At 37.9% G+C, this 288,358-nt stretch overlaps 1 protein-coding gene across 2 annotated transcripts; it reads right to left on the bottom strand.

The window, feature by feature from the left end:
- Positions 1–86,471: 86,471 nt before the first annotated feature.
- Positions 86,472–278,813, bottom strand: BRINP3 (BMP/retinoic acid inducible neural specific 3). Of its 2 annotated transcripts, XM_074152178.1 has the most exons (7): positions 278,578–278,813; positions 174,411–174,601; positions 166,012–166,202; positions 146,120–146,225; positions 142,913–143,149; positions 122,218–122,440; positions 86,472–87,588 (listed from the first exon to the last, which is right to left on the bottom strand). In XM_074152178.1, the coding sequence occupies exons 1-7, from the start codon at positions 278,811–278,813 to the stop codon at positions 86,472–86,474; spliced, it is 2,301 nt and encodes a 766-aa protein (XP_074008279.1). The 2 variants fall into 2 exon arrangements, with proteins under 2 accessions (XP_074008279.1, XP_074008280.1); XM_074152179.1 differs by lacking the exon at positions 174,411–174,601 and having other exon boundaries at positions 278,578–278,698.
- Between the last annotated feature and the right edge of the window lie 9,545 nt (positions 278,814–288,358).

The raw sequence follows: 288,358 nt of genomic DNA, 5'->3' as shown, positions 1-288,358 counted from the left end.
ACTAATTTTGACTTAAAACTTGCTATATGAAGATATGATGTTTAAATCTCCTTCATTGTTAACTTATCTGAAATGTTTTCATTATTTTGTGTAGTTACTCTGGTACCAGGACTGAAATTTAAGAGAGTTAATATTCAGTTAGTTTTGTTAAGAAGTGTGCACCTCAGTTCATTTTAGCCTTCAGATACTTTGATTTTTAAACAGACTGATAAGAATGATCTAAGTTAAAGAATGTATAGTTACTGAACAACAAATATATGTGAAATCTCCTCAAAATTTTTCATTATGTTTCAAAATATAAAGTTTATCTGCAAGGCTTTGAAGATAAACAATATAATATGACTTCTTTCCCACTTCTTTTTCTCTTTCCCCCCAAAAGACATAAAGCAGACCATATATAGCTATTTCCAAGCTATTATTGTGTTAAGAAATGAAGTTGTGGTTTAATGGAGGTTACTTTCCAAGGTAGGAAAATGAAAACTAAGTGAAAGAAAACTGGAATAGAATGGAAGAAATGCTGATGCAACAACTTACATTTCATTCCAGAAACTGTAGAAGACTTTCTTCAAGCATGGACATCAATGCTTCAGATCTCTCGATTTATATGACTTTGGACAGTAGTAACTCAAAGTAATCCAGCCAGTCTGTTACAAAAATGTTGTATTATGACTGGACTGGCCTTTAGTGAAACTGAAAAATGGACATTAACATGGGATAGGAAAAAGCTAAATGAACTATCTTATCTTCAGATTCACTGAAATGTAATCTGTACTTTTCATTTTGAGTAGACAGGAATATCTAAGTCTAACATGTAAATTCAATTGGTGCTTGGCAGATTCCCTGTTCTCCTTTGTTCTACAATACCTAGGTGGGGGGTGTGATACATTACACGTACGAGTTCTGTGGGACCTGACTGTCACTGAGAGACCAGTTTCAAGTATCTTTGTAAGGTGTCAGTGACAGGGATAGGATTTGCTAATGAATTTTAAATCACTCAATGCAGACACTGTATTAACAACACCATGGTTAAAGGTATGTGTGGGCTGGTTCTGAGGGGTCTGGAAGCATCTGCAGCTGAAATAAATACCAAAAATAATGAAACTTGCTTTTCTAATTTCTAAATTCTGCTCACTCAACAAAAGAGGACCTTTTTTTTTTTTGCTATTTTTTTTTTTTTAAATCAGATCTCAAACCCGAATTGGCATTTTCCTGTTCATGGAACTTTATATGCCCTCACGAGCTGTTCATGATCAAGGAAAGGTCATACAAAAGCTTGAAACCTAAAGGGTAAAAAAAGGCCCTTTGAAGAGTGGGTGGAAAATGCTTTGTGTGTCTTGCAAATGGATGAAACTAATTTGCTCTCCTAATTTGCAAAATTAATAAAGTTCATGTAGTGTTTCCAGTAAAAAGTGTTGGAAGGTGACTATTGACATTACCCTAGCTGAGTAAAACAAGCTTCACTAAACTTAGCGCATTCTCAAGAAAAAAAAGGCAATACTAAATACTGTCTTCAGTCATGATCCCCAGAGTAACTTCCTCTCACCTCTCTGTGTTCTGTAAAGTTTCATGCAAAAGCTGCATTTATAATGCAGGGGTTTTTTAGCCTTTGTAATAAGACTTTATATAAATACCCTTTTGGTTCAATAAGTGTCATAGCAACCTACTATATTATTTAAACACATTGGACAAATCTGATAAAAATTTCCCTCTGCAATGCACAGAATGCCAACACATACACTTGCATACAGTATTTCACACATTCGATTTGCTCTGCTCATAGCTTTTATGACATCTCTTTCCTCAGTGATTGACTACTGCAGTATTTTTTCTTAAAATGTAACATAGCTGTGAAAGAGGTTTCCCAGAGTATTAACACTCAATTAACTTCCATGACAATTTTTCTTTTTTTTTTTTTTTTAATTTATTTTGGGCTTTTTTTTAAGTAATAAAATGCAGGTGATATTAATATGACCTGTTCTTCCTCAGAAACTAAAACTGGAAGAACAAATGGTATTTTACCATGCACCATTGTAACTATCTTAACAAGATATCATTCAAAGAAAAATAAAAAACCGACATACTAATGAATCCTTTGTCCTCAAAGTATGGAATCATGATGTCCTTTATTGTCTTTATAGACAGTGAAATATTAATTTCTAGCCTTGACTGTTTATTACTTCATTGGCTTGAGCTACTGAAATCTGGCCCTGCAAGATTTCCTTAGCCTATACCCAAACTCAGAGCTATGGAACAGTTTCTAAAGTTCAGGATTCAGGTCTGAGTCTTACCTATGCTACTCCCTACTGTGTTACTCCTCCTGAGGACAAGATACTATTTTTCGCTAAATCCATTCCTTTATTTCTTAGGTTTTTTGTGCTGTTTTGGTTTTGGGAATTTTTTTTTATTTTATTTTTCTTTTTTTGTTTGGTTTTTGGAAGGAAACTCAGATACTCAGGTAGAATTTCAGTTCTTCTGTGCTCCATGCTTTCATCAGGAGATCAGGATTGAAGAAGAGGATTTGAATTTGCCTTTTCTGGACAACCAGAAACCAGTTTCCCTCCTGATTTTCTTCCAGTTCTGGTAAAAAACATGCAATAAATCAGTAGCTAGCAATAAAGTAAACTCATCATGTAATTTGGGCAGCCTCGCGTACTTTCTGCCCACCAATCCATCGCTTGCAGAGCTGCTTATGCCATTTAAGACTTTCCAACAGCTTCAAGAACACATGGCAGTTTAAAAGATATGCCAGATAAATAATTCAATATTTCCCCTCTGAACCAGCCCATATGTCAAAGTGGCCTGAGGTACAGGACAGAGAATATTTGTTTTTTTCGTGATAACAAGATTAAGATCTGATGTTTTTGCAAATCATTTGTAAGACCATATGGAGCCTCAGACCCCCAAAATGGTAAATGGTTAACTTAGCACCAAGGTATAAAATTTTCCCCTTTTATCCTGGAACACGGTGAGTTATAATAGCTCTTCATCTCTAAGTCTGATTTTCAGCCATTCTCATCACTAAACCATTTCCTAAGTAGTCATGCTACAGCATTTGTAGCATATGGAGGCAGCATAATGTCTGGTTATGGTTTATGAGTTTACTTGGCATAGCTAAAGATGATCTGAAAACTTAATAATGCAACTCTCCAAAAAAGAAATGATCAAATCTTCAAGTGTGTGCTACCAGGAGAAAAACCCTTATCCTCAGAACATAGAGGATAACGTAACAGAAATAACTTCTGTCATATGACAGATCAATATTTGAATTCCTGTGGAATGAAGAGAGGTGGTGTTTTGCTTTTTTTGTGTTTTGGTTTCTTTTTTTTTTTTTCCTTCAGGCTAAATTTGATTGTAGTATTAATATACCCCCAAATTAACCCTCTATTTGCATTGCTTATGCAGAATACATTCAATCTCCATTTCTTCTGACTATAATTAATAATGCTTCAAGGTGAAAGTATATTGTGCCATCAATTTTAACCAGACTATACACTTAAAATGGAACCCAGTTTTAAGAACAGTAAAAAATCCCATTTGTTTTCAAGTTTATTTCTTATTTTGCTTGAGATGTATTAGAAAGATTACTATGAAGTAAAGTGAGTTTTAGCAGAAAGGTTATATTATAGAATAAAAGAAATTTTAATTTGTCCATTAAAAGGACACTTCCTCAATATTAATGCATTGTGCTTCGTATTTCAATCTGATTTAATTTTCCATAGATACTACAGAAGCTTGAGTAAGATGGTAAATTCAATGAAATTAAGATTAATATCATTGTCAGTTGTGTACTTACTTAAAAATTGCTCGGTAGTGTTGAATGCACACATTTGCATTGGAAAGTCACACAGATATGGGCAGAAACATCGCCATTAAATGCAAACCAAAAGAGGTGCTCTCTTCAATAAGTTTCGGATGTCACAAAGCTAAAACTGATAAATAAAACTGTCGCTGAACTGTTAAAAATAGGAGAAAAAATATGTTGAACTTTTTCCTTATAGCTGGACCTCTCCTTTGACCTCTATGAGAAGTGACCTTCGTGCTCTTTAACAGACCATGACTTCCAGCTGCAAGCAGTAGTGGAAAAATTTTGCCTTTGAGGAGCCCAACCTAACCACAGGTGAAAGTTCACTGACACTGGTGAGCTCCGAGAATTTAATCTGGGGTTTTAAGAGATTTTTATAGGTTTTACTAAAACTGATCTCAGTTAAAGGAACTAGTTTCTTCTTGTACCCGTCATCCATTAAGAAAAAAAAAAAAAGTTAAAAAAAACACAGCAGCAAGCATACACATTTTGTCATGACAAGCTTAAGTTTCCCACAGAACAACCAAAGTAATTTGTCCTAATTTTGTGTTCCTCTATATTTAAGAGCTCCATATATTGTATCTTCTGAAAAACCACAGCTCCTTAAAAAAATCAATATATAAGGCAGATATTTGCTCCAGTGAAGTAAAATCATAAAATGGCCTATAATTCTTATTTCAGTAAGAATGTCAGAAACTCACTTGAGTTTATTTCTGAATTTTGAAGCTTTCCGTTGCTTTAGCAGTTTTAAAGTAACAAACCAACCCCTATTATTTATGGTCAGAACCAAATTACTTTAACAGTTCATAAATGTATGGCTTCCTGCCAGCTGTAATACTTCGTAATCTGACAGATATTCCTATGAAGGAATTGTTATTTTTGTTTATTTTTTGTTCTGTTTATTTTCTAAACAATCTTTAGGAGAATGTTTCTGTCTGTTTTAATAGAATAGACAAGCTGTCATTTAGAGAAAATTCTCATTCAGATTTTTACTTTGATAGCTCTTGATGGCTATAATATATTTGTCCGAAATAAACATGAACGGTGGTTTGCCCTTTAAATGGAAATAATACTAATTTAGAAAGTAGTTTTGTGTAACTGGATCAGTCTTACTTAGCAAGAATGTGTGTCATGAAAAGGTACTTGTATAACAAACTATTGAAGAACAGCTTTATAATTACACATGATTTTTATTAAATGTCGCCCCAAAATCACATCTATGGTAAACCCCAGGGTTCTAAAATAATTCTGCTGCTAGTTAGGTTGTCCTAAAAGGGGGCATCTTTATAGGAAAGCTCTGGAGAAGAGTAGAAGTAATACAAGAAAGAGGAGTAGGAAAGAAAAAAAGAACCCAATTTGTATTCCATGGAGTGCCCCAGCGTCCTCTCCTTTACTGTTCTTTACCATCCATCTCATCCCCACTCATCACATTGCCTTCCAAATCCATACTAACTGGAAGATGAATATCTTGCCATCACACTTTTAGCCCACTTGGTCCCCGCTGTAACATTTAATTTTATCCACACTGCTAAGAAGCCATAAGCTGTCCATAGAACTGTTAGAGATGGGTTTAATCCCCATTGAGTCCAGCAGCTTTAAGCACTATCCTTCATTGTAGAAATCTGAGGTATATAATATATATAATCTGTCAAAAAGAAAGGCAGCATAGTAATGTATATGCAATGGCCTCAGAGGTTTTATGGATTTTCTTTTTTTTAATGTTTTCATGTTTGTCTTCTTTTTCCAGCTAATTAGATAAAAGAAGAGTATTTGAAGGGGAAAACCCTTCAACATATTCTTCAAAAGGCATTTTATCACAGAATAACATAGCTTAGCTGCTTTTAAAACTGCATGTTGTGGAGCTCTCTTGAAGTAGTCCATAGTCTGAGAAGACAAGCACAAATACCAAGAGGTTTTTCCAATCCACGATTCTATGCGTTATACAAAAATGTATCTAAAGATTCTGAAAGATCGGAAAAATCACATCAAAGTGGCATTTCCATCCAAATCATAAAAAATATACATTCTCAGTAGAAATAGATCAAATTACTGAATTTCAATAAATGAAATCAGTGACTTGTATCAGCTGAAGACAAGGTCAATTTTATTATGTTGATGGAGGTTAAGAAAACATCTTTTTCAATAATATTCTCTGGGAAGTTTTGCTAGTAAAACCATTGCCAGAATATATATCATTCCTACGTTACACAATCTTCTATATTTGTCTCAGTCTTCGCTATATAAAAGAAACACTGGAATGGCGAAACCTTATCAGTCCTTTGAACGATTGACATGTGCTTTATTGTAGTACTTTTAACCTTTTCAATAACCGGCTATGAATTTAAATGGCAAGCTGCTCCAATTGCCTATGTATGTTCAGCCTTAATAAAATGCTGGTTCTGATAGAGAAGTGAGCTGGTTTAAGGACGAACCTCCGAAACAAAATTTATTCTTCCACTTCATTATAGGTACCTATATATTATAATGCTAAGATGGTATTTTTACACACAGTAAGATAGGAATTGTTCAATTTTCCTTATTTTGTAGATAAGTATTTGTATTACTTTGTATTAGTTACTGTACATTTATAAATGAGCAGCTTAGAAAGATCAAAAGCAGTCCATATGGATGACCAGATCCTGCTATCAGCTACACCAGAGATTTGCACAAGTATAGCAGGATAAATTAACTTAGACCCCAGTTTTCAGATAGCTAATTGGAGAAATGTATGCAGTGATAAAAAATGCTAATTATTGTGGAATAATGTACAGCAGAGAAACAGTTTCTTCTTTCATTTGTTATTTTTATTTCCTTAGAGATCATTGCCTGGACTTTCTTTACCTGAAGAGCAGATTTTCAAGGCCAGTGCAATCAGCTTTAGAATTTATGTTTATCTATTCAAGTCTTCTTGTGCAGTACACTGTTACACTTATTAGATTGAAACTTATGGAAGTCTGTTTTCACTGATGTTATTTTACCTCCATTTCTTTTTTTTTGCTTTTTAAAGCTTAAGTTTCCTATAGAAAAACAAATTGAAAAAAACCCAAAACGCTACAGAGGAAAGAAAAGTCTAAGAAATTCCATATGAATGGGACTATTTTTTATCTTTTTTGAGTCATATATTGTAATCAAACCAGATAAAAGTGAGGCATTCAATAAGTAAGGTTAAAATGATAATGTCAAGGTACTGTTTTTTTTTTAAATTTATGTACATATATATGTATATAACTTTATTATATATGTATATCATAATTATATACATTTTTATATACCATTATAAATAAATTTATAGATATGTATATAATAATTATATATATATGTATATAAAAGAATCTGTATTAGAACTAGTGAAAGGAGACATTGGACTATTTTCCTGACATTTACACAGCAGCAATCAGGGTTTGACAAGATGGCAGAGCTATATATGAAAAGTGTTCACCTTTATAAATACCTCACTCTGTATTACTTAGAATCATAGAATCATAGAATCCTCTGGGCTGGAAGGGACCTCCAAAGGTCATCTAGTCCGACTCCCCCCACAGTCAGCAGGGACACCCCCAACTAGACCAGGTTGCCCAGGGCCTCGTCGAGCTTCACCTTGAATGTCTCCAGGGAAGGGGCCTCAACCACCTCCCTGGGCAACCTGTTCCAGTGTTCCACCACCCTCATGGTAAAGAACTTATTCCTAATGTCTAATCTAAATCTGCTTTTTTTCCAGTTTAAAGCCATTACCCCTTGTTCTGTCATTGCCGGCCTTTGTAAACAGACTGTCTCCAGCCTTCCTGTAGGCCCCCTTCAGGTACTGGAAGGCTGCTATGAGGTCTCCCCGGAGCCTCCTCTTCTCCAGGCTGAACAACCCCAGCTCCCTCAGCCTGTCCTCACAGCAGAGGTGCTCCAACCCCCTGATCATTTTCGTGGCCCTCCTCTGGACCCTCTCTATCAGGTCCATGTCCTTTCTACAGTGAGGGCTCCAGACCTGCACACAGTACTCCAGGTGAGGTCTCACCAGAGCAGAGCAAAGTGGCAGAATCACCTCTCTGGATCTGCTGGCATCACGTCTCTTGATGCAGCCCAGGATGTGATTGGCCTTAACTTCCCTGCAACTACTTGTTTCTATCTATATCAGAGTGCTGGGATAGCATCACATATAACTATCTGAGAAGTTTAGGCTGTTTAATTCCTGTTTTCTTTCAGTCAGAGACATGAAGGTAATGAGAATTAAGAACTCGCTTCCCAGTTCTATTCTATCAAATTGATAGTCCTTGAGGATTTTTTTCTCTGAGTATAAGCAGCAAGATATGACTTGGAAAATAAAGTGTATTCCACATCATCTTTATATCAATACTGGTTTGATACACTCTGAACTTGAAAGGTGATTATTGATAATTCCACTTCCAATGTGTCCTGGAGAGGTGCTGCTTCTCAGAAAATGCTGTTTCTTTCTCTACATCATGAAACTCATTTCCCCAGTAACCATGCGTAGATATACAAGTGAACCATCTTCAGGGCATGAAATTGACTGAAACTTTTAGTTATAGCCTAAATCAAAACTTATAGCTGCTTCTTTATCTACAATTATTGAAAATACTCATTAATACCAAGAAAAGTTGCTGGAGATGTAATTAATTGAATAGATGTAAACTACATAACTAACCTTTCTAAGGCAAAAAAATGTTTTTTGAAGTTATAATGGACTATTTTGAGATCATTAATTTAATGATTATTTTGTCATGAGATGACAGAGCTTTTTTTGGACTCCTTTTTCTCCTGCATAATGCTTTAAGGCATTGTGGAAGCCAAGAATGTTCCAAAATCAACTTGTCTTTGCCAAGCTTCTTCTGAACTCACCTTCCCCACTTGTTCTTCTTTGGAAGCTGTAACTAGGATAAAGTATTGCAGGGCCTAAGAAAAAAATGGCTCTAGGGCTCCTGTGAGCACATAGCTAAAACTGAAGAGCAGCAGGAATCAGCAGAGGAATTGCTGGAGCCCATCAAATCAAATATCACTTCTTGTTGCTATGGCTGCCCTCAGGTAGTCTTTTTAAGGTCAGGAAATTTGTTCACTTCTAACTACTGTATCCTACACAGCAGGCAAATTTTAAGAGAAAGAAGATATTTATGATATTAGATTGACTTGATATCTGGCTGTAGTATCAGGTTATACTGATTGTTCTGAGCAATTGTATCCAAAACAGAAAGGAGTACCTTTAAAAAAGAAAGAAAAATAAATCCTTTTCAGACAAAAGTCATAAGGCAAATAAGTTGCTGTGAAAGGCCTTGCTCATATAAATCTTGATAATTTCTTCAGCTATCTTTCCTGTGCTTTGAATGAGACTGAAACATCCAAGCAGAATATCAAACATCTTAAATTATATTTACTGCTTTAAAAATGCTGAAATGTGTAGGATGGTGGTCATTAAATTGTGATGCTTCTCTGCACAATAAAAATAATTTAAAAAAAACCCCAAAACATAATAAACCATGAGCTCAGTGAGATGCATATTAAAATGGACTATTCATCTTCAGTGGGCATCACATGTATATGTTAGTTGGCTGTATCACCACAAGAAATGGACTCTTGTATCAGGCAGAAATGGTTTCTAGTTCCCTTGTGCTACCTGGACCATTTGGCTCTTTGGGCTGAGTAGAAGTTTCATCCCTGTGGAATGGAGATAGCTTCCCAGTTCTTAACAAACTTTCTTTGGAAGTCAGGAGAGTGAGTTGCTCTGTGGAGAATCAGTTCTAGTTAAATCCTCTGTCAGTAGTGGCACTGCAATATTGTGTATGTTTTTTTCAGTTAAGCAGATTGTGGCACTGATGGAAGATAATATGATTATCTTGGTTACATATTTCTTAGCAATAGGGAAGCCAGAAAGCAATGGCAGGAGAAAACTGGGTAATAAATGTAAATAATAGAAGAGTCTTAAATATAAGGCACTCTTTAGATCAAATATTAATAATCACAAGTCTCCAACAATGAATAAATGTGCTTGTTATTAAGTCCATTTTCTAAATGAAGTTTCTTATATTCAAGGATGCAGTTCGCATTCTTCAGCTTTGATCAAACTTATCCCTTAGCAATTAAATTAACAGTGTCCTAGTTTTTTGCTTCTAAGTATTCTGAAACTTTTTATATTACAAAGAGGCTTGTTGACATCATAGCTCATGGAATTGTTTGTCTTACTCAATTAGAATAAAATATGATAGTTCTACCAGTATAACAGAGGATTTTACTTCACAGAAATGTACTGAGTATACATTCATCATATCAGTATTATTAGATTTAGAGTACACTTTTTGAAAGTATAGAATCATAGAAAGGCTTATGTTGGAAGTGACCTTAAAGATCATCGAGTTCCAAACCCCCTGCCATGGGCAGGGACACCTCCACTAGACCAGGTTGCTCAAAGCCCCATTCAGCCTGATCTTGAACAAATTCCAGGGATGAGGCATCCACAGCTTCTCTGGGCAACCTGTCCCAGTGTCTCACCACTCAGAGTAAAACACGTCTTCCAATATCTAGTCTAAATCTATCCTCTTTCATTTTAAAACCCTTATTCCTTGTCTTACCTTTACAATCCCAGACTAAGAGTCCCTCCTCATCTCTCCTCTAAAAACCCTTTAAGTACTAGAAAATTGCTATAAGGTGTCCCTGGAGCCTTCTCTTCTCCAGGCTGAACAGCCCCTATTCTCTCAGCCTGTCTTCATAGGAGAGGTGCTCCAGCCCTCTGATCAACTTCATGGCCTCCTCTGGACCTGTTCCAACAGATCTGTCTCCTGCTTGTGCTGAGGACTCCAGAGCTGGACACAGTACTCCAGGTGGGGTCTCACGAGAGCAGACTAGAGGGGGAGAGTCACCTCCCTCAACCTGCTGGCCACGCTTCTCTTGATGAAGCCCAGGATACAGTTGGCTTTCTGGGCTGCGAGTGTGCCTTGACGGCTCATGCTGAGCTTCTCATCAAACAACACTCCCAAGTCCTCCTCAAGGCTGCTCTCAAATCCATTCTCTGCCTAACCTGTATTTGTTCTTGGGATTGCCCTGACCCGCGTGCAGGACCTTGCATTTGGCCTTGAACTTCATGAGGTTTGCACAGGCTCACCTCTTGAGCCTCTCCAGGTCTCTCTGGATGGCATCCCTTCCCTCCAGTGTGTCAACCGCACCACACAGCTTGGTGTCGTCAGGAAACTTGCTGAGGGTGCGCTTGTATGTTTTTCAGCTTCACGTTGCAGTTGAATCAAACAATTCTGGGTCATATCCTAGTATAAAGACTGAGTTGTTTTGAACTAGTATGTCATACTGCACCTTCCCCAACCCAATGCTTTACTTTCCCATCTTGCAGAAACTGTTTCTGTATATGATCTAGAAGATAAAAATTGTGAAGGCTGACATATTGCAGTTCCAGATGAGTTTCAAGCAAATATTAGCAATTTTTTTATAATGTTTTAGGTCTGTCTTTTAGGGGTAAGAAGATTTCTATTAACTTAAGCTTTAGTACTTTTGAATTCTCAAGAGTGATTCCAGCCCACTCTGCTAGAATACACCCCGTTTGAGCGCAACTGGATCAGAAATACAACTTTCTTGTGGCCAGTCAAATATGTTTAATTGATTTAAACACAAAGGTTTTGATGAACGAAGTTATAAATAAGTCTCACTCTCAAATCACATTACCAATACTACAGAAAGCTCTCAGCTTCTCCAGAGATGTAGGTCAGCCAGAAGATGGTAATTTGGTACACTGCTGTGCCAGTAACTTAAGAGATATGGTTACTCTTTTTTTTTTAAAGCTCTTTCAGTTTCACCATCAGTAAGAAGTGAATTACCTCACATTTACTCTAAGATATGAAGAGGTAAAAACCACATGAATGGAGGCTACCTCAAGTTCATATACTAGGTTTTCCAACGAAAAATAGTCAATATGCCTTTATTCTGTACCCTGCTTGCTATACTAAAACTGTTTCCAATGGAGCCATATGCTAACTTCTGTCCCTGCTCAAGAATTCCCTCTGAATCTTGAAGGAAAACAAGGTATCTCACACATCTGTGAACTAACAGAGGCATGAGAGTTCAGGCAGAGAACTGGTCCTGGTAAAATACTAGACACATCCCTAGATTTTCTATCAGAACAGAAGAAGTGAGGATGTCTACAGCCCAAGGAAAGACTTCTGGGTCCAAAAGGGAACAATGAATTACTGTGACTTTTAAGTCATATCACAAAAATCCAAAATTTAAAGTGATGCCTCTGCAGTCATCCCAGACCTTTGAGGATTGTTTGCTCAAGTTCATTTTACTTTACCATGGCTTTTTATGTGGAAAAAAAGAAAAGCCCTAACAGGACAAAAAGCAAGGAACCAACCCAGTAATGCTGAACTGATGGAAAACACAGAAGACAAAACGTAACAGAGACAAAAAGTAAGCACAGTCTTATTTGTTTCATACAAATAGTGACTAGATATTTTGGTAAAATGCACGGGGTTTGAACGTAAGCTCAGTCCATTTGTTTTCTTATTGCTGTGTTATTACTCCATTATTAGTCTATTCCCTTATGATGACATTCAAGGTCCTACTTGTGAAGGTCAGGTTCTAGTTTTGAACAACTAGCATATGTCTATTTTCCAACAGGGCGGTTAGATTGGATCACTGCCTAAGGGCGGCTCTCAATTTTAAAGATCACCCACTTGGTCTAGTATCTGAGCCTAAGAAGGGAGAGAAATGAAACAGTAATGTCTTTTAAGAGATTGCAGTTATGTAAGTATTAAGATCAACTTTCCTTGACAAAGCATAAAATTATTTATTACGAATTAAAACTCAGTAGAACCTTAATGATGAATGAATTTTCTTACAATTGTTAGCATCTGAATTTTTGTTATAATTCATATTTCTGTTACTTGCTTAATAAAAAATTGTCATTTTGAGCAACATGTCTAGTAAGGCTTATCTGAATGTTCAACCAAGTGATTCAATGCAGAGACAATGTTATTTTTCAAAAGCATTTTAAAAAGAAAAAAAAAAAGGTAAAAGAGAAGAGACGTTTAGAATTAGCAGCCATCTCTCATTTCTGTCTTTTAAAATCTCTCCCCAAAAAGCTGAAGTGCCATTTTAACAAACTGTTAGATGCAATTCAGTACAAAAAAAGGCAACGTGTTGAGTATTGCAGATATCTTGACATTTCTCTTATGAAAATAATTAGCATGGAAATACTTCTAATACCATCTAATACCAGAGTGGTGCTAATTGTTTCCCAGTGGTAAATGTCAACTGTAGTCAGATAGTTGGAGGTCATAGAAGAGGAAAAGCAAATTTCTTAGAGCAATTGATTCAAAACTCCTGTCCTTTCTGTTGTGTGGGTGCCAATCTTTGCACGTACCCACAAATCAGGTGGATAATTCTACAGCTGTTGGGACAAATATATTGGTTTTTTCCCTGTTTTTTTCTCAAACAGTTTTTCCATTCTGAGAATTTGCCATAATACAAGGAGGCTTATAAACTCATATTTGCTATGGGTTGCAATAAGTTCTGAAGGCTTTTTTTAAACAATTCTCACCTTCACTGTTTCAGACTTGAGGCTATTATAAGAAGCTCTTTCACTTGTCGCTGTTGAGGCTCTTTGAAAGTTTAATCATGTTTGCCTCTTTGGTCTAAACATCAGATGAAATGCAGCTGTTTCACAAAATAGTAAAAAACAGGAACTGTGTAAGTGTTCCCATATAGCCAAATCCTATGAGTTTCTTATAATAAAAGTTTGCTACCGATTTCAGAAATCTCAGCCAAATTAAGATGAATGAGAGCACAGAGAGCATATGTGAAGCCACAATGTACATGTGTGTATGTTCTAGAATTTTAAGTGTGGATTTCATTTTTATGCTGAAAAATAAGATTTATTTTTAAGCTACCTAAAATAACAGACTAATTTCTAGCTTCAAAAAATATTAGCAACTGACACAACACCAGAACCATGGTTTTCAAATCCACAATTGACTCAAGATTCTTATGAACATCTTGGCCTAAGTTATTCTTTTCCCTTATCAGTGTACTGTTTTAAGGCAAGTTCTGTTTCTCAAAACAGATTACAGAGTTGCAAGAATATCATATAGCTTCTCCCAGTGTTCTCTATTTTTCATAGTTATTCTTTATTGTGATGTTCGTAATTAAATAACAGTATTAATTACTTTTTTTTCTGGTAACAGATAATTTAACTTTAAGCAATTCTATGCTATTTGCAGATAAATCTGTGCTTTAATATCAGATTATAATATCCTCATCACTCTGAATTGTATCTTACTTCATACTGACTTCACTGGATCGTCTTTAATTTGATATACTATTCATTACCAAAAAGCTAGTGTTTTAATAGACCCTGGCCCATCACTGTGTAATCTTTAAAAAAACCCAAGTTGAAAAGGACCTCAGCAGGTATTCTAGTTCAACGTTCTGGTTAATTGTATTTCCTGAGGCAGATATTTTCATAGAATCATAGAATGATTTGTGTTGGAAGGGACCTTCAAAGGACATCTAGTCCAACCACCCTGCTATGGGCAGGGACATCTTTCACTAGATCAGGTTCCTCAAGGCCACATCCAGACTGACCCCAAACATTTCCAATGACTGGTCATCCACAACTCTTGGCAACCTGTTCCAGTTGCTCACACGCTTATCATAAAAATGTATTCCTTCTGTCCAATTTAAATCTACGCTCTTTCAGTTTAAAACCAATGGAAGGCAAAAGTCTCAACGATAGTCAGAGATTTAGTCCTCTCTTTGTCCCTTATTTTGCCTGCATGGATGAATGACTCCTTATCTCTGTAGAGACCTTCTGCAATATAAAATTCAAGCTGAGTATCTGAAACAGAATGTGTGCATTGTTTTTTCATCTTACAGCAGAAGTATGTCTTTGTGAAATGTAGTATTTTGGAAATTGGACACATCACCATTATAATTTTCCATCCTCAGTAAAACTATTTTTAAATGTTTGCTGCTACATCTACAGTATGCAAAAGTTTTGTTTAATTTATTCACTAATTCTTCCACATAAGGTTCTTGGTAATGGAATTGTATATATCATCTTGTATATATCAGTTCAAAAAGTTCAACAAGTCGGAAGCTTTGATAGTCTCCAAACAATGTCACTTCTGCCATAGAGGCACTCAGAGAAGAGGAAGCCCCACCATTCAACGTGTTTACAAGTGGACCAAGATGCAGAACTGAACAAGTGGGCTACAGAAAACAAGTCTGCCTTTACAGGGACATGGGTTATACAAGCTGTATATGGCTGTAATTTTAGATTCCAACATTGAACATTTCAGAGTAGAATTTCCAATGGCTAGTTAATAAAGTCCAATATCTGGGATTACTATTCTAATAAACCTGAAGACTTGATGAAATTAAATCTTGACCCTTCATTGTACCTTCAATAAGAAGTGATGAAGAACACAGGAACAAATTAAATATAACTCTTTGGGGCAAAATTAATAAAACTGAAATTAATATCCTCCCTGGGGTAGTCGTCATCTTTATCTCTCTGCCAATTCAGACTCCTAAATCTTTCTCTAAATGAGGCAAAACCTTTATCTGGAGTTTTTATGGGGTAGGAAAAAGAGAATGAGAATTTCATATTTAGAAACTATATCACATAGAGAGTAGAGTGACTTTAGATTCCCTAATTTTCTGATTTATAGAGCATGTCATTCTCTGGATTATTGAACTTCACAGGAAAAGCAAAACATTTTGACTTAGTATAGTCATTCCCTTTCTGGGAATAATGTTGCTTTGTTCAACATACAGATCTTTCTTAAACTTTTGCAATAATAAACCAATGATTTTCCTCATTTCCCAGTTCTTTGTTGTACTTCCTATTTATTTGGTATTTTTTTTAATAAAGTTTCAGAATTTTACTGAATATACATGGTGGGATATCAGTAGGAAACATAAACTGATACTTCCCTGTGATTTGAACTGCAAAAAATGTACCAAATAACTCCAAATCTTATCCAGAGTTGGCTAGTATACATTATTGACTCACAGAAAATAGGTTTATTCTAGGAAAAAAAGTTACTCTCAGTTCAAAAGATAAAGTCTCCTGCTTCATGTAATGCCATATCATTTATACAAAGAAGGGTAGTAGAGTACATAAAACAAATCAGGACAAGCAGGAAAAGAGTGCACGGCCACCAAAATGTATTTTAAAGTAAAGGTCTGCGAGTTGGTTCATTTTTAACTTTAATGGACAGAGGGTGGCAAGGAGAATGAGGGAAAGCAGGCCTTGCTACTTTAGGTCATTCAAAATCATTCAGTTCCGTTTGCATGTAAGAAAGAACATTAGGTTTCTCAGACCTGGAGATGCAGGTCTGAGAATTGAAAATATTTTGAGTCTTTGTCTGAATGGGAGAGGTAAGACATGTTTGTTTGCTCTCTAGCACTCTCTCATCTCTTTTCATATTGCTACCAAGTAATTGCTGAGTTGTCCTTTGACTGTTTCTTCTTCCTGACTGTTAATGCCATTTTCTAGGGCCATATCCTGTAACTTGTAACCTGTAGTTCTGACTGCAGGACTGGATTCCTGTGTGGAAGCTCTTGGGACTGCCATCTCAACAGGGAAGATCTATTGAATTTTGGACATGATGACAATACAAATTAGGAACGTTGTAACAGAGGGATGACAATTTTGAGATCAGTATTAGTTTGTTATTTATCTCCTCACCCATAAGCAACTCCTGAGAAATATTTTACATTTCAAAATCTTCCACCAGTTTTTTGTCAATGATTGTACACAAATATGCTCATGTGCTCTAAAGGTCACAAATATCTTTGAAGTCACTTATGGAAACAATACTGAATATGATCAAGGTGTTCATACAACCATATATAGCAGACATAACTTGCACTCTGTAATGCAGAAGTGCAAAACAAAGCAGTGAGTTTCACTAAACCAAGATTCTTTACCACTGAGAATTATGTAGCCTTTGTTTTTGTTTTTTTTTTTTAATTTTTGTAAAGAGAGGTGGAAGGTTTAGCTGTCAATTTAGTTAGAATAAATTTTATATTGTTCACAGATTCTTATTCCTTGGTGATCTATATTAAACTTATTGTCCATTTTCATCCATTTAATCAAGACAGATGTCTTTACTATAAATGTTGCTTATTGCCAGATGGGTTGGGATCACCAATAGAGAAAATTAGGCTTAAAAAGGACATGTAATCTTACTTTTCTTCTCCTTCTGTTGAATCTAATAGTCTAGTTAAAAATACAGTGAATGGCAAGAAGATATAGGAAATATTTCAACTCTTTGTAATAAATAAAACAGTAAAACTGTATATTTTGCAGTCCATATATATATATTTATTCTAACTGTTAGGACTGGATGGATATTTAGGGGAAACATAAAGGTATCAACATAAGGTGAATTTATCATCAAAGTTCATGTTTGTTCTTTTGTCAGGAACATTGGTTTGACTGTACATAGTCTACTAGACTTGCCTTTCACTGTTACACACTACTATTGCTTTCTGGCTGATGAGGATTTGCATCTCACTTTTCTGAAAGTAGGGGCAGAATAAAAAAAGTATGGACAGAATAAATTAAAAACTTTTAATTAACTTTACTGTTTCTGTCCTTTTAAATCGTATATTTCCATGTAGGTGTGTATATATGTGTGTCTGTATACATGTGCATATGTATATATACACACATAGCTATATATATACAGACACTGTCTGAAAAATATGCTGTTAGTTTCAGAGAGCTAGAAGAGGCTCAACTGAAAAATAAAATTACTGAAAAGAAAATTGTTGCTTTTTTTACCACAATGGGACATTGTAATTCATATTTTTACAAGGGAGTGTCTGCTTGAACAACAGCACTCATTATTTGCTGTTTGCCATCCATTGTTTTTTTTCTAGGAATTTTCAGTCACTCAGTCAAAACAACAACAACAAAAACATATGGTCTAAGCTAAATAATTGCATTTAAAGTGTAGTAAATTGTAAATAGATTGAGTAGTTTATCATCTTCCATAGGACAAAATTTTCTTTGGTATGTCATTTGAAAATAGTAAATTGTGTTTCTTTATAAACACTTGGTAAGAGCTTTCTGAAACCCAGAGTGGGTATTTAAAGGAGGTGAAGATTTAATTATTTTCCATGAGGGTATGTCATTTGAGCCAGGAAATCTTAAGTGTATTGAAGATGTAATTGCATATGCTCTCTACTAACCATCTAAACTGAGATCTTTTCTATCCCAGGGTGGAAATGGATGCCGTCCATGGTAAATACTGTCCTATTTTAACTTTTGTGTAAGCTTACAACTTAAACCATTTACAGTTTCCAGACTAAGCTTTCCATATATAGTTTCTGTTAAAGTATTTCTCCTAATTCTGAAGAAGTTTTCACTTTTCAAATTTTCAAATAGGTAATGTCTGATTAAGCTGGTACTCTCCTAGATAATTTTCTTCTGGATAAATAATATACCATGTTGAAATGTGTTTTCTTTTTAAATCGGAAGAGTGGGAAAGAGTGAGAGTCATATTAATAATAAAAGTATTACTTACCATGCAACCTAAATTATATACTCATTTCTGTGGCTCCATAACTAAGGAGCTGGCTGAAGCCACTAGAGACTTTTTATCTCTTTGGAAAGATTTTGCATTTGCTGAGGTATTCTGTAAAATATCTGCCCTGTACAGAATTTGCACTCTGCATTTTATATTTAAATGTCTCCTGTAAAAGGTGTGATCACACAATTATATTCTCTACCTTTCTGAGAACACCTGTCTTGCCAGCCTTTTGAAATGTCATACTCTGAAACCAGTAATGCAGAACATTTAAGATTATTCCTCTGTTATGAGAATGTATGTATTTATTATTTGAAGTATTAGATTGGTTTTCCCAGTCTTATAAGTCTATGAATAGCAACCAGTAATATGAATATTTCCTCTTGATCAGGGAGCCCGAATTGTCACTAATACAACTAATAATACTGTGATCAATTTTTAGTGTGTCATAAAACTGCTAAGAAACAATTGGTCTCGCTCACACCCATTAAGATCGTTTCTGCAACTTAAGTAATTTTGGTCTGTTGAAAATCACTGTGTGGGATTTCTTGGATGCATGGCATGTAAAGGCCATGAAGACCGAGGGAGCTGCCTATCTTCAAGATTTCTGAGATCCACTAAACAGATCACATTTAATACTGATGACTGTACCTCAGAAATACAAATGACCCCCCAAATTATTCCAATTTCTTTCTTGGTTGCTATAACTTGAACACTTGGGCTTTGTCTTTTTAAAGAGATGAGTTTCGTTATTTTCACATTTTATCTATTATTCAGTGAAAACTCTCCAGCAAAGACATTATAGAAGGGGAAAGCTGCAAAGATGTATTTTAAAACATGTCATTTTCTGTTGACATTTCTTAACCAAATCCAGAACTTTGATGGCCAGGTTTTCTTCATCCTGTTAAAGTGCTCATTAAACTGAAAGTACAATTATAGTTGATTATTTACAACCGTTTGCACCAGTTCATCTCAGCTTTGTCACTACCTCATTAGGCTCCCTGAATTCCTTGTAATTCTGAACAATAATATATAAAAAGATATTTGCTCATTAACAAGGACTGCTGTCTTTGTTAGTCTTTATTCAAATAGTTTAATATATTTGAAGGGAACTGTCAGCTATGCCTAGCATACAGATTTTATTATTTTCTTTTCCCATATCTCTAACAAAGATTAAAAAAGAACACACTGAACACTTTAACAAGTTGGAACACTGAAGCAAGTTTATTATATTTTGTGCATTTTATCTGTAGGTTTGAGCAAGTTTTATACAGACAATAAAATTCAATACAACAATAGAACCATGATTACTTTAGCTACTTTGAAAGGAACAAAACTTATCTCAATAAATGGAATTTCTGTATTCCAGCTACACTCAAATATTACCTTGCCGAAAAAGTATGGAATATTTGGTAGCAGGAAACGTAACCACATGTCAAACTACAGTCTAACCTCAGTTACAAGACCCTTTGTGATTTGGATGAAAATTTGTCATTTTAGGGCATGCCCCACCATAGCAACGCTTGATAATTTGCTTCAGCATAATACTGATACCAATACCAATACCATTATTCATACTAATATATGCTAATACTAATAATACAAGTATAGAGGTATGGAGTGAAAAGAAATATCCATTTGGGGCATTGAGATATATCTGTAGAAATTGCTTTCTCTGAATTTAACACTGAAAAATATTTTTAAATGATGGAAAGGGAAAATATTTTTATATTGACCAAGTGGCTGGAAGCTTAATTCTCAGCAAGTGCTTTTAATGAGCTCAAGAGGATAACCGGATATCAGACACATGCAAGTGTTATATTTTTGCTCTCATGAGGGTATTTATGACTGGAGAAATAGTTCTTCATATTGCCACTGTTGTAGATGGGAAATCATTATACGCAGAGCTTAATGAAATACAGGTACAGTGAAAGTGCTATGTCAAATGCTTCTGCTTGCAATTACCTCTTATATAAAAGCATTGGCCCACATTCCTTACCCTTGCCAGCTTAAAGTAGTTGAAGGAGAAACAAGGAAAAATAGAACACGAAATAATTCTTTCTACATTCCATGTGCTTATATAGTATTTGTGTGTGTATGTTTATGTATACATACAAATATAGACGCATCTACATAGACACACAGAAACACTGACTCACACTTTCTACATGAAAGAAAATTTTCAATAAAAACGCCTTCTACTTGAGTACTAAGCTTAGGCTTAATTTCTGAGAATATTTTACTATATTCTGAAATCTGACACATTGTATAGCTGGAAAGAAATGTTATAATTTGTCCATAGGCCATTTGGACTTAGGTGAACTTATCATAATAATCCTTATCTAGCAAAATACTTAAGCACAGGAGTTAGTATTACTCAAGTTGCTGCTTCTAAGATAAACTAAGCAAGTGCTCAGCTTACATTTACATGAACCAGTAAATAATGTGAATTGCCTAAACTATCATAAGGTCTTGGGACTTGGTTCTGGCCAGCCTTAAATTTGTGATATCTAGCTCTGGATTGACAGTTTTGTCATCTCCAAAATAGCGATTTCTCATCAGAAAATACACCTTATGCATTGCCAGGAGGCTAACTCAGATAGGAAAAAACAATTTAAATTCTATTTCAGATGAAATTCAGAAATATCCTTGAAGGATAATTTCAGTAGCACTTGCATGAATATAACAGGAAAACATGTCTTTCTTAAAGGTTTGTCACAACACATTGAATCTTTACTGGATAGGAAGATTACTTGGGAGGGAGATAAGAAGGGTATACTAATCACTTGTAATAAAAGCTCTTAACACTGCTACTGTTTTTTCCTTATTCATTCTTCCTTTGCACATGTTGATTCTAGCTCTGCTTTCTTGCATCTGATTTTTTTTCCTGGCTTGCCTTATTTGTTTGCTGCTCTAAAATGTTACTTCCTGACACTTCAAAATAAATGTTTTTTTCTAGAGATGTAAGATGAAAATGTTTTACTGGCAGCAGCTCCTGTTTCTTAACCCGTCCATCCTTTACTATCTTTTTTTTCACTTTATTTTGCATCTGGCATTCCTTCTCAATACCTCTACTAAATTTCAGTTCATAGGAGGCAAAAAATAATTTCTGTAGGTAGTCTTACTGCCTTGTGCCTCTTTGCTCTTTTCTGTTCCATTCGTCTCATGCATAACATGTAAGTTTTCTGTAAGAAGTTCTGAATGGAAGGATTTTCTGTTTTGTATTCATTAGTGACACTGTACTCAGTGGGAATTTTCTACGGAAACTCAATAACTTCCCTTTATTGGGAGCTACACTCACTTTACTACTTTTGGATGAGTTTCCATCCATGACAGAATGAAGATCAGGAAAAGAAAACTGCAGTTCAGTGTCTGAAGGAGAGATTTCCATTTTGTAGAGCTGGTGGCTACTTGGCCATTGCATAATAGATCTAACGGATGTGGAAAATGAATGGCTCTCTCTTCTTTTCTGTTTTCCCAACAGAACAAATTTGAAACGCATTGCAGAAGCAGTACGGAAAGGTTGCTTGTGCTGCAGTTGCTATTAGAGAAGTGTTGTCATAATGGAGATGTAGCTCTGAGCACTAACATTTTCCTGAAGGTTGATATGCACACGTGAGCTCCAACCTGGCAGTGTAACTCGAAGACGCTGTGCAGTTGCCCTTCACTCAATCTCGTCGCGAGAAGCACGTAGCTGATCATGTCTTACGAGTTAAAGGCAAGAACCAGTTGCTTGGGCTTCTCGGCTTTGTTTTTAACCAAAGCTCACTGAGAACATAGCCTTCTCTTGCTCATTTCAATATGCCTCTGACTCACCTTTCCATTTAACCGGACCTCCTTCACTCTAAATTGTGCTACTTACTGTTGCTGGGCAACCCTGCACTGTTGCAGTGCCTGTGCATTAAGCAATACCATCGGTAACTCTTTTCCTTTTACATTTTGTTTTTCTCAAAAGCTATAGAAGCCAATATTAAACGTATTATGCCTTGAGATAAGAAGGTTACCCTGGTGGATGTGGAAAAAACTGCTTTGTATTCAGTTCTTGTCTCCGATTCTGCATTAGCATTTGATTGCTCGCAGTAACATCGGCATGCGGGTTAACCAGGGGTCACTGCTGGGAACGATCTTTGTGGTAGGAAATTTGTGTTAGAGCAAGCAGCTGATCCTGAGACAACTATGTTTAGAGGCTTTGTGATAAGCCGTCATCAAAACAGACTGAATTGAACTGAAAGAAAGCTTTTAACGCTGTTTTCATTTTTCAGCCATACAATATATTGCTGAATAACACCAACAGAAAATTCGCATCAATATTTGAATATTTCTGTTACTCTTAGAAATAATTGTAATTGGTAATATCCTGCAACCTCAGGCAGGTTTCCACGCCTCAGAGTGTTTATTACCCTGGGAAGAAAACACAGTATCCAGATCTGATGGGATTGCTCTAAGGGATATAACAGGAATAAGTACTCATTTTGGTATATCTCTTCTTGCAAAAAGCAACGTCTGGTTGCCAGATTTGGCTGGACCATGGCTCCTGTGGCAGTGCTGATCATCTATCCTATTTGTCAAGTAGTGGAACTAAGACTGATTTTAGCTGACATCTAAACTTATCTTTCTGCAATCATAAATCTTGGATCAATTTTAATGATTCCAGTAAATTGATTAATCATTGTTTGACAGGAAAATTGACTACTCCATCCTTTCATTATTCCAGAATGTTCTCACTTCAGCTGTTGCCACATCTCACATATAAATTTTCTACAATATTTTCTACATCTTCTTAGATATGAAATATTTAAAACTTCTAAGTATATCCACAATATACTACATTAGTAATATTTTTAAATATATACTGTTTCAACTACGATGCAGTTTGCAAGTATTTTAGAGATAAGAAAATTACATTGTATATAGTATATCAAAAAGCCAATTATATTTCCAATGAACACAATCTAATCCATTTTTCTATGTAGTTCCATGTGAAAAACTGAGATCATCATTTCGTGAAGCAATTCAATAATCAATTTGTAGTGTAGTTTACTACATGACTCATTGACCTTTTCCTTCTCAAACTTCAATTTCAAATGAACCTAGGGAACAGTGACTAAATAGTCCATCTGATAACTGATATCTTAAGATAGAAGGTAGCTAGCAAATATAATTTCAAAATCCACAAACTTTAAGGAAATACTGTTTAGAAATTCTTAACAGACCTGGCACTTGGGGAGGAGGCGGGGTGGAAAGTATGTTTGGCATACAGATGAAGAATAGGAAATCAGTTCCCCTTAAAACTGTTCTAACATACAGAGCAACAATGATACTCCTCATTTCAAGTGTACCTATCCTTTGCAAAAGCTGTAGAATTGTCTGAGGAATGATTGATTTGATGTTATTTGAAAGTACAAATATTCAGCCTGTGATATTTTGTTATTTCCTGATCAACGGATTCAAATGAAACATGTTGTACAATTCTGTCAGATTTATTACCAGTTAAATTTCATTAATTGAATTTGCTTCATGTGAGTCAAGTCTTGATTGAATCACTCTGTAAGAACAGAACGGGGCTAGTATGGATCTTAGTGTTTCTTATGGTAGTTCAGTTATTTTGCCTATTTATTCTTTCAGTGTCTCTTGCTGTTAGGGAAGAGGGACCTTTCTAGGGACCTAATTATTACTGACAGAGGCCAGAAAAAGAGGCCTGACTTTGAAGAGCTGACTGAGAACCCAGGTTAGCATCAGAAATTAAATAAGCAGAACCCACAAACAGTAAATTTCTCTGAAAATTAAAATATATCTGTGGTGGTATTGTTCACAAAGTTCTATTTTATGAAGAAATTATTCTGCAGTGTACCAATCATTACATAACAGTGCAAATTTTGTCATTTCTTGGATCACTGTGAATATTCTGGTAACTGAAAACCCGTTTAAAACCAGGCAAATGCAGTCTTCTGCACAGGACTGTATACAAAATAATTAAGTATTTCCTTTTGAAGTTCTTTTGATTGTGGTATATATAATACTATTGCTGATTTTCTTATATATTCAGCATCTCAAAATTTGACAACTAAAATTTCATGATTTGGACTCATTAACTCAGTCATTCATTCCCAAGAAAGCTAACCTTGCTCAAATCTGTAATAGTGACTTGAAAGAAAAATCATTTGTACGTAAAAAGTTAGTAAAAACCATGACCCTGCCACCCAGGAAACAGAGAATATTAACTGTGGCGAGTAAACGTTTATTAAAAAACATTCTGCTTCACTACGTGGTTGCATTAGGAAGAAAGAAATCTGGAGACTTGGGGATATTAAAGCTTTTTTTTTATCCTGTGACCTGTACTGTAAGATCTAGCCCCATGTTTTGTTGTTCATTTGTTCTTTACAGTGTTTATTATGAACATCTATTGTCAGTAACTGGGTTTCTGTATTTGTAACCCCATCTGTTACTCACTCTCATTGCTGCTGGGATTACTTCCCAGGAATAAAGGGTCTTAGGCTAAATATCCATCTTCACAGTTTCAATATCTGCTGGCTTTAGACAGTATTTTTTACCTCTGTCACTTTTACTTTACAGATCCTGTAAAGGAATTGGCATTTGCAGAGGTTAGAAGAGACTCAGCAACAGAAAGTAAGGTTCAGCAATCATGCAGAAGGCAGACACAGTTCAAGCTGTCCTACCAATAAACCAGTCCAATACCATAACCTTCAGTGGAACAGATCTTGGGAGGGTGAAAATTAGTGTCCTTTTATGCTCTTTTAAGACTTATCCAATTTTTTTCCACTAACAAGTCATCCGAATGAAATTTTCTTCAGCTATGTGTTGTTCCCACTTGATGTTGACAAGATATGAAATCAAATGTTAATGTATAGGTAATGACTGAGAAATTATATGTTTACACTAATGAATTGCTGTTCATTAGCACACTCTAAGCACACATCCTCATCAATCACTGCATATTCATCACTCTTGCAAGTGCTCTGCTGATTCTCCAATACATTGCTTATCAGAACGAAACATCATATTTATGCTATGGTTGTGTTCCTGTCTTTAAAGGCTTGTCAGGTGGTTTCCTGACAGACCAGGGTTTTAGAGGGGTTTTTTGTTTGTTTGTTTGTTTGTTTTCCTTGTGTTTCTGGCAAATTGCTTGCAGGTTTGAAACTGATATCGAATTGTGACATTATATTGATAAGTCGTGAAGTCTTCCAAGCCAAGTCTTCTTGATTATCTTGAAGTCTTCCAAGCCGAGTACTAATACAAACTGCAATTTGTTTCCAACAGTTTATTCTAAAATTAAGCATTCTAATCAAGCTTTCTAAAATAGAAATTAAGAAAGAAGATTTATTTTAAATAATTTGTTTTAAAGGCTTATTTATATTTTTTCTTCATTTATTTCTGTACTGATAGTATCGGCTTGTACCCAGTGCTTCATTTTCCAAGGACCAGAGAGCTGCTGAACTCTACCATCACATGGATGCAACTGTTTTTAAAATACCAGGTTCATTGTTGACTCATTGCAGACAGATGAAATAACTAAAGACGGGAGGTGGCTGACTGTCTGATAGCCAGTAGGAAAGCTAACTTTATGATGTTGCAGGCAAATGAATCTGCAATGCTGAAGTGCAGCTTGCACTGGGTTCCATGGGCTTCGATTTTAGTAAGATACTAAATGGGCAATTAAAGCCATTTGTGAATATTCTGGTTAAGAACTGAAAAAATCTACATATACATCTCAGAAATACAGACTTCTGACACTTCTTCAGGACATCTTCAGGACTATGTCATCCTGAAAAAAATCACCCCAATTTACAACTCATATATATATGTGTGTGTGTGTATGTGTGTGTTTGTCTGTGTGTGTATACACGCACACCTTTTTATATTTTAGCATCCATAATGGTTCTTTTGCATTGCCATATAAGAAGCCAATAACTAAAGAGCAATTTCAGGCCTTAAGCTACCAATGTTTTTGTTGTTGTGTGTACTTGAGTTTACAAACCCCGATGAAACCAAAGGAAAGACTCACTTTTACAGGTTTCTATCATCTTCCTTTCGCTACTAGCAAAAAAAAATGTACTGATAAACCATGTATAACATAAAGCCTAATATATCCATCATATATTTCTGTTGAACTCTTCCTGAGCAGGGTGGTTTTACCTATGAAAAAAAATGAACAGTGGAAGAAAAATATGGGGTTTGGTTTTTTTAACAATGTGATTAATCCTAACCAAGATGTAAGGTATATACTCAGTAACTTTGAATGCTTAAATATGATCTATTCTTATTTAGTCAGACAATACAGGCTGAATGGTTTAAACTGCACTACAATCAGTTTTAATATTCATATAATGCAAGAGATCTTACCAGACAGTGGAATGCTTTTTTTTGAAACCTACAAATCTATACATTTATTATTTGATTCACTTATCTTAAGTTGCTTAAGCAAACATGGCATATCTTCTACAATATTCGACTAATTCTTACTAAGCTACAGCTTAGTATCTGCTGTACCTATGTATTGCTCTTTGTGCTTGCAACGTTAGGGTTTTTTTGTCCCTGAAAGAATTTTGGAGTAGTTTTCATATGGATGTTATTAAAAGACATATGAAGAGGAAGAAGCCCAACACAGCTGTGAAGAGATGGGTCCATGACAGCAGGACAAAGAAAGAAACGGAAAAAGCAGAAAACCATTGGTGTTTTTTTGTTGCTGATTTTTAGGGGTTTGTTTTTGGGGGGGTTGTTTGGTATTTTTCTACATTTGACAGGAGATGCAATCTGGTGTTTGAGTCATATTTAGTCTGTGTCTTTACTGATGGTATGCATCATCAAAGCATGTGATTTCATGCAAAAGAAGCTTACTCAGGGGACAGGAGGCAGAAGGTGGAGAGTCTTTGCTGAAATAAGGATATCTGCATTCCTTATGCTTACTCTCTTTCTTCAATAAGTAAATAGCATGACTCCAGACAGCAAAACAAATGAGTGAAGAGAGGAGGAGACAGATGGTAAGGCATTTTTAGTACTAATGATAGGAGCTTCTAGAAAATGCCACTTGCAGCGTGAATCACATACTTCTTACATATATTAGCTTTATTTTAAGGGAAAATAAAGAAACTCTACATCTTGAACAGGAGTTTAAATAACTTTTATGTGGAGATTAATTTATGAGTGAAATAGATAAATCCCTTAGTTCTTTACAATCCCATACATTTATAGTATCTACTGTGAGAGACCACATCTGATATCAGTGGGGATTACGTGCTTTTTTGGAAGTTAGGTACATAATCACCTTGAGGGTGTGGGCTTCAGGACCCTTTGCTATATAAACATTGCTATCAATGCAAATATTTCTTACCAAAGTATTGCACATATTTTCTATGACATATGATGTGGACGAATGAAGAAAATACTACTCAGCCAGTCTGAGAAACAGTAGATCTGGTGAATTAATAACGTTGTTATATGTCTTCAACTAATGAGAATCAAGGTGAAAAGGACACTTTAAAACCTCCTCCAACTTAATAAAAATAAAAAATGCAATTACTATTTTTACTTTTACTTAATATAAAGGGGAGAGGTGCTTGCTTTTTACATCTTAGTTGCATGCCTATTTAACTTAATATTTTGCTTACCATATTTAGTCCCAGATGCAAGCATTGAAGATTTTCTTCAAATGTCATAATCATGAAGAAAACATATTATGTTTATTTTTATGACATATAATATATATAGACATAAATATATACCACAGATTCTTCCTCTGGTGTATGTTTGTTTCCATGTATTTTTATATATTGTGCAGATCTGTATCCAGTTCTGGGGTACCCAGTACAGGAAAGACATGGACCTGTTAGAGTGGGTCCAGAGGAGAGCCGTGAAAATGGTCATAGGACTGGAACAGCTCTCCTATGAAGAAAGGCTGAGAGAACTGGAGTTGTTCAGCCTGGAGTAGAGAAGTCTCCCAGGAGAACTTATTGCAGCCTTTCAATATATAAAGGGGGCTTATAAGAAAGACAGAGACTTCCACCAAGGCCTGCAGTGACAGGACATGGCACAGTGCTTGTAAACCAAAAGAAAATAGATTTAGATCGGATATAGGGAAGACATTTTTTATGATGAGGGTGGTGAGACACTGGGACAGGTCACCCAGATAAGTTGTGGCTACCCCATCCCTGGAAGCGTTCAAGGTCAGATTGGACAAGGCTTTGAGCAACGTGGTCTAGTGGAAAATGTCCTTGCCCATGGCAGGGGGGTTGGAACTCGATGATCTTTAAGGGTCCCTACCATCCCAAACTATTCTTTGGTTCTATGATTCATATGCACATTATATGTCTGTGTATTTGTCTGTATAAATTTGTCTACTGAATACATTACCAAATATTTTTAATACATAATTGCAATAATTTCAGTAAAAATATTAAATTGAGGTTTCATTAAGTATTTCTATCACTCCTAAAAACAGAATCACATTTTTACTGTCTGCTCAGATTTTCAGGGAAATCTGAGTTTAATAAATTGAATATGGGCATACTTTCAAATTGTATAGTTATTAAAAATCAATATTTCTGTTCTTTCACACATTCAGGTAGGAAAAAAAAAAAAAAACAAAAAAAAAACAAAAAATCATCATTCCTAAAGAAAACACCAAAGTTTAGGAACTACAGAGGAAAAAAGCTACCTGGAAACCTTCTGATAGAAGGGATCCAACTTATTATCATAAAAAAAGATTTGTTACATCTAATTTATTAAACTGTCTGCTTAGATATTCTCAGAGCACCTGAAATACTGGGGCTGTTTAGTGAAGATTAAAGTAGTCTGTTTAATTTTAAAACAGTTTTCTCCTCTACTGTAATGTAATCCTTTGAAGAGTGTGGTATTTCTGTTTGATGGCTGCATCAACTCCAGCATCGCAATTACATCATTCATTGATTTTTACCTATTTTGCAAAAGATTAATCAACTTCTGAGCTAATCACTATGAGCTTGTTAAATCAGAAGCTGGAAATTGCAGTGGATGGTGTATATGACAGACACTGACATACGTGTAACAACAAAAGAGAGAACAGGGGTTTACTTGACTCTCTGCATTTTCCGCACATCACGTTTCATCTGAAGATAGAGGGTACTGCAGCATATCCAGGATGAAGCTAGTTGGTATCAAATGCTATGTCAAGATCTTTGACATCATCTCCACACTGAGTGGCACAGGGAGATACTTGAATTAGCTCCAATATAGGCAGTAGCTTAAAGGGAGTAGACTCATGTAAGTTAATTTACCTTGTTTCCTGAATATTGGGTAGACATAGTGTCTGAGGGCCTTTTCTTTCATCATCATTTTCTTTTCTCTGACAGTTTTGATTGTTCCTAAGCATAGGCTGATACAGAAGCCTAGCTCTACACACTATAAACAAACCTCTTGTCATGCAGTAATAAATAAACGTGGTCTTTTTCCTGTGAAAAAGGTAATTGGGTGAAAAACTTGAGACTGCTGAAGACAGTAACCAAATTCTTCTTGACAGCAGTGAGGACTCCCAGTCTTTTGATTCTTCTTTACAACAGACTAGCTCATTATTAGACCTGTTAGTAATCATGTTCACAGAAGATTGTATCTGGTGGCGTAGCAGTCTTTGGAACCATATACAAACCCTATACAACTAACAAACCCTGCTGTTTTTCAAATCCAGAACTAAAAGCATTTTCTACTAAATCTCAATTATGTGGTAATAATAGAAAGTGATACTCTGTGTAGATAGAATCTTCTGAGTCAAAAGGATCTTTTAGAAAGTTAAGAATATCTGCTTTAAGGTAGTCCTTTATTTTTCGGAGAAATTTTAGAAAGGACGAAATTGTACAGGAAATCAAAGACAATCCAACAAACCAACTTGCCAGAAATCCCCCACATAAGTCACTCTATAACGAGTTCAAACGCAACATTCCTCACTCTGACGAAGCTTTAAAAGATACCCATACTTGTTCCCGTATTCCCTGCACACTCAATACTCCAAGATTCAGAGCTGTGGCAAACAATGACAACAAAAAAATAGCAGAAGGTATTTATATATGGTTTTCTGACATGAAGCAAATACAATTCAGTGGTGACAAATGAGTGGTGTAGCAACTTGGTTGCCAATAGAATTACAAATAGAAAATGAATTAAGTGTACCAGACTGAGAAGACTGAAAGTCATCATAACATATACAGACATGCAGGCTTTGCAAACCCTTTGCCCTCTTGTTTCTGTGTCTAGTGTCAATCTTTTTTATTGTTATTTGGCTTTTTCCTCTTAAAAATCCCTTGACTTTATTTATTTGTTTTTTTCTTTCTTCAATGTGCCCTTTCCCTTTCATTGAATAGGTGACCACAGGCTACATAATGTATAGTCTGTCTCAGAGGCTGGTATAACCTGCCAGAGTACGTTTGATAACCCACACATCACTGAAATTGAATATATTTTTAATGCAGTTTTACTCTAAAAGCTGGATTTAAAGATGGCTTTACAGTATTCTGTGCCTCTATTTTTTACAGTGATACAATACAGAATGTGGTCAATTTATAAATAACAATATATATGCATTTATTTCAAATTGACCCTGTGTTCTCAAAGCCAAGGTGTTTTTCTGCTTTCTCACGTAATGACAAGCAATACATTTCCTTAAGCCACATCATATCCTGTGTGCACTGCTACTTTTGCAATCTTTATTCAGACATGATTCAACATAGAACTATTGAATCTACTAAATCGGGTCTATACATTTTTTTCTATGTAATTCCGCTAATAATTCATTTTACATATCTGTGAAATGATGAATCCTTATAAAAAAAAGTTTGAAAATACGTACACCTCTTTGTTGACTATACTACAGTCTAGTGAACTCTGAGTTGTATAAACCTGTGTTTCAAATGATTCTATCCTTATAAGAAATGTTGGTCTTAATAGAGATATTCCAACCCAGTATGTCACCATATTAGGATATCCAGTTTTTGACAGTGAATCATGAGGAAGTTTGACTGGCACGCATTTTTAAGAGGTAAGGTTTGCCATTCTAATATGTAGTTTATCTGCAAATAATTTGCATGCCTGCAGATACTAACAGAAGTCAAATAATCATTCTTTAATTAATCTGAAAATAATCCTTCCTTAATTAAAACTTGTTTTGTAAAGGTAAACTATCATCTTGTATAGGGCTTCTTTTTTTTGTTGTTCTCCCTCAATATTTTTTTCTGAGAAGAATTCCATCCACCAGGCTGTGTTTTAAAAAAGGAAAAAAAATGCAGGTGGTTTATTTTTACAGTATTTACAGTTAGCATTTTAATACAGTTGCAGTGTGGGCTTTGTATATAACCAAGAAAGAGGTGTGGTTTTTTTCTTGGATTCTGTGCATTAGTCTCAAAGTGTGAAATTGTCACGTTGATAGCATTTGTGAACCATCACAATGATATGCCATTTGATAATAATGAACTCGGTCAGATTTAATACACATATAATTAATACTTAGATGATACTAATAGCACATCATGTCTGTAAATAGGGAGAATGTTTTGGAAGCAGTAACTCACTTCAGCAGGAAAGTGGTAAGTTTAGCAGAGACGTTCAAGAAGCCAAAACCTGATAGGTCACCACATTTTTTAAGTGGAAGCTTTATGAATTTATTAATTTATTTTGAAATTTTATTAAAGCAGAAAGGTTTTTGTGGTTTTGTAATGCTTTCAGTTTATTTTCCTCTCCAATTTAATGTATAATTACAAAATTAATATTTTATTTGAAATTAAATGTGAAAATTTAATTCACTAGGGACCTAATTATTACTGACAGAGGCCAGAAAAAGAGGGCTTTTAGAATTGCTGTACTAAAAGTTTCAAGCAATCAAATATATCATTCATTTACATTTACTGTGCGACAGGTTGGAATTATTCATATAATCAGATAAAACCTACAGAAAATAGTTTCCTAATGTTGGCTTTGTTTTAGATAAGTAAAATCGTTAAGACAGAAACCATAAATAAGTTACTTAAAAAATTATTTTGTCAGATTAATGCTATTCAGTCAGTACTAATGTCTATTGTGTTAAACATTTATCATCTGATAATGGCAGCAGTTGTTTCTTAAAATGCCCAATGGCTGACTTACTTATCATATTACTATACAAATGTACATGAGTAGAATACTGGTAATTTTAGCAAGTCATAAATATGGACTGCCAGAAACCAAAATTCACCATTTTATTTCCATGATTATCTGTTAAAATTTGTATTATGCACAGTTATAAATACACATAATTATGTTCTCATTTTCATTTAAGCAAATAGAAGACTTTTATCATCAAAAAAGGTATTGTGACCCACTAATGGAAACATTGCGATGTTTATTGAGAGATGGCAATCGGGAGGTGTGCAAAGGCAAACTCTTTTTTTGAATATGCATGAAAGTCATCTGAGTTTGGCATGAGTATCAGAAATTAACACTTAAACGGTAAAGAGTTAATCATCACAATAGTAGTTCTGTCAGCCACAGAGATGTTGAGATAGGAAGAAATTCTATGAGACTTTAAGTCAAACAACGTGTTTTTCTTTTGTGTGTGTTCACAAAGACATGTACATGTGCAATACATCCTAAAAATCAACGTATGTCTGAGTAAGTACAGTCCCTGTGGGAATGAATGAACCTGGAAAGCTGTAAGTGCACCTCTCCTGAAAACTCAATGAAAATTCCACCCACTATTCCAATGGCTCCAATCATTTCTTCGTGAAGAAGCTCCAGAAAGACAACCAAATTAAGTTTAATTAAGGAAAAAGAAGCCTCAGGCTTATCCAGTTCTTGGCTAAATGTTGACTTGAGACGTGATGATGTGTAGGTTGCCATGCGTTGATGCTGTTTTCTGATAGGCTGTTATTTTATCTCCAACTGTTTTGAGATAACTCACTAACATCAAAATCACCTTTTCCTTTGGGGGTAGCAATCTTTAAAATTGGAGGCACTTTCAGAGTAATCAGTGTCCCAATACAAAGTCTCCAGGGTAGCCAAAGGCTATTCTTCCATACTGCATGACCCGGTTTGCTGACTAGTAACTCAGGTTTGCTGACCAGTAACTCCGTCCCCAACTCGGTTGGGGACCTTTCCACATGCCTAGCACCAGCCATGTAAGAGGAGACAGTGTGCTTAAAGAGTTTACAGAAGCACAACTGAGTAGCAGTTTACCAGTCCATGAATTACTCCAAACAGCAATAAAATCCGTAGGTCAATAGGGTTGATTTTTTTTAAAATAATTATGATAGAGGAATTTAGAACAAGAAATATTTATATATACATGCACACACACACACAAATATATATATTTATACCAGAGACACACCTCTTGGGAGCGAGATGTCTACACAATAGAAAGGACTATTCTCAGGAAAGCACTGCTTTTCCTATGGAAAACTGTTAAAGGCAATCTGGGACATCGCAGGATTACAAAAAATGAACAGCAACTGAATGCTTGCGGAAAGAGCTCAAGAAGGCCTTGATGAAGGCCTTTGTCTCCTCTGGAGACATTCAAACCCCGCCTGGACACGTTCCTGTGCAACCTGCTCTGGGTGGACCTGCTTTGGCAGGGGGTTGGACTGGATGATCTCCAGAGGTCCCTTCCAACCCCACATCATGCTGTGATTCTGTGATTCTATGAGCCAGTCTGCAGCAAACACTGAGTCTGCCAGACCTGAGTATAAAAGGCTTTGCTTTGAGAGAGGCATATAACACTGTTTGTTTGTTTTAGACCAGCTTGACTGTTAGCCCAAAAATTTTTTTAGACAGATGAAGTACAGGGTAATTGTTCCAGAAGATTCCAGAGGAATACTGCTGGAAAAGTTGTTACCAAAGGCAGGTAACTGTTAGGGAGGTCTATATGAGCTGACACATAACTGTATGCTGGAGGAGTCAACAGCTAAAGAGAACTTCTGAAGACATCAACAAAGATTTATTCTGGCCTGGCACGCAAATTGCATTAAACTGCCCAAGGTCTCAAAGTTCTCTTTTTTAACTGGTATACTCAAAGGAGAGTTCTCTTCTCTCTTCTCCCAAATTACAGATGATAGGACAAGGGGTAATGGCCTCAAGTTATGCCAGGGGAAGTTCAGGTTAGATATTAGGAAATACTTCTTTACTGAAAGGGTTATCAGGCATTGGAATGGGCTGCCCAGGGAGATGGTGAGGCACCATCCCAGGAGGTATTCAAGAGAGGAGTTGACATGGTGCTCGGGGATATGGATTAGTGTTGGGTGGTGTGGTGGTGTGTGTGTGGGTTGTGTGTGGTGTGTTGTGTGTGTGTGGTTTTTGTTTTGTTGGTTTTTTTTTGGTTTGTTTTTTTTTTTTCATTGGTTGGACTAGATGATCTTAAAGGGTCCCTTCCAACCTAGGTGATTCTGGGATTCTGTGATTCTGAGAGCAAGGTAAACCCTCCATTACCTTCACGGACTGTTTTGAGAGTAGAACGGTAGTCACTGGTGGAGTGAGGAAACTCTGTGAACCAAAAGGCTTTGCAGCTCTTTTCTGGACATCCAGGTGTCTGTGCCCATGCTCGGCTGTGTAACCTTGGATCAGATCTGTCTGTGAGCCTGAAGAGCCTCCGCTCCCTGACAGTGACAAGGGCTGTGACGTGGCCTTCTGGTGGACTGCAACCATCAGAAAACGTGTCAGCACAAAGCAGGAGGGGTGGAGATCAGTAAATCTGATCAGTCTAACGGGAATTTTTAAGAAGGTGGTAGGGATTTTTAATATACTTGAGCCCTTTCTGCCATAGCCTTAAATATGTCAGTCTCATATTTCTCTCCAAATGTGTATGAAGTACAATGATTTTATCTTGGGTCATCTCTGCTGCATCTTTAAAAGTAGTAATAAAGAGATATTACTTTTCTGAGCATAATATATGATGTTGAATTAAGAACTAATGTTTTTAAGATTAAATTTTGAAGAAATCCAAGAAAATGAGGATAGTTTTGGTACTTAAGGATGAATAACAGATAACAACATCTTATGAGAAAAACCAGCTCAACATGTCTTTGTATTCTGCTGATCTTATTCATTCAGACTAAAAAAACATGTTGATGAATGAAAGGTATCAAGGAGGAAATTAATTCAGGTGTGAATTTTCAATAGCATCTTAGCGTTACGAGATGTGCTTTTTTCCAAAAGTGACGTACAAATTTAGGTCTCATAAATACTTAAATTGAAGTTATGTTCCAAGATGATTCCTCCTCCAGTAGTATTCTGATCCTTTTCTACTGGAATAATGGTGATATACAACAGTATGCATATTGAATGAATTTCATCTCTTCTTAACCATACTGACTGAATATATTTCCATCTTAGTTTTTTTTTTTTATAGAATAACCAAATAATGATTTGATAAAGCCTGATGAGTGCTGTTAATCCTGTCTGAAAGCCACACGTGTTGGACGCAGGAGATGGAGACAAGAATAAGTTAATCATTCCAAAGCTTAGTTAAGAAGACTTTTTTTTTTTTTTTTTTTTCTCCTAGTGGATGTCTAGCTTAATTAAGGCAATATCAAATTTTTATTTTGGGTCAATATGTAACAGCATTGTGTTCTGGTGTTTGGTGTCCATTTCTTGCACTGGTAGTAACATTGTTACAACTAATTAATAAAAATTTAAAAAAAAAAAAGTTGATTAATGAATTAAATTCAAGGTTCCCTTGGATTTCTGTGTTGTATTTCCATCTTCAATTAGTTCCAGAAATTATTTATTTCTTAAATAAGTTAACCAACCAAAATCAGTATCAGAAAATTAAGCCTCATTCATTAAATTCATTGTGTTATTTGAGGACAACTGAGGGTATTCTATATTGATTAGTTTATGTGAAGTTTATGCTGCATATGATGCTAATTCACAAAATAAAAATATGTCAGATCAGTTTCGTGAGGTTACCATTAACAAATAATACAGATGATTGCCAATCTTTTTCTTCAAAATGTGGCATGTGTTTACTGAAAGATTTAGAAGTCACCATGAACATATGACTGGTTTTGCATGACACTGAGACTTTTTTTTTTTCATTTGATGGTGGAAGTCAGAGATATGCAAGTTTCTGCATGTCTTAAGATATAAGAGATACAGTGGCTGCTATATTTACCATGTCACCTCTGTTAAGTCAGTTTAGTATAACTATAGCTGCTAAAGTACTGATTTTCAACTGCGGTTGCATTCAGTGGCAGAAAATTATATAGGGGGCATAAATATTCTTCTCATATATATATTAGACTTCTTGCAATAGCCGTGTCCCTTATTTAACTCCTGTATGTTTGAAAAATATCTTCAGATTGACTGCAGCTTTTCAAAGAACGATAGTGAGTTAACAACTTCCCTGCGGTGTTTTACCAACACACAGTTACCACACTTAAAAGTCTCCACTGTTTTAAGAAAGCCAAACTTCTGGCATTTTATTTCCCATTCTATAACAAAAGGAACTTACTTAATGCAACAGGTATGTCTGTCTTCTAGGATGTTTATTTTATTATTTCTATAAGCCACAATAAAGAAAGATGTGGGAGATCTAAATATTAACTCATTTCTACTAAATTACCTTCAGTAACGTTACCCTCATTATAATGTTGATATGGTATTCTCAATATTGTGCTAAATAGAGATATGTCATGTTCACCTTTATTTAATAACACCTCTGTTGAGTGTGTCCGATTCTGGGTTCACAAGGATGGAATATAATGCTAATAAAATTAATCTTCTGTGTAATGTTAAGAACAACATGTCTCTATTGTTTAACAGCGCACTCACAGAGTTGCTCCTGGCATTGCTGAATAGCAAAGTACTCATATTATCTCTTTAAATTCTTCTAAAGAAGAAGATTGTATTCATTTATAGACATACTAGTGCTCCATCTCCTGTGGCATGAAAAAGGATGGGAGAAAAGCTCTTCTTTTATTATGCTACCAGTATTTCTGAAAATAAAAAAGTACAGACTCCATTTAAACTTTATGTCATTGTTAAATACATTCTTAAGTGGAATAATTTTCTTAATAAGTATAGCTTGTGTATTGACTCATTGGTTCAATGTTCTACATGACATTTAAAACATTTAAAGCTTGATTCATTTCCAATTCAATCACACAGTATCTGTTAAAAAAAACCATAAACATTGATATCCCAGCACAGGATAGAAATCAAACACTTTCTTTAATCTATTTATGTACAAAATGGATATGTAATTCAAAAGAATTCAAAAGATGCCAAAGTTAAGCACATGCTTAACTTTTGAATAGACATGCTACATCTATTCTACATAAGCACACTTAATTGAATCAAAGACTGAAGTAACAGGTAAATGAAGAAATCTCTTATTCTTTTTAATGGCAATAAAAAAGAAACTTTTAAAATCAGATAAACATTAATTAATATTGATGCTGTCATTGTTAGTTGTTTTGTTTCAGTGGCTAGTTACACTCAATGAGCAAGGCGACAGGTTTGAATTAGACACATAATTTCCAATAGTCCTTAAGAAAAAATTTTAGTAGTTGAAAAATATTTCAAGGATGTAATTTAGGTCAAATTTTCCTTAGATAAACAGCATTTCAAATTAATTGTTTCTTCTCATTATTTCAAAGGTTTTGTTCAATATGAATAGCAAAATATCAGACAGATAAAACATTGCTAGAATAGCTCCAGTTTATTTCAACTGATCATATTTCTAGTCTCTAGGTGGGAAGCATGGTCCTTTTTTGTGGTTGTATACCATCAGAAGGAATACCAACAAAGAAGTCCAACTTTGCTGTAATGATTTGTTTCTACAGTCTTGCTTTGAAAGTTCTGATCTCACTGAAAGAATAAATTTCCCTTCTTATGCAAGCAGTTTTCTGGCAAAGATTGTTCAGAAAGAAGGCTACAGCCAGGCTCTCTTCTCTTGTCTGCTGTTGCCAAGAGGGCCAATGGGATCCTGGGCTGCGTAGGGAAGAGTGTGGCCAGTAGATCGAGCGAGGTCATTCTCCCACTCTACTCTGCACTGGTGAGGCCACAACTGGAATACTGTGTCCAGTTCTGGGCTCCCCAGTTCAAGAGAGACAGGGAACTGCTGGAGAGAGTCCAGCGAAGGGCAACTAAGATGATTAAGGGATTGGAGCACCTCCCTGATGAGGAAAGGCTCAAAGAGCTGGGGCTCTTTAGCCTGGAGAAGAGAAGGCTGAGGGGAGACCTTATCTATGTTTACAAGTACCTAAAGGGTGGGCTGAAGGAGGATGGAGCCGGACTCTTCTCAGTGGTTTCCAGCGATAGGACGAGGGGCAACGGGCACAAGTTGGAACATAGAAAGTTCCATTTAAATATGAGAAAAAACTTCTTTATGGTGAGGGTGCCAGAGCTCTGGAACAGGCTGCCCAGGGAGGTCGTGGAGTCCCCTTCTCTGGAGATTTTCAAGATCCGCCTTGATTGGACTAGATGATCTCTAGAGGTCCCTTCCAACTCTGACAATTCTGTGATTCCATGATCCGTGATTCCATAGTCCTGTAAATATGATCTTTATTTTATTTAGTGGAAGTCTGTGGGCTCTGTGTTGATCTGATTATGCAGGATCTCAGGATTTTCTGTGTTTGCCTTGAACTTAATTGATTTTTTTTATTGTAACAATTGTCTAGTGATCAAATGACTATGACTTTATAACTCTACGCGTAAGCATCATGAATGTCATCTCGGAAAATGGCCTGACAAACACAGGGGGTCGCTCTAATGAACAACAACCCTCGATGTCATCTAAAGCTGAGGGAAGATACTGTGCAGCTCTCAAAGTTCAGCTCGGACTTCATGGAAAAGAAGCAGACTGAGTTAAGAATATATGAAAGTTATCCTAGTGGACCCAGGACTGAGGAAGAAGGCACTCTCACCATCGTGACCACCCCATTCCTCTTGGTGAAGATATCAAGGGTGCTGACAACTTGTTACGCTTCTCTGCTTCTGACTTCTTCTGGAGTATGCCTAAAGGACCCAGAAAGGCACTGGAGGGATGAACATAGCATCAGGACACGGGTGTGGATGTTGGCAGATTTTCACGTCTAACAATTATAACTGTACAACTAATGAGGCCGCTCTGTATGGAGTTGGGATAAGGGTATTTTTAGTATCATACTGGACAAACAATAACTGTTTGTATTTTGTTAGACTGTTAAAACATTAACTGAATCAACACTCATTTCTTAGCTCCTAATGTAAGTTCCCTTTTGCCTATCACAGGATTTTGACAATGTGCTGCTTGATTGGTAAAGTCAGCAACATTTGGGCACCTACCTATAATTTGATGGGCACAGTGATTCCACAGAGAGTGGAGGGGTGAAGTGGTAGTGGCCTGATTCACACAGCATCAGAAACGCACACTTCATACTTCATTAGAATACCGAAAAGTTACTATCACATACCCAACAGTGATCAGTGCTGACAGCAGGACAAATTTTTTTAAAAAAATAATGCAGATAGGCGCAGTGAGAATAATGACAGGAGTCTATTGATTCAGTTTATTAGAAAATAAATAGAAAATTGAAATGCATTCTGAGTAGTAAGGTATGCCTGTTGGTAAGTACAACACTGTATATAATTTAACACCATTTTGTGATCAATAATGACACTGAGGACCACTATTCATCTTTATCTCTCCTGAATTTCAAGGCTGAATATCAGCTGATCATTCTTCAACTCCTTTGCTCATTTCCTAAAACCATCAGATTTCACAAAAACTAAAGGAAATTCAGATCAAATACATAGATCTAAGTCAGATTAAATAAATGCTTTTCCAAGTTCAAGTGGTTTAGCAATTCCTATCAGCAAAAGTGAAAGATTTCTGAAGGAATTAAATAAACTATTAAATAAGCAGCTCCTCAAAATATATAAAATCATATTCTATAAAGGAATAGGGAATTCTGGAGAATTCATAGAGAGAAACATTGGAAATACACACAAATTCACTCATTAAAAAATTATCCAAGCTTCTGTAAAGAATCTGCTTTCAGTGTTTAGATGTCATCAATTACCTCTACTCTGTAAAGCTAATTTCAGAGTGGCATGATTTCTAAACATGGACAAGTATCTCAGAATCATTTTGACAGACAGCCAACATACTCCTCAGATATCCTTGTAGCTGATTTCTAGTAAATGCTGTAGGCGTTGAATTCTCTACAGTTGAAGTGTGTACAACAAACAGCTAGGAAAATTCTGCAAACAATGAATTATAGTATTCCAACCTTGATGTGGTAGGACATAAATGAAGAGCCGTAGATCCTGCTGAAACAGCAAAGTCCTTCACCTTGCTAAATTCCTGACATGTAAATATGAAGATTTAACAGTGTGCCCCTCAGAACAAGTTTCAGGGTCAAATATAACACCAAAATTATTCAGTGAGGAGGCAATTTTATATTCCCAACAAATGGCACCATAAATGAGGAACTGCTATTTAGCAGGCAATGGGCCAAATAAAATCAATTCTGGTTTAAGCACCAAATGTTAGCAGACACTCAACACTTAACATCTAATAATTATCCTTCCAGACTAGAGACAGATTTATCTAAGTCATCATGAATTGTTTGATGTACCTATTATATTTGGATGTCATCAGCATAAAGACAGTAATTAAGATCCTGCTTATAGAATAAATGACCCTACTGGGAGCACATACTGTGCATGTTAAATAGGATAATCATGCTTTATAAAGTCTATAGTGTGATTTCCAGACTTTATCAGTAAAGCACCTCAACACTTGTAAAACAGAATTTTAAGAAACAAAGAAAAAACCCAAACCCTGAACAAAATTAACCATAATTTCATTTTGTTGCATCCTATCAGAAGTACTGTGGAAAATACTATTACCATTCAATCCTGTTGTGTCTCTAAGAACACCTGTGGTCTCAGGGGTTTGATTTTGTTTGGTTTTTTTACTTTACTATTTGCCAAAATGGGGTAGTTGTGTGCAAAAGAAATAGTGAAATCCTATTCCCTATTCAAGTTGAATTAGTCAAAATTCCTAATGATAGCATGGAGACAGAGAAGATTTAGAAAAGGAATATGCAATATTAGGATTTATAAACTGCTTAACTGCTTATTTATAACTCTGCTTAGTTATTACTATCTAACTGATTATCTACTATATGAAAAGGGAGAGTAAACAGATAGCTCTCCTCTCAAAAAAAAACCCAAACAACCCAAACCCAACTTGTTTAGAACTTCAAATTTATCTTTCATTGACCTGTTGAAATCTGTTTGCAGAATTTTGTGTACACTATTGTTGATTATTTCACATGTACAAATTATTCAGTGCTTGTTCATGTATTGCTAACCTTTAAAATTAGAAGGAAAAAAAAAAAGAAAAAAAGACATTCAGAGGAATAGATTAATTTATTCTACTTCTTTTTTATGTTACAGACATATTTTTGGTTTGCTGAAATTTGCATTCTTTTAATTAATTACACTGGGAGCTGTGTGCAGAGGAGAGTGGATTTGGAAAAAAAAGCTTATAAACAGTAAGTAATGCAAAAAACTGAATTTGAAATATAGCATTAAACTTCTGAGTTCTGTTTTCTGTAAGAAATATAACTGTATTTAATGTATTCATCACTCAGTCTAACCTTTATATACTCACATGAATAAAAACGTACTTAGTCTGACAGCTTTTTTAGTTTTATAGAAAAAAAACAAAACAACAAACACCAAAACCAAACAAAACCAAAAACATTTATAAGCTTTCACTGCAGCTGAGCAGAAATATTCTTCCTGAATGCTTTTTCATTCTTATTGGTGTCTATATATGAATCTGAGAGAAAAACAGTATAAAACTGTAGCTTGCTTTGCACAGCATACAATATTCATCAGTTTTCCCATAGGTTTTTTATTATTTTTTGCTGTTGCTCTGCCTGTTTTTATCAGAAACATGGCAGGTCTTTAAAATTATGTTACATATTCCAAAAGATAAGCCCAAAAAGAAAAAGAAGAAAAAAAAAAAAAGGAAAGAGAAAATAAACAAAGGAGAAAATATAAATGGTCTTAAGTCAAAATTAAAAGAACTGAGATGAAAGCAAGGTGACACCTTTAGCTGTCCAAACTTCACAGGCAAATTATTATCTAATACTCCAAAGACTTTTATTTTTCTTTCCTCAGAGAATACTCAAGACAAATATTTTTCTTCTTTCTTTTTTTTTTAATTGTTTCGTTGGGTTTTCTTAGATTTTTTTCTTTTTTTCCTCTAAGTCTATTGAGATTCAAGATATCAACCAGTTATTTCCTTGCCAGATCTCAGTATGAAAATTAGTCAAATTCAAAGTGTTTGATATGACACAACAAGGGAATCCATTATTATGGTTTTCCGAAGTAGTAGTAAAAGTGCAGTAACAGAATTGTGTAAAGCTTTTGCAAATTCTTTTTTTTTTTTTTTTTCTGATGTCTCAAAAAATAATCCCGGCAGAATTTGGGAATTTCTCTAAGAGAAGAATTTACCCTGAATTTACCAATCGTAGTCAATTTCAGTAATGCAATTCTCAACCATTAAAAATGCAAGCAGGATAAGGCAGATAGAGAACGGAGTTTATGTCTTCTTTACACACTGAAATTGAAGTTAACATGTCAACACTAGAGATAACTGTTGAGAAAGTTCAGTTTTGACAACACATTTTACTCAAACTGAACTTCACTAAATACTTACTTTAGAATGGAACAGTGGCTCGTTTTAGAGAAATACCATTTTCCCAACATCCAATAAAATAAGTATATTGTTGTCAAATCGTTAACAAATTTCTAATGATTGTTAAATATTTTTATGTAAGTTTGAGAAATGGCAACACAAACTATACATGCATAAAATAAACTGAGTTACATTTAACATCATGAGTATATGAGACTTACTCATAACCCTTCCAGAAAGCTATCTTAAGACTCAGAGGACACAGGACAAGCAAATTTTGATTTCATCTTTATTCTCCTACACTTCACAAGGGCAAATGAGGATTTATGAACGGAAACATGTAAGGACATAGCCCAGTTTAAGAAACATTATATAAATATGAATACATACAAGATTACTAACATTGTGTTTGATAGTAAAGATTAATTTCTGGCAAACAGCAAGAAATATGTTTTCTCAGGCTTCAACATTGACAGGAGACAGTACAAATTTTATACAAAATCTAGTCCAGTAGTTGTTTTTCAGAGAAAGGATTATATGGATCAGAATAATGATTCTGTAATGCTGTGAAAAATCAGCCTAATATTGGTTATAAACACCTTACAGATTGTATGAAATAGTAAGTTTTAAGCATAGATTCTACCACCAATGCTGCTGATGACCAGGCTGAGAAACTGATCTCCAAGGCTCATGGGTCATTCAATATTCATGTATCGCAAAACATTCACATTATTGCTGATACCACCCATTAGTTACATTGATATGACAAAAGTCCGAGATATTTATCACGTGTAACTACAGAATTAAACTACTTCCACGTTTCAGAATGTGAACATGGTTACATATTAAAGTCCCAGGAGAGTAACATTAGAGATGCTATTACAAGTTCATTTTTCAGAACAAAAAAAAAAAAAATTACACACCAGTCCTGTTCATACAGTTCTTACAAGACAAACTTTGTTCTGAATTACATATATATTTATTACCTATAGTTCATTCTCTTATGACTTTGCAAAAGAATATTTACAAATTTCTCATATTTTGAGAGAAGAAAATGTTCTTCTGTTTTTAATATATTTATGCTATAACAGCTTGAGGTAAAAATAAGATGTTATGGGAATTTCTTCTAAATTGAGAGTTAGTTTTACTGTCCAGTAATATTTATACAAGGCTTGATATTTTGTTTTTAAATACAAGATCATACAAGAAAAATTTTATCAGAATTTATGCATCATTCTGTTTTCATTTGATTCTAATTTAGAGAACATTTAAACATGAACAAAGCAAATTACATTTCTCCCACAAGGAAATAATGGTACGGCCAAAGTTGCTTTAGTGTGTGAATTCTTTACAATACAAGGAATTTTCACATTTTACATATGAACACACCTTTTGATCAGCCTATTCAAACATAAATACTCCTAGTAGTAGATCAAAATGGCAATCAACTCATTAATATTATGTAGTAAAGAGAGAAAGAAATATTTACCTTATCATGTATTACTTCAGTATTGTCAGTGTTTCATCAATTTTATAACACTTTTAGGATAACAACCTGTGTTCGGTTCTAGGCTATCTTGGCATTGTAGCAAGTTGACAGATAAATCAATATAATTGATAATCTACTTTCTGGTGTAATTAAGTACTAAGCAGACCTTAAAATATCTGAGGAAAACTGATAGCTTTTTTATATTGTGAATTGATTTAACTGTGTCATTACTGCCCAGCAGAACTATGTTCTTAGAAAAGCTACGAGTCATAAAAATTATCATTTCTCACTCCAGTTATCAAGTGGTTATAATAATGAGAGCACTACCAGAGCATCAAGACAGGAAAAAGGAATGAGACCTTCAATATTTTTCCTTTTTTTTTCTCTTCTTTTCTGGAAAGAAAAATCTGTACATTTAATGCAGTCCCCAGCACGGGACAATATGGAGATGAGGACAAAAACCATACGTCCTAGGTTAGCTGAGCAACATTCCAGTTGCACATCTATTTCCCCTAAAACAAGATCATCTTCTTGTGTCCCTCAAATATCCTATCCCTGCTTGCTGGCGTGTCCCATCATTGGTACCTGAGCACAACAAAAAGGCATCTCCTTATCCTAAATCTTCCTCCCTCAAATAAGCATTTAACCGAAGACTCTCAAAAATACACTGGAGACTACTCTTATTTGAATAACATGGTCAGAGGAGGTCCACTTACTATACCATTGTATTCTAAGTGAGCACTTGGACTTCTTACTCAGGAAATTATGGGTTAAATTATTCACTACCAGAAGAGTTTCAAGTATGTGACTGTCACAGGACTTCACCAGCCATTAAACTGCAGCTGATTTCACTGCGTATATGGAAAGTACACTCAGCTCCTCCTGTTCTGAGGAAGTGATTGTATTTTACCTAAAAATAGATTCACAAATGTGAAAATACAAATGGGGTGGGGTGGGGTATGTGTGTAAACAAAACCACCAAAACAGACCAGGAGTGAGTGAGAATAAGCTTTGTTTTGGAAGACTAAGTCCTAAGATTTAGTTTTGCTTTAAATGTTTTGTATATGAGATAATAGTTATCATCTAGTTGAATATTAGCATGTGTCTAAACCACAGCAAGAACACTTGTATACACAACTCTAGCTCTATATCTCTACCAGCTTTAGCCAGCATGTCTGATTATGTTTTTGAAGATTTGGATCTTTGTGTCCTTGGAGGAGTTCAGGGTTATGTCACAGGTATATACATATGTGAAATATAAATTTTGGATTCTGGGGCTTCTATTCTGCTCAAAAGTCTCCTCATTTGTAGATATTTTGGATAGATTTTGAAATTTTCCACTGGCCACCTATGACATCTTTACGTAAACAAGTATCTTCAGTAATCAAGGTTTCAGAAGGCTGAGTCATGCCTAATAATAAAAATTTTTCTTAAGTGCTCATACTTGTGGTGAATTCTTAATAACCACAAATTCTCTTGGCTACTGAGTATTCTCATAAAACTTTTTCTAAGAATACAATGAGTGTTTAACATCATTATTGGCAACATGGAAAGTGGGATTAAGTGCACCCTCAGCAAGTTTTCAGGCAGCACCAAGCTATGTGGGGCGGTCAACACACTGGAGGGAAGGGATGCCATCCAGAGGGACCTCGACAGGGTCAAGTGGCGGGCATGTGCAAACCTCACAAAGTTCAACCAGACAAGTACAAGGTCCTGAACGTGGGTCATGGCAATGCCAAGCACAAATACAAGCTGGGCAGAGAATGGATTGGGAGCAGCCCTGAGGAGAAGGACTTGGGAGTGTTGGTGGAGGAGGAGCTCAACATGAATGTGCGCTCGCAGCCCAGAAAGCCAACCACATCCTGGGCTGCATCAAAAGAAGTTTGGTCAGCAGGTCGAGGCGGGTAATTCTGCCCCTCTGCTCTGCTCTGGTGAGACCCCACCTGGAGTACTGCATCCAGCTTTGGAGTCCTCAGTACAAGGACATGGACCTCATGGACCAAGTCCAGAGGAGGGCCACAAAGATGATCAGATGGCTGGAGCACTGCTGCTATGAAAGACAGGCAGAGAGCTGGGGTTGCTCAGCCTGGGGAAGAGAAGGCTCTAGGGAGATCTTATAGCAGCCTTCCAGTATCTGAAAGGGGCCTAGAAGAAAGCTGGAGAGGGTTTTTTTTCAAGTGCATGTAGTGATGAGGGGTAATGGTTTTAAACGGAAAACTTTTGGTTTTAAACTGAGGGCTTCCAGACAGAAGCTTTTTCAGAAAAGTATAAACCACTGTGGTCTGTGTTTTCAGTGAAAGCGACTGTGACTTGAACGTTGCTCTTAGGGACACAAATAGAAAATGGGCACAAATCTTCCTGATGCCCAATTTGTGAAGGAGTTTAAATCAGGGCTAACATGCATAGAAACCTGAATATAAGTAAACAGAGAACTCTGTGATACAAAACATAGGTGCTAAATTTATTTAGGCATAGATTTTGTTACAGTTGCAGCAGGAAGACGTTGGATCTCGGTTTTAAATACAGGTGCTAACACTCTGTTTAAGCCCACCTTAAACCTGCAGTAATTCCTTTTTACTTTATATTGAACATCCAGTAAACACAGTGCCCCAAATCATATGTCAAATAAAGGAGGAAGTGATACTTGGCTTTAATCTTAATTACTCAAGTTGTTTGCCAAGAGAATACTACAGCAAAGTCAGCAGAATACTATTCAATGGATATTAAAAGATGTTTATTTTAATTAATTTATCCAAACTTTTTCTGAGGTTATCATCTGGCTTGTAGCCATCTGGAATCAGAAACTTATTTCTATTAAAGTACTTAATCACTGGGGTATATTTGATTTCAGATTTGCTTCCTCCATTTCCACAAGGGAATGTTATTTCTGCCTGAATTTCAGAGAGTGTATTAAGATAAGAATAATTTAGCAATTGGCATGTTCTTAATGATAAACCATGAGGGAGCTCTTTTTCTCTTTGAAGACATAATATTTTTTGGGGAAAAAAAGTCTGTTATCTCACTTTTGGTTTGCTACTTTCTACAATGAGTTGAAGGTGTAGGTTCTTGACGTCATCCTCCAGTGGGTTGACTGCCTCACATAGCTTGGTGCTACCTGCAAACTTGCTGAGGGTGCACTCAGTCCCACTTCCCATGTTGCCAGTAATGATTTTAAACACTCACTGTATTCTTACAAAAAGTTTTATCAGAATACTCAGTAGCCAAGAGAATTTGTGGTTATTGAGAATCCACCAGAAGTCTGAGCACTTAAGAACTGGTCACAATACCAACCCCTGAGGAACACCACTTATCAGTGGTCAGCACTTGGACATTGAGCCATTGACTGCAACTCTTTGAGTGCGGCCATCCAGCCAATTCTTTATCCATCAAGTGGTCCATCCATCAAACTCATGTCTCTCCAATACAGAGAGAATGACTTGTGCAGTGTCAAATGCTTTGCACAAGTCCAGGTAGATGATGTCAGTTGCTCTTCCCTTATCCACAAACACTGTAATGTCATCAGAAAAGGCCACCAAATTTGTCAGGCACGATTCGCCTTTAATGAAGCCATGTTGGCTGTCACCAGTCACCTCATTTTCCATGTGCCTTAGCAGATTCCAGGAGGATCTGCTCCATGATCTTGCAGCGCACCAAGGTGAGACTGACCAGCCTGTAGTTCCCCGGGACTTCATTTTTTCCCTTTTTAAAAAATGGCAGTTAAGTTTCCCCTTTTCCAGTCAGCAGGAACTTCACCGGACTGCCGCAGGATACTGACAGCATATGGTATACTGACCATTGGTATGCTGACCCATTTCTACAAGCATTTTCCTTAAGAAATCCTTATATTTAGTATTTCCAATTATTAGTATTTCTAATTATTTTTCTCTCTTAAGGATTGTATTATTGTGTAATTAGCTGAAGTTTTGTAGTCACACTGAAATTAACTGTTTTGGTGTTTGAAATATATGATCTCCGAAATATATGATCCTTTGCAATGTAAGTGCTCTGCAGAGACAGAGTTGCTTCTGGGTCTAATGAAATATCACTTGATAAACAAATTCCTTCCTGTTTTAGTATAGTAAATGTTCTAGGCTCAGATCCTGACCATGGCTACACAAATCTTGCTCACAAATTTATCCACTGGCTTAATGTTCAATAGGGTTACAAAAATCAGTTGTCACCAGCTCAATCACTGGCAGAGAAATATAATTCAATCCTCATCCTCTGGTACATTTAATAGGTTCAATTTTTACTAGTTTAAAAAATAAGTGTTTATCAGCAAGACAATGTGTTGGTGGTTTAATGTCCATTTCTAATAATGTGAATGCAGGATTTTTTTATTCAAATGGGTTCCTAATTATGAATTCTGTCCAAAACACATCTCTTTTAATAAGGTAAATGGATAACTCACTGTCCCTGTACACTTTCTTTTTTATAGCAATAGGAGAGAAGCTGGCTAGTGTAGTTGTGAAAACAGAAAAGTTTTATTGTACCCTTCTGTTTTGAGTTATAATTAACTGGCCTGCTTCTTATAGCTGCTTTCCTATAGAAAAATGTGTGTCTCATTTAGGACAAGTGCAAACTCTTCAGCAATGGATGTTTTCAAGACCTCAGCAGAGAAAAAGCATCATGTTAGAACTGGAAAGATGAGCTGGCAAGGAGGAGGAAATATAGAAATTTAATTAGCTTTCATACACTGATGTTATTTTTAAGGGCCTTCTAAAACACCGAATAATTTCATACATTCTTCCAGGTATTAATCATCCCAAGAGCAACTTAAAATTCAACTTTGGCATTAAATTTTTTCAAGTAGCTTTTATTCATGACCTGAATGATCATCTAATGTTTGCTTCACTATATAGTTAGCAATACATCAAGATTTTTATATAGTTTGCTAAAAGCTCAGCCAGGCAACTGCCTTAGCTGATGTTACAGTGATTTGCATTGGAAGCTTTTCAATGCAAAATATTTCTCAGACAAGAAGCCAGTAGTAAGTCTATCAGCTTTCACTGGTTTGCTAACATTAACTGTATAGATCGCCACATGATATATTTAACTCTATTTCAGTGGCTGATTCTGCAAAATTACATGAGTAATATTATTTCGAAAGTAGTTTCAAAACAGTAGAACTCAGAACTAACAATCAACAGTTTACTACAGTTTTACATCGTAGAGTGAGGATAAACACTTTTTTTTAACAGGCTTCTTCATATTTCCATTTTCCTTATAGGTAATCTGTGATCATGGAAGGAAACATATGAAGTTCATTTGTATATGTTCTAACTTCAAATCTGTAAATAAAACTTGTATTATGAACATTAATTCAAGGAAGTCATAGACCTGTTACAGTTGGTCAAGAGGAGGGTCACAAAAATGATCAGAGGGCAAGAAGATCTTCAATATACAGACAGGCTGAGAGAGTTGAGGTTTCTTATCTTGGAGAAGAGAAGGCTCCAGGGAGACCTTATTGCAGTCTTTTAATGTATAAAGGGGCCTTTAAGAAAGATGGACAAAGACTTTTTACCAGGGACTGCAGTGACAGACAAGGGGCAACTATTTCAAACAAAAAGAAGGTAGATTTAGACTGGATGTAAGAAAGGCATTTTTTATAAGGGTGGTGAGTCAATGGGACAGGTTTCCAGAGAAGTTGTGGATGTCCCAATATTGGAAGTGTTCAAGGTCAGGTTGGACTTGGCTTTGAGCAACCTGATCTAGTGGAAGATGCTCCTACCCATGGCAGAGTGGTTGGACTAGATGATCTTTAAGGTCCCTTCAAAGCCAAGGGACCCTACCATGAATTATGTTTTCCATGGTGGCATCTACTGATTCCACCTGAAATCGGTTGTACTGTGAACATTATAGGTAATGTCCCAAATTATTTGTAATCTAATCAAATATGAAAAAAAATATATTAAAACTGAAGGTTTCTAATTTCCTATTTTAAAGGTGATGAACTGACACAATCAAGAATTCCTTTCTATTGAGATCTGACTTTACATTAACTGCCCTGAAGCAGAATATTGCTTGTTACAATTTCAGTGCACACAGTGCATGAACTTCATTTCTCTTATGTAATGCAGGCAATAAATCTGCCGTTTGAGTATTGTTGCATATGTATTATACATGTGTGATTTAGATTCTTAAATGCTCATATTTAATAAAGATTAATAAATAATTTACATGCAGTTACAGCAACCCAGACTACAGAAGCTATTGTCCAGAGAAAGAGATTTTGAATAATGCAATGAGAATCAGTTGTTAGTGTCACCGCTTATTTTTCCTGTTGAACGTACTTTGTCAAAATAAAAAAAAAAAAAAAAAAGTTGCATTCCTCTCTGTATTCATTATATATTTTGTAATAAAATTTTTATTTTTTTTTTAGAATTATAGTTCTGGACTCTTAATATTTGCTATTCTGTAAATTGTTATAGCACACTGGAAAGCTCCAAACTGTGACCAGTGATGTATTAATCGGTAGTTACTATCCTAATCTTGGTCTAGTAAGAATCAAGAATTACCAAGAAATTATATTTTTGGGGTGAGATGATTAAGGTTATTTTCCACCTTTTTCACTAAAATAAGCACATCCAAGACTAACTCATATATTGCCTTGATTTTCCAGGGATCTAGTTATTTTTCAGTTTCTCCAGCATTCTGGATACATAAGAAATGCAAAGCCCACACAGAAAAGAAATGCAACTAAGACATTTTCCTCATAGTTACCTGATAAGCAGTATTAGCTTCTAGAAATAGCAAAGTGCTTTATAGAGGAATTTAAAGTTATGCCTGTTTTCCAGAGAATGACAAATAAGGCACAGAAAGCAACTCATACAACATTTTGCAGGCTACTAAGAGAGACAGGAAAAAAACGAAGCCTTTTAGACTTTACTTCCATTTCCTACATAACTGTACCTGCCAGGTATCCGTTTCCTACTAAGAATAAAACTTGTTCAATTTACATATGATTTGGGTATAAATATGTAAAAATAAACTGTAATCTTTACACAATGAAATCAAGCAAACAATATATGGAAATGACAGAAAAAGAATTAATCAAAGTGTAAATGTGACCACTCAAAATGAATTAAGAAGCGATTACAGGTTTATTCTGTTATTACCTACTTACAATGTTATTATCTACTCCTATCTTTTCTCACTGGCATAGAAAAATGTGCGTAGACTATGAGGTCCATTTACAGAACCGATTTAAGTATGGATTTTCAAAGACTTTTAGAGAATCACAGAATCACAGAATCTTAGTGGTTGGAAGGGACCTTTGAGATCATCGAGTCCAACCACATTAAAAAAAAGAAGCACCCACCAACTAAACCCCACCCCCACAACCTCACACACAACACCCCACCACAAACCAACAATCCTGGGCACTAGAGCATGCCCTGAAGAGCCATGTCTACACGTTTCTTAAATACCTCCAGGGATGGTGACTCCACCACCTCCCTGGGCAGGCTGTTCCAGTGCTTGACCACTCTTTCAGTAAAGTCATTCTTCCTAATATCTAATCTAAACCTCCCTTGCCGCAGCTTCATACCATTTCCTCTGGTCCTGTCGTTATTCCTTTGGGAGAAGAGGCCAACCCCCGCCTCTCTACAGTTTCCTTTCAGGTAGTTGTAGAGGGCAATGAGGTCTCCCCTCAGCCTCCTCTTCTCCAAACTAAACATGCCCAGTTCCCTCAGCCTCTCCTCATATGACTTGTTCTCCAGACCCCTCACCAGCTTGGTGGCTCTCCTCTGGACACGCTCCAGCACTTCAATGTCTTTCCTGTAGTGAGGGGCCCAAAACTGAACACAGCACTCGAGGTGAGGCCTCACCAGTGCCCAGTACAGAGGCACGATGACTTCCCTGCTCCTGCTGGCCACGCTATTCCTGATACAAGCCAGGATGCTATTGGCCTTCTTGGCCACCTGGGCACACTGCTGGCTCATGTTAAGCCGGCTGTCCACTAACACTCCCAGGTCCTTTTCTGCCGGGCAGCTTTCCAGCCACTCAGCCCCAAGCCTGTAGCGTTGCTTGGGGTTGTTGTGACCAAAATGCAGGACCCGGCACTTGGCCTTATTAAACCTCATCCCATTGGCCTTGGCCCATTGATCCAACCTGTCCAGATCCCTCTGTAAAGCCTTCCGACCCTCAAGCAGATCAACACTCCCACCTAGCTTGGTGTCATCTGCAAACTTACTGAGGGTGCATTCAATCCCCTTGTCTAGATCATCAATGAAGATATTGAACAAGACTGGCCCCAAAACTGAGCCCTGAGGGACACCACCGATGACCGGCCGCCAACCAGATTTTGCTCCATTAATTACAACTCGCTGGGCACGGCCATCCAGCCAGTTTTTTATCCAGCGGAGGGTACACTTGTCTATGCCATGATTCTCCAGTTTCTCCAGGAGAATGCCGTGAGGGACAGTGTTGAAGGCCTTACCAAAGTCCAGGTAGACAACATCCACAGCCTTCCCCTCATCGAGAAAGCGGGTCACACGGTCATAGAAAGAGATCAAGTTGGTCAGGCAGGACCTCCCTTTCATAAACCCATGCTGGCTGGCCCTGATCCCTTGGCTGCCCTGCACTTGCTTTGAGAGCTCACTCAGGATGATCCTCTCCATGATCTTTCCCGGTACCGAGGTCAGGCTGACAGGCCTGTAGTTTCCGGGATCCTCCTTCCAGCCCTTCTTGTAGATGGGCGTCACACTGGCCACCCTCCAGTCATCTGGCACCTCTCCTGTTGTCCAGGATTGTTGATAGACAATGGAGAGAGGCTTGGTGAGCTCTCCTGCCAGCTCCCTGAGAACCTTTGGGTGAATGCCATCCGGCCCCATAGACTTATGCGTGTCCAGGTGCATAAGCAAATCATTAACTACTTCCTCCTGGATTACAGGGGAGTTGTTCTGTTCTCCAAAGAGACGACTAAGAGACGACTAAGAGCTTTGGTTCTTAAATAGCTATTGAAAGGCAAGATAAGGCAACTATAACTTTGATGCTGAGCAGCTCCCCTGTTTCTTTAATCTTAATCCCAACCTGGAAGTGCGAGATCATGTAACTTCTCACAGGAAACCTTTTGTACAAGATGTTTTCAACTGGGAGAGACGGAAATGTCTCTCTGAGAAGGGTTCTTACAATGCAACACCTAAGACCACTGAGGAAACATGAGGTGAGTTCAAGCAGCTCTTGTAACTGATTCACTTAAGCAGAGCAGATGGCCATTGCCATTAGCTCATTACAGCTAATTAAGGAGTGTGTAAAAGCTTACTTGCCCTAAATGGGAAGTAATGGAGTATGAGCGGGATGGTGGATCTGTAGCTAGCTGTAAGGCGAGGAAGATTCATAAATACAGTAAGAATATTTAGAAATGATGTTTCAAGGAAACTCTGAAGCTTTTTTGAGTTTTTTCTCTTGTCCAAGCAGGAAAAAGAGTTAGTCAAAGACTCCTTGTTTGTTTTCAGAGTTAAGGGACTTAAACCAGATCTCTTATACTTTTGGGTTACAGAATGGTAGGGGTTGGAAGGGACCTCTGGAGATCATCTAGTCCAACCCCCTGCCAGAGCAGGGTCACCCAGAGCAGGCTGCACAGGAACGTGTCCAGGCGGGTTTGGAATGTCTCCAGAGAAGGAGACTCCACAACCTCCCTGGGCAGCCTCTTCCAAGGCTCTGCCACCCTCACAGGCAAGAAGCTTTTCCTCATGTTTAGATGGAACTTCTTATATTCAAGTTGGTGCCCATTGCCCCTCGTCTTGTGCAGGAAAATTGGGATTATAAATCCCAATGGGTCAGCAAGGCCTGAGGCGAGGGTGAAATGGCGCCGCACAGAGGGGTTTCCCACCCCCCCCAGCCCCAGCCGGAAGCAGGAAGCCCGCGGCAACCAATCAGGCGCGGAGGGGCCGTGGCCAGGAGCCGCGCGGGGATTTAAAGGCGGCCAGAGCCGACACTGGGTCGGTGGGTGAGGAGGCGGCAAGGTCTGAGATGAGCCTGAGGTGAGGGTGGGATGGCGCTGTACAGAGGGGTTTGCGAGCTCAGGGACCCCTCACTCACAGCCCGAGCCCCAGTGGGTCGGCGAGGTGGGGCCGTGGCAGGGGGCGGTGTGTGACTGTGAGGGGAGGAACAAGGGGAGGGCAGGCAGGCTGGGCTGACTAGAAAGAGAACACCCAGAGATGGCCTCCACTCGGTCTGTAGCCAAAGCCAAAAGGAATAAAGGGACCCAATCTGACCTACCACAGAAGCATGCAGCTGTCCAGGTGATGAGGGGCTGCATGGAATGTCTGAGCCTGTCGCTCTGGCAGGAGGACAGCAAAGACAGCGCCTGTGTGCGCTGTGAGCTGGTGGCTGAGCTGAAGGAAAGGTTGAGAGCCATTTGGGAATGTGAAAGGGAAGTAGATTGGTGGAGCCACACCCTGCCATCCTTAGGGAAAAACCAGCAGGTGGAGGCTCCAGGAGAGGCAGAGGATCCTCTGCCCTCTTGTCCCCAGGCAGAAGGAGGGAAACTAGGAGAGGATGGTGTGGGGGAATGAATGCTTATTCATTGTACTAGCATTCTCCAAACTCCCACTGCTACTGTATTGGTTTCAAATGCAAGGGTATGCGTCTGAAAAATCCTACTTCTCTCTATTGGTTTATCATTTTGCTTGTAAGAAACAAAATTCCAAAGGTAGCTCACAGTTCTTGGCCTCGGCAGCATGGAAGTCTTAATGCTTATATTCCAGGTATTGATTAGCTTGTGGGAAAGCAGTTATGGAAAGAAACAAGGATGAACTGGAAAAATGAAAGTGATCATAGGCAGAAAGGTGCTTTTATTAGCAAAGAAGTATGATGAGTTTAACTTAAGAAAGGAAAAAAAAGAGTAAAGAGTTGAGGATATAATAAGGCAAAGTTATAGAGTACTAGTTCACAGGTGTTCCTTGGGAGAAAAAAAAGGTCACCTTGTTATATAGATTAAATATCAATTTAAGTAACTGAACATGGAAATATGCACCAGAAAAATATTCCTGTAGCAAATGAGGTTATATTTATAGAAAACAGGTATAAATGTGATTACAATAAGGTGTACTTTCTTAATTTTCTTAAAAAAATAAATTATTCCATTCTAATTCTAAATTCTAACAAAAATATTTTTTTTAGATTTCTTAATTCCTGTGATAATATTACAGTTCACTTCTACAGTTCAGATAAAATAGACCATCCAAGTGAATCATGATATTTTTTAGAACATGGTCACAGTGTACTCTATAATGAGAATTGGTTTACAGCCAAGGGAAAGGAAAGCAGAGAATCATTTTAAACAGAATTCAGAATTACTATCCTGATTGTGACAGGGGAGAAAAATACCTTCTTTGGGTTGTGTCAGCATCAATTTAAATTGATACTGCAAAGCTAAGAATCCATCTGGGAAGATGGAAAAATAAGTGTCAGCAGTCCCTTTTGAACTGGACAAAAGCATGCAGTGCGTTTCAGAGAAATGGCTGATCATGACATATCCATTGTAATACTGTTTTATGAAAGGATGAAAAATCCCATTTTCATGATTAACTTTTTGGTATCTTCTCTGGGTGGAAGGACAGTTATCCTATATCCTTGTACTAAGCTGAGAAAGGAAAGCAAAAATATGTTTCCCCCAGCAACGAGCAGATCTGGCCATGTCTGATTTATACTGAAAAGCACTAAATAAGAGTAACCTCCACCACAATAATGTTTTCCTGTATGTGTGTTGGGTGTATAAGCAAGTTGTATTTATAATCAGCAGGTCATTGATGATTTCATTCTGCTTACGGCTTATAATTAACATTTTATAGTACTCTATCAGCTTGTTATGCTCAAAGTTGGTCATAGTCCCTGTGGCCATGAATCATTTTAATTGTTGAACCATGCAGAGAGGTGAACGATGTGAAAAGGAAATCATAGTGGTAAACTATTGCACCTTAAACAGCTCCTTCCCATATATCACTCTATACACGAGAGCCCTCAGATTAGTCTTGTTTAAATATTATTTGCATTTAAATTGCGAGATAGGTTGACTGTATTTTATGAACGAGGCTAAATGCTAAAACCTGCAGTTACATATTCTTTAAACAGTGAAATCCACTGGTGCACTTTGAAGGAACATTTATAATCAGACTGCAGAGTCAAGGACTTAAAAGGAAAATCTCTTTCGGTATTTGTAAGGTTAGGGGCTAAGAGGCGGTGCAGAAATGCACTGACTCCGAGTCCTGAATTGTGAATAAAGGAAAGCATTTCCATGTTGTGAATAGTGCCTTTGTAAACACATCTTCATTCAAGTGTTGTACAGCCTTAATGGATTTTCTATACTCTGAATCGTTTTGTTATTTTGCAGTTAAACTTCAAAATGATCTGCAGTATGGTAATAGAGTGCTACAATGTCACTTCTATCCGTAGCTTAAGTAATGAGGACTCTAACTATATATTGATGCTAAATTCCATTGTTAGGAAGCCCAATTATATTTTTTTTTCCATGCTCAGTTTGAATAAGTGCAGAAGGTCAGTCATTCTGAATAACAAATAAGCTTCTTAGCCTTTCCCAGAAATAATTCATTATTCAAAAAATCTGCTGTTGACTTTAATTTTCCAAAAGGTGGTTGAAAGCTTTATAAAAGGACACTTTTCTTCTCTATTGGCCTTTTAGTATTCAGGACCTATCCATTTAATAGAGTGTCGAGAATTTATCTTACAAAAAAAATTTCTCATGCAAGAGGATAAAAAATGGAAAATATAATTAAAATGTCTCTACATGGGTTAAAATCCGTGGGGTTTCACTTCATTGTGCAACAAGCTAACAAAATGCCTGTTGAAGTGTTAGGGAAGGGCATGGCAATGTTCTTAGGAGAGTAATAGCATCGCAGACCTCATTTGGTATCAAAGAATTCTGCCAATTCAGAGTATTATCGATGAGATCCTGGAAAACACTGGCTGACAAAGAATCTGGTCCTCATCCAGAAAATAATGAAGGAATGGAGTATCTATGGAGGAAAAAAAAATATCTAGTGGCAAAGGTGATTACTGAAGGACTTTATCAAAAGAATGAAGCTGTGTCACCAGTTTGCTTGCTGTGACTTCCAGGTAATCAGGAACAGAGCTTGGTAAATCATTCATAATGAATGAAGAGTTCAATTGAGAAATAGGAGATCTTTTGTCCATTAGGTTAGAGAATCATTTATATTAAATGTTCAGCTGCAAAATAGTAATAACTCACAAGCAGCTCAACAGAAGAACTTTTACTACATCAGACACTTTAAGGGTAGAGATTATATTTTATGATGAGTTTGCATAGGTCGTTGGGATGCTGCTCTTGATTATAGCTAAACAAAGAAATTAAGAACAACATATATTACATCTCTCTGGGCAATATGCACAGTAGTTCCAGTGGACTGTGGCATGACTAATAGTGAAAGATTTTCATGTTCTCGTATTTTCCCTTGACACTTCTCTATCTGTTAGCTTTCAACTTATTTAGGGCCTGAACCTTTTACTGTCCCCACAACTGATCTTGGTCAGTTTGTAGTCAGTGCCGTAATTAAATCTAATTCATTTTGAATACTTTCAAAATATGAGGATCAAGCACTGGGCATAGCACATCAAAGAACAGGGGAAGAGACTAGATCTGGATTGGAGAGGTGGTGGGAGATTGAGGGAGCCGGTGTTACTGCACTTAAAGCTATTCTCCCCAGCTTCTTCCTACACCAGTTGCCTTTGTCTCATATCCCATGCCACTCATTGGCTTTTTGGAAGCACAGGCGGAGTATCTGGAACATGATGGTGGTGAACATGAATGGTGTCCATCCAGGCTCATTTTTGGGGCCAGTCTTGTTTAATATCTTTATCGATGATCTGGATGAGGGGATTGAGTGCACCCTCAGTAAGTTTGAAGATTACACCAAACTAGGTGGGAGTGTTGATCTGCTTGAGGGTAGGAAGGCTCTACAGAGGGACCTGGACAGACTGGATTGATGGGCCAAGGCCAATTGTATGAGGTTCAACAAGGCCAAGTGCCAGGTCCTGCATTTTGGTCACAACAACCCCAGGCAATGCTAAAGCATTGGGGAAGAGTGGCTGGAAAGCTGCCCAGCAGAAAAGGACCTGGGGGTGTTGGTGGACAGCTGGCTTAACATGAGCCGGCAGTGTGCCCAGGTGGACAAGAAGGGCAACAGCATCCTGGCCTGTATCAGGAACAGCGTGGCCAGCAGGAGTAGGGAAGTGATGGTGCCTCTGTACTGGGCACTGGTGAGGTCTCACCTCTAGTACTGTGTTCAGTTCTGGGCCCCTTACCACAAAAAAGACATTGAGGTGCTGGAGCGTGTCCAGAGAAGGGCAATGAGGCTGGTGAGGGGTCTGGAGAGTAAGTCTTACAAGGAGAGGCTGAAGGAGCTGGGGTTGTTCAGCCTGGAGAAAAGGAGGCTGAGGGGAGACCTTACTGCTCTCTACAACTACCTGAAAGGAGGTTGTAGAGAAGTGGGGATGGTCTCTTCTCCCAAGTGACAGGTGATAGGACAAGAGGAAATGGCCTCAAGTTATGCCAGGGGTGGCTCAGATTGGTTTTTAGGAAAATTTTTTACACTGAAAGGGTTATTAAGCCTTGGCATGGGCTGCCCAGGGAAGTGGTTGAGGCAGCATCCCTGGAGGTATTCAAAAGACAGGTTGACGTGGTGCTATGTGACATGGTTTAGTGATGGTTTTTTTTATTAGAGTTAGGTTGATGGTTGGACTAGGTGGTCTTAAAGGTCTCTTCAACCTAGACAATTCTATGATTCTATTTTAAATCTGCAGACTTTAGACTTCATCTTTTGTGCTGTATATTTAAATAGGAACTGTTGTGTACCTTGAGGAGAAGACTATACCAGCTGGTTTAAGTTCATTCCAGCACAGCAGGTGTTCAGCATCTGGCCCATTATACAGCACTGATAAGGAAAAACTGATTATTTTAATCCATGGCAATTGTCAAGAGCTTTTGTGTGCCAGTCAGTAAGAAATAGTGAGATTCCAAAGGTACCTACCACGGTGCCTTCTCTTGCCAAATCTTACTCTTCAAAGGAATATCTTGGCAGGGGGGTTGGACTAGATGATCTCCAGAGGTCCCTTCCAGCCCCATATCATTCTGTGATTCTGTGCGCTTCTGGGAATCTTTCAGTGATCACTCAAGACAGCTGCAGGACAGCTGTCTGCTGCACAGAGCACTGTGTAGTCCCTATGTCAGGCTGTAGGACTCATCTCCAAATGTAAGTTAGTGTTAACACTCAGTTAAAATGTTTAAAAAAATATTGTGTACCTGATTTTGAGACAGTAAGATGAAGAAGCAACAAAAATATTCAAATATCTTCCAGGGAGACCACACAAGCCAAAGTCAATGCAAGGCAAATTTTCTCTTCTTCAGTTATATTATCATCTTAAGGAAAGTATCATGCTGTTAAAGTGTTCTTAAGAGTTGTGTTTGTTACAGCAGAGTATATGAAAACTGTGCTTGTGATCAGTTACAAGTAAGCACACTAATTATTAAAAGATCCCTTCTAAGGTTTTTCAGGTGGGATATTATTGCCATCAAAACTACTTTCACTTTCAAACAGCAATACAATTTTTGACTGGATAAAGGGTCTAAATAATCAGCACAGAGAAAACTTTAAAGGAAACTCCAGAAATCCTCTTTTATATTTCCACAGCATCCACTACAAATGATTTCTGCCCTAGTACAAGGGACTTCACCATGATTGAAACATTTAATGATAACAATGACAATAAAAAGACTTGTAGCAATTGATGTAGGCAATATATTAGTAGATCAAGAGGAAATATCAAATAGGGAAATGGTATTCTGATTAGTATTATAATGAAAAAAAATTAATAATTTCATAAACTACTGAGATGTAGTACAATGAGCAGGAGTGAACTGAAACTTTGATTTTAATTGTAAGCACCTGAGAATGACAAAGACCTTGATGAAAAAGGACATTAGGCTAAGAATGAAGGGCAAACTTGCCAGGGGGGCATGTATTGTTCTGGTGACTGCCCTATTCAGAGGATTTTTTCTCTTTTCTGCAATTATTGGAAGAAATAGACTGCTGCATTGAAAGGCCACTTTCAGGGACATGAGAACACTAATAGGCCTTAAAAGCCCTGATCAGCCCCACTTGTGCCCCCCAAAACCCACCCCTGGGCCCAAGACTTCATGTCAGACTCTCTGGGCTGCCCAGTAACGTCGCTGATCTCCAGGCTCACCACTGCCCTTGCCCTGCTGGGCCATGGGCGCTGCTGAGCCAGCTCCCCGCTGCAGGTTGAGGTTCTGCCACAGCCCTGGATGGCTGTCCCAGGGCTGTGCCTGACCCTGACGCTCCTCACTGGGTAGAATCCTGTCCCCCACCCACAGGCTGGCATCCCAGCCTGCCCTCTGCTCATCCCCGTTAATAAGCACCAATGGGATCTGGCCATAAAGACCTGTTTAATTTGAAAGTTGACTGGTATATTCCATATTTGGAAACAGTAACCAAATACTTAATTTGCAGATATTCCCATGGCCTAGCTGGACAACAGTCTGTATGTCCATCTGTGCACTCCTCCGAGCAGCTGTGAGCACGCAACACACAAACCCTTCGAAGGTTACAGATTTTAGTCTCGGCACCTAATTAAAATATGTTCAGGGGGTTTGATATCAAAAGCCATCACTATCTTATGTAACCAGTTTTTCCTCTGTGTTGCTCTGATTGCTCTCTTTCCGAATGTCTTAGTTATTTGTTGTATATTTTTTAAATAGTTATGACCTTGCAAGTACTTACGCGAATTCTCTCCCTAATGACATGACTGTAATACACTTTCTTTGGTTGTTGCACACTAACAGCAATATGCAGCTCAATGACATTTAACTCAAATATTTTAGCGTATGTCCTGCTTCATGGCAGTGAATGCCATTAAAATGTGTAGACCCCTAATAGTTCACTGGGACAATTGTTTTGCACACACATACACAGGGAACATCTGTTCAAGAAATGAAAATAGATTCTTTTAGGTATGTGTTTACTGAAACGGTGGAGGAATGAAAGGTCACGTAAACTGTTATGTAAAATGCCATCTGCAGTATGTGTCAGCTATTTTAAAAAAAAGGGTTTGCTTGAGAATTCCACTAAACGTTTATATTAACTGTAAACCTTCTAGTTTAGGATAATCCTTTGCATTTTTAATTTGCATTGAATTAAATAAGAAAAAACATTCGCAAGACCAGATATGCCAAAAATTAATATTAACTATATAATTTAATGTACTTTATATGTTTATTACATATTATACATTATTAACTATTATAAAAGGACACAAAAAAGAGAAAAAATGTATTCATCCTGTCCCTTGATAGTGAAAAGTTTTGAAGGGCTCCCTGTAGAGGAATTCCTGTAGGTTTCATTCTTCCACACATTCCCATGAAACTGATGCAAGGCAAAAGGGAGTAAGAAGGATCAAACTTCATTTTAAGAGTCTAAAGAGATAATCAGCTGGAAACTTTGTGTTCTAGTGTTTGAATTAACAGTCCACAGAGAGACACAGAAGCACGATAGTTTCAGTAATCTTGCTGTGTTATTTTTTATATTTCCAGGTTCCTAGTTTATTGGTCCATTTACGTATGAGCATCACATAGAACTAATTTCCCTAGAAGGGAACTCATCTATTCTAAATTTAGTAAGCTACTTGCTTTTTTCAAATGTAGGGTGTTTGCTTTTTTGATTTAAAATGGGTAACAGCAAAACCAAGTGTCCTAATATGCATCATATTCAGAAGTGACAGACATTAGCAGACCATTAAAACACTTGAGTTATATAGACATAAGTGCTTTTAATCTATAATATGCTTACAAGTAGTGCCAAGTTACTCAAAAAATAATTCTTGTTTTTATGAGGTCTGTGCTTTCTGCTTTATTCTTTCTTTTAAAAATTGAATTGTTTCAAGAAATATCAGAATTAAAGACACTTGCTCTAGCTCTTATGATACCCTTCACTGACCCTGATGAGTTCATAATAAACTTTCTTAGACACAGGTGACAACGTGGTAAAATAGTTTCATTTATTATCATTATGAACTATTATTTCTAAGGTAAGAAAAAAATGAGGATTAATCAAATAATGGCAAAAACTTCTAATTTGTAAGGACAAAAAAAAAAGAAAAAGAATCCAAACTTACGAACCGGGGAAGAATTAAAATATCAAAAGCTCCCAATACTTCACTTTCCCTTGATAAAGTAAAAAGAGCAAGAGAATGATTGCTACAGCAATATTGGCACCTCCATTTTCTATCTATATTGTTATCACAAAAGCAAGCGCAGGAATAAACACACTGATAATAGCAACGCTCATGTGAGAAGTGAACATATGGCAGGGGTGGTATGTGCCAGATACCAGTTTTTCTTTGCCTCCTTTTGTATTTAAAACAAGAGAATGAGGTAAACAGTTTTTCTCAGTTATATTACACCAACATATTGCTATCCTCCCACTCCTCAAAATTATCAGCAGTCAACTGCTGCTGTATGCAAGTGTACTGCAAAAAGGAGAGGATAAAATGATCAAATCTGCAAAGAAACTCCAATTTTTGTAGTCTTTTGCATAGATCGTGAGACAAACCCTTCAAGAGAAGGAATTTTATTGATGATGGGCAGAAAGGAGCAGCAAAGAAGCAAATGTTTAATATCCCCTGTTTTTCTACCTTTTTTTTTTTTCATGTGTGATAACTGCGGGATTCCTCAACTTCTTTATGGGCTTGAGGAACTGACATGACATGGTTCCCTTGGCATAGAATTTATCACCTTGCAGTTTATTTGGTTAGCATAACTGTGTTTTATCTCCCTTATGTGCTTGTATGACTAAGACCTATAGGCAGTTCCATTCTCTTGCCCAGAATACCTGGTTTAGCAAGGCCTAAAAACAGAAACTTCCATCAGTGGTGCTAGTAGTGATGTTTAAAAGTTAGGCAAGTTTGGTTGTTTTCCTGAGTTGGGCCTGAAGTTGTAGTGTTAGCAACAGAAATCCTAGTCAGGGGTCTTACAGAAACAACTCCTAGGATCCTTCTATGAATATCACATCTGAAAATATGCTCTTCAAATCAATTTTGCAGAATTATTCTAGTTCACAGAAATAACTTCATCAGTGCATTTTGTTTTAGTAATAACATATATATATGTAAGCTTTGTTTAAAAAAAAAAAAGAATCTTTTCTACTAAATATCATGAATATCTGTTGGAAAATGGCTGGTAAATTTAGTTTCTCATCTGTGTACACCGGTTGAATTGAAATATAAGGAAACACAAACTCACCACAGTCACAGTTGCAAGAGGGGATGCCTGAAAGTTGGTTGTGATATTGTTTCTGAAGTTGTAACCTTTATCTCTCTGGTTTATATCATGGGATGTTCCAATTAAGTGAGGGTTTAGTTTTGGAAAACAAGTGAGTGAACCAAGTTATACTGATAGTCATCATCAAATCAAGTAAGATGTCACAAACAAGCTCAATGGCAGCTTGACCTCTAATGAAGGAAGAAATAGAACAAAATTAATTTAATTGATATAACAGAATTTTTCATATATGATATACATTTTTTAAATATCTGGAACTGTTTGGGTATATGAGAAAATATTTGAAAAATAGTCTACACTAGTAGATTAGACACATTCAGAGCAATTTTCTGGCTTTGCATGCTTGGTAGTAGAACTTTATGCTGTAAAATAAGTTGAATTTGTCCTAAGTAAGTAATGATCCTTTTTCTATTCTAACTCACAGTCAGTGGCCAGGACTTCTTTGGGCTACTGCTATGAGGTCCATACCACATTGGTAACAAGCAGTTCTACCGTATAGCAGCACTAAGGATTGAGTTTTTATGCCCAGAAAAGTCTTCTGGAACTGTTTAATCTTTTTGGTATAAATGTAGCTTATATATCTCTATGAGATTAGAATGTCAAAAAGATGCAATGACATATTTACATGTGGCTATGCTATCTTAAGAACTAAAGCAGAATGTCAGTGTTCTGGAAATCATCTACAAGCATAGAATCACAGAATCATAGGATCATTTAGGTTGGAAGGGATCTTTAAGATCACCAAGTCCAACCATAAACCTAACACTGCCAAGTCCACCACTAAACCATATCCCTAAGTGTCACATCTACAAGTCTTTTAAATACCTCCAGGGATGGTGATTCAACCACTTCCCTGGGCAGCCTGTTCCAATGCTTGATAACAGTTTCTGTAAAGAAATCATTCCTAATATCCAATCTAAACCTCCCCTGGTGCAACCTGGGGCTGTTTTGTCTTGTCCTATTGCTTGTTACCTGGGAAAAGAGACCAGCACCCACCTCGTTACAATATCCTTTCAGGCAGTTGTAGAGAGCAGTAAGGTCTCCCCTCAGCCTCCTTTCTCCAGATTAAACTACCTCCGTTCCCTCAGCCATGGCTCGTAAGACTTGTGCTCTAGACCCTTCACCAGCTTCATTATCCTTCTTTGGACACGCTCCAGCACCTCAAAGTCTTTCTTGTAGTGAGGGGCCCAAAACTGAGTACAGTATTTGAGGTGTGGCCTCAGCAGTGCTGAGTACAGGGGGATTATAGCTTCCCTAGTCCTGCTGGCCACGCAATTTCTGCTACAAGGATGCTATTAGCCTTCTTGTCCACCTGGGCACACTGACAGCTCTCATTCAGCCAGCTGTTGACCAATCAGCCGGCTGTCAACCAAAACATATTGAACAGCATTTAGGCCAGATCTCAAAGTAACGTAAGTAAATATCTCTGGTACTATTTCCTGAAGTAAAATAAGCATCAGTGTGCCAATCCTAGTAATTTTTGGTTTCTAATCTTGATCAGACAACTCATTTCAAGGTCAGAACTTGACAAAATGTGTTTTCAGAGCAAGCATAATTGAAAATGTTTTCTCATTACTGCAGTTTCTGGTTAAATTTTTATTTGCGGCAACTTTCTCTTTGATATGTCTTTTTTCCTACTTGTAAATCTTTTTCAGTACTTCATTGGTGTGATCTTTGCTTTATTGCTGCTGTCAAAACCCATCATTTTCTCCTGCATAGATACGGATCCTTCTTTTCTTCTAAATATTCTTTCCCCAGAAGAAGTAAGCTTAACAGTTTTTTAGAGCCCTCAGCAAAACCAGCACTTGCCAGATACCAGGATGATGACTTTTCTGCCTACCCATTTCTGAATAAAAATATTTCTGCATTATCCTGGCTCATACAAAGAAGTAAAGAAGATCAAAATTCTTAGTTCTTCCTTTCTCCCTCTATTAAATACACAGTTGGTATGGAGGAAAATGTATTATTCCTGTTTCATACATAGAGAACTGAAGCACAAAGGGGCTAAGTGATTTGATTCAAATAGATTATGACTACGATTACAGGAGGGATAGGAAGTGAAATCTAGGAGTATTCCTGGTGTTGTTCAGTTTGGTTTTTTTTTTCCCTTTTCCTGTAATGTAAAAGGAAAATCCTATCTTATTTTCATATGTATTCCCTTCCTGATTCCTATTTTATCTTTACAGTGTAAATGGACGATTTAAAACTTCTACACTGCTTCGCACAGCATGGCTCTGGTCTAGCAGCATCTTCTAGCAGCACATTTCTAGATGGCATAGAATAAATCATAAATAACTAAAACACAATGAAAATTTAATAGAGCGCCTAAATAAAGTAATAAATTGCTGCCCAACTAGCTTCTGTACAGCTGCAAACCTTCCCACTGGTACAAATCTTCAGGATTTAAAAAAAAGTGTTATTGCTTACAGAACTGTGGAATCCTTCTACAGACAATGTGCGTTCAGCATTTATTTAAAAAGTAAGCCAAACTACATCATAAATTTTACAAGGAGACAAAGGAAACATGGAATTTATGATGATTGACTCTTGCTGAAGGTTGATCCTGCAGATCTGTATTTGTCATTTCAATTACATGAAGCCATTTTTCAGTTTTTCATGGCTGGCTGAAGGGTTAGAGTGCCAATGGAAACATCACACTGAAATAGCATCTGCCAGAAATATTGCACAAGGAACTGGGAGCTGCTTTAACAGATCTTGTAAAATATTGCTCCTTCTTATACTGAACATAGAGGTGAGAGTATTTCTTATTTGCCTTTTAAGTCAATTGGTGCTTTGTCTGAACTGGAATGGAACCATAGGGTTAGGCTGTGAGGGAATATCACAAATGTTGAAGATCCTGCTGACTACACCAATTTGTTGTGAATGTGATTTTTAGGATCCTGCTGATTATGCCAATTTGTTATGAAATGAGTGATTATGGATCCTACATGACTATGAGGTAGCAGCAATTTAAGATTTATTAATGCTATTACAGTAAATCACAAGATTAACTTGTATGATTTTAACAATATTTAATCATCAGCCAATTATCAGAATAATTTAATAAAATTTGCTGTAATCAACACAGCAACTTAGTTAAAAATTCCAAAATGGCAAGGTTCACACAAGACTTACAACAGAGTTTCCTAAATCAAATCACACAAACATGATACTAACAACAAAGTTTCCTAAATCACATTGCACGCACACAACCATGCACAGAAACATAGATATAGAGGTTAAGCTATGATCAAGATTTTCTCTCCTTGCAAATTGTAGTAAATTATTGTTACCAAATAGTCTTTGAAACCTTGCAAAATTTAGTTGTAGTGAATTACTCGCTATTCTCCTTTTGTCAGCAGGTGATCTTTGAACCCTTCTTCACCAGCTTCTGTCAGCAGGTGGTCTTTGAAATCCTCAGGAAATCTACCCTGAGAGGTGTTCCAGCTCATGGGCATATACTGGGTCACAACCTGCTGCAGTCCCAGAGAGCTCAATGAATCTCACTTAGGAGGTTCATGAGGTGATTGACTTTGGTCAGTGTTTTTCCATTTTGGCCACAATTCTGGTACCTTCCAGAGCAGGCTATGATCCAGGCAGCACGGAGTTCTCAGGTTCCCAGGGCAGAAGGAGTTTCCGATATGGTTAGGGAGTGCCTAATCTTCCCAACTCACCGTACTTGTAACGGGGACAAGAAAGTACCAGGTTGTCCAGACTCACTGCACTTGTAACCAATATAGGAAAGTGCCAGATCGTCCCAGCTCATTGCACTTGTAACCAAGACAAGAACACAGTGTTGGCTGGTCCTGACATCACAACGTGGCCCAGGGGGTCTGCACCACCATAGGGAATTTCAGATTCTGTCAGCACATGTGAAGATTTTCTGTAAAGGCAATGAGCTACTTGCATTGGCTTTTACTAAACCATAAATAAATTGGCTATTTAAAAGGTTCTCGAATGGTATAAAAGCACTGAATCACTCCTTTAGCTGTTCCTCTGAAAAATATTTAATTCTTGTCCTCTGTTAATTTTATCTAAAGAAGATTTATTAATTTTATTTTCACCTATGCTTTACTCAAGGAATATTCTCTAGTGCTATTCTGGCTTGAGCCATGCTTGAGGGTTTTGCCAGCATAATTATGTCAAAGAAGAGTGTGAAAAATCATTTCCCTGTCAAGTGCATCTTTCCTAGAAAATAACAGTGTGAGTAAAGTGACAGGAAAAAGAGTGAATTCTTAGTTGATAACCAACTGGTGTGAGCTATACTAACAAATACATCCCGTTGATGGTCAGGTTTGTTGATGTGGCACTTAACAATCACTCTTTAATAAAATAAGTTGTTCTTTCTACACTTCTTAGGTCTCCTAATTGCTTGAGTGTTTCTTGGGGTTTTTTTTTGGCTTTGTTTGTTGCAATAAATTCAACTTGGTATTTGCTTTTCTTTCAATGTGAAGTGAGAGGATTATGTTTACAAGAGAAAGCAGGCATTTGTGAAGGATGGTTTTGGATTTCCTGGCCAGTTCCCAATAGCTTTTCTGGTATTAGCAGTAGATTTGGTTTGTTACACTCTGGCTGCCTGGAAAAATGAGGTACGGATTTCTGTTAGTCTCTCCTGGGCCTGAAGCACATTGTCAAACAGGTGTCAAATCAGTAATGATGCAAAAGATACTCAGACAAAAGTAAGCAGTATGACATGGGAGGCTATATTCAAGTTCAAAGACAAGCACTGGAGGTGATAGGAAGTGTGCATACTCCATGAGTCCAGGATCACTTTCTGACTCGGGGACTGAGATACCCGAAATGGGAATAAAAGTGTTGCTTCATGGAAGTGATATGAAACCAAAGTACAAGTGTGTTGGTGTTGAGATGCGGTAAGATGTTGAGATACTGTTGTAGAGTCCCCATATATTTTCAAAGTCCTGAATGAAGGAGAGACTAAATTAAGGCAGCAGGGTGAAGTACCAGTGATGTTGATACTAGTGATTAAAGCATCCTATGTATTATCTATATGCAGCATCCAAAAGGAGAAGAGTTCTCTATTGATGGAACCTGGAAATGGCTCCTATTGCAGCCATCATAGATTATTGTGTCTCTGTTTTCTTAAGAAGAGCCTAATAAAGTCAGAGACTCTATACAATGCTAGTCTCTCAGATTATATGTATTCTGTTCAATGAAAATTTCATTGAATTTTGTTAATTGTGAGAAATCAATACTTGCCTGGTAGTGCGTTAGAAAATGCAGTTGTCCGTACATGTTAAGTAATGTGTTATCACTGTTGAACAGTGCTACAGGCAAACAAATATTCCATATTTTTTCCCATAAGAGAAATTTGATTTAGAGTTTGTTCAGTATGGATTTGGTAAAGATCCTGATTTTGAAAAAAAGCAGAGTGGTTACTACAATGAGAGAAACTGAGAAACAACACTATCACTTTGCATATAGGTGTTTATGACTTTCCTCATCCATAAAATGTTGTAATCTGTTGGCCAACCTTAATCAGTTTTTGGCAGAAAGAGTATTACATTCTTGCTAAAATAGATAGCAAGACAGAAAATGAAGTACTGACTTATTGAAGAGGACCAGCGAGCAGTTGGTGAGCTACGCAGCGGTGGACACAATAAATCCCATGACTGGGTGCTAGATCGAGGTGGACGGGAGGTTCCTGGAGCCAGGGAAGCCCGAGGAAGAGCAGAGAGCCCTGCCGCCAGGAGCCTACAGTTGTCATGAGTGAGGCTGACGTGGCGAAGGGGGCATTGCTAGAAGAAACTGGGGGAGATTTAAATGGCCCTAGGGAGCACTTGTGACCAGGAGCGCTGTGAACAGGACATGGCATGTTAGTCAAGGCGTGGTGCAGCAGTTTGCTTGGCAAAGGGCACGACACCTTGCTTGTTGGTCTACAGCCCAGGGTAGTGCTTAAGGTCTCTGGCAAAATAGTTGGCACTCGCTTAGACCTAGAACCAGTGCCCCTACAGCGAAAGCCCCTCAGATGTGTGATGCATCCACATAAACAGAACTGGTAACGGAGGAACACTGCAGTACAGGTGGTAGGGTGCAGTGAGTGCCCAGATTACTCCTCCTCCTCGCTTTTTTGCTCTCCTAGTAGACACCTTTTGTAGTGTATTAGAGGAATAATTGCATAGCTGAAACAACAAAATGAGCTTTTGTCAATTAGTTGTCAGTTATACACCACTTATAAACCAAGTAGCCAAAACGATGGTGAATATAGGATAACTAAAACTGTTTTCATGTAATTTGTTCCTAAATAAAAGTTTTTAAATGTTAGGGGTATGGACATCTTCTTTAAAAGACAATTTGCCCTTTAAACCTGAATAAATGTTTAAAATGTTTAAAAACTCAAATATGAGAAGAAACTTCTTTACGGTGAGGGTGACAGAGCACTGGAACAGGCTGCCCAGGGAGGGTGTGGAGTCCCCTTCTTTGGAGATTTTCAAGACCCGCCTGGATGCCATCCTGAGTAACATGCTCTGACATGCTCTGGGCAATCCTGCTTCGGCAGGGGAGTTGGACTACATGATCTTTATGGTCCCTTCCAACTCTAAAAAATTCAGTGAAATTCAGTGAAATGTGTCTGTTGTGGCTACTACAAGGAAACTACCAGCCTCCATTCAGTTTAATCTTCATCTGCATTTTTAATCTTTTCTCTAATAAGTATAAAGTTAGGTAAGTCAAATCTACACATCAGTCCTCCCTAAATAACTGAAAAGTAAAATTACTTAAAAGAAAATTGGTTCTGTTCTACCTCAAACCAGGACAGCCACTTTTTAACTCTTTAAATATACAGATATCGACATTCTTTGTAACATTTCAAAGCACTGGCTTGCCATCTATACCCAATCACAGTCTTTCAGCTGAAGCCGCCTTCTCTTGTCAATATACTATAACAGTAGTCTAGCTTAAAAAAAAAAAAGGTCTAAATCTCAGTCTTCCCTATAAATTCCTCTCTTGGTAAGGATATGCACTTTATATTATGTTGTTCTCTTTGTTGCTTAATAGTAAAATCAACTCTCAAAAATTTGCAACTCCAAAATGTCTTCTCTCTCCAAATCTGTGCAACCAGTATGGGTCTGGCTGTACTAGTATCAGTCATGACAAAAAATTAAAGTTTACTGCTTGCACCATGGTAGTGCCTAAGGAAAGTGTTGGTTCCATTTCCAGCGCCATACTATTTTAGCCTTGTTTGAGGCTGAACAGTAGTTTTGAGAGTGGATTCCTATTTTCGGTGGGAGCCGAGCCTTCATGCTGCCCATAATTTGGAGAATTCAGCAGCATTTACAGTAGTTACAAATCCACAGAGAGTTGCACTACACCACCTGTTTCTCAGCTTGAGCAGAAGACAGCCTCCCCTTTCCCACTCTGCACCCAACCCGTCCCTGCTATGTGTCACAGCTGATGCTGACCACGTGCAAAATCAAGAATCCCTAGAGAAACTGTGCTAGGGACAGCAAAATAGGGAACAGGGCTGAGAGAAAGCAGGGGTGTTAGCCTACAGTAGATACAAATCATTTATAGGCCTAGCAGTGGGGAGAAAGAGCGCTCTTTCAGAGTAAGGAAAACTGCCTTGGAATCACTGGGATCAATAAATATAAGAAAAGTGTAGAGGAACTCTGTTTTGGCTTTTGTGAGGCCTTTTAAATATTCATCTAACTTTTCTTTAGTAATCAAACACTGAAGGTGCAAACACAGTTTTTCACCAAGCACGTCAAGCTTCCCTTGTGTTAGGAAGCATATGAACAATTTTTAATGAGAAAAAGCTCAATAATTAATTTAGTGAGAGCTGCCTAGGTTATTTCTAAGTCCTTAGAGGGATTATGAGATCATTAATTCTCTGTGACTTTCGTCCTCATATTTACTCTGGGAAGAAAACAATGGTCTTCATAACAAATTTCAAAGGGAAAGGAAATTATCCACTTTTTCTGTCCGTTGTGAAGAAAGTAGAAACATATGTTTAAACCATAATCTTTTCTTGCTACAATTTGATATTAAAAACACATTCTTTTAGCTAATGTAAGAATTGTGAAGCGCTGCAATAATTTGTGTGGGAGGGTTATGGAGGTTCAATTCCTGAAGTTCTTTCTGTGAGAGCAAAGAAGACCACCATCTGCCAGAGACTGCATTTGGACAGTGAGTGCTGCCTTGCTGTAAGAAAATGGACTAAATGGTGTTCTAGCCAGCCCCGTTTTCAGTGATTCTGTATGTGCTAGTCATTTTTTATGATGTTGTACAATGCACAAAAATGTACAAGCAAGGAGATAAATCTTTATAGACAAAATGCAAGGAGACAAAATTATTTGTTTATCCCTTGATGTATTTCCTCATAGAATAGTGATATCTCTGTTTGCAATTGCAGATTCAAGGGAACAGTTAATGCATGTTCTCGTGCTGATTTCAGATAAGCCTCACCCCTCGCAAGAGAAAAAGTCTCAGTATTTTTTTCTGAAGCAGTGGGGGGTGAGGGAGGGCAAGGAGTTGGGGCATGTTACACTGGTTTTGGTTTAATGTAGTATGAGGTGCTGTGCATATTTAGAGCTGCTGAATGACTAAATTCTATTTAAAGCTTTTGAACCACCAAATCTTTCTGACAATATGATTTTGTATCCTTTGTACTTAACGGTCAATATTTTTGTTCTATCATGCATTTGCATGTGTATGATGAGATCTGATGGGAGTTTCTGCTCCCATAAAGGGGAGACAACTTGGAAGCTTATTGGTTCTTGGAGGATTGAAGTAACCCAAGTTTTTAAGTACTGCACTGTACTGTATTTATGCTTCTTAATGTTTCCCTGATTTTCATCCAGCTATGTGGAAACAGTTTATTCACTTGGATTTTAGGATATTTTTGCTTTGATGATTGTTAAAATTTATTAGCCTTTTCTCATTGAACCGTGATAATGTTTTTTGTGAGAGTTAGTTTACAAGGAGTTCTGGAGGAGACATGTATTGCCTCATAGGCTGCAAATTATAGTGGAGCTATATCATATCTGAGGTTTCTGTGACTGCTATGGCCAGATTCTGGTATCATTGGCAACAACATAAATGTGAAGAAATGCTACTGGCCTTATGCTAATTCTGTGTATGAAGCTGTTTTAGGACTGAGCTGAATTCCGGCCTAGGTTGCATACACTGTTGTCATTGACTGAGGAATACACAGACCATTTTCTCCCTCATCATTGCATGCTGAAACTCTAATATGAGTTTCAGATGACGATTGATTTCATTTCCATGTCTTCCATGTGCTGCAGGTGTTTTTCAATGAATTATTCATTAGATGCTTCTATCAGTTGTATGTACAAAAACAGAAAATCTGCATCCTGTAAAGACACAGAGGGATAGTTACTGAGTGACTGTTTAACATATCAGTAAGTTCTAAATATATTTTTGGACAAACTTAAGAAAGCAGATGTCTGCCTTCTATTGTATTTTTTTTCTACTGATCTCTTGTAGGCTTAGGATTGTGTCCCACTGATTAATGGGACTAGCAAAAGGAAACTATCTTCTAGATGTAGTAATGTTGCCACTCCCAAAATAATTTTTATCTCTACATATAGTTTGCCAAATTTTGTTAAGATAATTAAGAAAAACTTGTAAGACAATCTTAGAATTACACATAATGCTCAATCTGGGTCATAAGTAATTAGTGTTTTTTTGTAAATTTTAAATACTCTTCTTTATCAATAATCAAATATCTGAGCCTATTCCTAACCCTGTTCGGATTCCTGTTAGAGTGAGTCTGAGCAAGAGCACTTAATTTACAGAATATTCATAAGCATCAATGCCTTGAACAGAAGTTGTTAGTAATTGCACAGAACCCTAGAAAAACATTCACTAAAGTTCCATGGATATTTAAAAAAAATAAAAAATAAAAACCACTCAAAAACCAGCTTCCATGACCTGTTATTTCTACAAGGCGCTCTCAATTCTACAAGCATGCCACCACTTCAAATACAGTTCTTACTTCTGACAGAGACCCTGAGATTGTCAGGTAGGAAACATGACAGTGGGCTAGAAGTATTTGGTCTTGAAAGGAAAGCTTGTTATAGGTTTGGTCCTTAATAAAGGTTTTGGTGTCCATGGGAATGCTTTATGCAAAATAATCCTCTTAACAGATGTCTGTGTGTTTTCTGCAAGCTCCCCCTGTCAGTCATTAGCATGCCGGACTTTGACATCTTTTCAGCTTTACAGTGGAAACTAATTTTAAGTAAGAATATTCTGCCTATGTAGGTATTCTTACAGCTTAAAATGGTAAGATTCTGGTACCTTCTGAATGCATTTTTCATATTGTGTCAAATAATTTCCCTCCTTTTTTTTTCTTTTTTTAAATATGAATAGCTGAGAAGGGAATAATTTTGCACTGTTTGTACTGTTTTTAGGCCCCAAGCAATGAGATGCTGAGAGAACTCTAAGGGATGCCTGTGCAACTTAAATTCCTTGTGACTTCTCCAGAAGTACATAGGACCTGAAAGAATGAAGATCTAAACATTTTAAGAAATGAACACTTTTCTAGTGTTAATGACACTTTTCATTATGAATCAATTTTGTGGTAACTTTACAATGAGTTGTATTGAATTACCGGGCTCCAACAGCCAATGGAACTAAATTACACAGTGGGAATCTTAGTATGCCGCTTACAGGCAGCATACATGTGTATTTTGCTGTGACAAGGTACAAAAGGTTCTGTGCTGGAACAACATGTCAGTGTTTCTGCCACTCAGCCATTCATTTGAACTCCTACAGCTGTTTTGTTGCTAAACAATGCATGAAGTAATGAGGAGCCATTCTGCTAGCTGGCCTAGCAGGAGAGCAGAGAGACTCAAATATGTTTAACAGTACAGAAAAAAAAAGAGTTAATCAGATACTTTCTTGGTTGTTGGCAAGTGAGAGCTCCGTATTGACAAAATCACAATCAAGCATCAGGCAAACAATCATTGCATTCCCATGTTCACAATGGAAGAAATTACTAAGTAATAACATTATCAGCAATGCTTTTAGACAGCTTCATCACCATTATATACAGCCAGATTATAATACCTTGACTATTATAAAACAGACTGTAGGAGAGCAAGACAGCAGGTGCATGTGCCCTGTGTTTGGAGAAGAGAGCACAAGTTGCTTATTTTCCCTGAAGTGAGTGGGAAACAGGCTCCTACAATCACCACCATGGACTTAAATATGTCCAGCAGTTTTGGGCAACATTCACTCTCTCCAATTGACTTTGATACTAGATGGCCACTTCAAATATTCCAGAACCTCAGGAGGAGCTCAGTTGGAGAGGTCTCCCTGCAATGCCATAAATCCACTAGTTCCCAGTGCCACTGATTACTTTTAGGTGTAACTGGCAGGAAATTTGTGTGCTCCTGGTGGTGGGAATACAGTGCAGGAACAATATTCCTCTTTGCTTTTCTACCTGTTTACAAATGAGAATAAAAAGGGATAGCACTTTTCTCTGTTTTTTTCCCAGAATCAAATTGGTTCATGGTGGTGTTCCTCCAACCTGATTCCTCCTGCAGGTCTGTGATCCAAATTAAAGAAGCAACATTTTTCTCATAGTATTTTAATAGTGCAAAATAGGTCCATTACGTATCCCTCTGGACTTCCTGGAAATGAAGCAGGCATTAATTCAGAAGATTAATTGAAACATTACTTCTGGCACCATTACAGGTACTTCAGCTCTTTATTGATTTGAGTTTGGCATTGACACCTAGCTTTCCTTGCAGGTGATGATGTAGAGCCTTGTGAGAGAATAAGAAAGATCTTGTTACTACAAGAACAAGGAGTTACTGAGGTGAATGTACATATGACACGTACATTCTCTTAAATCTTCCCACGTAAAAGAGATCTGTCAGAGTTGTTATCATTCACGGAGGCTGGTCAGAAAGGTTTTCAGTAGAAAATTACATTTCATTGAAAGCTAAGTATCTCATGGAGTTGTGTCTATTTTGGCAGCTTTTCTCATGGAAAGTTTTATGAGGTCCTGGTAAATCCTGTGGATGAGGAGCTTTATTCTCTCCTCTAGAGTTGACCAAGAGTTTATGCTTTATACCCTAAGCCTTCTCTCCTTTTGTGAATCATGTTGTATCGTGTAAGTGAAAAGACTTATACAAAATTGTATTTATAGCTGCAGGTTCTGCTGTTTAATCTCTGAAACCTTTTAATTCCCTGATAATTTTTTCTTCTTTTCTTTCAGAGATGTCTCATTCAGGGACTGGGTTTTTTCTTCAGACAATAATTCTCCTAGTTCTATTTAGGATGAAGCCTTTTGATGGATCTTAGACCAGAAAGAACAGCTATACTAGAAGGAGCAGGTTTCCCAGTGAATTGAGTTGACTTTTTCTTCCTGGATGAACTTTGAGCAGTTGAAAGTGTTACAAACTGCTGTCATTCATAACCATATTTTAAGTGCTGAGTGGTTCTGTGTGAAGAATAATTCTAAAAAAAATCTAATAAAAAAACTTTTATATCTTACAGAAATCTAGAATTAGAGTTCTACTTTAGGTAATATTTTTTATGTTATTTATAGTTCTTCTTCAGTTAATGTGGATAGTTTTTGGACCTTAATATTTGAAAATTGGGAGAGTTAAGATTTTTCATGGGGAATAAGCAGAAAAGGATGGTAAAAAAAAAAAAAAAAAGTTTTGTTTTATGGCTTTTTAGGTGCTTTTTTTCCAGACTCAAGAAATATAAGCAATTGGTCAATAACATCTCCATTGGAAAGGTTTTTCAACATCAAGTAGGCTGGTAGAGAGAGTTACAAACAAACTTTTACAACAAGAAATGTTTCTGTAGAGAGTCAAACCACAGACAGTCACAGAAAATTAAGAACTTTTTTGACAGTTGGATCACAGTACCTGTCAAGAGCTTGCAGAGGTTTTAGGCAGTAATGTATGACATGAGTCATGGCTTAATACTGACATGAAAATTGAACACATTGTCCCCTGTAGGAGGTGAACTAGTGAGACGTTTCAAAAACTTCCTTTGTAGCAGCAGCAGATGATCTATAGACTGCTATAAGCTGTCCTATATCTGTGGTTGCTAGTAACCTCTTATAAATCTGATGGTATTAAACAACTAACTTCTGATTCAAATGTTAAGCAGAAGTGGAGGCCAATCCCCGAGCTTCTGTTTCGATTCATGTTTACCTACTAAAATGAAGTTAATACTGGTTTCCCATGTGGGGATGCTGTTTTACTGTGACATATACATAGCAATCTGTTTTTACCCAAGCCTTCTTTTGATTTACTAAAAATACAGTGCCTAATTGCCAATGTTGTTGCCTCTCCAACTGCTTGAACAGCCTATAGGAGAAGGCAGATATTCTGTTGTAGGCATGGAAATACCTGCAGATCAGACAGGGTACTGAAAAAGTAAATTGATCCTGGAAAGACACAATGCAAGAGGTCAAAGCAGTGGAGAATCAAGCCTTTTCATTAAGCAAAGCTTAAAGCATACAGGTATTTTAAAAAGACAGTTAAAATGTTTCTGTTCCAGCAAGCACTGAATATATCTAACAGGAATAATTATAAAACAAACCTACTATTGATCTGGGAGACCTAGCTGAATTTAGTTTTTGTCTTATGTATCATGAAGATGTTTTGATTTCAGCAGAATTACTCTTGGTTTTATATCAGCTGAGAAGCAGTATACAGCTCCTCTCCTTTGAGCAGCCTAAAACTGTATATATAATTCCGGACTGGCCCCTATCTATAAGGATAGAATTTCATTGGCAAGGAAATAAGGATGGTGAATTCAGAATTGGAAAGGGGAGGGGTAGGAGATTTGTTCTCACCAGCTGGTCACAGAGAAAGGTTGTTTTCTTGGGAACTTGAAAAAAATCTCCATGTGACAGCAGAGCTGAAAAGGTGGTTGGAAAATAAACATTGCTGCTTACAGGAGCTGTCACCATATTTAAGGCTGATGAGTAGTAATTAATGCAGATTCTTTCAAGGAAGACTTGCAGGCTCAAATGGTGCTTAGTGATTCATAGAGGAAGAGGGAAGTGAGAGAGAGAGAGAGGGGCACTTTCTTTGAATTTGAATTTACTCCCTGTGAAAGTCTGAAAGTCACAGTGTACAGGTCTCACAGCCTTCAGTGGCAATGAAGAAATGACTCTGTGTGTTTGCTCAAATTGTAGGAGGCTTTGAACACAAGAGCATTCACAACTACCAGAGGTTAACCAAATACATTCTTACTCTCTTACATGCCCTCAGATCTGAGGGTAATTTATAACCTGATGGAAACTTTCTGTTCTCTGGCTCATTCCTTGGTACTCATAGTCTGCATATAAAGATCACTGCAGGGTTTTTGAATGACTAAGAATGAATGACTGAGAAAAAGTTGACATGGATGATAATGATTGAAAAGGACTAATTTAATACCTTCCATTCAGCTCAAGTACCAGCTACCTGTAGAAATATATCTTAATAATAATGAGGAAGGTGTAAGGTGTAAGATGTAAGTTGTAAGGTACAGGATATGATAGATACAGATATTTTAGGTATGAGAACCATATATCTTCTATCTTATGTAATTTGCAAATTATGTCATTCTTAAATTTTACATGGAGGTGCCCTGTGTAAGACTGTGACTGGTGTTCAAACAGTCTGTCATGCTGTAGAAATGTTTATAAACTTTGTAAGCACAATCCAAAAGACCACAGACATCTTTATTACTGTTTATAGTGTTTATCCTTTCAACATATGGATACTGTAATTTATAACAATCTAGAAACCAAGGGAGAAATGTATTTTGCATTACAGATGGGCTTTACAGTCTTGATACACAAATGTATGGTGTACATACATACACATAAGTGGTTAAAACATAGTGCCGCTGTCAGGGAGGTGACAACTGAGCTCTGCCCAGATTCTTGTTTAGCTCTTGTCAAGCTACAGCTCTGCCAACTATAACTTCTTACCCATTCTCATAATAGTTAAAATCAGTGCAAATGCACTGCTTCACCACACAGTTCAACTAGACAAAAAGTGCTCAGGCATGTCCTGCCTCTCAGATTCTTTCAACTTTTATCGATCTGGAAGATGAAAAGCATGTCTCGTGAGGAAGTTCTGAATGGGCTATGGAGTTATTTTACATGATTCACCCTTCACTTTGCTCAGACAGATCTCATATGAGAAAATGCTTTCACACTGGACTGTAATACATTAGGGTAAATAGTAGCCATGTCTGTGCTATCTTTAGGCTGTGTGTGACTTGACAGTGAGATTAAAGGAATGATGACTGGGATTAAGTTTTCTGGAAAAGTGAACTACTGGTAAATTATACCTTGATTTAGCAAACATGGATAATCCCAAATCTTTGTTCTCCATATTGAAGTCAGATAGTTTATTTCCTGATTTTAAACTCTTTAGGGGACAACTAACTCTTTATTACCAGTTCAAAACAGAGTTGGATGGTACAAAACAAAGACAAATTAAAACAACACCTTCCACCCCCTCTCCATCTTCCCCTTCTTTCCAGGCTCAACGTCACTTCTTCATTCCCAGCTCCCATATCTCCTCTCTACTATAGAGTGCTGAAGAGGAATAGGAGGCTGCAGTCAGACCATAACAGTTCCACTCTGCAGCTTTTTCCTCCTCCCACCTTTCCCCTGCTTCAGCCTGGGTCCTCTCCATGGGCTGCAGTCCTTCAGGGTAAACCTGTTCTGGTGTGGGGTCCTCTTCACAGGCTGCAGAGTGGATATCTGCCCCACTGTAGTCTTTGCATGGGCTGCAGGGGAATCTCTGCTCCAGTGCCTGGAGCGCCTCCTCCCTCTCGTCTCACCTGGGTGTTGCAGGGCTGTTTCTCACACTTTCCTCCTCTCCCTCAGCTTATTTTCAAAATAGTAGTATGGTAGAGTTTCATTAACAAATTAAATAGTTGTTCTGCGTGATGCAGATTAGACGCTCCATTGATATAATAATTAATTCTATTTCAGTTCTGTCCTAATTATCACAAAGTATATATGAACTAAGACCAAAATTTTATGTATGTTAAATGAAGAGTTTACTCTTCTCCAAAAACAGTACCTTCTCAAAGAGCCAGGAACATTATGCATGTAAAAAATTTTGAAAAAGTTCAACCAAGGATAGAAATAGTTTTGATTAGTTGTGAACCTCCAAGTAAAAAAAAAAAGGAAACAAAACAAACAGTAATCAGAGAGATATATTAGCATAAATTACATATACTTAGCAAAATAACAAAAACAAGCGTTTGAACCACAGAATCAGGCTTAAAAAACGTGAGACTGCATTGTAAATTTGAGGACATGGACTTTTTTAATGTTTTGATTTTGATTTTTCACACCAGGGAGTTTCAGCCAGAGATATCAGTTGCTCTCAGAACAAGAAGGGCAATGAGAAGATTTTTATCTGCCAGAGAAATGGGAGACACTACATATTTAGAAACTTTGAAGGCTTTGGCAGCTTGGAAAACTTAATATTTTTCTTTTAGTTTGAGCCTTGTATGGAACATGCCATTGGAAAGGCTGTTCCCCCACATATTCCTATTATATTACTAATTATTTCTAGCCAAGCTTGAGGGCTAGAAATTTTTTGTGTGAGTATAGTGAAGACACACTTAATGACAACTTTCTAAGACCTGGACTTGGAACATAAATCAGGTATCATCAGACTTACAGTAAAATCACTCAGTCGGGAAAACATCAGTACTTCCTAAATGAGTCAGTTCACCCTGCCTGCTAACAGGGAGAATATACATTTGCTACAGAGAAATTTAAAAAAAATAAAAAATAAAGCAGAAAATAGCTAATCAAAATGGTGATTTATTTTATTTCTATAATCTGTTTGGCAAAATGTTAATTAATTCCCTTAAATAAACAGCAAAAAAATAATCACCCTCCCTCAAGCCAAAAATTAGCCAAAGCGTTAATAGATCATTCTTTTGAATGAATTATCATAGATAATGGGCTTTTTCCATGGATTCCGTTTCACCCAGTGTTCAAAGAGCAGCTCCTTACTTTCAGCTTAATGCGTTTAATAAAACTTAATGAAACATTTGTAAACTTGATGAAACTCTGTGGAAAAGAAAACAAAAGCAAGCCAATCTCCTTCGAAATGGAAGCTGGATTTGTTAGAATAGGATACGAACTGCCTTCATCTTCTGCAAACAGAACTGGTTGAATTAATTCTATTTATTGGGCAAGATGTATACATTATATAACACTTGTAATTCCTTCTGGAAATTGTCTTAACTACACTTTATCAGTTTGGGTTGGTTTTTTTTGTTTATGGTGAGGAAGGACTTACTTGTAAATTTATAATTATATGCAAGTCATAAAGTTATTTAAAATTATTTGGAAATCCAACTCACACAACCACAATTTTCTCTCCTGTTACGATAATTTAATTTTGTAGGCAAAGGAGTTATGTCCCAATACATAACTGATATACTGCATAACTGAAGTGGAAGTGGTGGGGCTCAATAAAAAGGACACATAAGAGCTACACATTTGTAATATTAATTAATTATCTTTTGTTCTCTTATGCACATTTAATGCTTAAAGTTTTTTCCCAGCTGAGAGAGAATGAAAGATGTAAGACAAGATTTTGCATGTTCAAAACTATTTTCTTGTGTCACATTCATGACAAGCAATTGTACGTAATCTCTGTATTTCTGTTCTTCTGTTTCATTTACCTCGATTGTATCTAAATGCTCTTAGAGTGAGTTACACACCTGTGCTGAGATCCCAGAGGGACTTTAAAAGATTCTTCAAAGATTCTTTGAAAGGTTCTTCTTGCCCCACAGAAAAATCATTTTTTGATATGCACAAAACTAGCTTTGTTTCAGTCCTTCTCTTCTCTTTCCCGTTTCATGTCAGCTAAGAAATTACCAAAAGCCTTTTTTTAGAAAGAGAAAGCTCTTTTAATGTGTTCCGAGGGTGGTCACGCTCTGGATTAGACCCTCTCAGGGGAGTATTGTTTTCCGAGCAAAACCATCTCTGCCTCCCAGGTGGTTTTACCCTCTTCTGTTTGCTAGTTGTTGAAAAGGAGATCATAGGCAGACATACAATAACTACTGCATCTGTATCCAGAGAGCAGACAATCCTGTACCAGCTATTGTTGTCACTTAGCTGCACTTTCATATGTGCATGTTAGGCTAAAATGTACCATAAAAGAAATAACAGTATGTGAGTGTGTTGACAAGAGTTTCAGATGCACGTTACCATCCAAGAAATAATCTGTAGGGAAGGAAAAACTTGCACCATTTCTGGAAGGCAATACTGTTTCCTTATTCATAATTCACACCTTAAATGTTGTTGGTTTGGCAAGGAGAGAAAGGAATTATTAATCCTGCTCCTCCATGCACACTCGCTCCAAAGCAGTGTAGTCTGTGATGTGGCCACTCTGCCAAATTTATGAACCAAGAATGTCTCAGAAAGCCATACGCTCCTCTGTCATGCGGAAAAATTGACATTATGTACACTGTGCCCCAGGGTTATAGGTGGTTTCATGAGTGGTATCTGTATGCAGAAGAACATTAGACGCTACATCTAGAATCGATTTCTTGCTTAGAATACGAAACTGAGTGAATAGACCTAAGGTCAGTCGTGCAGCCTGTGTATGGCAGCAATAACACCGTACTAGCTGTGGTGTCAAGGTCTCTCATGCCATTCATTCTCATGAAAAAGGAGCCATGGTATTTCTTGTTACCAGACTCCTGTGACACCCAAGGTAAACTTGGTCTCCTGCTTTAACTCCAGTGGGACATAGGGGCTCTCTTCCACCTGTTTAAAAGCCTAGTAAAATGAGATCCTCGTTCCTTCCCTCTCTCCGCTTTTTTCCTGGCTTCCGAACTAAGGGACTGATCCTTTACCATATCACATGTACCTGTTTGCTGTTGCAGCTCTATTGCCATGCAGACTCAAAGTTTAGAAGTAGGTCAAAAGAGTAGTGATGTGGGAGTTGATCACTTTTCTTCCGTGGTGCTCTGCTATGTTTTGCTTTGTACCTGGAATATCTACTGTATTTTCAAGCAAATGACCTTCTGACAATTGTAGCACCTTCCTTCACGTCTCTGTCCTCTCTCCTGCTCAGGCTGCCTGGCTGCTTATTCAGCTGGGGAAAAACTGACTTCTCTTGGCTTTTGCCTCGTTACTGACTTGAAGTATTTGCTGAATAAGCACTTTCACAATAAATGCAGTCAGCATATGTGTAATTTTGGAAATAAAGGCTCTTCCCCTAAGTATTCGTGCAGGTATAACTGTTCTGTGCCAAAGGAAGAAGCACTCCGAAATACAACTACACCTCTCCCCATCTGCAGCCACTAGAACTTGAATGCATCTTTGTTCTGCCTGTATCTTTTCAGTAAGAAATGAGAGAAATGAAAGTTTATTTATCTTCATGATGCTTTTAATATGATTCAAATCAGCCTCTGCATTCTGAATTGTATCACCCAGAGGTCTAGATCACTCTTGCAAATCTAATTCTGGTTTATAGGCAGTGATAAGGTAGCCCATCCTTATTACAGTTTGTTCCTGCAATAGAACTTCTAGACATTAGTTTGGCTTCCAGCCTTCGGACATGACCTGAATTTTATTTACTTAGAAAATAGTACTCTAAGAGTTTTATATCAGATAACAGTTGCCTTCACTTAAGCAGGAAGGCTATTATGTTATAACTAATATCCATCTGGTTATTAGAACTATAGTCACTAAAGTTTGTTCTGGATACTGTTTTAGGTTGTCATAGTTGCCATCGTACAGTTATTATTACTATAATTTCCTTGGGGTTCTTTTTTGGTTTACAGTGGCAGGTAATAACAGCGTTGGTGAATGCAAAGCAAAATGGACAGCAAAAAAACCCCAGTGTCAGGATCTGATATACAGCAACCTGAACTTCTTTTTGAGAACGTAGAAAGATTTTAACTGGAAAAGTATCAAAAGAGAAATACTGTTGACACCTGTTTGTAACTTGAGAACCAGATAAATCCTGTGACTTTTTTCATTATTGACTTTTTTTTTTTTTCCCCCTTTTATGATTATCTTTATGAAATCCAGCTTTGCTAAACTACGAACCTTCACTATTCCAGAATCCCACAGATTCCAAAATCCAAAACTAGCCCATTTTTAATTTGGCACAAAGATACAGTAATGACAGGGGTTTTCCACTAGCCCAGTCAAATACACTTTATGTGTCTTATAATAATTAATTGATGTCTGACTGAAGCCTCTTTTGGCTTCTTCTTATTTGTACATTCTATTGTGTATGTATTTGGGTATAGCGAAGAACTTTCCATCTTGGTAGAGAAAGATACTTTAAAAAAACAAACCAAACCAAAACCCTCCCAAAAAGCAAAAGAAAAAATAGTCATTGAAGAACTATTTTAAGAAGGAGCATAAAAAAAGGGGAAAGAAGACTCAGATCATTTACCATGACATATTCATATTTTCCCTAGCGAAGGGATAACATAAGCAAATGCTTTATTTATCATTACCCCACATTTCTATTGTAAGTTTTACTTTCTATGAACAGAAGAGGATTTTTTTATTTTTGTTCATTTTATAACAGCATAGTCTTTTGTTTATTTAAATAGACTACACAAGGTACCAACTAGTAAAATCAAGCTATCTAATTCTACAATTTATTATAGTTGCCAAAGACATACCGAAGGAAAGACTTGGAGACTGAAACAGGAATAGTAAGAATCTTAATTGAGAAGGTCTTACCAATGCAAGAGCAAGCCAAAATTTTGACACACAGAAGATACATTATTTATCAGCAAAAGTAAGCTGTGAGTAGAAAGCAAACAGGAATTCATCTAGAGGTTGATTACGAGAAAAAAATGCTAATTTTAGTTCTAGCGGGCTTCCTAGTACAGAAGGTCTGAGGAATTATCTGAATGTGTGGTGGTGAAATAGTAGTCCTAATAAATATTTGGTGAAATCGGGAAAGACCATGACCAGCAAAGAAAAGAAGACTTGCTTTGTCATTAGGCTTTTTGAAGTGTTTCTTGCCTTGCATTTTATTTTGCTTACATATATTTATGAAGCATTGCATTTCTTGTGCTGCTGTGGTCTAGCTAGGAAAGTGAGCAATGTACCTTAAATTCAGATTAGGCTGCAATTCAAAATTAAATTGTAATATAGCTAAATTGAAATTAATTGAAATCTAGTTGAATTAAAGTTGTATATTAATTGAATGTTTTTTATTCTTTCTGTGCTTGCACTTAGAATGGTAGTTTTATATCTAATTCTTTCCCATTGTAAAAAAAAGAAGTTTGCTTTTACATCAATGACAGATTCAGACTTAACGTAACGAGGTGCTACTAAAAGACTTTGCCTCAATTTCCTTCATTTTATCTGTATTTACTTACAGTCTTCCGACAGCCCAGCCATTTGTACTAGTCTCTTGCAACAGGTAGCAAAACCTTCTTGAGAGTCCCAAGTTTTGCTGTCTTAGATGTATTTTTTTCTGCAGGAATGTGTAAAATACCAAAGAACCAAATTCTGATCCACAGTCATGCACTTTTAATTAATTTTATTAATGACATTTATTTGCACTTTCAGCTTTATAAACTAGATTTTAATAGCTGTCATGTATCTGTAAAAGGGTATATTTTTTAAAACTGCAAAATCTTGCACTGAGAGGATATTATCTGTGCCAATGAAAATCATATCCACACATACTAAACAGTTGCATTGTCAGGAAAATTATTTTAATGAATTTGAATCTAATCATAATGGATGGTATTTAGGTAAATAGTTCAAACCAGATAATTATGGATGAATATTATAGTGTGTGTATTTTGGAGGAGGTAATGTATATCTGTGCTTAATTCTTTTTATAAATATGCAAAGTAAAGAATTATGGAGACTTTCAAAAAGCACTTTGGCTGGAAAAGGTTGTTTCTTTTGTGAGTAATATCAGTTCCAAAGACAGTCTCTCACCTGTCTCCTATGGAGCTAAAGCAACCTGTCGTTACTGCGCATCTCACTATACTAACTTCCTGTCAATCCTAAAACACTCAGTATTACTACCCTGGGAGTCCGTATGTCATGTTAAGCACCTTGAAAAGGGCATGCCTTAGGAAAGTCTCAGGTGTAACAAGTAAAGCATCACTACAGTTGTTACTTCAGCTCAGAATGAACATTTAGATCCACATCCTGAGAATGAAATATGCTATGGCTTTGACTTTTCTGCAATTTCTGTTAAAATCTTGAGTCACTATCTTCTCTTTATCTGCAGCTCCTGTGTTCAACACACACACACAGAAGTGTATCAAAGTTACTACTTTTGTGGAAAAAAAAAAGAATCCCACAGCATTTCTTTTTAATAATTGTTCGGCTACAAAATTTTATTGGTATCCTTCTATGTTCCCTCTAGAGGATGTAAAGCACAAAAGCATTGCCACAGAACATATAAAATTACAAATGAAATTTATTGTAAAAAGTAGAATGTCTTCTAGACTGGTGTCAGTATTTATTTCATTCATAAACCAAAACTGCAGGTATAATATATTCATTGTCAGCAAGTTCATGTGTGTAAATTGCCATCCAACAGTATTGACTGATATAAGACAGATATTGAAAAGACAATTTAAATTTACTCTTCCAAACATAAACTGTTCCACAAGAGCACTGTAAAAACTCCTTCAAGGTTTTGTGTTGTGCTTCACATTTAGGGTTAACTACATAATTTGGTTGTGTCATAATCCACTGTGTTTGGCAATTTGGCATTAAAGGCCTGCAAAGCAGATTGAATCCTCACCACTTCACTGGTAGACAGTTTGAGTCTATGACGGAGCAAGCAAGAGAAGAGGTCTAGACGACGTTGACCAGGTGGAGAGAGTTTATTTACACGATCCCGTATCTCCAACAACTGCAAAAGTGCCGAGTCCTGTGATCCCTGAGTATAGGGGTAGTCCAGCTGCAAAATCAAGTCCCGAATCGCTTCTGGGTCAAAGTGCATGCTGTAGCCAAACACTTGGATGTTATTGATTTTCATGTAGCCCAGATTTCTTGAGGGATCAATAAATTCCAGGGGCTCATAGTAGATGCTCTCGTTGCCGTTCGGACCGTTTGACTTTATTCGACTCCTCAAATAGATGTGCACAGTTTCAAAAAATGTCTTCCACTTGTTGCCCAGTGTCAGCGTCCAGTTATAACACTGAAGGGGTAAGTCCAGTTTAGTCCGCTCCCAGTCTGGGAAATTATTTTCATTCACAGGCATAAACCAGCTCTCGGAGTGGCTGCCCCCAAAAGGGTTGACGTAAACAGCGAGAACAGGCTCTAAGGTGCTGTTTTTCGTTAGGCAAATCTGAAGAGAGAGACCCAGTATCATATGGACTAGGCTAGACTTGTACTTGTTACTCTTAAGAGTAAGGAGCATCCGTTTGCGCCAAGAAGGATCAAACCAGCTGTTGAGGCGCATGTCGTTGCTGATGAAAATGGCATGGACCTCAATTCTCCGGTCTGTCTTCTGCAATAAATACTTCATTTCCAGGTCCTGAAGGTCAGTCTCGAACCCGATGTAGTGCTCTGTCGATTCTGCCACTTCAGGCTTGCAAAGCCCTTGGCTCAGCATGTAGCCGGCATTGCAGCTCCCACAGCGGGTGCGATTGTCAGGGGCACAGCTCAAGCACGCGGAGCCATCTCCAACTGTGCAGGGAAGGAACCCATGGCAGGCAACCTGGTCATTAGGGCAGGTGCATGTGTGAGTCTCTTCAGAAAAGCTTCCCAGGAGCCCATTTTCATTGCAGTAGAGAAAGGACTGGATGCGGTTGAGCCAATAGTTGGAAGATCTGCAACATTAAAATAACTTATTTTAACACAAAGAGAGACCTGCACACAATAAATACAACCTTGCTATTTTTTATTGGAAAGAGAAAAATAAATCTGTTTTTAGTAGAAGATTAAGGCATTAAAGTCAGATGACAGCATCTCCTGTCAGATAAATACATCTATAAATTGCCTTTTAATAATGCAAAATCACAAGAGAAGTTTCCTTATAAACTCACAGACACAACAGAAACATTTGGTTCATATATTTTCTTTTTCCGTATCTCTGTCAAAGAGTCAAAGAAGCCTGACAAAGAGCCGTCTTTCTATAATTGTCTTCAGAAGAACATCTTGAAATTCTAAGCAGTTCAGATTATTTTTCCTTATACTATTTGATCAGGGAGGTGTTTTGTATGTATCTAAGTGTGTATGACTGTACAATCACTCTATTTCATTATGAAGATTTTTGTAAGTTTGCAAGCTTTCTTGTTACTGGCTGGAGCTGCTTTGGTCCATAGACAATGACCCCAAATGCTTTCCTGGAATAGCAAATAGTACCCTGTACCCCACCAAAATTGATTCAGTCGTAATTCTTCAAATGACTTCCAGCACAACCATATCCCTTACGGAAGCCACACATGGGCACGCTGTGTTTACTTTTCACCTTTGGTGATGAAATTAAAAGACCACTTTAGTGCTCTTCTTGTCATCTCACTTTGGTTTCACCAGAAGCAAAAGTTAATGTCCCACATCACACCAGGGAAACGGATACTGAAACAGTTTAGGCTGATGAGGCGCAGTCACTAGGACAAAGACAATGGGAACAACAGAATTACATGGGAATAGTCAAGACAAAAATTATCTTCTTTCTTTGTCTGCACTTTTCGGTTCTTGTTAATCCTAGCAATGCACAGTTTAAAGAACTTATTTTGGCTGCTGCAGTCAGATTTATTGTTGCCACATGAATTAAAATGGTTGTAAGGTTTCTTCCCTTCCCACTGCATTCTTTCAAAGAGAAAATGCAAAAGCCTCATTTACTGCTGACTTTTTAAGTCACATCTGAGTTTGTCTCAAGCATTGAATATTGCAGAAATATCTTTTTTATTTTTTTGCTGTTTTTTTTTTTTTCCTGACTATAAAATAAATGCTAAAACTAAAAATCTATGGCACCTTAAAGCTGATTCTTTAGAAACATGAAAATAAAAATCAGTAAAATTACATCATTGTGTACTCTAGTAACTTTGTTTAATCACTTTATTTCCTTTCTCTTTTATTGGTTGAGGGGTGGGAATCTTGGTTGTTTGGGGCTGCTTTTTTTACATACCTATAGTCTATTAGTACTTTCTAGAAGTGTAAGGAAATATAATAACATCCGTGACCTGAATGCCTAAGCACCGTTCTTCTTCGTGTTTCTTTGAAAGTCAGCATTAAGCAGAAATATTTTGGCAAATTTATTCCTTCATTTCCTGATTAAAAATCATAATGTCCTTTCTACAAGCAAGGTCAATGTCACAATATAAAAGTGACTCGAAAAATGAGTAGAACGTTAAAGTTATTGCTCTCCCAGGTGGAAGTTCCTGCGTACTTTTTCTGGATTGTTTTGACAGTAATCTGTACCTACTGGGCTTGCCCTGGCAGCTCACAGGAACTGCAGTGCAGGTGTGTTATGACCCTCTTTCCCATTATGGGATGAACTTTGCAGCCAGGCTATGCATCACAAGGTCTACCTTACTGCTAACAGCCCTATGGTATCATAGCAATCAAAACAGAGAAGATCCTTGTCCAATGGAGTGAAACTAAAATTTCAGAGGTCTCTTGTTACATCTTTTCCCTAACTCTTTATGGCTCTCTGTGCTTATTTAAGAACTGAGTTCCAAAAGCTGTTGGATGTGAAAGTCTGGGGGTTTTACTTCCCTTTAAATCTTTGGGTTATACCATTTGCTTCACAATAGCCTTTATAAAGTTGTTACCTCATTTGATTTGTTACCTTGGACAGATAACTGGACGGATTTCAAGAATATGTCATTTGCTTTTTAATCTCCAATTTTTACTGGTTACTACCAGTTGGTACCACATGACTACTGTATCAAGGCTAAGGGCGTTCAACAGCTGATATTGATCAGGGTTTTAAATGTGAGTCTTAACATCGTCTTCCACTTCTCTTGCAAACAGAAGTCCATGCCTTTGAAAAGTTTTGTTATATATTAGGAGTACATTTCCAGAAAACCTCATTTTGCTTAGATGAACTCCGAGCTTACAGCTGTGGTTTTGAATCCATCTCAGCAGAGGATAAACAATTGACAACTCACCGTAAAGATTTTCCGTCTATCACAGAGTGTCAGCCATAGAGATTAAATCTGCTTGGCTTACTCACACAAAATATCAACTGTGCTAACTGTTGTTTGTAGCATCTAATGATATGTTTGCATGATATGTTCTAGTCAGAAGAAAGTTAACTGTGCCTGAGCTCCAAAGTCAAAGAGACCCACATGACTATATTAGTTTTTCAGCAGAGATTAGTAGCCTGAATTTGGTTTCGTGCCAGCATGGACAAGAAATTTCTATATGGCTTGGAGGTTAAGCATTCATCCCGGCTTGGAGCCCAGGCACAGTTAGCTTTGAACTACACACTAGCTATGAACTTTTGGATCCTGATTTTACATACTATCTGATAAATTTGAATGAGTGAATTTTTGAATATCACTTTATTGAGGTGTTTTGGGTGTCGCTGGCAAGGTTTTGACAGTCGGAGGGGTGGGCACAGGAGTACCCTCTGTGAGAAGAGGCCAGGGGCTGTGGCATGCCAGACACAGCTGTTTCCAGCCAGCTGTTCTTATCTTGACCCACAAGTTTTTTTATCTTATTTCCTACTCCCCTCCTGTTGAAGAGGGTGAGAGAGAGCGAGTGGCTGGGTGGGTGGGCATTTGGCAGCCAGGCTAGGTTAACCCACCTCATAAGGTAAGGGAGATAATTTGCAGCTTGAAGTTGATCCCTGATATGTTTCATTTACCCTTCCTTCCTCTTAGATGTAGTGGATAGGATAATGAGGGGTTTATATATAATGTATTACTACTTATTATTCTGCTGATTATTTGGCATTGAAGTAAGTCAAAGAATGTTCTGCACATTCATTTTTTCATATAGAAGAATTTTTGGAAAAAGAGGGGGATTACTTCTCCTGTGGATACATCTGAGCATGGTTAGATGGTTCAGGTATCTGGAATGCATGGTGCACCAGGCAAAGAAAGGAAGGGAGACTGTGGCCTTACTGCAGATTGATGGAGAGAAGGGAGCTGGGAAAGCAGGGAAGAAATTCTCTTGGCCCAAAAAGGTAACGGAAAGAGGGAAAGCTGGTGGAAGAGGAGGATTTTCTATTGTTGGAATAAGCCTATATAAACCAGCCAAATTAATTTACTGGCAAGGGTTGATTTGGTTTAGGTTGTTCACTTCTCCAGCCACATGGTCTTTAAAACATTTCTTTTTTCCTCATTAATGACCCAATCTGATGTTTCTATTATTATAAGAAACAAAATCTTTAATGTCAAATGTCACTTTTTTTTTTTTTTAACTTTTAATGAGCCTACCTTCCTTCGTTTTTTGTTAAGGGATAGAAGAAGCAGTTAAAAGTCTTCATGAAATTACATAGCTACACAATTAAGTAAGTTTCCTTTCTAAAATTTAGTTATCAGTTTATAACTTAGAATTTAGCTTATTAAAACAACTTTTTTTTTTGATCATTGTTGATTACAAGGAGACCAAGAACTTTAGAGGGAAAGAGGTTTTCTCCTCATTCCAAATAAAGTTCAAAACAATAACCTTCTAATACTTTTTACATTATTTTTATTTTTTTAAACATCATTTTAACCAGAGAGATTTCAAGAAGTTCTACTTATATTTGTCTGTCTTTGATCAGTTTACAAACATAAATTCTTTTTTAAAAAATAACATCAGCTGCCTTACTTCACTGTTTTTTTTTTAAAGATGTCATTAAGGAGTACTGTTACTCTTTGTAAATTTATTGCTTCCACTCAAGTAAATTAAATTAATTAAGTGAAAGTACATAAAGTGTCAGCAATACTTACTTTATTTAAGCCACTCATCCTTAATTAGGTAAATTCACATTGGAAAGTCACTCTGAAAGATTACTTTTTCTCCTGGAAATAAAAGATCATTTAAAATTCTGGACTCTGCAGTTAAGGGCAAAGGCTTGGTTAGTAGCAGATGCCTCCTGCATCTGGAGGATGGCTGGCTGAACAGCTGCTGCAGTCAGATAGGTAGGGCTTAGGCTTTTACAGCCACTCTTTGAGGATGGAGGGCAGCTGGGGAGACACAGGATCTAACAGAAAATAGCATGTGACATCTTAGGCAACAGGCCTGTTGACCCTGTGAGAAGGGTCAATGTCAGCTTGGGACTAGGGAAAAAAGGTGTCTGGGAAAAGCCCTCCCACCAGAAAGTGGTACTTCTAGGGATGCATCTCAAGTGCCTAGGCATGGATGCAAACAGTGCAGTAAACAGGCAGAAGACATGGACACATTTGCAATGGTATGACTTCATTGGGATCACAATGATGTGGTGGGATTAGCCTGGGGTGCTTGTGATGGATGAATAGAGATCCTTTAGTGAGAACAGGCAGGCAGGGGGCATAGCTGCACTCTACACAAAGGAGTACTTTGAACTAAAATTTGTTTAATGGAACTTCCTATGTTCAAGTTTGTGCCTGTTACCTCTTGTCCTGTCCCTGGGCACCACTGAAAAAAGACTGGCCCCCTCCAGTCTGACTGACCACCACATTGTTCTGTACACATTCCCAGTGTTCTTTCACTTTTAATCAGTTTTATTTAATCATTTATACTCTCATTGTTTTGATAGTGGACTAGTGACAAAGGCTGCTTCTCTTGAGCGGTTGCTTCTGTTTATAGAAGCTAATAAATAAATTAAGACAATTAGCTTCTGAGGGAGGGTCCTCAATTATTCTTTTAATGACACTGCAAACATTATTATTTGATTTGAAAAATTCTATTTACTGACCTGATGTGTTAGTTTTCCAAACACTGAGATATAGAACTTCTGACTTCCAAGCACAGTGAAACCAGCAAGAGTCTTCCTATTTACTTCAATGAGCTTCAAATCAAAATGGTATGCCTGAAATATCTGTGCCTTCACCATTGTGCAAAATTACATTATAAGCTCTAATCAAAAGCTATTTTTGTTGAATCATACACTTGAAATCATTTTACCTTAGAAATAAAGTAATATTTAATTTAATGAAATAAAAAACTTGATAAGTATAGGATACTTCTTATCAAATTATATAATGAATTAGAGGTCCACAAAATTCTTTAGAATTTTTTTAAGTCTTCTTTTGTTTATTAATATTGAGTCATTGAAATCAACCTTTCAAAAATCGCACAACGTTACAAAAGAAGTGCTAAGTCCCGGATGGAATTTCTATGAAAACAGAAATATTATTGAGTGTCCTGTTAGCTGAATACCTGTAGGAAATAGACCATCAATCCTCTGTACTGACTTATGCAGTGTAGAACACTGAGCCACATAACCCGGGCGATTCACATACTTCTCCCCCTAAGTTAAGACCCCTAAGTTGGCTCTCCGCTATTCTGAGGTTTCAGTCTCACCTTTGACTGCAAAGAGATTCTAGTCATGTGAACCACATCTCTTGTGTGGATGAACACGTCCCAGCTTTGGAGTCCTCAACATAAGAAGGACATTTTGGAGCGAGTCCAGAGGAGGGCCATGAAGATGATCAGAGGGTTAGAGCACCTCTCCTATGAGGACAGGCTGAAAGCTGGGGTTGTTCAACCTAGAGAAGAAGAGCAATCTTCCAGTATCTGAAGGGGGCCTAGAAGAAAGCTGGAGAGGGAATTTTTACAAGGGCATGTAGTGATAGAACGAGGGCTAATGGCTTCAAACTGGAAAAGGATGGATTTAGATTAGATATCAGGAAGAAATTTTTCACTATGAGGGTGGTGAGACACTGACAAAGGCTGCCCAGAGAAGTTATAGAGGCCCCATCCATGGAAGTGTTCAAGGTCAGGTTGGATGGGGCTTTGAGCAACCTGCTCTAGTGGGAGGTGTCCCTGCCCATGGCAGGGGTTTGGAACTGGATGATTTTTAAGGTCCTTTCCAACCAAAACCATTCTGATTCTATGAATATACTTAGTTGTGTGTGACAATACTACATAAATTTTCTCAATTCTTAAAATTTACTGGGAAACAGAGAGTTAACTAATTACAGTTTAATAAGGTCCTGCTCCACCTTCTTACTTTCAAGTCTTTTCCTACTGTACTACAAGAAGATCAGGTTGCTGTTGCTAGATGATGACTCCTTGTGGGTGAACCTTCTGTTGCATAGGAAACACAAAGCAGTTGGCTACTGTGATTTCAGCTAGAATACTTACGAGGTTAAGAAAGCCTGCCATATAATCTCACCTTTACACAAGCATGATAAAAAATAGGATTAGCCAATGGAAGTCAATGTATGAGTTAACATCAGCCAAGTTTTTTATGAGAATCATCTTAATATAAATATAAATTTAAAGTGCTTTGGTAGGTGAAATAATTCTATGTGAAGTTGCACTGCACTACCTCTTTATGAAATGCTCTCCAATTCTTAACTGTTTGAAATATTTTGAAATCTTTTTTTTTTTTAGTATGAAATCGCTTTACTTTAAGAAAAAAATAATTTCTTTGAACAATATCAGTTGCAAGTTTAATCCAAAACATGTGCTTACTCTTGTTCAATACACTCTAACATTAAATGTAGGAACAAAGCAGTATGGTCACCCTATATAATAGCTGTAGCTATTTAATCATGATATGACACTTTTACCTCCTTCTCTCCCTCACTAAGTGCTTAACATCTGTTGTACATCAGATGGCTCAGTAGCAGATGATGAGTACTCAGTGAGGCAGATGCTAAGTAAAAAATTGAAGACAATTTAACAAGAAGTACATAGGCAGTAAAATACCAATCACCTGTTTTTCCCTCCTTTGGAGGCTGAGTCCAGTATAAGTCTGTAAAATAGCAACATCAACACCAAATGCACTTACAGGCATCTCTAAAATGTCCTACTCTTGATCTTGTGGGAAGTGCAAATAAGACTCAGAATACTTTGGGGTTGTGCTGTGATTTGTAACAAGAACATTAATTGCTACTAGATTTGATAATGGTATTTATGTGATTGCACTTTTCTTCTGGGAATCACAGTAAAACTATTGACTGCACAGTCCTCTACAGTCACCAGAAGGCCAGCGAGTGATTAGAAGAATGAATGTTTTTATTTTATTCAGCCTCACAAAATTAAAGCAGTACTATAACCAGAGCTCAAATAAACATGCCTGAAATTATTTCACTATGGCTCACGTTACAGGTGTGTCAGTGAGACTCTCAACGCCAGTGACACATCCTGCTAAAAAAGATGATAAAAAGGAGCGGTGCAGCTGTTCTGAGTTCACATTTTACAATTTCACAGCTGGCTCCACCCGAGCTAGATACTTTAAAGCTGATCTATATGGCCCATGGTGAAAACAAGGTAAGTATACTCTGAAGCAGGTAAGGAATAGGATAAATTTCTAAATGTACATAAAGGAAAGAAAAGCCTCTGCCTAGAGGGTTGCCTCTGCTAAAATCCCTTGCTAGCATACACAGAAAGAATATTAATTGGCTATGAAATTTTTATGGAAATGTTATTTCCATATGTTAAAATTGCTTTCGGCATAGAAGTAGATGGGGGAACTAAAGACATATAGCTTGGTGTGAGACTCCTTTATGGTGGCTATACTACAGGAAAGGGACTGCATGAACTAGGAGATTGATTCTGGGATTATGTTGCTGGGATTAATTACAATCTAAACTGAATTTACATTGGTTTATGGAAGTAAAATACCTTGTTCTGCCCTGTTAATCACATTTCGATCCTCCAGCCCTCGTGTCACCATTCTGCAGCTGTTTCCCGCTCCCACCCCCTTTCTGAAGGCTGATACTCTAGATTTTAAAACTAATAATGCATGTCACTTTTAAATTCCAGATAGTCTTTGTATTATGAGAAGTAGAGGAATTAAGCCCCTATATTTAATGATATACACCTATCACACATCATAGATATTCCAGACTAAGGAATATTTTGAAATTAAAATATTTAATATTTCAAAGGATATTTCTAATTAACCTGTTCTGACTTTATTTACAATTTGTGGCTTTAACTACATTAATATTGCACCCTTTTAATTCTCACAGAAAGGTTTTTCTAGGATGAAACATTTCTGCCACATACACCCAAGAATGGTTATAAAAAAACATTTTAAGATAACATATGAACAATTTTTTGACACTGCTACAATCTTAATGACCATTATGCTATATTGAAATAGGGATCAAAGTGCTTTGTAGTACCAGCTATTTATTTAAAGAGGTTCAAATTGTAGACAGACTTTGTGAGCTTTTGCTAAATAATGATCCATGGTATGGTAGGAACAAAGGAAATACTAGTCAAATTAATTAATGGTGTTAAAAGCAGAATGAAAGAATCAGAGGTGTTAGGAAAAATAAGAGTGTTCATGTACAGGGGGAAGAAAAATCACACACACACACACACACACACACAAATAAACCAACAAAACCCCCCACAAACACAACTGATCAAAAAACCCCACAAACCAACCCTGCATACTTCTTGATGCCAATCACCTATTGCGTATCTGTGTGTGTGTACTTGTGTTTGTAGTGTTAGCTGAGTGTAAAAATCATCTTGGGCCACAAATTATCCATTAATTCAGTGGGATTTTATGTGGACTTTCCCAGATGTATATAAAGTGTAATTATTAAAAAACCAAAAAGTTATAAAAAACTACTCTAGATGCCTCAGTGATAGTCAGATTAATATGCCCCTTTAAGACATTAGAAAAGTATCAACCAAGATTATTATAACATAATCAATCAACTTTTTTTGTGTTAAGGAAAACCAAGGAAGTATCATAAAATTGGACAAACTGAAAGTAGATCCCCCACTCCTCTACTTTTACAGAGATAGGTAAAATAAGATAATGCCACATACATAACTATAAGCAACGATAAAATCATAAAATGGTTTAGATTAAAAGGGACCTTTAAAGATCATCTGGTCCAATCACCCTGCCATGAACAGGAACATCTTCCACTACATCGGGTTGCTCAAAGCCCTGTCCAACCTGACCTTGAACATATCCAATGATGGGGCATCCACAGCTTCTCCAGGCAACTTGTTCCAGTCTCTCACTACCCTCATCCTAAAAAAAAAATTCTTCCTTGTGTCCAGCCTAAACCTACCCTCTTTCACTTTAAAAACATCGCACCTTGTTCTGTCACTACAGGCCTTGCTAAGAAATCTCCCTCCATCTTTCTCATAAGCCCCCTGTGTATACTGAAAGGACTCAATAAGGTCTTCCAGGAGCCTTCTGTTCTCCAGGCTGAACACTAACTCTTTCTGCCTTTCTTCATAGAAGAGGTGTTCCATCCCTCTGATCATTTTTGTGGCCTTCCTCTGGACCTGCTCTATCAGATCTTCCTCTTTTTATGCTGGGGGCCCCAGGGGTGGATGCAGTACTGCAGGTGGGGTCTTACGAGAGTGGAATAGATGGGGAGAATCACTTCCCTTGACCTGCTGGCCACGCTTTTTTTGATGCAGCCCATGATGCGGTTTGCTTTCTACACTGCAAGTGCACATCGCTGGCTCATGTCCAATTTGCCACTCACCAGTAACCTCAAGTCCTTCTCTGAGGGGCTACTCCCAGTCCCTTCCTCCGCCACTATGTAATGATGTCGGGGATTGCCCCGCTTGTTTCCTCGCGCTATGGCTAGCCTTTCCCTCCCGGCTAGATTTATTAGCTTTGAAAGAGGTTCACATTAAAATAGTTTGAACAATGGCCACTTGAAGCTCTTGTCTCTGTGTTCAGCTGCCCACAACGTAGGTGTAACGATGAATGTCCTGAAGGGAAGGAAAACTTATGAACAGGAGCAAAATTAAATGGGATTTTGAAATGAAAATATCTTCCACTGAATAACGTCAGATGGAAGGGTAAAAGTAGTTAATTTAGGAGTGTCTTTGGATCTTAAAATACATATAACTGTGGAGAAATTGTAGTGTAATTGCGAGGACAAGGCTTCATCAGGTTGCTTGTATATATGCTGGCATAAACCTTCTGTAGGAGGAAGTGAGCCAGTAGGGGCTTCTAAATCCAACCGGATTCCTTTGTCAATATAGATCCTGGGGCCAAATGCACAGGTTCAAAGACAGTCTAAGATGTAGCTGTAAAGTACATTTGCAACAATAACAACGTACCAGCAGCTCTAGTTTGCAGTGGAAATTCTAGAATTAATATAGAAAGTAGCCTTCACTGAAAGGTCTTCATACGTAATGCAGCAGATCACAAGAGCTATTGAAAAACGTATACCAATTATTGCATGTTTTAATGTTGTGCTTAGGATAAGAGGAAGCAGCATCCATGTTTTGGAGTATTTTATTCAAAACAGGAGTAAAATAGCAAGTTCAGATACTGCAGAAAATTTCTGAGCTGGAATATTTCAAATTTTTTTTTTTTTAGGATGATTAAAAATCATGTGAAAGGGTAGGGTAGCTCTAAACCATACTGAAAATGCAAAAAATCCCAACCCTGTGCTGACGAGCATACCAAGTCTTAATTGTGGTGAGAGGTAAATTTGGATATGGAAAGACATTTAGTGCCAGAAAAATCAGCAATTGTATGATTTTCCGGAATTAAACCTTGTTCCTACAGGTAACATCAGAGCCTCATTAACAGCCAGGAGCAGAAAATCAAGTCCATGGTTACATCTGTGAAACTGATACAAGACCATTATCGCTTCCTATTTTCCTACTGGTTTTGAAACAGGATCTCTATTCCTTTTTTAGGCATCCTTATTCCCACATAGAAATAACTGAAATAATAAATAATAATAAAAAAATCTGTTTCTGTTCTGTTCCTGCAAAATTTGTTACAACTGTAATTATGGGGTAGAGAAAATCTGGATTCTATTCCTGGATCCTTCACAATCTTTCTGTATGGCCATGACTATGGACAAGTAACTTGCTCTTTTCCTTTGTTAATGATATTTTTTTCCCACTGTTTGCCTACTTGTATTATAAATTTGGTTGTCTCTAGATGCTACTATAACATTGTCCTAATTTCAGCTGGGATAGAGTCAATTTTCTTTCTAGTAGCTGCTGTGTTTTGGTATGAGAAGGATGTTGAGGAATGTTGATAACACACATTCTTTTAGTTGTTGCTAGGTAATGCTTATATTAGTCAGGGACTTTTTCAGCTTCCCATAGAAGCTGAGAGGGAGCAGAGAAAGGACAGGCTGGCCAGGGGGATATTCCATACGACAGACGTCACGCTCAGTATAAAATGAGGGTTGGCTGGGACATAGGAATCCGTAATCACTGCTCAGGACAGACAGGGCAAGCAATCATTGGGGGGTGAGAGTGAATTCTGTTGCACCACTTTATTTTGCATATTATTTGACCACTACTAGTAGTATTATTATTTTCCTCTTCTATTACTGTTCTATTAAACTGTCTTTATCTGAACCCATGAGTGCTTTTTTTTCTTTTCCACTCCTTTTCTCCCTCTCCTCCCTACCCTACTGGGGTGAAGGTAGTGAGCAAGCGGTTGCATGGTCCTAATTGCTAGCTGGGGTTAAACCACGACAAGTATAAATACCAACAATCTGTCATTTTCTACCGTTATGTAGAATCAGAAACATTACACGAAAGCAAGAATCTCCCAGTAAAGAGTAATGATTTTAATTAAAGAATATGAAACTCAGTTCTGTATTCATTCCTCACTTACCATTATATGAAAATTAAAATAAGATTCTGAGCTCAGTGTGATTTTTTTTTTTTCTCTCACGTTATAATAACTTAAAATAACTCTAATTTTGAGCAAACCCTCAAAGTTTTAATGTGGGCACAAAACACTTTACAGGAAAAGAGAGGTTTGTTTTTCTTCCATGACATGTTTGAATAAATTGTAAGGACACTCATATTTCTGAAGGAAAATTAAAGGCTGTCTAGAAAACTTGTACCATGCTGTTTTTAAAAACAGCATGTATTTAACTTAATAATGTATAATTCTTGTAATAAGATGTCACTTGTGTTAATGGGCATAAATAAGGAAAGTACTAACATAAATGGCCAGACGTTATGTGTATAATATAAATGAGAAGACACTATCATAATAATGCTTATAAGCAAATATCAAGTAATGGCATCTCTTCTGACATTTTTGTCTTCCTTTAACAAACCCATAGCCTGAAATGCAATGTATAAATTGATAGAAAGGCTCACATTGTGTCAACAAAACAACAATTTTCTACAGATTGATCTCCAAAAAGGGAAAATTAGCATAGATAGCTGAGGGAGAGGAACGACAGTCCCACCTTAGGAAGCTATGCGAATTTTTTTTGGAATATATACAATTATGCGAAGATGAACTGATTTACCGTATAGAACTATTCCAATTGTGGAGTGCTGAGAAAAAAAAAGATCTACATATACAATTCAGAATAATAATCCTTCTTGCAGATCAATGAGATCTTTATACTTTCCACTCATCAATATAGCTAGCTCACTCTGGTTACACTAAAACACAGGAGCCACAAGCCATTGTGGTATCGGTAGCAGAAGCCAGGACATGTAACAACTCTTGCTAACCCCTCCGAATTTCTTCTGGCAGAAGCACGTGAAAATATGCAATTGTGGTATGTACCACCACTGAAATCCATTAACTCCTGTACAATACTTCATAACTTTGTCAAAAACTCAAAGTTGCTAGGATATCTCACAGATATCTAACTGAACTTTGCAAATTTTTATTTTTTTTTTTTCATGGATATTTTATTTGCTTTAGAAAAGAAGGTTGGGACAACTTGATTTGTCCATAGCTTTATTTTCTGCATCAGCATTTTAAGCTGTTAAAGTAAATCACCGATGCTGGAGTGTAGCAGTGGGACTATGTGAAAATCCTCTCCCCCTGAGAAGTGTGTATGAAGTGGAATCAACTATAAATCATACCCTGAAGAAGGGACAACTTTTCTTGCAAAGAAAGAGCATATTACTTCTGATATGCTATTTATGTAGATATTAAATCTCATTCTGTTCATCTCCTCGTTATTACAGGGTTTTATATGTGATAATACTAAAGGGTAGAAAGAAACTCTCCCCATGCTGAACAGCTTCCTTAATACCTTGGAATTTTTATTTAAGAGAGTGTAGTTTTTAAAAATCCACAAAGATTTTAGTCCCTTTTAAATTCATTTTTTGTGAAACAAACATGCTGCTTCTGGAAGGAATAGATTTAAAGAGTCTATCTTTCACAAAGAATTTCTGAAACTTTAATAACCAAAAGTGGATTGGAGCAAACAAGATTTCAAAAAAAAAAAAATATTTTAAAAGACCATTACAGAATATGTTCTTCTGCCAAGTGACTTTTAACATTTCAGAGCCTACAACAGCATATGTCTTAAGACATATCTAGCATTCTTAAAAGAATTATTTTAATTATCTTTGATTATAAGCACTGTGGGATACTAAAGACTCTGGAGGAATTCTATCGCTAATGAGGTCTCTAGTATGCTTTATATATATATCTTTGTGTATACATATATAAACACACAGTCCTCCTTAATATCCTAGGCACTCCCTGAATGATCTATCTGTCCCTTCCAGAAAGGCCAGATGCTCTCACCTGAAAAAAAAAAAAAAAGGTACAAAACCCCCTGAAAAAAGTCCTCCCAGACCCAGTCTCAGGGGCTGCCACTGAAGCAACGAAACAAGGGTTATGATGGTATTAGGGTAATGATGATGATTCTAATTAATGGAAATGAATGCTACAGTGAGATAAATTTGATTTTTTTATTTGGCATATATCAATTATAGTAAGTTTCCCACGTACAAGAAGCAGCACCAGATTGACTTTAAAAAAATAAGAAAAAGCTATGCTGAATCATTGACTGTAGTGTAACCTGCTGGTCACAACTCAAAACTTCAGAGAAACCATGTGTACTATATGCTTATGTCTCGCTGTTAAAATGTACTTCTGTTAAATGGGGTCTCTGCTATGAAACTTGTATTGAAATACAAGCAGCTTGCTTATTGCTGGAGTGTTACCTGAAGGGAGATTGATGCATAAGCTGCAGAAATTTGCAACGCTGTCCTTAGTTATTACAGAATAAAATTCCGTGTACAGCAATTTTCTGTCTTTTGCTTGATGTATTTGAATGTCATACGTATTCATTCTGAAACCTATATACAGAGTAAATAGCACATTTTTTTTACCTCATGCAGAATAGCACAACTCCTGTAGTTCAGCATCTTTGCACTAGTTCACTCAGAAAGGAAGGTTAAACTTTAAGATTGTGAATGAAACATGAATAATTTCATAGTGATAGTTTTAAAACAGTTAATTACTCAATTAACAACACTACCAAGATGTCCCCAAAAGGTTTCCACCCATTCTTCTCAGTAGTCTACAAATGCAATTGTACTTTCTGTTTATAATATTTATAATTTATAATAAAAGTGACAACAGAAAAAGCCTGAAGACATCATCCACATGGAAAATGCCAATCTGCCTTAAGAGTCTTTGACTTGAAGAGTTTCCAATCTAAGTGCAAAACAGACAAAAGGAATAAAAATAGGATGTAGGATGTACTCACAAAGGTTTTAGATATGTAGTGAGGGGATGATGACGACTGGAGGTGGATAACTACAGAGCCACTACCTAAAGTACAAGCCTGGATCCTCTGTCCTGCAGAGGATTTCCTGCTGTGCACAGTGAATACCACTGAGTAACAAGGAATAGCCACAAAACCAACCCTAAAGTCCTCAGGCAAACATATCATCCATTATTTCTCCTGTTTATCCAATACACAATCTGTCTACATGGGTTTTGGAGGTATCTTTTACATGCATCTTGATGGATAAAGTGACTTAGCATTTATATTAAAGGAACATTTACAGAGGCAGAGAGATTTTGGTGGAATCTTTTACAGCCTGCACTTTCTTTCAATGCATTAATGACTTTTCCCTTGTCTCTAGCTGCTGCCATTTTGTGGTGCTTTTGATTGACAGCAAAGGCAAGTAGGCTTGTCACCGGGAAAGTAAGCAGGGCTCCAACACCAGCACTCTCACCTTGATGCGTAATTACATTGCCTCTGCAATACTATCAGTCTCCGCTGGTAAACGGCCTGAGAAGCCCAAATCCACACATAATCCAGTGTTTTTCACAAGGCTGCTTACAACTAGAATTGTTATTCCCAGAAAGTTAAAGAAAAACTGACCCTGCTCAAATGTCGCTTGTTTGTGTGATATTGAAGTTAACTCTTAACAGCCAAACACTTATTCAAAGAAAACCAAACTGTATGTGATATAAGGGGTGCAAATGAATGCTAGATTTCTTTCTGGCAGGAGTTTTACAATCAGTGCTGCTTATTGCAATATAGTTCTGTCAAACATTACTATTATCTGAATCTATTTAATTTACCTCATTATGAACACACTCCAAAAAAACGATGGCATCAATAAAACGGACGTCTTTAGCTTCAAAGCATTCATCATCAACCACTTATACAGTCCTACTATTTTTAATACTAACCTGTAGCCCTGTGAGAAACCACGTGCTGACCAGGAGCTGCAGCTCAACTATTTAATTTTAAAAATATTTAAGAAGAATATCATCTGTCCTTGCAAACAGTAGTATGCTGTAACTTTTATTCAAATACAACTTGACTGAATTATCTAGCAGTTTCCACTGGCTGTTTTTAGTTTCTGTTGAAACCATTTCAATTGTTACTTTTCATATAGACTGGATTACTGCATAGACCACCTGTCCAGGTATGGATACTTGAACTCTTAAATGAATTATCTATATGCTTAACTCCAGAAATAAAGGATTTGTTGGGTACTATAAGACCATTTCCATTTCCCAAATAATTGAGATGGTTGAGAAAACTTGAAGTGCCATGGCATAATCTCTGATGTGCCCTACTATATCCCGCAGGTTGAGGATTGCAACAATTTCCCAACTTCTATATGAAGAAGGTATTAAGGTAAAAGTAACAACTATGAAGAGAAGAGGAAAAGGTAATTCATCTGAGTTGCTGTGGGAGAAAGCCTTTTTTGCTTGCCAAGGGGGTTATTGCTTTTGGTACATACTGATCTGTCATTTGATTGATTCTTTCTACTGACATTACTTAAAATTTCCTACTGATGTTGACTATGGTTGTCAAGGAGGTTGTTTTAGAGACCCTTTAAATTTTAAACTGTTTAATATAGTTTAGATTTTGGTCTTTTACAATTTGCACCATGAATAAAATGATTACGCTTTTTAGCTAAGCATGTAAAACATAAAACCACTCGAATGAGTTTAAAAGCACCATATGTAATGCCAAGACATAACTCCCACCCCCAAGTCAAGGTACTTATCCTTCAGGTAATCCTAAAGTCAAGTATAGTTCTCAAGTACATGAACAGAAGGCAGAAAGCAGTAAGACTGAGAATTCTGATAGGACGACTCAGATAGCTAATTCCCGTGCCCTTTGCTAAAGCACGAATCACAACTCAGAGTCAGGGAACTTCAGTTTAGGAACAGAGTCATTGGGCTTTGGACAAAATGGAATCAAGGTGGAGAACAGATGAACAAAAAAGTAAAAGCCCTCTGCAGAAGCCTAGCTTTAGCAGTGTTGCATCAAAAAGAAAAATCAGCTTTTCCCAACTCTTATACTGTTCTGCAATAAATTACCATCCTTGTAAGGTTGGAAAGTACTTTTTTTCTTGGCTACTTTTAAATTTCTGCTTGTTTTTCATTTATGTGTGATTCCTTTGGAGTACGGAGTTACATGATCTTATGTAAACACTGTGCTAAATATGAACATCTTGCACATACTGGTGACCAGGTTTTCTCCTAAATATCACTGGGACGTTGATTACTAAGATAGTCCGCAAAGTTTTTTCTAGGAAAATATATCACTTACATTGTGCTGAGAAATACCTTATTCTAGTTCTAGACCCAGAGCGGTTATGGAATAGCTTTCTTATTTGGGAGGAGGGCGGAAACAGCATGTTGTCCTCACATCATATAGAAAGGGGTGAATAAAAGATGATATTTTCTTCTTTTGCCAATGTCTAGTTCAGACATTGGACATAGCTGCAATTCTTTTTCTCCTTGAGCAGAGATCTTTCTCAGAAATGGTTGATGGATAAAACTTTCTGCCCTGAAAGTATACTCTACCAAGGACAAAGAGACCCAAAGCTACTACAAAGGGTCATATGAGGTCACATCACAGTGAACTCAGAACTATCACTGCATTACATCCTTCATCCCCTTTCCTCATCAAATACCAACATTAAAATGAAACAGCAACAACAACAGCAAACCAAACAAGAAAATAAATAATCCAAATTCAGAAGTGCAAACATTTGGGTAGCCCCTAAACTTGGGATGTACTGTATGCATTCAGTGGGAGTAATCTTTTATTTATTTGCCTTTTCCTGCAACCATTTCCTCATTCATTTGCACTGAAAATGGCTCACATGTTCCCCATGTCTCACTCTGTTTTAGAGAGAATTTCTGACCATTCCAGTCTGCATGGAGCCACGCTGAATATACTAGTCATCTGTATAATAAGTTTTGAGAACCTTTGATACAACAGTGATTGAGCTCAATTGTAGAACTATGCAGCTTCTCTGCTCAGGCTCCACTACATCATGATTTGTGAAGATGTCATTTCAGACACTATTCATGATTCTCCTCTTCTCCTGCTCGAGTCGTGTACGCTCTGAGCAGCGAATCTAATTTAGTGCATGAGCAGCACCTGTTGTGTTCAGCATGAAAATAACTTGCACATACTTTTTTAGATGAGCACACATACTCTTTTTACAGGCTCAGGAAACCCTTTCCAAGTAAAACCAGATTGTCCTTAATAGAATCTATAAATGTGAACTTGAATATCTGTTCTATTTTCTTTTGCAAGTTTTTTTTTTCCTTTGTAACAAATTTACCACAACTGTTTTCTGCCTTATTGTCCTGACAAGACAGCAAATTCCATTTCCTGCCATCTGTTGCTAAATTTGCAATTTTCCACAAGATCACTATGTATATACAGGTTTTTTTCTATTTGTTACTTTAGAGAACTTACCATAGATAGGAAAAATGTTGACGTAGCAAGCCCTACCCTGATGTTTGATTAAAAAAAAAAAAAAAAAGAAAAAAAAAAGGAAAAAAAATTGCCTTTTTGTAGAAGTCACATCTTTAACAGATCTTTTATGAACACTGAAGTCAGTCAAAAGCCAAATCCAGTCTCTCCGAAATCATTAAGATGACTCACCTTTCTCCTGGCTTAATGTGTTTATGACAAATGAAAAATGAACACAGGAAAACACTACTCATTTCTTATGTCAATACCTGTCTTGTTCTTCAATATAGTATTACCAACATTCAGTATATTCAGAAACCCACCAGTACTCTGCACATCTGTTTATCACAGGGTGCCAAAGACGGCAGTCAAACTCTCAACTACCATCAACATGCAAAGCTGAACCATTTCAAGGGGGCGTACTCTTTAAGGATATCCTTCTTTTCATAGTCAAAGACGGTTCTCTAAAGCAATGCGTCAGGGTTTGAGCAACCGGAATGAAAACTATTATTTAGAAATATTTTTAAAAGCATAAAGAAGAGTAATTTTTAATCACAGAACACAATTTGTTAATATGTTTTTGCATTATTTATCATGAAGATAGTTTGGCTAAGATTAGTAGAATTGCATTATTCTTACTTGTTAGGTAAAGCAATACATTACCTATTATTATTCATTTACTTCTGACTTGCTAAAGTATTTCTTATTAAATTTAAGTTTCTCCTAGCAGGATCTATCCTTCTAAGAAACTGAAGAACACAAAAGTGACACTATAGTTAATATACCAAAAATACTAACAGTCTTCAGTATTTAGCTTTAGTTTAAGTACTCAGATATACAATACCATATGCTTACAAATAGAGAGCTGAATAAAATTAATTTTCTATAGAAAATTACAGGTTTTAAAATACATCTAACATTTTCTCTTATTCTCTTATTTGTTCACTGAAAGCTTGACATATCCACAACAAATTCGAAATGATTACGGGAAAGTAATATCTGAGCCCATGTCAATAGCTTGTTTGGTCCTTAACACACATACTGAAGAACACAGACTTCAGAAATGTGTGTTTAATTAGTATTACCATTCTATTTAAAAGGGAAAAAAAAAAAAAAAGAGATAAAATCCTACTCAGGAAATCTTATTTGTGTAAAGGAACTTCATAAAATTTTCATTTCTTTATTGTTAATTTTATTTGTCCCTATGTCTGTTTGTTACCTGCCAGATTGAGAGCAAGTTACTCTGTAGATGGGCAAGACTGCTGCTCCAGAAATGAAACTGAATTCTTTTCACTATGGATACAATTGAAATTAATGAAAATAAAGTGTCAATATCTCATTAATGGTAAACTTATACTGTCTTACTAATAACAGAAAAAAGAAATGGGAGGGAACCTAAGCAATAAGAAATTTCTCTTGTTGTGACTCAACTGTTCATAAGTAATTACATCTTTGAAAAAAAAAAAGACTATTAATCAAGGAAAACTTCACCTGTTATAAAAAAAATATTAATTTGGATAGTGATTATAAAGGAGAACTCTTATTCTTATGTTGTGAGATCAGTGGGTATCTTCCAGCTCACGCCAGCAACCCATTACATGAACCTCCTTTGTGAGTGAGATTTCACAGGACATGTAGCAGCAACTCTAATTCTAGCTGAGTTTCAGCAGAATTTACATGGTTGCAAATTTTGGTCTTTTAATAAGTGAGCAATAACAACTGTAAGTCCAGCAACCTTTCTGTTCAGAGTTGTCAATACGCTACCACCTCTCTATTGCTGTTCAGGTTATTCAGGTGCTTGTGCACAGGTGCCACCATGGGGGCTGCTACCGGCACCACAGACACTCTGGGGCTCAATGGTGACACTGAAAGAGTATGTGCTTGATCCCTAAAAATGCATACACACTTTCTTCACGCTATAGTCATGGGTTTGTGGTGAATTCCTTCACCGTGAAGTACAGTAAAAAACTGTGATGCTGGGACTCAGCACACCAGTGCCCAGCAACCAGCTGCCCCCAGCTCCAGTCATGCCTTTAACCTCTCCTTATTCCACCCGCACCCCAGAAGTTAAGCAAATATTCTGTTCATGTACTCCCATGCTCAACCAAATATTTACATCTCTTCCAATACTTATATAATGACCCCAGTGTCCCCTAAACACCCTTCCAGTGTTTTATATTCCTCATCCTCCTTGAAGGCTGAATTCCACAGAGGAAGACTGAGTTTCCGTGTAGTGTATTTCCTTTTGTAAAAACCTGGGAGCTGTTAAGGCTCCGATGGTGATGTAACTATTCACATGTGCTATGCTGCAATAATCAACTTTTATGGGAGTTTGGAAGATGAATATAAAATAACATAATCCCCAGCTGTGCTGTTGTGTGTAAAGCCATCTCATTAATCATACTCAGTTTTACTTTACAGCTTAAAAGTATGCAAAGTGTTACTGCTATTCAGGTGCCTTAATACCGGCAGTTGCACACCTTAACTGCATTTTAAAAGCTATCTTCTCAAGAAATTAAAGTCTTTCCCTTTCTTCCAGTGGATATGTTAATTCAGCACCTTCTGATGTCAACACCATATGCAGAACAGCCTAGAAATCTTGGCTTGCAAATTGAACCTCACAAGCATAACAGCTTCCATACTTGAACACAAAGTGTTAACCACATTTAAAAAAAATTATGTTTATTTACAGATTATCTGAACTGATTTAGCAGCTGTATTTTTCCATGAGGGCACTGGGCACCAATAACAGTAAATGGCAAACCTACACCATTGTGGGGAGATAGGGTTAGATTATTTGGGATTCAAAAGAATGAATCCATGCTAGACTGATGTTGCCAAAAAGAACTGAAAATCTTATTAACATCTGTGGAAGCCTACAGACATAAGAGCGCAAACAAGTAAATACTTGGAACTGCTCGCTTCTTTCCTGGAGCTGATAACATTGATGTGACGTTGGATTTGAATTATGATCAAGCAACTGAGCTCAAATCCTAAAGCAAGTGTGTAATAAGGTCAGGAAGAGAGGAAACTACTGTAACTAGTTACTACTTTTTACCTAACAGTCAGAAACTCCAGTTTCCTACTTAATCATCGAGGCAACAGTAGCTGCACACAAGGCAATGAGAACCAAGGAAACGTTGTGAAAGAGAGCCTTCTTCCAAAGCATGGAAAGTCCCTCTATGACTCAGAGGGATTAATCTGTGATGTACTCTCCTGCAACAGAGCTTCTTTGAGTGTGAAAGCAGAATACACAAATCAAGACAGCTTTATAAAATTCCTGGTGGTGGATTTTCGAAACCAATTGTTTATTTATTTTTAAGAGGCAACATTTTGTTCATTTTAGCTTGTATGCACAAGAAACTTCAACTTGACAATTTTGAAGGAAAGCTGTACGGTTTTGTTCAGGAGAGAATTCTGTAAATGTTCTCCTTAATGTTATTTATTAAATTTCTGTAAATGTATGAATATGATTTTGTGTGTGCAGAGAGTTTGTATATTTTATATCAATGATTAGGGATTATGATCTGCAAACATTGTAAGGTATTTCTACATCTCTTTACTGTCAAGGCTATACATTTAAACTAAGAATTGCATAAAAATTATATGAATTTCACACATAGAATATTGGTTCCATTTCAGTGTCACCTTCACAGCAAGGGTGGAAAAGACATAGTGAATGTTCTTTCAAACTTCAAAGATGGAATAGATTAAAAGGGTTTTTTTGTAAAATATATTTGCAAGTTTGTGCGAGATGTGCGATCCAACAGAATGTGACACTTGCAATGTCATCGTTATCACAACTGCATGGCACTGTTCATCTGAATTTGTCTATAGATCTCTATAACCAGATGACTGTCTGCTATTCAGCAACAGAAGAAACAGGCTCTGGAATCATTATTTGCCAAGATTCACAGGTGCCTCCTGTAGAAAACTTCTTTATAAAGCTTCACTCCTCTCTGTCAGGACACTTGTGTCTATTCAGTACAGAGAAATTTTGCCTTTCATAGACAGAGGGTCTATTTTAATCTTTGAAGTTAATCCAACCCCAAGTTGCAGCAACGCTTAGAAGCACAGATGCGGATATTCTGTATAGACTTCCTTTTAAATATTCATGGATGGAAACAGTTTCTCTATTTCTATCATTCAAAGATGAGGATTCTGGCTTTTATGAACTTTTGCTCATCTCAATCCACAAGTAAAATATTTCCTCTCCAATGCAGTTGACATTATATCCAAATGTGGATATACATAAAGAAGTAGTCTGCATATGCAGCAGATGGTCAGAAGAAGAAATAAAAAATCACTTACTGTTGAACAACCTCATAACAGTGGCAAGATTCATTAAACTGTGGACTGGACTCAGCAGGACAGAAAATACTACTCAAGTGTTTTGCAGTGCATTGAGGGCTAAATTGATGAAACAGAAAGTCTGCTTGCTGTCTTGGGATTTGCTACGTTGGTCTCTACTCCGAGCTTATTTAACTGGAGTTTTGTAGAGAAGCATTACGGACAACACAGTCAGCAGCTTAGCTATCCATTTCACAGTGCCTTGCTCACAACTTGGACGTATTTGCCAACTATCTCATTTATATTTATACTGTGTCTTAGCCATCACTCCAGGAATTATCTAAACCAGTAGCGCTTGCTGCAGATAATACACTGATGAAGCAATCTACACAGATGGTAAGCTTTCAACTTACATTAATAAAATCATCAGTTATTGTTCCCTTTTTTTTTTTTCCAAAGTTAAAGCAACTTTGTCCGAAAATGTGTAGAACAATATATGCACAGTTTCAAGGGCATGATGCTTTTGGGTTCTTCTAAGGTCAATTGAAGAATTTTTTAGGATTTCTTCTTAACTATCAACCAGAAGTTTCTTAAATTTGGAAGGTTAAAAATAATAAAAACTAAAAAAAGTTTAAGATGATAATCCTGATTTCAGATTCTGTTGGATGTCACTGTCTAAAATAAGGGAGTAGAGTCTTAGGAACTGTAATGAACACAGCCTAAGCAATGTTAAGAAAGATTTCTAAGTGCTATTTTTTAGAGGGATATGCATTTTGAAAAGTTAATTTATTTCAAAAATCTTTTTTTTAATACAAAGACTTATACATTAATTTTATGTAGCGAGGAGAGGTTTGAATGCATATTGACATCATTCCTGTCATACAGGTAGAACAAGAACTATCTAAGAATAGGTGCTTATCTAAGAATCTGAACAACTAAAACCCCAGATAATAAAAATAAAATTAAAAAGAAAAAACTTTGAGTTTATTTAACTAAAACCTGGAGAAAATAAATTTTATGGTAGCTATGACAGCAGCTTCACAATGATGAAAAATGCTTCAATCTCTGTAGACATTGCATTTATTTTCATCATTTCTTCAGTTTTTGTTCATTATTGAAAAGTAAGCAATGAGAAGGTGATGCTAGGTAGAATTCGGGGAAGGTTTTAGTTTCATTTGGTTTGGGCCATCTCCTTACCTTAATAGCTTGACAACTGAGAGAAGTCAGTCATTAAAAATAATAAAATAAAACTGCAATAGAAAATTAGCAAGCATCACCTTCTGTCTGGAATGCCAACAATTTTTATTACTTCTGCTCCTTGAAATTCATAAGTCCTTTACTTTATACTTATCACATATGGGTTTCAATACATTGAAAAATATTGCTATATACCAAACTGAAAACTCTGGAGCTAGTGTTAGCTGGGGTCTCCCTTGAGCTACGTTAAGTTTATAAGGAATCTGTCAGGAATGTAAATGTTCTGACAACACAAAAGATGAGATGAATACCTCAACAATAAAGCTTTTCCCTGGGAGACATCTGTCCACAAAGCACACGTCACTATCACAACTGGTGCCCTTGCCGATGGTCTCAGCCAAGAAGCCAAGGATTAAAACACTATGGGGTTTATTATTTATCATGAACTTGCTTCACACCCTCCAGCTATGATCCTCGCCAGTGAAAGTCGAGACATGTTGGCAAGACAGTGCAAGCCTGGGCCTGCTGCTGATCCTGTCTCTCTGGGAGCACATCAGAGGGCTGGACGCTTCTGCACTGTCTGCCTGGCACCTCTCTAGAGTGCTAAATTCATTCAAAACTGGAGAAGGCAAGAAGAGAGAAAGACAAGGGGAGTGGGAAAGGACAGTTTCTAGGTTATGTCATACTACTGCTGTCAGTAGAGCTGTTGAGCTTGCTACTTGGTATTCTCTGGAATAAATGATCTGTACATTTTCTTAACCAGTCTGTATATAGCTACATGCATAAGATACCAGTATGGAATTAATAATTTGAACTTTTTACTTTTTAAGAGGCTTTGGGGTTTTTTTCCAAAAATTAACTACTGTTGTATATAATTTTCTTCCTAGTGTTTCTGTCTTTAAATTACTCTGCCCTTGACAGTATTTGTAGCAATTACGCACAAACTGAATTCTTATCTAGCAGTTCAATTTCCGAAAAACTAAATATCTCCCTACCCTTTACCCTTCAATATGCACCATATTCTTTCCATTTATTTATTTTGCTTTTATCAAGAGCATATAAGAAAATATAGAGAGCATATACCAAAAATTAATGTATTTTAGGTTTATAAAAGACATAATAGACTGTAAATAAAAAAGAATGACTAACTTTGAATTACCTGAAAGCTGATATATTAGAGTTGTTTCTTTCTTTGTGTTGCAAACGGAAGAATGACATAGTATGAAACAGCTATATCAAACTTTGAGTATGTCTTTTCATCATCATATCTGTACATATTGGCCAAATAGAAAACTGGTTCTGGGAACTATGTCATTTGGAAGCACTTAAGACACAGTGGGATTGGTATGTTCTGCACAGTGGAAGCAAAGGTTTTATTTTTTAAAAAAAAGGAACATGAGACAATACAGACAATTCAGATGCAGGCTTACAGTGCTTTTCAAAGCATTTTTAAAAATCAAATGCTTGAAAACCCACCATCTGCAGGACAGAAACTATCCTGTCTTCAAGTTCATCTAAAGTTAAGGCTACCATATGCCTTTAACTAAGATGACCTGAGGCACAACCCTGAGGGTTAATGTCTGGCATTTGACGTCCCCTTGGAGAGCTAGTATCTCACCTTCTGAGGGAGCTAACAGAGTAAAATGCATAGGACAACACAGATGAGAAATATAAGATACTTGTATGTGTCCATTTCTATGTCAGTGCATATCTCATGGTTCTTTGACTAGTTTAATTAGAGAAGGTTTTCTCATTCAGAGCCCGAAAAGCTTGTTTTCAGAGTGCTGACAGACATGACCTGACAAGCAGAGACCTCTTTGTCAAAGGGAGGCATCAGAGTGATGAAAGTCTTTGCCTGAAATATGGATAAGCGTGGCAATACCCCTCCACCCCCCACAAGTCCAACCTTCATCTTCCTTTTCAGTCTGCGCTCATGTCAAAGCATTCTTGTGCTTTATATTAATACCACCTTCCCACAAAGGAGACGTATTTTTACTTTAAATAGCACAGACCAGAAAAGCATTTATGCTACAGTAATTCATCCCAGCCTAAGCTGCGACTGGGGCCCCACTGTGACATGTGCTGTACAAACACACGGCGAGAGGCAGTCCCTGTATCACTCTAAAGAAATACAATAGATAAAAGAGAGCAAGGGAGATGTGATATTGTCAGCCTATTGTTAGCCCTGTTGTACTATGGTAGGCACAGACAGAGGGATATTGGTGACTCCACAGAGGAAGCCTGATGCTGGAGACTGAATATAATTCTTTTTAATTTTTCTTCTGTCTTAATAACTAATAGATGATAAAAGACATGTCCTTATGGTACATTTTATAGTCTCCTGGAACAGATAAAGCAATGTTCAAATATGCTCTTATTTTAGAGGTGAAATCTGGAAGACATTGCAACTTTGTGGACTCAGGGATATTCTGAAGCCCAGGCTTCTCCAAGATCCAATATCTCACGCTGGTGTCCTTGCCTGACCTCCAGCTGTATTTGTGGTGTACATTATCATGAACCTTGAAGGTGGGGGGCTGCTACCTAGAGAGGATCATGGCCATTACATCACATGTCATGACTACAAAGACAGATGGTCATCAGGCTAGAAGCAAACAGAAGCTGCCAAGCCCAGAAATGTGTGCCAGGACCTATCCACATGTCAAATAATCATTTTAAAGTGTTGACTTGCAAACCTTGTGAGTCACCACAGCATTGGCTCTGACATTGTTTCTACAAGTGATTCATGTGGATACATGATTAAGATATCTTTAAATTTGGCCTGAGGTGAAGTCCTTTACAGCAGTTTACCAAAAGGCCAAAAGCGAGTCCCTGACTATTGTAGATCTACACCGGGGATTAAATGTGATGAATACTGTATCTTTATAGCCAAAATCTTGCAGCAGCTCTTTCTTAATAGGTGCTTTTCTTTTTTTAATACCAGGTCTATAAAATAAAATGTTAATGTAAGTTGCTTGTGTTTTATTATCTTCAAATTTTCAGGCTCCAGTACTGATAGCACCAATTGCCTTACAAAATTTGCCTGGGAAAAAAAGAGGAAGTTTTGACATTTGGATTGGAAGCAACAAGGGGTTTTGATAGGTGAAAGGGACAGAGGCAATTTGTACTGGAATGAGTGTTAGCAAATCTGAAAAAAATGGGGAAATTGACCCCAACTTTCCACTTCTCAGAACTGGACAATATAGAGGAAATTGGTCTTCCAAAGGAATACAGGTTTTCCATTCCTAGCACTCTGTTACTCTTAGAAGAGTGCCCACAGGAAACAGATGGACTCTAAAGTAATCATTCTTTTTGAGTGAAATTATTTCCCTTAGTCATCTTCTTCTGTTGAACTTTGGAATACTTTCCCTTTTGAAGCGTTGTCTGAATGTTCAGCTGGATTATATAATATATGGGGGCAATACGTGGAATGTAGTCACATCTCATGCCAATGCTTTGTCCTTTTAAAGTATAGACTATTTGCCAGTGCAACAGTACTCAAATGGTGATTAGTGATTCAGTAATTATATTTCGGTATTGCAAGTCTCAGAACGAGGTGTAACATCATGCAACGCTATATTAATATCATATCACAACATCTAATAGTAGTATGTTGGTATAGCTCCTTTCATGTTAGATGATCCCCACTAAGCTGATTTTCTTTTTTTAACATTTTGCATCATGTGAAAAAATGTAAAATATGATTGCTGAAGCACTACTGTTAGGGTGCAGTTGCACTTGTGAGTACTCCACACTTTAAAAGAACAAAACATTGGTGTGAGAGATGTTACTTCATTCCACACATTGCACGGATGTTATGTCCAGAGCACGGAAGCAGGCATACTCCTGCTCTGCGACATTAATATAACCTGTCTACTATTTTCACAGCGCTTTATGTTACGCTGAAATTACTTCATTCTAATGCTGCTACTCATAAAAAAAAAAAAAAAAAAAGGAGTTATGGAGAGGCTGGAAAAATTTTCACGTATAGCATGTGATCTGAGAAGAGCCTGAATGAAGTGCTGCAACATTAGAAACCCAAATCTCCTTGAGAGAAAATGTATTACAAGGACAGACGGTAAGAGCAGTCTGTCCCCACGTATATACAGTTATTAAAATATGTGTGAAAAGAAGCATATACACAAGAGTTCATCTTAGCTTGCCATTGTTATCAGACCAATTATTTGCAGGCCTGTACATCGTATTTTTATGTCTGTCACATTAGTTTTAAATAGCTCTAATCTCCAATCCAATTAAAGGTATCACCTCAAAGCAGATCATTTTATTTCCTTTGAGAAAAGATGCAGACTTATTATTTGGTTTAGTAAAGCAACTACTGCCAAACTGACCTTCATTTTATCTCAGATACTTTCATCTTACCACCTTCCTTTTCTATGGCATGCGACTTTCAGATGTGTACCTAGTACGTTAGATCAAATAAAAGTTTCCACTGGAGAAGCGTTCCTTTACATTGAATCTTGCAAATCCATTTTCAACTCCCACGTGCAATATCTTATTTGAAGCAGATCAAAAAAAAATTCTGGTACTTTTTATAATACAAAGTGATGTGCAATCCAAGTACTTTTTCTTTGTTCTTTCTTGGAATTATATTTATTTAGAAACCTCTCTATGATACATTGTACTCTATTAAAAGGAGAAGATGTTCTAAAACCAGGCAGAATATTGCTTGTTTAGCACCTCTTGTTCAGAAGCATCATATACATTAGGCCCGGTTCCTTCAGCTGTGCTTTTGCTGTCTTACACTAGCTTTTTTTTGTAACACAATTTTCACCTAGACTCACTGTTCACCCTCATTCTAGTAGTCTGCTAGGTGATGTATAATTAGATTTTTCCCGTTGCATGAACGGGACGTATGTGAAACTTCCATGTGTTGAACTTTGAGGCTTCCTTGGTGGAAGATTTTATTTTTTAGTAACTTTATGCCCATGAATTAATTATACTTAGAACAAAGCAATCTAAAGTAGCTAATAGCCAGTTTTGCGATGTAACAAACTAATCCTGTACAACATCCTGAGGGCATGGGATTAATCTACACTATCTTTTTTTGTGTGTGTATTTAATTCTTAAGCATTCTGAAGAAAACATGTTTGAAGGCTTCAGTGTTCTGATGGACTGTGTTATAAATGCTATTAAAAAGTGAGGTATCTTAAATCTTTTTTTCTGCATCTGGACTGAAGAGAAGACTAAGATTTAAGTCCCTTCTCTGAAGTGTTTTTATAGCATTCAGGCCCTGTTGTGCTCCTAGGGCATGTGAATTTTTTGCTCTGTGAGATTCAAAAAGAAGAGAAAAATTAGAAATGCAAATTCATGGCTCTTCCTCCATTTATAGCTGCCTGTGGTGCGTTCTGTGGGAAATAAGAGAACAAATTCATTTTTTGAAAACCAGAATTCTTTCTGCAGCTCTTCTGTTTGACGCAGCCATTCACTGCCTCTGGTGATGAACTCCTTCTAAGTCTATATTAGCTTCAGAGTATGTTTCTTAAAAAAAGTCCTTTATGAAGATAAGGACATAATTCAAATATAATGCTGCTGACAATTGGTTTTCTTCCAGAAATAAGGATTTTTATGTGTCAATTAAAATATTTTTTTTAATTTATTAAGTAGTTTTGTCTATACTTGCCAGCTTGCATTACCAGAATAACATTCTTTAAAAAAACTGGCTAAACTGTTGGTATAACCAAGAACTTCACTGTAAATTATATGGTAATATTAAGCATCCATTCTTTTAAAAAATTCAAATACTGACATTTTATTCAAGATTACATGCTTTTGTGTTGTATCTTGGTCTTTTAAAATTAAAATTCTATTCACTTTAGTTGCTCATAATCTTCAGTTGCAGTTTGTGGCAGCAGATTTCCATTTTGTTATTATGCCAAGGAAGAAGTATTTTTTCCCACTGGCTTATTTTTGTATTTACAATATATTTCTCCTTTTAATATTTTTGTTTATGTCTTTATTAAATCACGAATTGTGCTAGTTAAATTTGGTCTCAAGTGATGCTTTTTCATTACCAAGTGATTTAAACTGCATAAAAATAAGGTTTGTACATATAGCAATATACTGTACTAAGTGCATTCAATCAAATGGATAACACTAGCCAAGGAACCAATTTGAATGACACTGAAAAGAATGAAATCAAGTGCTAAAATGGCACTTCTGAAAAAAGAAATTAAAGCTTTTCTCTGCCTTCAATGCCTCTCAGTAGTGTTTGGATATTAAATCCAATCACTGGAAATCATTGTCATGCTTACTGAAAAATATTCGGGAAAGTGAAGAGGCTTCTTTTCTGCCAACAGTGTTTCGATTTCTTTTATGCTCTTAAGCATAGATGTTCCAGTTTTCTTATTTTGGTTCCATAATCTGGGTGGACATAAGTGCCTGCTTACCCTCAGCTCTGGTTCTCATCAGGTGTTTCACTGACAGCAATTCATGGTTAGGATCAGGCCTTTTCTTCCTGTGATTTTCAGCTTCTCAGCATATAGTCATCACATTTGAAAATAAATCTTGCTGTTGTGTCAACCAAAACAGAAACAAAACCAACTTTCCCTCCCCGTTAACACAGCAACAAAGCTATAACCACAACTTTGCTTGCTGTTTTACCTCTTCCCATTGAGCAAAATTTCTTTATTCCCTCCACTTATTTTGTCTTTGATAATTATGCATGCACAGATCTCATCTTTCAGTTCAGGTGTGAGTCACAACACTCAGCCTAAGCTGTGAGGAAGCCCTTTGCCGCCCATAACAGAGCATCATGTTCTCACCTCATTTGAGAAAGATGCTGCTGGAACTGAGAGCTTGGACTAATTTAATGACTATGTCAGTCCTTTTCTTAGAGCAGATACACTAGACCACAGATACCATACGCAAAATGCTTCCGAAGACTAACAATTTTTCCTTACACTTCATGGTCCTAACACAGAAATATGCATGATGAGCTTAGGGAAGACATATGGTTTTACAACTCTCTCGATTCCTGCAAAGCAGAATGTATTGTGCTTCTAGCGCAGTTTCAACAACCCTCCTATATACATTTTACGACACCTGCTGATTCCTGCAAAGCAAAATGTACTGTGCCACTAGCGGTGTTTCAACAACCTTCCCGTATAAAAACAGCAGCGAGAGCTGGCCATCTAGTGGAATAACAATTGCTGCATGCGGTGGACTCTGGCCAAGAAAACACAATGAATGAGCATATGATACTGCAAGTTTTTATGGCTGATATGTTCTCAATGCAATGAGAACATCTTAGTAACAATCACTTGAGCCTTTTGAAGCAGCAGAGCCTCAAATTCACGGAGGCGGTAGCTCACCTGGTAGCATTAATCCACAGATCAAGTTTCTTTTTCAGATTGCGTTTTTTCAAATCTCTTTATCTCTTGAAATTGAATGTTTTATCATTCTATCCGAATATACAACATGGGAACAGATTATCTACGTAGCAATTTCTGTGCTCCTTATTGGTTTTGACTTTTCAGCTGGTATTTTTCTTTGAACTTGGACAACTGGAAAATACCTCACTGGTTACAGAAAGCATATTGATTAATTCAGGTGAATTTTAAAAGTTACACTCAGTAGTACCATAGCAGTTTATAATGGAGATTTGCAGACTTTTGGTGTATCTTGGCATGATTTGATTTTCAGGAAAAGGAACAATGATATGTTTCATGTTAATGAAAGAAAGCTTAAAATATGGGAAGAACATCTGGAATTTGAAAAGATTTGCAGTGAACAGAATAAAATTAAAATAGTAAACCTCTTCCTATCCCCAGTGTATAGCAAAGTGCTGTAGTAAATAAGACATTGTTCTGATGACTAGTGCAGACTGAAAGAAAACTATTTATATATTATTCTAGCTGAAGAATATAAACTCTGTTTAAAAAGGAGACATGGGACTGTATTTTCTTGAACTTGCAAGTTAATGGACTCTTTTCTGCTATGAACAATGATATTAGGAGAGGATTCAGCAGTATTTTGTTTCAAGGATTAGAAAATTAAAATATAAATGTAATTTAGTCTTAAGATTACTAAGTGGCCTGGTTCTTCAGGAAATATGGAAAAAGTTGCAAGTAATTCTGTCTAACTGATTAATTTAATTACATTTAAAAACAATCAAGCAACAATTTGTTTCATGTTCAATAACAAAATTTTGAGGCTAGAGAAGAGAGACGTGTACTTTCAGTAATGAATTATAACCTTGACTGTATGTAGGAGCTCCTTCAAGTGTGACAAAACAATTTCTGGCAGACTACATAGATAAATCCCTATAAAACTCAGTCTCATAGAGAGTTTTCATGAATTACTTTAAACATTTAGGACACACCTCCCAGCTTCATGAAAGAGAAAACCTGGTCTCATTTTTGACATATTCCTTTAAAAATCCTTTTTATATATCTTCTGTTGACTTGTGAAATACTGAGTAAAATTAAACATTAGCAGAGTTACTTCGGTTTTACTCACTGCCAGCATCATGACCATCATTAAAAACTGAAGCATTGGCTCTTTAATCTGTATCTAAAAAGACTAGTGGCTATAAAATACAATTCAAAATAGTATTTATATCTCTATTAACTCTGTCTAATTTCTCTTTCCATAATAAATTTCACCCTTAACTATCAATAGCAGAGCCCAAACACTAATCTGAAGGAGGTCTTTGGAAAGCCTTTGGAAAGGATTACAGTTAGTTCCAATTACCCCTTCTTGTTTGTTTGGAGTCTAGAATATCACTGGCACATGAAGTTGTGATTTTTGCTGTTATTTCTGTCTTCCCTTAAATACAAGAAATTTAAGTACTTGGTTTTGGTTCTATTATTCCACTCACTTTCTGCTGAAATGTCTGTTTTTATAGCCTGAGCAATAATTCATACTTCTCCATTGCATTACTTGGGTATTCATTCTCCACTGCATTACCTGCTATTCATTTGTGTGCTTACCCTTTAGTCATTCTGTATCGAAAAATTCAGTACCTTGTTTAGATTAGGTATACTCTCATCATAAGAAATACCCGAATACTATTCTATCAATGCCTGTGTTTTATTTCTCCTCACTACCCATCTTTTCACCACTGATATTCCTTTATCCATTCCTGTATCTTGGTCTATCAGATTTTTTTTGAACCAGGCTTGGAAATTAAACCAGTTTCTTTTGACCTTTTCCCCTCACTTCTCCGTTTAAAGCTCTTCTTATCAGCCATAAAAGCCTTGATGTCAGAAGGCAATTTTCCCAGACAGTCAGATGGAATCCAGCCTTTGAAAATGCTCTCTTTTAGCAAATGCATCCCACTGCCTAAGTATTCCCAAACCTGCCATTAGCACTGATCTTTGAGTCATCTATTGATCATCACCATGTTATCATATGTCCGATCTCCCTCTGTACTGACTAGAAAAAAAATTTAGGGCATTCACTAAGATGGGACGTAATTATCTTAAAAGTAAATTATGACATTCCTAAGTTAGAGATGCATTGCAAAATCAAGCTGTTAGGAAAGTTTAGTACAGCTCCCTGTAAAACAGGCAAACTCATTGCTAGTAAAATTTATTATTAACAAATAAACTGTGAAGTCATGAGTTCTGCATTTGAAAAAAAACCCCTACCCTTCATATAACAAGAAAGGTGTGTTTTGATCAATCATTTCAACTGATCTCAGTTCATCCGTACGCTTTCATCGCCATTACTGATGGCAACCAAAGGTTACCTCAAAACTATATAGTGGTTATTTTGGAAGACTTCATTATTTAAAATTTTGGTAGGGGAAAAATAAAAGTGAGGTTGGATTTTGTTTTTTGTGTTTTAAAAAGCTCTGGGTTCCTGCTGAAGTCGTTCATGTTGAATCATCTCTTTGGCAGGATGCTCATTTGATTCGTGCCCAAGAAACACAGGATATGACGTTAAAGCACTGCAGTGACTATATAACCTTTGTTACTGGAATGTTTTCTAATTATGAAATGTCCTGACAAGTGAAAAATACATTTTTTGCTTCATCTAGCAGATCACAAAGCAAAGCACAATATGTAGAAAAGCGGGGCATAAGAGCCATATCTGCTGTGTCCTGAAAGAAAAAGCAGAAGGGTTAGCTAAGTGCCTCCAAAAGGAAAAGAGGAATTGATGGAGCCTTAGCTTGCCATGGGGGAGCTGAAAGCAGGGGAGAGTAAAGCACCCTGGCAGTTCTGGAACACTGAGCCTAAACTAGATTTCTCTAAAAATTGACAGAGATACGTGCGAAGTCAAGGAGTCACTGTACCAGGCCCACAATGCTTGCGCTTAGAAGAATGATGTCCTTCAAAGCTCATTCATTTCAGATTTACTCCAGTGTCATTCCACTAATTTCAATAAAACAATTTTCGATCAGCAATTAGCTTTAACCACTTTATGTTAATATAGATTTTACCAGCTAGCTTTCAGGATCTCTCTGTTTCTACAAAAGACTAAAACACTTCAATTTTCTTTCCTGAGACATCCTTTCAAATCTAATTCATATCTGACAAATGAGACAAGAAATCGATAGTATGTTGTATATACTCTATAATGACCTGGAAAGTTCTTAAAATAGCTGTGCTTACTTCAGAATAGGTATTCGGTATTTGGTGTACAATTATTTTACACTATTACACTTGGCCAAGTTCCACTGAAAATATGGTTCTGTAAAACAGAGGCAGACCAAATGGGATGAATCCGTATGCTCATGTTATTTTGAAGTTGCCTCACATAATACACAGTCATATAAAAATCAGGTTTTATTTTGACCTTTCCCATCATGTTTAGGAAAACATGAACGGAGCAATATTGAAAGCCAGGTTTGTTCAACTCCTACAAACATAAAGATTGTATACTCTGCATATATTACATGCTGCACACATTACCACATCTTAAGGAAATCCTTTAAGGAGATTTTAGTGTCAAGATAGCAGCTTGAGTTTCTCGGGTTGTCATAAGCTTTCTTACCTCTGTTTTGGCATGCGGATGAGTGGTTGTTTATGGCATCTCTTACTAAGGCCAAAGAGCTTGTGAACAGTTTTCTGTGCCTTAAGGAAGAGTTGTTTCATGCTGTTTTCTAGTTGCTCATAGCGACGTTGAAAATTAGAATCCATTGTCCACAAATGCATTACAGTAGATGTGTTCAGGAAATAATTCATGGGCAGCCTTTTCATAAACAATTTGAATTCATCTGAAAAAAAAAAAAAAAACCAAAACAAAACCAAAACCTCTTTAATTATGTAGTTATGGCTGTTGTTGCAGCAAAAAATAACTTCTAATTTGATTTTTCATCAACTTCTAATTTTTTTAAACTTGAAGTTTTGCAATTTTAGAATTAAACATTTTAACTCTTTCAAAGTAGAAAGGTAACTATGTTTTTAATGGTAATAAAACCAGCAAAAGTCAATATTTATATAGTTTTTAAATGGATGTTAAAACAAATGCTAGCACTGTCATTATTTCTCAACCTGGATAATATGGAGATTAAATAATAATCAGAGTTTCTTACCTTCATATATAGGATCTGGAAGTATATATGCATTTAAAGATAAATGTATATTGACTCATTTGGGGAAGATAGGAAACTGTCTTAAAAGGAGTATATTCCAATACTTAGGAAATGCAAGTAAATGTAATCTTACAGGCCAGCTCTCCACCTCAGACAAACCATTAAGGATCACACTTTCAGAAGTATTTAGAATTGAAATGGAGCCTTTCAAAGCATTTTGCGGTACTTGCCAACACTTAAAAACATGTAGTCCATAACTTCTTCTTGATTCATGTCTCCATCTCTAGTGGAGTAAGTGGTAAAAAGGAGTTCTTAAATCACAGTATCACTGTTATTGTGAGCATCCTATGCTTTGTGATTTGTTCTGGTAGTTCAGTCCACGTAAGATACATAGACTGAATCTTATTAACAGAATTTTATTAATCAGTGAGCCTATTTGCATAAGTAGGATAATTTGCAAGTTGATTTATAAATTTTGAACCTAAATAAATTTCCATTTTAAAGGGCTCTAATTACTGAGGGAAAAAAAATGAGAAAATAAGTAGCATATTTGAATGCGCACATTTATTATTTTTCTTTCTTGTTTCCATACATCAGTACATTTTCCTCTCTGCCCTGCTGCTGTCCTCTCACCCGTCGCAATTGTCCTGGTTTGGGGTGGAGCAGAGGAAACTTTCTGTTCAGTGAGAGAGGCTCTTGAGTATAATTCTTGCGGTGGCAACCAGGGTCAGCTGACTCTGTTCTTTACCCCGTGGAGGGGTCACACCTGTGGGAACGCATGGACAGGTCAGGTGACCCAAACCAACCCATAAGGGTATTCCATCCCATCTGCCATGCTCCGTATAAAAGCTGAGGAATCAAAGGGGTTTGGTTGGCTCTTCTTCAGTGGCTCCCTTTCTTTGATGACTGATGCCCAAGGAAGACCCCATCGGTTTGTCTGCCTTTGATCCCCATCAGTGTGTTCTGGAATCCAGTTCCTATTTGTCACTTAGACCAGTCTGGAACTTTCCCAGTGCCTGCTGGTGACAACTCCCAGGGAGCTTGATATGGGTTTGTGTATATATTTATATATATTGTCTCTTTTTCATTATTTCCTTTTTATTTTATTATTAATATTTCATTAAAGTAGTTTTTCCTAAACTCTTTATCTGTCTTCTTCCTCTCCTTGGAGTGAGAGGTGAAGGACAGCATCTGTCATCTAGTCATTGGCAACACGGCCCAAACCATGACAACAATCCGTTTTTTCTTTCGGCTTGTTCCTGCAGTGAAGTCACTTCCACTACAGTTTGGCTTTCACCCTGCCAGATGCTTCTTTTGGGTAGTCTACACTTCAACACACTATGTGAATGCAATGATCCAACTGACTGAAGTAACTTTCTGCTTAAAACTAGAGTTAATGATAATATTTAACATTGATATAGCTTTAAGTTGCTTGTGGGAGAGGGTTGATTGGGGAAAATGTCCGCTCACATGAAAGAATACTCCATTACCATCATTGTTCATAAGTCTTTTGGTTTTAACTTTAGCTTCTTGAAAAACACTTTTACACAAAAAAAAGGGCAATTTTTTTCTTTTTTTACAGGTGGAGAAGAAAGATCTTTTGTAAATGAGCTAGAGTGACCCTTGTTCACATCCTGAGGGACATGGGGCCATGATGAAATAGAACACCCGTATTTTGGCACAGTATTTTCTGTGACAGATGAAGATTCATCAGAAGACAAAAGGCATTGAAAGGTCTTTTGGATGGTAAAAAATGAAAGGCAAGGGGAAAAGGTGACGGTTTTATATGTAATAAGTGGCTTTAATAATTCATTTGGGAGGTCCTTGGCAATGTGTTATTCATTTTCTCCTCATGCCTTCCTCTTTGGGTATTAGTTGTCCACTTGTCCACTACTCTCCCCTTGAGGACAGCCCTGCGTCCGCTCCGCCGTCCCTGGGTACAAACTAATTAAGCCAAGCCCTACTGACTTCAGAGGAGTGCACTAATACATGTAGGGAGGATCAGAGCCAAAAGCCACATTCCTCCTACCCTCTTTTAATTGCCAGCTTCTCATTTCCCTTCTGTCCTTCTGAGACGCTGGTGTATCTACTTAAACTCAGTTTCATGAAACCAAAAATAAACTCAAATCCCCGAGGAAAGAATATACTCACAAGTTGCCTTTTCAGTTTTCATATTGCTGTAATAACTTATTTTAAGAACACTGTCAATTTGCTGTCTTTTGCACAATGCCAATAAGCTCTACAGCTAACAACTAATCTGATGCAGTGTTTAGAAGTGATAAGGAGGGTTTACATTTGTTAACTTGCAATGCAAAAGCATTTCCAATAAGAAAATGCTTCTTTTTCTCCCTGTAATAAACATCACCTTTGACTATCCCTGTGCCCTGTGTGATCATACTAATGAGCACCATAATGCAGGTAAAACAGAGACAGAGATAAAATGAGCGTGATTACATACTGCCTTCTGCAACAAAAGAGAAGAGAAGATAGTGTGCTCATATCTTAAACAGACACATTTCATGATCTGTGAAACTACAACATGAACTCCTATCACGGAGAGATGATTAAACTATTACACTCCAATCAACACATTGTACCAGCCATTTCTGAGGATTAACAGCCAGTATTACAGTGCTGGGGGCCACAGAAATTGATGCTTTTAAACCATGATACTTGACGCCACATAGGATATGATTTCAGCACGTCCTCATTTATTTTCACATGGTAGCACATGCAATATCATTTTTTCATATTCTTAACTAATTGCAAATAATGGGGGGAAATGTAAAACAGTATATGCAGTGGTTGATCAAACAAGTTTATTTAACTTTCATTTTATGGCTGGTCAAGTCTGTTTTTCACTTCCCCCTTTCTGCAAGGTAAATCTTCCCTGCATTAATGGTGTCTGGAGATTGAAATGGCATACCATATTTCAGTGGCAAAGAATAAAGGAAAACTATCACAATGGGAGCAAACATTATTGCTGAAATCAGATGAATTTCGACATATTTAGGCTGTAAGCGATACCTAGAGCTACTTAGCTTGTAACTTGGATTCTCAGTATTATTCAGTATCAGAGCAGAGCCCAATGCTGAATACAATGGTTAACATCCTGCATACAGAGCTAGCAAAGACCAGGAAAATGCAGTAAGCTTCATCAAAGGATTTCACAATGATCTTCTACAAGTAAAAAGGGTGCTTGCTCTTTGTTGGAAGAGCACAGGACCCCTGATTTCTCTGCTATGGATATTTTGGAAAGCCCTGATATTTTGAATTACAAGATCTGTGCAAGATTATCACAGCTACAAGACCACAGCACACCTGGTTTTTTCAGCTGAGGCTGAGTGGTTTTTGGAACTTTTCCAGGCTATCAAAATGTCTTGTGTTAGCTTGTTTCCTAAGATCCCTTTTGGCGAATCTTTGGAAGCATCTTGGAAGACAACACGTTTATACCAGCTTGGGGATTCAGAACACCAGGTTAATAGTGGTGTCACAGGCTAACATCTGACTGTGCAATGTAATGCTGGCAATACTAACATGCCACATAATATCACTGCACTTTCTTCTCCTATTTTCTTTAGATTCAAAAGAGCAAGTCCACGAATAAGGTTTCAAACTGTCATTCGTTCCTAAAATATTCTTTTAAATTATATAGCCACTGTTTCTGCGATCAGTGTAACAGAGATTATTTCTAGTCTATGGGTGTTAGAAAAATTTCCTCCTCACAGCCCAAGACACACGTTGTGTAAAGGCACAGGACAATCTCAGCTTTTACAGTCAGGATAGCGCGAGCAGAAAGATAAAACAATAATTCTTTTAAGGCATAGTTTGTGTCTAGGGAGGTCTCAGTAATGTACTTTTGGAAGATCAAAATTCCTGAGTCCCCTGGTAAATAGGTAAATTCAAATTTGACAAAGGAAAAAAAATACACGTTGTAATTTTTTTCTTTTTTTCTTTTTTTTTCTTCTATTGGCTCTGTATTATGGCTGAAATGAATGACAGCATAGGTGTATAGGTGAGTGAGGGGACGCTCTACATGTAGTTTAGGAGAATGTAAAGCAAAACACAGTTTGAAAATAACCTGCATTTGGTGATACATTAAGAAAGAATATGTTTCACAACAAAGTATATTTGAAAGAAATTTCAGCCTCCTTCTCTCAGTCTCTAGAAATGACTGATTCTGAGGAGCTGATGTTCCATCAAGTTTTATTCTGTCATTTAATTTAATGTCATATTCTGATGAGCCCTTTCACCTAAAATGAAATCATTATGGCATCAAAACCTTTAATATTAGAGATTTACAACACAATGTTTCAGTAAATATATAACCTAATTGTGGATTACATAGTTTAATCTAAACTTAATTTTAATTTTTTTTTCCAATATTCAAATATGGAAAAAGCAATTATGTCTTCTGAGAAAAAGCTGCCTGACAATAATTGAAAAAGTATTTTGCCTGGCCAGAAGAATCCTTTATTGACTGAAACATATTATTGACAACAGGCTTATATATAGCCTATGTATTTTCTAAAATGAATAAGAATGTGGACTGAACCAGTTTTTCCATTTAACAAATCTCGGTAAAAGTATGTCTGTAGGAGAAAACCCCTTTTTACATCATATTATCATGTCAAAATCTACCATTAGACAGCAATTGAAATGGGCTCTTTTGTCATTTATCTAAATGATGCTCTAAAGAAACACTTTTCTCCTTTATTTATCTAACAATGACAGTAAAAAATCTTTGACAAACCTTGTAGTGAATAATATTGTGTACATTCATTAGTTTGATTGACAGCATTTGTGACACACCAGAATTGTCTGTAAAAATCTATGCATCTGTCATTTGTACATACGGCCTCTTTTTCTATCAAGCTCCTTAACTTGCTCTAAAGGCATTAAAATTCTACCATCACAGTCTAGAAGTGTATAATAGCTCATGTAAAAACTGTTCTGCTTTGACTCTAACAAAATGTTACAGTGGGCTTAAGGCAAATTGACAAAAATTGACTTAACGAGTAAGGATGTGATAATATATATTTGAACAAAGAATTAGGTAGTCTGACATGCTAGTCCAAATGAGAGTGTTTCATACAATTTCAAAATTAGTTGAAGTGAATCCATGTTCTACATTGTATTTCATCTTTTCCCATTCTTATAATGAGAATTACTTGCAAATGACCACTACTCTTTATAGACCACTGCTACTTTGGGAAGCTGTCTCCCTTCTTAAACTGTGACAACAGGATGAGATGTTAATTCAGGCTTGATGTGACCTCGGACGGTCTCTGGTTCAACTTCTTGCTCCAAGTAGGTCATCTCCGATGTTAGACCAGGTTGCTCGAGGTTTTGTCAAGTCAGGTCTTGGAAACTGCTGTTGATGGAGACAGCAAAACCTCTCTGCCTAACCAAGACTCAAATGCCCTTATGGAGAAAAAGTTTTTCCGTATCTCCAGTCTGAACTTCTCTTGTTTCAGTTTATGCCTGTTGCCTCTCACCATACAGAGCTTGGCTCTGTCTTCTCGATCCCCTCCCTGCAGACAAGGTGGCTGCTTAGAGTCCCCAGAAGTCTCCATGCCCAAGGTGACCAAGCAAGCCCTCCTCCCATGGCCTCTCCTCCCGGTGCAGGTGCTCCACCCCCAACAGCTCTGGGGACATCACTGACCGTGCTCCAGTCTGCCAATGCCTTTCCTGCACTGTGGAGCCCCAAACTGGATGCAGTATCTGAATTCGGTTTAACAAGTACTGAGGCTAATCCCCTCTTTGATGCCCCTGTTTGTACCACCCGGGATGCTGCTGCACTTGGTGTCGTCAGGCCACTACCTGCTTCCCTCCACTCACTGCCAACAGTGGAACTTTCCCGCAGAACTGCTCCGGGTCAGGCAGGTCTAGCTTGGATTGCTGCTGAGGCTTTGCCTGCCCCGGGCAGGGTTTTGTATTTGTCCTTGTTGAACTTCATCAGGTCAGCGTTGTCCTATTCCACCAGCCTGTCCAGCTCCCCCTGGATAGCAGCCCTGTTCTTGAGTATATCAACTGGTTCCCATCCCCCTCCCTCAAATTGGTATCGTATGCACACTTGATGAGAGTGCACTTCATTGCTTCCTCCGGGAGATTGCTAAAAAAGGTAAACAGAGCAAGTCCTGGAATAGACCCTTGCTGTTTTCCACTTGACGCTGGTCTTCAGGTAGGATATGTGACCCACTAACCCTACACTCTGTCTCCAACAACATTCTGGTATCCAAGTTAAGATACAGTGGTCTTGACGGAAGGACAAATGAATGGGTAAAAATCCAGTTACATGTCCAGATTCTATGTCTCTGTGAAGATCCTCTCTTTTTTCATCTTCCCCTGTGCTTTGCAGAGGGAATACTATTCTCCCTCTGAGGAGATGTTCCAAAGGAAGGTGCCTGTAATAATGCCTCTCCTGATTGCTGCCTGTCAGAGGAGAAACTAGGAACTCGAAACTTCACATTAAATGAGAAATTTCAGTTGCAGTTTTAGTTCAGTTAGGGTGTGGGGTTTTTTTCAAAATAACCTGTCTCCTTGTTTATGCTAATCATTTGTCTACATCTGGTTTTAATATGACTCCAGCCTTCCTTTGGCACAATTCATTCTAATGGCAAGCCAAAATAAACAGATAGCATTGCATAAGGAACGTGAGCAACAGTCAGAGCCAACAAGAAATATTCCAACCAAAATCTTTCATATAAAAGCACTAAGAAAATAACTCTAGTGACTCCAGCAATCTATCTACCCACAGAAAAGATGACACACAGCAGCAAAGCAAGACATCCAACCTTGCTCTGCCAATTTGCTTAACCTCTGTGTCCATTTCAGTGCTGACCTTATCTGCTGATGCTGTAAATAAGCCTACTATTTAATATAAATACCGCTTTATTTTTGTTATAGGTTAGAGGCTAGAATGAAGACTACCAATTAATTTTACACAAAAGCTAAGGAAAGCTGCTAAAGCTATTCATTTCACAACAAAGAAGGCTCTTAAGCAGAACTGTGCAAAGCATAGAAAATCCATTTTGTGAAAGGATTTTTAGCATTCCAAAATTAGAATGCAACCTAAATCTTTTGATATTCTTTAAAATTCTCCAAATGTTTCTCATTTCTCCGAAATCTTCTAAAAGGAACATTGTAAGGTTTTCATGTTTTACTTTGCTGTGAATCAGTCAAAATACTTCATCCTAACAGAAATCTTACATTTTTGTGTCAACCTTTAATTTCGTATTATAACATAAAAGTTATAAATTAAGAAATGACAACATGAGAAATCATTTCAAAATGAAGGTCAAAGCACTTTACTATATTCCATCAAAAAAGCATCATTTTACAATTATTGATAGATTATTCCTGTGGGGTTTTTTTCAAAAGAGCTGCCCAAATATTTTATAATATTCTGTAGATAAATCTTTATCTCTGCTACACTTCAACTATCTTTTCTGCATAGACTGCAAGTTCTTCAGAGAAGAGCCTGTCTCTATCTTTATAGGTCAGTTAGCACAATAGACCCCAAATCTAATTGTTGCCATGTATTACAAATAATAATAATAAATTTACTTATGGCTCCAGGCAACTGCATCCTCCTTGGTAGCTGCAATTAGTGAGAGGAGCAAGAGTTCTGGTAGGAAAGATCTCATAATCCCCAATGGTTTATCACACTTTTTGCTTAACTGCACTATATGTGAAAAACCTACTCTAACAACGTGACCGTGGCGTTATCATTCTTTTCCCATAACAATGCTTTTAATTGTAATCAGGGCAATAAATATGACAGCAAGTCAAATACCAATGTCAGCTGTAAACTGAAACCTCAAACCACAAAGCTAGTAGTCCGAGAGAAGAAAAAACAATAGGGTCTACATTTCATAATGGTTGGGTTTGATTGCTGTTCAATAATGTGCTGCCTCAATATTGTGTAGGTATTATTAAAGAGATTTTTAAAGTTGGGTTTTTGGTTTTTGTTTTTGTTTTTGTTTTTTTAAAATATCCCACCATGATTCAAAAGCCTGGAGAAAACAAAGTACTAAAATGAACATATATTTGTTTTTATGTTGCAATGAATTTTAGTTGTTCGTGATGCATTACTTAATTTGTCAAAGAAGTAGCAGCTGTGTTCCAAGAAATACATGTTTGAAAATAATCCAATTCAAGGAAGCATAAGACTTCAGCTTGAAATAACCTTATTTCTTCACAGAAAAGATAGCAAAGATGAATTTTTCTCCCCTCTCTCCCCACCTCCCATCCATCTACATTAAATCATTCATCTCTCCCTATAATTAAAACATTTGTTTCTCCAAAGCAAATGAACTCTCCTTTAGACTTTCTGAAGGACAAGAGAATGAAGGCAATGTATGTGCTCTGGAAGAGATGGACTGCATATGAAGGACAAGAGAAATTCAGAAAAATATTGGATGGACTATTTGAACTGGTACAATCTAGCTGCTTTGTAAGCCTCAGGGGAAGCAAATTTTTATGATTCTTGTAGTGGGGTAGGTTTGTGGGGTTTTTTTTTCTGTTGGCTTTCTTTCTTGAAGTGACGAGTCCTGCAGGGATAGCTTCTCCAAGGAGGAAAAAACAGGTCTAAGTACCAGTGCAGGTGAGTATGGAATTGGTGGGGAACAGAGATATTCTGATGTTCATTAATACATAGTTTCTGAGGAACCTTATGCAAATGTTACAATACAACTGATTTTACGTATATGTTACATACATTTATATATATAGGCATGTATATATTTATATGTTATATATAGTTAACGCAAGTAATGTCAACCTGTTACAGGAACAGCAAACCACAGATACTCCCCTCACAGGGCTTGGGACTCTCCTGGTGCCGAAATAAAGAGGAAAAAATTGCAGAATGAGAATTAGTAGTAAAGATAAAATATCATCCTGCAAATCACGGATTAATTCTGAAGTTTTGCTAGGCAGGGGATAACATTCCCTAGACTCTGCTGCAAGCTGAGTGGACTCACATTTCCTGTAAACACAAAGCGACCTTTTTCTTATTCTCAATCTAAATATGACCTTGACAGCAAGTTCACTTCTCAGAAACCAAAAAGCCAGACTCCAACACCTCTCTTTGTAAATCCCAACATTTGAAGGACATTCCCTTCATCCTGTCAGTTTTTGTTTCGGGTGCGATTTTGTTGCATTACTCTTCTAAAAAGGTTCATATCACTATCCTGCAAATGTATGTCCCTTGGAATTCATTGTAAGTTGTCAAGAAAAATTTCTCAAAACTTTCTTTATTGGTTATTCGAATTTTTTTGTAAACACTTTGATCATGGTTTACAACATGGTTTACAAGTATTCCTGCAGCATGGATATTCCAATTTCTAATTTTCTATCTATTGTCTTTCTATGGCACTATAAATGTACATAATGCATAGGACATAATTCTTATGTGTGGATTTAGAAATAACTTCTGTCATCCCACAAAGTTACTTTACTTGTTCTTGGTCATGCTGGCAACTCCTGCAATTTAAAAACTGGGTAAAAGGTAAATAAACACGTAATGTATCACAGAAGGATAGTTCAGGGAAGAAATGAGTGAAACTCAAAAGTCTTCTTGGAAAACGTATTGAAGTAAATAACCAGTGATTAGCTGTTACAAGAGAAGATTTAAGAAGCTATGAATCAGAACAGACAACACTGCCGTAGAAGAAAAGAGAGGCCACAGAGTGTCGTCCCTCTTAATAAAGAAAGTCCAAAGCTGCCAAGAGAGATTGGAATTCCACCAAGAATGAGCTTTTTTTGTCACTAGCTTTGAAGGGAATTACATTACGTCCTGTACATGGTGGACATAAGTAGAATTATATTAGATCAAGCCTTCTGCTCCTTCTATTACAATGTCATCACAATGTTTAAACTGTCTGACAATTCAATGCCATGTAAAACTTTTAATAAGTTGATTTGCCAGGTGTTGCTTTAGGAGGAGTCATATAATGCTTTTAGTTTTGGAACAGGGGCAATTATGTTGATGGGACCTGATCGGCTGTACCTTCATTTTTGGAGTAGGAGATGAACAATTTAGACATTGACTCTCCAAAGAAATTATGCAAATCCCACCTGTCATTTTATTATAACAGTGACACCTCCACAGAGGTGGGAGAGGTGGGGAGGGGAGCACTGGTCACAGAAGGGATGACAGTTGGTGTATCTGTTCATGCTATTGATTAAACTTCCTGACAACCACATAGGGAAGTTAATTACTGGGAGGCAAATTAACACCCTTGCAAGATAACAGAGAAAACAATAATTATATTAAGAACTCAGGGGGGGTAAGTTTTCTTGGCCTTGTGCCTGAAGCTGTAAGCACCATTTTAAAGAAAACCACTGCTCTACTGCTCAGGGGCAAATTGTTTGAACCATATTGATTGCAGTCTTTAATCTCAGTGATTAAAAAGCACCTTCAACTGCCAGTGAGTCTGTTCAGACTTTTCACAAGGAATCTTTCAATTAAGATTTCAAATAAGACTCACTTTGCATGGCAATCAGTCTTTTCTGGTCAACAGAGAGACAGACTGTGCTATCGGAATGACCTGTGCCATCGTGCCTTGTGTGCACCGCGTGCAGTGAGTCTGCAAGGGCCCTTTAACGGGTATGTTCTCTCGTCGCTCTGAACCAATGAAAACAAAGCTTATTAGAGAGCAAGGTTAAATCTGATGATTTTATAAACTGAAGAAACCCTCCAGTGTTCAGTTTTAGTTCCAGATTTCATTTTAAAGCTTATGCTACATGCATTTGAATTGAAACACAGTAAAACTGGAAAAGCAGTAATATGTCACTGGGCTGTGGTAAGAGACAACTTCTAGTGGAAACAGTCTTCACTGCAAATGACAGCGTGGGACTCTAAATTTACAGTCTACCTGTGATGCCAAATCAAGCCTAGTCATCTTGCAATGTTATTTAAGACTTGGACTCTCAACATGAAGTCTGAAAGTCAGTCTGGACACTTTTCTTTCAGTGTAATTGCAAGACGTTTCTTCTGATCAGAGTAGACATGGAACATCGTCTGTGGTCTAAAATGACATTTCCAAATTAAACCTGCAGTTACCTTCTGCCCTTTTACACACTTTTAGTAATTAGGAACAAGTGTAAACAAGACATTTGGTAGATTAACTTATGTTTTGAAATTTTTATCTGGAATGCAGTTTCCTTTTTTTTTTTTTTCTTTTCTCCTGTACTAGAGGGATCATAGGGAACACTACAAACATCAAGACGATTTTTACCTAGAGATTAAAAGGCAGTCTGAAAATTTTTAAAACAACATCACTGTAGTATACACAAGAGTTATTGAGGGCATTGTTTAGATCTTCAGGTTGTCATTACTGCTGGTAATAAGGGAGAAGGCTGATGTCTACATAATATAGTCAATCTATAGGCTTAGCAGCTGGGAAAAATTATCTTTTCACTTGTCAGCTAAGTGACTTTGATTTGAAGACAGTGAGAGGCAATAAAAAGGAATCCCATGGTGCCCACTTTTGCTAAAGCATTTTTTAGATATAATTTGCACCAGAGGAATAGCAAAAATCTGTGACCCATTGGGCTGGCAAACAAAGTTATATTAGATTTTTCTGACTAAATAGAGGGATTGTTAAGGTTAAACATCACAGATTAAATACACACTTGCTGTAGTTTTGCTGGAGTCATCCACCAGAAAGAACCTGACACGCTATAATCACAGCAATATTTTTAAATGCTTGTCTGATGGAGGGGAGGAGAAAGAATGAACCACCTGAGGGACATTGGTTGCATTCCTTAATGCACTTCTGGGAGATATTAACATAATACATAATTAAGATGATTCCAGAACTTCAGCTGACAACAGTGTAAGAAATTATGAAAAAGATAGTATTTGATGATGCAAACATCTTCCCCCTAGGTTTTTTTAACACTGTGATTCACATTGAAGATTTGGATTTGTCATTGGCTCTCATCATAATGCATTCTGTCAACGAGATGTCTCAGATTTCTGTCTTCAGCACTGGATAATCTATTTAAATTTGTTTACATTATTTAATTTATTTTTATTTTAATTTTAAATTTTATCTATTTAAATCTAAGTTAAAGTTACATTTTGTTTATCTGGCTGGTTTAGTGTCTGCTTTATTTAAGCATAAAATTTTTTTAGCAGATTACTCTGGCTACATCTGCTATTTTTTAATTGTTGCTCAAACTCACTGAAAGAAAAAAACTCAGCAGATGTATTACTGTGTGCTCAGCATCTAAGAGTCTCTACATGAAAAAATAATGACTGTAAAATTTTCTTTCCTGAGAAATCCTAAGAGGTTTGTGTAGATTTTGAGATCAAATATGATCACTTGCTATGGATGTATGTATTGACTGATTGCGTGACTGTCATATCCAGTCTCTGAGTTTGGAACAATCTGAGAATTCCTCCTTTATAGCTTCTTTACAGCCTCAGTTGTAATAAAGGCAATGCTGCCCATCTGTAGCAGATTCATAAGGCTAACAAAGGGTGTTAAGAATTCTCCCCTGAGCATCTGCACTTCCACATTAGTGCCAACTGTAATTTCCAGTCTTGATTTTAATGTATTTTACCATGTTTTGCAGTCTGGGTATTGGAAACCACCATCACCGTAAGAATAGGGATCTTCAGCCTTCACAAGAGAGAGTAGAAGAGTTTTAAAGCCTAAAGTCAGCACACAGTGCTATTTCATAAAGACATGTAGCGCGGCTGCAAATGTTTAGTCAATCTTTTAAGAAGTCATGACTCAGATAACTCAGATATCTATAAAGCAAGACCACCATCAATCCCAAAGTGTAAAGTGTGAATTGAAACATATGTTATCTTTTAGTAGTATACAACAGTAAAAATATTGGCCACTTTGCATATGAGTTTCAATTGATTAAGGTCTAGATTAACATGATTAATCTAATCTAACTTCAAGAGTGAGATAACATCAATTCTTCACTTTTTCCAGGACAAGCTTTGGGCTTCTGTTATGTTTGGTCTTAATAAAACAGATTTTCAGAGCCTTTCTTGTTTCAAAGTTGGCATTTTACAGTATGCTTATATTTCATATAGGAAAATATGAACTGAAAGAGAAGGGATACAGTTCTAAAAGTGTATCATCAAAATATGGTGGGTTTCCACTACTATGACATTTTGCAATTTTGAAGGTGGCGATATAAATTCATGACACTATTAAATGTATAATTCTCTAAATCTCACTGAAGATTAAGGAATGGTGGAGACGATCTCTCCTGTTACTTTCTGTATATTATACATAAAAGTAACTATATAAGATACAAAGTCTACCCCCCAGAAAAGAATGGGATGCCTGAACTTCCTTATCTTCAGTATTACTGATATTTAATTCAGTAATAAGCTTATCATCTCCTCTATTAGAACCTGCTTTCCTCAAAGTTTTAAATTAAATTCTTTTTTTCAAGGGATTTTGGGAACATCATTAATTCAATTGCTATAAGGAAATGCAATAATATAATTGAACTGAGGAAGCAGTACTCTAAAGTCTCAAAAGCAATCTATACTGATGCAAACAAGAAAACTTTGGTAACTTTCTGTGTAGTGCTGTACATTAACTGAGGATTCAGCTCTAATTTTTAGGTGAACCTTTCAAAACTGTGGATTTTTTCAGATGATTTTAAGTCAGTACATGTAAAGAGTAACCAATTCTCAACAGCAAGACATCCTGGACTTATTAAGGAACTATGAAATACATTAGACATGAAGTCCAAATGCAGTGAATCCAGAGATTTAAGAAGAAATATCTCGCCACAGCAATTCACTGCAGCTAGCACTTTGCAATCAAAGCAATGATCGAGGATTGATGCACAATGAAAAACAGTTTCCAGAAATATTAATGTGAAAGTTAATATTAATTTACTTTGGCTGACCTTATATCAGTTGTACTTTCTGTGATACTGAAATTTACCATTTGAAATATCTATAAAACAGATACAGAAGTGATTGAAAAAATCAAACGCCACATTTTGAGAAGAAAAGTTTGTCTTTTAAAGCTGTAGAAGGATAGATTTCAAAATATTTACAGGATGACTTTTGATATTTAATTACACCCGTGAAGCCACATGTCTGGTAGCATAAGCAGTTTTTGTGTTCAGTGGGCCAAGTTCTTCAAGGCCCTAGATAGCTCTGGCTCTGATCTATTTAAGTTGATGCTGAAAATTTAAGCACACAAGTCAAACCTATCAAGTTAATGGACTACAAATGATTAAAATAAGCACATAGTTCAACACTTCACCGAATCACTTTTAAGCCGAACTGTGGCAGTAAAATTTCTGTCCAATTTGTTGTAGGTGTGATATTTTCTTCCATGCTATTTTATATTTAAACTAAATGTTTGAAAGAGTAAGTTTTTGATTTCAAAGCTAGTTAGAAAATATACCTCATAATATTTGTTGCACATCTCCTTATCCGATTTTCAAGGAAATATTCCTTTCAAGGAAATATTCCAAAAGAGATTTTAGTGTCTTCAAGGGGAAAAAAAAAAAAAGAATAAAATCAACTGCTCAGCACTTGGGAAATATGCAAGGCAAGCTGCCATTGCATGTGAGCTATGTGAAAATAAATGCTTGGATGGAAGATTTAAGTTGCAATATGGATGGCTACAAATTCCTTTTAGACTTCACTGAGCAGACTCCTTAAAATAAAATTGATGTAATTTGAATTGTTTAAATGAAGTAGCCAGATTTCCAAGGGCACTCAGCAGCTAACCACACCAGAATTATGGTACAGACAATGCATGATCATATTCTTATCCTTGCAGTCAGAATCTAGAGCCTATGGATGTTCTTACGCATCTTCATGCCTTTCACATGTTTTAGAGCAATGGGTCATAATCTCTGTAAAATGCTAAATTGCCAGTCAGTCATTGACAGAGTTGCATGTTAGAATTTGCTTCTTTTTACATTGTCTTGCCCAGAGAGTCCCAAAGACTTCCAAAATCAGTGATGTGTAACAAGACAACATTTTCACTAACATCATCTTCAACACGGCTGTAACCATAAGCTGTGCAAGTCCTCTATACTTCAACAATTTGAGAATTTTTTTCAACTAATCTTTTGATGCTCTTTACTGTGTGAAACTAACTAGCATTTGAGTGTTTAGGTTAAAGTTTTTTTCCTGAAATGAAAAGATAAAGCTTACTGAGAGGATGAGGTAGGAGAAGGAGGTAGACAAGCACACGCTTCTAGTATGAGGGGCCGGAGGGGTACAGGAAAATTGGCAATATTAAAAGAACAGTGCATTGAAATTGGGGAGGGCTGTGGGCTACGAGCACACTGGTGAAGATTGCAGTGTTTTAATCTAACTAACATAGGTGGACTCCATATTCTGGAATCTCAGTGAAATTTAGTGGCTTGTGATAACAGCAGGTCAACTAGATAATCTAGTTGTCCTTTTAGGCTACATAGTCCTTTGAAAGGCTAGTTGCATGCACATTAAGAAAGGATAAATGAAGCACTGCTTGATTCCGTTAGAAGAAATATTTTTAGACCATGTGTTAGATGATAAGAACACAGCTTCTTGGAATGATGTTCTCAGAGAGAATTTTGCTTACACATTAATTCAGCCAAAAGCCTCAAGAAACTAATGAAATTTGTTAATAAAGGTTGAACAGTTTTAGTATGAAATTTTGATAAAGAAACAGCTGCTCATTTGCAAGGGTAGTAGCTGAGTCTGGAGGCCACAAGATATGATAAAGAATAAGCAGATGGTTCAGAGTAAACAATTTAAAGTAGCTCTTGTAATTTCTTTGAGAACTCAGTACATATGCTGATATTAAGAGGTTATATACAGCTCATTGAGCTAATGGTGATCAAGTATGTATTGCTGGAGGGAAGCTAGAGAGATGAAAAAGGCAGTCAAATTTACTGAGAGATAAATAATATAGTGCGCCATGTCATCCAAAATGAGATTCAAGTAGTTAAAAGGTGCCAGAAGAGCCTGAGTTAAATGTAATCTGCACATAACGATGAATGACATATTCTAAACTGGATTATATTTGGTCATCTAATCTGTAATAATCACAGAGAATTGTTACAACCAGCAAACTAAAATGCAGACCAGCGTCCTATTATGTGAAAAGCCGGAAAATTCTTTGATCACAGTATAAAAGAATGGTTGAGGTGGGAAAGGACCTCTGGTCCAAATTTCTAATCAAGCAGGGCCACCTAAACCCAGTTGCCTGGGACTGTGGTCAGCCAGCTTTTGAGTATCTACAAGGAGGAAGACTCCACATCCTCTCTGGGCAAACTGTTCCAGTGCTCAGTCACTCTCACAGTGAAAAACTATTTCCTGATTTTCAGCGGGAATCTCCTGTGTTTTAGCTTGTGCCCATTGCCTCTGGTCCTGTCACTGGACACCACTGAAAAGTACCTGATTCCTTCTTCTTCATACCCTCCCTTCAGATATTTATTGTTAAGATCCCCTGAGCCTTCTCTTCTCCAGGCCGAAAAGTCCCAGATCTCTCAGCCTTTCCTCATAAGAGAGATGCTCCAGACCCTTCATCATCTTCGAGGACTCTCTCCGATATGCCCATGTCTCCCTTGGACTGGGGACCCCAGACCCAGACACAGTACTCCAGGTGTGGCCTCACCAGTGCTGAGGAGAGAGGACAGATCCTCTCACTTGACCTGCTGATAACATTCCTAATGCAGCCAGGATACCATCAGCCTTCTTTGTTGCAAGGGCACATCACCGGCTCATGGTCAACCTGGTGTCCACCAGGACCCCTACATCCTTTTCTGCCAAGCTGCATACCAGCCAGGTGGTAGCCAGTATGTCTTGATGCCTGATGCAGGACCACCCAGGTGCAGGACTTTGGAATTCTCCTTGCTGAACTTCATGAGGTTCCTGCTGTGGTACATGCTTTTATTTCACCCAACATTACATACATCTAACATGATTGCTTGTTGCAGCTGGATGCATGGAGTAGTCATACTACATTATTACGTTTTTGCAGTTGTAACTGTAGTGTTTAGGACATTTGACTTTTAACTAGGTACACACATTTTTCTTTCACATCTCATGATTTAAAAAGTAAAGCAATAATGTAAACTGCCTAGTGTGGAAGAAAGCAGTAGGCTGTGGAGAAAACAGTCCTGTTGCACTTTGTTTTTTCCTTTTCTTTATTTCTAGAAATTCAAATGGAGAGTTTCAAAGACACAAACTAAATTTAGCTACCCATTGATTTCAAATGGGATTTAGGCACTGAAGAACTGCCATTTTTTTCTTTAAAAAGATCTATTCCTCAGTTGTTTTATCTTGAACAGACAGAAGGAGAGTTTGTTTACTGACAGTAAACAAACAATCTTAAACTGGAAATTTACTTCTTCCTTTTTAGGCCAAATTCTACCCACAGATAATGTCCATGACCTCAAGTGAACCCAGTAAGTTTTACAGGTCTGTATTAGGGAACAAAATTTGTTTCTGGATTCAGAGGACTATCTTGCTTACATGTAAGGTAAGGAAGGGTTTGGAAGGCAGAAAAGCTAGAAAATTAATACTAATACACTTGTATTTAACTTTACTTGAATCTGGAGTCCATAGTGTCAAAGAATGGAATTCATTCATTCATTCCTCTGCAGATAGTAGTAGACTATATGGGCCAGTACTTAGTGGTCTGGATTATCCTGACCCTTGTCTACTCAGATCCTAAATTACTAAATAGTCTGGCCTTCTTTCACCCTACTCTTTTCTAGCTGATTTATTTTTATTATAAATTGATTAGAATAAAACAACATACTCTTATCTCAAAAGATGACTTCCACCAATTTAGACAAAACTGAACAATATATAACCCACATGAAAGTCATAAAATATCTATTTAAAACATTAGCTTTCATTTAATAAAGGGCACTTTTGCTCTCAGAACACACCATTAACATGAATCAGATCATGCTGACATTTGTTAATAGTGTTTTTTGTAGTTTAAAGTTTGCACAAGCTCTACATTTTACAGAAAATGTCTCAGTAATCACTGTGGCTAGAAATGCTTACAGACCATGCAGGACAGTACCAGAAGAGCTGCTCAGATGGCAATATATGACTCATATAGGGAGGCTGAATGGGAGTGACTAAGCTATCTATCAAAAGCTCACATGCCGATTTTTTTTCAACAGACTTGTGCACATAAAAAGTTACCTATCGCATCTTTCCATGAACATCTTTATACAAAACAGTTTACAAGTTAAAAGCAGAGATTTTTCTAAGCTACCTATGAGATGTGTAAGTCATACTTTGTGTATTTATTAGATTAAAAATTATTTAAATATTTAAAGGGCTAAAGAGTGGGTGTGGCATATGTCTTAATGATGTTAACAATCTATACTTCATATTTTTTAGTAATCACTCCTACTAGCAGCTACCTAATTGACAGATGTATGTGAGGTTGCCATTTTAGTCATTCACACAGCATAGCTAAAGAGCCTTTTTTAAAAGCACAGAATTTGACTCTTACCCATTTTTTCCACTGACATTCATGTCTCAGTCTTGAACAGAAGACTATGCCTGTAGCTGAGTTATCCAAACTCGTAAAAAAATTTGAAGTCAAATTTGAAGCCCCTATACAGCATACTATAAGAATCCTCCACAGATTCACATATCAGCTTTACTGAAATTGCTATTAAGTAGGTGCCATCAAATGACATTCTTCAGACACTGAACAATATAAGATCCCATTAAAATAGGACAAAATATGGTAAAAAACCTATGTCCTTCTGTAGAGTCAATACGCTTGTCCTAGTTTGCAAAGTAGTAAATGACAGCATGACCCATAAATGTTTAAAGGTGTCAAAATAGTCATTGAGAAAATGCATTTTAAGTACACAAAAATGAAACATAAATTCATGCTTTTATAATCAGGTAAGTCTGTGAGATGTGAGAAATCTCCTCCAAGGAGAAATATTGTAAGTTCTGGTGTCCTCCTGCTAAGAGTGAGACCGGAGCTGGAAAAAAGCCTGAGATCTTCCAAACAGATTCAGATTTAGGCATCAGGTCTCACTAAAAGTTACAGCAACTGGAATTTTAAAGGATATAGAATCTTTTGAAATTCTCAACTGGTCTTTAAAAATAAAGCAAAAAATATAAAAAATGAATGTATACAATGTACTGTTCGCAACTAATTATTGCACTCATATTTCTTCTCTCCCACACTGAGTAGTCTTCTTCCTCCTTCTTCTACTGACTCATTCTCTTTCTCTAACACAACACATTAAGAACTGTGATTTTTTCTTTTTTCTGCTTTTTCCTCATCTCCCTAATTTCTTTTTATTTTTTTGTTTCCTCGGTGATTTTTCCCAGGTCTGCTGAGCTCTCCTTACTTTTCCCACCATCTGGCTAGACAGCTGTTACTGATATTACTGGGTGAGTGAGTTGTGAAAACAGTTGTTCAGAAGCTGATTTTACCTGCGGCTCCCATTCTCTATGGGACTGGAAGTTCTGATGATCAGGACAGGTGATATGATGTATGAAACAAACCTCAATGCTTTAAAGAAAACCAATGTGGCACAAATGTGTTGTAGAGACAACACGGATAGGTCCAGTTTAAACAGAAATCATATGAAGAAACAAGTTGCCAACTATGATGGGATGAACTATTAGATACTTGGTAAATCAAATGCTGGCTACGCTCTCCATGTCAGCCTCATGGTATTGCTGGAGGGACAGGATAAAGAGGAAGTACGGGAGAAACTTTGACCGAACACTGAAAAATGGATGTGAAACAAAGCACCTGTTTCAGCTGCATTATGGAACAAAAATGCTGAATACCCATATAAAGTGCACAGCCTGACTTTGTTCCTCATTTGTTCTGCTTTCTGCATCCACTAGTACAGTTCTTGCTCCAACAGGGACCAAGTCCTTACAGCTCCAGGCTCCACAAAGTATAGCAGATGAATACTCAAACACAGCTGCCTAAATCCTAAAGAAATTACAGGCTGCTGATCGTCACAAGATGAGGACAACACTTTCTATCAGAATGTTGTAATAGTTAAGGCTCAGATCCAGGATGTAGTTAAGTATGTATAGCTTTAGATGTACGAACCACTCTGGAGATTCCGATGGAGCCCGTTGTATAAATACTTTTTGTGAGATACAGCCCAAACAGACAAAAATTTTATAAAACATCTCACCAGATTCTTCAAATTCACTGTTGTATGCATTCCAAGTCTCGCTTATGCGGAGCAGATTTTCTTCCATGGCTTGAATGTCCATATAGGGACAGTTGCATTCTGGGAATTTGGGACCACACTGACACCAGCAGTCATTGTCCTTGCAGATGAACTCCCCCTCTGAATTGCAGGCAATATAGCTCAGAGCTGCCTGGACAAAATGTTCTTGCAGATACTCAGGCAGGATGACCTGAAGACCTGAAGGAGATAGAGTAAGTATTATGTTATTAAATGCAAGGGAAAGCTCAAGCCAAGCAACTTCCCCAAGCTAGGTCACAAATAAACAAACAAACAGTGAATAAGGAAACTATGTGGCTTTTTTTGGACGATTTACGTATCTGTCTAGCATTTGCACTATGTCATATATTTCCCTTTTTAAGAAATAATTTCAGATATATCCCTCACATTTTCCCCTCAGAAAGGAACACTCATTCCACTAACTAGTAACCTCCTCAGATAGAGTATTTACTGCTGTAATTTCTTTCTGGGGGATTGTCAAAAACAGGAAGAAAGGATTACATCAACTTCTCCTTGCAAAGACTCGCTGAATGAACAGCCTCAGCAGTAAGAGCTTTGCAATAGGGAAGCATCCAGCTGAATTATAAACTTGGTACTAGCAGCTAATACAGATTTTGAGAGTACTGATGAAGCCCTGAAAGAAAGACTGAGTAAAGAGACAGTATAATCAGAAAATGTGGTGTGAAGGTAAGCATTTCCATTCTGTATTGGACTTGTTTTCCATGTTGCCTTTGACACAACAAAATATAGCTTGTCTAAATAACTCCAGTTATCTCTTCATGATTCTCTAGAGACACACTAAGAAGAATGGGAAAATCAGGTTGAAGGAAATTTTAAAAAAAAAAAAGTTTCGTCCGATATTTCATTTCTTATTGCTATTTAATTGCAAAGGGACAGTCAGTTGGATGTGATGGGTAGGGCTACAAAACCAGGAGAAAGAAAATTCATTCTTAACTCTATTAAATGTTTAGCATGGAGAAAGTGTGCAGTCTAGCTCCCAGGGTGTTGCAAATAACTCCTTCTATGTTGCAAATCTTTTTGCAAAGTGTTTTCACACTTTACCCTGCCGTGGCATGTGGAGGCCTTGCAAAAGCCTATCACATTGATGTATCAGAACCACAGAGCAGGTGAATCAAAAATTCAGAATATTTGTGACCAGATATTTATATTTATTTGATAATTTTGACCATTGTTTACATGATCCCAATGATGGGAATGAGTATTTTATACAGAAGCATTTTAATTAACAAGCTATCAGGCACTCTAGCTACATTACTAATCAGCTAACCAAAAAGCCACTGTGAGGTACATTATACATTTTTATTTATTATTTGTTGTTATTTTGTGTGGCAAGAATAATCTCTCTGGAACCAGTGGAGTTTATTTGGGTGGGAAGTAATTTCTCAGCATATGGATTGGTTATTTGTGATGCAGATTTCCTCTATATAGGCACTTGGACAATTTCACAGAGATTTATCCCTTATTTTTAGGTTCATAAAAATGATAGCTGTAAAAGTAATTTCATAACTTTTCTCAGTCAAAAGTCACATCAATTGCTAAAACCAGGTCTGTCTGTGCTTTCTTCTACCTCATGTCAAAATTTGTAAAACTCTGTTGTTGTCTGAGTAAACTTTTCAATGTACTTACATACTCGTGAAAAACCTTGAAATTGTGAAAGGAAAAGAAATCCCAAATGAGCAAACTTGAGTCTTGTTCAATTCTCCCATGATAAGTATGAAATACTTTAAGTATATAAATATAAATATATTTCTCATAATGACAATACAATGGCATGTGTCAAACCACTGTCTGAGGGATGCATAGATTATTTTCCAAATTTTAACTGGCAAACATCATGCAAATTATTTCTGGAAACATTTCATAGCATCCCAGTGGAAACAACAAGTTCTTTTTTAAAAAAATGTACACTGTCTCTGAAATCACTGTATGATTTTATGGCTTTTAAACTCTTCTGGGGAGAGAGAAAGGAAAGGGAAAAAAACTCACATGGATGTTTTAAACAGGAAAAGAATCTTTCCCTGACAGCCATTCTTCGGCAACAGCAGCAGCTTCACACTATATAACCAATTGATTTATGAACAAATATGGAAAGTTTTAAAAACTGGAAAGAATTGTATAGCTACCTGTAACTTGCCCAGAGAAGCTGTGGCTGCCCCATCCCTGGAGGGGTTCAAGACCAGGCTGGATGGGGCTTTGAGCAACCTGCTCTAGTGGGAGGTGTCCCTGCCCATGGCAGGGGGGTTGGAACTCGATGATCTTTAAGGTCCCTTCCAACTCTAACCATTCTATGTGATCCTATGAACTGTAAATTAAGAACTGTATTCTTCTCTCATTGTATATACACAGAGGTATACAGAAGTACATAAATTAAAGAGAATTTAGTCAGTTTTCATAGCAATAATAAGAAGTTCATGCTACATTTGAGTAACTGAAAAAAAGCACCCTAGAGGGTGACTTTTCAAAAGTGTTTATGTACCTAATATGCAGGCTGGAAAATACGTCTACTGGAATTATCAAAAAATGAATGCCTCTTCTTCCATTCTTTCCCTTTCCTTTTCCTTTTCCCTTTTCCTTTCCCTTTCCCTCTCCCTCTCCTTTTTTCTTTTTCTAAATATATAATTACGATTGTTCTCCTAATAAGTGAGATGCCTAATCTTCCAGGTTTACTTAAAATTCCCAATAGGAGCCTTTGGACTCTTCATTATTTAGAGTCTTTGAAAAATCTATATCCTGCTTCTCCAGTAACTCCATTCATTTCAGTGGTATGAGGTATAAGCTACTACTCAGTATGTGTAAAGGAGGCTGAGCACACTAAATGTCATTCCCTGCTTGGTGGAATCTCTGTGAATTCGGGCTGTTTAAAAAGTGTGCAAGTGTTTGCTAAATAGGGCTGTAAAATGTTAACAGCATTATTCAAATTATTTTCTGAATTGTACAGAAATTGTTTCCATTTCAAAGGCAACATGAGTTACTGACATTTCCTTCACTTTGTCTAGAATGTACTTATTGCGCACAGAAAAAAAAAAAAATGAGGAAAATGACCTTTTATGAGGTGGAAGAAAGAAAAACAGATAGTGTGATAAATGCCATCCTGTTCCAAAACAAATTAATGAAATTGCACCTACATACCTTGCAACTGAATCTTATTTTCAGGACTCTGAACCAGAACAGAGCTGACAGAATCTAGGTTGTCATAGTTACTGCAGCCAAGAGGACCAGTCCGCGTTTCTGTTACCTGATGGTAAGGGAATGGAAAAGCATTTGCTGTATTATTCAAAACAGACTGAAGAGTTCAGAAGCCCGTTTCATAAACTTTCCCTTTAATTTCAGACTTAATTAAGATGAAACAGATCATTTTAATTATGAAAAGTATGACTGCAAATGTTTTACCAGTACAACAAACTTCGGGGAGTGCTATTTCTATTGCACAGAATCCTTGCAAATACTTCAGCTGACCAACAGTCTAAAGACCATTTCTTCATAGCTATGGGGATTAGAATGAATTTAATAAAAGTGGTTCACAAAAATCACGACTTTGATTTTCACTTATGAACCTTGGGTACATGGCAACTCCTTGTTGAAGCCATGGAAAAAATTTTGACTTTTCTTGTGTAACACAGCAGGATTCAGAAGGGGAAACATTTTATGAGCTGCATAATGTTTCCTGCATAATTATGAGCTGCTTTATAATGGTGGTAGCAGTGGAATATTTTTCATCAGAAAAAGTCCTAAGATAAGATTAGACATAAAACTCTAGACATCTTGCCTATTATAATCACTGACTCCATGACCACAGAATCAAAATACAGCTAAATCAATCAAAACAGAATGACTCTAAGTAGATCTCATAGAACTCTGGCTTAATAGCTGAGGATTGTGCTTAACAATGGGCAGTTAGTTAAATGAGAAAATAAGTAAATAAATAAAGATGACAATAGAATATCATAGATAATTCTTAAGTGTCATAAAGGCTAATTTCTTTTCTAAATGTTATCCTAAGAAAAAAAAAAGGGGGGGGATGGGGCAGGGGGGGTAGGGTGCGCCTAATGTAGTTTCTCACCAACGAAGCACTGCAGCTTTTGAAGCACTACTGTAATGCCCAGAGGCAGGCAGCTCCACAACAGACTAGGCAGTGCCTCGGGTTTGGGGGTTTTTTATCTGTGTAGGGAGCTAAGGAAAAAAGCCAAAACCTTAAGACAGACGGGTAGAGAATGATTTCACTTTTTTTTAAACTGGCTTGAGTGCTGTAGAAAATTCATGGGTTTGTGGTTCCTTCTCCTTTATACCAAGACTAGGCAGAAAGAAGAAAGAAAAAGTGGAATAAAAGTACAATAAAAGTGGAATAAAAATATAAACACAGCCACAGTAGGAAATGCTGTCCATGGGTTATCGTCCCAGTCTCCTTTACTGCCAAAGTACAACCAATTCCTCTGTCGTATCCCCACCCAAACTACTCCCAGCCACTATCCTGGAACTTCTTAGCTCCCTTCCTTTTACTATCTCAGAGGTTGTGTCCATACTTACCCTTATTTAGTGATCTGCCTCAGTTTTGAATACAACCACTTCTATTTTCTGTTACTTCAGGTATAGTATTTTGCTCTGGATCTCCCGAAGAATAAGCCTAAACTATGGGGTATTTCAAAATGAGTTCCTTGACTCAGTTCATACCTTCACCTAACCTCCGACTGACATGCAAACAGCCGACTAACAGTTCATACGAACAGAAGGAAGCTTGCTATTTTAGCAATCTGTTTTGAAAAGAGTATGAAGGTTTGCTAAAATAATCCATGAATGTTCATGTTGCTTAGAATTGCCTGGCTCTCTTACAACCTGTGCTACCACCAGCCTTTGTGGGTGGCCGCAGCTGGATCATGCTATTCTTGAAACCACGGAGATTTCATATTTTCCAAGATCTCTTGCACTTTTGAAAAGTAAATACAAAGTCTTAAGTTATTCCTATTGGCACCTTTCTGTCACTTTGAACTAGTGTTCCTGAGAGTGGAGAAGGAGAGCCTTTGCAGTGCCAGCAGCCCGTGGAGATGACACACAGAACTGGCTTCAACCAAACCTGTTAGCAGAGTGCCAGGTGCACAAAGAAATGAGATGGAGTTAGGATGTCTCTTCCCTGCACACATTTGGCAGTCTTTAATATTTATGCCAGGGCCAGATTTACCATGTGTTTTGCTTAATCATCCTGAATCACATAAAGACTCTTGCACAGGCATCAGGTTTGGCTCGGGCATGTCTGGAATGACAATTTTGATTTACCCGTGATCTTTAAGTCCTCTCCCTCTCCCAACAAGTGACGTAAAATTTCATTCTAAAATCTTATTTTTGTGCAGTACACCCATCCCAAATAGAGAATCTTAATCTGTTTGTACAATAACAGTCACTTGCATAAAATATGATAAAAAGCCAGGAGGCAATAATAGAGGGCTGAATGTTTTTATGAGTTTTATCCTAGTTCTGAAATATTATGCTCAGCATTTATCTATGCAATCCTTTATTTAAAGATCCATTTATTTTACTGTTGTTTTGTATATTATTATTATTCCTTTCAACCATTTGTGTATAAGGCAATGCGGCTTCATAAAGTTATATGAAATGTAGAAACTATAAAGCGAATTTTACAATTCCTATCAATTCTTATTATTCTTATGCCTCCTGAGATCACAAAGTAAGGAAGATTAGTAAGTAGTTTTATAATTACTGTGCCCCTTTTTGTTCAGGCATCTTCATTTGGATTATGCAGACATAGAGACAACCACTGTTTTGATTATGGAAGTGGTAGCACTTGGTGTATTTAGGTATGGAAAGAGGCAGAATGGGGAAAAGTCATCATTAAATGGCTTTATTGACTTCTTTATTACAGGCCAGTTAGATAAATCCACCAATTTGAAAGAAATATATATAAGTGAAAAAAACTGAGTGTGCTTAGGTTTTGAGATGATTTGCAGACAATCATGACTGGTATAGGAAAGCAATAAAATATTGTTCTAATAATAACGATAATAAATAACACTACAAATAAAGCAATAGATAAGGACCTTTTCCAAACATTATGTTTGGAAAATCTCTATATATTCATTCATAGTCAAATCTATATAGACTCCTTCTTCTACTACCCTAGCCTTCCTCTGTCAACTCCTTTGCTCTGGCACTCAGCTTCTGCATACAAAATACATTACAAGAAGAAAATAAAAATATAGTCCCAATACACAACAAAAAAGACTAAAGCAGAAAATAAAATCATCCCAACTCCAACTTTCCATTGATGACACTTCTAATCAGAAGTCAGTGATGTAGTTACACGCAGTTTTTATACTCTGTACAAATCCTACTCAACAAAGATAGTAAAACAGAAGAAAAATTTTAGTAGTTGATAAATGAAACCCTCAAATTTCTGTCAAATTTTCTGATGAAATGCAAGGATTTTATTTTTGGGTAACTCATGGGAAAAAAAAAGGTCCAAATGTATTACATCTGTTTGGTCCAAGTGCTACTGAAATCACTGATGATACTACATTATCTGTTTCAGGAACAATAGAAATAAAATTGGAAAGGCAATGGCATTTCTTTAATTATCTTCCAAGCAGAGAAGTGTGACTATATTCAATTCCAAGATAACAGCTGAAAAGTGTTTTTTTCTGAAAGTGTACAATGAAAGACAAACCAAAAACAGGAGAGGGAAAAGTAAAATGTAAATGCAAAGAGTATGCTAAGGTGCTAGCATAGTCCAGAAGTGATTTAATTTAAGCCATGCTTGTTTCGTAAGAGTTAGGCCTGCAGTCCATAAAGAATACTAACTCACAAAGCAAAATGCCACAAAACAAAGTTATGTAATAACCAAAACCCCCTAAGAACCAGTAACAAAATTGGTGTGAAACCATCTGACGTGAACCAGGCAGGCTATTCTCAAGTGGCTTGTTTTCAAAAATTATCACAGCACAGGTTTCCCTGGGCAGCAGGGTTTTCAGTTCCCAGAAATAAACTGTAACATTTGGCATTAATGAGACAAATGCCTACAGTTTTCAGTCAGTTAAATCTCATAACCATGGTGATAAAGACCCGATTACAAGTGCACTGAGAACATACCTCCTAGCACTTAAGTAGGGCTGAATTCTTGTGATATCAGTGGGTAGTATTTCCCTGGGAAACTGTGCTTTTATTTTTCCATGATAATTAAGCCTATAGAAGTCTTTCCTAATAAAAGGGAAATATATTTCTGCAGAGATTTTGTTCCTGATGCATCCTTTTAAATGCACATAGCTAATATTCCTAACTACACGTCCATGCAGAGCTAGTGTGCTGTCCTCCATAAAGGACTATCCTCTCCAGCAAGACTAAATATTTATTTGGCTTCCAAGGAAGCTAACTGAGCCAACACAAAGGAGAATGAGACAATGCTAATCACTTCAAAATAGGCACATACATTCATATTCATATAAATCTCTTAAATATTTTAAACATTAAAATAATGATTTAGAGCAAACTCATCATATATACATGACTATTTATGGAAGAATGATTGGTGCATACAGAAGAATGGGCAAAAGCATGGAGGGACGTTAAACCTGAAGTCTTTAGGATTCTCTTATATGACTCCCCTGCCAACCTCACCTTCAGGACTTGTCTTCCAGCCCATGTCCCCAGCTGTTGTCATCCCTGTACATTCTGCAGTAAATACTCATTTCACCTAAAAAAACCTTCATCAAATGAATAGGAACTGAATACACTTTCTATATGCAAGTGGCTCTCCTGCCAACTTACTGTCTTTTTTCTTCCCCCCCCAACCAGGCTCAACAGTTTTTCAGAAAAACACCTTTCTTTCGGTGCTTTCCTTTACCACACAATAGTAGCTGCTCTGCTGTCCTACTTGTGTCATTGAGCATACTAAAAGACTCCCATTAATTAGCATGTAATTAAAATAAATCAAATCTTCTGAATGTTCCAAGCACTGACACTTGTCATGCTGCCAGCTGGATGAACATTTCTGAAGGAGGTATAGACAAACCAACAGCACCCACCACGGCAGGGGTTGGATTAATGTTTTTTGATTGGTGGTCTGGTTTTTTTTTTTTTAATTGCCAGAATTCTTAAGCAATACCTTATAGGCTTGTAACATTTTCAACATGCTTCTAGCAGCAGTATTGATAGCATATGACTGACTTTTTAATTTGAAGAGCCCACTAAGTCAGGAGACCTGGAATCTCTCCCATCCTATTTTTGTATGATCTGTTGCTGTAAAATGGAACAGAAACAGTAGACTTGATCTTTCTGCAGAGGAAATGAATTGCAAAATTTCCATTAATTTCATTAGAAGTGGAATAAGGACTTTTTTCAAGCTTTTGGGCAAGGAGACACCTTTCAGTTTCACTGAATGCAGCAATAAATCTTCCCAAGAGATCAGTGTAATCCCTCTCCTTGGGAGTTCCCTCTCCTTGGTTTCTACATTCTCAGGAATTTACTGTGAACTAGACTACTACATTACAACACTGCACTTGAAATGTATTATCTCCACATAGAGCATAAAATACCTCAGAAATCAGAATATTGTAGGAATTTGAAAGGAACTGACTATTTGAATTCTTCTCTGTTGTTACATTTTTAAAAATATTAGGATTTTTTTAAGGCTGTTTAGGTTCATCTGATAAGGAGCAATCACCTCTCTGTTCACGTCTATCCCCCACTATCTCAGACAGCAATTTATTATCTGTAAATTCCGAGAGAATCCACAAAAACATCCAAACAAGTATTTGAATCTATGATGTGCCATAGGAAAATTAGTCAAGAAACCTAGACTGCCAGGAATGCCTCAGCTCTCAGCTAACAGGAAACATATATAGGTTGAACTAACTTTTAAAGATACCTGAGATCAGAAAGGCAGAAGAAAATAATTAATCTTTATGCTGGTCTGTATCACCGACTCTGCAGACTGTGCAACACTCCTGAGGTTGTGGAAATAAAGTGAGAAAAGTGAGGATTTACCCCAGCTGAAATCACCAGCAGTGTTGACAGTTCTGGCATCGGAGCCACGATTTTCCCTTTTCAAGGACATTGTAAATCCACTGCATGTCAGATGCCATGTTCCCATGCATCCTTATGTAAAGCAACAAGCAAGTTTGCAGGAAATGAGGCTGTTGACAAACCAGTCGGGGCAGCCTTTATTTTGTCCACTTTCAGAAATCAAGAGTGCATCAGCCTTATACAGAGAACAAGGACAGGCATTCTCTCAGAAAGAACAAGTTATCTCTTTTAATTAATCCTATTAAAGAATAGATGAGAGTGAAGTTCTCTTACGGAGAAGTAATAGACTGAAAAAAATATAGTAAGAGCTGACTATTTTGTTTCAGTTTACATTTAGATGTTTCTGCTTGCTCACATCTTACTTAAATGAATATTATTTTTTCACAACAAGCAATAAATGAAATCTATATATTATGTTTAAAAGATAAAATTAGAAACAAAGAGGACAACACAAATTAAAATAATATTTCACATTTATAAAAATCTGCAGGTACCTGCAGAAAGCAAAAGCAAAGAAACTTGCCGAAGTAAAGCCCGATTCTTAACCCTCTATCCTTTTCCAGACATAACTCCATTACTCTATAAAGGACAAAAAACTCCAAAGAAAACTTGGGGCACATACTGTAAAGGGAGATCATCTACCTACATTTAGCCCAGCTGCAAAATCCCATGCAAAGACTTCCCAAGAGTATTAGGAATAGCATTTATATCTTCATGGCTCAGTTCCAATACGCAATGCTGAGGCTACTGGGATTTTTCACCGTGTCCCCATTAGTTCCAAGAAGACAGCATGATCTGGCTATTTATAAAACTCACAGATATTACTAGTCATAATAATACTGCAGTTGAGTGGAAAATAATTTTCTTAAGTTGGGAAAGTGCGAATAAAAAAATATAGTCCTTCTTGAATCAGAATAAAAAGTTAAAAAGTTCTTTTTCTTTGTGAAGCGACGGCAAAAAGAAAGTCCAGGTCAATTTAAAAGTTACCTTTGGATAATTTGGAAACAGTTTCCCTTAATGTGATCAGCTTGAAAGCTAATATATATACTACATTTTAAGAGAAAAAATAATAACTTGTGCTGAAAAAAAAAAGAGGTAAAGGTTAACATTAGGACATAAAAATAATATAAAAATGATTTAAAGTCTTTAAGCTCAAAAATCAAAGTGATAAGGGCAGGTTAATTAAGAACCAGATTTCCATGGAGGTCCTACCTATGATTATATATTTCTGTGCAGTTCTAAAACTTAATTGCAATATTCTCTTTGGTAATATCTCTAAAAATGTAATAATTTAAGCTATTTCCATATCTTATATTTCCTCCCCTGGCATTCATGTCATGACTTGATTTATTTTTGCTGTCCAGAGCACTACGATTCCTAACACTCTGCACCTCACTTACTGCGACATCTGCAGCAGAACATTTTGCGTGCCCATTTTATTTTGCCACACTCCATTCAAACTACCCCTTATGGGGTTTTTGTCCTAACCTCTCAAAAGTAATCATATTACTGTCCATAATGTGCATGTCTGCTGCCTTGCTCTCTGCCTGGGTCACAAATGTTTTTAGGGATTTTTTTTAGGTTATGTTCTCATTACTTCCCGTTAATTTATTCCCTCTGGTAAACGATTGTAGCACATTTGCCCTCTCTGTCTTACTGGTACCGCCAACTCTCAATTTATAGTTTTGGAAAAGTTTTATTTTTATGCTACTGGGTTTTGCTTGTTTTCCTGCATATCTGAAGGCCTACCTACGGAATTAACAATGACCATTGATCTATAATTTAATCATTAAAACCCTATCAGATGTTCAGACTAAAGGGTAACATTTGGCTAAATTTTTTTTAGAAAAGAAAAGCAACTTTATACTGAAGCTCTAAACTTTATTTCATACGGATGCCTCCTCAGTGCTAGATGGCTAGTTTAGTCATAGTTTAGGTATATTGCTCTATAACTTTGTTTGATTATGCTTTTCCATTACTATCATGTAGTTTAATCTGTGGTGAAAGTAAATCTGCAGCTTTTAAACTCCTTGATCTTATGAAAAGACGCAGAAAGAGTATCCGAGACTGGATGCTAATTCCAAATTTTTCTTCAATAAATATGTATGCCACACATAGTGCACGGTTGTAGATTATATGATTCTTAACCGAAGTAGGCCAATAGGACTGGCAAACTGTTCACCATATAAATTATAACAGACTTATTCAGAAATCAAATCTCCGTTACTTACCTTTTAAACTAAATGTATATGTTGCTTGTGAAATATTAAGTGGTAGGAAAAAGCATCTTCAAATATTTATCTGCAATTGCACTCCAATCAAGGACCAATACCAAATGAGCTAAAGACTAGTAAAACACAAAGGGCTTAGTGTCGATTATGTTCTGAAGCATACATGTTTACTGCTGTTTTCTAAATCATTTCAGTGAGTTAAAGGAGCAATGCCCATAATCAAAGCTAATGTAAGCACTCAGGAACTCATTGCAAGATTCGAGTGCTGGGTGCTTACCTTGATAAATGAGCCATGGCTTTTATACCATCCAAGCAGTTTTGAGGACTTGACTTGTGAGATTCTCACAAGATGTAGGGGATCTTAGTAGCATTTTGGCTCACTGTCATCCAGACTACTTCTGAACTCACTGTAGGGCTGAATCTTAAGGAAATGTTAAGGAAACATTTCATGGTTTGTCTGCAACAGTTTAAACCCCAGGGGTCAGAAAAGAATAAAATCGTTCCTCATTTACCATGCTTAATCTTCATATGGAAATTACTCATAGCAAAAAAGGTCTTCCAAAGTCTCCCTGTTTTTATTCCAGCTGCTAGTCTGGAATGCAGGACCATCAACATTTACAGGCTGGTTTCAGACAGAAGTAGTTGAGGAAGCACCAGGGAAGAGTCACTAGGAGAGGAGGCAGTTTATTTAGGATAATAGCTTTCTACGTTAGGTCAACTTGCTGCAAGCATAAGGTGAGGGTAAATACACCAAACTTGAGGGCATATTTGATTAAGATACAAATATTCACACAGTTCTAGCTAGAACTCTCTACTATGAACCAAATAATTATGTTAATAATTATTATATGTATGTAATTCAAAAAGTCTCTTCAGGTAGCAATTTTTACAGAAAACTTGCCGCTGTGATAATAAACACTATTCTAGATTTTTAAAAATGATTGGGAAAAGCAAGGCAAAACGAAAGAAACAAATCTGCAGGTGAAGAACTACATGAAAGAAAAATATTTGATTAAAAATAAGCCATAAGCTCATAACACTTTTACCAAAAAAGAATAAATTCCCCTTTTCATTCCCTTTGAGACCAGGTAATTTTATTGCCTTTCTTCTATAGATTGGAAAGGAGGGCTGAATCCAGACTTCCCATTTGAGTCAAAATTTATTGGAAACAAGAGTTGGTAGTTGTGTTCTGTATACAGTCTGATCTCTCAGATTTGGTCTGTCAAAATAAATAGAAAAAAGACCATTTCTTTTACACTTAAGTCCTGTCATATACACAAGTCAAGCGAAGAAGCCTGTAGCATAAGGACTGAGATGGTTTAGTTATGCCTACCCTTAAATATAGAAACTTCCATATCCTAAGAAAAAATTAAAAAAAGAAAGAAAAAAGAAAGAAAAAAAAAAGGAAAAAAAAGAAAAGCAGACCCACACATTTTATCATTATACTTTAACCAAGTACATAAATTGCTGTGCTTAAAGGAACGTAACATATTTATTTCTTACAAAGGTATGCATGGCTCAGTATTGCTGTGAATGTCATATTTAGAAAATAGAAGCGGGATAAGAATGAAGTTTACTTAGACTACTTATAGTCTCAGATGTGACAGAAAAAATATTTTCTCTATTATCTGAAACATTTTGCTTTCAATTATTTATAATGATTTATAATGATTTCATGAAAAGTTAAAGGAAAAACATGGAATGCTTTTCCACTTTCAAGGATCTAGGTAATCCTGGAGAAGATAAATTTCCTTCTAAATCTACATATTAGGTAGGATATTGTGTACCGGTAGACACAATTTAGTGGAATTATTGTAATTATAATTGTTGTAATTGTAATTGTTGGAACATTATGAACTTGTGTAACTGTGACACTATACTTCTTTTATGATGGAGCTGTTGGAGCGAGTCCAGAAGAGGGTCACAAAGATGATTAGAGGGCTGCAGTACATCTCCGATGAAGACAGGCTGAGAGAGTTGGGGTTCTTCAGCCTGGAGAAGGGAAGGCTCTGGGGAGACCTTCTAGCAACCTTCCAGTACCTAAAGGGGACCTACAGGAAAGATGGGGAGGGACCGTTTATCAGGGAGTGTAGTGATAGGACAAGGGATAATGGTTTCAAACTAAAGAGGGTAGACTTAGATTAGATCTTAGGAAGAAATTCTTTACTGTGAGGGTGATGAGACACTGGAACAGGCTGCCCAGGGAATTTGTGGATGCTCCATCCCTGGAGGGGTTCAAGGCCAGGCTGGATGGGGCTTTGGGCAACCTGGTCTGGTGGTAAGTGTCCCTACCCATGGCAGGGGTGTTGGAACTCGATGATCTTTAAGGTCCCTTCCATCTCTAACCTTTTTATGATTTTTTTTTTAATTTTTATTTTAATTTTAACAACAACTAAAGGAAACATACTGCAGGTACCCCAAAGACCATTCCTTGGGAATGAGAGGGTTAATTTGGGTAATCTAGGGAAAGCTAATGAATAATAGTTTGATAAATTAGGAAGGTGATTGTTGAGGTTGAATGGAGAAAAACCTGAACTCAATTATATCAATATGCATGTGAAGAAACTTCTTTGATTTCAGTGGAGTTTATTCATTGTATAAACTCAGAATCTCACAATGTAAAAACAGAAGCACTTTTTATTTCGGATACTTTATTCAGCAATAAAATCTGGAGAATAGTGATGAAACTACCAACCTTTCAGTCATTAAAGATCCTAAACACTATAGTAATCACTCAATACTATAAAAAGTCTCCTGGAATAATAATGAAACCCTTCTTAAACCCAGCCTCTGCCACAGCATATATAGGTATTATAAGCATTACCTTGTTAGAGATTACATTATAGTTTTGCTGTCAGAGTTGCAAATCCTGCTGAAATATCATGTGAAGCCCTACGGGTAGAAATAATGATGAGCTGCAGAAGACAGCAATGATGTAGTTCTCAGAATCAGTTACCTCTAAAGGATTCTGAAAAAAGGATATTTTCAGGGGTGTTTTGTGCCATTAAATTAATAGATTGAAGAGGATGATTGCAGTTTGAATCATAATCTATAACAACAAAACATGAAAATATATTATGGATATAATTTCTATAGGAAAAATAATGTGAACACCGAAACCTTTAAGCAGACTTTTATTATTCTCTAAGTTTATTTATTCTGACTCTGAGCCTCTATTATCCTGAGATATTCTTCCTAATCTGACCTTTGTGTTCTTACATGTTGTTGACACATGCTATCTCGTATTTTTTAGGGCTCAGAGGTACGGAAAAGTTCTGTGAATTTTATGGTCCTTGCTTGACTTTTTCTGACCTGCTGGTGGGCCATAGTTGTCAATTAGAGAGTGGAGGTCATTGAGAGTGCTGAAATAAGTTTCTCAACCCATACACAAACCACTACACAGCCAGAAAAAAGACCAAATTAAAATCATGTAAAACTGAGTGCCTCCAAATTAGTGCTGGAATGCTCTGCTCTAATTGCATTTTTCAATATGTTCGTTGTGGCTCTCTTAATATTACAAACCCTCTCCATTTCCAGGTTTATTTACTTCAGTTTCACTTTTTAAGGAAAAAAAAAAAAGAATTCAAAATATTTAAGGAACAGTAGTATGAATTGTTTATAGGTTTCTGACAACAGTGATGGCAAGTGTTCTGTGAGTGCTTGGTCTCTTGTTTACATATGTATATTTATATCCTGCTTAGGGTTTGGCAGTCTTTATTTTCTTGGACAATTTTTTACCCTTCTCCCTTGACTAAACTACATAACTGATATAACAAAGTCCTTCAATTTGTTACAATCTATTATCTAGTATGGTCTATCCTTTTTTGTTATTGTTTTGTGTTTGGTTGGTTTGTTTTTTTTTTAAGTGAAGAATAGTTATTTAAAGTCTTTCCAAAACGCATATCCTGGCATCTCTATTATGTGCTATTTTGTTGCTTTGAAAGCATTTCAAGCTGTGTTACCAACTAGCTGGCGATGTTATAACTCATTACTACTCTATGCACATTGCTGTAAATATAATGAGACAGTGTAGTCTGTATCAGAGGCTGCAAAAACACATCCTTTTAGGAGCGTCATGCTGCAGCTGCTGTGATGTATTGTGTCAATTATGTTGCTGAGTATGCATTCTGAGAGTGTTTAGTAAAACATGTTATTGCATTAACTTGCTAGTCTTTTTTTCTCCCCTTTTCTCTCACTCCCTGAAACAGTGAGGGCCAGATTCTCAAAGGAATTGTGCCGTTTTACACCAACTGAAAAGCTGACCTCTATATTACCTTTTAGGGAAAGCAGCCCTGGAGTTTCAATTTAATTAAAACTCGACTGTCCAAATGAATTAAGGTTGGTTTTAATATCATCAACTTAAATTCTTGAATAAAGTATGGAAATCAATCCCTAACCCTTACACTTGGTGTATTCCTAGAGTTAATTAACGATCTACACATAGCAGTCACAAGATTACATTATACCTATGGTGAATTTGATCCAAGGACCTCCAACAGCTCCCAGACATAAATGCATAAAACCTCATATATTTCAGTTTTATAATGAGACCAAAGAAAATCCTGTGCTGTGCAGTAGAACATGGTACAGAGATATCATAGCTACCTGAGACTGGTCCAGCTTCAGAAAAAGAAGAGATATACCTGTGGAAGTGCAGGGCCGCTCCTGACCAAATAAACCCTGTTGAGAAACGTATTTATCTAGGCACAGCATTGTGGTGCAGCTTTCAGGTCATGCCCTGTGTTTCACGTTTCATTGATGTTAGCACACCGTATACTAGTATATGGCCTCTGTGCCATGCTTTATGGCATGGTTTAGCCAGGCTTAAACTCCAAAATGTCAGTATTTTGGTTCCAGCTGTCTAAAACTGCTTATCCAAATCCACAATTAAATTTATATTACTGAAAGACCCTTAGGAGCTAGGTGATGCCCAGAATGTAACAGAAGCTAGATATCTAACTGTAGGTCCCAGTTCCTCTGGTAAGATTCAATAATGACCCAAATTTAAATTTAAAAATCCATACCTAGCCATATAAATAACGAGCTCATTTTGTGAAGCTTTTAATAATGAGATAGTCAAAGTAACCTGCAAAAGTATTCAGTTCTCACAAAAATTTCATGGGAGTTTATCACATCAAGACAAAGATTTGGGAGCATAATTTCTATGTATTTGCTGAAAACCTTATTTTTTAACTCCCCCTTCGAAAATTTCAAGCTTTGGTCTTGTATAAAGGCAATTTGATTCTCCCAAAGTAGTGGAGAACTTGGAAGTTCATAGAATCATAGAATGGTTTAGGTTGGAAGGGACCTTAAAGATCATCGAGTTCCAACACCCCTGCCATGGGTAGGGACACCTACCACCAGACCAGGTTGCCCAAAGCCCCATCCAGCCTGGCCTTGAACCCCTCCAGGGATGGAGCATCCACAAATTCCCTGGGCAGCCTGTTCCAGTGTCTCATCACCCTCACAGTAAAGAATTTCTTCCTAAGATCTAATCTAAGTCTACCCTCTTTAGTTTGAAACCATTATCCCTTGTCCTATCACTACACTCCCTGATAAACGGTCCCTCCCCATCTTTCCTGTAGGTCCCCTTTAGGTACTGGAAGGTTGCTAGAAGGTCTCCCCAGAGCCTTCCCTTCTCCAGGCTGAAGAACCCCAACTCTCTCAGCCTGTCTTCATCGGAGATGTACTGCAGCCCTCTAATCATCTTTGTGACCCTCTTCTGGACTCACTTCAACAGGTCCATGTCCTTCTTATGTGGGGGGCCCCAGAGCTGGATGCAGTACTTGAGGTGGGGTCCCACCAGAGCAGAGCAGAGCAGAGGGGCAAAACCACCTCCCTCAACCTGCTGGCCACACTTCTTTTGATGCAGCACAGGATGTGGTTGGCTTTCTGGGCTGCAAGTGCACATTGCTTGGTTTTCTGACGTTTCCATTTCATAATGGACCTGAACAATACTTATCCTTGGAAACCTGTACTGTGGCATGCTTAAGTAACGTCACTATACCTACACAGTGGGGAAGCCATTCCTGGCTTTTATTTCCCCAGGTTTGTTTAATTAAATTTACATTTACGACTTAATTTCTTCAATGGAGTCAACACATCCCTGTGATTTTACAACTTAAAGCTCTTGATGGGCACAATATTTTGAGCCTTCCAAGTTTTGGTTATTTACAAGGTTTCTCAGCTCTACAGTCTCAAATACTGTCCACAAACTGAATGGGGAAAGTGAGGACACAGAGGAAGGGTTCTGGGTCTAGATTTCAAAAGCTTCAAAACTTCGGCTATTTATACAAAACTGTGAAAACTATCTACACTTATAATTTGCCTGAAGTCTGACAAAAGTTCAAGGCGTTCTAGTATTTCAGCATTTCTACTTTTGATTACAGCAATTACTTGAATTCACAGAAAAACACATTCAAGTCTGAGGTATGAAAAAAAAAATTAACCAAGGAAGCTTTTTAAGACAAAACAAAGAAACAAAAAGTGATCTGGATTTCAGTCTGAGTTTTGAGTGAGAAACTAATTTCATTACACTTAAGTCTCCTCTATAACAACTCACCATGAGTCATTCATGGGTTAATTATAGATAATCAGATATATTTACCATCACAATAGAGGCCCTGTTCTTACAAACTATTTTAATCTAAACTTTTCAGAGACAACAAAAGTGCTTAAATCTCGCATAGCAAGAAAAGTGTTTTCTGGGAAGAAAAAAGTGAATTGCACAATAAAATGTAATTGAAATTAGAGGGCGCATTTTCAAGGATGTTTATTCTTTCTCACTCAGATGGAATAAATGGGCTATAATCTGGCTGTAAATAGCTGGTGGAAAATTCAATTTATTCTTCTGTTCTTCAGTTGTTCCCTGTTCTTTTGTTACACTGTGGCTGTCCCACAGCTGTTTGGACCCTAAGATAACACCTGCACTGTATTCACCTGCCCCAGCTCCCTTGAAAGAAAACGTGTTCTGGAATGGAGGAAGATATCCTCCAAAAGACAACTACTGTAACAACCTCACTTTATTAACCGGCAGTATTATACTTGCCTAACATAACTCTGTTTATCCTTTTGCAGAATGCAGTGAGAGTATTCAATAATATTTAATTTACCGTGCGACCACCGTGTTCCTTATGTGTTCTGCACAATTGCTGGGACTTAGTGCAGAAGTTCATTAGTGACAGTGGTGGAATTACAGCTTCTAGAAAACAGGGATTGAGTTCACTTAAGCAGTAATATTCTTCTGTCACCCAACTGCATTAGACTCAGAAAGCAGAATGAAATCTAGACATACTATACACAGCCCTTTCCCATCTACCCGCCATTGGTCTCCTAATTAGTTGTTAGGAGTATGGATGCATGATCTCATGGTAGTACACCAACGTCATTCTTCTGGGCAACAACAAGAGATGTTGCCAGAATCACAGCAGATACTACAGTAACTCTTGACTTTCATGTCTTGTTTAGACCATCCATCAATCAGCAAAGGAAAGAGGTCAGTTATATGGATTAGGGTCATTGCATAGTCCTAGGTTTTTCGTCATTTCACCTTCCCCTGGGCCTCCAGCTACAGCTAGATCTTCAACAGGTGCACATTAGCAGGGCTGTACAGAAATGAGAAAGACGTTGAGTTTGAAGAGTTGAGAATATTGTTCATTAAATATACCACACAGGGAAAGAAAAATATTTGCTGACTTTATTTGTATTCTGCTTCCACAATTGCACAGGATTTTATTAAACAAGAGGACGGCATACCCGTACCTCATACCCCATATTAGGATTAACATCCTAATAGGGATGTTAATAGTGAGAGCTAACAGCCATCATTGCATCTGAAGAAAAAATTTCATAGGAAAAAGCTTCTAAAATGAGCATGCAAAGGAAGTAATGTTGGATCTGTAATATCTCAAACACAACAGGATGTATATTCATTAAATGTATATGCAAATTGGATGCAGACCTCAGGCACATGGTGAGTTTCCAGTGAGGCCCTTGAGGCAGCAAACTGTTGATTTAGCATATGAGCCTAACCACTTACACTAAAACACTTGCATTAAAATAATATTGAAAGAATGTATGTATTAAGGACTTTTAATTAAGTTAAATATTGATAAGGCTCTAGGTAGCTCCCATGGACATCTGATTCTCAGTTGGAAAACGTTCTGACATGGTGATTTTACCTTTTTTTAATGTGGAATAAACAATGTATTGTCTATGTGATTAATTCAAAGTGTCAATCAGTCAATCAGCTCATGTTATTTTTAAGGATAATTATGTCCCAGCTTACAAACTTGATTACAAAAAAATTTGATTAACAAACTAGATTCATCACATCTGTCTCTTCCACTCCTTTCCTCATGTTGCACATTGACAGATTTTGCTCTAAATGGTATTGTTTTTCACTAGATAAACAAGAATTAAATATAAAGACTTTAATGTTAATTCTCACTTCTCCCTTCTTAATGCTTTCATTTCTTTGGGACATAACTTAGGGTTTTGATAGAAAACTTAAATATAAAACCTATCAAAATACTATCTTCCTGCATCAGTCCCACAAAATAACGTATCAAGACCTGTAAGAAAAAAAATTCAACTATCACATATCTCAAGGAATTTGAATTAAGAATTTTTAATTGTTTTAATTAATGTAAGAGTTGTTAATTGCTTTGATTACATAAGGGAGAAAAGTGTTTCATTATGTGTTGCTTTCCAAAAAGAAAGTCTTAGAATTTGATCAAACAGATATTTACTGCTGGTAATTTTTTTCCCCAGAAGACTGATTGAGCTTGATCATTCTCACCTAATACTTGGTCTATTGTTGATTTGGCTCTATAACTCAAGAGACTTAGTGGATACCTCTTCACGTCCCATCTGTAAAGACCTTAGACTTTAATCTGTTAAGGAAGCACTAGAGGAAGAATCTGGAAACATTAGGAACTGAATGTAGGTAGTTTGTGAATGAGCGAGGTGCTCACTGCTATCCTAGCATATTACTGAGCTCTGCTATTGCTCTGCTAAATGCTCATCCTCTTTCCTGTACCATTCTAAGTGGTGCCTTTAAGGTAGCTTCAAGACCCTCTCTACTGCTGCATGTTTAGGTTTTTTCTTACTGTTTCACGCTCCTGTAAATGAGAAAATATCTCTTCCCATAACATTAATATTACATTTTTGATCATTAAACCTTATTGATGTGTTACCAATTTACAATGCATCCAAAAGGAAAATTTCTCCCTCCCTAAACCTCGTGGTCAGGTTTGGGTCACCTGTCCTGTCCGCTTCCCCCTGCAGGTGCGACCCCTCTGCACTTTTCCGTTTCCGACCCTCCAAGGGGGCAAATAACCAAGTTAGCAATAAGTATAAGCAAAAGCCTCTCTGCATACCATTCCTTAGCTTTAACTATAAACATAGGTTCTACCACTCTGAGAATGAACAGTTTCTGCACAGTATGCTGTTCATTTCAGAGACTTAGAAGAGGCCCAGCTACAAAGTAAAATTACTGAACAGAAAGTTGGTTCTGTTTTACCTCAAACCAGGACAAAGGCTTTGAGCAGAGCTGTGGTGAGTAAAGCCAGATACAGAAGGTCCTGTGACTTAAAAAGCTGCCCAGCAGTTTACAGTGAAAAAAAAAACCCTCTGGGTTCACTCTCCTCCCCAGAGCAGCCCAGGATGGGAAGGCATAGAGCGGGCTGGTGGCCGACTTGGTCCTCAGCGTCCCCCAGAGTGTCACTTCTCCTGAATCAGCCCTCAAGCTGATCTATTTGCTGGAACACAGAGATCTGGCTCTGCAGCTCTATGGTAAGTCTATGGTCTAACTCGGATGACAGTACATATGGTTTAATAAATAATTTGAAATACGCTTTATTATTTATAACTTGAAATATAACTTTATGTGATGGTTTTCCAGTTCAAAACCATCAGTGTTTCAGAAATCTGTACGGTGAAAGTACAAAAAAAAATGCCTTCTCTTGCTGCTTTTGTGTTCCTAGTTTTCAACAGAAACAGTTCTTTTGTTCAGTTAAGTGTTCTGGCAATAGAAATTTGTAATGCAAATGCTCCCAATCTCTCAATGACAGCAAGCTAAAAAGAGGGGCTTTCATGTATCTGCACTGTTGCATCTGATGTGAGAATCGTTTTCTAAAGACCTGCTGTAGTCAATTAACCAAATCAGATTTGCTGATGGACTAGAGCTTGCATTTGTGTCCATTTGGTGAGCAGTGAGAGGGTGGAGAGGAAACTTAGTCATTTTGTGGTGTTTGTAAAGAACTTTGAACATGCAAAAGGTTCACTACGTAAATTGTTAGCAAGAAAGGTTGAATTTTGCATTATGACACAAATTTACGTTAAAAAATCAGTGAAGAGAAAGCAGAAATTTCTTTCGGACGCTGTTTTGTCTCCACATTCCTATGTTCTGTCACTTCAGTTGCCACTGGTTTCAGCCATCAACTCTCTTAACAAAGAAGGAAAGTTTTGTGTGTGCCTTGGTGGAAGGAGCCTAGTTTTAAAGGCTGCTATACACCTACATATTAAACAATGAGATTAAATCAGATCAGAGGGAACGGGCACTACGATTGTCTCCAGCAAGACTGTGTGGTCGGATGGGCAGCCCTCGGATGAGATCAGACTCTGTGTTGGTCCTGCTGCATTTTCGGCTGTGCCTGAACATTTGCCTGAACAGCCAAATGTTATCCTGCACCTGCAGGTGACCTGCTCTGAGCTGGGATCAGCAGCCCATGACGGATGAAACAGGAGGAATATCCTCCATATACCAGCAACCTAAGTGAAAGGTCCTGCCAAGCCACAAATTGCATTTGTATATTTGTCACTGCGAAGGCCCTGGCACTCCCAAGGAGGTAAATTTATAGTTACTTGAGTAACAGCTAAGGTAGCTGGAAACTGCAGACTGGCATCAGATGATCTTTAATGAAGACCTTAGTTACCAGTGGAAAGATCCAATGAGCGGAATGGATTTTAAATCACATCTTGCATTAAAAGCTTCGTAATTAATGCATATTCAACGGCAAGTTAAAATTTTATTTGCTCTTCAATGCTGGAAACGGACTGAGAGATGTTATTTCAAATGAACAACACGAGGCTAGAGAACTGCTGAAAATAACTGTTGCTGCTCCGTGTATGTTGTTTATATATGTTGCCTGCTGAGGCGCTGATCTTAGTCAAGCATCCTCCGGGGCTATAAGTGACTTATAGCATGCAGTAGGCAGGATGCTTTGACTGACAAACTGTACTAAAAGAAGTTCCTAACAGAAAATAACATGTGCCTCTACAAAACTGCATAACCAAGAGCTCCAAATTGTTCCAAAGGTCAGTTAAAAAAAAAGAAAAGTTTCAATCACGGGCATACAATAAATCACGTTTGAGAGAAAAAAAATAAAAAAAAGAAAAAACAAAAGAAGTATGAGGGAACTTTGTGCATCCGTACACAGAGATCATCTGCCTATAAATGCAGTTGCTGAGCACATATGTAGAGGAGATTGTCTCAATGACCAAGCACTTCTATAAGGGCCATCTGTATAATTCAAATTATGTATCAGTCATCAAGAGTAATATCTTTAGTGTGTTAGACCTTCTTCTAAACCACAACCTCCATTATCAATTTAATGCTTCGATTCAGGTGAAAAAGTTAAGAACAACAAATACTGTTTTTCTAACAAATCTTTTTTTACTACTGGAAACAAATTTCTCCTGAGAAGCAGCTAGTGAATCCGGAACCACATCTGCAGGTGGGTCCTAGAGGACTGACCCTACCTTTATGGCAGTGGAGGCAATCTGGATGTGGTGGAGTCTGCGCAGTGTGCTGTCCCTGTCAATGAAGTAGGAGGCTGCAAGCTGGTGCAGGGTCTCCAGAGTCACCGCAGAGCTGTTTGTGCTGGGATCGCTTCCTTCTGACCTCTTGCTCAGCTTCCGTTTGTCCACAAAAATTGTGAGTGACTCCTCTCCTGAGCAGGGAAACAGAAACCACAGCATTCATCAGTGACATCATCTGCAAGTCTCATTTTGCCAGAAATAAGGTGGCAAGCTGAAGTTTTCCCTAGCTGTTGCTTAACGTTTAGATATCCTTCTCTGGTGGCAGATGCAGATACTTCAGCACCTAAGCACGCAGACAACAGATATTATTCTAGGTATATATTATTTGCCTTGTATGAATAACAACTATAAAACAGGACAAATTTATGCCTAGAATGCAATGACAGTGGGGATAATTCTGCTATACTAACTCCCATTTACCAACAACACAGAGATATTCTGTAGACATTAAATTTAAATTGTGTATAAAATGTGTTTATTTCCAAGGTTGCCTAGTAAACTCATTTTTTAGTATTTAATGTCAGAATAAAAGAAAATGAAACCAGAGTAATAGTTGCAACTTTAATTTTTTTGTTTCCTTTAAAAAAAAAAAAAAAAAAGAAGAATGCTAATCAGTTTCTTTAAAAAAAGGGAAACATAAATAACACTTTCTGAACTTTCCAAGTAGCAGTGCTTTTCTGAAAGCAAAGAGAAGCTCCAGCATCTTATGTTGTGGTTTCCTCACTTCCTTTCTCTTTAAAAAGACATGGAGAAATACTCTTGAATTTAGAAATTTTAATTCCTGTAGGATTATTGAAAACGTATCCAAAACAACATCTCATTTGTTTGACTGAGCAAGTTCTTAAGAACCATTCCACATCAGATCTACTGATGCTGTTAAATTCTAAGGAATTTTCCATGTTTATTGATTATTTCATGGATATGTTTTGCCTGTGTTTCAGGCTAAGCAAGAATTCATTCATTCAGTAATGTGTTTAGGCAAAACTCTTCACTTCAGGAAATGAATTAGAAAAGTGATTTATTGACTTAGTATTTTCTTCTGCGCAACTTATGTCTGAAGCAACTACAAAAACACTTTTCTCACTTTCTGAGCCTGTGTTTTATAAATTGCATTCTCCAACATTACTCTCAAGAATCAATGAATAATATCATTATACCTGTATTTTAGGTGCTGAACAACTCCACTGAATGGGGTTTCCTTGTTCCTAGAAAAGAAGCTACTGTGATACAGTCTGACTTGCCACTTGTGCTAGTTTCATCGCTCACCCATCTGCTATAGTGGCATTTTGCCCGTTCAGAGGATGGGATGCCAGCTTTGGATGGGTTTACAGGCCAAAAAACATAGCTGTAGAGGGTGAAAACATGACATCATCTTTAAAGGGAGATAATCTTGGTGGTGAGCAATGCTAAATGAAGAAAGCATGCCTCAGTGAGGGAGACCACATCTGTTGACAAATTTGACACACAGCTACCTCAGCTTGCAAAACTGATTTGTGTTTAGAGAGAGGAGTGCGTTCCATGTACCTTACAGTGTTTACCAATCTCTCACAAATTCAGAGGACAATCAGGCCTTTTGGACCTTACATAGGCAAAACTGCCAGTATCCAGGAGCCTCTTATCTAATTAGACTTGCAGGGATTGTCCAATATGTTCATTTTATCCTGGAAGGGACAGCTGCTGCCCAGGACTTCTGGCTATTCCAGCTGGAGCCTACCTCATTTTTCACCACTATATTTATATTTCTCCTCCTACAGTTTTATAATGGGTCATTTTTGGTGTGCATGCAGTCATCAAGGCAGGGATTAGTTGTCTGAACTCCAAAGAACAAGGAATTAAAGCTGCCTCTGGAAGTAATAGGATTTTCCCATCCGGTTACCTAAATCTTTCTGCTGTGATAAGCAGACATAGGTTCACGTTTTATTTAACCGCTGCCAAAACCTCCTGCAAAGCAGACTAGGGTTGCTTGGCAGGGCAGGCACGAGGATGTTGCATTAGTGCAGATTTGTGTCCCCCGACGGAAGGTCGTGCCGATTCTCTGGCCGGGTGGGCCTTTATTCCCACCACGCTACATCCAAACTCAGCCTAGGTTCCAGCACCATTGGTGTTCAACTGTACCTATGCAATAAAACTTGCCTTTTCAAAACCTGCCCTGTGACTCCAGCTAGTATGAAAGATGTCTCTGTAACGAAAAGCAATGCAATGGGCTGAGATTTGAGCCAGGGGGGCTGAGCTTTGTACAGCTGTTTGCGGAGCTATGAAGACACAGTCATATCAGAGCAGACAACATCAGAACTCAAGGGGTAAATGCGCTATCAGTTACTGGTTCAGGCCAGCAAATAAGGTGCAAAATTTCACTAGGAGATTTCTTTCTGGTTTTCCCCCTTTTCCAGAAGTCTTAGCTAATATATTTAGATTTAAGTGACTTTTGCAAGCTCAACCAGCTTTCCACTAAAAATATCTTATAATGAATTTTAAGGTAAAAGACAACAAGCTCTGAATGTTGCAGGAAATCTCTGGAAAGTATGGAAAAAAAATTTTGAGGTTGAAACAGAAACGTTTCATTAACCAGTACACCACCCCACCTTGCTCTGGTGTAAACTCTTTTGATCTGTATTATTTATTAGTGGGACTGCTTCTATTGCAATGGAATTCTGTTAAGTTTTATTATTAAAACGGAGTTTGTTTATTTTTCTCCCATCAAAAATGTTTGTTCTCCAGGGGGTGGAGAGCAGAACTGGAATAAAAAATCCCATTTAAAAAAAAAATAGCTTGAAAAAGGACGGCGTTGTGTGTTGCATTGTTTTGTTTTGATTAGAAAATGTCAGGAAAATAACCTTTGAACCCCCTCACAGCTATCACATCATCCTATTATCCTAGTCCTGCTTGCGGTGGCAGTTGCTGGTGGGTGCGCTTTGGCAGGCAGGATAACCCAGCATCCCCAGCCCTGCAGTCTCCCTCTCCGCTCCCTGACAGATACGTTTTGTTTTTCATGCTCTGCAACCAGGTTGAAATGAATTTGAATGCTTGCTTTGACTCAGATCACATCAGATTACATCTCCCAAGGTTAAGTGAAAGCATTCAGCTGGAGTGATGGGGCCTTTGGTGTAAATGTGAAGGAAGGTCTTTCTCCTGGAAAATCTCTGCATTGTGTCTGTATGGCATCTCAAACAAGCAGGTCCTAGTGCGTTATTGGTATTCTCAGGCACTATGCTAATGCTGGCTGGAATCAGGTAGGTTTCAAAATAAAAAGGGATCTTTAAGGTTCCTTCGAAACAAAACCCTCTTATCATTCTCTAATTCAGAAATTAGAATTTAATTTTGTGTGCATCTTAAGAATATCTTCAGGAGTTATTTAGATAAAAAATGCAAATCACCATCACTGCCATGGTAGAATTGGCATAATGCTGTAACAAGTGTAACTAAATATAGCCATCTATCGAAGGAGTAAATATATTTTGTTATACATAATAATACATATTCATATGATTTAAACACTTAGTGCTATTTTCTGCCTCAATTATTGAGATATTCTTTTCCTGTACCCACATCTTTGTAATGATGATAGGATCATAAGACTTGATATTTCATATTTTCATCTGTAGACTGGGTAGTGGTAGGAAAAAGCAGTGATCCAAGCAGTTCCCATCGCTTCATGTCAGAAAGTGAGAAAACAGTAATAAAGGTATACCACTCAAAGGCAGATATATGTCAGCATCATCCACAGTTACCTCTTTAGAGCTCTGTCTTCATACACATAATGGTCCTTGGCCTACAAACTCCTCAGAAGTTTCTGATTAAACAGAACACCTCAGCTGTAATAGCTGTAACACATTATAGTAAAAAAAAAAAAAAAATTCTTATTCCATTTTTATAAAAAATAGTTTAGCGCTAGTGGAAAATCTATTCATGTATGGACCACAGAATGTACCATTAGGGTTTTATGAAGTAATTTTCCCACACTCAAGCAGATGCTGATGAAAGTGCACAGGTTCAAATAGTATATAAATTAATGATAGGCCAGATGTGGTACCATTTCTGTGGTTTGAGTGAATAACAGTTCATGTTAATTCCATGCATAATATCTGGTTTAGGATTTGAAATTTGTCTTCATTCAGTAGACAGAGAGAGAAAAGAATGAATGTATTTTTGCATTTTTTTTCTTCCCCTTAGCATTCATAATATTAAAAAATTTACTAGATGCTGGAAAATTTACATACGTAGCAGGGCATTTGAAAATCTGATACTAAATTTTCAAGTTTCTTTCTCACATCAGTCATTTAGGACTGCACTTTCCGTCCTTTATTTGCCAATAGTTTGTGTCTTACCTTGAAAGAAGTGTTGTACAAAACAAAGGTTGTATCAGCAGTTTGTGCAAATCATCGAATCACAGAATCATAGAATCATAGAATAGTTTGGGTTGGAAGGGACCTTTAAAGGTCATCTAGTCCAACCCCCCCCCGCAACGACTAGGGACTTCTTCAAGTAGATCAGGTTGCTCAGAGCCCTGTCCAACCTGATCCCCAAAGCCTTCAACATTACTGAGGGAGATTTTCTGACACAGAGAGGTGAATGTATTAATGGTGTGGTAATTATGAGCAATTATGACAGACAATAACAGCAAAAATAAATCAAACATTTGATATTACCATTTAGCCAATTTCCTGAAAAGGTTCGAGTTTTGTAAGAAGCCTTGGCAAGCTCCTGCAAATCTGTTTATTCAGAACAGCTACCATGTTTCCAGATGCAAGGAGGACTCATTTGCAAAGTCCAATATCTTCATCTTGCAAAGCACCTAAATCAGACTCACGTCACCCAAATGCCTAGAACAAGGGTCTATCTCTTCATTGCAGTATGTTAGTTATCTGTAATTTCCTCAGCACCAAATCTATTGGTTTGCTGAGCAGCCTTTACATCTAAGTGTAGGAACAGCATTAAAATGAATGCCTTTTGAAGTGGAACCCACTGATATTTTCATCCTGCTACACTTATTCCAGAGTAGTGCCCTAGGATTCACAATAACTTCCAGTTCTCAGGCACACTACTGCACACTACTTTTTGTGAACCATTAAAGTGATGCTCTTGTATATTCAACAAGCTGTACCTTCATTGCATCATGCTGTATGCAAGCAAAAGAGAGAAGTATAAATGTAGAACAAAAGGAGAAAAAATAATACTGTGTATTGTCTCTCATTCAAAGGAGAATCTACTTTTTGGAATTGCTAGTTGAAAGCTGATAAAGAATTTAGAGATACATTTCATGGAATCAGAAAGTAAATTAGACTGGAAGGGACATCTGGCAGTCATCCAGTCCAATCCCCTGCTCAAAGCAACTCTAATTAATTGTGATGCTCAGGGACGTGTCCAGTAGAGTCTTCCTTCTCTCATCTTTAAGGCTGGAGTTCCCTTGTGTGAGCCCTTTCTTGCCTTTCCCCTAAAGCTGTTCCAGTAGTGTTGGCTGGGCTGTGTAAACGTGCAATTTCACTAAAGCAAACAGGGTATGTGTTGTTCTAGAGGAGCAGAGGAAACCTCCTCACTTCCTAGGGGCAGCCCAGCCCAACACAACATCCCCGCTTGTGCACAAGATTTTAAAAAAATGAGCAGCCACAGCTCTCCTTTCTCTGCAGATTTGACACTGCAGACAGTCAAAGCAGAAGCAGAAGTTACTCCTGTGCACAGGCATAGAAACTCACCCGTGAACCCACTGCTCAATCCAGTGCTTGCTCTGCAACACTGGATTACACACAGTCCTATCACACAGCATGAAGCTGCCCAGTATAGGCATTTGGCTTATGTCACAAGAAGGTAAAACTTCCACAAGAAATAGAAGCAGTAAGGAATGTCATTTTCCACATTATCTTGTGGCAGTAAGAAAAATAGAACTTCCCTAAATTGTCGTTTCAAAATGCCCTTGAGGAGCGTATTTCTGTGTTTGTGAATAAAGACTTGGGAACGTATCAAAAACAACCATGTACAAGGGTTCCCTTTATGGTCAAAAAGGGATATTCATGAAAGCCAAATGATCACAAAGGCACACAAATCTTACCACAGGATCACTCGTTTGCCAAGCCTTCCTTTATGTCCATTAATACAGATAACTGGGTATTCATTAAATAAAAGCACTAACCACACTCAGTTTGGCCTTCTGCTTTTAGGGAGCTACATATGTGACAAAGCTTTCAGAATAAAACAATTTGTAATTAAAGGGAAGGTACGAGTATATTACTGAAAGAAAAAAATCTAAACACGTTAATAAAGTGTGGACAAGCGTCTCTGGGAATCCCCATTCAATCTAGCCCAAAAATGAAAACTAAGGCATACAGGAAAGTATAGGGTTATTAGCTACCTCATGAAAGCATTCTTAGAAATTACTAATTCCCTGTAATTATTGTAATTGAACTAATTTTTCAGAGTACTTAACACCCATACGATGATAAAGGAAGGCAGCAGGTGTGCCTGAAATCACGTCTGAAAATTGAGGCTAGGGACCTAAATCAAAACCCATCAAAGTTAATACCAAAGCTCTCTTTGACTTCATTAAGCATTGACAGAGACCAGAAGCCCACACTGTCTCTCTATGAGTGGAAAATTTTTGTACGTGGCAGTTACTTCATTATAGGGCCTTTCTGAGATGGTCTGAAGAGGGATGAGAAAAGGGCACCCTGCCCCAGTTTCCTTGCATACTTCCATATATACATACTTCCTATAAGGTGTCAAGTCTGTAGCTCTTTTGTGATCAGTGTGCTTTGTACTTTTAAAGAGAGCTATGCTTGTTTTCCCCAAATTGTTAGGTCCAATTTCAACTTGAAATTGAATTTCACCATATGGCTGTTAGCACTGAAAGTTATGTTAGTTAATAATTAGCAAAGAACTAATAATCCTAAAAAATAACTTTTATCCCTGAATAACTCTCACACTAGGATATATGCTGCAGCCAAATATTTTATTACTATGCTTTATAATTTAAGAAACATATTCTTTCTCTTCTGCAGTGAAGTTTACTGTTCAGATGTGCTATGTACACAAGAAAACATATGGTGATTCATAAAAAGTATATTTTTTGTACGGAAAAAATATACTAAGTAATCAAAAGAAACTCTGTGAATTTTACTCTAAATTGCTGGTCAACGTATGTAATTTGTTCTTAAAATTCTAATGGTGATGGATTTGCTGTGGAAGCACTAGTTTCCAAAATAATGATAGGAATTAGTTCTTTATTATTTTATACAACTACAGTAAAACAGAAATTCACCTTGTTTCTAGAATGGTCTTTTCCAAAATGGAGCTACTGTGAGCCATTTCAGTTGTTACAGATCTCAGATATCAGCCAGAAGAGAATAGGCAGGCTGTCATTTCCGTAATATATGGTTAGAATTCCGTTATGAAATGTATTAAAGAGAACCATTCCTCAGGTGAATAAAGGATTTTGACAAGACTGTCCTGCTGGAAGGATACTCAATCACCAGAATTATCTTTAATATAATTACCCACCAAGGGATAAAACTGCATTTCTAAAATGTCAGTTCACTTTGTAAAGCCTAGGTGGGTAATTGCAGTCACTAATTATCTTTCATTCAGAACAATTTAAGCTCTCTCTTGAACATTAGGTCTCTTTACTAGATTTCTTCAATCTGTTTGGTGACTGGATCCCAATTATACATGAGGATACCCTTTCCAAATTAGTCTGTGGGGATGTAGAGATGCAGATTCCATTAAGTTAATAGGAATTGCACAGCAAAGACTTATCTCATTTTGAAACTTTTAGTCCCTCTGGTTAACTGGAGACTAGTGCTAAAAAGGGTAGAGTGACAATATAGGGGCTTCCCAGCAGTCAAAGTAGTTTAAAAGTCTCCTCGCTGAAAAGATTTTTTGGAATTAATTGTTACTGGTTTTCTTGCTTCATCTCTGCACTACTGTAATGGGCCCAGATACTTGTGTAATCTGTTATTATGTAAATAGTTATAAGGGCTTCCTACAGGAAAAAATGACACTCTCCTTAATGACCTCTTAGCGCAGAGAAACATCTCCAAAAGACCAAGAGCACACACTTCAGGAACTCAGGGAAAATACTTTGTTCTTAGCAACCGGATTTCTTATCTTTTTCTCACTAAATTGTTTGCACGGAATTAATAAAGCAAAGTTTAACATCGGTAGAAGAAAGAGGCATGAGGCTTGTAAACAAAACCTGCTCCCACGCTTTAAAGCCCAGCCCAGGGAGAGCGGCTCAGCCCAGCTGCTCCTTGAAGGGACCACCACAGTTTTACAGACACAGCAGTTGTGAGCAATACCTTCATTTCAGTCATGCCGAACTCATGCGCAATCTTTTCAGGCATTAACCCTACCTCCCAAGGTAGCTGATAGTAGGAAATGTGTCCCATATTTCTTGATAAGGTTTTCTGTGATCTGTTGAAGGGTCGGGCGGCGTCCGAGTAGCCTTATGTTACGGAAGAATTCAGGGGCAAGTGGCAGTGGGGAGCCAAGGAAATTTCTTCTTTCCACGGCAAGATTGTTCACTTTCCAGCGGCCAAACTCTCTGCAAAACAAAGCAATTCTCATTCAGAAATATGTCATTCAGACAAATGCTCTTCATTTGCAAACTACTCTGCTCTGTTGACTAGCTGGGGGCGACTAGCTGGGTATTACAGCAGCCCTTGACAGCGATGCTCTGTCATGTGTTACAGGCGCAGGACAGGAAACGAGTGTTATTTATTAGAAGTAGAGACAGTACTCCATTATAAGAACATTGCTCATAAAAAATAAATAAAAAATAAGCCGCTTTAGCATGCTGTTGTTTATCTTTAACCCCTGATGTGCATACAGCCCTAGAACAACCAGATCTGCCAGAAATTAATAATCTCCCAAAATTTGGACCAAATGCAATAAGTGTTTTCTTTAGCACAAGGCAAATTTTAAAAACATTCCAAGAAACAGGCCGTGTTCTTTGCTTTTTGATGATGTCACTTAGGTACATAGCTGGCTCATTTGAACCATTCAGAGAAACACTTTCATACCACATTTGACCTTACTGTGGTATTTCCAGATATCTCTACTTTTGGTCTCTATTTTGAGGAAATATGCAGATAGTGGGTGTAATTCCTAAAAACATGACTTTTCAGTTGTAGGGGAGACACAAATTAATTCAAAGACTTGTCGCTTTCCCCTCCCCAAAATAAATCGATGACAGCAGGGAAAACAAATAAGTCAATTACACAGCAAATAAGCACATCTTTTATTGCCAATTAAGATAGCAGATACAGTTATTAGTGGAAGGAATCATTATCCTAAAAATCTAGCCGAGATACATAGCATCTGCAATCACTTTGCTTTTGCAAGGCACATTGGTATCTGTTTCGGTTACAGAGTAGAGTACTGTGAGAATTAAGTCCAAGGCAACCTGTGGACTGTGGTTTAGCTACCACTTTGTCAAGTCATTCATACAGCTATGTCAATTAAGATTTCCCTTAGATAAGATTGTAGGAAAGTAAATAGATTAGAGAACTTGAAAGATCTTACTGAAGGTCCCAGTTAAATATAGTACAACATTCATTTACAAAATTAACACAGAAGGCAAAAGTCAAGGACACAGCAAGCAAATAACATGGCTAGGATAAGCTATGTAATACATAATCAGCACTAATATTTTTCAGTATTTTTAAGACCACAACTATTAGTAAAACCCAGATAAACACATTCGTGTACAACCCTTCTACTTTCCAGCATCCTCCTATTCCTCTTGAAGATCCAACCTGTCTTATCCTCAGTATCGTTTAGATTTACACACGTGATAGGTGACAGTTAGATGTAGCTCCTATGAACTGCCTTTCCTCTCAGAGACATTCTTGCAGATGCCATTTTTTATTAAAAACAAAATGGAAAAATTATAATAGCACTAGTTTTATGTAACATACTTGAAACTTAATCGAACCATTCAGGAGGACAAGACTACAGAAATTCCCCCAGTTTCTTAAAGACCCTGTACATCACCAGTGTGCCTAAATTAGTATTTGGAAATTGCTGTTTGATAGGTATGGGTTTTTTTCAACTTAGTTAGTTTTTAAAGTTTTCTCTCGCAAATTTACTTTCCTTTTAAGAAGCTGTAAATCTAATAACCCCTTTTTTCAGCCATCATGGAACTACTGCATATTTATAGAAAGAGATGAGAAAAAATACACACAAATATTTTTTGTGTCTAAAATGAAAAAATATTCATAGAGTATATTGACCACTTTAATGCAGGCACTGAAAGAAGTGAGTTAGCCTGCACTGTAAATGTACTTTTCAAGTGAAAGAAAAAATAAGTAAGAAAAACTGGGTTTTATGTAAATTCTGTGCTTTCTGGGCATATTTGAGTGCATTTTTTCATTTGAATGCATCAGAAAATACAGGCCAATTGTGCCATCAAGACAGAATTGCTTTGACAGCAAGAAAAAATACATATGTAAAACACTAAATTTATACCTTGATGAAATATTTTCTTTTAAACTTGCAATCTGACTAATTGTCCGTATCAAAGCTGAGCTTCCAACACAAGAATAACAGAAAAGTTGCAATTCTTATAAAAGCTAGTTCAGTTTTCACTGTCAGAGATTTTAAGGACAGAGAAGACCACCATAAGCCCCTCATCTGCCCCCCTGTTTTAATTCAGTCAAAGGAATATCACCAAATTGTTCTTGCTGCCTATGTCAGTAAGTACATGGCTGAAAAAGAAACCATCTCCGGAAAACATCTCATCCTGACTGAAAAGCTGATGCTGAAGATTTCTCAGAGTTTCCAAAGCAGGGTCACCCAGAGGAGGCTGGACAGGAGCGCATCCAGGTGGTGTTTGAGTATCTCCAGAGAAGGAGGCACCACACCCTCCCTGGGCAGCCTCTTCCAGGGCTCTGGCACTCTCAAAATAAAGAAGTTTTTCCTCACGTTGAGATGGAATTTCCTGTGTTCCAGCTTGTGTCCGTTGCCCCTTGTCCTGTCACCAGGCACCACTGACAAGAGTCCGTTGCAAGTCCTTTATTTATTGAATCCAGGGACTGAGTTATTCTAGCACTACGACAAATTTGTTTGGTTGAATTAATCAAACTTGAGTTCCTACTGCAGTTTTTGCTATGGAAAGATTCTTTTGCTTTATCTTTCTTATGCTATTTCCGAGAGAGGAAGTAAGCTAATGCTTTTGTAAAAGTTTGGCTTTTTTTTTTTTTATTCAGAGCATATCAATAGAAACGATTATTAGTGCAGCAAGTCATCATCCTTTGAAATTCACTGCTGAGGAAAATAAGAGAATAGAATACGGAAGCTGAATTTTTAAAAAAATGATGACAGATTTATAACTCTGCCCCAGACTGAGCTTGTCCATGTCTGATAGACATTTAGCCTCTGTAATATATGTACCAAAAAAATCCTTCTGTAATGAAACCTGAGAGAGAATTATTTCTGTACCTTGCCTTGTGGTTTTGTGTGTGCCTTTTACTTGTACTTTGTGATATACTTCCAAACACACTTGCGAACATTCAGTGTCTCCTTGTTCACATATTTAGCTGCACCTATATTCATGCAAAGGTATTAAAACAAAACTAATAGCTCTTTATGACTTCATCATATTCACCTTCTGCCTCAGAAGAAGCTCAGTCACCCAAGTAGTAGATAGTAATAGGAATCTGTTGCAAATTACGCAAAAGATAAACAGCAAGAACAGGCAGAACACAAACACTTCTGAACTGAAACATCTCTGTATGAACATTCTGTCTAATAGTGAGGAACCGGTGAATTAACTTGTAAAATTATGCCAGTTTGCAGAGGCTTTTAAGACAAAGATTAAATTCCAAGCAAATAATTCATTAGTTCTACATATGAGAATAATTAGTCGCAGAGAGCGGGGAGGAAAGGGAGAATTCCTAGTAAAACCTATCCTTGCCTCTGCTACACCTGAAACAGAGAACAACTGGGATACTTCTGAGGTGTTACTTAAAGTCTGAGTAAGCAGAACATAGATTTTGCAGCTTTTTTATATTTCTGAGGTTTGATTATTTAGATGTGTTCTAGCCAGGAGGTATTCTTTCCTGTGTTAATGATAACAACGATATGGATTTACAGCCTGCTAGGTAAGATGGTGGCATTTTTGAACTTACAAGTAGTTTTCCATCCAATTAATTACAAAATAGCCAGGTCACTATTCATTATCACTGGTTTATATATTTATTCTTCCCTGCAAGAAGTACTGATTTCATGGTTTGTCACATGTCCAAGAGGGATAAGAAGACTGCTCATTCTCTCCTTGAAAGTATCGACAGTTTCTAACACTTCATACCCGCAGTACTTAGCCTAATCCAGACCTCCTACAATCTTGGTAAATTCCAAACATCCTTTTTTTTTTTTTTGCATGTTTCATCTTCCCATAGGAATCATTTATTATCCAGGCAGTGTTTCATCAAATGGTGCATTTGCCCCAGCCCGTTCCCAACTGGTGACTTCCTGCCCTCTCCCCAGGCCAGCTTCCAGTTATAGACTGGGAATGGCTCACACCGGATGGAATACCTGTGTCCCTGCCAGATCCTGGTGAAAATTAACCCTATCACTGCCGGAACCAGGACACTTGTTTCTTCCACTACTTTCAATTTATTTTTAACTGTTATGAAAGCTGATTTTGCCTAAAATTCCATGTGATGAAAAATTATGGATTTGAAATTTGTAAATGTGGTATTAAAAAAGTTTCCTGGGTTTTCTACAATGCACTTGTTACCGTCACTGTTTCACAGAACATTTTTGGAGGAGCAGGTATGTAACCTATAGCTAAAACAGTAGTTAACCTTTAAAATGGAGGTCTGCCTTGGAGAAGAGGTTTTTGATACAATAAGGAAAAAAGTTATGAGAAAGAGAAGCAGAAATATATACTTACAGTCTTTTTGTCTAACATTAATAGTTAATAGATAACATGGCCCTGTTCCTGTAGTTTGTGCATGAACATAACCTAATGACTCTGTAATTTTATAAGAAAATGAAACTCAGAAATCTCTGGAGCTCTCACTGAGGAGTGGCTTTATGGTTTTGACTGTAACTGCTTCAAAATCAACAAGAAAAATCAGATTCTTTTTCTCTTCTTGTCCTGACTAAAATTAAAAGAATGGAACCATACTTCTTGTCGAGATAACGAAGAAAGTTGAATCTGTGGAAGTGTTTTAGTGCACGAATCAACAGAAGAAAATACAGTTTGTGAAGACTGAATCAGCATAAAGATGTATTGGAGAAAATAAAACGTAATGGAGGACTCATTGATTCAGTGTTGGTGGATACTCCCAGATGAATCACAGGAGAAACACAAACTGCTAAAATTCTTCGTCATTATGTGCTTGAGTTCGTAGTTGCAAAGTTGCATATTCGAAATGTCTTTTATTACTATTTTTATAATTTCTGTTGCAGAACTACAAAACTGGTCTGTTGCGGTGGGCATATAGAGAGGCATATAGACAAAACCAAACTGTGATAAAAACGTTAAGGTAGTGCTTCTTATTCACCCTATTTCTCATTTGGAAAATTGAGGCATAGTAAGCCTAAGGATACAGAGTACTGTAAGTGGGCATGACCTCCTTCTGTCCCCTGCTTAGAGCAGACCAAAAAGGTCTATGACCTGGCTAGTATGGCAGAAAATGTGAGCTCTTAAACCCTTTGAAAATTGTTTGTTTGTTTGCTTCTGACATGTTACTGATTCGTAATAATGGCTTAGGCTCGGTGCCACGGAGACACCAAATTCCTGTCTATTCAAACCAAAGGCTTATGTTGCTCCTGACTGCCTGGAAGAGGAAAAAGGTACTTTAAATGATTGGCTTCAAACAAAATATATATTCTCAAATATATTCTTAAACAAATACTGATCCAAAACCTTATCTACCAAGTCATACATAATGTCTACATAGAATTGTTCCTTTTCCAGTAAGAATGTTGTATAAACTTAAATAATCTTCTATAGGGTAGATTATTTGGCTCATATGCCATACAATTTATAAGTTTATCCTTCCAAATAAGAGACTTTTTGTCTCCCTCTTGCCACTCTTGCAGAATGCATGCCAGAAGTACTATTTACAGCACTGATAGATGACAGTTCCTTAACCTGCACTTGAATTTACATTGAATTTAAGCAGTTGTTTCTACCAACACTCTGAGATAAGTCTGGCTTTACATGAGTGTAAATCTCACAGACATAGGCCTAAACACTGTTTTGATATTGTGAAATATAACAACTACGTTATTGCTGTTTGTAGAAATTCAAATTGTTAAAGCAGTAGAATGTAAACCAAAATATTTTCTGAAAATACTTTGGTGCGTTATTTGTTTTTTTATTGCTTAGCTCTTGGGGGAACATGCTGCTGATCTCCTTTGCATCTAAATGTTATCCTCCTATATAAATGTTGTTTCACTAGTAGCAGGAATTGTTCACATGTCTACTTGCAAACGAAATATAAAGCCAGGGACTCTTATTCAGCATATAAATATGTTTCAGTTTTATTTTCTACCACAACAGAGGGTGCTTCTGCTTTAATACAACTATTTGTGTTCATTCCAAAATAAATTTGGAACTTTGGTTTATTAAAAATGGACCTGGTGTTATTCTTTTTTCCAGTGGCCTAAACTGCAAATCTCTCTAAAGAATTACAACAGTGAGCTGAACAGAGAATCAGGCCAATAAACTTGTCAGCGTAATTCCAGATTACAAACACAGAGCTTTCTAATGCTCTTAACTAAATAAAAGTCTTGAATGGGAATTGAGTTACTAATTTCTGCAACAGAAACAGTTAAGCATTAATTGTATTCTCTGAAAGAATAAAGCCTATATAGTTGTTTCATTTAATTTTACTTTCAGTCCTGCTTGAATGACATGGATGTAGACCTTATGCAAGGTGGGGAAACAAACTGGGAAACAAAACTTTCAGGACTCCAGGACTTGTATAAAACTGGGTAGGTCAGCTTGTAATACACCTTATATGTATGTTGGAGACTTTGTAGGCAGCTAGATCTATTCTGAAGCTCAAACTACATTAAAAAATGTGGAATAAGATACTTAATCCCTCTACAGAGTCCAAAAATGAGCTTTTTTTGTTTTGAATTTTACTCCTGTATAATATATGTTTTGAGAATGCATTATTATAAAATTTCTGTGCAACTGCATCCATTTTATTATCCCTCCAGCACCTTTGTAGAATAGGTCTGAGAGAGAAAAATAAAAGGGATTGTGGAAAATTTCAAATGGGATATAAACTCCAGTGGGAGATAAAATATTATTTATAATGTCATATAATTATTAGATCCACCATAAAATTTATTTATAATACCATGAATACTGACACATTGGGAAGGAGTGAGACTTCATGCACCCAACAGAGGCTGGAACAAGAACTGCAGAAGAGGGACAACCAAGAGAAGGGATGCATGGCATATCCTCACAAACATTTAGGTATGCTCAGGGTTACTCTGCCTTTATGGCTGAGCAAAAGCCTGTTCTGTATTATTGGTATCTGTATTAATAGTGTCATCACTGTGCTTGAGCAAACATCATCATCGTTAGAAATGGTGGCTTGGTAGTCTGAGTCAAGTGCTATGCAAGCGCAGCTGTATTGCTGGTTCATGTCTGGTTAGCTTGCCGGGTCAGAAACCCTCCTTTCTCTTCCATTTTATTCTTGAAACAGGAGTTATAACATATTTGGGATGCAGTGTAAGCTATGCAGGCCAGTTGCAATAAAGAAGGCATGTAATTATTGAATTAACATTAGCAAAAAGATGATTATTTATCTTCTAGCTATATTTCAATTAGATGTTGATTAGCCAGTAATTTCAGATTATTAGGCACAGTCTAACAATTGTGCTTAGGACCTCGTTGTTCTGGCTGCTATTGTGCACCAAGCTTAAGCTAATGAGGGCCTACAGGAAAGTTACAGTATTTTTCTAGAAATGTTGCTTAGGAAGAAACAGAATACAACATGGTTGTACAGATCTAGAAATAGAAGCAAGATAACCTGGCTTTCCAAGCCATATGCCCAGCAGACATTTTTGTCCAACTTCTTCATATAAGGACCAATGCTGGGCCATTACTGGGAATTCTGTTTTGGCCACAGTAAACTTAACCCTACCTATTAATGTCTTGGCCAAAACGATTTCCATTCTGTTGTAGAACATGCCAGCTTTGCAATGCTGCTATGAAAAAAACACCAGTGAACCTCCACAGTGTGGGCTGTTTCTTATAAATCAAGATGAAGTGTTAAATATAGTCCAGTACTTTATATATAATAAGAATATATTACATAAAATCAGAGAGGTGTTAGGATAAATGAAGAAATCTATATTGTAGTTATGAAAAATGGCAGTGTGTTACTAGAAACCTGTTCAAGTAAGGGCCTGTAAGGAGTTAACAGAATCTTGTCCCTCTGGATTGCCAGCTTGAGCACAGCACAATGTGGCAGCAAAGTAAGCATTAGCCCTCTGATGGTTGTCTAGTAGCCAGTGTGAAGAGAACTCCAACACCAGTTCCTCGGGTAAATGCATATATCTCACAAACGTATTACAGGAGGAAGCTAATCAGCATATTCATAAATACTCTCACCGAAAGCAATGCAGCGAATGGATAATACTAGGGCTTGTTCTTCCTGTCTCAGAAAATGTAAGCAGGGGAAAAAAAGACAGGATGGTCAAAAATCTTCTTTCACCAAGCTAAATGCTACCTTTATGCTGCTTGTGCATTGAGTTGGCTTGGTACAAGGCTGTTCTGTAACACATATTGCTGCATTAGCATGAAACACAGTCGTCAACATCCGTAGACACGTTCATCTTCTCTGAGTTGGACCTACTGTGCTGCAGACAGCAGCGATTCCTGATGTGTCTTGGACCAGGTTGGAGTGAGTTACTGAACCATATACGTGGAACAATTTCCTTCACCTGTCAGCATGGAACCAGCTGAAAATGTGCCAAAAATGACAATAAACTAGGAGTAGAAAATGAGTAAATAGCCGAACAGCAAACCTCCGTTCCGTGAGACTCCTTGCCTTATTTTTCTTCTAAGTTGTTCACACACAACCAAAGCTACAAAAACACAACTTCCCCATCTCCCCTACACATCAGTTACTTCTCTACCAGGTAGGAAGGAACAGAGGTAGATATTTTTCTGATTTTCTGGCACGAGTTCATGCACCGTGTCATGAGATTGAAACAAAAGTTCAGACAGATAGAATAGAATTATCCTCTTGATTAATCCTTCTTTTTGCTTATCTTAAACCTGACAGTTCTGTGTGGCTGAGATTTAACTCCCCTGACCACAGGATCGCCTTAAGAGTGGTGAATAACTTTCTCTCCTGCAGGGGGCACAGACATCCACAGCTGGAGGTGGTCTCTAGCAAAAGTGGCTTTACCACACTGAAACCAAGGTAGAAAAAATAGAAAAGCAGGTTTCAAAGAGAAATGCATAGCTCCCACAGGAGCACTGGATTTCCTCAAATATACTCCTGGAAGTTAAAAAAGATGTGTTATATGGAGCCCATATACTGTTGCCTCTTCGCGGATAATCTTGTCTTCCTGAAGGCTCCCCACCGAGATGTTGTCTCTCTTGCTATAACTGAGCTGCAGGGAAGTACACACTGACACAGAAATCTGGCGAGAATTCCAGCCTGCACTCATGGGTCTTTTTTTTTCAAGAAAATTAAAGCACAGGGACAATGCATGGATGTCCTGATCTGAATGTGGATGAGACCAAAATATTCCCTCGATATGAAGAATGAGGAAACATTCTTGTATCCAACAGCTCTGACAAAGTCATGAATTCCTGCATCCTTTCAGGAGAAACTTGACTCAGCAGCAGCTGCACATGTAGGAACAAACACTTTCTCACATCTTTAACCTAAATAAGATCACAAAATTCCCTCCCAAACAGAGACTATTTAAATGCTAATTAGGACTGCAGGTGATTTCATTTCCTCTCTGATTTTTCCTTGAAACAGAAATAAAGAGTTACAGCAAGCCAAGCCTTTTTTTTTTTTAATTTCTTTCTTTTTTTAATCACAGAAAGGTAGGGGTTGGAAGGGACTTCTAGAGATCATCTAGTCCAACCCCCCTGCTAGAGCAGAGTCACCTAGACTGCTGCAGGCTGCACAGGATCATGTCCAGGTGGGTTTTAAATGTCTCCAGAGAAAGAGACTCCATAGCCTATCTGGGCAGCCTGATCCAGTGCTCTGGCACCCACAAAGAAGGTTTTCCTAATGTTCAGATGGAATTTCCTGTGTTCCAGTTTGTGCCCATTGCCTCTTGTCCTGTTGCTGAGCACCACTGAAAAGAGCCTGAGCCCATCCTCTTGACACCCGCCCTTTAGATATTTATAAACATTGATAAAATCCCCTCTTAGCCTTCTGTTCTCCAGTCTAAACAGACCCAGGTCTCTCAGGCTTTCCCCCTAAGAGAGATGCTCCAGGCCCCTAATCATCTTTGTAGCCCTCTGCTGTACCCTCTCCAGTAGTTCCCTGTCCTTCTTGAACTGGGGAGCCCAAAACTGGACACAGTACTCCATATGTGGCCTCACCAGGGCAGAGTGGATGGGGAGAATGACATCCCTCAACCTGCTGGCCACACTCTTCTTGATGCACCCCAGGATGCCATTGGCCTTCTTGGCCAGAAGGGCACACTCCTGGCTCATGGTCATCTGGTTGTCCACCAGGACTCCCAAATCCTGCTCTGCAGAGCTGCTCTCCAGCAGGTCAACCGCTAACCTGTACTGATGCATGGGGTTATTCCTCCCCCATGGAGGAATAACAGCAGCACCCTACGCTTGCCCTTGTTGAACTTCCTCTCCACCCAACTCTCCAGCCTGTCCAGGTCTTGCTGTATGGCAGCACAGTCTTCTGGTGTGTCAGCCACTCCTCCCAGCTTTGTATCATCAGCAAACTTGCTGAGGGTACACTCTGTCCCCTCATCCAGGTCGTTGATGAATAAATATGTTGAACAAGACCGGACCCAGTACTGACCCCTGGGGAACACCACTAGTTACAGGCCCCCAACTGGACTCCGCGTTGCTGATCGCTCAGCCCTCTGAGCTCTGCCATTCACACAGTTCTCAATCCACCTTACTGTCCTCTCATGTAACCCACATATGGAGTGTATTTGTGGAAAATGCGAGCATAATTGCAAGTGCAGTCAAGCATAAAAAAATGCTTGATTTTGTTCTAACTGTTGTTCCTATGCGGTATCGTTTCATCATGTGAAAAATGAACGTAATTACTGAAACTGAAGGAAATTACACATCTTTACACCATGTCATACCGAAGTTAATTTACTGAACCAATTGAAAGCATAAATGGTGAAAATACTTAAAGTGGTTATAAATCAAACACTTTTCATATACAAAGTAATTTTCAAACAGTTTGTTCTCTTTCTGGTCAATAGTTTAGTATACCTTGGCTTCTGTGAGAAAAATTTATATAATAAAATTTAGGGTACATATAAATTTTGGTTTTGTGGTGGAATTTTTGCAGCATTCTGTGTATATAAGTGGCACTTTTGCAACACAAATAAAAAGATTTTTGTGTAGAATAATTTAAGACCTAACTGCAGGCTTCCACAATCTTCTCCCTTTCCATGGAAAGTCTGTAGCCCCAATAATCATCATGAAGTGCAAAAACTGTGCGCTACACATCAGCTAGGAGACTTTCATGCTGTGATTTGATCTATTAGTATGCATCTACAGCTCCAGTAAATTATAAAGCTTTTGTGTATCTTTCCACAGGAAGAGTGATTACAATTGCTTGTCTGAATGTAGGAGTTGGACCTAGATCCCTCTCAAAAGGTGTTTTTAGTGGCACATTATCAAGTTAGAAGGCTTTTATATGTGGGATTCTACAGAAATTATCTTGAACCTGGTCTTTTTCTAAGATTTTTATTATTGAGTAGGATGAGAGAAAGTATATTCATAAAGTATGCAGACAATACTAAGCCGAGGACTATGGCAAGCACTTTTGAAGATATATAGAAACTGCAGAAATGGCTGAAAACTGAAAAGATGGAATGTGCTAAAAAGCAAGTTACTGTGCTTAAAAAAAGAGAAAATACATGCAAAATAAATGACTAAGCAAGTAGAAATATGGTAAAATAGAACAGATTTAAAAAAAAAAACAAACCAACACCTAAATCTGCTTGGAATTTCACTGTAAACATGGCAAATTCTTACATAAAACAAAAACATTTTATGTATGACAACAGAATAGTTTTGTCTCTGTCCAGATTTCTGCTAAGATCTCAATGAGAAATGTCCCCAAAAAAAGATTAAAAAAAAATAAATCTGTTCAAATCCTTTGAAAACAACTAGGAGATAAAAAGAGTAAAAGAAACTCCTTATTAGGAAAGGTTGGACATCTTGTTTTTTCAAGAGAATACAAGCTTCTGGAGGACATGACAACAGGCTTCCAATATGAAGGGTTATTCAGAAACAGAAGGTATACAGTTGCTCAAATAAGGAATACAAGCCTTATTTGAGGCAAAGAAAAAAAAATCTGAGTAAAACTATTGTGGTGACTAATGCTTCTATACTCCCATTCTGCTGACATCCATCTACTATCTCTAATTCTGACTTGCCAGCATTGGAAGAATTTTGTGGGCACCTTCAGTGTCTGTACATACTCCAGTATAGGGGATTCTTGGTCTATTAGCGATTCCCAGTACACAAATTAATAATAGTAGCAGTTATTGTGCGATCTCTACACAATAGTTCCTGAAAAGAATGTAGAAACATTATCACTGAAGGATAATAAGGAACTGTCAGCAAAATAATGGGGTTTAATTGCGTTTTATGCAGGGTAAGGATTTGCTACAAGTTGAAATGAGAATATGAAATAAAACATTTTTTAAAGTACTAATTATAATTGTTATATTTCATAAACGATTAATCATATAATGGAGGTTGCAGTATGCAGGGAGCATTATTTTGGAGTGCCATGATGGAGCTGTAGTCTAGAGCTATGCAGTCAAGAACGTTCTTTTCACTGAAAATGTCAAATACGCAGTATTTACTAGCTGTTTCAGTATTTCACTAGATTTACTATACTTAGATAAAATGGTTTGTTCAGTGACATTAAAAATATTTCAGGATTATTTTTTATTTGACTAACATTTTTTTGAGACTAATATTTTTCCAAACCTGAGACATTTTGTCTCAGAGACACCAGTAACATGTCATTACAATTACACAGAAGTTGTGTAATTAAAAGTAATATGATGTAATTTTTATCTTCATGGGGTTAAAAATAAGAAAAAAACTTGTATGTGTATATTTTATTTTATTTTATTTTATTATTAAGATTCTAGGCCTACTTTTAGATAACTGACTTATCATTTTATATCACATCCAGGAAGAGGAGAGGAAAAAATAAGTGTATTCCTACAATTAGCAATAGACAGAAAGAAAAACTGCCACTCATCTCTGAAACCATGAAATTGTTTCTTCCTTGAAGTCACAGAAAGAGCTTCTATGACAGCAGGCATACATGTTGCCCTTCACACATGGCCTTGCCCTTACAAAGTAGTTTTTCCTGAGTGATTTGAGGGAAAACTCAGGACAGAAATCTTGATTTGCATTAAGTGCTTTTCTCCTTTGTCTCTTACTTGGGTTGTGTTATTGCATTCTTCAAGTACATTTTTCAGTAATTGTCTGAAGCATGACCACGTAAAGTACCAATTTGGTTTACATCACTGCTACTAACTACAGTGTTATCTTGACTAGCAATAGTACAAGTCATAAAAATTCCTAAAAAAATTAATTTTTTTAATTCCTAAATTTTTTAATTCCTAAAAAAATTAAATAATTATGAAAACATATAAGGATTATTTCAGGTGAATGCTCTGAGAACAGGTGATTCTTCAGAAGCTGATTTCCTCAGTGGGAAGGAAAACAAAGAAAAATGTCTGATTCAAGCTGGAGGAGAATTCCTTATTAGGAAAGTATTTCTAGACTTTTTTGTGGAACAGCTGTGGGTCTTTAATAAACTACAGTTGTAGCGATATCCTAACTTTTCAGTCCCACAGTCGGTAATTTAAATGTGCCTGTAACTCAGAGATGATAGCTACCCTGACAGCTGGAAACAGGGTGACAAATAGCTCTTCCAGTTCGGACGTTGACATAATTGAAATGTGCTGCCAAGGGAGAACAAAAGAAAGAGTATGGATAAGCATCAGCAAAACCCATGCGAAAGGTACAGTTCTTCCACTGCTCTGCTTTTACTAGCACAGCAGTTTTAGACTGTTCAGGTTGGCTGTGATAACTGTGATCCGCTAACGGGATTGCTGTCACACTAGAAACAGGCTGGGTTGATCTTTCATTAAACATTTACAAAGCTTACATTCTACCAGCAGAAGATGAGATGTGAAAACATCATGTATGTGCTGAAGTTTACAGGAACATCCTACTTTAGATCTTTTATGACAGTATCTTGAGAAAGTATAACTGAAATGCAATTTTAAGATTCTCCCTCTCTTAATTAGCCTTAAGATTCTTTATCAAAATATTTTTCCTCTGTATTTGCTCAGCCAACAATCGAGATGCAAATGTTTTTGTACGGTGGACAAAGCCTGGTTCTGAAAACCAGATCTGTAAGAGATGTTATCTCATTTTCATGGGTGACTAAGCATATTCTTTATAAGTTTTTTCTATCCTTATACCTTTACGCAGTGGCAGAATAAATGTTTTCATTTTTCTAGCAAGTATTCTGGTATAAAAAAACACATGACTAATCAGTATGTACCTGACCTTGTGATATCTGGGAAGAGGCTTTAGGGATTTTAAGAGCAAAATATGTTTTAACTCAGTCATACAGCCATTACAAGTTGCACTTCTTAAACGTAGAGAAGAACCTCTTTGAGCCTCAGTTTTCCCATGTGGAAAATGACAGGTATTGAGGCATTCATTCCTTATACATGGAAGACAGAATAGTTCTATTTGTAAAATATTATTCAAAGCACAGTTCTGTGCCACTCTGTAATCAGAAACATCTATACTGGGAATATAATTAATGCCTTTCTTCTATACAAAAAGGGCAAGTTTTTATAAGAAACTGATCAGGAAGAACATAACCTAGTAAATGAAAACTAGGAATATTTGCCCGCTCTTTTTTTTCCTCTCTATGTTCTCTAGAATTCACGATAGTGAGATTTTACATCTCGCCACCTTGAAGGCAAATTTAGGGTTGCCAATATTTTTCTTCTCTTTTCAGCCAGTCATTGTCATTCTTTATTAGAGATAAGATCGAGATACCTATAGATAGAAATTCTGTAACCTTCACCCAAATTATACTGCAAAATGGGGATGAGAAAGTGTGACACGCAGAGTGACCCAAAGCCTCTGTCTAAGAACCAGCAAGAACAGAGCTAATACTTTTAAGACAGTCACAGTTGCATATAGAGCTAATCTGTGAGGGAAGCATGACTGGAACCAGGTCGGAGGAATTAGGAATTTCCCCAGGGCACTTAAAAAAGGGGAAGGACTAGTTTTAAATGACCATGTGTTTTGGGATGATGAGGGGAATGACACGCAGGGGGTGGGGTGAAGGAAGAAAATGGATGCTTAGGAAGGGATTTTAAATACCTCTTCCAACATCATATTCTTTCTGAAAAAAATAACTCTAAATGAGGATGGGGATAGTCTTTGAACTTCGTAGAATAATTAGTGGGAAGGTTCTGTGTTTGCCCTTGTATTTTTAAGGGGCCTCATTGCACTTCCATGCGGCAGTGGAGCTTCACTAGCTCTAGGCAGTCATTGCTGCCTCTAACAGCCATAGCTTGTTTTTCCTTCTTGAGACACTCAAGTTGCAATTATCTGCATTTCTGTTCACATGTACACAGACCTATGGGCTGCCCTCAGTCAGATAATGAGATAGGAATATAGACGTGCTAGCATAATTTTTATCTAGCAAGGTAATACCTGTGGCATCATAGGATGATCTAAGTCATATATTTATAATGTGCCAATAGTCAAGATTGACAAGGTTCAAGTATATTTATTTTTATAGGCAAATAGGCTATTTCACTTATACAAGCCTTGAACATTATTGGGAAGGTGAAAATGCGTGAGGGTGGATGGATGAATTGGGCTTAACACCTTTGCATCAAGCTGTCAGTCAAATTGCTGACAGCAGCAAAGGTATATTTTTCACAACATCAGAGTTGAGGTTAGAGGTCATGCTTGATTTTGTTATATTTTTACAATAATATACACCATTATTTTAAACTGCAGCTGTACCTGTCATAGCTAAATCATCCCCTGAAAAAAAAAGAATCCTTCAAATAGACAGAATAAGGAGACAAGAGTACAACCCTTTGCTTGCTGAAGCTCTTTTGGCTTCTACCTACCCTTTACTGCAGCAGGTCTTTTACCTCAAATACATGTCAAAGCAAACAGAACCACTTGGCACTTTGTGCTTGTTGGCCAAACACTCGCACCCAAACCTGGAACACTTCTGTGACAAGTTTATTGGCAAGATATGAAAAAAAAAAATTCTGTATATTTTAGGGGCTTCTGTGGTAAATTTATTTTCTCTTTCTATATAACATACACACATACAAACACAAGTAAAGGTAAAAAAGCAGAAATTCACTGCAGAGCCACATGAAAGATATAAAACAACAAACTTGCCTTTGCCTGAGGGAGGTTAATTTTCCCATATCTTACCTTAATCAAGATAAATAAAAGAATAGAGACATTCTATGGAAATAACCCCCTCTGGAAATCCTAAGCATTTCAAGTTTGCCAAAAAATTACTAAACTAAAAGATGGAAAGTGGATTTTGCAAAAATCTAGAATAACTTTGCTAGTGTGAAAGGAGATAAATTTAATGATTAAATGTGGATAGAATAATTTTAATTTAAGGTAGATTCTGGTCTTCTAAGTTCAGCATCTGCTTCAGTGAGGTTTAAAAATGCTAAGTGTTTGTAACTCCCTTTCTCCTTTCCATCTCCCACCTAGCTTTTGATTTAATTGATTAAAGACTATCAAAAATAGATATAAAAAAATTCGAAAATTCTCATTTTCCTTTTTATCTATACATAGACATTTGAATATCTAACTTCTCCCTGAGGCATCTTTACATGGATGAGCCATCAAAATACTTTCAAATAAACCAGTAATGTTCTAAATACAAGTTTGGAAGCACAACTAATGAAGTAAATAAAGATTAGTGTGAAGCAGTTCGGAAATGGCTAGGGAATGAGAAATGAATAATGTTTGTTCTGCACCTGCTGTAGGTATGCAAATTTGCCATGAGCCACTGGAGGCCTCCTAGCACTGGGAGGTGTCCTCATTAGTGAGACAGAAGTTGTTCTCTATCCAAACATCAAAGAAAGACAACTTTCTGGGCTTATCCAGTGTCTAATAAACATACTTCAGGACTGTCATAGTTTAAGCCTCAGATGGCAACAAAGAACCGTGCAGCCACTCTTCCGCCCCACCACCCCACCATGAGGGGAGAATCAGAAGAAAAAGGCAAAACTCAAGGATTGGGGCAAAGCCAGTTTAACAGAATAGCAAAGTGATCGAGAAAACAACAAAACCACTGATGGAGGAATATACAAACACGATTATGGTACCACCTGGGACGCCCCAGCCCACTCCCCAGAGGCGACATCCTGCCCCCTCCCCTGGCCAGCTCCTGGCTATGGACTGGACATGGCTCACATGGGATGGAATACCTGGGTCCCTGCCAGATCCTGGGGAGAATTAACCCTATCCCTGCCAAAACCAGGACAAGGACATTGATATTGTGCAAGATTATTTTGAGCCTCAGAATTCAAGACTCTCTGATACTGCGAGCACATGGTTGTGACACTACATAAGGTTACGCAATGGCAAAGTTATCCAACATTAATGATATGGCAGCAGCTGAAACATTTTCAGCATTAATGGACGTCAGTCACTAAAGTGAATCTGTAAGTGCCTATTTATTTATTTGCAGTAGATATAAATAAATGTATATCTATACTTAGGTTTTCTATAGGTTACCTAAGAGACTTACACTAATCATTCACCAAATTACCTATATTAAGCACAAATGATGCCACTAGTGAGCTCTGTGGATAATCCTACTGTCTCTATAAGTAAATTTAAAACTAAAAGCTGTCAGAAAAGCTGGTAATCCCATGAGGTTAGAACGTCTGATTTACTATATTTAGAGATCTTCACAAAGGAAATAAGTTAGTAGATGCAAAGTATTTTTCATATCAAGTCCTAAAATTCTAGAAACGAATGGTAAAATGAACCCTAAGTTTAAAGAGGTCTATGATAAGTCTACTCTATAAGTCAGTACAAGTCCCACTGTAGTGAATAAAGAGACAGTCAGAAAATAAATCCACAAGCCACAAAGAATTTTAAATGGTGTTTCTATTCTTCTGGTCTCAAAACTGATTTAAAACTATATTTGAGTAAATTACTCACAATCAATGTCTGATCAATTTGAATTCTTCTTGTTCACAGCATGTCCATTAGCAGATTATTTTTCATAGTTTATTCAATACTTGAATGTAGTGAGAAAATTTTCCTTGTATTTTGTACCGAGTGTAATTTATTGTATCTACTTGACACCATACCCAGAGTGCCAGTTAACTGTGATCGCTATATGAATCTTCCTTGATTAGATTAACATAACTGATAAGCAGATGTATAACTGAAATGAATCACATGAGAACATGCTGATCTGTCAATTTCAAATTGTTTCTGTGGCTTTGGGTACAGAACAACTTAATTTGAAGCATTTATTTTCCAAAATTGTGCAAAGAAATGGATACTAATGTTTACCTGGTATACACACAAAAATAGGATTATTCACTCCAATCAAAAAAAGAAAATTACAGCATCTGAAACCCTCAAAGGAGAGGATACCTTAAGAGGCCGTTCCATTACAAATTATGAATCTGAAAAACTCGTTTATGCATTTGGTATCAAAATGTTCTAAAAGAATTGGATCAATATAAAGTTATCAAGGCCAGAAATCCAGATGGTGTTGATTTCAGCCAACTAAAATTAGCTTCATTGGTTTTGGCTCACATCTATTCCTGTTGATCTATGCAAATTTATGGAGAACTGGACAAGAGCCAAAGTCGTACCCCATTCATTACAGATGTGAGTCCATTTTTTCCACTTAAAGGATATTATAGATCTTTTTTATCCAAAGGATATAAGAAATTCTGTTAGCCAACAGTTTGATTTTCTGTTATGAAAATATTATATCTGCTTGTTAATCAAGTTTCAGAATAGAAATATTCAATTTTTACTTTATCAATCAAAATCTCAGACGACTTTAGCAGAATAACTAATGACCTTTTAATTCCACTCTGAATATACCAGCCTTGAAGGTTTCAGATACAACTAATTCTCCTTTGTTATTTATATTTTAGCAGTGTCCTGGTACCCTAAGCTACATTATCAGAAACATTTGTTATATAAATTATGTCACAAGTTGCAACTAAAGTTGCAACTAAAATTCATTTAGCCTTTTATTAATAGACCAATAAGTAAAAGTAAAATATTTTGCTGTCTTATTTTACAAATAATGTGCCGCTAACATGTGATGATACAGTAGGCATCTGCAATATTTGTGAATGATAGGAAACTGTCCTACCCCACAAAAAAATGGCTTACTGATGTTAAGTAAAATACACTCCCAAATGAAAATGAGTGAATGAAATGAGAAGGGTTGGAGAGCAGCCGTGAGGAGAAGGACTTAAGAGTGTTGGCTGATGAGAAGCTCAACACGAGCCAGCAATGTCCACTTGCAGCCCAGAAAGCCAACCGCATCCTGGGCTGCATCAAAAGAGTGGATAGCAGGTTGAGGGAGGCGATTCCGCCCCTCTACTCTGCTCTGGTGAGACCACACGTGGAGTACTGTGTCCAGCTCTGGAGTCCTCAACACAGGAAGGACATGGACCTCTTGGAACGGGTCCAGCAGAGGGCCACTAAAATGATCAGAGGGCTGGAGCACCTCTCCTATGAAGACAGGCTTAGAGAGTTGGGATTGTTCAGCCTGGAGAAGTCCCCAGGGAGACCTTAGAGCAGCCTTCCAGTACCTGAAGGGGGCCTATAGGAAAGATGGGGAGGGACTCTTTATATGAGAGTGTAGCGATAGGACAAGGGATAAGGGTTTTAAAGTGAAAGAGGCTAGATTTAGATTACATACCAGGAATAAATTCCTTACTGTGAGGGTGGTGAGGCACTGAACAGGTTGCCCAGGGAAGTTGTGGATGCCCCATGTGGAAGCTGCATGGGGCTTTGAACAACCTGGTCTGGTGGGAGGTCCCCCTGCCTATGGCAGGGGGGTTGGAACTAGATGATCTTCAAGGTCCCTTCCAACTCCAACCATTCTATGGTTCTATGATTCTGTGAAAATATCCATATCCTCCATTAATCTGTGGAGATGTGGCTGATAATATTGCCCACTGATTACTAGTGTACAATGAAATTTTCAAGGCCTCTAGCAAGCAAGTTAAAAGATACATTTGAAGTACAGCGAGTACTTAACAGATCTATATTTATTTCCAGCTGTACTAGGTCAGAATCAAAGGCAAAAAGGCAGAACTAAAAACACTTGAACTTCAAAGTGCAGGTATGTTGACTTAGAAAGGTCACTGAGAGTTAATCTGTATATTTCTCTATTGCAGTCTGATCTGTGGTTTGTTAGAAGAATTTCTCAATACTATTCATACCTCTTCTTAAGCAGTATTGTAAGTAGATAAAAGTGTGAAGAGTTTTATCAGAATGTCCTCTGGAAGCTGCCCAACAGTGAGCAAGCCTGCTAGCAAGGGAAAACAAGAATGCGTCGTCTTTGCTTAATTTCATTTTGCATGGAACAATTAATTTTCTTATAGTCTAACACAGGACATTCACAACAGTTTTGTTCTGCGGGAAAGACTTACAAAGTTGTTGACTTGTAATTTTTGAGTTAAAGCTGGCCAACAACTCCTGAACAGTAAAGAAGAGGCAGTTCAAAGCTCGATGTAAATGGACAAAATGCTACAGATTTTATTTTGACATTAAAAAGGGTGAAAAGAAAACCCTTCAAATTGTCATTAAAAGTATAGATGACTAAATGGATTAGTCACAGCTCTATACACGAGTCTTAAATTGCAAAGTTGATGTAATTTCTAGGCAATAGTGAAGTTCACTTAATTGTGTCCACCTCATACCACATTTATATTACCTGCGTGTGTACATCTTTTTCATTATTCAGTAAATTCAACTTAGAAAGTGAATACAAAATTCAGGATGAGCTTAATGTAGCAAAAATCCATTTGTGAAGGCAATTCTTTCAACAGGTGTTACAATCCGATATGACCAATTACCTTTGTGTCTATTCTTTCAGTTAGAAATTCAAACCATACCCTACGTGTATCACAGGTGATTACACTGTAATCTAAATGCTGATGCTGAAGTGATACCCAGGTCAGGACTGTAAATGAGGTGTGGTATGTCAGTAGACATCACATTTTAAATTAACACAATATTTCAGACCCAGCACAGAGACTACAGACAAGAGCAAAGAAGCAAACCGTACACATAACTAGGGTTGCTGCAAGCTGAAATGAGAGGGGCATTGTTTTTTACCATCTTCACTATTTTCTATTTACACGATTTTCCTCTGCATAAGAAAATTATTACAGATGAATTTCTAAAACTAGTGCCTCTTGTAGCTCGTTCCCCTGCATTCCCTGAGCGCACAGTTGACACATGGTGGCAAATGCTACCCTCTGTTACACTTCAGTGGAACTTCTGTCTTTTTTCTCCACTGCCCAGTTTGGAGTGGAGAAGTAGCTAATAGCAATCACCTTCCTCCAAATGTTCTGTTTATCATTTCCCTATTTCTACGCTCGATAGCTTCCCTGTGAGGAGGCACAAGATATTTCCATCTCCTTTCATGTATATTTTCCTGCTATTTCATTAGCATCGGCTAAACAGCATTGCAGCAAATACTTAAATGTATTGTTTGGGATAACAATGACTGCACAAGTGAGAAAGTGCTGAGATTGCTGCATATGCAGCAACTGTGTCATTGCTTCAATGTTAGCTTGTCCTCCCCCAGGGTTTGTTTTGCTCTCTTTGTGTATCTTGTCACCATAGTTCTAGTTCGGCAAATAACTTCTCTTTTAGTTATTGCATTTCTGAAATATTTGTACTTTGATGAAGGCATTGAAGAAATTCTTGCTCTCTATCACCACTAGGACTGGAGTGTTATTTCTTCAGTCTCCACTTGCCATCTTCGTTGAGGTAGTTACACACACAACTCTGACAAAATTAACCGTTCTCCACAGGTAAAAGGCTTGGATTTATCAGGCAAGGAAATTCACTTTAAATCCTCATACCTTTTATCAACACACAAGCACCGGCACACAGAATACTCGCAATAGCCAATTCTCAGTCCTTCCCAGGAGCTGCACTCGGGGCAGGGGCACGGGGGGGGAAGGAGGAAGGTCTCATCTCCAAAGCAATTCAACCTTTTTCATGGGGCGTGATAATCTTACTCAGGTTTTCTTTGGCTGAAAGTCTGATTTTTTTCCATTTGCTCTCAGTCAGCTTTCATGCCGAGGAATTACTTTTCTCATTATAATCACTAGCTTTTCTTCATAAAATATTGCACAGCTCAGAAATGACTTTGAGTATACCCTTCCCTCGTTTTACCCGTCAGTTGGCATGGTGACACAACAGCTGCTACAAATAACATAAAAGATGCTTAACGGGTACATTTTAGAGAAAAGTTCACGCTGAAGAAACCACTAGATTTGCAATCATAACACTTGTTCTTTGGGTGGCTGTGCTTTTACGGCTGTAGCTCAGGGAAAAAATATTTTGGAAGTGTTGCAACTAATGTATGAACAAGTTTGCATTTAGAAACAAGCTATGATGTGATCTGATGAATTTACATTCTGTGCACAAGGTGATTCTTGGCCTCATGATCAGAGATGGAGCCCACACAGGTTGGCATCATGCAGATCCAGTGACACCAAGGAAGATGCTGCCTCAGCTTTAAACTCCTTTGGCTTTCCATACCATCATGATATCTCCAACAGTCAAATCTGTGAAAGATTAGAGTTAAGCCCATCATGTAAAACTTTAATATTCAGTCCTTCTAGGGCAGTTGCAGCTCCGGAAATCACTAGATGACAGTACAATTAATTAAGCCATAATGCCTATGACAATCCTGTATGCCAGATTCAGAGCTAGGCCCCTCTCCTCCTCCCATCCTGCTCCGGAGTAGATGGAAATGGGCCAAAATATACTGCCAGTGCTTCCTACTACTACTTTTTTTGGGGTTGCTTTGGATTTAAGGATGGTATATTTGCCAGATAATTGCCTTATCAGACCTTGTTACTTGCCTTATTTGTAACAGTCCTATGTGAACTTCCTTTGAAAATCACTTTTCATACATGGTCTGGGTCCCATTTGGAAATTCCCAGTAGCATCTTAGGATCAGAGCCAATTGTATTAATTCTTTTTACTAGATTTTTTTTTTTCCTCATGGTATCCTGCTTTTTCAGATGTCACTTATTTCCTGATTTGTGTTAACAACACCAAATAGGTCTAATAGAATTTTTCCCCAGGCCTCTCCCATTTCTCTAAAAAGTGGCTTACAGACCATCTGTATTTGCTGCCATGACTTAACAGGTCTTCAAAAATTAAACTGAAATTCTTGACATGTGTGTTTTCAAAAAGAGCGAAGCGACTCTTTTTAAAACTACTAATACTCCTTTAACTGGTGGTATGGTTGAATTTGATCCTGGATGTTCCAGTTTTCTGCTTAGAAAACACTTTTTGCAGATGAACAGCATTCCCATTAAAATGAGGTTTTCGATGGAAATGCTGACATAGTGCAGCTGAAAAGCTAGTGCCATCAAAATTATGCAGGATTTAATAACCAGAAAAGGAAGCAAGAACTGAAAACCTCAAGATATTCAGGTGCGATATATTCTTTCATACAAATTACGTTCTTATAACACTCTCCTCTTGCAGTGATGAGATGCTGATGGTTTTAGCTTACGTTTTTTGGAAATGTTATACTGGATACCAGGAAATGTGTTTCCAAGTTCACTTACTTAGCAAATCAGAGAGTATTAAATCAGACAACCATTTCAATCCTGAAACCGTTTCAATCCTGACCTTCCTCTCACATCCTCAGCCTTTTTTTTTTTTTTTTAATTGGTGTATCAATTTAGCATTTATAAGAGCAATATCTCATGCTTTTTTCAGGAGTAGACTGAAAGGATATACAAGGTACTCAAGATACTTCAAGAAAGGATTGCCTTTATAAAAGGGGAGATACTGATAAGGAAAATGACTAAGGCTATTCAGAAGACAATTGGCAGACACAGAAATGGACCCAGGTCTCCCGTACCTGTTTGTAATGTCCTCTTAGCTAGGACTCAGGTTTTTTTTTTAACTCAAAAAAGTTAGGATGGTGAAAGTGCTAATATCAACAGACTTCATTTTGACTTTCACTGCTGGGATATATACATATATGTTTATATACACATATTCTTGGCATGTTATATATATATTCATACTTATTCTTGGAGGAAAGTTAACTAAATAATGCTTTCCAAAAGGGGATTTTTCTCTCCTTCTCCTTTTTTTCCTTCTTCTTAAAAGCATATAGTGCTTTATCTGGGAAAAGCATCTAATAATTCCACCATTGCTGATTCAACAACTAAAAATGAAAACAGAATATATGTAAACTGTGTTCTACTGCATGTTTGAAGAGCTGTTGTGGAGTTATTTTGCTTTTAACTGTGAGGCTTCCACAGTGTTTACTGGTGAAAAGATGGACTTGTGTTTTCGTAACACTGAACATAAGTAGCATGGCTTCACTGTGGAAATACTGATCAAACTAGACAGCCAAATCCACCAGATCCCAATCCCACACGTATCCATGAGAGACACGAGATGGTTTCTAGCCTCATAAAATTCAATAATAATTCTAACAAGATCTGCAGTTAGCTTAAAAATTCTCAAAGTAATAAAAGTGTTCAAAACAACACATTAAAGAAATTATATTCAGAGTTGAAGTGTATCTGAATCTACAGTGTATTTACCTCCTGACTCTTCCTTGTCAGTTCACTTTAGAGCAGTTTACAAAGGAGTTGAGAAGCACTATCCCCATTTTAAAGGTGCCACCCACAGTTAAAATGTTGAAAATCATCCAGCTGGCTAGCAAGACACATCTTTCCCTGACTGGCACTATAATCAGTTCAAAGAAGGGATAATGTAAACTAGCCCTGTTGCTGATCTATTTATAATGAATGTCAGGGAAGAAAAACTAGTGATGAGAAAACACAAAAAGAGCTGTAACAATTGCTTTTGGCTTTATTTTTTTTTTCACTGCTTATATACATATTCTATACCCGACAAAGGGTAAGTAAATGGTAAAATGTGACCACTATTTACTTAGGCATGATATTCTGCCTCCTTGGGCTGCGTTAGTAGTGCTGTGTAGACTTCCATCCATTGGGCTTGGGAGTAGCTGTAATTTAGATGCATGTGTGTGCACATTTATGCACAGGTTATGTTCAGCCATAACAAGTGCATAGCTCTAAAAAAGGGAAAATATCCCAGAATAATTTCTACAGAAGTTTTTACTTTACAGAAGAATGTCTACTTTCCGAGTCCTTCAAAATTTTGAAATGTTTGGAATAAGAGCTGGAGTTTCTGTAAGTCTCCAGAGGAACAGAAGCTTTTAGATATCTGATATGATTCTTAAAATTAGTATTTTTTGTGTCATTATTGTTGTTATGTGAAGCGTATGTTTCAGAGATGTTCTGGATTTTGACCTATTTTTATATTTGTTGTTGATCAATCAGAGCTTGAATAGCTTCTTCTACTTTGAAAAAGCTTAAACTCTGAACTGGTGGGAGGGAGAAGGGGAAGGATGCAAACTGAGAAGGAAAGCTGCATTAACAAAGACTAAATGATGACAAGAACTCAGTGCTTGGACTTAATTGCTTTTTTTTCCCCATCTAATTGGCCTTTCCCTTTTCTGTGCTGGCAGTTTGCATTTCCAGATATGGTTATGGGAGAAACAGAAAAAATCTTCTTTAATAAAAATGCTCACTGATATAGAGATAAATGCTTTCCTAGAATAGTTGTTAATGTAATGATATTAATTAATAACTAAACAGATATCTTCCTCTTTAAAATCTTCCGAACGTTGCATACTAATACTCATGGTGTTAAAATTACTTGTTCTCTAGCAGAACATAATTGGTACTTCTCAGATGTTATATGCATTTTCTCACTGCCCCTGCTTACTGCTTCATGTACTGAAGAAGTGAAACGTTCACTGAAAGCAGAGTTACTTCACAGGGTAACTCATCCCACAGCAGTCTGAAGACTATGGCAGGAGCCATAGTAACCTCACCTAGCTGGAGTGGTAGGGTCCATTTGCTGGGTGAAGCATCAGTAGAGCCTGTTTAGTCCCACTTTGCTGTCCTAAGCACCAACCAGATAAGAGAAATCGAAACAGTGCTCCCTTTAGACTTCCAAACATAGTTTGATTCTTATTTCCTTGAAGGAAAGGAGGATGCTCCATGTACATGTCTAAAAATAACCTGACTAGCAAGGGCATCAATGATTATGAAATGATCTTCCAAAACTTTTAGTTATAGTAATGAGATTAATACTCCATGAATGGTCATAAAAACCTACAAGATTTCGTCAAAGACCCAAATCCATCAATCTTCCATCTCTACTCCTTTAAGCTTTGGCACAGGCTTTGCTGCCATTTTTAGACTTCCACGCTACGGAGGGCACACTGGCAGAGATATCTCCTTATAGAAATATATAACTTCAAACTGGTATGTCTCCTTAGTAAGAATTAAATGTTTTGTGGTTTAACTTCACAGCAAAAAACAAGGAGGAGGAAGTGAGTAGTTTCTGCTGTGTGGCAATAATAAACCATTTTCATTGTAATCACCCAAATCAGTTATTTTGCTTAGCTTCTTCAGCACTCTTTCCCAGCTGTGCTGTGGCTGAACGACAGTGTGACACTTTGGAGAACGTGTCTGCCCAATTATGAATTCTGTTCAGTTTTGTGAACACTATTTCTAATTGCAATATCCACAGTGGATTAAATAACGGGGTTTTTTTGGGTTTTTTGGTTGTTGTTTTTTTTTTGGTGCGAAATTGCAACACATTATGGGGATACAGTCTGAAAGACTGTGACAAAGAAATCAGATTTTGTAATCACGGAATGACTCTTGCCAGCCTGAATAATGGTGCCACTGTTAGCAGAGCTTTGGATTCAAACAGATTTTAGACAGAAAACCAAACCAAGCCTGGCCTGTCTTGAGATACCAAGGGTCCTCCAAATTCCACCCCACCCAGTATCTTGGAGAACTGATTTACACCACTTGCCCAAGAAAGCATGGGAGCTTTGCCTGTTAGTCTGCAACACGATGTGGAAATACCTGAACAAGCAAACGCTGTACATGAGCATTAAAAATAAAAGACTAGATTTCAACACGTTAATACAGAAAATGCTGCAAATTACTGTTAGCAGCTTTTATCAGCTCTTGGGTCTATGAAAGCAAAGATTTTGCAGCGGTGGGCAGCTTTTAAAAAAAACTGTCCTGGTTATGAGAAGCAGTATAGCTGCCCAGCATTAATTCACATTGAGTAAGCCAATGTGCTGCCTGACTATATGTCAGCTGAGACTCTGAAGTACTAAAAGACTAGAAATGTAGGTGTCCTCCATTTGCAAAGCTGTTTATTCGCACAGTATATGGATGTCAGACTGCACAGTATGATGAGCTGACTGAACCAGGCTAACCTACCGGAATACCTTCCACCTCACATCAATCGTTAGTCACAGCAAGCCAAGACAATAAATGGAGAAAAATCATCCATGTGGCAATGCAGCTCTATACACTTCTTTCCTTTCAGCACTATAGTACATTTATTAAAGAGTATGATGTCAGTTATAGGATAGTTTCAGGTACTAGCTACTAGTTCCAAGATATAGGCAAGCTGTGGGTTTTTTTCTGCTGAGAATTTTTGATATCATTGAGAATATCATTGAGAATGACATGGATTCCATTCTGTATCAGCAATTTGGGTCACTTAGTATGAAAACTAAATGCATTCCAAAACCAGTGTTAAAACTAAAAGAATGTAATAGCTATCAAAGCTGTATACAAAGATAGAAATTGGCCTAAGCACAGGAAGATGGTAGCCATCTGGACAGCTTTCATGTGTTAATTATGTGTTCCTCCAGTTAGGGATTTGGCATTTCATTTCTTCTGAGTTTACAGCCAGGCACAAGGAACCTAAGCAGAACTCACACTTGGAGTTGAAAGGTCTGGACCTCTTTTATATGGCCTCCCGTTCACCGCCTTTTGCTTGTTGAAATATTGCCAAAAGCAGTCACTGTGAGGCTTGCCTCACTATTTCTGCATCAAGGTACGGGACTCCACAAAGGGATCAGCATTGCTTTAATGCTTTAGCTAAAGCTAAATTCTTGTCAGTTCAGCTACTCAAGAGTTTATGCCTGTTGATCTGATAGCCTAAGGAAACAGGCTGCCAGGAGACCGGTATTCCAGTTTCATTAGCTTGCTGGGCAAAATTCAAGGCAAAATCTGATGCAGTAGTTGGATATTTCTAATGTTCACATATGACAGTACTAGGCATTTGTGTAATTACTGGTTATAAGCTCCAGCTCATTGCAAAACCTCCTGTGATCAATACCTATGGCATGCCAGGTATATTTTAATATCAAGAGAGACTAATCTGTGTCCCTGGCAGTCTGCACCGATGTCAAGGTGAAGGCGTCTGGGACATCTCCAGCTCAGGTTCTCTGCATGCTGGATGGAGGTGACAGCACAGGACTGCATTAAACTCCTGGCTCAGCACCTATTCTTGATCAGATGATAAGTATACACAGGTTTCTATTAGGTCAAAGAAATGGTATCTATAGTTTGCTGAGATGACGGAGAACTTTTTGAAAGATAATGACTCAGTAACTGCAGCTGAAAGCTAACAAACTGCAAGCCCTGGTAAGCTCATTAATCCAAGGCTGTCCTAGTGGGAATTCAGTGTCAAGAAGCACAAAGCCTTTGCCTTTCTGGGCTGGTCTTAGAGGTTAGATTTCTGGTTTTCAAACTGTCAGTTGTACAATCTGTGTGAGGTTACTAATTGTACATTTGAGTCTTTTTGATCAGATGTTTGGGCATTTTGAGGTCATTAACTCTTGATTCTTGATATGACAGAACAAAGTCCAGGGAGACAGTTTATCCAGTTTTTTCTGCTCTTACCAAAGCATGTGTTTTTTGTAGAATCACTGGGATATCACATTTAGCTGCGTGGTCTAATGATGTGCTTTGCTATTATTGTCACGTAAATCAGGATATATAGAACAAGTGGAAGGATTTTTTCAGTTTTAAATTTGTCATATATTTATTGTATATGGCTACTGGTGGAAATTAGAGGTAACATGATCAACATTTTTCTGACTTCATGGAATTTTCTTAAGCAAAAGGCAGTTACTTTTGGTTTATATCCTTCAGAGACACATTTTTGTCAGCCTCCTGTCCTAGCAGTCTGTATTGAAGTTTAGTAGAGTGCAAGGAGTGAGGGGAAAGGAAATATGTAGGTTGTCATGCACAGTTAGAGCTATGAAGAGCTAATTTAGCAGTGGGTTACAGAAAAAACATGACAAGCACGTAAAGCAGAGAGACTTTGGAAATATTTTTGAGCAGGAAGAAAGATTCACATTTAGAGTTTGAATGAAAAGCAGTTCTTTGCTTTCAGTATATTGTTCCTGTGAAATCACTCATAATGTCTTCTTGCTAATAGGTAAAAAGTGGCATTAAAATTTCTGATCGGTAGTCAGGAAGATTTAAACATACTGTAACAAAGATGAAAATAAAATTGGACTTATCAAAATATTATCTGATAAGTGCAGCAGTATGCAATAAAGGAAAAAAAGATATCTAAATGTAATAATTATTTTAATTCTTCATTTTTCTTCTAGTTTTATGGGTCTTTTAACTTGAGATATTAAAAAAGTCCAGAGAATTAGGCATGTAGTGTTAAGGTACACAGGTAGATGACCTGAGATTTGGGTAACTGAATAGACCCGGGGAAACTACCAGGCATGAGACAAGAAATTTCTGGATGTAACAAATAACACAGTGAGACAACACAAAAGTTGCAGATAGTGGTGTTAGGAATGGCCAGATTTTACAGGTGTTTAATGCAGTTTATGTGAAAGAAAGCCACATTTTACAAATATTTAGAGGGGAACACTGGGGGACTTTTGGGAAGACAGTCTGAAAGGCCAGCATCACCTAGGGAACCGTATGAGCAACACCAAGATTGCCTAGGAAATGCTATCAGAAATACCAAATTTGTATACTGATGTAGAAAAAAATAACTTCTATGGGGAAAAATTAACCAGGAGCAAATCTTTTATTTGTGAGGAGCCCAGAGCAGAGAGTGACAGATTACAGTAGTTGGAGGAAAAACCAACATGGGCAACTGGTGGGAAGGGGCTAAAAAAGGAGCCTGTGTGGGATCTGCGTGGCTGGATGTGCCCATACTGTGTTGAGTGCGCACATGTGTGCATCTGCACCCCTGCAATAGGCGCTCATCCAGCTGATGGCCAGCACGGAGGAAGGGAACCTCCTCTTCATCTGGAAGTCCACCAGTTTTAGCTACCCAGAGTTCCCACAGAATTTCAATAGACGGAGATTTCATTGAAAAAATTTCAAATTTTTCCCTAAGAAACCACATGTGTCATAAATGACATTAATTAAACTGTTAGGCAAATGGTATCTTCTGATATATCTGGGTTTTTTTTCATGAAGAAGCTAAACTTAAAACGTATGTTTTATCATATTTAGAAAATACCATAATTTAAGCTTTCTCTGTTTTTTAAAATAAAATACTGAAATTGCTTTATAACCTGAACAGATTGCATACAAGGTTACTTTTTCTCTGATTACTACTCTGTTTGTCTAGGTGCATGAATTCCTCAGTCCTTTTCCAAGATTTATAGCAGCTTAGTGCTACAAAAAATTAGTCAACTCTGTGAAAGGCGTTACAGGTTTTACAAACTGAAAAAAAAAATCTAGGGAGACTAAAACCAAGCATTGAATAGAAATAGAAAGAGTTCTTATTTTGAGCTTTTTTGAAGTTTGAATAGCAGGGGCATTTTTTTTCTTCTACATGTAGAAAGAACGGAATATGCAAGCTTTGATTAATCTGTGTTTACTGTAGCAACTATACTAAATTTTACTACAAATGCATTATTTTAAGTTTGTTTTTAAGAGAAGCAACCCCTCACACCTGATTAAATCTGGTATTAAATGATGATTCAAATAATGTTATCTCTCTGATCCTTCATATATATAATCACACAGAGTTTCTCCCCTTGTTTGCTCATTGTTTCCCAAAGCTTTAAATATTTTCTATTATAATGGTTACTTATATTTTATTCAAAAAAATAAAGATTATCTACTAAGATTTCTATCTGTTTTCTGGTTTGCTGTCTTGACTATTACTTTTTTTGTTGTATGGGCTTATTCTTATTCTCCAGATCCAGCAATAGCAACATCACTATTTATTGTTTTGGGTCCACATTCCTCCCAAGCACTCATTCTTTTCTATATATGCTATTTCATATTTTTCTCCCTTTCTTCTTCCTGTCTGTCTTTCCACTGACATGAACTTCCACCATCCCCAAGGTGAGGATAAAACTGCTCCAGGCAAAATGGACAGAGAGAAATATATGTGTAAACTGTGGAAATGGACCACCTGAGAGGACCTTTACCCCAAAACTGTTAATGTTCAAGAGTAAGACAGCTGTCAGCCAGGTTAAGCAGTAAACAGATGTTGAGCTACTAGCATCATAACCACCACCTGGGCTGGCCCTTGGCCAGCACCCAGCTTGTAGGGTGACACTAGAGGAACCAAGAACACTCCTTGGTTGTGCTGCTGTGACTCCTGGGGAGTTTGAGGGACAGGGACATATTTGTGTCAGAATAGAGCTCTTGCGATCAGTTGTAGAAGTATAGCTGTAAATTAAAGGCATATATTTACTGCTTGTAGGCATCTAGCACTGTGATTTTATCCATTGTATTACCAAAATTGATCCTGAATGTAGCCTAATAGTTAATTGTTTAGCATCAATAAAATGTTTCGATTCCAATTTGATTTAAATCTCACGAAACTGCTTTTTCTTTGCAACAGGTATCCATGCCACTGACTCACAGAAGCAGATGCTCTGAAGCCCATGGGATTGGTGACACAGGGTAAAGCTGGATGTGTGACAGGTACCTTTTATAATAAACGATTTATTTGAAAAAAAAATTAATAAGTATTACAGCTAGTGGAGAATCTTTCTCCCATGATCTTTTTTTCCTATCCTCATCCAAGGATGAGGATAATTTTTAATTAGTAAGACTGTAGTGTTGGGTTTTTTTCATTTTTTAACGGAAGGCTGGTACTTCTTCTGGTGGAACAGACACAGATTTTTGTCAAAATTTTTCTTTCAGATTTTCTACAGCAGAGTTGAAGCCAGTCCTCTTCAACTCATGGCTTTTCTTTGTGTCCTTTAAAATATCTTGTCCCTTTTGGATGTGCATCAACCTTCTCTTAACACTGGAGGAAGTGTACAGTACTATCAAGTTTAGCTCAGAAGATAGGACCTCTTCCTGAAACACTTCAAACTAATCATATTTCAGGAACTGATTTATTATTTTTATGTTATTTGGTATTTTTCCGCCCCCATGATTTTTTTTCTGTGCTTTACTAATCTCCTATTGTAGAAAAGGGATTTATTCTCTTCTTTGTTCAAGCAGTACATGAAACAGCACTCACTACTCCACTTCACTTACTACATTCATTTTCCCTACTGTCATTTGAAAATGTCAGTAGCCAGAGATCTAAACAGTCTGAGACTAAATGAACAATTTGTTTGTGATAGAAATAAATGTTTCCAACCTGCTAGACAACTTCCAGCACCTGCATTACATATTTTCCAGTGTGCGACCTTGACAAATCAGACCTCAGCTTCCTCTCAAAAGGCAAAAAAAGCAAGCGGAGGAGGAAGGGGGTGGAATGTGATATGGCATCTTTATTTATCTGAAAGCACATTTCCATTTTTTAAGCCAACTGAATGGAGGATGGCCGAATGAACAGTTTGCAACAGCAAGAAAATTAAAAGCAATCCGTGGGTCATACTGGATGTGTTTTAAAATGATTTGCCAGGCATGTATATGGCATACCTCAGAGGCAGTGAGAATAATTTTTGCAATTTGTTAGGTGGTTTTTTAGGTGGCAGTTGGAAATACTATGGTAACATGGATGCTCAAAATGCAGCATGAAACATGTTTGCTTTCCATCAGATACATAGCTACAGACACTATTGGGAGAAGACAGAATTGTTCGTGGCTGTGGGAAGGCACACGTTGCATGTAGCTCAGACTGCAGATAATCTGAGCTGCGGCTGAAGATTACAAACAGAAGAAGACTTTGTGGTTCGCGTTAAAAGACTGATGATTTAAGAGACTCCGGTATCATAACTCCTGTCACTGAGGTTATACTAGGAAGGAGAATAAACACAACAAGAAAGACAGGAGTGTTCAGCAGCTGCATAATTTCATGCGTATGGAAATTGCTTCAGCTATGATTTTTGAGTACATGAAAAGGAGAAGAGAATCTTATAGCAGGATCAAATGGGAACCTGTATGAATAAAAATGCATAGAAAGAGAATTTATCCTACAAGCAAGAAATAAGATAAAAAATTTATAACTCCACATAGAAATAAATAGGAAGAGAAATGACATAACTCTGAGGAATAGAAGAAAGCTACAAGATTATCACCAGGCCAGGTAGCTGGACCAAAATTTGTTCACAGTATCTTTATGTGAGCTCAAGCCTCAGTCTTGTCTATATTATTTCCTCATCTAAATTTTCTGTCTTGTGCAACCAAAATTCTAACTCAAGGCTGGAGTTGGCCATTTGGGGCACCTAGTTTTTTTCTAGACCTCCAGATTTATTTTACCTGAAGCTGAAGAACTTTATCTGTTGTGTCCCATTCCTGTTTCCCCAGAGGTAAAGGCCCTGTCTGTGCTGTTGTCAGCTCAAGAATTTTCGATGGATGGAAGGAAATGGACTGTTTGTTGGTTTGGGAGTTTTGAGAGGGAGGCGGGGGTCAGGTCTTTGATAATGAGAGAGAGAAGTAAAAAAGGGAATAGAACAGACCATAAACAAGGATGATTTGCAATTTTTTAAACAAAAGAAAATATTCTTAGATACCTGTCTCACAGAAACCTTTTGTCCCCTCTCCTTTGAGAGATCATTAAACACTCACACATGTTGGCAGCGGGGAGGGGGGTCTGCAGGGGTGGCTTCTATGAAAGGAGACCAAGAGCTGCCCTGTGCTGGGCCAGCGGGTCCCAGTGGTTCCAGCTGGCTCTGGAATCGACTCACTGCAGCCATAGCTGAGGCCATCAGCAACGCTGGTAGCTCTTCTGGGAAACCACATTTTAAAAAAGGCAAAACATTGCATGGCAGACTGAGGCCAAAAGTGAGAGAAACAGCCCCGCAGACACCAAGGTCAGATGAGGAGGAGTGGAGAAGAAGCTCCAGGTGCCAGAGCAGAGACTTGCCTGGAGAGACCACAGTGGAGCGGGTATTTCCCTGAAGCCCATGGAGGAGACCAAGCTGGAGCAGATATCCATACTGCAGCCCGTGGGAAGGTCCCATAGTGAAGTGGAGGAAAAGTGTGAGGAGGAAGGAGCAGCAGAGAGGAGCTGTTGTGCACTGACCACAATCCCCCGTTCCTCATCATTCCTGCACCTCTCTGGTATGGGGGAATCACAGGAGATGGGAAAGTTAAGTCTGGCAAAAGGGGCATTGAGGGAAAGGTGGTTCAGTTTTTGTCTTTCCTACTCTATTTTAATTGGTAATAAATTAAATTACTTTTCCCTGTTTTGCCCATGATGGTAGTTGGTAAGTGGTCTCCCTGTCTTTATCTCAACCCACAAGCTTTTTCATCATATTCTCACCCTCTGTCTTCTTGAGGAGCAGTGCAAGAGCAGTGCAAGAGCAGCTGGGTGGGAGCTGTAAGCTGCCTAAGGTCAACCCACTACAACACAAAAACCTCCAAAATTTTATAGTGAGAGTTCAACGTTGAGTGTTTAAGAGAACCACAAAGTTCCTGGCTTTCCTAGTCCTTCCTGCTTTTTTATACACTCCTTTCTTATCTAGAAGAATTTTTAGTGCCCCATATTCATGTTTTCTTGCATTGTATTTCAGGACCTTTATTGAGTTGCCTAGTTCTCAGATATGGTAACCACGCAACATCCTTGCTTTGCTCATCCAACTTTTTTATTGGCACTTTCTGTTACCATTTAACCTTTGTGTCCTTTTTCTTGTATAGACTGCTATAGAGATGGAAGCTGGGGGGTTGGGGGGAAGCCAAGCTCATGAAATTCTGAGCGTTGACAATTTTCATTAGTGCAATATAGAGTGGAGAAAGCTCAGCTTCAAAGCACTAACATGACAAGTAATGTTTCTCCTACCAAAATCTACAACAGAGAATGAAAAGACTTTAAGATTGGATAAGCAGGTTTTTTCACCTTTGAATTGACAAACATTTTATTTTAAAACTCCTTTTTTCTGTCTTCCAGCACTCATTGCAATGCAAAAATTCATGCAGATTTGTCTTCTCCCAGCTGCAGTGCCAAATGAAAAAAGCTCTCAAAGTCAAGCCAAAGAGGCACAAGGACTTAAGTATTTTTTTCTAATTCATGACTTCAGTTACGTGGGCCTGGGAGATGGAGGCATAGCAGGAGACTACATGCTTCCTTTAGTTCTAGCAATAACGAAACCAAAATTTTAAAATCAGAACTCTCTGATGAGTTTGTCATAACTTTTAAGAAAACACCTAATAGATATAATGTTCTAAATTCCTAGTTTACTCATCCTTGGTACTTACCATGACATTATGGGTTAAAATAACCCATAGTAATAATTAATAATTATTATTAATAATAAACCATAATAATAATTGATTTGTGGTAAAAAAAATTTACATTCAAAATTTTTAAAGAATGTATTACTTAAGTGTAGTGTAATTTCTAAATGTGTGATTTCCTAATTGTGAAATGACATAACACAGCAGGTCTTCTAAAATATTATCATACGTACCACTCACAGGAAAAGCCTATGGAAACTTCTAAAAAGACTTACTATTTAAAAGAATAAGAAGCTTGCATTATACCACATCACTCCTCCTGATAAGTACAAGGGACTGCTCCGTTCGTATTAACTGCTACTTGAAATAATACTCTTTTACTTACAACTTTATGAGCTGGTTTTGTGGGGAGACAATACCTACAGGTGATTTAGTAAACATGAGGTGCTTAGTATTTTCAGCTGAAAGTTATTAAAAGGGTGCATTAGAGGGTAAAAAAAGAGTATTATAGCTGTGGAAGTGTTTCTAAATAACCACTTTTTACTGTGTTCTGTGAGATATTAGCCTTCAGAAAGTCCAGCACAATGGTGTCTACAGAGAGTACAGTAAAGAAAGCAGTAAAAAAATTCTTTTATGTACACATCACCTATACAAATACCACGCAAGAAGCCACAAGCTCTGAAGACAAGCTTTGTAATTTCTCACTGCTTAAGCTGTAATTAATTAGCTTTCTGTATGCTGAAATGTTTACTACTAGCATTAAATGTCAGCATTTCCATTAACCTTGTATCTTCCCTGTCAGAGTTGCATACCGTTTTGCTGCAGGGGGAATAAGGCAACTATCAGAAAATCTGGCATGTATAATTTTTTTTTTAAGTTCTTTGTTTTCTATGATGTCAAGATTTTCTATTTTTTTTAGTCAATCACATATGTGGACATGTAATTAGAGTATAAAGATACAGTTTAGTGACCCTGATGCTGTACTTGATCATGGCACACACAAAAAAATGAGCAAAGCACTTTAGCTACAGCAAGTTGAACTTCTCATTAAATCGATAGCTCTTATCATTTTCAAGGCATAAGTTGCACAAAATTTATCTCAGTCACTAAAGCATATAGGAAGGCTAGAAAGCATCAAACTTGCCTGCAAAAGGCAGAAAAGGCAAATTCATGCTCAGTCTTCTTTTTAAGAAGCTTCGAGTTCAGAATTCCCCAGCTTAAGTTAGCAGTAGTTGTGTTATAAAGATTTGGGGAACATGAAATTCTTGAAATAGGAAATTCTTGGAAATCAGAAACTCCTGAAAATGGTCAAACTAATGGGTACGAATGCCTTTCTATCCATCTCTATAGTTGCATATAAATTAAGAGCAAGAAACTTGTTATAAATTAAGTAAATGAAACCATTCTGAATGGTTATTATTTCACCTTTTTACTTGAGTGTTTGAAGAAATCTAGTATCTAAGTCTATTCTTTTTCTTTCTGCACTAGTGACAAAAATGATGTAATTTCTGATATGATTTCCTGGTTGGCAGCAATTCCCTTGATCAGTGGGTGACTGGTTCTGAAAGTTACTGGTTTCCAGCCACAACCCAAATACCACAGCCCATGTCAGCAGTCAGGCATCCTCCAAGACTGCTCTTACTGTGTGACATACAATAATATTTCCCAGGTGACCTCCCTGAATCAAATGACCTGCCACTCTTCTTCCACATCACCTCAGGAGATGACAGAAGCTTCTCTCTCAGGACTGGTTATAACAAATCTTCTCCTCCCTTTTAGGGCTCTGTGGCATTTGTATTTTACCTAAGCACTTCATCGATGCCCCTCACTCTGGTATTTCTGAAATGATAATGAGGGAACAAAGTCTTATAAATAGGTGTGGGTGGCATTTGCTTTTCACTAGTGGCACCGTGGCGGCTTTAATTTTATTCTTGCCATTGAGTGAGTGTTTCCAATTGTTCCAAGTGTTGTTAATGGTTTATAAAAAGTTCTTTTAACTGATGAAATGCACCCAAAGGCCTCCTAGGGAAAATAAGCAAGCTTGTATTTACATGCAAGTAAGCCTAAAACTGTTACTATTAAAAACCAGAATGTCAGCCAAAATATCCTTTCAAAGCACTTTTCAAACACTGTACTGACTCTAAACTTATGTGTTTCATCCCTTGAGTAGGATAAGGGACTACATAAGTGACATTAATTTTATTTTCATTGTGAGGTCTGGGGTTGACCTCATTGCTCCCTAGATGAACTACATCCTCATAGACATTTACATTTATCCATTTTAAGTACAAATTCCTCCAAAGGGTCATACCAAGCCAAGATAGATTATTTTAATGAATAATTCTTGTGAGCTACGGTATCAAATGCTTTACTGAGTTCAGATATTAATCTAATGCATTCCACTGTTCTCCCAGAATATGGAAATTAGAGTCAATGGCTCAGAAAGTTCCTCAGTGAGGCTGGAGGTCCTTGTGGCTGAAGCTATGAAATATGTCATTTGCTTCAAGGATGGATGGATCAATGAATAAAAATAGGATAAGTAGCCTACATCTTTTCAAAGCTCTTGGAAGGGTAGGAAGCCTTATCATAGTGTGTGTGTGTGCACGCGTGCACGCCTGTGTGTGTGTGTGAATCTGCTTGCACACACTCTGGTTAGACAAATTTGCATCAAAGCATAAGGCATAATGTGAGTGAGATGCATGTTGAATTCAGACACATTATAAATCATTTGGGATGGTTGCTGAGACCATTTCTTTTGCCCAGTATCTTCTAGAATTTAACTGTAGGGATGAACTCAACAGTGAAAAACCCCTATTCTTATACTAAGCAAGGCCAGGTTGTGGCTGAGATTTTAATATAACTGTACAAAAGCGGAAGGGCTTTTTTCTTGAACCATCAAAAGAAAGCTCTAAAGTGACTGAGGAGTAAAGTTGTGTTCTCTCCTTGCAAACTTGCAAGCATCAGCTTCCCAAAAGTACAGAGCTATGTACACAGATGTGGATGAAGGCAAGGCTTCTGCTCTCTTACCTCTGTATGGATCAAGGTTTGCTATTAGAATAGTCCTACTAAATTCAGTAGTGCCATTATTGGAATAACGTCTGCAAACATCACTTGTAGGACAAGACCAGTTCACTAAATGTTCTGTAAAAACAGAACTAAAACTGTTTTTTAATCCACAAGGATAGTACAGGGAACACACCTAGCTCCAAGACAAACTTTAGTTGGATTAACTGGAAACCTGACTGCAGGGTTATGTCTCTTACTCTCTTTTACCCCCTCTCCCATTCAACAGCTTCCCATAGGATATGACAACAATATAGCCCTCAATGGCAAACTCCTGTAGTTCTTAAGTTCTCTTATCTGGGGTTTATTTTGCATGTCTAATTCAGCAGAAGTGCAACCACTCTATCGCTCAAAACCTATTCAGCTATTGTAAGATTCTGATTTTACTTCCAAGCTGTCATCTTTTACTACCCTTGAGACAGGACAATGTTTTTGAGAAGATGTGCTTTTCTGAAAAGGGATCTTAGGGAAATGCTTGTTCCTAATGTGCTGCATTAATGTCATATAGGGTTTGCTTGAATGCATATGTATTTACATTCCTGGTAATGAATTCACATACAGTACTAAAGTGGAATTATGTATCTTATAACTGAAGACCATTTAAGCATGTCTGGAGGAATATTGCTTATGAATAATCTTGTTCCAGGACTCTTCCAAGACAAGCATCTTGTTCAGAATTCTAAAGTTACAGGGAAACAATTAAGTTGTTTCTTTTTTTTTTTAATATGCCAGAATTTAATTAAAATTACATCACAGAAAATTGCTTTAATTATGAAACTCTCTTCCTTCAGTTGCAGGAAGTCTTTTCTCCCTTTTTTGGGAGATTGCATAGAACCGTGTCAAACATATCTCTCTGTGTTAAAAAACTGGGATTCCAGTTTCTCTTCCCAATGAAGATCAGAAACCTCATCAGCTTCTGCCCCACATCCCCAGGAACACTTTCATGAATATAACCCCAAATCTTCTGTTATTAGAAACAAAGGCAAAAGCAAAGTCCAAAGAAAGCCACAGACTTTGAAGAGTCACTGGACATGAAGACTCTGCTGATAAGATCCAAAGCAGATGAAAATTAGAAAGAAGAGCAGTAGAAGTAGGGGTAGCAAATTTTTATACTGAGAAATAAAATAAGCTTAGATGTGGGCAGTGAGGAAGGAAGGTGGTGGAAGCAGAAATGAACGGGACTAGTAGAGGGAAAAAAATCAAAATCCATAGAAAAAAAATTGACATCATAAAAATTTACCTTTCCACTCATCTCTTATCACATTAAATTAACATGACTGTTATTGGGGAATTTTTATGGTACCCCTTGAGGTAAATTAAACACGTTTGTGCTTAAATATATATTAAAAAAGTAATGAGCAATGCATTGGGCAGAGTTCTACTGCCGTAAGTGGTTCTACAAGGAGTCTGCAAGGATGCATCACAGCCAATTCCTTAGATACATTTGTACTAGCACGAGTCCCATGAGCAATGCCATGAGATGCCTCAGCCCAGCCTTGGGTTCATCTCCCATCCTGCTCTGCTGCCCAAAGGTGGTCCTGAGCATTGCATTATGGCTACAAGACAATGCTGAGGCTGACCCTTATCAGTGAATGGAAACTTCACCCCCTTGCAGGGAATCCTTCTTTCTCAAGCATCCCTGCTTCAAACCAGTTTAACCCCTTCTGCCGCTGGGCCTTCGTTCCCTCTGAGCCAGATCATTCCTTGCTCAAAAATTACCACTGCTGAGCAGTTACAATTTGAATTTCCCCTTCACTGTAAAATAGCAATGACTTAAATATTCTGCAGTGTAGTTTAACCCTGCCTTAGTTGTATGTATCTGGGAATTTTCTAGGAAGTAAGCAGAACTCACCCTTGCTCGAAAAACCTCTAAAGCTCACATGGGTTCCTTCAGCAGCTTAAAATTAAAGTACTAATACTCTCATGCATGTATACTTTTTAATGGTATTTCCACCGTGTTTCCACTCCATAAGCATTTTTAGCATTGATGTAATACCTTCTTTTTCACAGATGAACAAAACCAGCTCTGGCCAGTTATTCAAGATCAAGCTGGAAGTAAATTATCTCAGACAATAAGGGAATACTGTGAAAATTATGTGCAAGTGTGACTTGAATAAAACATGGTACACAGTGACGAGGAAAAAAAGCTGTTCTTGGCTAATCCAGCTGGACAAGGCTTTGAACTTAAGAAATTTTCACTTTAGAGAAACGCTTTCTGCTTGTATCCTAAACTATGGATTTGTATCTCTGCACTCCACTCATACACACACTAACCAATTTTAAATGGGCTGAAACATTTTTATCCTGTCAAAAGCACCACCTCAGTCTGCATTCATGACATTCAAATTCTGAGAGTGCATACTCAGTAATGCTGTGTTGTGCAGGAGAGAAGAAATATTTTATAGTGACAGTAAAAATATGCTTTTAATTTTTGAGTCTAAGAAACTAATGCTTCATTACCATATTTCATTTTAATGCGGTTTTTAGTCCTTTATCAAAAAGTGACCAGACAGATTTGCAACAACTACCTTGAAACACTGAAGGGTCTTTCTTATCTTTTGGAAGTCCACAGTTTTGATTTGTGTGTTTCCTGTAGCAAAATGTTTACAGTAGTAACATTTCTGTACACCAGATTGTTCCGTAAAAGTTACAGGCTAGTTCTGTTCCTGTCTGTATAAATGAAAACAGCTTTTCAACTCAACACCGTAACAAATAAATTGGTTATTACAACATGCATTCCATTACACTTGTAAATAATGAAAAAAAATATTTAATTGGGGGGGGGGGGGGTGTTGACAGAAATGCATGGTAGAGAGGATTATACTAAATTGGAGTTTTCTGCCTCTTTCAATGAACCGTAATATTAAAATAAAGCAGAATATTTGGGATCAGCTTCTTTTAAATTCTGTTTCAATTCCCTTATCCCATTACAGCTGGAGGCAGAAGTAAGTTTGGCTGCAAGAAGTGTTTCCTTAAACAGCATAACCTGGCAAGAAGTCACTGCTTGTAGCCCCTTAGTTGATTGCAGTCCCTGGGACTAGGGGTATTGAAAAAGGAGCAATGGAAGATACTGTGATCTGACCCTGCTCCAAACCCACACCTCAGGATTGGCTGCAGCTTGAGTTCTCATGCCATATTTCTGTGGTATGCATAAGGATAAGTACAGGCCTTTCTCTAGAACAGTGTTATAGATTTTTCTTTGGACTGCAAGGCAATACTCTAACTTCTCAGGAATGTGGGTCATACTTCAGCCAACCTGAGTATTAAAATTGGATTCTTCCTCTTCTTGTGACCAGACTTTTACTATGGACTTAAGATCTCAACATATAAATTGATTTTTTTTTTTTTGCAAAAGTAACCTTCAGCTTCACAGGTGAGTTGTGTGGTTTTGGAAATGGACCAAATACCGGAATGGAGGTGCCCAGGTGAAGAAAAAGATATGACATGTGCTAATGACTCACTGTGGGAATTCAAGGATGACAAAATGCAGGGGAAAAAAAAGTCTGTTGTTGCTGTGTGCGTCATCCCCTGTGCATATCCCAGGGCATGAAAACCCATAAACCGCCTTTTCTTACTCAAAATTTTACAAACTTCTTCCTTAGCCATAGCAGTCAATATTGCGATCAGTTTACTAGACACCTATTTGAAAGGGGTCCAAAATTGAGAGATAAGTATTCACCAGGAGACATGATAGCACTTTGGAGACCTTTTGGTAGTCTTTTAATATGACACTGCTAATAATCATAGTGTAGCATCAATAGCAAACTTGTGCATTGAAATGCCCTTTTAAAGAGAGCTTATTCTAAACGTGTGCCTTCACTACCCTTGAATATGTCTTCTTTGAATGATAGTATTTAAATTAAGTCATTAATTGTATGTACCCTTTTTATATAGGCAGAATTATTTTTTTTGGTTTGCAATTTATGCAAATGTATTACATAATTTTTTCTTTATCTCATTGGCTATGCATCAGTTTTCAAAATCTATGATGTTTCAGAAAAAGATATGAAGCAAACATTAAAAGAAATTGCAGAATTTTAAAATTATTTGTCTATGTACAGCCTTCCATACTTATGGTTCCTGCCATGAATCTTGCCTCTCCTGTCAAGAGTTCCTCTCCTGTTTTTCCTTACCTCTGAGTAAGCATATGACAATGTACAGCCCCATGTTTGAAACAGACTAATAATACAGCTTTAAAATAACATTCGTTCAGCCCTGTTTTCTGGATTTATTGACCCAAAATGACAATTACATTTAGCTGGAAATGCCAAGGTGAAAAATGCTCGGAATTTGCTCATTTTCTGTTTCCCAATTATTATTTCAGTTTTGAACTATATAATCTCACAAAAAAAAAAAAAATCCACCATTTTGGGCAACTGCAGACATTTTTCACAGCATGGCTTTGAAATTAGATCCACAACACATAAAACACAATACCTGTATGCAGGAAGAACAAATGGTATGCAAACTTCAAGGCACTGTTCATGTCCTTACAAACACAGGAGACGCTATAAAATGTACTAACAGATTGAATCATGTAATCTCTTAGCTCTGTCTAACAAATAAAAATCCATGAGGGAGTAAAGGATGGAAGTACTATCAATGAGCTGATAAACCAGTGTGGACTGATCTCAGAGAGGCATATCAGCAATATCAGCTATCCATATGCTAGTTTTTGCTCCCAGGTACTAACCTAATGCTAATGTTTCACATACTGGTACACGTAATTGTATAGTGAAAGAGCCTCTTGATTTCATAGATTCATACATTGGTCCTGACCAGAAGGGACCTCCAAAGGTCATCTAGTCTGACCTCCCCGCAGTCAGCAGGGACACCCCCAACTAGACCAGGTTGCCCAGGGCCTCGTCGAGCTTCACCTTGAATATCTCCAGGGAAGGGGCCTCAACCACCTCCCTCGGAAACCTGTTCCAGTGTTCCACCGCCCTCAGAGTAAAGAACTTGTTCCTAATATCCAATCTAAATCTCCCCTTCTCCAACTTAAAACCGTTGCCCCTCGTCCTGTCACTGCAGGCCTTTGTAAACAGACCCTCCCCAGCCTTCCTGTAGCCCCCCTCAGGTGCTGGAAGGCCGCTATGAGGTCTCCCTGGAGCCTCCTCTTCTCCAGGCTGAACAACCCCAGCTCCCTCAGCCTGTCCTCGCAGCAGAGGTGCTCCAACCCCCTGATCATTTTCGTGGCCCTCCTCTGGACCCGCTCCATCAGGTCCATGTCCTTTCTACATTGAGGGCTCCAGACCTGCACACAGTACTCCAGGTGAGGTCTCACCAGAGCAGAGTAAAGTGGCAGAATTTCATAGGAATGTACATCGTGACACTACATTATTGCACAAGACATAAGTTTAATACAATTAATAACATTAGCAGCAGAAAATTAATAGCATATGCCATGTTACTGAAAAATTAGAATCATAGAATCATAGAATCATCCAGGTTGGAAGAGGCCCTTGGGATCATCGAGTCCAACCATCTACCCTACACTACAAAGTTCTTCCCTATATCATATCTCCCAACACCACATCTAAACGTCTCTTAAACACATCCAGGGATGGTGACTCAACCACCTCCCTGGGCAGCCTATTCCAATGCCCGACCATTCTTTCTGTGAAAAATTCTTTCCTAATGTTCAGTCTAAACCTACCAGGCTGGAGCTTGAAGCCATTCCCTCTCGTTCTGTCATTAATTACCTGTGAGAAGAGACCAGCACCAACCTCTCTACAGTGTCCTTTCAAGTAGTTGTAGAGAGTGATGAGGTCTCCCCTCAGGCTCCTCTTCCTCATACTAAACAGTCCCAGCTCCTTCAACCGCTCTTCATATGATTTGTTTTCCAGGCCCTTCACCAGCTTCGTTGCCCTCCTCTGCACTCGCTCCAGCACCTCGATATCTCTCTTGGATTGAGGTGCCCAAAACTGGACACAATACTCGAGGTGTGGCCTCACCAATGCTGAGTACAGGGGCACAATCACCTCCCTACTTCTGCTGGTCACGCTATTTCTAATACAAGCCAGGATGCCATTGGCTTTCTTGGCCACCTGAGCACACTGCCGGCTCATATTCAGCCGCTTGTCAATTAGAACCCCCAGGTCTCTTTCTTCCAGGCAGCTTTCCAACCACACTTCCCCAAGCCTGTAGCGCTGCTTGGGGTTGTTGTGGCCCAAGTGCAGAACCTGGCACTTGCCCTTGTTGAAACTCATGCCATTGGTTTTGGCCCAATGATCCAATCTATCTAGGTCTCTCTGTAGAGCCTCCCTATCCTCCTGGAAATCAACACTCCTGCTTAGCTTGGTGTCATCTGCAAACTTGCTGATGATACACCCTGTGTCCCTGTCAAGATCATCAATAAAGACATTAAACAGAAATGGTCCTAACACTGAGCCCTGAGGCACACCACTTGTGACCGGCCGCCAGCTGGATTTAAATCCATTGAGCACCACTCTTTGGGACCTTCCAGTCAGCCATTGCTTGACCCAGCGGATCGTATGCTCATCCAGGCCGTGTGAAGCCAGTTTTTCCACAAGAAAAACTTGTGGGGGACAGTATCGAATGCTTTTCGAAAGTCCAGATATACAATATCAACAGCCTTTCCCTCGTCCAATAATCTGGTTATCTTGTCATAGGAGATCAGGTTCGTCTGGCAGGACCTGCCTTCTATAAACCCATGCTGACTAGGCCTGATCCCCTGGTTGCCCATTATGTGGGTTTTGATGGCAGTCAAGATGACCTGCTCCATGACCTTCCCTGGTATTGAGGTTAGACTGACAGGTCTATAGTTTCCTGGATCCTCCTTTTTGCCTTTCTTGTAGATGGGTGTTACATTTGCCACCCTCCAGTCCATTGGGACCTCCCCAGTTAGCCATGACTTCCTGTAAATGATGGAAAACGGTTTGGCGAGCACGTCTGCCAACTCTTTCAGCACTCTTGGGTGTAACCCATCCGGTCCCATAGACTTGTGTGCGTCCAAACGGCGTAGCAGGTCACTGATCTCTTCCTCTTTAATTGTGATGCCCTCGTTCTGCTTCCCCTCCCTGTCTCCTAGCTCATGAGGCTGGGTGTCCAGGGAACAGCTAGTTCCACTGCTAAAGACTGACGCACAGTAGGTGTTGAGCACCTCAGCCTTTTCCTCGTCCTTGGTGACTATGTTTCCCTCTGCATCCAATAAAGGAGGGAGATTTTCCCTAATCCTCCTTTTGTTGTTAATGAATTTATAGAAACATTTTTTATTATCCTTAACAGCTGCAGCTAGGTTGAGCTCTTGCTGTGCTTTGGCTCTCCTAATTTTCTCCCTGCATAGCTTCACTACCTCTTTATAGTTTTCGTGAGAGGCCTGCCCCCTCTTCCAAAGGTTGTAGACTCTCCTTTTGTTTTTGAGATCCAGCAAGAGATCCCTATTTAGCCAGGCTGGCCTTCTACCCCGCCTACTTGTTTTTCGGCACACGGGGACAGCCTGATCCTGTGCTTTTAAGACTTCTTTCCTGAAGTATGTCCATCCTTCCTGGACTCCCGTATCCTTAAGGGCATCCTCCCAAGGGATTTTGTCTAGCAGTCTTCTGAACAGGTCAAAGTTTGCCCTCCGGAAGTCTAAGGTGGCAGTTTTGGTAACCCTTCTCCTTGTTTCTCCAAGGATAGAGAACTCAATCATCTCATGATCACTGTGCCCTAGACAGCCTCCAACCTTTACTTCCCCCACAAGTTCTTCCCTGTTCACAAGGAGCAGGTCTAGGAGGGCACATTCCCTGGTCGGCTCACTTACCAGCTGCATGAGGAAGTTATCCTCCACACATTCCAGGAACCTCCTGGATTGTTCCCTGTCTGCCATGTTGTATTCCCAGCAGATATCAGGGAGGTTAAAGTCCCCCACAAGAACAGTGGCAAATGACTGAGATATTTCTCCCAGTTGCTCATAGAACGCTTCATCCACCTCACTGCTTTGGTTGGGAGGTCTGTAGCAGACTCCCACAGCGATATCACCTTTATTTGCCCTTATCCTAATCCAAACACTCTCGACCCTGTTATCACTGTACTTAATTTCTGAGCTCTCATAGCATTCACTAACATACACAGCCACTCTGCCACCTCTCCTTTCCTGTCTGTCCCTCCTGAAGAGCTTGTAGCCTTCGATTGTGGCACTCCAGTCATGTGAGGCATCCACCACGTTTCTGTGATAGCCACTATGTCATAGTTTTCCTGGTGCATCATGGCTTCAAGCTCCCCTTGTTTGTTGTTCATACTGCGTGCATTGGTATAGATGCACTTCAGACGATCTAATGATTTCAACATCTTTTTGTGAGTGTGGGCCCCATTTCCTACCAGGCCCCTCTCAGGTGTTTCCATAATTTCTAGGTGTCTATCACCTCTCTGAAATGAACTGGTAGAGTAAGAGTCCTTGCTAGTCCACCATCCCTCAAGCCCTGGCATGTTTCCCTTGAGTTTAGTCCTAACAGGCCCAGTTATCCCCCTCTCCCCCCTCATATCTAGTTTAAAGCCCTGTTAATGAGTCCTGCTAATTCCTGTCCCAAAATTCTTTTCCCCCTCTGGGACAGGCACATCCCACCTGCCACCAGCATGCCAGGTGTCTCATATGGCAACCTATGATTAAAAAACCCAAAGCCCTGTTGATAACACCAGTCCCGAAGCCACGAATTGACCTGCTGTCTCTTCCTATTAATTTCCTCACTCATAATAGCCACTGATGGGATAGAGGAGAACACAACTTGTGTTCCGGATCCCTTAAGCACCCTTCCCAAGGCTTTAAAATCTCTTTTAATTGATTTTGGGCTCCTTCTTCCCACATCATCACTGCCCACCTGAAATACTAACAGGGGGTAATAATCAGAAGGGTTGACTAGAGTAGGAACTTTGTCCAACACATCCCTGACCCGTGCCCCAGGGAGGCAGCAGACTTCCCTGTGAAGCGGGTCAGGACGGCATATCGGTCCCTCTGCCCCCTTCAATATAGAGTCACCCACAACGATGACCCTTCTGCTTTTCCTTTTGGAACTAGTTGTGATGCCAGGTCTACGGCGACGTGGTCTTTCTGGCACTTCCTGCCTAGATGTACCACCCTCCTCTCCAACAGCCAGTTCCTCCTGCAAGATTCCGTACCGGTTCTGCAGGGGTAACTGGGGAGGTAGAAGGGGGAGGGAGGGGATTTGCCTGCTTCGCCTAGCAGGGACCTGTTTCCATTCCCCCTCTTCTCTGAGATTCCCTTCTACTGCCGGGTGAGAAGTGGGGAGAGGGTCCTCTGGTGTGTGTGAGGCCTCAACATGTTCCCTTACTCTCAGGGAGCGGGCCCACCAGTCGATCTCCCTCTCGCACTCCCTGATAGTCCTCAACCTTTCCACTTCCTCCTTCAGCTCAACCACCAGGCTGAGGAGATCATTCACCTGTTCACATGTGACACAGGTGTTGTCCCCACTCCCCTCCATGGCAAGGGCCAGGCCCCGGCACTCCCTGCAGCCAGAGGCCCAGACACCCACGTGTTTGTGTGGGGCCTCTGTCTGGGTGCCCACAGCTTTCTTAACAACAGCCTTTGACCTGGTTCTAACCACAGCTGGATGTCTGCGAGCGAGAGACAGCGGAAGGGTCAGTTGGAACGAACGCGCTGGTCGTCTGACTACTAAAAGGAACTGAACTTACCTTGTACAATGGCAGAGGCTCAGGACCCGGCCGTACGAGTTACCGCCACGTGAGGCGCCGACCAGGACACACACCCGAGCGCTGGTTTCTGCTCGGTGGGCAGAGGCCGCTGCCCTCCCTGGGGCTCCTTATAAGCCGGCGGTGCGATGAACCGCGGGAGGCGCTGGCCCCGCCCAGTCTCAGTCAGCAGCCCCCCCGCCGGCTGGCAGCCCCCGGCACGAGGAGGAGGCTTTGCCCGGCGTCTAAAAAAGCCCCAAAAAGAGCTTTCCGTCGGCCTTTTTAGCTACAGATCCCCTCTCCCAGCGCAGTCTTACCTGCCCTGGAGCCAGTCTCCGTCGCAGACTGACTAGACTGTCGTAGGCAGCAACCTCTGTGTTTACAGCCTACTATAAGGGCAGAATATGTGGTAAGTGCAACAAAGCATGCTTTGGTTTAACAAAGCTTAGCTAATGTTGCCCTACGTCCTTCTGAATTTGTTGTTGCACACTTCTTTCTTTCTGCACAAAGCCTTTGTGTCTTAATAGTGACAAGTCACCATCTTGCTTTGAGATAAGGAGGAAAACAAAGTGTCCCAGGACTGTGTAATTAGCAAGGCCATTGGTGGCTTATGCTGACAACCTAATCTAGAAAGCAATAAATAGTGAAAACTAGTCTACCCGTGGGGAGCTCTGCACAGGAGGATCCAACACTGTGTAGAAATCAAAGCCCAAGGTGGCACTGCTACAGCTAGGAGCTGGACCACCAGCGAGGACTCAGGCATGTCAAGTAGCGGGAGTGTCCTGTCCCCTTAGGTCCAAGACGACTATTTGAACTGGACTGGAGATTCTGTGGCCTTAGCAGGCATGAGTATGAAATGTTTGAGTGTCCAAGGACAGAAATCTGAGAGCAGAAATCACTATCCACATGCTATTCCAATTGCGCTAAGCGGATAAATTTCAGATTTTGTCACACTGAGTGATGAGGTGCTGTTCTTGTGATTACCCCATGCTAAATTCCCCCCTGACAGTTCGTGTTGAAGTTCCTATTACAGGGTGGAAGGGAATAGGAATGAAATAGTGATAGAAATCAAACTGATGCAAGCCCAAAGCTGTCAGTTCTGGCAAAGAGTTCCTGGCGATCCAAACTTCAAATAAAAATAAAAGCCAAAAAAAAGTGACTGATCTCTGTCTCCTCAAACTGTCTTGAGAACTAATTCATAGATTCATAGATTCATAGATTGGTCCAGGCCGGAAGGGACCTCCAAAGGTCATCTAGTCTGACCTCCCCACAGTCAGCAGGGACACCCCCAACTAGACCAGGTTGCCCAGGGCCTCGTGGAGCTTCACCTTGAATATCTCAAGGGAAGGGGCCTCAACCACCTCCCTGGGCAACCTGTTCCAGTGTTCCACCACCCTCAGAGTAAAGAACTTGTTCCTAATATCCAAGCTAAATCTCCCCTTCTCCAACTTAAAACCATTGCCCCTCGTCCTGTCACTGCAGGCCTTTGTAAACAGACTCTCCCCAGCCTTCCTGTAGGCCCCCCTCAGGTACTGGAAGGCCGCTATGAGGTCTCCCCGGAGCCTCCTTTTCTCCAAGCTAAACAACCCCAGCTCCCTCAGCCTGTCCTCGTAGGAGAGGTGCTCCAACCCCCTGATCATTTTTATGGCCCTCCTCTGGACCCGCTCCATCAGGTCCACGTCCTTTCTATATGGAGGGCTCCAGACCTGCACACAGTACTCCTATCCCTCTATGTTCTTTAAGTTACCCCACAAGATGGAGTTGTTTTCTCTTTTTCTTTTTGTTTTTTAGCTAATTTTAGCAACAAACAATTTTTTTTAATATCAAGTATAGTACTGCCACTCAACCATTGCCTATCCCTTTATAAGGCTTTCCTAATAGTACCCTATTTGCCAAAGTAATATGAGGATGACTGCATTAAAGACTAAGAGATACTGCTGCAATGGGCAAATTTTGAATTTCTACCATAAATAAAACATTTAGTTTTAAATTATTATGAGATTTATACAGTCATTCCTTAAGTCGGTTGCTACAGTAGCTAGTATCTGCAGAGGGATGCTGGAGGGCACAAACAAAACTTCAGGGACTAATTCTTCATTTTTATATGCCGTCACAAGGCAAAGATGTAAAAACAAGACTAAAAGCTGTTAAGCTAACTCAAAGTATCAGTGAAAATTAACTCAGTCCTAAACATGACACTTCTGCTAATGAAAGAACAATCTGTTTTTCATGATAGCTGAGCACTTGAGTTCTCCAGTGTAACAATGATAGGTTGCCCAGCTGTGCTGAAGCTTGGTATTTTTACAATGTACTTTTTCCATTTCTTTAAAAGGAAAAAGAAGGAAGAGAACTTCATTCAGAGAAGTAATTCTCTGAAGACATATGCCTTCTTCAAATTTTTACCTTCAAGGTCTGACAACTGTTTGATTTTGAGATCATACTGTGTATAGAAGGTTAATTTAGTGACACTAGAACAAGAATGGAAAGTGGCAAACTCAGAAATATACTTGAGATAAGACGACATGGTTTAATGGAGAAAGATATGCTACTCTTGAAAAGACCGTTGCTTTTACAGGCTTTTTTTTTTCTTTTCAAAACAATTTTTTGTTAAACTCTCACCTTCAGAATATGAACAGTAATATAAGCCAGCCACACCTATATACAGACCTGAACTAATATTTCTCCCTCTTAACAGGGTAATTGTATTTGAGATGCTGAATAACAAAAGCAAAATGCAAAATTATTTGTTAAATAACTCTATAAAATTATCAAAATTGTAAAGGAATAAGAAAAAATCAAACAGACTGTAAAATTAATGAGTTGCTAAGATGGAAAAATCATGTTGGATATTCTTTAGAAGTAGGGCAAGATGAAACTTTTTTGATTTCAGGAGATATCTCTTTCCAAAACGATAAGTTCACCAACCATGGACTTTATGTGATGGGTGTTTAGATGTTGATACAGGAGCATTAGGTGGAGGCACAAAAAGGGTCTAGCCAAAATATTCCTTAATTCTTACAATCAAAAATAGCAATTTAAATTGAATAGGTGCCAAATGCAAAGTACAAGAACCAAGCTGAATTTAACTGTAAAAATGCAAAACTGTGTAATAATATTGTTGTATTTGGAACTCACCCTAATTCAGTGGACCACCCTCACCAATAATCAATCATAAAATGATTACAATAATTGAGTTCTGAGATTGCAGCAGTGTATCTCTGGATAGTTTTGTACAAAGGAAGATATTTTTCTTTCCAAGTTGCCTTCAAATATAGACACGTGCAGCTGTAGACGTTTATTTACTGTTTGCATCAGGGCTTTTATGGTGAGGATTTGGGTGTTACTCTGATTCTACTGCTTACTCTGTGTTGTCATGTAGAAAGATGGTAGATGCTTCCTGGTGCTTTTTCCACTGCTGTTCAAATATGTAACACCTATACTATGTCTCTCAGTACAGTCTTGATTTAAATATCACAGGTATTTGTAGGTGGGAGAGATACTCATGAAATATATAATTATTTGTTATGAATTAGGGTATCAAAATCTAGCCCTAAACAGAAAGTAGAACTTGGAATTTCTGGGATGGTACACAGAAGAAAAGGATTATGTGCGTCTATCATTTTGTGAGATTTATCATAAAACATGTGAGCACAAGAAAATTCGCCTAGAATTTTGGATCTAAATATTTTTACTTATAGCAGATGAATATATATTTATATATTATGCTCAGGTAATTTCCAAGTCACCACATCATCTGCAAGATCATGATTTATTCCTGAATGACTTTGTCCCTGATCACGATGTCTAACAGAAAGCTAAACCAAATCCAGGCTTTTTTAAAACTGTTATATTTTGCAATTTTTTTATGGTCCAATATTAACTAAAAGAGCTGCTGAAATGAAAATAATTATATCTGTTCGTTTTAGTAAGCTTTCTGGGAAAATTACAGCCTTTCCATGTCGATTTTGAGGGTATCATTAGTGTTTTGGAAATCAGTTGCATCAATGATTTTGTTTCAAAGATAAGTTGTGTCCTGAATGTTTATAAACATTTTTCCAGATTATTTTATGACCTTGTGGATTCATCATTTAAGCTCCAGCTTAAATGATGCTCAAATGACAAAGCTTTGTGACTCATTTTCTGCTTGCCTTTTCAGGTACATCATCCGGGACTATCAAGAGATCATGTCTGTCCCTCCTTATCTTTGGAAACTGACAAATCTGACGAAACAGAAATGACATCAAAAAGAATGATTTCTCTCTTTAATTGCAGATCTGTGTGAAGTCATGCTGCTTTCCCGTAAGTTACCTGAAGGTTTGAATTTCTGATTTTGTCGTTATTTTAGATCAGATTTTTTGAATTCATATTGTGGTAAAAAAAATTTTCTCTCTCTCTGTGTTGGTAGTGAACCACTGGTGCATAACTTGCAGTATCTGAATTTTATTAAGCTATTCTTACTGAGCTAAAGCTTGGTCAGCATTCCTACATAGAAAAAAGTATATCCATTTGCTGTTACCATATTTCTCCAAACTAACTATTTTCCCCAAACATCTGATGACACAAAAGAGTGCCCACATATTCAAGTAAGAATTATTCCTAGCAAGAAACAATGCAAACCTGTCCTTCAAATAAAACTGCTTTTATGGCTTGCAAAACTATAGAGCATTCTGTAAATATAAATAAGCTCTTGACATACTCTTCAAATGAAGATATTTAAAACAGGTGATTGCTTGCAAGCCACAGTGCATCGTTTTAAACAGAAATATACATCCAGCTTGGAGATGTTCATATGGTTTTAAAGGTTATCATTTTCCTTACTGACTTGAGGAAAAGGAACTGTGTAGGTAAAGCATTAAATTCAGCATATGGCCTACGGGAGTTCCGTCTTTTAGTCCCCCAGGGAGCTTTTATATGGTCTTTGATAAAGACAGAAACAGGGGTGATAAATATGTCTTTTTCCAACTCCCTTTTTGCTGTTACCCATTCAGGTACTAAGCACTCTCAGACTGTGTTCTGCTGTAGGAAGCACTGGGCATGCACAGAGAGGGGATATGTGGTTCTAGAATGATGCAAATGCTGGTAGCTATGTCACGCCAAACCTGCAACAGAAAAAATTATGACTCAAGTAATGCAACAAAACCGTAGCTATGAGTTTATAAAGTCATATTAATTAATACTAATTGAGTCTATTAATGTCTTGCTTCAGGACAAAAAGTTTGCTTCTCACTAAGATGCAGGAGCTTTGTCTTAAGAAATGACGAATTTCAAAATTCAGAAATGGCAACGGGTATGACTGGTAAAAAACTGCACTGAAATTTGTACTGAAAACTAGAGTAACATGCTGGCTAACTTGTTTGACTGGCACATTCTAAGAGATCGTTTTTTAGAGCAAGTGATTGTTATTCTTAGTGCTGGACACTGGTAATTTATAAAATAAAGGATCATGTCCAATGAAGCGCACACAACACAAAATCAAAAACTAAGGAAATGCCAGGTTTAAGATCAGCTGAAGACTCTAGTTCAGGAAAGGATCTTTTAATAATCCATCTGAAACTTGCATTTTAAGAATCCTTTGCAACAAAGCAACCTTCATATGTTTACTGCTTACTGGTGGTCATGCTACTCAGCATGCTCTCGGAGTTCCACAGATTTCCATCTTTGGTATTAACTCCTCAATGTCTCATTAAACACTTAAAAAGCCTTTGGAATGGCCTTGAATGCAGCTTGTACTAATCTCTCATAGATGTGTCTTACAGAAGATGCTGGTGTTTCTGTAAAAGCATGGGCAGCCTTCAGTATCTATCTTTTGCGCATACCTGCACGCTGCAGTAATTACTTAAATATTTAGATTTTAATGTGTATAAATAACTAAGTATCCATATTTTTATATATCTGGGTAAATGTTCTTTCTCAAAATATGTGAATTTTTTATGCAGCTCTCAGAGTTGTGCCCTCTGTACTCTTGTCAAAAACTTAATTTTATAAGATAAGGAATGGTATGGATCAATCAAGCTGCTCTCCCTGTTTCTGCATTTATTCTACTGTTGTCAAGCCACATCATTTTCTTTCCCTTTTCTTCTTGCCTGCCTATATGAACTGTTTCTCCTTACCTCTCTATGAATGACATTTTTTTTCTCTGAACTTAGAAGATGCCTTAATAGCCTTATCACCAGCATTATTTGGGGTAGAACAAAAGAAGACTGAAGCATAGGAAACGTCTAACAGCAAATAAAAAGAAAACAAAATAGAACCTGATTCAAGGGAAATTACCTGTTGGATTCAAATTCTCATCTTCTATGCTAAAATGATGTCTTTAAGGAAACCACCCTGCTCTCCCTTAATGGGAGTAAAGGGACAGACACCATGAGAACATGCATTTTCAGGAAATATAGCAAATTGTTAAAGTGCAATCCTTTAGGTATGTATGAGCTAACACACCCTTTTGATCACTTGTTGAATCTTGTTTCATCTGTTAAGCTCACTTATTTTACCTGGATTTATCAAACTTTCCATTATTTTTCTTCTATGCAGGCTGTCCAGCAGAGCTGCATTTCCTCAAGTAACTCTGCCAATGCGGTTTGGCTAACTATCTGGTAGTACTAAAAGTTAATAAATCTTTTCAGAGTGACAGGCAGCCCTGAGAATGCTCTGAATTTAAAGTCTGATTTGTGTCCTCGGCTCAGCACAAAGATCCCCCTCTGTAAGAACAAAAGCTCCAACACCTAAGTAGAGCTGAAAATTCTTGTGAAAAGTGGTAAAATATTACCTAAGTCTGGGCTGAAGTTTAACTCTGGATAATAAATCACAGCTGGGCACTATCTGAGAACCTAAAGCTTAACTGGCCTGTCTTTTACTTTAGGCCTTGAAAGCTTATCTAACTGCTAATTAGATTTGTCTTCCCTGAGTAAAATAAAATTGCAGTTTGGAGTGAGATTTCATATTGGTCCATTGCAAAAAACAATTCAAATTACTGAAGGCTAGAAATCAATAAAATAAAGTGTCACTGAATAAAAACCTATTAAGGAAGGAGAAACCCATTTCTAAAACCTTTTTGTTCCTAAAATCTTCTGGGATACTCTGATTGAAAAGTGATTGTAGTAGGTTTAAAAATATTTTGTTGCATGTGTCTTTCCTTCTCCAGATCTGGATCATGTCTGAGCACGAAAGAAAGGATTTTTCCAATACCATCTGTGGTTTTTTTGAAAGAAGAGTCTTAATCAAGGACAGGTAGCCTGGGAGGATTACAGAGAAATTTCCCGAGCAGCCAGGGATCAGGTTAGGAAAGTTAAAGCCCAGATAGAGTTAAATCTGGCCAGGGACATCAAGGGCAACAAGAAAAGCTTCTATAGGTATGTCAGTGATAAAAGGAAGACTAGGGAAAATTTGGGCCCACTCAGGAAGGAAACAGGAGACCTGGTCACCCAGGACAAGGAGAAGGCTGAGGTACTCGACAACTTTTCTGCCTCAGTCTTCACTGGTAGGTGCTCTAACCACACTGCCCAAGCTGCAGAAGGCAAAAGCAGGGAAAGGGAGAATGTGATACTGCCCATTGTAGGACAAGACCAGGTTCGAGACCAGCTGAGGAGTCTGAAGGTGGACAAGCCCATGGGGCTTCATGGGATTCATCCATGGGTCCTGAGGGAACTGGCAGATGAAGTTGTCAAGCCACTATCCGTCACATTTGAGAAGTCATGACAGTCTGGTGAAGTTCCCACAGACTGTAAAAGGGGAAAAAAGGAGGACCTGGGAAACTACAGGCTGGCCAGTCTCACCTCTGTGCCCAGAAAGATCATAGAGCAGATCCTCCTGGAAGCTCTCCTAAGGCACATGGAAAATAAGGAGGTGATTGGTGACATCCTACATGGCTTCACTAAGGGCAAATCGTGCCTGATTAATTTGGTGGCCTTCTACAGCAGCGTTACAGCATCAGTGGATAAGAGGAGAGCAACAGATATCATCTACCTGGACTCCAGCAAAGCATTTGACGCTGTCCTGCATGACATCCTTGTCTCTACATTGGGTAGACATGGATTTGACAGATGGACCACTCAGTGTGTAGGGAACTGGCTGGATGGCTGCACTCAAAGAATTGTGGTCAATGGCTCGATGTTCAAGTGGTGAGCAGTGATGAGTGATGTTCCTCAGGGGTCGGTACTAGGACCGGTACTATTTAACATTTTTGTTGGCAACGTGGATTTGGGATTGTTGGGGGTGTTGGTGGAAAAGAAGCTCAACATGAGCCAGCAATGTGCATTTGCAGCCCAGAAAGCCAACCACATCCTGGGCTGCATCAAAAGAAACAAGGCCAGCAGGGTGAGGAAGGTGATTCTGCCCCTCTGCTCTGTTCTCATGAGAGCCCATCTGGAGTACTGTGTCCAGCTCTAGAGCCTTCAACATAAGAAGAACATCAACCTGTTGAAGCAAGTCTAGAGGAGGGCTATGAAGAAGATCAGAGGGCTGGAGCACCTGTCCTGTGAAGATAGTTTAGTCCAAGTCCCTGCTGAAAGCAGGTCCCATTAGCTCAGACTGCTCAGGAATTTTTCAGTTGTTTTGAACACTTTGGTCAAATTTTGAAGACCCCCAAGAAGGGAGATGCTCATATTTTCACTTTGTGGACAACATATTCTGTTGCTTAACAACCCTCACTGTGATTTTTTTTCTTCTCTGCAGAATTGAAATTTCTCTTGATGCAACTTTTGATCATTTCCTTGTGGTATTTCAACTTGCCTCTGCCTGGTTCTGCCTTCACTGTAACTACAGGTAATGTATGCAGTTGTCAGCGTAAGACCTGGCAGCTTCAGATAGCTATGTCTCATCATCCTGGGGCTTTTCCACCTTCACTTGAAAGTGTACTATATATACCATGGCTACTGCACTTGTACATATATATCTTATGAAAGTCAGTAACAGAAGGGTGAATCAGGACCCAACCCCACCCAGGAAAAGCGGCAACAGCCCCCCAGTAATTTCTAACCACTCGGGAAGGAACATCTCAAGTCTTACCAATTTTCTTATGATGTCTGCCCTTCCATGCTGCAGATCACTGGTTTCTAGCTGCTTCCTAGAAAACAATATGTCCCCATAACCAGAAAAAAAAGCTGTCAACAGCAGGACAATAAGAATAAAAATTGATTTTTTTTTTTTTCTGACATCTTGTTACTTCTCAGGTATAGTTACTTATGGGACTGTAACCAGCTGTAAACACTGCTGGTTTTCTTGCTGTTTGGGAGAGTTTAAAGCACAGTAGAGACGGAGGTTCTGAAATTTATCACGAGGAGACTTCTCCAATGTATCAAAGAGGCATGGCTCAAACAGGAAATTAAACCATTACACCAGTATTATATATACTATTTTAACATCTGAATGGATTGAATCTGTTTTCTCTGTATGAGGATTTCAGCTATTTATGAAAGATTATTTCACTTTGTGGTAGACTTTATAAAGCTCAAACTTCTTGCACTTCCTAACACAGAGTATCCTTTCTGTTGATGAAATATGAGATTTTAAAATAAGCTATATGTCTAACATTGTTCTTTGCACTTTGATGAATGCTATGCTTAATACTAAATTTATGAGAAAACGAAAAACTTTTGAAGTTGCAGAATGGAAAACAGAAAATAGTTTCCTCACTTTAATAACTTGAATTAAATTTGTCTATGTACTATAATTGGAAAAATCCTGAACAGGAATAGATACACTAGCAAGTAATAAATCAGCCTTGCCATTCTTCTGTTATTGCTAACCATGAGTGAATGTTATAGATTTATGTTCTGGTAATTCATCACTTTCCATCCATTATCCCGTGGATAATTTGTTGTGTTTATAATAACAGATTTTCAAACTCATTATATTAAATCCTCAGATACTAGAAACTATCTAAAATTGAAGGTAAAAAAAAAATCCTGAATATGCAATTTGCTGCTTTGGTAAAATATGGATCCAAAATTAAAATATTTTAATTTCAAAGGTGATAAAACAGTATCTGCTCCGTTAGAGCAAGGGATGGTGGTTAAAGAATATGTCATGACAGCTAGAAGCATATTAAGAAGCAGAGACCAGCTAAGAACTACAAGCCCATTCTCCTTACAGTTGCTGCTTCAGCTTTCATTAACTGTCCTGGTTAGAGGCAGAACACAACCAATTTTCTTTTCAGTAATTTTACTTTTCAGTTAAGTCTCTTCTAACTAATGGCACTCTCCAAAATTAATGGTATATTTTTCAGACAGTGTCTGCTTCCAGAGTGGTAAGGCCTGATGTTTATAGTTAATAACAAGCAATGGTATGCAGAGAGGCTCTTGCTTATATTTATTATTGTAACAACCAAGGTCAGCTATGTTCCACATTGGAGGGTTGGAAGTAAAGAGTGTAGAGGGGTCGCACCTATGGGGAGGAGTGGACAGGACAGATCACCCAAAAGTGAAAAGAGTGCTGTTTTACTATTTAAAAGCAATTTACATGTATTACACATAATGTTGTATTTCGTGTTTTGAAAAGTTTGTTCTTACAAGTCTAGCTGGCAAGTCTCTACCTACATTTGATTACTTAAACCATCCAGTCACTTTTGTGACCAATATTACCAAAGCAGGTGATAACCAAGACTGATTTCTTAGCTCATCATCAAAAGCAAAAAGAGACTAATAACAGTTGTATGGAAATTCAAGTCTAAAGGACTATTGATTGATAGATTTTTTTCCACTTTGGCACGTGGGAAACAGGGAAAATAAGTTTCTCACTAACACCCTCATCTGCTATTTCGTGAAAGTGGACTGACTATTCTTCTGTCTGTCACGGTGGCATGGACTTCAGACAGCTCCACTGAAGGCAGTGATCCAGACCCTGCTGCACCATTTCTTGAATTCAACTGTCTTTCATTCGTCTCTTATTGTCTTTTATTTACTCTGTCTCATAGCTTGACTTATGTTATATATTATTTTATAAAGTTTAGAATTTTTGTAAGCTTATTATTACAACATTGATTACCTAATCCCATTAAGGCTTAAAAAATATTTTAAAAATAATTTATTTTAAAAATAAAAATATTGTAATTAATAAACTCTGAAATCATTCAAATGGAAAATGTATACTAGAATGAATACTTAAATGAAACACTTTAAAACTATGCGCAGATGTTTTAACAATTTTAAGAGATGACTTAGGACTTGGAGTCTTTCTAGTTCTTTCTAGGTGCCTGATTTTGAACAAAGTGTTGGTATATTTGTCCCTTTGGAAGTGAAGCAGCAAGATATGTGTGAAGTGTGTATAACTACACTCTAGTGGATATGTAGGACACGATCGTTGCAGGTTCACCCATTAGCAAGTGATCTTTGGTACCTTTTATACTATTGCAGTTAGCTACAAGTATTTTAAATATTATCTTATCTATGAAAATGTATTCAGAATATACATTCTCCCACGTAAACTTGATGGTATTGTAAGGCCTGTCTATTTGCTGAAGTCTTTCTTCCATAACAAAAGGCAAAGAGCAGAAGCTTGAGAACATAAGTGTAATTCTGTTTGAATCACATCCCAAACTGAGAAACTCTATCTATGACTCTTCCCAAATTCAGGCCTTTCCTACCTTAAATCTGAGTTCCACTGGGTGTAAATAAGTTGGAGTTTTCCTCCATATTCCAGTTGTGAAAAGTAGACATGTTCAAACACAAAACCAAAACAGTCCAAATAAACTAGATGTTGGGAAGCAAATCATCATCACTTGCTTTGTGAGTCTAAATTGCACACTGGCCGTGCTTTGAGCATTGAAGATGGCAGAGGCAGTTCAGAAAAAGCAATTTTTCACAGAGATACGCGTCCTTCTAATGAAAATCCTAAAATGGCAGTGTCACAGTTTCAAATGGAGATGTGAATCCGTTTCGCAAAAGGTAGATTTCTTTACAATTTCATGCAGATAAATGGCATGTATGCTTAATGATACTGAAAGATACACATTTCAAACCAGGGTACAAAAGCAATTCTAACAGCAGGACACCATATGGCTGCCAGGTGCTCAGACCCTTAACACTCACTCATGAGATGGTAATCAAGAGAGCCTGAGAAATCATACACACAGAACCCCAGATGGAAAAGGATATGTCCAAAATATTAAGCATAAAATCCAAGTAGATTTTAAAAAGCCATTCTATTGATTAAAAAAAAAAAAAGTCATTCATAACCACAGCACAGAACTTCTGAATCTTGTAATGCAAAATCTATTTTATAATTTAATTCTGAATCCTATCTCTAAATAATGAGTTGTAGGTGACAGACTATGAAAGAAGAAATCCTGACTAGCTTCCCCAAGCTTCAGAGACTACCTGAGACTACCCTGATGACAAAACCTCTAAACGAATACAAGTGCAGTATATGGCAACGCTGCCTTTACACCGGTATTTGCAATTATTTTTTTTTTATTTATGCAATCAAGACAGTTTTCATTTCTCTGTGTAATGCAAATTTTTCCAATGGTAGGATTTTCCAAGACTTGGTAACAATTTTGAGTATGAAGATCTAAATGCAGGTCAGCGGCAAACTACGCACCTGCTAACATATTTGTCACAAAAGCTTAATGCAAAATTAATTACAGATAGGTGAATCAGAGACACGTCCGTGCTTCTGTATCGGTGTGACTAGCACTGTGGATAATCCATGAATGAAAGACTGATGAAAAGACCTGAAGAAAATTAAGCCCCTGATTTTCAATCAACAAAAAATCAGGAAAAAAAGTATATTCCTACCAAAAAAAAAAAAAAAAGAATAATAGCAAAATATTCAAAGACTTCACTGCTGAAAATTAACATAAAGCGTCAAACTCTTGCTAAGAATTAATTATTTCATTTTTTCTGCTAAGATAGTGTATTTAAAAAAAAAAAAACAAACCAACAACACAACATTTTTTATGAACAGATACGGATTGTGCCAGCAGGATCATAGGTTCACAGGCTGGAAGGGACGTCAGGACATCTCTAGTCCAAACTCCTGCCCAAAGCAGAGGCTGCTCTGAGGTCAGGCCAGGCTATGCAGAGCTTTTTCCAGCTGAGTGGTGAAAAATATCAAGGCTGGAGATAACAGTTTTCTATGCTTTAATCTCCTGAATTATTGTGAGGCTATGAAGAAAAGTATTTTTTCCAGATAAATTTCCAGTCACGGGATGAATCAAAAGAATTCAGTGGGCCATGCCTGAAGCAAGGTCCTACTCACTGTGTTTCAGACTATCACAACTGGCTCCCAAGAAGATCCAGAGTCATTATCTTAATAACTGAAATTATATCCAGTGAAAAAATGCATGGACAGTAAGAAAATCTTTCCAAATGAGTCCATGAAAAACAATAATTATTTGCAATAAAAAGTGGTCAGCAAAACCCTTGGAAGTGTTTTTGAAACTAGATGCCTATGAGCTGAAGTTATAAAAATGAAAAGTATGTTGTAAAAGCAGACCAGCTGCTGTGAAAAAAAATAAATGCTATGGGGCACTATGCTATAGAGAGCTATAGAATACTGTATATTCTATATACTGTAGTATAACTATGCTGTAGAATGCTATAGAGAGCTTCAGCTCTGGTAAGGATATTTACAGTTCAGGCAGGCAGAAAGCAAAAGGATTGGAATGTCCTCTAAAAACAGCAATAAATGTCCACGGATCTTGTATTGCTTGAAATAATTAAGAGTTTTCATGATAAGCACTGGAGAGTACCACTGTACAATTACAGACAGAGAAAAGGGAAGAGACTTTGTGCACCTGCCTTCTAAGCTGCAATCATCTGCGATACCTCCCTTAAACATGAAAATTAGCTACTGGGGGGCTAGTGTTTATTGGTTTATCAAAAGAGCTAAAGCTAAAAAGTGGTAAGCTAAAAGTGCTAAGGAGCTAGTATACGGCCTGACATTGAAATAAAAGCTTACTGCTCTCAACGCTTCTTGTGAAGAACTAATTTGTTGTCTGGAGCCCAGGAGAAGTCTATGCAGAAAAAGGTAATGAATTGAAATAACGGGAGACTAATGTCAGCTCATTGAAGCTCCTCCTTTTCATTGCATTATGACACAAGTAGAATGGGTCCTACTTTAAAACCTTGAAAGTAGTTAAAGTGTCCTTATCTACCCTCTGATTGCATTTCCTACAGGACAATTTTGTGCTGCTTATTATTTTAACATTAAGAGTACCATGTCAGTCCAGCCTACAAAAGTGCACACTGTGATATTGTTCAGATTCAAAAGGGATGTTAGCTACCCTTGCCAGCAAAACAGAATCCCTGCAATGTTTGAATTCATCCTGCGACATAACGATACCTTTCAGCAGGAAACTGAGCAGCTGCTTGAGCCCAAACCTGCCTTCGGAGGCAAGCCAGCCCTCAAGAGTGGGCATCAGCTGAGTATCATGAGACCCCCCCAAGCTGAACAGAGCTTTGAGGTTCATCTGCATTGACCTGCCCCATATGAATTCATATGAACTACCCCAGAAGTCCGAAAATCCTGCTCCTAATAGCCAGATAAAGATTTAAGAAATGAATAAATAAATTTATTTATTTTTTTAAATACTCAAAACTCAAAGCAACTGGAAAAGGTAAGATAGAAATTTAAATTTAATTTATGCATTACTTTCTATCTGTCTGCTCCTGGCTTCAGTTTTACCAATTCAGCAGTTATGCATTGAAGCACTGAGCCCCATCTCTTCAGAAATTTCCCAAGATCTTCAAGGGTTTCCCCTCACCTACGCAGCCGGTCTCCTTCATGCTTCTAGTTTCCCACTATAACTCACTTGTTTGCTCCCTCTGAAAGCAACTCTGCCCTAGCTTTCTCAACTTCTTCCTCATTCCTAGGGGTTCAGCTCTTCTTTTTATTTGACAAAAGCATAATAGAAAGAGAGGGAGTGGGGGATGGGGAATAACACAAAATAAAATTCATCATCGTCATCAGGATGCATTAAGCAGAGCTTGGTCTTGACTGTCTTTTATAAAGAGATCAAACGTCATTCTACTTACAGGTCCAGTAGGATAAAACACAGTATTCATATATAGAAAAAAGTTTCCTAATTAAAAAAAAAAAAAAAGAAAAAAAGTAGGTAGGAAACTTACTTAATAATATTCTTTCTAGAAATAACACCAGTTTTAATTTTTCTTGACCAGAATCACCAATATGACTTTAAAGGCTCTGGACATGATAGACTCCAGTAAAAGCAAAAATTTGAATTTATCTAAAAAAATAATCTTAAAAAATCTTCAGAATTAATCCTCAAAATAAAACATCCAAAATCTGTTTAACATATAATTGAAAATCTAAAGGCAGACAAAAAAATTTGTACCAGAGAAGGAGATAAAGAAGTCCTCTGTTTCCAAATATAAAAATATTAATCAAGAAAGACTGGAGCTTAATAGATCCAACCATAAGGTATAGAACTAAGATCTTGTCAATTTAGATGGGATGGTAAGTACTATGTTTAGCTCATGGAAAATTTAATATGCATTCAAGGGGGATTTCTGTGTTAATGAGAACCCCACTGAAATTTGTGTTGTCATCTGAGTGCACAAAAATGGAACTGGTGGTGATGAGTTACACAGGAAGAAGTCTCAGTGCCAGTGCTGGTCGCTGATTACCGCACTGAAGGGTTCAGACCGCAGTCCAAAAGAAGAAGGAAAGAAAACCCTTCAAAACTAACGAATTAGTTCTCCTAACCAAAGCCTAGCATTTCAGAAGAAGAGAGTATTTGTTACCGAAGGTTTTACTGATGAAGACGTTTCTGATTTTATTCTATTCCCTGTACAATTCACTCAAGCAAAATGCTCATACTCTGAGGCATTCAGCTGCTTCTACAGTACAGATTCTAGAACTTGAACTCCATCCTAGTGAATTCATCAAATACACTTTAATGCATAGTGCTATAACACTACATAATAGCATGCGGCAGGAGATGTTTGCTGCTACAGAGAACTACCGTGTGTTTTTCATACCTTTCTACTGCAGAGCCAAACATAATTCAGCCACTTATTAGCAAAGACAAAGTAGGATTCAGATTTCTGGGACCAGAGGACTTGATGTGTCACCACCTCCAGCCCTTCTCTCCCTGAAGCCCCAATGCATTTCCAAATCTATTTCCATTTTTTACTGTACTCTACTATACCTTAACTGCCATGAATAGAAATATGTTGCTGTAATTATTCCAAAAATGCCAGCACAGGCTTTTCACTTCCAAAGGCATAATCCAGCTTCAATTCAAAGATCTTCAGTACCCAAACAAGGAGTTATTTTTCGTCCTGTGCAAATGACAGGCTACACTACACCGTGTGTAAAGAGGTATCCACTATGATTTCACAATTTCTATAAGCTCCATGAGTTTATTATTAGAGTCACACAAACTGCGGAAAGACATTTATATCCAAAGATATAGCCCCAAAGCCTATCGCAACATGTCAAAAACTTGTTTTGCACTATTACCAACATTGTATATCAAAGATTATTCTTCAAAGAACATAATTTCTTTTCTGAAAAGAAAAATTACTTTACACTGAAGACAGTGCAATTAAAATATCATTGTTTTCAGTAACATTGAATGTAGCTGATAATGTGGGTTTTGCACAGTTTTTCTAACTACTCATTGTCTTCCCAAGGGAGAATATCTGCATACCCATAAAGACCGAACCCAGAAGCCTTGGAATTTGTATCATCACAAACCAAATTGTTTTCTCTTATCAGCACATTTTAAATAATAAACCTAAGGGTTTTTTGTTAAATACTCTAGTTCAATAATATCACTCATTAGTTACCATAGGGAGAGCAAAATAAACCAAAAAAAATAACTGAAGTCTAACAGAGGATGAAGAAATTAAAAATATAATGCAATTAAATGAAAAAGGTGAAACAATCCTTCCAGTTTTTCCATTTCACGTCCCTATTGTCCACTGTTCAGTAATTTCTACTCTTTGTTTCATATTACCAGAAATACATTTTGTATAGCATATTATACCTTTTCTTTAACCTCCTTTTATCTAAAAAAAAAAATTCCATTCTTATAAAGAGCTGTCTCTGCAATCACATGGTTTTGCAATCTATAACTTGTCCTACAGCAGGATACAATATCATTTACAATGTACGGTGATTTTACTGGACCTGTAGAGAAGAAAAAGATGTGTTTTCTACTTTTTTTAAGGTATCTAAATCAAAACCAGTTTCTAAATCAAAACCAGGAAGGAAAATACATATACTGATCAATAACATTAGGTTTAATACTTTGCTACTGAAATTAATATTTCTCTGAATTAAACAAACAGGAGAAAGTTTTTATAATTATGTGTGTGTGATATATATTAGTTTGACATAACGGAGCTCTTATTTTGATGAGATCAAATGAATCTAAATATTGAACAAACTTGCACAACAATGTCCTTTAATAAAATTGTGTACACTTTTTGTAAGTTCAGTCTTCTAATGTTGTTTTATTTCAAGTAAATAATGCACATTTTCTCCTACCTATAGTTGCATTGTGCTGGTAGTGGTTGTTATAGAAAGATGATACCAGGAGGAATGAACCTATCAATATTAACAAGTATTGAAAATATTGCTGTCTTGATGTCAACATAAAATGTGCTAATGAGTTTCGGAAATGCCAGATTTAATTTCCTTTTAGAAAAAGGGAAAAAAAAAAAAAAAAGCAGCCATTTGAAACTACAGCCAATAAGCCAAAGTTACTCATTTGCCTAAAGATAAATCCCAAGTTATCTGAAATACTGTAGGATCACACACAATACTCCTAAGAATATCCTCAGGTAGGTGACTGAAAACCAGATATTCCAAAATATTCTTGTAAATTCCTTAATCCCAGGCATTGAAAATGATATCCACAGCTGGCTGAACATATGCTGTCATGTGGCATCACTGAAAATATCTGAAGTAGCTAAGGGCTCAGCTCAGAAATTAGTGGATGATTGTACCACTCAGGAAGCCAGACCAAATGTTCATAGACTCTTTTTCCTACTTGATAAATGCAAACATTTTATTTGTTTTCATTGCAAGAACATCTGGAAATCTTCGGTAAGACTGTGAAGTGTTGCAGTGGCTTAGGCTGGCTAAGTTTGGAAAAGAAGGAAGGGATGCCTTGTCCTCTGCCTGCTCCGACATCGCGGAAGTGCCCAGATGGTACAGGGAGAGCAGCAGAAACCCAACTGCAGAGCAGAGAGGTAGGGCAAAAAACATTTCTTTCAGCAGGTTAAGCAGCTTCCTTCATCAGCATTTTTGGCACAGCCAGGGTGGAGCCAGCGTCTCAGTTCTGCAGCTCAGTGTGCCTTTTACCAAGGCACCAGGAGTCAGAGCGCTCACCTACTTCCCTTCTCTTTCATTATTCTTCCTCTGGGACTAATTTTCTTTCATTAACTTGGCTAAATGATAAATCTCATCTCTTTTCTGATGGCATGTATGTTTGAATAATAACAATAAAAAGTGCTTTATTCCTTGCGGTTAATGAATGCTTTGGTCTCTAAGGAGGCCTGGCATGGGGCATGAGGCCATAGGAGCCTCATCAGTCTCATTTTATTGCAGCTGAGATACTGAGATGAAGTTAGACACAGATCGTGTCCTCCATCTTCTGTCATAGTTACTTGGTATGTGTGATACGGTTCATTTTTCGAAGCAGATTACTGGTTGCTGTGCATTCATTTCTTGGTTTATGTGGTCCTTTTAAAGCTGAATTCTACACACACTGCAAGATATACTGCAAATACTACAATAACACCTAAGGTACTACACTTTCTCATGTGTCGACGTTAAAAGGAAAAGGGAAAGGGAAAGGAGAAAAAGTCTCCAGTCTAGTGCCTTTAAAAAGAAAAACGCATCTTTCCCTGCTTCACTAATCTGAAATATCAAGAGATTCTTTTTCGCCTTCTGTACTAGGGACAATTTAAGTTTATAATCCTATTATGTGTTACTATTTTAGTTAATCTATACTATAAACTAAAATTATTTTCATTTTTATTTTTTAACACAAGCAGCATTTTTTTAAATTTTTGTTTCTAATGTTCCAGTTATTAGGAAGGGGGCGGGTGGAGGTGGGGCAGGGGGGGGCGAATCTGTTGATTGCCTGGTTTTCACTCAAGCTAATTTAATGATACAGATAGTGAAGAAGTTATTATGGGATGGTACACTGAAATGTGAAGAAAAGAGATTAAAAGGAAGAAGAGAACACCTTGATACAGCCACCATTTTTTGGCTCAGAAAGTACACTATTAAGAGCTTTTACTGTTTGACTTTGTGTTTTCCTGCAGTGAGAATAAAGCAACTAAAGTAAACATTTTCACTTTGATTAACATGGAATAACAATTTTCATTTATGTGGCTCCTTTTCAACTCCAAAATAGCATTAAGCTCTTAGACAAACTTTAACGTATACACAGGTTCCACGGAAGAATCACTTCATCTACTACTGGAGCGGAACTACTGCTGATATGAAATAGGAGAGGCGTTTAACAGCTCATGGCAGCACAGTCGGGCACAGGAAGGAACTGAAGAATGGCTTCTCCATTGAAAGCTGAAGGGAAAATAATCTTCACGAGTGGAAAGCGATCCACGCTTTGGGGCTCACACCGCTTTCCTTTAACACTTCGTGGCCTTTCAGCCAAGACACTCGGACAGATTATTGGTTGTATGTCTCCCAGTCATGTGTGATTATTTCTATAGATGGATTTTTTCCAACTACATAAACACTTTTTCCTTCTAAAGAAATAACTGAGTGTTCACAACTATTAGTGCAATAGTTCAATACTATTAATTTGTACCAAATATGCTGCTGTAATTTGGCTTATTGGTAACTTTATTCACCAGCTCACATCGAGTGAGGTGCTAAATTCTACTGCTTTGTTAGAAATTTCTGGTGTGTCAGATACCAATTCTCTTCAGAGCATCTAGCCCACCCGAGAACTACATTTTCTTACCAAGAAAAACAATAACTCTTTCCTGTGCTTTTCAGGGAGCTGGATCTCCCTGTGGGCATGTGAAGGAAGTGGGCTGTACAGGTTGTACGCTCTTCCCAAGAGCGGCAGCTGTGACTGCCTTTTGCTCTGGGGGTCAGATCCTTCCTTCATCTCTTCCGTGTCAGATGCTTCCATCTCAGCAGGTACACAGGGGCCTTTTGTGCTTGAGTCCAATGAGTCCGCTTATATTCTTTGGTGTGATCACAGAGGGAAGTTAATAAAACATACTTTAACTTCCTAACTGTGCTTGAGGGGCAGTAGTTTAAAGAAATGGCAGCTGTGAAGCCCCAGAACTTTTTTCACACGTCCTGCCACTGTGATGCAAATAGCATAAATGCCTGAGAAGACGTGGCCCAGCTGGACGTGTTAAGAAGCACGACACTCAGTGGTTTAATGAAGACCCAGTTCTATTACTGACACCAAATGTGAAGTCAATTCAGAAAACACTCAATCTCTGATTCACAGCCTAGTTCTTTCTCCTTGTTTTAATGAGAAAACACAGTATGGCTTATACTGAAAGTGAGACCTTGCACTGCATCTCACATTACATTTTCCAACATGAGATATGTTTATATGGTTCCTGGCTATAGTTGCAGAAAACAGGCTTTGATTTCTTTTTATGTCCACTGTTCGTTACCTATTTCATAAACAAATACGTACTTTTATGTCTGGAAACTAAAGAAGTGTTTTTTAAAGTCTAATGTTACATATTTATGTACTGCAGTCTACCCCAGCTACCCTTTCTAACCTCACAAAGGCATAGAGAAATGCAAACATTTCTGAAAGACACAAAATCCAAGTGGCTGGGAAGATACTTCTGACGCAGAGAGTATTTAATGAAGAACTCCCTGCTTTGAACTGTCAGAATGTCCTGAAGTATATGAGGTTTTATATAGAAAAGCAGCAACTAAAGCTATACCTGCCTAAAAAGTGTAAATTGACATTATAAAATTATTGAGACTTTTGAGCACTTAATACAGAAAAAGAGAGGTTGAAATTCTTTTCCAGGGAACTAGAGAGTGATCTAGATGCAGAAGACTCACAATCAGCTGAATACTACATCTCATACAAAAAAAAAAAGCTGTTACTGTGGTCATACATCTATCTAGTTATGTACTTGCTGCGTTTCGTCTCCTTGCTTTACCTATTGGTGATAAACATGCTTTCAAATCGATGGCATTAAGGTAATCTGAAATTGTTAGTTACAAAGGTGGTACAGCTAGCGGTCATATGAATGATTTACAGCCTGCCACTGTCAAGTGTAAGAAGACGACTGAAAAGGAAGGTCAGAAAAACAGTCTTTGCATGAGACACTTGAAATCTGTAAGTATTCCATCTAAATCAATTTAAATAACAAAGACCAAAACCAGCAAATTTTATTTGCAGTGTAATAACTTTGGGATGAAGGGAAGGGGGATGCTTCAATGGGTAAAGTTCTTGAATATTGTAGAGAGAAATCATCTCCCAGAGAACTGCAAAGCAAGTGACTTTATGTGAGCCTTCTGGATTCTTTATTGTGGATGTGCCCAGCTAACCTCCGAGGTATTACAGGATTATGGAAAAGGCAGTATGATGCAGGAGATGCACGAAATCAGAGATTCAGAGAACTGCTGCTGCTTGCAAGTGAAGCAAAAACTTCTACCACAATATGAAGCTTCACTATTCCTTGTACAATAGAGGGGACTGAAAATAAAGTGAAAATAAAAACCAAGCTAATGAAAAGTTACTGTAGCAAGAGTCATTAACTGCTTAAATAAATGTAGTTTCTAAAATTATTGCATTAGAATAAGTGCTGGTTTTACTGACATGAAAATGTGTGGAGCTGCTGCAAACTACTGCTGCATCCCATAAAAGATAAAGGGAAAAGGATTTTATAGTCTCACAGTTATGTTTACTGGAGGCCAGGAAAAAGATGATGTGCTGGTCAGATAAAAAATTACATATGCATGTTTGGGGTAAAGAATATGAATCATCTGATACTAAGATAAGAAAAAAGAAAAGCCTGTTGAAATTCCTCTACTGCAGATGTCCTTATTCATCAGTTTATTTATTTCCATTTTTCATGGGAGGATACTGATAACTACCCAAAGGTTCTCCTGTCAAATAGACAGAGATCCTTGTTTTCACTTATGAGATCAGTTTTTGGTGGAATGAGACGATACACCACTTTTCTTCCTTTCACACTCTGGGTTCAGTTCTGCAAGATGAGAGATCTTCAGTCCATCAATACTCTTAAGAACACCAGATGAATGAGGCTGTTTAGTTATGGCTATGCTCAGAGTACCTTGTCAGGGTCCTCTTTTCGCCTTTCTCTACTGTGTCCCACCTGTAAAACTTCTTGGTATGTTTTCCTTCCAAAAGGCCTGGACCAGACATTTCAGAAAGATTAGAGCAGCAACTTTATCTGACAAGCATTCAACAGACTCTTAGAGGGACATGTTTATTGCATAATTCTCGGTGCAATAAAAGAAATGGAAAAATAACAGGAAACAAATGAAGTTATTTAGGGTGGTGATGAGCTGCAAGTCTTAGAGAGATTAAAGAACATAACCTATTACACCATTTCTCAATTTCTACTGAAATGAAAAAGAGAAAAGAGAAACATCATCTGAATTTCTTTGCTTGACTGAGGAGATTTATTCCTGAGCTGTGACAGTACTCTGTAAAAGCCAATTTGGATATGCTTTTAATCATGACCTCATTGCTGGGTGCAAAACTCCTTTAAATGAAGGTGTGATGTCCAAGGCAAATGGTGTTTTATATTTCCAGTAAGCTTCCTTGCTTTATGCAGCACAGCTGCATAACCTCCTAACTAAAGGAAGACTAAAGCCTGTAAACAGCTTTTCTTCTCACTTAAAATCTGTGTATTTTCCTCTTACCACCGAAATAAAAGATTGAACTAAGCTAGAGGAGGACAGTATCAAATTCTAAAGCATCAGAGGAGAAGAGAGGGTGAAAGAAGAGATTACCACATGGAAAAAAAAAATATTAAAAGCTGGTTCTGCAGAAAGTGTAAAAAAGTTACCAGTTGAACAGTGGAAGTCGTATGCTTTACTCATAATAATTTCTTTAATGTCAAGTGGCTCTTTGAATGTACCTGCTGCTGTATCATAAGGCAGTCTGAATGAAATTCAATACTCTTAATACTTTGGCAGCTGATGATGATTCAAAATCAAAATATTTTATCTGTGAAACATTTTCATGAAAACTGATGGCTGATAGACAATTTATTTTCTTTTTTTTTTTTTTTCTGGTGGAGCTAAAACTGTAAAGTGATCCTCACCTCACATAGACCACAATTTTAAAACCAATGCTTGTTGCCTAAGAAATAGTAAGAGCCCCGAATTCTCTCCGGATGGTATTCTTACAGTGACAGAAAGCCTTTTATGAGTTGAAGATGACTTTATACTCTTCCCTTGTACTTTCTTCTTTTGTCCCCCAAAGTGCCCGGTGAGAATACCAGTGCCCTTGAAGCAAAGCAACAGGACCCAGAGGAGAAAGTCTACATGTGTCTGAGCTTGTATTTTTTTTTATAAATACAGCAATTTTCTAAGTAGACTCTGTTAGCTTCAAAAGTTCCAAATGAGCTAAATAAAATAAATATATGGACAGTAAATTTATCACAATAATATTAGGAGAAAAATATAATAGAAAAAAATTACAGGTGTTAGAAATCCCTTAGATCTCTATCCAGAAGTTTCCTTTGGAGAACTGGGCTCAAAATTCAGTTATGTATAATATTGAGGCTGGTTCTATGATGAATTTGTAATTCTCCTCCCACTTTATTTACACTTTCCTTCTTGTATGCTCTTTGTCTCCTGTCACACATTTCAGTGCAAGTGCATGGAAATAACTGTGGTTTAACGTGCTATTGTTTTGGGTTTTTTTTTAAACAGGCTAAGAGTGTTTTCTGTATCTCACGTCCAGCTGTGGTAGAGCGGATGGTTCACAGATGTGTGGACTAACATCCACAAAGCATCTGGCAGGGGATGCAAGCCTGTGAGATATTCAGCTTCAGTGGAAGCTGAAGGCACTCAGCACTCAACTGATAAGCCTTAATTGGGCAACACTTCAACAAGAAAGCAAATTTCTTCGTTGCCCTGTTGGTTACCAGTTTAAAAACCCAAACATGAATGGTAGCAGCCTTGACAATTTTACGTTAGAAAATCTGCAGCTGTCAATGCTATTCATAGAATTATCCACATCTTTTTGCAATCTAGGTAAAATATTTCTCCTACTGTCCCGTGGCAGCGTATTCCACAGATTTAGTTGTATGTAATCACTTGCGCTTTTTAAATATCCTGCCTCCTTAGTTTCACTGAAGGGCTTATACTTCCACTGTGTAAACATGTGGAGTGAACAACCAGTGAACAACACCATTGAAGGGAGAGGGACAGAACGGCCGATCGACTGGTGGAGCTGCACCTTTACGTGCATGGAAAGTACATGCAGCATTTTCCACGCTCAGCAAGCCAGCCGGTACTGTTCCTGTCCTCCTTTTGATTTTTATCTTCTATCCTATGCCTCAGAGTTATGCAAACACGTTATTGTACAGAATGGTTTTATCAGTTTTGGCAAGCAGAGAAAAGAGAGAACATAGAATATCACAAGGCCGCTCCCCGGTGGAGACATTACGTTCTCAGTTTGGGGGAATACTGCTATTTTTCAGATGAAGAACTGACTTCCCAAGAAACTGGTGGGTCATATTTTCTTTACCTTTCCCTTGTCTTGTCAACTGACTCTATGAAATCTTACACACGTGACCAACTTGATGCTACAAGTGTCCCCGTGGAGATGGCAAAGGGCATGAGGTCTCAGCTTGTGCAAAACCCCAGCTTTCATTTATAAATTCAGGAGATGGAGTATGTTTATATTCAGTGAGATCATTGTGTACCATATGAATAATAATCTGACTGATGACAACATGCAAAATAGTAACCAACTGACATTTTGGTAACAACACAAGCAAGTACTTTGCTTTGGAGAAAATGCATGATTTCCCAAAGATAGATTTGGCATCAAAATTGAGGCTTAGTTGACTCATTTTTAAAAGAGGCTTTCAAAATCTATAGCATAGAAATTCGGGAATAATTCAATCTTTATAATAAACAGTCTGTATAAGCTGTCACAATGCATTTTTTTCACAATGTTGTGTAAATCCTGTATTTTAACCAGAATCAGAGTATGAAAATATACTAGTGTTTTAAAATATACCTTCTTGTAGTTGTTCAGTGTAGTTTCTTCATATTGTAAAGAATTATCTGCAGAAATTTTCCTGGAGAATCATAGAATCATGGAATGGTTAGAGTTGGAAGGGACCTTAAAGATCATCGAGTTCCAACCCCACTGCCATGGGCAGGGACACCTCCCACCAGACCAGGTTGCTCAAAGCCCCATCCAGCCTGGCCTTGAACACTTCCAGGGATGGGGCATCCACAACTTCCCTGGGCAGCCTGTTCCAGTGCCTCACCACCCTCACACTAAAGAATTTCCTCCTAATATCTAATCTAAATCTTCTCTCTTCCAAATTAAAACCATTACCCCTTGTTCTGTCACTACACTTCCTGACAAAGAGTCCCTCTCCGGCTCTCCTGTAGACTCCCTTCAGATATTGGAAGGCTGCTGTGAGGTCTCCCCGGAGCCTTCTCTTCTCCAGGCTGAACAACCCCAGCTCCCTCAGCCTGTCTTCATAGGGGAGGTGCTCCAGCCCTCTGATCATCTTTGTGGCCCTCTGCTGGACCCGTTCCAACAGGTCCATGTCCTTCCTGTGTTGAGGACTCCAGAGCTGGACACAGTACTCCAGGTGGGGTCTCACGAGCGCAGAGTAGAGGGGTAGAATCACCTCCCGTGACCTGCTGGCCACACTTCTCTTGATGCAGCCCAGGATGCGATTGGCTTTCTGGGCTGCCAGTGTGCACCGCCGGCTCATGTCCAGCTTCCCATCCACCAACACCCCCAAGTCCTTCTCCTCAGGGCTGCTCTCCAGCCATTCTCCGCCCAAACTGTATTTGTGCCTGGGAGTGCCACCCTGCACTTGGCCTGGTTGAACTTCATGCAATTTGCACGAGCCCAGCTCTCAAGCCTGTCCAGGTCCCTCTGGATGGCATCCCTTCCCTCCAGCGTGTCGACCACGCCACCAAGCTTGGTGTCGTCAGCAAACTTGCTGAGGGTGCACGCAGTTCCACTGTCCGTGTCTCCGACAAAGATGTTGAACAGCACTGGTCCCAGTACCAACCCCTGAGGAACTCCACTCGTCACTGGCCGCCAATTGGACATTGAACCATTGACCACAACCCTTTGAGTGTGGCCATTCAGTCAGTTCTTTATCCACTGAGTGGCCCATCCATCGAACCCATGACTTTCCAATTTTGAGACCAGGATGTTGTGCGGGACAGTGTCAAATGCTTTGCATAAGTCCAGGTAGATATACTTTCTACGTATGTTTTTTGATTTCTTTCTCTGTTCACTTTTGGTACCACTGTTGTCATAGGGTTGCAAGGGTCAAGTGGATTTATCTGCAGCATAAATGAGACCGGAAAGGTATAGAGACCTGTTTTACTATACGTCTGCTACTAAGCCTACAGGCAATCTGGCTTGCCTACTGAGTAAAACTAGAAATGCAATTTTCAGTCTTCATTTACAACTTAAATTTTATCAGCCACAAATTACATGGGCAGGATGTGATCACAGGGGGTTGCAGAGACATGTTTACCCAGCACTGGCTCCTCAGTTTGGTTCAGGATCTAGACCCAGGAATTTCAGTTGTGCTGGTTCAGCTGACAAAGGTTTATTATTACTTTTTTACTACTATTAGGATGTGAGACATGATGAAAGGTTTTGGGAAAATAGGAACAGGATCTGATCAACAGCAGCAGGGAGTATTATGTGGATACAGGGTAGAATATCTCTGGTGAGGCACAAATATTTGCTATGCCTGTGGCAGGATTTGTCCCAGGGTACCACTGCAGTATGGAAAGAAAAATGGACAGGCTTTGATGATTTTGCAGTAGTAATGACACTAGCTGTGCATGGTCTCATTACAGCTCTTCTGCAGGGGATTACCAGAGGGAGAGTGTTCTTTCCCTTGGCCAAACAGAAACAGCTTCACTTTAATCTTAGAGCATTCAGCTTTCCAAAGGCATTAGAGAAGTTTCCTAGCCAAAATCTCATAAAGAAGCCATGGTGCAATGGGGCAACAGAGAAGGTCCTCTAGTGGATTAATAACTCGCTAAAATACAGGAAACAAAAACAGGGAAAAAAATGACTGGCTGTGCACAAGAGAGAAGATTACCATCGTGTCCCACATGGATCTCTCTTGCTCAGCATATTCCTAAGCCATCTGGAAAATAGGGTGAGTAATGAAGTGAAAAAGTCAAAATTCAACATTCTAAAAATGTAATAAAGATCTTCAGCTGAACTGAGTAATTCCTCTTTGGATTGTTGGTTTGCAGATGCTTTTTTTTTATATTTAAACTCTTCAGTCCAGTATTTGAAGCCTATTTTTAACACGGGAGAATATTTTCTTACCCAGCTCCATTTCTACACACCTAGTAGGTTTGCTGCAGAAATAGTCAAACTATGACGGCAACTATAAACCTCACTTGCCAGTCCTTTTCCCCTTCCTAAGGTGCTACCTCACTATCTTACTTCTCATACACATTCTAAGTTAGAGGCATAGTAACTCTTCACGCTTGCAACTCTTTTTTTTTTTTTCAAAAAAGCAACACCTTTTCTTGAATCTATATTGCAAGCAATTTGATAATTGTAAATGCAAGGAAACAGATAAACAAAGGATTTTCTTCCCTTTCAATGCCTGTGTCCAAAGTTGTTAAGTCCCTGTGCTGCAAAAACTGGATCCTTGTTGTCCACATAAATCAATAAGAGAAACTTTGGTAATACCCCAAAAGCTGTGCCTGTTGCACCTCTGTCCAGTGAATAATGTATGAAATCAATATTGCTTTTGCACTTGTTCTTCTGTACTAGACAAGAATACTTTTTAACCTCCAAACACACTACAAAGTTCAGCTTGCAACTCCAGCATTTGCAAAGACAGGTATCTGAATCCTATAATGACTTTATTATCCTTGTCATCACCTTGGCGGAGTGTAACAAACTAATATTCAAAAGGTGAACATAGTGAAAGCACTGGATGTGAACTGTATGTGAATTGTTAAAATTTGTCTTGGCTATAGCGCTTTATACACATATTTTACCACACCAAAATAAAAACACATGAAGGCAACTTCCAGTTGTCTCAAACTGTCTTCAGTGGTACAGAGGAAAAAAGTGGGCATCAGATAATCCCTATATGGTGCTCAAGTATATCTAGTGATGAATGCAGTGTAAATACTGGAGGAAATGTAAATGCAAAGTACTGTAGAAAAAGATATGGAAGCTGCAGCAGATGCTCTCATTGTGTGGACTGTCCCCTCATTTCTAGTGATACAGTGATGAGCTACGGGCAAGATGCATCCTAGTTTCAGAGATTTCTATATTCATGTGTTTTAAGGCCAGAAGAGACTGTTGAGTTCATCTGATCTGACCTACTACCACATAGGGCAGTGAATTCTGCCTCAGAATTTGTCCGTTAGAGAGAAAGATTCCTCCTTCCTGCATAAGTGACTGATATTACCCCAGGAACTGTCGCTGAATAGCAGTCTCTCTTTTAAGCACATCCAATCATGAATTAAGCACTCTGGATCTATTTTTTACTTGCAGTGCTAACAGCTATGGAAGACAGTGACAAAGTCCTGTAAATGACTACAAATTCTTAAATGTATTATGTGAGCAGGTTACACTGGAAACTAATGCTTATTCCATAATCCACAGCAATCCTTTGTTCCAGTTTCCAGCTTCTGGGATAAACCTTTCTTCTTCCTGCTGTTAGCCCAGGGAGAACTCTAATCAGAGTTTTCTGATATCTGTATTTCCTCTGTGACCTTGTACTTTATCATCTTCAGCTGCAAGAAATTTATCATGGGATCTCTGTGGAGCTGCGTTTGAACTACAGGTCATCTGCAGCTCATGTCTCAGTATAACTCTTTCACAAAGCCATCACATGGAACCCAGATCCTACTTCTTCATGGTGAAAGAATTGGAAAATTTGTCCTGAAATCTTCCATCCATCACTTTGTTTTTTTCTTATACAAAAAGCAAACAATACCTTGAGGTAGAAATCAAACCTACTATACACACTGCAACACACCAACAGTACACTGAAAATTGGAACAGGGCTATAATACCAATAACTAAACCATGCAAAGTGTTGTTAAGATTGAAAAAGTTAAATTCCTCCCTCTGTGCTAACAGAAGTGAAACTTTTTAATCGTAAACTCAATTTATAATCACTATTACTGCCTCCCACTACGTTTTTCATTTCTAGAGCATTCAGCTGAGGAGATACATATAAACATACAGAAAACAATCCCCTTACACCTATATAAAGGTTAAATAAGAAGGTATGCCCCTTGTTACCTTAATGATCGTGTGTTCGATGTTTGAGAAAATACTATGCACATTACCATTATACAGATAATTAATAATAAGAATTCTTTTGGTTACATGGTTTAGTGGTATTGTTGGCAGTGTTACATTGATGGCTGGACTTGATGATCTTAAAGGTCCCTTCCAACCTAGACAATTCTATGATTCTATGATTCTGAGACCAATCATTCAGCCTGTGTTTGTTACCCATCTGATTGTCCTCCCATCTAGATTGCAATATCAAAAATTGTATTCAAGCCTATTGTGGGAGACTATGGCAAAAGCCTTAATAAAGCTGAGGTAAATGACATTCAATGCTCTCCCCATTCACTAACCCAGTCACTTCCCTACAAGGTAATCACACGGGTCAGACATGATTTATCCTTGGTCAAGCCATGCTGTTTCCCAGCCACTTACTTGTCCCTCATGTCCCCAGTAATGTGCTCCTAAAGTTCTCACTCCATTATTCTCCCATGGACTATAACAAAGCCGATCATTTTCTCAGATCATTCCTTTGGCCTTTTTTGAAGATGGGTGGAACATTTGCTTCTCTAGTCATCATAAGTCTTCCCCAATCTCCATGATCTTTCAAAGTCAGCAGAAAGGGGCCTTAAAAGCCCATCATTCAGCCCTCTCAGCACCTTTGGATGCCTATTAGATCCCATGGGCTTGGATGGGTCAAGTTTTCTCATGCAATCTCTGACTCAACCTTCATTCTCTACTGGTAGCTCTGCTTCCCCTTGAACCTCTTCACTCAGTTTAGGGGCACAGGAAACCATATTGGTAAAAACAGAGACAACAAAAGCATTGAAAGCATCGGACACCTCTGCCTTACTGTGCCTCTGTCTCTAAATCACCTGTCCCTTTCAGCAATGGGTCCAAAATTTCCGTGTTCACCATTTTGTTGCTTACATAATTGTTTAAGCTCTTTTCATTGCCTGTGCTGTCCCTTGCAAGTCTCACCTCCAGTTAAGATTTAGTTTTCCTAATACCACCGTTTCATGTACAAGAAAGTTTCCAAGTTTCTCCCTGGTAGCCTGTCCCTGTTTCCACCTCCTGTATAATGTCTGCTTGCTTTTGAAGCTGTGTCATGACTTCCCCGCTTAGCCACGCTGGTTGCCTATTTCATCTACTTGCTTTCCTGAGTGTGCTTGGAGGATGCTTAGAGGGTACTATCCTTGCAGCCTTTCCAACTTTCCAGAGCTCCCTTGCCTTCAAAGGAGCTTTCCAGTTCCCTGAATAACCCAAATTCTCTTCTCCTAAAGCACAAGGTCTATTCTCCATTCTCATTCCCCTCCAGATCCTGAACATCACTATTTCATGATCATCACACCCATGAATTCTCACATTGCCACACAGCACTTTCTTATTTAGTTAACAATAGATCTGTCTGCAATCACATCTGTTGATCCACCCCAAAACCTGTATCAAGGAGTTATCCCTTACAACTTGACTGCTTATGTCCCACCATGTTGGCAGACATCAGGAAGGTTGAAGTACACCATGAGAACCAGGGGGTGTGATCCAGAGGTGTCCTTGAGTTGCTTAAGGAAGCCTTCATCCACTTCCCCACCCTGACTAGGAGGTCTGTAACACAGTGCCATCACGATGTCACCCTTGCTTGTCTCTCCTCCAGACCTGACCCACAAGCTGTTACCGAGCTGTTGTCCGTCCCATAGCAGAGTTCTGACATCTGAACTACTCCTTAGCACAGAGGCAAATCATCATAGAATCATTTAGGTTGGAAAAGACCTTTAGCATCATCGAGTTCAACTGTAAGCCTAACACTGCCAAGTCCACCACTGTGGACTGTGGTCCCTAAGCACCATGTCTTTTAAATACCTCCAGGGATGGTGTCTCAATCACTTCCCTGGGCAGACTGAGCCAATGCTTGATAACTCTTTTAGTGAAGAAATTTTTCCTGACATCCAATCTAAACCTCCCCTGGTGCAACTTGAGGCCATTTCCTTTCATCCTATAACTTGCTACTTGGGAAAAATGACCTCCTTGTTGTCCCTGAGTTTCCTAATGAGCTTCTGCGTGGATGTCGGTGGTAAGGTGTTGACAGTGGGGGGCTGCAAGGTGGTATCTGTAGGAGGAGTTTGGGGCTGACCCGTACAAGACACAGAGGTTTCCAGTTGATTCTAGCTGCTTCCAACAGATACCCTTTAGGACACAGCTAGGCCCATCATGCAAGTGGGTGAAAATTCATGTAGGAAAGTGCAAAAAAGGCTGGACAGGTAGGGGAGTAAGGGAAAAGAAGGGAGAAACAAGTCCGTGAACACCAATGTCAGAGAAGGAGAGGGAAGAGGTGCTCCAGGTGCTGGAGGGGAGATTCCCATGCAGCCTGTGGTGAAGATTACGGTGAAGCAGTTTGTCCCCCTGAAACCCAAGGAGGGCCACGGTGGAGCAGATATCCACCTGCAGCCTCTGGAGGACCTCATGCCCAGGCAGGTGGGTGTTCCCTGAAGGAAGCTGTGATCCATGGAGAGCACATGCTGGAGAAGAGAAAAAGTGTGAAGAGAAAGGAGTAGCAGAGAGGAATCGTTCCGGACTGACCGTAAGTCCCTGTTCCCCATCGCCCTGCACTGCTTGGCGGGAAGGAGGTAGAAAAGTGGGAATGAAGGAGTGACTGTGAGTCTGGGAAGAGGAGGAGAGAGGGGCCAGAGGGAGGGTGTTTTAATTTGTGGCGTGTGGGGGGTGTCTCAGTACCCAAATCTATTTTAATTAGTTATAAATTAATTTCCCCTCAGCTGAGTGTCTGTTGCCCATGGCAGTAAACGGTAAGTGATCTCCCTGTCTTTATCTCAGCCACAGGCTTTTTTCATCCTATTTTCTCCCCCCTGTCCTGTTGAGGTGGGGGAGTCAGGGAATAGCTGACTGGGTATCTGGTCCTCAGCCAAGGTTAACCCACCGCAGCTTGAATCTATCCATTACAGCCCTGCAGCTGCATAAGCTGTCCCACCCTCTCTCCATTATTCCAATAAAGCTGTAGCTCTGTGACTACCCTTAGAGCTTCAATTCATCCTATTCATTTCCCAGGCCACATGTTTTTCTGTACAGGTCCTTGAGGCAAGTGCCTCTTCACTCTTGTGCCTACCGTATTGTACTCTTCTTTCTCCAAGCCAGTCCTGCACTCGCGCATCTGATTTTGATTCATTATATCCCTCCCCTACTGTTGCAGTTTCAAGCTCTCCTCACTGCTTTGTCCAGTCTGTTAGAAAAGATGCTCTCATCTTACTTTGTCAAGTGGATCCCATCTCCTTGATCCACAAAGAAGGTCCCATAGTCAATAATAAACCCCTGTTGGCAGTGCAGATCCCGCAATCCTTCCCCAGCCTTTCCCCTTGACTGGGGGCACTGAGGAAAACACCACCTAAGCCTCCATACCATTGAGCCCCCAGAGACCTTCAGCCACTGTTGATAGACCCAAAGTCACCTCTAGGGGTTGTTCAGCCTGGAGAAGAGAAGGCTCCGGGGAGACCTCATAGCAGCCTTCCAGTATCTGAAGGGAGCCTACAGGAGAGCTGGAGAGGGACTCTTTGTCAGGAGATGTAGTGACAGACAAGGGGTAATGGTTTTAAATTGGAAGAGGGGAGATTTAGATTAGATATTAGGAAGAATTTCTTTCCTGTGAGGGTGGTGAGACACTGGAACAGGTTGCCCAGGGAAGTTGTGGATGCCCCATCCCTGGAGGTGTTCAAGGCCAGGCTGGATGGGGCTTTGAGCAACCTGGTCTAGTGGGAGGTGTCCCTGCCCATGGCAGTGGGGTTGGAACTCAATGGTCTTTAAGGTCCCTTCCAACCCAAACCATTCTATGATTCTATGATTCTATGATTGGTGCCCGTGTGGGTACTGTTGTCATACTGATGATGAAGAAATAATGGAAAAATAAGTCTGCAGCTCATATCAAATCATTTTCACAGTATTTATGGTTTTTTTTCTTCCCAAATATCACCATAATTATCTCATTCCCAGTAACAACAGGAAGATTATAGCACTGAGTAGCACTAACACTGACTTGTGCAATAACAGAGAAAGTGTGTTAATATTTCAACATTATAAAGAATTAATTGTGAAATATTTTCTTGAAATGAAGGAAACTTCCAAACTTAAGACTTCAGATCACTTTCATGTTGCAGTGATATAGAAGTTTAGAAAGAAAAGGAAAGAGCTTGAAAGTTATTTTTTCCTTTTCTATCTAGAAATTAATATAAGGGTTTATTTGGTTGGTGTGATTTTTTTTATTCTTAAATAAATCAAACTGTAGGAGATTTACAAAATTAAAATCTAAGCTACAACAAACAGGTGGATTGTTCTCTCCAGAGAGTAGCTGAAATTAGGATTTTAATTACTTTTTCATCAGAATTGTGACTACTTCCCACAATCTAAATCTCTACAGAATCACAGAATATCTTTTATGTACCTGTTGACTTTTGCAAGTCATTACACCATATTAAATTCACATATTCTGATGCTTTTATAATGAAGTAGATAATTCCAGAAGCTACCATGAAGAGCTATGGAAAAACTATTTAGGACGGATTTATGTTTAGATCAAGCAGAAGTATTTAATCTTCCACAACTCACTGATTTAAACAGGTGCCTAAATGAAATTTGATTGCAAAAAAATAATTTTGAGATAATTTTTACGTGCTTTCAAAATTAAGGCTTGTGAACATTAAATGATACTGAGCTCCTGTGTTTCAGATGATTAACTGTTATTTAGCTGCACAGTCTAGATCATTAATAAAAGTGCTTAAAAATTGCAGTATATCATCTTCGTGGTTACTGCTGAATCAGAACTGCTGCTTTTTGACATGGCACGAGACCAGCAAAACTTTCATCGCCATTGCCAGAGCCGTAGCTGCTTTTGAGAATATATGAAATAAACAGCACTTCTACAAGGTTGTTCACCTGACACGTTCTACAATCAGTAATCTAGCTTTCGGGAGAGGCAAACATATTGAAAGTGAAAACATGAGCAAATACTATGTAGCTGTGGATAGGACAAGCCCTGGTGTTAGGAAGTAGAATGCTTTGTCCAATTAGGCCCTAAGAGACACAAGGTAGGAGACGTTTAAATCCCATCTATCGGTGCAGATTTCCCCATTCAAAGCAGGTTTAAGGCTCAAAGCAGGTTAAGAGGCTTTCCGTGAACTTCATCATGCATGACAGGGAGGTGAGTGGCTGCATCCGAATGTGGTTTTATTTCACTCAGCAAAACAGATGTTGAGAAATGTAATGATTTAGTAATGCTGGGCGAGGTCCTTACAAGAGCAGCCCCCACTCTTAAAAACTGTTGGATTAGGTAATGCTAAAAGCCATTTTTTGAAAGGAAACTGCAGTGATAAGAAGCAGACAGGAAAGAATATTGTTCTAGCAAAGAAGATAGATGGAAAAACAAAGGCTGTCTAGGGTCTAACCTGTTGTTGCTAAGAGGTTTGAGAGATCTGTAACATATGTGACCGGGAAAGGCCAGATGGGCAAGCAAATCTATGAGCCATGCTCAAAGGGGTCCCTCTGCTCAACCTATTCTATTTTCATCCAAGGTCTGCAGTTTGAAAGAGATGCTTGCTAATTGGAGTAATAGCCTGAACAGCTTTTTAATTATGTGTACCAACGCATCAGAATTTTTGAAGAATTTTTCCCCCCTCCAAGGATACTGTCTGACTGCTCCAAAACTGTCAGATACAGATATAAATACGAGAATACTAGTAGGTGAGAAAGGAGCCCCAAAGCACTGAATAAATCCTGCACAGTTTATCTTATAGATGGTATATGATGGTAGTTTCCTGATAACTTGGCTTCAATTTTCTTTCTCCCAGCACCAAGTACCATATGCTAACTATTACAGTGAAATGACACTTATCCTACAAGTCTGCAATGGAAATGCTATTTTTAAATTCAACTGTTAGGTGAAAGTATGTTTTATAAAAACTCTAGGAAGCTGCACCCAGATCGTTACAGAGAAGAATCTATAATTAGGGATTTGGGGGAGGATAACAGTTTACAGCAATATCACTTCTGAATTTGGGGTTATCTAGTGGCTATTTCATTTCCTTTATGGTAGAACTAAAAACATTGCATAATGCAGCTTTTGGCGTACATCATCTTCACTATTTTAGCAGAAATATTTTTTTAATAAACTTGGTTTCTTTGGGATTTTCTGTAACTATTTCTGCCTGCATATTATCAGTCTCAACTTCTTATTTGAAATTAACCTAATGAACTAAAGAAGAATGTTAATCCATTTATTTCAGCTTTTTGTCAGTATAACGTTACTTTTAAATGGCAGAAAGACACTGGGGGAAAGATCTTTAACTGTTGGAATTATCAGCATTGAATATTTGACATTCTGAGTTAAATCATTTCCAGCATCAGAGTCTGTTCCATAAAGACAGAGATGGCAGTCACGCAGCTGATTATGCTGTTCAGATTTCCAAAGGAAATGTCATTCCTGACAGTTCCTAAAGCGTTTCAGCAAAGCTGCAACATTGGCACAGAGTAGATGTTTTTCGAGGAAATGTTTTAGAGTAGCTGAAGATATTTATGAATTAATGTGAAGTGTTCCTTATCTGGTTAATGACTGACTTACACGTTGCAAAACTGAGAATAGCCCACCACAGGAAAATCTGCAATTTGACAGTTCACCCTTTAGATAAGGTGAGACACCTGAACTCCAGCCTTATGCTATGGGTATGACATCACGTAGTGTCCTTCTACAAGTCTGTGTAAAAAAACCAGATGAAACAGATGCAAATGAACAACGTTTTCTGGAATACTTCCAGAGCAGTAACTTCCCAAAGCAAGCTCACATTTCTGCTGGTTTTGTTTCACAGTGCTGTTGCTGTTATCATAATGATTGCATGAAGCTATCAAAGTTCATGTAAAGTATCCTGTAATATTGCATCTCTTTAAACCCAACTGTGTATAAAGACACAAATATGTAATGTGAATATATGCATATACGCTTACTACAGGGTATTCTGTTAATAGCAGCTCATTTCAAAAATGTCTAGAACCTTTTTTACATTTACATAACGTCACTATAACAGTTAATATGAAGTCAGGATGTTCTCAAAGCCCAAATAAAGCATCCTACAAAGCAAGGATGTTGAAAAATAGTATTATCCAGACACGCATACATGTATACACTTGAATTAAAGCAGCAAACGAAATTCAGAACAAGTATATTGTAAAATATTCTGAATGGGATGTTGTCAGTATGCTTCTCGCAGGGAAAATCATGAAAGGCTGTCAGTGCATGGTGAGGTAACACTATCCCAAAAAAATGAAGTTAAACTTCTAATGCTTGATCAAATTGACCAACATTTCCATTTGATCTGGTTACTCTGCAGCACAGCACCAACGTCACACTAATCAAACAACGAGGCTACTGTTTTTCCTCACATTTTTTTAGCAGAAGTCCGGTAGGCTTCAGTTCTGCTCTCCCCAAAAAGGATCTGATCTGCAAAATTCAGTTTAAGAAAGCTCAAGATAAATCTTTCAAGATTTGATGAGCAGACTTGTTCATTCAGGCTGGTGGGTTTCTGCCCTGAAGCCGGGTAAGCCATGGTGTCTCAAGAGAGGTGAAGGTGCATACTGTAACTTGTGCTGCTGCCTGGGTTCCTGCCTTGCTGCGAGGCTGGGGTTATCTGCTCCCACGCATCTCTTGTCACAGGCTATTTTCCTGATCTACACCTGTTACGTTTGTGAGTAGAGCACAGTATGAGTGCGTTGGGGTGTACAAACAGCACAGGGTCAGCGTCACTCACTCCCTGCCAACTAAGGCTTCTCCACTGATTTATCTCAGTTAATGAGGCACAGCAGATTTGCGAAGCACTTTTTTTATTACCCACATTGGATTTATGAGACACATCCTGTGCAGAGAAGTATAAGTTTCCTTGTACCTGCTTATGCTTATGTCAGGCAACCCACAGATTTGCCATTAATGTATCCAGCTATTTAGCTATGCTATGAATTCAGCTCTAATCTCATTTACAAATGAGTACCCACACAAGGAACAGCCCAATTCACTTTCACACATTATTGGAATGGAGATCTACTTTTTAAGGACAGTCAGTCTAATTGGTAATTTCTGCAGAAGAAAAATGTACCATCTGGGGAAATTTTACTGTGGGACCTCCAATCAGGCTACAGGAAAGAGAGACGTTACCATCCAAGGTCCCATCTATTACAAACTCAGCTGAATCCAGCTCTAAACATCATTTGCCAAAACCTAAAAGCTTGAACAATCCCCATCTGAACGCATATTCGCCAACATATAATGAAAAAATTGTTACACTGTATTTTGGTTGTCATTTATCTTTTCAATCCCTCTTTCCCATGTGGCATTTTCTTCTAGAGAACGAAGCAAGATGTGCATGACTTTCTCCTGTCTCTGTGCTCCTGCGGTGTTAACGTAGAATGCTCCCTATCACCTCGATACAGGGGGCATTACAAGAACATGGTCCCCAATATGTGTAACAGGGAAATAAAGGATGCACAGATTTTGTAAGTAGATAACAGTAAAATTTCAGCCAAACTGTTTCTCTCGTCTCAGAAATTCTTCTTGATGTGTTCAGAACATTTGACGAGTAAAATAGTCCACAAGGAAAGCAAGCAACCAAACAACTCATCACACAGCTTAAGTGTTTTGGGTTGTTGTTTTTTTAATAAAAAAAAAATAAGGGCAAACCATAATAATCAAAGTAGGTAAGTTGACTGAACTGTTCACAACCATTCAGTAATTTTTCCGTTATCCTGGAGAAAAGTTTTCAACAGATTGCTCTGTGTTCTACTAATAAAGACCTGCTCACCCATGGATTCGCAATAGGCCAACAGGAAAAGTAAACAGGCAATGAACATACCATCCACACGGCCACATAATGTCGTCTTGGCTAATGCAGTGGTATCAGCTGACATGTATAGATACTTTACAGTGCCCAAACTGATTTCTTTTGGTTTTGCTTTTTCCTGTTATGTTACCAAATTTTATTTTGTAATTACTCAGGTAGACCATCACAAACTATGAGTTCACATCTTTCAAGAGCAATTAATTTATAATTCTAGCTGTTCAAATGCGGGGTAGGCCATTAGGAACCGGAATGAGTAAGAACCCTCCTACTTTCTTCCATACCTGACATTGGATCAAGATACCTCTTTGTAAGTAAACTGAGAAGGTGATTGCCAGTGCCATTGTCAGAAGCCAACACCAAGGGTTCATAGCCCTAGGAAAGGTGGAGGGAAATGTCATCTCCTACTTCCATAAGAAAAGGTGGCTAACAGAAACACAGAAAGTAACATGTTAGAAGCTTATAAAAGAAATTTCTTTTGTTTTAGCTGAGTGACACGCTACTATAACACAGCTATTACTCAAGGCAGGATGACATAAACTATATAAAATACACTTCACATTCTGCAAAAATATACAGTAAAAATAATTTTTGGTTCAACGATAGCTTTCTTATCTCAGCTTGTCACCTGTAAATTCTTCCCCAATTCTGTTTGAAGACCTCTTAATTTCATTATTCTGTATAAATGCTGCTGTTCTGCAAATCCTCTCATGCTGCCTAATCTTCAAATCCATAGTACTAGATAACCTTCTGTAATTCACACCCATGTATAAAACTCCTCTACCTCACAAAACAGTCAAGATTTCCTCCTGATAGACTGAATTTTTTTCTTTTATATTTGTAACTAACCTCACACCATTATTTATTTTGTTTCTCTATCATTCTCTGTCCCAAAGTCTTTGCAATCAGGGTCTGAATCTACTAATCCAAACTATCAGTCATAATCTTGTTAAACATATCAACTTTACACAAATTTAATGTGAGTGCTAGCCTACTAATGACAGGGGAACCATCCTAGTTATTAATTTGAAAACCAATGAGCCATTTTCTTCAGTACAGCTCTTACCCTTCTTAGGTACCTAAATAAACAAATGTCACACCAAGGACTAAAGTCTTTTGAAAATATGAGGATCTTTTGAGAATCTGGTTCCGAATGCTAATGCTAAGCTATAGAAAACTCAAATAAAGATTGACTAGCGAGAAAAAAAAGGGTATTTAAACAGTGTATTTAATTGATATGCCATTAGCTTCAATGATATTTAGAGAACATCAAAGACAGAACATATCTGCATCATAAGGAATGAAGTAAAATTGGAACTTCAGCAGAATGATCAAATTTAATTCAATGAGCAAGAATTATTAGGATAACAAAATGTTCTATGCAGCGAGTTTACTCATCCTCTAAACTTTATTTGTGTAACCTGAAATTGGATTCCATAGAAACACAGTTTTTCATATTGCTGGGATCTGAACCTTTATCTTTCCCTGCAGGCTATTTGTATTAATCTACTTTTCTTTGACGCACAGAGCTGTTAAACTGTTAAAGCTTATTTAAAACGGGGCTATATTTCTATCAATGGACGCAGATAGTTGAATTATAGATTTTAATTATGTTTTTTATACTTTGGAGATGCTTACTTAGAAATATGTGTAGCAAAAGTATGCAATTAAAGAGCCTTTATTGCTGCTGATCAGTGAATTGTGTCTATATTGACAGCAAGAGATGGCTTAGGGTTTAGAAGAATTTATGTGGGCCACTTTTTATTAGTGATTAAAATGAAACTCAGACTCAGCTTTGTTCCCCTATCTTTGTTAGTATTTTGTCACGGAATCAAAGCAGAGCAAAAGATGTGAAAATGTGAAACACTTTCTGCTTTACGAGTGAGATACAAGAATATTTCATGCTTGAGTATCAGCTATTCTACAAAATCGGTTAAATACACAACTGAAAAATTAGAATTTAAACTTCCAGTTTTATCTGTTACACATCTGACATGTCTGGCTAACTTTTCCAGTTTAGTAAAACTAGATTGGGACAGTTACTATCATGCAATACTCAAGCATTTTTCCCAATGAAACAATGAATAAACGCACTTTCACCCACTGAAAGTGCTGTAGCTATAGTTAACATGGCATCAAGACTGTGAATCTTTAAACACAAAAAGGCAATGCAAATTATAGCTGGTGGAGGGAACCTACTTCTGCAGTCCATTGCATGCTGCAACTATGGGATGTCTACAGCTCTGGGGAAAAAAAAAAAGTAAAAAAAAAAAAAGGTAGGAACGAGCATTGCAGTAAAATGGTAAAGGTGAACTCCATTTGCTTTTCAGGGTATTACCGGATAGCAAGGAGTGTGTTACTCTATGCTTTGCCAGATTTTGAATTAAAAATTATCTTGTACCATCGAATATCCCTGGCAATAGAGTGGAAAGAGATACAGAATAAAGCTAATCTTTTCACCACCAACTTGACAAGATTTACACAGCAGAAATTACACAAAAACACTAACGAAGACCAGGAAATAGGAGGTGTTTATAATAGACAGCTGTGTTCTTTCCTGAAATTGCCAACTTTAGCTTATCAGCACAAAAAAAAAAAAAGGTTGAAAACAGAAATTACTACAAACTACTTCAGAGAAACCACACCGTGTGCGTGCCTAACATCCTATCATCTGCCCCAAAATGGGTTCAAAAATCTGCACACACATACACGTATTCTCAAAGCCTGGCTTCTTTTGAGTAAAAAGTTAATTACATCATTGACTTCAGTGAAACTGGTGGTTTAGAATATTATTTAGTGTGAAAAAAGTGTTCAAACAACCTGGAAAGACCTTAGAGAAATGTAACAAAGCAGAAGAATTAGTTGCACGTATTAAAGAGTGCTGCATTATGCAGCATTTGTACCTGCTCCGTATTATGTCGTTATCATTTCACACTAAGTTTGCACCAACCTAATTGGGAGTAAACTTCCCGTCTGATATGCAAATCACCTTCCAACATTTCAGTTTCCTATGTAGAGTTTTTTGGTTTCCAGCACACTGTGGACAGTCCAGACAGTCCAGTCTACAGAGCAACAGGATGAGAACAGCAAACAAAAAAAAATTGGGCAGTTTTTTCCTCTATATTCAGGTTTACTTTGGGAATGGAATTAATACTCTTAGTTACTGGTGTTTAGAATCGTTCCTAGGAAAAAAACCAACTACCAAACCCTAAGAAAATCAGATGTCAGAAACATTTGGGGTGGTGGCTGGGGTTGAGAAGAAAATTCTTGACAGCCTCTGATACCTTGGATGTAGAAATAAATTATTGCTTGCCTTCAAGTTCGAATTTCAGTTTTCAAAGAATCCTTAAAAATACGAAATTTTCATTTAATTGGCCATTGTCTTGCCATTTAGAAAGTATTTTCATGGAAAATTATTGATGCCTCAGTAACTACTGCATGTTATGTACTGCATTCATTAGTAGATGAAGTTCTCATAAAAAGCAAATAATGTGTAATCCTTCAACACATTAGTTGTGAAGGCCACCTTCTGCTTTTGCCTGTTAGGAGTGTGACCATTCCTCATTTCACACCATGACAATTAAATCTCCATACCATTGTTCTGAACTCCACCATTTGTTATCAGTAATAAAACATATTTCTTTTTGTCTGAAAGGAGTTAAATAAATCCAAAATCCTAATCCTTTTGCTGGATTAGTCTCATCATCAAGCCCAGTGGACATGTTTATACTTTTATGTATTTTCCTCTGCATATGCCTGTCTTTTTACAATGAAGATCAACATAACATTTCATGCTAGTCTAAACCCAGAAATTTCTGTAGCCGGTCAGTTCAGAACTTTAGCTTTAACTACAAATGGATTACTTCATCGGAGGTACTGAGTATACGATCCCAGCAGACTAATTTACAGGTAACTTCTTGCCATTTTTGCATAATGTTTTTACAAAGATAGCGTGGTCTCTGATTTTCAGGACCTAGTAGCAGCCAAAGGGTAAATAATAGAGGGACTTCGCCCAGGCATCTGTAATGTGAAGTCTTTCATTTTGCTCCATTATTGCATTTCAGTATTAATTAAAACGTGTTACCCTCCCTGTGGAAGGAGAATAATTTAATGATTCTTTTTTTCAGTGAAGGAGAATAGCAAGTGTATTTGATTCTGAGTTATATTCTGTGAGCCACCTTCCATTGAGTATTTTGCTAAGACCCAAAAGTTAGGTGAGTCACTCAGTGACATTATCTCAGGAAATTATAAACTGACAGGAACAATATTGATTAATGGTGTTAACATGAGGAGGAAAACTGTTCATCACAGAATCACAGAATCACAGAGGTTGGAAGGGACCTTTTAAGATCATCTAGTCCAACCAATGAAAAAAAAAAAAAAAAAAAAAAAAAAACAACCACCACACACGCAACCCACACACACACCACCACACCACCCAACACTAATCCATATTCCCAAGCACTATGTCAACTCCTCTCTTGAATACCTCCAGGGATGGTGCCTCAACCACCTCCCTGGGCAGCCCATTCCAATGCCTGACAACCCTTTCAGTAAAGAAATATTTCCTAATATCTAACCTGAACTTCCCCTGGCGCAACTTGAGGCCATTGCCTCTTGTCCTATCATCTGTAACTTGGGAGAAGAGACCGACCCCCGCCTCTCTACAGCCTCCTTTCAGGTACTTGTAGAGAGCAATAAGGTCTCCCCTCAGTCTCCTCTTCCCCAGACTGAACAACCCCAGCTCCCTCAGCCTCTCCTCGTAAGACTTGTGCTCCAGACCCCTCACCAGCTTCGTTGCCCTTCTCTGGACCTGCTCCAGCACCTCAATGTCTTTCCTGTGGTAGGGGGCCCAAAACTGGACACAGTACTCGAGGTGGGGTCTCACCAGTGCCGAGTACAGGGGGACGATCACCTCTCGGGTCCTACTCACTACACTGTTCTTGATACAGGCCAGGATGCTGTTGGCCTTTTTGGCCACCTGGGCACACTGCTGGCTCATGTTCAGCCTGCTGTCGACCAACACCCCCAGGTCCTTTTCTGCCAGGCAGCTCTCCAGCCATTCTTCCCCAAGCCTGTAGCGCTGCCTGGGGTTGCTGTGACCCAAGTGCAGGACCCGGCACTTGGCCTTATTGAACCTCATCCCGTTGGTCTCAGCCCATCGATCCAGCCTGTCTAGATCCCTCTGCAAAGCCTCTCTACCCTCCAGCAGATCAACACTGCCACCCAGCTTGGTGTCGTCTGCAGATTTGCTGAGGGTGCTTTCGATCCCCTCGTCCGGATCATTGATAAAGATGTTGAAGAGAACATGTTCATGTTGTCTGATTGCCTGAATAGTGAAGGCCACACAGTTTCTCTCGTTCATCCTTAGACTCACAGAATCATAGAATGGTGTTTGTTGGAAGGGACCTTTAAAGATCATCTAGTCCAACCCATCTGCCATAGGCAGGAACAACTTCCACTAGATCAGGTTGCTAAAAGCCCCATCCAACCAGACCTTCATCACCCTCATCATAAAAAAATTCTTCCATATATCTAATCTAAATCTACCCTCTTATACTTTAAAACCATTGGTCATTCTCCTGTCTCTACAGGCCTTGGTAAAAAGTCTCTTGCCATCTTTCTTATAAGCCCCCTTTGTATATTGAAAGACTACAATAAGATCTCCCTGGAGCCTTCTCTTCTTCTGGCTGAACAATCCCAACTCCCTCATCTTGTCTTCATAGGAGAGGTGTCCCAGCCCTCTGACCATCTTAATGGCCTTCCTCTGGACCAACTCTAATAGGTCCATGTCTTTGTTGTACTGGAGGCCCCAAAGCTGGATCCAGTACTCCAGATGGGCTCTCACGAGAGCAGAGGGGGAAAATCACCTTCTTGCTTTAATCTGGTAAGAACACATTAATTCAATGAATGTAATATGTCCCAGCAGCAACACTGGGTATAATAGTAACATCCTTCCATAAGAAAATAGTAAAATATAATATGGATTTTGGATGTAATATCCAATGCCCAAAACTTAAAAAAAACCTTTTACCAAACATAAAGCTGTTCTTGTTACACTGTCTCAGTCATCTACCTCCTGTGTACTTTGTGGTCTACTTCTATGAACTGTTTATGGTGTTTTAGATGCATTCAGTCTTTATACTGCATGTATAATGTGTATGTTTATATGTGTTCAGTGTTTATACTGTTTACTTGCTTCAGCAAGCTGGTGCATTTTCAAGCCAGTGCCAATAGTGATTCTTATCAGTCAAGAATGCAAGCTTTCTTATTTAGGCTGATTCTAGGTTTGATTTAACCTGGTTTCTTAAAAACTGCAGGCTATGTGACTGCATTGTAGTAGCAGATACAGACGGGCGTTGCAGACATATGGCGATATATCTTCCAAATAATGTTTCAACTCGCTGTCCACCTCCCAAGAAATTTCACTAATTTCTAGACTTGTTAAACCATAAATCACTTTAAAACTATTTTCACATTTTATGACCCTAAGTGCGCAAAACAATGTGACCACAAAGGCACTCCTGAGAATGACCCCCCAGAGCTGAATGGGACTGCAAAGGAGTGACCCTCTTTTAAACACCGTGACTACAAGGTAAGCTCCAGTCAGACCCAGCCATCAACCACAAGACACAAAGCTATAGGAAAACCAGCTGTATTCATTATGGCATTCAAAGAACACCTGGTTCCCTGTAACTACCCTGTGAGTATTAAGCTCAACCTACTTCCCTCTTGCTCTGCACTCAGTAGATGGTGTTAGCAGGCAGTCATTCCAGTGGCCCTTTCCACACCTGGGATTGTTACTGTCATTTTCCTTCATTTTCCGGCTTTATGGGATGTTACTTGCCCGATTAGCACCTTCTGAAATTACTGTTTTCTTAGTACATTTCAGGATGATCTACCCAAATAAAGAAAAGCACAAGCCTTTTTTCACCGCAGGTCAGAAACGCAGATTTCACGATGATAAAACCACCTCGTATCAGGTACATGCTGCCTTCAGACACAGCTATCAGCCACAAATCGATTCAATAACACGCAGCTGGATCTATCTCTGTTCCCCCCCCACCCTCTCTCTCAAAATTTCTGTTCCCTGGCTGAAATCTGAGATATACCTACCAAGTTTACTTCACGAAAATTGACCTTTCCCTACTGTTTGATTCCAATTACTGTGCCAGAACCAGAACTTTTCAGGGAGAGCTGACTCACACATATCAACCATACGTTGGAATTTCCAAAGATTCAAACTGAATTGGAAACTGGAGTGAGGTGACCTCAGTTTTCGTTGTGTATAAACTTGCCAAATCTTACTTAATGTATTGACATAAATACCAAATGAAGACTGTTTTATTTCTGTCAACAATGATATAAAGTTTTGCAAACCCACTCATGGCTTGGAATTCTCATGTTCTAACTGTGAAGGCAAGAGAAACAGAGTGAAATAAGTGTGACATATAAAGTTTTGTGTCCAAATAAATATAGAAGTAGTACATGGAGACATTTTTTAAAAGTAGAAGCACACTTTTTGTTTCATTTTAGTGTACTAGTTCACATACTTTTTAAGTTTAAATGTTACTGTTAATTGTCTTTAAATTCTAATAAATTACTATGGTTAAAAATCCTTTTCAAGTTATTCATATTCTATCAGTTTCATTGTCTGCAAAAACAACCATCACTAGATTTTGTTTTGTTTTGTTTTGTTTATTTGTTGGTTTTGTCTCTCATAACATAAAGGGTTAAGTCAGGGGACTTAATATATTCTACTGATATCTAACACTCCTTAATGGTTTTGGGACCAAGGACAGGCATACCCAAATCACACAGAACTTCAACGTCAGAACCAGGAAACAACTACACAAGCTTGGAGACAGCGGTCAAAATAGACATAACCGTCACTTCTTCAGGCAAAATTCTAATTAAACATTTGAACCTTCAAAGTCAACCATACGATAACTAGTTTTAGTAAAAGGAAAAGCAAATTTCAGAGGCAACTCAAATAAATATTTCAGATGCTATTCGATCCCTGACACGCAAAAAAAAAAAGTGAACAGACAAAAGTATCTAAGCAGGAAAGCAGCCCTTGAGGAAAGCAGCAATGAAGAAGAGGCTCGTGAGCCTTTTAAGAGGCATATGAAAGAACTGAGATCAGAATCCCGTTTTTGTGTTGTACTCATATGCTGTTATTCATAACTTGGGCACACAGGTCACTGAACTCAGCACAAACTTCTTTCAGGTTCCTTGGAAGTTGGGAGTTATGCACAATTTGTAACGTTTTTCAAACAGGGTATATTGACAGGTCTCATCAGAGAGTTCACTGTCCAAGCATAAGCACACATTGGATCCAGAAGTGAAGGTACAGGTAGAAAATCTATGGTAGATACATTTTACATGACACTATCACACAAGGAATCTGTGGAAAACTGGGAGTTAATTATAGAGCTTCTGTAGCCACATACACGCATGTGCATTTTTTCTGTACACACATAGAAAAACCATCTCCTGTCAAGGATAATTTCATTAACTATGTCCAGAATGATATGGAAAGATAAGAGAAAAAAATGGAGCAAATTCATAATAGCCCCTATATGAAACAGAAGGTTCATGTTAATGTGTTTCAGTTACAGATTCTCAGATGGCTTTTATTGTAGCCACAGCTGAAGTTTAATGTAAGCAGCATAATCTAGAGTTTACTAAAAGCATGGGAAAATGCAGAAAGATCTGAGAGAATGCTTCTGACACAGCTGCTTTAATACAAGGATCTAATGAGGAAAGATCTTTTGGCATTGTCAGTGTTACGGAGAATTTCTGGACCTCTAATTCATCAGGAAGTGTCCATAATAAGCTTCCTTAATGTACTGGTCAAAGGCTATTACTCAGATACCTCAGTGCAGGAGATACAAGTTTTTCTTTCTAATAAACAGTATTCTTCTCACTGCAAAATTGTGAAGTAATAAACCCACTTATTTTCACTCATCCATATCTACCTATATATATGTGTACGTATAAGTATACACACATGTATGGAAACACACACGTGCACACACATACATAAACGTGTACATATATACACACATAAATGTATATAAACCCACATGCATTTGTATTCACACCTATTCACTCTGACAGTAATCACAAATATTTGGGTCCTGTAAATTAATAAATGTACAAGCACCACAGACTACATGTTTTTCACTTATTTATTGAGAGTCGTGGTTTGCTTCCAAAAGCATCATTAGATATTTTAAAGAAGAAAAATGGCAGTGAACATTTCTTTGTAACGAGACCCCACTACAGGTCTTTCATTTTTAATCAGTTGAAATTAAAAATTTTTAATTTATTTTGCATGGTTTAAGCTTTGGAATGTAGACAAAAGACTTTACTCGTTTGTTAATGTGGGTTATCAGATTGGTTATGCTGCACAATGTATAGAGTTTAGTTTTATTATTATAACTTATCACCAATATTTTATGTAAATGGCTAAAGACGTGGTTTAAATAAAATACAATTAGATGTAACTGGATAAAAATGTGTTGCCTCTGTTTACTTTCTGTTAATAGAGCATATTTATCAGTAGGCAAAGCTGATATTTTATTTGAGTTCCTAGTAAAACATTCAATTCTACTACTAGCAGTCAGGGTATAAGTTAAAAATCCCTATTTGCTAAATTTCAAGAACTGTGAGAATATAGTTCAGAATTAGTTAAAATGCAAATATTTATTTGAAATCAATCAATTACATTTCCTCAAGTCTCAGATTCTGCTGATCTTTCATAATATTTGGTAGAATATGTCTTATGCTTTTGATTTTAAATTATGTTACTCATGCAAGTCAAATCCTGTATATGTGTTTTTCCCCTTAAAAATTAATATTCATTACTTAAAGACAGATTCTATCTCTTCTGTGCACGTGAGACTTGCATACACAACTACAAAATTGCTAGTGGGCTTTGTGTGTGCAGCTTTCAGAGCTATATATATACCAAACCGTCTGGTGAGTAAAAATATCTTCTCTTCTTAAGCTGCATAAATAAAGTAGAAATTGAGAGTATCAAAAGATTAATCGAGATATGGAGCCTTTAATGACCTTAAGAACACTATTATCCATAACAATCATATTGGGATTCTAGGAAGAATCAAGCAACAAGACATTATTTTGAAGTATTGCTTTTCTTCACAAGGGTCTCTGTTGGAATGAATCTGGGGCTACACAATAATAGTTCATCACCAGCATAATGACCAGTAAAATCTGTAGAATCAATCAATCAATCAGAGCTAAAAGACAACTAAGATTTGAATTCTGAGATATTGACCATGACCTTAAGTCAATGACAGCAGAAGAAAATGACAAAAATTTTTGAGCACATTTGATGTCAGTTGTTCTTTTACTGTACTGAAAAAACACAAATGCCCTTCTATACAAAGGATCTTACATTCCAACCAATACTACTCTCTTTCTATACAGAAAAGGTTTCTGTGCTATTCATTCATTTTCTCTATGCAAGATACAACATGCCGCCCATATAGACTTAACATATGGACAGAAAGAAAATACCTGAACGCCATTTTGTTTGGAGACAACTACTGACCTAACAGCACTAAAGAAAAATAACAATATAAGGATTGAAATGAAAGCTCAGAGAACTTGATTCAAGTAATTTAAAAAAAAATATTTTTTTTTTAAGTAACGAAAAGAAATCTTGGTGATTGTTTTTCCCCTTTTTGAAACTCATCAGCATTTGAAAACCTCTACATCTTGAGTAGCAGTGATAGTACTAGCAAAAAATGAAAAGGAAGGGCTAATGAAAGAACAAAGACCCCCAAAACCAAGTATCTTCAAAGAATTAATGAAAATGACCCAATTTCATGCCCAAGATCCTAGCAGACTATCCTGCTGCCTGAAGAATGAATCTATTATTAGTGTTACAGCTTCTCTACTACTTCAGTGATTGTAAGAAACCATTAAGTTACAGCCTCTATTATCCTAATTTATTTAGAGCAACTTAAATGATTTATGAACTTACTAACTGAAATGATGACACATCGTATTCTCTAAATAAATGTTCTTTGTTCTAGGGGAACATATCAGTAGGAGGTTTGATGTAATAATTATCCTTAAAATATTAGATTTTGAAAGTGGGTATATTCTGGAAACGGATTATGGTAATGTTCACAAAAAATAAGATTCACTCTCCTCCTTCCCATTTGAGCTTCCTTAGGATCTTCGACTAAATACACCAAACAAGAAGAAATACAACGAGAGAATGTCAAAACATAGACTCCTGCAGTGTATTATAGAAAAAAAAAAATACAGAAGACAATCCTGGCATCAATATTCTCTTTTGCTGCCAAGCTGAAACACACTTGTGTTCTTGTCAAATACACTGACTCCTGACAACACTCCTAATCCTGCTGGCCTAGCCAGCACCACTCCCTAGTATCCTTCTTAGCACTAGCACTTGTTTATCGCACCAGGAGAAACTCTACCCTTGATTTGAAACCCAGTAGTGCAACACTGAGCCAACAAAACGGAGTGAGGGGATATGGGGTAGGTCTGACACTGGTCAGTGGCAGAACAACATAGAGGCTTTTGAATGTTGTGGGATTAGGCTCGTTTATAAATTTCTTGTTCACTGCAAGATTCTGTAGGAAGCCAGCATCTCTTAAAAATATACTGTTTTCATCAGAGTCTGGTCATGCTTTTCCAAAGACCTTCAAAGATGGACTGAGGGCTGATGTTGTGAATCAGTGTCAGAAGTGAGCTTGAATCCTCCTGAGCTCTTGAGTGGTAAGTGCTAGCCCTTTACCTAGATCAGATGACTTCTCTGCTGGGCTGCTGCCTCAAATAGGTAACACAGCCGGAAAGAGAGGAACATTTCGGGAATCAGAATTCCCTATCTCCCTCTGGTCCTTCCTACCCGCCTCTGAGGCTGTCATGTCTGTCTACCCTTCTTCCTCGGCTAAGAGAGCTCAGACTCTTTCCTTAGGCTTTTGAAAGCTACGATGGAAGACATCTCTTTTCAGCCCTTCATGAACTAAGCATTTGTATTGGAAGAAATTGTTAAAGACATTTTATTAGTTCTTCTCAATACCTTAAAATTCCTAAATTATCAGTTCAAAGCAACTTCAAGAAGAGCACAAGGAAATGCCATTACAGACTGCACTCTGGGGTGAAAATTGCAAATCAGGGCATGTTGACATGTATATACCCACAACTGAAGCCCCCAGGTTTTTTATTAAAATGTCTGTCAGGAATATACATGTGGGAAAAACTCTAGTAGTAGCTGTGGACTAAAATATGTTGATAGGGAATAAAAAATGCAATCAGCTTTAATGTTGGCTCTACTTAACTTCACAAACAAGTGTTAAAATATTAGTGCGTGTTCTACTATGGTCTTCAGTCTTGTTCACTTTACCCTATATATTCAGTTACCAAAGGGTTCAGGACACGTGAGAGGAGCCCAGTGTATCCTAATACAAAATAATCTTTAATCTGAAAGCATTATTTTCTCATCCTTTTTCTTCAAATTGTTCACGAACAAATACAATTCCTTTTAAAAAAAAAAAAACACTAAAGGCACACTTCTTAAGCCACAGGAATACCATGCTGTGCAGGGCTACTCTGTTCTTTAAGAGATTCCTTTTTCTTCCTTTTGCAGTCTAGTATTCTACACTTGTTAGGGATACTTACCTCGACACTAGTCCGCTATTATAAGCACTGCATATAACCCTTTCCCCGTATTCATAGGATTGGTAAGGTTTTGCAACTTAATATGTTCGAGAACTATTTTGCTCTAGTGATTAGAAACCATTTTTAAATTGCCAGCCTAAAATTATTTATAGCTAGTTTATACCAATTTGGCTTGACGGCAGTGATGGCTTTTGGTTTAAATAGTTCATTTCACTTAATGATGTGTATGTTGACAAGAATTGTATCCTCTGTCAGTGCTCTCTTTTTTTTTTTCTCTTTTTTTTCCCCTAAATGTGCCAAACATTTCAGCCTTAAAAGAAAAAGCTAGGCTCTTCCTTCCCCTGATTTTTCACATCTGTTTCAGCTTTTAAATCATTTTGCTTGAACAAAACTACACAGTATCCCTGAGGAGATTTCCTCAGGACCTTATTTGATAGCATGAATACTTCCCTATCTCTGTAGACATTACCTCTTCTCGTACAATGTAGGTTCTTTGCATAATTTCACAATCACTCTTTCCATCCTGGTAACCTCTCATCTCATTCCGTTTGGATTTAAATTCCTTTGTCTGGGTAGCTGATTTACATAAGAGGCACAGTACTCCCATTGTGTATTAAATTATAAACTTGGTTTTCCTTGCCAAAATATTTATTGATATTAACTACAGGAGCCACCTTCCATAAAATATTGACACAGCATTCCCACTTTTAGAGGTTTTTGGGTTTAATTCCCAAATTTAGAGGTTTTCAGCAGCCACCTAGGTGCTTTCCTGTCATTTCTCTTCACAGACCAGTGGCAATGAATGCCACCAAAAACTGTGGCAATTATTAAATTTCCTGCAGGATGACATTTCCTTCCAAGAATTATAGGCAATACCACACCGCCACATAACCAACATAACCAGCCCACCACTCCCAATCTATAACACTAGTAAAATCACTTGCAATTATTTAGTGTACTGCAATACCCAATTAAAACATTACATATATATTTGTCTCTTTCAGCCCTGTCCTGTAATGTTGAAAGCTCCTCTCCTTGGGGAGCTAAGCACACTACAGAATCAGCTTGTTTGGCCTTGGACATAACTGCTCTGTAATGTATAGATTAAAATATGGGTGACAGTACGTTTTTTTCTACTGCTGCCTTCCCATAATTTATGCATCAGTTAGTTTTATCACATGGTTGTTTTTTGCTCTGAAGACTCGATAGGGAGATAAGGCAAAGCTTAACTTTAATCTTTAAAAAAAATATTATGCTTAAGTTAAGACCTCTCATAAGAAATGCTCAGTTAAGAAGTGTGCTTCTCAGTGCCAACCTTTGGCTTCATCTCTATAATTGATTCAGAGTCAGACGAACACTTGTTTATAGTAACCAGGGAGGGTGGATAGAAAGTAGTTGCTTTTTGCCTCATTGGCATACAGTTAGGGGGAAAATAGAAATGATAGCACAGAGTCCATACGGTGAATTTTTTTTTCCTGTGTTTTAGTTTAAAAGTTGGGCTCCATCTATTTTAAATGCAAGCCAGTTATATAATTTAGGAAATGAAAAAAATAAGACTACTGGACATTATTGAAAGCAATTGCCATCTATGTTTAGGTGAAAATAAACTTTAAAATCAGTCTGTCTCCTGTCATGCAAAGGACAGGAATTAAAGAAGTAGCACAACATTGTTTTACTCAACAGCTGAGAAATCATGACCATATTTCCATCAAGTTTCAAATAATCTTCATTTCAACTTTATTTGTTGTTCTCCTTAATATGTGCTTTTCCAGTTTTCTGTCCTATTATCTTGATTTTAATAAATCTTTATCTTTCATAGGCCTGTAGTACATGACCTTGATCCCATTCAAATCAATGTCAAACAATGGTGCAGAATAAAGGCCTTCATCTCTAGAACTTTGGGTTTTATATAAATATGCATTACCCAATTTAATCAAAAGCAGAATAATATGTATTCTCTGCTTTTAATATTATCTTGACTATAGCAGGGTATGCTATTTTGAAATTTAAAAAAAAAATTGGAAAGTTAATGATTTAATTGAGATTTTCTTTTTTTTCCTACATCATTACTGCCTCTCCTGAGATGGCCAAACAAAGGGAAAAATAATGGGAATCAAAATATCTTTCTAGTCTCAACATAATTTTTCCATTGTTGAAAAACAAAAGTCAACCAGCAGTTGCCTGCTGAAATCTCCTCCAACACATTCTGAAGTATGACATGCACTATGGTTTTATGCGCTGCTGGTTTTATGTTACTTTTATTGAGAGCATTTAATTCCTGTTAATTGTAGACACTCAGTCCCCGTGTTAAGTTGGTTGTCCTGAGCTAGTCCCCATGGGCAGGTTTTGGCAGAGAGGTGCAATGGGTCATCTTCTGTGTATGGCTTGGATGTTATTGCTCTGGAGACATGGGAAGAGAGCTGCTACTTGTCACAGTCCCATCAGTTCTTTTGGAGCCAACTCCTTCCCCAGAAGAGATTTGTGCCATTTAAGAAGGAAAAAAAAAAAAAGTTTTCAGTCATTTTCTGTCTGACCTGGCATGGATGTTAAAATGAAGGGAGATTACTTTCCTTCCTCTTTACTTTTAAAATGTCAGGTCTCAGGTGTGGACTTCAAGGGCTAAAGTGAAGACCAAAGGGAAAAGAAACCCTCCTGTTAGTGCTGGTTGAAGTGGCACTTTTCTTTCTTGTTAATACGACTCAGCTGAGTCAATGCAGTCCTGTGATTTTCCCTTCCTTACCTCTCCATTCAAATCAGGACTGTCCCTGAGGGATCATTTTCATTAGGTAAAAGATAGGTGAGGGAATGAACAGACCAATTAGACTCCAGATCCTTTAGCCTGGGAAAGCTCGTAGAAAAGCAACAGGGATTAAGTTTACAGTGTGTAGTTCGTAACAAGGTCACCATGTTCTGCGGTACTTACTAATGGAACTATATTTTACAAAGGAAACTTTGCAGTAAGCTTTGTATTTGGAGGACTAAATGAAAAAAAATGCAGCTTTTCTTTTGATTCAGGTAGCTTGTGCCTCTTTTGACTTCCCAGCTCATTTCTTGAAGGGAATAACCAGAGGATAGAAATAAACACAAGAAACACTTTCTGTGGTATTGTGTAAATTAAAGTCAATTTAAAACTATGCACAAACCCACGTAAGTATTAGAGATAGGATTACAGATCTATAAAACTTAATAATGTTTCTGTAATGATGGCCGAGAGGAGAAAAATTCTCAAGGACCTGATTGAAAGAGCCAAAATGAAATACAATTCCATCTTTCATGTTTTTAGCAAGATAATTTTGGTTCAGTGTTGACTAATAAAGAATAATAGGTATAAAATATGCTGCCTCAGTCCCTACATTATTAGTTTTATGTTATTGGTCCTGACAGCTGGCTTTTAAAACGCAGTAAATATTGTGCAACGCTATTCTGTTAAGACAAGACACTTTATCAACCATATTTCCAAATCACACTTTAATTTCAAAATGTGTTTGCTTTCTCTATATATGGCAAAGCAGCCCACTGCAAAATTGACCTGCAACAGAGTGCCCTCTACTGCATGTATTTAGGAAAGGAAAATAAAGCGAGTTCCCAAAAAATAAAATCTTTACAGACTGAGACTAGCAGTTCTCTCACAGGCCACTGGACATCGAACTAAAGGATGGTATATACATAGAGGTATATATCACCCTTACCTTCTTCTAAAGAGCTGGATACCACTAGGGAATAATAGTTTAAAATAGGTATGAAATTTGCAAAAACTGATTCATGGTTCTAAACAAAATCAGTGGTGTCTTTCCGTATCAAAAATGGTCTATGTTTATAGGTTGGAGAGTTTTTAGGGAAGTTAACAACCTATCCTGTATTGCCCTGCTGCCACCCCTTTCTCTTTCCTGCCAGGATGGATCTATAACAATACTAAATTCTCTCTACTTATAGATTTGTTTTCTCAGTTCTTAATCTCTCATACTCCCTCATTTTTCCCCTTCTTTCTATTTGCCATTAGGTCCCTACTATTAAACTGAACTCTCCTTTTCATTCCCATGTTCTTGATAGATCTATTCAGTGTTACTTAGCTATACTTCTTGCAAATGATTAAGAAGATATTTCACCAGTGCTGTCTCAAAGGAATGGAAAATGACAGGTTACAAACGCGTCATGAAAGCAATTCTACAGCAAGACACAAATTCCCAAGTAGACCTATACTTTTGAAGTCTTCCCCTGTTTTTTCTTTTCTCAGTCTGAATTGGGCCTGTTTAACACTGAGTTTTGTGATAGGTCAAACACCTCCAACTTCTGTTAAAATTCACAGTGGCTCTTATTGCTTAGTCCCTCAGGGATGAGAAAACTGCTTCTCAAAACACTGGTATAAACTAACATTAAATTTCTTGAATCACTTCTGAAAGGCCCTGATCTGTACAATGAAGTCCATGTTTTGCCAGCAGTATCTGTGGAGCCATAATTTCATTCTTAAAGTCTCAGCTTATGTCCTGATGAGCCACACTGAAAGCAGTTGAACCTGGATCTTGTTGCATGATCAAAGGTGTTCCATGTTACCCCTCTGAAATGGAAGATGGTGTTTGAATACCTTAGGACATTTTTGAGAATGTCACTAGGGCAGAGCAGAGGTAGGTAGTAAACAACAACGTTTTCCAAAGCAACATATTCAATTACCAAAAGTTCTTTAACCGAAATAGAAACAACACAAGCAGGCATTTCCGTAGTACACAGTGCATATACGGCCTTGCATATATTTCAGCAATGAATTTTGTGTCTATGGATTTGTTCCCACATCTGAAACTTTCCCTTAAAGAAACCCTTGTGATAATTTACAAGTTCTAAGGATGATATCTCAGTAATTGCTTTCCCTTTGCTTCATACCTGTAAATCTTGTATCTTGTGCTAAATCCCTGTCGACTTCTGTCCACAAAATCTGTGTATTCCTGTGAGCGATGGAAGGGTCCCTTATCAGAGAGGAGCCAGTCGAAGGGGCTTGTGGCATGCTGATCCGAAACAGCAGCAACTGCTAAAACCCAGCAATGAAGACTCAGTGCTATCCACTCCCATAGAGCCATCAGAGAGAACAATTCAGCACCAGCACTGCAGCGCCATATCATGCTTCCACTGGGGACTTAGAGCCTTCATTCTCTTAGCTTTCCCTCAACACCTAGACAAAATACACAGTCAATTAGATAAGCATACACTAGGCATCCCTTGGAAGTAGAAACAAGTTTCCTTTCTTTCAGCTTAAAGAGATAGTGGCCTCTACTTTACTACATTTTACATTAACACAAACCCCACTAGGCTAGTTAACAGTGGAGTGTTTCAGTACTTCAAATGCTCTGAAGCTAATGTCTTCATTAACATCATCAGTGATAATATTTACTGTTGAAGGGAACCTTCACAAATTGTCAGGGGAAAGATTGTTGGGGTTTTTTTCTGATAACGCTAGTCATTAATGAAAAATACGCAACACGAATTATTGCCTGTTAGCATCAGTACAAAGTCATTCAGCAATGTCTATGCATACCGTCATAGTTCAGATATCGGACAGAAAACAGATGAGATTCAGCAGACCCAGATTGCTTCCTTTTTTTATACTTGGAAAAGTCACTTAACGGCTTGTCTTCACTACAAACACAGTTATCAGACTCAACGTTACTCTGTTCAAACTAGCGTAGCTGGACAGAGCGTAGGAGCTACCCCACAGTTCAATGAGTTATTCAAGCTTCAGATGCTGCAATTCTGAGTAGCCCTTTGACTTTTGGTCCAATTTACTTCAACCCAATGGATCAGCCCGGAAACACTATTTAAATGGAGCCTAAACAATTGTTTGGGTGCCCAATCAGAAATCAAGTATTAACCATAGCCTCATGTAGGAACTCAGTGAAGACAAGCCACAGTTTCTCTCTACACCTCAGTCCTATACCCATGAAATGAGATAGTGATTCTATATCCTGTTCAAATTTTGTGAAAACATCTACGCAAGAGCATGAAGTTCTCAGAAATACTGAAATGATAAAAGTCACGTAGATTCCTAAATATATAGAAACAATCAGTTCTGATTTTCAGTATAAGGTAAAACTGAACAGAATTAATTACAATACATTAACGTGAGAGCTTTCATTTCTCTAGCTGATGAATTTACAGGGAAAAACATTTTTTAATTCACATTCACTCAAAACAGCACTCATTATGACATTTTTACAGTGACCATTACTATGACCCCTCGCTATAATTTTTTTCACTTGGTGGAAATTTTTCTTTACCGTCAGTAATTTAATTAGTAAGTGTACCCTAAATGAAGGATGCTTCCAATGGAACAGTTCAACAACAGCACACTCAGTACCATCCGTCCATTATATCGGAAATGGTGTAGCTGAATAAATATGCTCTGTGCATATATTGAAGACATTAATATTCTGAAGAGTCTTTTGTACTGATTATAACCATATCAGCTGCAGGAAGTTAACTGCTTCCAGAAGAGCACTGAAGTTCATATGAACCAACACGAATTTACAGTTTGAGAATATAATAATCTGTCTATACAACCAGAAAAACAGTCAAGGTTTATTGTCTTCTTAGGCACAAATGTAATTGTTTGTAACATGATTTGGACCTGATCCTGCAAACAATAAATATGTAAGTAATCTCACTGTAAAAAAAAGACCCTATTCATATATTTCATGCTGAGCATACGTCAAAGCACTGTGTTGTAACCATAAACAGTTACAATGACGCAGTAGTTTCTGACCATAAAACACACACTGCATTAGTTTTATAAATCCTTTTGAAATGAGATTCCAGGAGTACACAACAAAGATCTAACTTTTAGTCATACTCTCAAGCAAAAAGCCTGCCGATCTGTGTACACTGTATGAAGTTTCACCATCATCTCCCTAGATTGATTGTTTCTTTCTTTGACAGGTTGAAGATCATGTATGTGAGGAGACATTATCGTGTAACCTCCATCGCATCATATGAAAAAGCATGCACAGATCTGAAGCAAAACTGAAAATCAATAGACTGCTCTCCTGGCCCATAAAAGCCATGATGATCGTTTGTTCACCATTTCCTGTTAAAATTTAGCTCAGGGTAAATGAAGAAGACATGTCAGTCACTTCCAGACAGGCCAGACCAGTTTTTGCATCACAACAGAGTGAAAATCCACAAATGCTTCTGTCTCTCTTCTTCTTACCAATCAGGGAAAAATATATTGCACAGAGTAGTCATTCCCCTCCATCATCCCTTTCATAGACTAGGAAGACCCTGGGCATAAATTCTTGACATTACGTGAAGCTACAAAGACAATAATGAGAACTTTAATTTTTGTACCTATAGCTAGCTAAGACATAAGGTTCTATTTTTCCTAAATTATCTTTTCTATTGAAAAAAGCATGTAATGTTTTAAATTACATGAGGTAGGAGATTACTTTTTTGGGTACTTATTAACACTAAAGCGTTTCAGGCCATTAAATTGTAATGATGACTAATTGAGTCCCTTTTGAATTCAAAATGTTAATATTAGGATTGGGAAATGAATTACTTTGTATATGTAGCATCTTCCCAAAACTAGACCAAATGAGCACTTGAAAAGAAATAGTGAGGAGCCCTGCTCTATGCTTGCTTGCTACATCTCATGGCATGTCATAAATTAACCACTGGCAAAAACACCTTTAGAGAACATGTGTAGTTACAGAAGAAAATAATATCCTTGTTTTAAAGATATATGAAGGTATTTTCCAAAAGAGTATAAATATACAGGTAGTCCTTAGGGAGAGTAAAATAATGTGTGCATTTCTAACTGATACTTATCCACTTGTCTGTATTGTCCAGTCATTGTAGAATCAGTCTGCATAGAAGTAATTCCTATAACAAGCTTCAGAAGTAAACTTTTACCTTGATTTAACAAACAAGGAACTGAAGCATGAAAAGACCAAAATTCCAGCCTAATGAATTTTCCTAAGGTTACAGTGTGAAAAATATCTCAAAATTTTAAATACTCAAGTTCTCTAATGAATGCAAATGCCCTGAAAACATTTTTCAAATACTGTTGCAGGCACGTGGAACATATAAAGGTTGTAGTTACAACAGCCATCATAGAGGCCCAGGGAGGAACAATCTGAATTAAATTTGTGGTAGAGCACCTGCTGGTTTCAGGGTGGGATGTGAGAACTAAAAAATAAATGAACACCTGTTCAGTAACAGAGCTGGTGGATTTTGAAGTGGAGAAGACACTCTGTAGAGAAGACATCAAACAAAACTGTCATGTCAACACGCTGCCTCTTTGAAGTGCTACCTTAGAGGTAGCAGTTATCAGGTATAGATGCTCAGCACAACTACTTTTATCCCCAGGGTTTCACCCAGCTACCATCTGCAAATGCTAGTAAGTTTTCCATCCTTCCTCTTCTAAATTCTGAGGTTAGAATAAGCATAATGGGCTAAATTCTTCTCTGTTAGAAATCTATTGTCTCCTCACTGGCGTTAACACAGAATGAATCTGACTCAGCATCTTCTGGAAATACCATATCTAAGCCCTGGCTTTCATGAACATGTAAAGGGTGCTGAAGACTGGTAAAAGCCATGCATTTACATCACCGGAGAATATATCACTCACAAGTGCAAAACAAACACTATGGCCACAGGGACAAGTTTCATCAAGCTTCATCTGTGAACGAGAACACAGGAAGTGCGTAGTCTTTTTGTTTGACTATTGTAGGACAAACCCCACCAAATTCAGTCTTCCTTTTTTCAGGTACATAATTTTTTTTAACATAAATAATGGTATATAATTACATGGAGAATCACAGAATATCTCGAGTTTGGGAGAGACCCATAAGGGTCATCGAGTCCAACTCCCTGCTCCTCACAGGACTACATAACACTAAACCATATGACTAAGAGAATGGTCCAGACGCTTCTTGAACTCTGACAGGCTTGGTGCTGTGACCATTTCCGTGCGGAGTCTGTTCCAGTGACCAACCACCCTCTCAGTGAAGAACCTTTTCTTAATGTCCAATCTAAACTTCCCCGATTCAGCTTCATTCCACTTCCTCATGTCCTATCGCTGGTCACCAGAGAGGGGAGATCAGCACCTTCCCCTCCACTATTCCCCTTGAGGAAGCTGTAGATTGTGATGAGTTCACATCTCAGCCTTCTCTTGTCCAAGCTGAACAAACCAACTGACCTCAGCTGCCCACATATGAAGCCTGTCCAGGTCCCTCTGGCTGGTATCCCTTCCCTCTAGCTTGTCAACCACACCAGACAGCTTAGTGTCATTGAGAAACCTGCTGAGGGTGCACTCTATCCCAACATCCATTTCACCAACAAAGATGTTAAATAGTACAGGTCCTAGTACCGACCGCCGAGGAACACCACTCATTACTGGTCTCCACTTGGACATCAAGCTGTTGACCGCAACCCTTTGAGTGCGGCCATCCACCCAGTTCCTTATCCACCAAGTGGTCCATCTGACAAGTCCATGTCTCTTCAATTTAAAGACAAGGGTATGATGCAGGACACTGTCAAATGCTTTGCTCAAGTCCAGGTAGATATGTCTGTTGCTCTCCCCCTATCCACTGACACTGAAACGCTGCTGTAGAAGGCCACCAAATTTGTCAGGCACGATTTGCCCTTAGTGAAGCCCTGTTGGCTGCCATGGGTTGTTTATGAACTCATTAAGTTACTGTATCTAAAATAGTACAAATTGAAGTGTCTGCTTTATTTGTGGGTTGAGCTCTCTTGTTTACAGAACGTTAACTGATGTCATGTATACTAATATATGCAGAATAATACAGGGCCAACCCAGATGTGTGGACAGCGATGTCCAAGAAAAAGCAAATTAATAAGTTTAAATACTTTCTAAAATGGAAACAGTATAAATATTTCTCAAGGAAAATAAAAAAAAAAGAAATCTATGGTAACCTAACCACATGCAACCTTTTTTTTTTTCTAAGAGGTGAGAGTCATGTATACAAGAGATGTGCTAATATACAGTAAAGAAATAGTTACTAAATAGATTGCTATTGGTTCACTAGGGGAGTAACTTTTTATATAAAAGTCAATAAAGTTAATGTTAGACATCACCAGTATCTTTTTTGGGCCACATCTACGCGTACAGTTCTCAAGAATCAAAATAAAATAACTGTATACTAAAGGTACAGACATTTTTACCAAGATCAGGGGGAATTGCTTCAATATTTCTCTCTATTATGCAAGTCCAGGAGGTCCCGTGTCCTTGATCTGAGATGTTCTCTCCTCTGTTACACGTGGAGCAATGCCCTTGCAATCTCTGTCAGTATCACAGAAATAAGGACAGTCTTGCCTCCGTCATTCCCTCTTTCTCTCTCTATCTCACATAGATCTCCCAACAGCAGAAAAATGCAGGTGGCCAGAACTCTGAAGCCCTTTCGTTTTTACGCTCACTAGAATTCCATGAAAATACTCAAAGGTCCCAGCTCTCCGTGGAAAGTTGAGAATCCTCTATGCTGAAGTGGGATTCTCCTGGCCGTAACTTCCCATAATGATGAAATAAAAATTTAACATTGTTATTCTCAGATATGCCCTTTCAAAAGAAAGTAATAAATAACTTATCAGGAAACACTATGTTTCTCTCTCTACAAGAGCTAGAAACCTTAGTGTCTCTAGGATGGTGCTTTTTTATGCAAAACACAAAGCCTAGTTTTCTTTGAACTAATAAAAATAATAATAAGTGTATGTATATATAAGTGTATATATATATCCTTTTAAAAACAAGCAAACAAAGAAAAAATACAGGAACAGTTGGGGTGAATACAGCCAATTCTGTTTGTAGGTATTTAGATTTCAGTAAGATCATAATTTTATCATGTAAGAGGTTTTTGGTACTCCATACCTCCATTCACTTATAAGCTTTAGGGATTTCAAAGTTACTACTTTTTGTGAAGCAGGTGTAACAGGGTACACCCGATATTTCTTTTAGATTGCACCTAATGGAAAACAGGAATGAAGTAAATTGTTCATTATCTAACTATTACACAAAATTCTCAGGAATGCCGCCAGTGACTTCAACTTCGAATCAATGGCAAGAAGCAACATTTTATTCACGGCAGCTGGATGGAAAGCAGTGAAGGTCACAGAAGGCAAGATATGTCAGGACCATTATTTTTTTTTAAAGGCATTCTGACACTGAAAGAAATTTTGCATAAGGAATATAGTCTGAGTCTCAGAGATTACTCTTATCTGCTATAAGACCCTGGATTTATAACTTTATGTCTCCTTTGCTTTCACTTTCTCATCTGAAGTGTAAATCATCATGTTGTCCACCTTTGTAAAGCACTACATAAGAACTACTCATAAGAACTCATTATAATCAGTGATATTTTTTTTTTTTCACAAAGCCCCTTTTCACATGTTAGCAACTCTAAATGAATGAGACCTAGGGAAGCACCTGTCCTTGAATCATAGAATCATGGAATGGTTAGAGTTGGAAGTGACCTTAAAGATCATCGAGTTCCAACCCCCCTGCCATGGGCAGAGACACCTCCACTAGAGAAGGTTGCTCAAAGCCCCATCCAGCCTGGCCTTGAACACTTCCAGGGATGGGGCAGCCACAACTTCCCTGGGCAACCTGTTCCAGTGTCTCACCACCCTCACACTAAATAATTTCCTCCTGATATCTAATCTAAATCTCCCCTCTTCCAAATTAAAACCATTACCCCTTGTCCTGTCACTGTGTCTCCTGACAGAGTCCCTCTCTGGCTCTCCTGTAGGCTCCCTTCAGGTACTGGAAAGCCGCTATGAGGTCTCCCCGGAGCCTTCTCTTCTCCAGGCTGAACAACCCCAGCTCTCTCAGCCTGTCTTCATAGGGGAGGTGCTCCAGCCCTCTCATCATCTTCGTGGCCCTCTGCTGGACCCGTTCCAACAGGTCCATGTCCTTCCTGTGTTGAGGACTCCAGAGCTGGACACAGTACTCCAGGTGGGGTCTCACGAGCGCAGAGTAGAGGGGTAGAATCACCTCCTTTGACCTGCTGGCCACACTCCTCTTGATGCAGCCCAGGATGCGGTTGGCTTTCTGGGCTGCCAGTGCACATTGCCGGCTCATGTTGAGCTTCTCATCCACCAACACCCCCAAGTCCTTCTCCTCAGCGCTGCTCTCCAGCCTAAATGAAACAGCCATGAAGCTGGTGACATGGTCCATCTATTCCTGCAAGGAACACACTGAGGAGAAGAAATTCACTGTCAGACAGGCCTCAACAGCCCTGACCAGCCTCATGTGGGGCCTCCATCCACCCCTGGGGCCTGCCCAGCATCTCCTGGACCTTCAGCCCAGGCCGGGGTATGGTGTGACTGCCCCAGCCGCTGCGTTGGTGTTTGGGCTCCCTGGATAGACCTTGGGCCTGGCCACACACCTCTTTGGCTGGACGTCACTATGCCACAGCTCAGCTCCTGGCTTGGCTGCAGGTGCCAGCAGCTTTCACCCTCCTTCTGCGCTCAATAGCCAGGAGAATCTGCGCTCTTTGACCGCGTAAAGTCAAAGTGCATGGTTTATGAAAGCACAAGGTGCCTGGATGCCTCAAAAGTGAATTGTGTAGGTGCATAACAGAGAGAAATTCACCCCGTCTCATGGTGTCTCAGTTCCTCATCTTTAAATGGGGTCTAGTACATAAGTCCTTGGCAGATAACATCCATCAGTCACACAAGGGAGCTAAAATGAAGTAAATCTCTGGAACAGCTAAGCAGGACCCTGACTGAACCCTGGGTTTCAGCTGACTGACATCCAGGATGCCGCAAGACCACAGAAAAACCTACTGTTCCGAGAGCTCTAAACCTGCTCCAGGCTGGATGACTGTACTTTAGTAACCATAAAAGTTCATAGAGGATGAAATCTTTATCTTTCCAAGTCCACAAGTGCACGTGGACTGTCCCATGTGCAAACAATCTTTGCATGTAGTGTTGTGTGTGACATTTCAGTCTTAAGTCACTCTTCCATTGCACAAGTTACGCTAAGTGTTCTTCCAAATCATCAAAAAATTTTCAGCTAAAACATATGAAAAGAGAATGGAAACAGAACAAGCTCTCTTTGAATAAGTTTGGGATCTGTGCTACAGGAAAAGCAAAGAAGAGCATAAGGAGAGTTTCTGGTTCAGGATTCCATCACGTACAAGCTGACAAGTATCACTGTGACATACAATTTTGCATGCTGGAGCATTCGAGTTTGTAGAAAATCCTAATGGGAGACAGATGTTTAGAAGCTTACGTTCCAAATTACTGGAAGTTTTTAAAACTCAAAGTTTAACTTAAAAGCGTTCAGTACTTTTTCTTATGATAATCTCGTTGAGTGTGTTTTAATAGCAATTAAGTAGGTCCTTGGGATTTGCAAAGAGCACACCCTAAAACTAAATATTAAACTATCACTGGAAAGTCATGAAGTTCTAGTAGTATGTCTCCTTTTCACCCATAACTGTTAGTCCCCAGACAGTTTTTGGGCCCAATTTATCAGCCAAGTGTTAGCTGGCTATGGAAAGAGTGTCCATACTAAGACACACGTAAGCTAGCTATACGCAGTAAACCACATCAGAGTAACAAACAGCTCTTACCTGTTTAATTTCATCCTTCTACTAGTTTTAAAACCCAGGGCTGTTTCAGTTGTTGCCATCTTGAATGGGAGGAAGCAGCAACTTACAGGTTGCACATTAAGGCTTTGGTTCTAGGCTTTCAAGTCTGAAGACCAATCTGAATACAACTGATTATTCTCTAACGCAGAGGGACTCCTATCAGGCTAAAACGAGATGGGGTGGGAGGACACTTTGCTCACCAACAAGACTGTTGAGCTGAAGAAGATTCAGTTTACAGAATGAGGACAAAACTTGGAGAGCTTGAAGTATAGCTCTGGTTTTACTGTATAACCATTAACAAGTCCCTTAACCTTGTTTAATTATAGTTTCTGTTCATGAGATCAGGAAAGAAACGCATAGTGAAGCCCAAACAATTAATGTTTATAGAGCACTTTCAAATCATTGGATGACAAAAATGTCATAAAATAAAAAGGAAGATGTTCATTCTACTAACAGAGTGTCTGACTATTTTTGTTGCTGCTTAAAATTTCTGTTTCTGCAACAAATGTTCAGAAAAGGGTGGAAAGTAATTGTGAGCCTCAGACAAAAATAAAAGTTTCTTTGAAGCTGTTGAAGTACTAATTTTGTTTGTACAATAATGAAGAGGAAAAAATAATGGTGTGTATCTGTTCTCTGGTCTTAAGAGGGCCAAAGAAATAATGAACTCTATTAACTGTAATGGGGACATATTTACAAAATTCAGCTTACAGTCTCATTTCATATACGTCTATCCCCTCAGATATTACCTAACCTAATCCATAATCCTGATCCTGTTTCAAAATATAATCACAAAAAAAAAGATGTTTTTTATTTTTAAGAATGAATTATTCAGTTTAGGAGCTCTGACTCAGATGTGGGATATAGTCCTGTAATTTTGGCTAAGTAGTACCCGATCAGGGATTTACACTCTTCTTGATTTTATTTTCCATGTGAAAATGAATGGTTACAGTTTAGACCAGTAGTTAGAAATAATCTCCATAAAGATCTAATGGCATGATATTTTTTTTGGAGTGTACTTTTCTGGATACTTTACAATAAGAATGGATTATTTAATATATTTTATTTCC

This window comes from Numenius arquata, chromosome 8 (assembly GCF_964106895.1).
Source record: "Numenius arquata chromosome 8, bNumArq3.hap1.1, whole genome shotgun sequence".
Taxonomy (NCBI): Eukaryota; Metazoa; Chordata; class Aves; order Charadriiformes; family Scolopacidae; genus Numenius; species Numenius arquata.
Note: the sequence above shows the minus strand (reverse complement) of the source record. Positions and strands in the feature narration are given on the sequence as shown.

Bases quoted from the DNA above. Each gene is read 5' to 3' on its own strand.
- BRINP3 (XM_074152178.1), bottom strand. From the start codon at position 278,813: ATGATATGGCGCTGCAGTGCTGGTGCTGAATTGTTCTCTCTGATGGCT. The intron at 166,203-174,410 runs GTAGGGTTAATG...TTCCCTGCTCAG, and splicing joins ACTATCAGCTACCTTGGGAG to GAGAGGAGTCACTCACAATT. The intron at 122,441-142,912 runs GTGAGATGTTTT...TTTTTTTTTCAG, and splicing joins CAGTGAATTTGAAGAATCTG to ATGAATTCAAATTGTTTATG.